This window comes from Phycodurus eques, chromosome 15 (genome assembly GCF_024500275.1).
Source record: "Phycodurus eques isolate BA_2022a chromosome 15, UOR_Pequ_1.1, whole genome shotgun sequence".
Lineage (NCBI taxonomy): Eukaryota > Metazoa > Chordata > Actinopteri > Syngnathiformes > Syngnathidae > Phycodurus > Phycodurus eques.
In genome coordinates, this window is record NC_084539.1 from 22,772,295 (window position 1) to 23,002,803 (window position 230,509).

General features: G+C 46.9%; 17 protein-coding genes and 1 long non-coding RNA gene across 74 annotated transcripts; 15 read left to right on the forward strand and 3 right to left on the reverse strand.

Moving 5' to 3' along the window:
- The first annotated feature begins 3,758 nt into the window (after positions 1 to 3,758).
- On the forward strand, positions 3,759 to 14,779 carry rph3aa (rabphilin 3A homolog (mouse), a). 9 transcript variants are annotated; one of them, XM_061697847.1, is made up of 15 exons: positions 3,791 to 3,877; positions 8,041 to 8,227; positions 8,846 to 8,975; positions 9,894 to 9,971; positions 10,048 to 10,138; positions 11,034 to 11,201; positions 11,291 to 11,370; positions 11,608 to 11,682; positions 12,161 to 12,269; positions 12,388 to 12,515; positions 12,907 to 12,960; positions 13,212 to 13,378; positions 13,516 to 13,597; positions 14,303 to 14,399; positions 14,480 to 14,779. In XM_061697847.1, exons 2-15 carry the CDS (start codon positions 8,049 to 8,051, stop codon positions 14,614 to 14,616), a joined length of 1,575 nt encoding a protein of 524 aa, XP_061553831.1. In that variant the 5' UTR covers positions 3,791 to 3,877; positions 8,041 to 8,048; the 3' UTR covers positions 14,617 to 14,779. The 9 variants fall into 9 exon arrangements, with proteins under 9 accessions (XP_061553826.1, XP_061553829.1, XP_061553831.1 ...); XM_061697848.1 differs by having other exon boundaries at positions 13,212 to 13,363; XM_061697849.1 differs by lacking the exon at positions 12,907 to 12,960.
- A 1,384-nt stretch (positions 14,780 to 16,163) lies between these two features.
- Positions 16,164 to 37,310, forward strand: ttc28 (tetratricopeptide repeat domain 28). Its single transcript, XM_061697740.1, is given in 34 exon segments — positions 16,164 to 16,324; positions 16,988 to 17,335; positions 19,768 to 19,915; positions 19,991 to 20,263; positions 20,555 to 20,685; positions 20,912 to 21,133; positions 22,421 to 22,609; positions 23,267 to 23,363; positions 23,826 to 24,022; positions 24,093 to 24,246; positions 24,321 to 24,492; positions 24,894 to 25,062; positions 25,133 to 25,293; positions 26,473 to 26,961; positions 27,061 to 27,253; positions 27,633 to 27,966; positions 28,141 to 28,250; positions 28,334 to 28,463; positions 28,782 to 29,009; positions 29,089 to 29,239; positions 30,321 to 30,461; positions 30,763 to 30,898; positions 31,115 to 31,338; positions 31,340 to 31,789; positions 32,053 to 32,164; positions 32,166 to 32,301; positions 32,876 to 33,000; positions 33,091 to 33,168; positions 33,242 to 33,395; positions 33,711 to 33,787; positions 33,888 to 34,017; positions 34,087 to 34,194; positions 34,485 to 35,019; positions 35,327 to 37,310. Coding segments are annotated over 34 exon segments (7,377 nt in total). The 5' UTR covers positions 16,164 to 16,234; the 3' UTR covers positions 36,312 to 37,310.
- LOC133413522 (uncharacterized) lies at positions 25,621 to 35,045 on the reverse strand. 6 transcript variants are annotated; one of them, XR_009769885.1, is made up of 4 exons: positions 34,397 to 35,045; positions 33,205 to 34,013; positions 25,870 to 32,997; positions 25,621 to 25,781 (listed from the first exon to the last, which is right to left on the reverse strand). It is a non-coding gene; the product is annotated as an uncharacterized LOC133413522 (long non-coding RNA). The 6 variants fall into 6 exon arrangements; XR_009769883.1 differs by having other exon boundaries at positions 33,205 to 33,388; positions 33,663 to 35,043; XR_009769882.1 differs by having other exon boundaries at positions 33,205 to 33,391; positions 33,663 to 35,042.
- A 383-nt stretch (positions 37,311 to 37,693) lies between the features above and the next one.
- On the forward strand, positions 37,694 to 51,877 carry pitpnb (phosphatidylinositol transfer protein, beta). Of its 2 annotated transcripts, XM_061698017.1 has the most exons (12): positions 37,694 to 37,760; positions 40,259 to 40,289; positions 41,439 to 41,584; positions 41,678 to 41,769; positions 42,779 to 42,786; positions 44,705 to 44,779; positions 44,930 to 45,013; positions 47,380 to 47,457; positions 47,533 to 47,637; positions 47,969 to 48,091; positions 48,158 to 48,242; positions 49,175 to 51,877. In XM_061698017.1, the coding sequence occupies exons 1-11, from the start codon at positions 37,741 to 37,743 to the stop codon at positions 48,203 to 48,205; spliced, it is 810 nt and encodes a 269-aa protein (XP_061554001.1). In that variant the 5' UTR covers positions 37,694 to 37,740; the 3' UTR covers positions 48,206 to 48,242; positions 49,175 to 51,877. The 2 variants fall into 2 exon arrangements, with proteins under 2 accessions (XP_061554001.1, XP_061554000.1); XM_061698016.1 differs by lacking the exon at positions 48,158 to 48,242.
- An 832-nt stretch (positions 51,878 to 52,709) lies between these two features.
- On the forward strand, positions 52,710 to 69,278 carry naa25 (N-alpha-acetyltransferase 25, NatB auxiliary subunit). 2 transcript variants are annotated; one of them, XM_061697788.1, is made up of 23 exons: positions 52,710 to 52,947; positions 54,630 to 54,715; positions 55,372 to 55,510; positions 55,574 to 55,692; positions 56,076 to 56,150; positions 57,216 to 57,323; positions 58,239 to 58,317; positions 58,388 to 58,499; positions 59,768 to 59,857; positions 59,977 to 60,149; positions 61,308 to 61,420; positions 61,498 to 61,705; positions 62,930 to 63,019; positions 63,089 to 63,369; positions 64,465 to 64,616; positions 64,757 to 64,882; positions 65,481 to 65,724; positions 65,898 to 66,021; positions 66,583 to 66,648; positions 66,722 to 66,819; positions 66,897 to 67,007; positions 67,502 to 67,642; positions 67,908 to 69,277. In XM_061697788.1, exons 1-23 carry the CDS (start codon positions 52,890 to 52,892, stop codon positions 68,028 to 68,030), a joined length of 2,916 nt encoding a protein of 971 aa, XP_061553772.1. In that variant the 5' UTR covers positions 52,710 to 52,889; the 3' UTR covers positions 68,031 to 69,277. The 2 variants fall into 2 exon arrangements, with proteins under 2 accessions (XP_061553772.1, XP_061553773.1); XM_061697789.1 differs by lacking the exon at positions 52,710 to 52,947 and adding an exon at positions 54,915 to 54,986 and having other exon boundaries at positions 54,644 to 54,715; positions 67,908 to 69,278.
- A 530-nt stretch (positions 69,279 to 69,808) lies between these two features.
- Positions 69,809 to 76,542, forward strand: brap (BRCA1 associated protein). 4 transcript variants are annotated; one of them, XM_061697823.1, is made up of 13 exons: positions 69,809 to 70,178; positions 70,917 to 71,078; positions 71,623 to 71,797; positions 72,314 to 72,503; positions 72,574 to 72,687; positions 72,761 to 72,909; positions 73,646 to 73,721; positions 73,785 to 73,923; positions 74,012 to 74,121; positions 74,195 to 74,284; positions 74,375 to 74,478; positions 74,965 to 75,104; positions 75,945 to 76,542. In XM_061697823.1, exons 1-13 carry the CDS (start codon positions 70,100 to 70,102, stop codon positions 76,232 to 76,234), a joined length of 1,818 nt encoding a protein of 605 aa, XP_061553807.1. In that variant the 5' UTR covers positions 69,809 to 70,099; the 3' UTR covers positions 76,235 to 76,542. The 4 variants fall into 4 exon arrangements, with proteins under 4 accessions (XP_061553807.1, XP_061553808.1, XP_061553805.1 ...); XM_061697824.1 differs by having other exon boundaries at positions 75,986 to 76,542; XM_061697821.1 differs by having other exon boundaries at positions 74,195 to 74,478.
- Positions 76,543 to 78,956: 2,414 nt separating this feature from the next.
- Positions 78,957 to 90,697, forward strand: tor4aa (torsin family 4, member Aa). 6 transcript variants are annotated; one of them, XR_009769877.1, is made up of 5 exons: positions 78,959 to 79,106; positions 80,883 to 81,001; positions 81,801 to 82,247; positions 82,402 to 85,603; positions 90,621 to 90,697. XR_009769877.1 is itself a non-coding variant. In XM_061697893.1 (4 exons), exons 1-4 carry the CDS (start codon positions 78,986 to 78,988, stop codon positions 83,236 to 83,238), a joined length of 1,524 nt encoding a protein of 507 aa, XP_061553877.1. In that variant the 5' UTR covers positions 78,957 to 78,985; the 3' UTR covers positions 83,239 to 87,093. The 6 variants fall into 6 exon arrangements, 5 of the variants coding, with proteins under 5 accessions (XP_061553877.1, XP_061553876.1, XP_061553873.1 ...); XM_061697893.1 differs by lacking the exon at positions 90,621 to 90,697 and having other exon boundaries at positions 78,957 to 79,106; positions 82,402 to 87,093; XM_061697889.1 differs by lacking the exon at positions 90,621 to 90,697 and having other exon boundaries at positions 79,027 to 79,106; positions 80,899 to 81,001; positions 82,402 to 87,093.
- On the reverse strand, positions 84,305 to 90,116 carry zgc:56235 (Voltage-dependent anion-selective channel protein 2-like). Of its 2 annotated transcripts, XM_061697953.1 has the most exons (9): positions 89,960 to 90,116; positions 89,459 to 89,529; positions 88,756 to 88,805; positions 87,770 to 87,922; positions 87,631 to 87,683; positions 87,337 to 87,558; positions 86,674 to 86,824; positions 86,532 to 86,589; positions 84,305 to 85,550 (listed from the first exon to the last, which is right to left on the reverse strand). In XM_061697953.1, the coding sequence occupies exons 2-9, from the start codon at positions 89,526 to 89,528 to the stop codon at positions 85,459 to 85,461; spliced, it is 849 nt and encodes a 282-aa protein (XP_061553937.1). In that variant the 5' UTR covers position 89,529; positions 89,960 to 90,116; the 3' UTR covers positions 84,305 to 85,458. The 2 variants fall into 2 exon arrangements, with proteins under 2 accessions (XP_061553937.1, XP_061553938.1); XM_061697954.1 differs by lacking the exons at positions 88,756 to 88,805; positions 89,459 to 89,529; positions 89,960 to 90,116 and adding an exon at positions 88,567 to 88,725.
- slc25a1b (slc25a1 solute carrier family 25 member 1b) lies at positions 90,068 to 99,735 on the forward strand. Its single transcript, XM_061697914.1, has 9 exons — positions 90,068 to 90,925; positions 94,181 to 94,288; positions 94,366 to 94,465; positions 95,377 to 95,515; positions 95,592 to 95,676; positions 96,259 to 96,363; positions 96,516 to 96,631; positions 96,720 to 96,793; positions 97,506 to 99,735. Exons 1-9 carry the CDS (start codon positions 90,526 to 90,528, stop codon positions 97,618 to 97,620), a joined length of 1,242 nt encoding a protein of 413 aa, XP_061553898.1. The 5' UTR covers positions 90,068 to 90,525; the 3' UTR covers positions 97,621 to 99,735.
- Positions 99,595 to 129,888, forward strand: pi4kaa (phosphatidylinositol 4-kinase, catalytic, alpha a). 7 transcript variants are annotated; one of them, XM_061697741.1, is made up of 54 exons: positions 99,595 to 99,990; positions 101,586 to 101,702; positions 101,783 to 101,876; positions 101,989 to 102,077; positions 102,568 to 102,640; positions 102,709 to 102,986; positions 103,678 to 103,744; positions 103,830 to 103,978; positions 104,056 to 104,121; positions 104,331 to 104,427; positions 104,495 to 104,686; positions 104,760 to 104,860; positions 105,065 to 105,194; positions 105,782 to 105,914; positions 106,006 to 106,101; positions 106,173 to 106,356; positions 106,439 to 106,539; positions 106,695 to 106,863; positions 107,032 to 107,082; positions 107,503 to 107,611; positions 107,678 to 107,814; positions 107,898 to 108,031; positions 108,097 to 108,179; positions 108,253 to 108,323; positions 108,656 to 108,780; positions 108,875 to 108,956; positions 109,548 to 109,631; positions 109,959 to 110,048; positions 110,167 to 110,286; positions 111,190 to 111,282; positions 111,359 to 111,515; positions 112,690 to 112,817; positions 112,962 to 113,120; positions 113,195 to 113,346; positions 113,997 to 114,104; positions 114,881 to 115,101; positions 117,459 to 117,614; positions 117,925 to 118,004; positions 118,091 to 118,290; positions 119,152 to 119,239; positions 119,534 to 119,701; positions 119,801 to 119,854; positions 121,200 to 121,320; positions 121,405 to 121,534; positions 122,723 to 122,793; positions 122,888 to 122,960; positions 123,795 to 123,975; positions 124,092 to 124,196; positions 124,575 to 124,700; positions 124,871 to 124,991; positions 125,417 to 125,576; positions 125,652 to 125,741; positions 125,967 to 126,050; positions 127,200 to 129,888. In XM_061697741.1, exons 1-54 carry the CDS (start codon positions 99,595 to 99,597, stop codon positions 127,249 to 127,251), a joined length of 6,696 nt encoding a protein of 2,231 aa, XP_061553725.1. In that variant the 3' UTR covers positions 127,252 to 129,888. The 7 variants fall into 7 exon arrangements, with proteins under 7 accessions (XP_061553725.1, XP_061553728.1, XP_061553729.1 ...); XM_061697744.1 differs by having other exon boundaries at positions 121,239 to 121,320; XM_061697745.1 differs by having other exon boundaries at positions 114,881 to 115,008.
- A 1,100-nt stretch (positions 129,889 to 130,988) lies between these two features.
- marveld2a (MARVEL domain containing 2a) lies at positions 130,989 to 139,930 on the forward strand. 6 transcript variants are annotated; one of them, XM_061697836.1, is made up of 11 exons: positions 130,989 to 131,107; positions 132,874 to 132,943; positions 133,079 to 133,147; positions 133,858 to 134,098; positions 134,688 to 135,421; positions 135,766 to 135,986; positions 136,641 to 136,676; positions 136,764 to 136,924; positions 138,043 to 138,214; positions 138,298 to 138,348; positions 138,414 to 139,930. In XM_061697836.1, the coding sequence occupies exons 4-11, from the start codon at positions 133,875 to 133,877 to the stop codon at positions 138,531 to 138,533; spliced, it is 1,719 nt and encodes a 572-aa protein (XP_061553820.1). In that variant the 5' UTR covers positions 130,989 to 131,107; positions 132,874 to 132,943; positions 133,079 to 133,147; positions 133,858 to 133,874; the 3' UTR covers positions 138,534 to 139,930. The 6 variants fall into 6 exon arrangements, with proteins under 6 accessions (XP_061553820.1, XP_061553818.1, XP_061553817.1 ...); XM_061697834.1 differs by lacking the exon at positions 133,079 to 133,147 and having other exon boundaries at positions 132,874 to 132,976; XM_061697833.1 differs by having other exon boundaries at positions 133,079 to 134,098.
- A 1,083-nt stretch (positions 139,931 to 141,013) lies between these two features.
- On the forward strand, positions 141,014 to 150,245 carry oclna (occludin a). Its single transcript, XM_061697895.1, has 9 exons — positions 141,014 to 141,200; positions 142,192 to 142,278; positions 142,988 to 143,618; positions 144,685 to 144,852; positions 146,805 to 146,935; positions 148,508 to 148,657; positions 148,729 to 148,900; positions 149,328 to 149,369; positions 149,624 to 150,245. The coding sequence occupies exons 2-9, from the start codon at positions 142,229 to 142,231 to the stop codon at positions 149,720 to 149,722; spliced, it is 1,443 nt and encodes a 480-aa protein (XP_061553879.1). The 5' UTR covers positions 141,014 to 141,200; positions 142,192 to 142,228; the 3' UTR covers positions 149,723 to 150,245.
- A 2,187-nt stretch (positions 150,246 to 152,432) lies between these two features.
- Positions 152,433 to 170,052, forward strand: rasgrf2a (Ras protein-specific guanine nucleotide-releasing factor 2a). 5 transcript variants are annotated; one of them, XM_061697762.1, is made up of 29 exons: positions 152,521 to 152,881; positions 154,175 to 154,281; positions 155,178 to 155,325; positions 155,414 to 155,503; positions 157,068 to 157,321; positions 157,590 to 157,669; positions 157,736 to 157,929; positions 158,691 to 158,800; positions 158,887 to 159,005; positions 159,143 to 159,306; positions 160,281 to 160,347; positions 160,419 to 160,555; positions 160,629 to 160,711; positions 161,113 to 161,361; positions 162,278 to 162,370; positions 162,508 to 162,974; positions 163,704 to 163,841; positions 163,927 to 164,016; positions 164,258 to 164,364; positions 164,899 to 165,011; positions 165,084 to 165,144; positions 165,259 to 165,288; positions 165,368 to 165,471; positions 165,973 to 166,057; positions 166,227 to 166,424; positions 167,411 to 167,490; positions 167,594 to 167,711; positions 168,518 to 168,586; positions 168,674 to 170,052. In XM_061697762.1, exons 1-29 carry the CDS (start codon positions 152,618 to 152,620, stop codon positions 168,767 to 168,769), a joined length of 3,915 nt encoding a protein of 1,304 aa, XP_061553746.1. In that variant the 5' UTR covers positions 152,521 to 152,617; the 3' UTR covers positions 168,770 to 170,052. The 5 variants fall into 5 exon arrangements, 4 of the variants coding, with proteins under 4 accessions (XP_061553749.1, XP_061553748.1, XP_061553746.1 ...); XM_061697763.1 differs by lacking the exon at positions 162,278 to 162,370; XM_061697764.1 differs by lacking the exons at positions 163,704 to 163,841; positions 163,927 to 164,016 and having other exon boundaries at positions 152,520 to 152,881.
- A 104-nt stretch (positions 170,053 to 170,156) lies between these two features.
- On the forward strand, positions 170,157 to 178,514 carry ckmt2a (creatine kinase, mitochondrial 2a (sarcomeric)). 3 transcript variants are annotated; one of them, XM_061697900.1, is made up of 10 exons: positions 170,157 to 170,228; positions 171,516 to 171,697; positions 172,263 to 172,461; positions 173,384 to 173,479; positions 173,549 to 173,770; positions 174,102 to 174,187; positions 174,562 to 174,685; positions 175,686 to 175,820; positions 176,876 to 177,001; positions 178,334 to 178,514. In XM_061697900.1, the coding sequence occupies exons 2-10, from the start codon at positions 171,549 to 171,551 to the stop codon at positions 178,448 to 178,450; spliced, it is 1,254 nt and encodes a 417-aa protein (XP_061553884.1). In that variant the 5' UTR covers positions 170,157 to 170,228; positions 171,516 to 171,548; the 3' UTR covers positions 178,451 to 178,514. The 3 variants fall into 3 exon arrangements, with proteins under 3 accessions (XP_061553884.1, XP_061553882.1, XP_061553883.1); XM_061697898.1 differs by having other exon boundaries at positions 173,384 to 173,770; XM_061697899.1 differs by lacking the exon at positions 170,157 to 170,228 and adding an exon at positions 170,711 to 171,312 and having other exon boundaries at positions 173,384 to 173,770.
- Positions 178,515 to 179,527: 1,013 nt separating this feature from the next.
- LOC133413508 (ubiquitin-conjugating enzyme E2 L3-like) lies at positions 179,528 to 183,941 on the reverse strand. The gene is made up of 5 exons (XM_061698002.1): positions 183,601 to 183,941; positions 183,095 to 183,188; positions 181,343 to 181,438; positions 181,079 to 181,265; positions 179,528 to 179,937 (listed from the first exon to the last, which is right to left on the reverse strand). Exons 2-5 carry the CDS (start codon positions 183,119 to 183,121, stop codon positions 179,783 to 179,785), a joined length of 465 nt encoding a protein of 154 aa, XP_061553986.1. The 5' UTR covers positions 183,122 to 183,188; positions 183,601 to 183,941; the 3' UTR covers positions 179,528 to 179,782.
- zfyve16 (zinc finger, FYVE domain containing 16) lies at positions 183,507 to 204,247 on the forward strand. 8 transcript variants are annotated; one of them, XM_061697771.1, is made up of 19 exons: positions 183,507 to 184,115; positions 185,304 to 185,399; positions 186,465 to 187,549; positions 187,646 to 188,128; positions 189,227 to 189,323; positions 192,677 to 192,853; positions 192,940 to 193,076; positions 193,659 to 193,869; positions 194,124 to 194,246; positions 195,241 to 195,396; positions 195,467 to 195,691; positions 195,961 to 196,043; positions 196,313 to 196,417; positions 197,106 to 197,256; positions 197,360 to 197,440; positions 199,237 to 199,399; positions 199,465 to 199,570; positions 199,635 to 199,811; positions 201,060 to 203,174. In XM_061697771.1, the coding sequence occupies exons 2-19, from the start codon at positions 185,330 to 185,332 to the stop codon at positions 201,216 to 201,218; spliced, it is 3,789 nt and encodes a 1,262-aa protein (XP_061553755.1). In that variant the 5' UTR covers positions 183,507 to 184,115; positions 185,304 to 185,329; the 3' UTR covers positions 201,219 to 203,174. The 8 variants fall into 8 exon arrangements, with proteins under 8 accessions (XP_061553755.1, XP_061553756.1, XP_061553754.1 ...); XM_061697772.1 differs by having other exon boundaries at positions 186,465 to 187,229; positions 187,341 to 188,128; XM_061697770.1 differs by having other exon boundaries at positions 186,465 to 186,908; positions 186,990 to 188,128.
- sec14l7 (SEC14-like lipid binding 7) lies at positions 203,615 to 212,753 on the forward strand. Of its 6 annotated transcripts, none has more exons than XM_061697884.1 (12): positions 203,615 to 203,836; positions 204,668 to 204,743; positions 206,286 to 206,329; positions 206,568 to 206,630; positions 206,710 to 206,898; positions 208,020 to 208,115; positions 208,196 to 208,256; positions 208,343 to 208,426; positions 209,033 to 209,142; positions 209,206 to 209,345; positions 209,683 to 209,852; positions 210,966 to 212,753. In XM_061697884.1, the coding sequence occupies exons 1-12, from the start codon at positions 203,615 to 203,617 to the stop codon at positions 211,178 to 211,180; spliced, it is 1,470 nt and encodes a 489-aa protein (XP_061553868.1). In that variant the 3' UTR covers positions 211,181 to 212,753. The 6 variants fall into 6 exon arrangements, with proteins under 6 accessions (XP_061553868.1, XP_061553869.1, XP_061553871.1 ...); XM_061697885.1 differs by having other exon boundaries at positions 209,036 to 209,142; XM_061697887.1 differs by having other exon boundaries at positions 209,036 to 209,142; positions 210,944 to 211,120.
- Positions 212,754 to 214,637: 1,884 nt separating this feature from the next.
- LOC133413428 (metal transporter CNNM4-like) lies at positions 214,638 to 229,224 on the forward strand. 4 transcript variants are annotated; one of them, XM_061697795.1, is made up of 11 exons: positions 214,638 to 214,916; positions 215,217 to 215,736; positions 218,260 to 218,865; positions 219,807 to 220,047; positions 220,377 to 220,520; positions 220,595 to 220,729; positions 221,091 to 221,260; positions 222,706 to 222,802; positions 224,080 to 224,169; positions 225,416 to 225,591; positions 226,122 to 229,224. In XM_061697795.1, the coding sequence occupies exons 2-11, from the start codon at positions 215,284 to 215,286 to the stop codon at positions 226,503 to 226,505; spliced, it is 2,496 nt and encodes an 831-aa protein (XP_061553779.1). In that variant the 5' UTR covers positions 214,638 to 214,916; positions 215,217 to 215,283; the 3' UTR covers positions 226,506 to 229,224. The 4 variants fall into 4 exon arrangements, 3 of the variants coding, with proteins under 3 accessions (XP_061553779.1, XP_061553776.1, XP_061553777.1); XR_009769873.1 differs by lacking the exon at positions 214,638 to 214,916 and having other exon boundaries at positions 215,122 to 215,736; positions 226,122 to 226,705; positions 226,794 to 229,224; XM_061697792.1 differs by lacking the exon at positions 214,638 to 214,916 and having other exon boundaries at positions 215,122 to 215,736.
- Positions 229,225 to 230,509: the final 1,285 nt, after the last annotated feature.

Here is a 230,509-nt window from a genome sequence, read left to right on the forward strand (position 1 = left end):
TGACGGACATGTCCACCAAATTTGGCGTCAATCGTAGAAACGGGTGTCAGGGGGTGATTCCGTCAAATCAAATAAATCCCCCAACTTTCCAGGAGTCAATGAGTGAATTCACCCCCCCCCAAAAAGCCACTTCAAACCAAAATAGCAGCCTTCTTGTTCATTTCTAGGTACGGGTCCTTGCGACTTTTTCATGCATCCCGTTACGATAGACGTGTTCACCGAATTTGGTGTCGATTGGAGAAACTGCCGTCGGGGGCAAATCTTTCCCAAATTTCCAGGGGCACCGATGATTGAATTTGCCCCAAAATGCCCCTTTAGACCAAAATGGCTGACTTCCTGTTTGATTTCCAGCAAGGGTCCTTGAGCCTTTTTTCTGCATCGTGCTGTGATAGACCTCCCCACCAAAGTTTGTCTCTATCGGTGAAACCGGTGTTGGTGGCAAATTTACAAGGGGGCACTCCTGAGTGGAGGTCTTGTGCCGTATTTGATGCATGTTGCCAATGGGGCTTCCTTAAAGACTCGATTAATGAGGACGATGGAAGACACAAAAGCAGGGGCAACCAGTCAATCGCGTTTACCGATGATTGACGACGACGAGAGCAGATGTGACGCGCTAAATCCAATTTTGCGGCTAATCCGGTTAGCATGGTGAGAAGGTCTCTCACAGCTGCCTCCAGCAAACAAATAATTCCACCTGAAATGAGCTCGTGTGCTACTCTTGCTTGTTCACCGTCAAATGTGTTCGGCAGGATTAAATTCATAACAACAGCGTTTGGGTTTATATCTTGACCTCTTATCCCCCCCCGCGCCCCTAATCATGCATTTCTGTCAAAGACCACCAGGAGATTCCGACTCGCCGAAGGGCGGCGGCGACATGCCAGCAAACACCACGGCCGAGACGAGACACGACGTGATGCGTTGTGACGTGCCCGCAGTCCGAGCGCGCGCGCGAGCGAGCGAGCGCCCTCCCGCACACACCCATCATTAGAAGTTGGCATTTATCTGTCGTTTGTCATCAGTTGTCCCTCGTCTCTCGCTTTTGTGCCGTCATAGCCCGCCTCGCACTGTTGGGAAATCATTCGCTCGTTTCCTAATAACGAGAGAGAGATTTTTATTAGTGGACATTTTAGTCAACTATCTTGGTCCATAGATGTAAATCCTTATATTGTCTTTTGGGAGTATTCGATTCATCGTTTCTGGTCTAGAGTCAACTATCTCGTCCACTATAGAAAAATCCCTATATAGTGATGAGAGAGGATTCGATGAATCGTTTCATCCCTAGGGTTAACGATATAGCCCACTATATAAAATTCCGTATATTTTGACAAGGGAGTATTCAATTAATCGTTCCAGCCCTTGAGTCAACTATATACACGAGTTCACTATATGAAAAGCATTTTGTGGTGATGAGGGAGTAGGGAATGAATGAATTGAGCCAGCATTTCTTTTTGCGCGTTCTGGCGACCAAACGCCGTCGCTGCGGAATCATATCCATTTTGTCGATATATTGATGATAGGTTCTAATCGGTTCACCGATTTATTGGTAAGCTTCAAACTCCGACCGCACTACAAAATGGCCAAGTCGCTATACAGGGGCACTAACGAATCCAACGCCGCTTCACTCGCGGACAACGAGTTCAAAAGTTTTCGGATGACATCGGTGAGTTGTGTCGTTTTGACGTGAAAAGTACGTAGACTGCTGAGGGGTGCTACGAGCACCGATGACCGACCAGATTTCATGTTGCTCAATCAAACTGGCTTCGGGGGAGCAATTTGCAAAACAATCGGCACCCTGAAATGGCTGCTTCGAACCAAAACGGCAGACTCGGTGTCTTTTTGGGTGTGGTTTCTTGAGCCTTTTTTTTGCGGGTTTTATCAAGATAGACCGGCTGACCAAATTTCATGTTGCTCAGTGAAACTGGCTTTGCTTTAAACATTCCGAAGACCCTTTTAAATGACCAAATGACACTAAAATGGTGGCTTTGAACCCAATGGCAGACTTCCTGTGTCTTTTTGGGCGTGGCTTCTTTTTTTCCTTCTCTCCCTCCCCTTGGTCTTCTCGTGATTGACACGGTAATAACATTTCACGTGGCTCTGTGAAACTGGCTTCGGAGCTGAATTTTGGCAGATTGCGCCAAATGGAAAATCCATCGGGATGAGCAGAATTTTGGTGAGTTCGAGTATTATTCTTTTCCCATGAAGATGGCGCCGGCTCGTGTTACTCCACTGACCCTCCTCGCAAACGGCCGCAGGTGACCCGCGCGGCGCTGAATAGCGGCGTGACGTCCTGGCTAATTGCAGCGTAGCGAGCCAATTGGATTTGTATTGTGTTGACAGAATGCAGGCAGCTGCTCGGCCTCGGGCCGCGTACACGCACCAAAATAGACTGAAAAGTCTTTCCTTGTGCAAATGCGGACACGCGTGGCAGAATGGGATTTATTTTGAATAAATCCCATTTTGATATACTTGGGCTTTTTAAAATCCTTTGATATTGAGTATTCCAGTATTTGAACATTTTATTGTCATTTAAATGATCCACAAATGTGATATTTTCATTTATTTGTTATAGTGTATCATTTTAATTCATGTATGTATATTTGATTCGTGTATATCTTTTTCAAAATACATTTAAAATCAGGTTAAGTTAAAAACCCTGCCTTTGCAATACATTTTGTGTATATATATATATATATAATATTTTGTATACATTATCTTTAGTCTTAAATATTTTTTATAATTTGAAAACAAATACATCTACTATTTTGATGTTTTATTTGTGTATATTTTTACAGGATTTTAAAATGAATTCATTCACTGTTTTAACATTTTTGTGTAATGATTTCAAATCATTGAAACAACTCAAGCTACTATTTTGATATAATTCAAATTATATGATTTTGACCCCGTCGTGCGGCGAACCAAAATATTAGAAACGGTTACAATGGATATAAAAAGTCTGCACACCCCTATTCAAGTGCCAGGTTTTTGCCATGAGACCGAGCTAAATTGTTCCCCCAAAAGATTCCACCATTAATGTGACCTAGAACCTGTACAACTCAATTGGGAAGAAAATGGAATCTCTGAAGCGGGGAAGTAGAAATAACCAACTGAAATAATGTGGTTGCACAAGTGTGCACACCCTCTTATAACCGAGGCTGCAGCTGTGAACTCATCACATTCAAAGTCATATTGAATTAAATGCCGCTAGTTAAAGCACTTTGAATAGTTCAAGTTGACTTGTTTGTTTGGGGGGGGGGGACTGTCTAGCATCACGCTGCAGGTTTTGTGCTAACTGCTCCTATTATGGACTGCTCATAATTCCCTCGGATTAATCTGAAATAATGTTCAAATGTAAATTTGAATTTGTATGCGTATTTTCCGACATTCTGGTATTCTGACCCTGTCGTGCGGCTAATAATATACCAGAACCAGTCATATATATATAATATTATAGTAGTTTGTGTATTATAGATGAACAGATTTTTGACAGTGTCAATCAAAAGTGATGTTTTTCTTTCTATTGGAAGAAATTAGAAGGTGTACTTAATCAAATGACCAGTGAGTCAATCATCATCCTTGGAGCCTTTTTAATGCCCACTGACATATTGAGTAAATAATATGCCCATATTTCTGGCTAACAACGTGACGTAGCCGACAGGTCGACGGTCTGCAGAAGGCCGAAGGTCGCGGCTCCCGCTGACGAGATGCGAGAGGACGCGTTGGCTCGAAGTGAGCGTGGGAGGAGGAGGAGGAGGAGGAGCGCGAGGAAGATGCGAGTACGGCGCAAAGAGGCGAACGCGTCGGCAGCAGCCGCAGTCGTTCGGGCAGGGACGATGCTGACGGAGCCTCGCGCTGAATGAAACTCACACTTTGACTGGTGAGCGCAGCTTCCATTTCTTTGATTTGTCTTTTATTCTTCTTCAAATCAACTCAACACAGCACAATTTAGCCGGTTATTTTACGTACTGCATATTTAAGCTGTTCCATATAATATACAAAGTAAGTGTTGCGTGAATTGTTCCGAAAATGGGTCAATTCCAATATATTCATTGAACTAACTAATTCAATAATTGGTAATACAATGCTAAATTTACCAAATATTATTTGACTTATTGTTTAATGGCATATCAATACATTTATTCTAAATAGTAAAAAAAAAAACAAATTGTAAAATACATTTTTGCATTAATGTTTTTACTGAATCATTTGTTAGTTTGCAATTAAATTCATTCTAAATAGCAAGAGTCAAATATTTTAAAGAAATACATAGAAATACTTTGGAATTGTTTAATTGCACATGGCTAAATACATTTTATATACAATAAAAGTATTAATAAAATGAACAATCTTACATTTAAAAATGTTTTAATAAATAATTGGAGAAGTGAATGTACTGTAACTAAATGTATTATAAATGATCAACAATCAAGGTATTGGTAAAATTATTTTACATTTTAAAATATTAAATGATTAGTTGTGTTTTAGTCAAGTCAATCTAAATAATAAGTGTTAATAAAAGAATTTTTTTGTAAAAATTGTGTATCATACCAATAATCAATTATTTGATTGTAACAAAGCTAATTACAACTAAAAGTGAGATTTAATGATTATTTTGTGAAGTCTATAAACAATTTGACATATTTTACGTTAACATTTTTTCAGTGACAATCACACATTCAATCTTCCAATTGAATAAAATACTATCTTTAAAAATGTCAAAATCTAAATTCTTGTCTATGTGTCCTCACTTTGGGGACACCCTGTCTATTATTTATACCTTTTTGTGTGGTTTTATTTGCTCTTTTATAACTTACAATATGATTGCATATAACACAAAATCTAAATAACTTACAGCTCCCAGGACTGAGATATTTGTGAAATAATTACGTAGGTAATAATTGCTTGTCACCCCCCTTTGAATGACTTTTATTGGTTTTGTCCATTATGACAGCTATGATTGTAAGACGCAACATATCATTGTAGCCTTACTCGAGGCATAATAACAGCGTTTTAATTAAAAAGGGATCAAAATGAATTATGTTATCATATTAAAGTGTCACTCTCCATTGGTTGCGATTCAGCAGCATTTGATGATTTATTAGGCTCGTTATTAGCAATAAAAATCTTGTTCTCATAGTTACAGTCACAGCGTTATTAATATTATATAAGCATGTTAGCATCAATCCATTAGTGACCTTTGCTGATACTGTCAGCCTGATTCCGCAACCGCTTTATGCTAAAGTACGCTAACTAACCTTTTATAGTCGTAGCATTAGTAATTATAGTTATGTAGCATTTAAGTGCGCATGCGGGGCTCCATTAGTGACCTTTGACCGCTTTATGTAAAGCTATGCTAACTAAGCATCCACAAAACATACTATGCGACTAAAAAGCTAGCATGTAACTTTTTTTTTTTTTTTTTTTGTTTTCCTTTTCATAGCGTTCCTGTTGAGTATGTGGCATTAATAATGTTATATAACGTCAAAGTGTGCATGTGGGGCTCCATTAGAAAACTTTGACCACTTTACGCTAAGCTATGCTAGCTTAGCTCCCACACAACTTCCCAACAGTAAAAAGCTAACATTTTAATTTCGTTTTTTTTTTTAATTTTTTTTTTTAATATAGTTCCTGTCGACTATGTGGCATTATTAATGTGATATAACATTTAATGTGCACGTGTGGCTCCTTTAGAGACCCGAACTGACACAACCACCGCTTTAAGCTAAGCTACGCAAACTGAGCAGTGAGCACCGACCCAAAAAAAGGATTTGAAATAAAAAGCTTGCATGGAGCTGTACTTTTTGTTTTTTTCCCTCCCCTCATAGTTACAGTTAACATGGCAACATTATTAATGTGATATAAGATTAAAATATGAATGCAGGGGCTCCGCGGGTGACCCCATTCGAGCCCCCGGCAGATACTGCTAAGCTATGCTAACTTTCAGAAAGCAAATTTTGCTCCACTGAGTCAGCAAAGATTTTTGTTGGCAAAATTCTAGCAGGAGCCAAAAAAAGGGACCCAAGCCGCAAGTCGAAAAAAAAAAAGGGAGGCAGAAGATTTTGACAAAGAAAAAACCTTTATTAACAAAAAAAGTACGTCCATTGCTCCAAAATAGCGGAGATGAGGAATCGCATTGAAGTGCAGCTCGTTTTGGTGGGACACTGCGTTAGAGGAAGAGGAGGAGAAAGATGAAGTCGAAGAAAAGGGGGAAGAAAAGAGGGACAAGAGGGCGATGATGAGGAGAGAGGTGAGGAAGAGGAGGGTGAAGACGATGAAAAGGAGGAAGGGGAGGAGTGGGAAATCTTTTTTGCGATCAATTTTCACTGGTCTTTGTCGTGTTTAGTGTTTTGTTTTTTTGCTTGCTGCTGACTTGATGTTTTGATCGCTGGATCTTGCTCGTTCCCATGCTCCCTGCAATCGTCCCCGCAACGCACACACACACACACACACGTTTTCGTTGGAGGGATTCCGAGGACCGCGCGGACGGACACGTACTGCGGCTTTACCCGCGACAAAAGCAAAAGTACATTCCACTATTTGACGTGTGGCAGCAGTGCGTTGTTTACCTCCCCTTCCCTTACTTTAGCGACCTCGCCAATTTAGTCGCGCAACTGACTGACGTCACGCTAATGCGTTAATACGTTGTTATGCGATAAACCCCACGGAGTAACACCTCATATTAAACGTCTCCGACAGTGTTTTTCCACGCCGCGCCAGCCGACCTATACTTGCGCAATGTTTGAAAGCGTTGATTTTAGCGTTCCGTGGCGCATGACAGTCAGCAGCAACTTTGAAACAGAATATCTTACATGGAGGAAATTAACTTCCACCGTCCCGCCTCTGCCCTAATAAGGCCACTGAAGGATTCAATGATTAAACGAATTCAATTTGACGTTCAAATCTGTCGCTCGCCCACGTGCGGCACTAAAGACGACGAGGAAGTCGTCGGCCAGAACGCACAAAACGAAATGCTGGCTTAAGCTCCTTTCGCCACATGACACGTGTTGTGCGTGTTGTGCGTGTGTGCGTGCGCGCGCGCGCGTGTTGGCCTGCAAGCTCTTAGTAAGCCCCCTCATGAAGCTAAAACGTTTGCTTGTACTTCATGTCCATTAGTGCGGCCGTGTCTGTGTTGGACAGTCAAGCACCCCCCTGGGCGCCCCCCTGTTAATGCTGGACGACAGCGGCAAGGGGGCGCTGCTGCGCGACGGCGGTCGATCGATGACGCTGAACGGCAGCGTTGGAGGGATCGAAGCTGCGACGTGAACAAGCGGCGATGCGCGGCCAACGGGCGATGCCGGATGACGGCACTGAAACGATAATGCAAGATGACCCCGGATGACGTCAGTCGAGCGGTTATGCCAGATGTCAAGCGATGTCGCTCTTAACGCCGACGCGTCTCGAACGAGTGTTAAGTGGGTGTTAGCAAAGTCACCCGGTGTCCGCCTTGGTCATGACTTCACCACGTATTGAACGAGGCCGCTGTCAGGGCGTTGACGAGCGGAGGCCGGAGCGCCCTCGGCAGGCTGACGGCGACGCAGATGTCGAAGGAAAAAGAAGACAAAGAAAAGAAAAGACACTAACGAGTTCGTCTTTCAAACGAGGACACGCGGCTCGTCTCTTTGCATGCGGAAATGTGAGCCGCTAAAAAAAAAAATAATAATAATAAGAATCATCCTCTTCCAGTCCTGTAGGTGGCGGTAATTGCCAGACACAGTGAGCTTCATTTCCCCTCTCCACTGCGCCATCTCCCGGATGCGGTGGGTCATTGCCCCATAAAGCAAACGAGAGATTTAGTGTCGCGTTAACGCCCCCCAAATCGCACGTAGCTGCTCCGAGATGGTGCCGAAGCACTACTTTTACATGACCTTTCACGCAGTACAAATACTTCAAAAAGGCGTGCGGCTGTGAAAGGGGCAGCGTTGCGGTGATCGCGTGCGACTTTGCGTGTTTGTGCGGTCAGATCTCGTTAGCGTCTGAAAAGCTTGAGGACGCGACGACCTTTTCGCCGAACTTTACGCTTCTGCTCCTCCGCGTGTGCATGTCTGCGTATGTGCACGCGTGACGCTTTCAGGGTCCGTCGCGTTCCGTGGACGATGAGCGGGCGCGGCGCCCCCCCCCGCCCTCGGCCCGACCCCGGCGAGGAGCTGACCGACGAGGAAAAGCGGATCATCCACGACGTGCTGGCCCGCGCCGCCGAGATGGACGCCGTGGAGCAGCAACGCATACGGTGAGATCGTCGTCGTCTATCCATCCATTCATCCGTACATCAATCCATCATTCATTCGTTCATGCAGCTTTGCATTTATGTCACAAATTCGTTGATTCATTTATTCATCCTTTCATCTATCATTCATCCATGATCAAACATCCATCCATTCAGCTTCCATCCATTAGTCATTCTTTCATCCATCTGTCATTCATTCACTTAAACGTCATTCATCAGTCATGCATGCATTCATTCATTCACCATCAATCCATCCATCATTTTACCATTCATTATTCCATCATTCGTTCATCCTTACATCTTTGATTCATTCATCCATCCATCTATCCACCCTTCCATCTTTCTATGTATCCGTCACGCATTCATTGAGTCATCCATTCATCTCTCTATCGAGCCGCCATCCATCCGTCGGTCATGCATTCATCCGTCCTTGAATCCATTCATTCATTCTTTCATCCATGCATCCATCTATCCCCCATGCACGTATTGATTCATCTATCTATCATTCATCCATCATTCTTTCCTCCCAACCATTTATCCATCCATGCATTCATTTCTTCATCCGTCATCCATCCATCACCGATGAGGTCACTGCTTTTCGTGTGCGCGTGCGCGAGGCAGTCTCCTGTCCAGCCGGCTGGAGGACGCCCGGAGGACGGCGTGCGGGGACGGACGCTCGGCTTGTCTGCTTTGCGGCGCCACCTTCGGGCCGGGCGGTGTCACGGCCGCCCTTTGTGTCGGCTGCAGGAAGGTACGCGTGACATCGTCAAATCCTAAATCGTAAAAGTTGGGGGGGGGTGCACGCCCCCAGTGCCCCCTCGGTTCCACCGCCTCTGATCATTGTATATTATTGTGGTTTTTAAAAAATAATAATAATAAATAAATAATAATAATAATCATTTGTAAGTATTACAAAGAACTTTCAGTTTTGGGAGAGCATACGGAATACAGGGTGTTAATTTTTCCCCAAAAAAAGAAATAAAACATTTAGAATTAATGACAGGTGAAATAAAATATGAAGTTTCAAAAAAGATTCAATGAAATGTTAATTTGTTCCACTTATTCCAAATATTTCATGCCATTTTTAATTATGAAATGAGATTTATTCAGTGGCATTTGAATTATTGAAGGACTTTTTTAATTGAATGGTATGTCAAATGATTGACATTTGGCCTGTAATTTGTCATTATTTGTTGTATTTTTATTTATTTAATGAGATTTTAGATGTGCATTTTAAATCATCTATCATTTTTTTCAAAGTCTTATGTCACGATATTATGTTTGTGTACCAATAAATAAGCTGCTTACATAATTGAAATACTAATTCATCTGAAACAGTGAATTGGATTGATGACAATAGGGTTAAAGAAACAGGAATTGTTTAAAAATAAGAATACAAATAAATGAACAAAACGCATTGTTCTATCCATTTATTTTTAATGGTCATTGTATCACTTCAAAACGACGATTTATTCAATTCAGTAAAATACAATGAAGTCCGTGAAACGATGCCTTTATCTTAGGAGCAAAGACAACTAACTGCAAATGTATCGATCTATATGTATATATGTATATATGTATATGTATTGTATTGTATCTTGTTGATTTTGACGGACGAGCAAATAGATTGACTCGATGACAAGAAAAGCAACGTCGTTGCCGTTTGCAGCAGGTGTGCCGCGATTGCGTCGCCCGCGGCGGCTCGACGCCGTGGCGCTTGTGCGCCTTCTGCAAAGAACATCGAGAAGTGAGCGAGTCCGCGAGCCGCGCCGGCAGAAGCCCCTCGCCGCGCGCTCAACGCCCCCTCCTCTCCCTGGGCGCAGGTGCAGAAGCGTTCCGGAGCCTGGTTCTTTCGGGGCCGGGACCCCCGCGTCCTCCCCGGCCCGCCGCCCGCCAACGCGGACGACCCCGACGGTAGGTAAAATATGACATGGGGGCGCTCCGGTGAACCCCGTCTGACGGCGGGAAAATGCAGGATGTTCTTACAAGAATGAGGCAGCAGGTGGATCGCGGTCTATTAGGCGATCAAATATTAGCACATCACTACGGTGGATTCACGTCATTTCTGTCGATCATAATTGCTTTGTCTTTTTGTCATGAAAAATCCTCTCAATTAAGTACGCGATGATTTAAATAGGCCAAGCAATCGACCACAAAACCTTGGCTCTTGTCGAAATATACCGATTCGAAAAGATTCCCTTCTTTTAAATAAATTCACGAAAGAGCAACATCTTAAGAATAACACTTTTTGGAGTATTTGTGCCATTAAATCTATGGATGATGATAAACATTTACATGACATTACATTCACATGCCTCAAATCTTCCCGAGAAATACATTAAAAAAAAAAAAAAATAACATTAAAAAATGAAATGGATGAAATGTCGAAATGTGAACGTGTATGAATTAGAAGATTTAAATATGATTCAAATCTTCCATGTAAGTAAGTGGATACATCTCGATCATAATCATAAAATCTTCCCCTCCCCCCACCCCCCAAAAACATCACAATAACCATGTTAATAATGGTGAATAGTTTTTATTTAAAATATTTTGACATTGTCAATCTTGCCAAGAAATGAAAATAGTTACGGTCGTAATACACGCTTTCATTACGAATTATAAAAACACAAACATGATTGAAGTCTTCCAAATAAGTCACTGGAAAGTCCATAGTAATCATCATCATAAAAAAAAAAAAAAAAAAAAAGGTGTCAGAAATTCTCCAGTCAAAATGCCTTGTCATGTTTTTTTAAATGAACAATATATTCCTTGGAAAAAAAACATGATTCAAGTACACAAATGTAAGAGCGTCGCACAGGAATTGCAGAAGCAAAGCGGCACCGTGCGCAGAGGACCGCGGCCGAAAACCAAGTCCCGACTGCGAGCGGCGGCCAAATCCGGCACGGGACGCGTCCGGCCGCAAACCCCGCCGGCGTCGAGGAGGACGAAGACGCCGAAGACTCGGATGACGCAAGTGAGACCGGCTTTTGGCTCTGTCCTGGCTACCCCCCCCCCCCCCCCACCACCATCTGAAGTCGTCTCCTTTTGCTTTGGCGGCCAAAGCCACGCGGGGGTGTCTGGAGTTCAGTCTGCTCTACGAGCAAGAACGCCGCCAACTGCAATGCTGCGTCATCAAGGCCAAGGTCCGCACAGCGTCGCGTCTTTCCTTATTCATCCACTTCACTTTGCATGCATTTGACATGATAAAGGTCATTCAAAGCGCCTCAACCTTGACTGCACATGTACCAACCCAAACACACACAATGTCCTGAACTTCTATTTGTATTGGTTGAATTCGTAATTGGCATTTATTTCATTCAAATAAGTATTTCATGACTTTTATTTTTATTTTTATTTTTTTCCTTCGCTGTGCGTGTCAGGGCTTAAAGCCGATGGACTCCAACGGCCTGTCGGACCCTTACGTCAAGCTGCACCTGCTGCCGGGCGCCAGTAAGGTACTTGCCCTGTCGCCATAGCAACCGCGGGATGCTAGTCGCTAGGTAGCTTAGCGTATGTAGCTTTTGAGGAAACAACTTGGAAAGGAATGCGTAGCAAGGAGCACCTACAGTGGTCAGTGCGCATTTAGTGGCCCAACAGAGCCACCAGATGGCGCTGGTTTTCTTTACAAAATGTGTTTTGCATGTATGTACAGCGTCGCGACTCCGGCTTGTAGATGAGTCGTGATGACATTTCCAAGCAGTGTTCCTGTTTTGTGCCCAGGGGCGCATGTGCTCGTTTTTTCAGGCAAACCCGCCTTTTTTTTTTCCTTCCAAAATCCTTAATTCCAACGAAACAACTCAACAAATTTCAGGGAAAGTTGAGGCCCACAGTTGGCGGTGACTGTGCATTAGGGGCAGTGCCCCATCACAGCCGCCAGAATGTGTTGATTTCTTGCATTCTTAAATGTGCATTTTTCCGTCTTGTGTGGTGCAGTCCAACAAGCTTCGCACCAAGACGCTGAAGAACACTCTGAACCCGACGTGGAACGAGACTCTCGTCTATCACGGCATCACCGATGAAGAAATGTCCCGGAAGACCTTACGGTACCACCGACTTGTCCGCCGCCTCAATTGTGCCATACGAGTGGTCACGGTTGTCAAGGTGGCGCTGTATTTATGTACATTTACATTTAACGTCGTTCGCGTTGTCTTTGTCCTTCGGGCTGTCGGTGAGCGACGAGGACAAGTTCGGACGCAACGACTTCATCGGGGAGACGCGAGTGGCGCTGAAGAAGCTCAAGTTCAACCAGAAGAAGAAATTCAACGTGTGCTTGGAGAGAGTTATCCCGGTAAAATGCGTCACGGATGAAAAATACCCTAAAAAAAAAAAAACCCAACTCCAATAATTACTCCATGTTTGATCGCGCGCTAAAAGTACACGAATAAATGTGTTGTTTACAGGAACTTTATGGTTCAGATTAGCGGCTTTTTAATGTGACGTAGAAATGTGGCTATTATATAGCATCCCGGGGCACGGCGCCATCTGCCCCACACGTGCTCGTCTTTTCGGGCTCTGTTAGCGAGAAAGCTTGAACGTTTTGTAACAGCCTCTGGCTTGTGTTCTGCAGCCAAACGCGTAAGTGACTCTGCATGAGGGGCAGGAGGCGCAGTGCCCCATGCCAGCCAGCAGAGGTCGCTGCGTTTCTTTCCAAAGTAGCGTATCTCACTTTTTGTTGGCAGGTGAAAAAAGTCGTCGGCGGTCAATCTCGAGGAATGGCGCTCTATGAGGATGACGTAAGAAAGCTGTCAGTCAGAATATGTGCATTCATACGCATACACTGCATCTACATTGACTCGCGGGTTTAATCGCTTCTGTGACCATGCAAGTCGGCTCTCCTTGCCCACATGCCAGGGCGTAAGACTGCCTCAAATTGCTCCATGATTTTCACTTGGTCCAAAATGTGACTTTCAAGCCCAGCTCGCTTGTCACGTTGATTCGTTAAGCCGGCGCCACCGCGTACGTAGATGCGTCCGATGCCGTGCAGGTGGACGAGGGCGAGGACGGCGAGGAGCGAGGTCGCATCCTGGTTTCCCTGCGCTACGACAGCCGACGGGGTCGTCTGATCGTGGGCGTGGTCCGCTGCGCCCACCTGGCCGCCATGGACGTCAACGGATACTCGGACCCTTTTGTCAAAGTGTACGACGAGCGCACGTACGACGGGATACTACGTCCGAAACTCCTATCGTTGCTGAATTCACCTTCTCATCGTCATCGCTCTCACCTTTTCCTTTCACAATCCTCCTCATCCGCTCACCTTCATCCCGTCACCCTCACGTTGTCCCGCTCAGGTGTCTGAAGCCTGACATGGGGAAGAAAGGCAAGAACAAGACGCAGACCAAGAAGAAGACTCTCAATCCAGAGTTCCAGGAGGTCTGTCGCATCTCATCTAAGGGTGAATGAATGACAAAACGAACAAATAACGGCTTGTACGCATACGTGGATGTATGTCACAATGAATGAGCGGATGCATGAATGGGTGAGTGACTCAATGAATAAGTGAACAAATGTTATAAATGAATGTGAATCAATCAATGTGTGAATAAATGACTGAATAAACCAATGATCGGGTGGATGAAGAAATGTATGAATGACTGAATGGTTGAATGAGTAAATTAATGAATGTTGGGCGTATCAATGAATGCATGAATTAATGAATGCATGAATGCTTGAATGAATGAATAAAAAAAAAAACCAACGGGTACGTGAATCAATGTGACTGAATAAACAACGAATGTATGAATTGGTGAATGACTGATTCGCGAATGAACGATTGACCGAACTCGCTGAGGGTGTAGCGGTCCACTCGCCCGACTGGTGCGGGCGGCCAGGCTTCGGTTCCCGCTCAGCGACGGCGCGGGCGGTTGTCGCCGTCGAGACGTGCCCCGCGACTGACCGGCTACCGGTTCGGGGCGTAGTGCGCCTTTCGCCCGAAGTCCGCTGGGATAGGCTGCGGCGCCCCGCGGCCCGAAGCGGGATAAGCGCTGTTGAAAATGGATGGATGGATGGAGGATTGACCCAATGTATAAATTAGCGAATGAATGAATGAATGAATGAATGAATGAATGATGCTTGCAGGAGTTCAGTTATGAGATCAAGCACGGCGAGCTGGCCAAGAAGACTCTGGACATTTCCGTGTGGGACTACGACATGGGCAGGTCCAACGACTTCATCGGTGAGCGGAGCCGGCCGATGCGAACGCGCTAACCTCTGCTCGCTGGAAACGCGCGTTTGCGTTTGCGTTTGCGTTCGCAGGCGGCTGCCAGCTGGGCATCGGGGCTCAGGGCGAGCGCCTGAAGCACTGGTACGAGTGTCTGAAGAACAAAGACGAGAAGATCGAACGCTGGCATCTGCTGCTCAACGACAACAGCGGCGGACGCTTTGACGACTAAAAAAAAAAAAAGGCCTTTTGCCGCCCCTCCCCCTCCTCCTCCTCGCTACTTCCCGGCCGTCGCCATTTTATGTTTACCTCCTCCGGGGAACGTTTCCGTCAATTGGTCCTTGTTGTTTTGGATGCATGTTGTGTCGCGGTCAATAAACAATCACGCACCTGAACACGCCTCTCGACCAATTCGATCACCCGGCGCCCACCTTCTTTGAGCAAAGACACCTCTGAGTTTCATTGACGACGGTGCGCTTGAGTGAACGCCTCCGTCATAACAGGACGCGCGAAAAGGTCTCGGGGGCCTGCGCCCCAAAATTCAAAAGTCCGCCGTTTTGCTCACATCAACTTTCAAAGTTATTGATTTCATTCGTGAGTCATCGAGACAGTGTGTTGATGAGTGAGCGGGCTATTCAGTTAGTCGTGTTCATTAGTGAGTTAGGTAGTTTGAAATTTAGTAGGCTAATGAGTTAGCTAGATGGTGAGTAATTAGTGAGCAAGTTATCGAGGGATTGAGAATGCTAGTTCGCCAGTCAGTCAGCTAGCAGGAGTGAGTTAGCCCGTTAGTTTGGAGGATTGGCCTCTTTTTTCGGGGGTTGCATCAGTGGCCGACTTGGGCAAGATGGCGGCAATTTTGCCTCCAAGTCCCAAGGAACCTCCAAACTTTGAAAGCTCCTAAATTCACGTCCTAATTTCACTTCCTACAACGACGACGGAATCTCGGTCGGTGTCGAGTGCGAATGGTTGCTTTGTTTCTGTGTGCCGTGCGATGGCCTGGCGACCAGTTCCGGGTGTCGCCCCCGCCCGAAGATAGCCGGGTGGGCCCCAGCACGCCCGCGACCCCCGTGAGGAGAAGCGGAACGGAAGATGAATGGACGGATGGATGGATGGATGGATGGATGGATTATATCTCCTATAAGAATCTTTCCGAGCAGCCCGAAAATGCGTTTTTGCTTTCGGGGTGTAAAAACGTCTCCGGGGTGACGTCACCACCTGCTGGACATGAGGAGAATGCAGAGGCTTATGTGACGTCATCGCGAGGAGAGCCTGCGCACCGGAACCGAACACGCGGGCGGGCGCGCACGGGAGAGAAGGAGGTGAGCTCCGGCAAAGATGGCGCGCTGGCTCCGTTTGGACTTTCCTCGGGGAGGATTGGAACCTGCACCCCGAAGTCCGGCCACTATTTTGTGGTTCAGGGTCCCCGCGTGAGGGCGTGCGGACGGAAACTTGTCCAAGTTCTCGGGACAACAAGGTCGGTGATGACGTGCACGCGCGAGAGCTTTTCAAGTCAGAACTTGTGATTGGTCCAAAAAGTCTTCGTCCCACTTCGCTCCATTTCATGATGATTTGATTTGATTTGATATATTTTATACTTTTTTTTCTGTCTTTTGTGTCAACTCGGTGTTTGTTTCTCGCTGTGCGCACGTGGTGGATTGGTGACGTCAAGACCCAGTACATTTCCTGTTCTTGTCGAAACTTAAAGACTGCACGTGACTCACCGCAACATGACAACAGGCTTAACAAATAAGAAAACGTTGACTGACGAATGTGAGTGCCAATGGTTGTTGTTTCTATGTGCCCTGCGATTGGCTGGCGACCAGTTGAGGGTGTACCCCGCCCCCTGGCCGATGATGGCTAGGATGGGCTCCAGCACGCCCGCCACCCGCGTGAGGAGAAGCGATAAGGAAAATGATGGGAATATCTTGTACGACGAATCAGTTCAGTACAAAACCTCATGCCCGTAGAAACAACAACCGGTTTTGTATTGCAGATGTTTTAGTTTTTCATATATTCAATATTTATTGTTTTGATGAGTTTTATTGTGTTACATATAATTGCATTAGATTTAATAACATTTTATTTCAACGAATGCACGTGTAATGTTGATGATGATGATTATTGTTGTTATATTTTTCCTTTTTGTCCGCTCGTCCTCAAGGGGAAGTGATAAGTTTTTGATGAAGTCGTAACAAACATTCGAGTATACATAAAGTATACACCACAATAATTATATCAATAATATAGTTGAACTTATCTTTTAAAGTCATTCATTTTCATATTTACGTTTCATTTGTACGATTGAAATTGCTTTAGTTATTTATATTTCCCGTTTATATTTTCATTATCTTGTAATGAATTTGTCAAATGTTTCAAATACTTCCCACTTTTGTTTGCATCTTTTATTTGTATTATTGACTCCCCCCAAAAATTACTTTCGTTGTAATTTCTTCAACCTGAAAATGACGAGTAGAATCAGAATCAGAATCGTCTGAATGTCCCTCAGTCTCCTCAAGGTCGCGCTGACTTTGATGAGTCGTAAAAAAACAAAACAAAACAAAAACAAAAACCTTCAAATGTAAAATGTCGCCTTCCCTCCTCAGTTGTCTTTGTGGGGCTCTCGCTCCCCTGTGTGGCCTGCCAGCGCCCACTCGTCGTCGTCGTCTTCTTCATCTTCATCATCCTCGTCGGCCCACATGGCCAAAGGGGCGGGGCCACCGCACGGCTCGGACCCGGGTCCGAGCGAATCCGACGTGCGTCGCTGTGAGGAGGCCTGCCGGGGCGGGGACTTCGCCCTGGCGGCGCGGCTGTGCACGGAGGCCCTGGCGGCGGACCCCCTCAACTGCGTGGCGTACAGCGCCCGCTCGGCGGCCCACCTCGGCCTGGGTCGCTACCGCCGGGCCCTGCGCGACGCCAACAAGGCCCGAGACATCAACCCCAAGTGGACGCAGGTACGCCCTCAAAAGTCCTTACCGCTGCTCTGACGTCAGACTGACATCAGTTTGGCTCGTCACGATTTTGGGGGGGAGGTCATAAAAGTAGTGCTTTGCCGCCATATTCTGACATCCTGGTGCAAAGGAACTATAGTGTAGTTAGTTAAGGAGCTTCATTTAGACACAAGGAGTTCTTTGCTGCTGTTTTGTGGCATCTGGGTGCTAAGGAACTCTGTTGAAGTCAGTCGAGGAGCTTCGTTTACACAAAAGTAGCCCTTTGTCACCATCTCGTGGCACCAAGGAACTATCTTAATTTGAGTTGACAACTTTCATTTAGACAAAAGTCGTGCTTTTTCAACATCTTGTGGCGTCTTGACATCGAGGAACTATGTTGACGTGAGCTGAAGAGCTTCATTTAGGCAGAAGTAGTGCTTTGTTGCCATCTGGTGATGTCTTGATGCCGAGGAACTATGTTGAAGAGAGTTGACGAGGTTGATTTAGACGAAAGTAGTGGGTTTTTTTTGCCATCTCGTGGCATATTGGCACCAAGGAACTATGTTGACGTGAGTTGAGGAGCTTCATCTAGACAAACGTCGTGCTTTGTTGCATCTATAGGCAATCATGTACCTTTTTGGGGAAGCAGCAATTACTCAACAAAACCCGACTGAATCTGGCAGAGCAATAAGATTCGCACCGACAGTCGCAAACATCACGCACACGACCGCCACCGGGTCGTGTGCGGCTACGCTAACTAGCCCCCGCAGCGAGGTGTCAGTCGCAAAGCAGCCCGAAACCGTCGTCATTGCCATACATCGTGTCATTTTCGATTGCGGAACGTACAGCATTGCGGCGTAAGTCGAGATGACGCGGCGAAATGTGACAACAGGCCTCGTTATCTGTGCCCTTCTTGTGTTACGGTGACGTATGCCGGCGCTGTCGTTAAAATATCACAATAATTCAATGAAATAATGCTCTGCACGAAGTGCATGACACACAAAAGTCACATCACAGAGTGTACAAGATGGCGTGTGTGTGTGTGCGTGTGAGACTTGACTTCCTTCCTCCCTCCGTGACAGAGAATGGACGGAAGTGTGTTTTTTTTCTACTCCGGCGCTTAGCCTCGACTCTTAAAGACAATAACAGAAGCCGCTTTCCTTTGTGCGCGTGCGTGCGTGTTTGCGTGTGTTCGCAGCCCGGCCTTTTGATTCGCCGCATTGGAAGTCAACAGAAGAAGAAATCACCCAAAAGTTTTGGAGAAGTTTGTTTCCACTTCACTTTTTCCCAGTGACTTTTATTACACACACAGACACACACACGCACACACAGCTGTTCGTGGGAACGGACGGGCGTGCCCGCCCGCCCGCCCCCAACATCCCTCGTCGTTGTGTGTTTTGTATTGAAAGCGCCGCATTGCGTAATCCGAGCGGGGCGTCCGGACGCTGGCCGCGAGGCATTGTGGGTCATCGGGCGGCGCCGCCTCGGGGCCTGCCCTGTCATTAGCGCCGGAGCGGCACCACGTTGGCACCACAACGCGGGACGGCGGCCCGCGTGAGATTACAGAGCGTTCGGCCACGGTCTGGCTCTCCGCACGACCGGTTTCGTACACCACTTCGACTCTATTCATCCGTTTGGAGCTCGTCTTCATTACGGTGGCGGGTGAGAAGCGGGGTACACCCTTAACCGGTCACCAAACTAAAATGGCCTTTGCCCTCTTTACACTTTATACCTTTTACATTTTCCTGAAGCTCATGACCACCCAGTGACAACATCATCCCATCAGCCAATCAGAGCTCACTTGTGGCTGGCTGCGATTGCCTAGCATGACGTTCACTTTGACCTTTGTTGGCTATTTTGTAACGTGAAGCCTAACCCCGCGCGAGTGTGCGTGAGAGAGAAGATGGGAGGGGCGGGGTCAGAGTATCGGGCCAGCCTATCAGGTTTCGGCGTCGGTCTTGAGCGAGCGGCGGCAGAAGCCGAGCGAGCGAGCAGGTAAAGCTGCGAGCGTGAAGTCGGGCTGGCGTCGGAAGCGGACGGCGAAATGAACGTGTGACGGCGAGACGCGCGACTGCGACGTGCCGGAACATGATGAAATGGCAACCCCGCGGGAAGGTCGGTCCACGTCTGCTTCGTCGTCACAGAAGGTGCCTTGAGATACGAGTGACCCGACTTAAGAGTTTTTCAAGAGCCGTCTTTTGGGAAAATTCTTTTGGTCGGACTTGCGAGCGGTGAACTCAAGTTGTAGTCGGTGTTAGGTCGCCGTCTGCGTCAGCTCACGGTTGACGTCGGGTGGTAGTCGAAGTCACGTGGTGGTCGGTCGGGTCCTAGTCGGCATCAGGTCCAAGTTGGCTTCGGGTCGTAGTCGGTGGAAGGCGGGACACAAGCTGCTCTGTGATTGAATTACTCTCAATTTTGTCGTATGTACGTGATCATTTAATTTTCACCCTCTGCAGGCCTACTTCCGCCAGGCGGTGGCGCTGCAGCACCTCGGTCGCCACGGAGATGCCCTGGCAGCGTTTGCCTCTGGCGTGGCCCAGGACCCCAAGAATCTGCAGCTCCTTACGGGAATGGTGGAGGCCGCCATGAAGTCGCCCCTCAGAGGTTAGCTCGTCTCCGACTTGCCCCCCACCAACGCACGAGCTGACGGACATGTTGTCCAAACCGCCCCTTCTCCAGAGTCTCTGGCACCTACCTACCGTCAGCTGTGCGCCATGAAACTGGAACGCAGCCCCTTCATGGTGGTGTCACTGATTGGCCAGGAGTTGCTGACACATGGATTCCACGCCGCCGCCGCAGAAGCGCTGGAGGCGGCGCTGCAGATCGGCACGTGCTCGCTGAAGATGCGTGGCTCCGTCTTCTCGGCGCTCAGCGCGGCGTACTGGTCACTAGGCTACACAGAGAAGAGCCTGGACTACATACAGCAGGACCTGGATGTGGCCCGCACCTTAGGCGAGTGTCAAATCTTGGCACTGTCAAACCTTGTCAACGTCAGGTCGTAATCAGTGTCAGGCTGTATCAAAATCAGTTCATAGTCAGCGTCAGGTCGTAGTCAGAGTCGGGTCTTAGTCCGCATTAGGTCTTGGTGTCAGGACAGGGACGGGTTGTAATCTGCGCCGGGTCATAGTCGGCGTCAGGTCATAGTCAGTTTTAGGTCCAGGACATGGGCGTGGCCCTCACTCTAGGTGAGCGTTAGCCACGGCTGGATGGCGAATGTGAACCTCCTCCTTGACTTTGGTGCAGGTGATCAGACGGGTGAATGCCGTGCCCATGGCAACCTTGGCTCCGCCTTCTTCTCCAAAGGCAGATATCGAGAGGCGCTGGCCAATCACAGGCAACAACTGGTTCTGGCCATGAAGCTCAAGCATAAAGAGGTTTGTGGTCACATGCGACCGCCAACATGGCTGCCGCTTTGTCCCATTGTGAATGTTAGCCTATTAGCGTGCTGCTAATGGATGGATCAGAATGTTGTTGATTTACATTTCAGTTAAAAAGGAACATTAGAGGTGATCCATAGCTGTCATGCTAATGTTTCTGTTAAAGAAATAGCTGAAGTTAGCAGAACTAGCATGCTAATTGCGGGTGTTGTTACGACCTCAGGGAGCGTCCGATGCCCTCGGCGCTTTGGGCCATGTGTACACGGCCATCGGCGACTACCCCAACGCGCTAGCTAGCCACAAGCAATGTGTCGCGCTGGCCAGACAAAATGGTTGCCAGCTCTCAGAGGCCCGCCAGCTGGGCAACATGGGTGCCGTGTACACCGCCATGGGGGACGCCACCGGCGCACTGCGGTGCCACCAGCAACACTTGGATATCGCTGAGGTGCGACCCATCACAACAATCATCTTCAATGTTCTTTCCTGTAAACTAATGCAAGTCAGTGGTCTGAATTTCAGAAAGTCACAGCCTACAAAGTGTACAATGTTAATGCCGCTCACTCACCCACACAGTGCACACACACACACACACACACACACACACACACAGTGATCTGATGATTAAAAATGTCTACGCCATATATAGTTACAATGTAGGTAAGCACCAACACAGTGACAGAAAGTTCCAAGACAAGGTTAGAGACCTGAGAGTCCAGATTCTGGTGCTGAGAGTCCAGACAAGTCCTGAGAGATGGCACTAGTCCCAAGAAAATGGTCTCGTCCCAGGTGAAGGTGTTGTCCTGGTTCTCTTCTAGTGAGAGGTTTCTAGCCTTGAGAGGAGCTTTGAGTCTCAATAGAATCAGAATCAGAATCATCTTTATTTGCCAAGTATGTCCAAAACACACAAGGAATTTGTCTCCGGTAGTTGGAGCCGCTCTAGTACAACAGACAGTCAATTTATAGAACACTTTGGAGACATAAAGACATTGACAAAAAACAATTGTGCAAAAAGTGGCAGAGTCCTCTAGCACTTAGAGCAGTTCGAATGACTAATATTGCAATAGTCCGGTGTCTCGTTTTCCTCTGTGGCGCCGCTTCCGCATCCATGCGGCGAAAACCGCGGACGCCGCTCCGGTGAGTAACTCGGGGGAAAAAACTGAGCGGATTTTCGAAAGTTGGTGACAGAAAGTCCGGAGTAGCCTCCTTGATGGTTAGCAGGTCTCCCCTTGTGTACGTGAGTCGTGTAAGGTCTCCAAAGACGGACGAAAAACACAAAAACAAAGACAATACTAGAGAGCGCGTTACCGAGGCGACCACACTGGTAGTCTAGTAGTGGTAGTCTTCTGGTCTAGTAGTCACAATTTAGTGAAGTTTATAGTCCGGAGAGAAGGTACTAGTCCAAACAGAATGGTCTAGTCCCAAGTGAAGGTTGCACACCCGAGAGAATGTTCTAGTGCAGAGAAAAGGTTCTAGTCCAGATAGAAGGTACTAGTTCCAAGAGAAGGTTCTAGTCCTGAGAATGAAGGTTCTCATCCTGAACTAAGGTTTTCTTGTAGTGTGTGTGATTGAGCAGCCATTGAGCGTTGTGGACTTTGTCACTTTATGATGTTCCATAAATTGACTTGCATTAGTTTATGGGCAAAGATCTGCCACATCCAATATGCCGGACACGCTGACGTATCGAGCAGCGAGGTCTCTACGTAACTGCATGTCACAACATCTCTTTTGTCAGGCTCTGGAGGACCGGCGCGAGGAAGCTCGTGCCTACAGCAACCTGGGCAGCGCCTACCACTCTCAGCGTGACTACGACAAAGCCGTCTCCTACCACAGGCGAGTTCTCAAGCTGGCTCAGGAGCTTGGAGACCGCACTGTGGAGATGAGGGCCTACGCCGGCCTGGGACACGCCGCCCGATGCATGCAGGTCGCTCTTTCGACAACATGAATGAATGCCGCATTCGTGTAGAATCTCATCAGGTCATCCAGGTCGCGCTACTCCGCAAAAGTTGAACAGAGGCAACCGGATTCTTCTTGGACGTTAAAGAGCGAACATTCATTTGTAGAAGAAAAAGTCATAATCATACGAGATTGAAGTCATATTCCTTCCAAGACGAGTTATATTTTATTCTTGAATAATTTTATTCTTACAAGCAAAACCTTTTTGAGAAATATTTGTCATCTTAAAGCAAATCACCCACGTCAAGCATCCCAAGAAAATAAGACTTTTCATCGGTAACAAAAGGACGATTCTAACAATACTGCCGTTTTTTCTACAAGGAAACGAAAAGACTATTCCTGTAACATTACTACTTGAAAAAGTAGGGCTCTATTCTAACAATATTACACCCTTTTTTCATGCATAATACGACTATTCTCATGATCGTTTTCTTCATCAAAAAGTCTGTCTCGAGTGAGCACCTGCAGAAACATAACTAACGGGACTCCGCGGCACAAAATGTAGAAGCGAAGACGCCTTTTTGGTTCAAAGTGTCTTCAACAACCACCACAAGTCATACCGCCTCCTTTCAACATTTGCGGATTTCACCAGAACGTCGGGCTCATACGTATATGTCGCGCTCAGGACCTGGAGGCGGCTCTGCGGTACCACCGACAGCAGCTGGAAAGTTCCGAGGAGCTGCAGGACGCGGCGGCCCGAGGCCGAGCCTCTTCCAACTTGGGTAGCTGCTTCTTAACTGCGTCTGATGCTGAACTTGTGATGTGAAGACTTCAAATGGCCAGCAGAGATCACCTTACTCACGTGTTCAGTGTCACATGACTGCTCCTCCAGCCAATCAGCACTCATCTTTTATTAACGAGGCTTTCGGTTTCTGCAACTTGACACCGTCGCTAGAACTTATGATAGACTCCACTTGGTATTCATGAGACTCACCTTGACTGAAGTCCTGTCTTCTTACATTTGGAAAGTTTTGTTTTGTCGTGCTTGAAACCTGACTAAGTTAAGACCTTTGACACTTACTTATGACTGGCACTTATTCGACTTACTCCCACCTCTGCTGGTCACAAAGTGACACTAAAACAAGTGGAAGACGTTTCAGCGAAGCCAGCCAGGAGGATATGTGGCATAGAAAACCAAATGTTTGAGCCATCTCTGTAGGAGCTCTGCCTTTTCTCCATCTCAGGCATCATCCATCAGATGAGGGGCGACTACAAGGTAGCCCTGAAGCTCCACAAGGCCCACCTGACCTGTGCCCAGGAGCTAGGTGACTACGCCGCCCAGGGGAGGGCCTACGGCAACATGGGCAACGCTTACCACGCCCTGGGCCTCTACGAGCAAGCTGTGGGCTTCCATCGCCAGGAATTGAACATCTCCCTGGAGGTGAAGCCCCTCGGAAAGAGTTGTTTTGCAGCGGTGAGCAGCATTGTGTGACTGACTGAATGTGTTCCAGGTGAATGACCGTGCGTCCCAGGCCTCCACGCACGGCAATCTGGCGGTGGCCTACCAGGCGCTAGGTGCTCCGGAGCAGGCCCTCCAGCACTACCTGCACCACCTGACCATCTCACGGGAGCTTCGTGACGTTCAAAGTGAAGCGAGAGCTTTAGGCAAGCCAGACAAGAGCATCAAGCGAAAGGAAACGACACTTTCTGTTTCTTCCATTTTGTCTTCCATATTCCAGCAAACTTGGGCAACTTCCATTGCTGCAGAGGTGACTACACGCAGGCGGTGCCGTACTACCAGCAGTACTTGCTTCTGGCTCCCAGCCTTCAGGACCCGGAGGGTGAGGGAAAAGTTTGCCACAACCTCGCGTATGCCCACTTCTGCCTGGGACAGTACCAAGAGGCCATCAGGTCAGAGCTTCACTTCAATAGGGCAATTCAGACTGTTGCTTTGTAATCAATAGGTGGGGGGATACTTCCGGGTGGCAGAACGTGAATGACTACCGCTAACCATAGGGGATTCAGCAAGCTACTGTAGAGATGGTCAAAAACATTGTTGGTGATTTGATATTGAAACCAGGACACAAACTTGACATGTTTGGGGTCGGGCCGCCAGATTTACCCACCAGATATGGTTTCAAAACCACCACAAGTTTACTTTTAGTTTTGGCGAATGCTTCGATGAATCGACCACAGTGCCCGAATGCTTCGGCTTTTGCGACCCGGAAGAATGAGTGACATCATGGTGAATTGTCATATACAAATATATTTTAGATCTATACCGCACTTGCCAGCTTTCTTCTACTTCCTAGATACTACGAGCAGGACCTGGCCTTGGCCAAGGACCTGCAGGACAAGTTGGCCCAGGCCAAAGCTTACTGTAACCTGGGCCTCGCCCACAAAGCCTTGGGGGAGTTCAGGAGAGCAGAAGAATGTCAGAGATATCTGCTCCAGATAGCACAAGCTTTGGAGAACACACAGGTAGATGTCCAGTTTACAAAATAAGAAGGTGAAGAACACTGAAATGTTTTTCCTTGTTTTGTGTTTGCAGGCTACCTTCAGGGCTTTGGGCAACCTTGGAGATGTTTGTGTTTGTCTGGGAGATCTTCAGGGAGCCAACCGCTTCTACCAGCAGCAGTTATCTTTAGCTCAGAATCTCGTGGATAACAAGATGGAGGCGGATGCCTACTCAGCTCTAGGATCAGTTCACAGGTGAGAAGTTGAATGAAGACCTCCAACTTCCATCCTTCTCCTTGGCAGTCTTAAGAATCACTCCCTATGCAGTAGTTGTACAGATCGGTGCAAGTTTAGTGCCCGAGTGCTGTTCGTCATAGTGGTGACGGTGTCTATTATCTACCTTAGGAGCCCAACGCATTACATTTAGTAACTGAGTGCACACAGGGGCTCCCCTAAGAGTTTGCAGCATTGGATGAGTCAAGTTGTTGAACAGATGTATCGCAAGGGTCCACCGAGGCTTTGATTCTTTTGTGTCAGGATTCAGTTTGCGAGTTGGACCCAGATGGAGAGAGGACAGGGAGGTGAGTTTGTGAACAAAAGTTTATTGCAGCTCGGAAGAGAACAAAGGAACTCTGAGAACTAAATCCGGGATTTAGATTGGGTCTGGCAGGGTAGGCGTCCTGGTTGTCGGTGGGCTGCAAGAGGTGAGCACTGGTTTGCAGGGAGCAAGGGCAGATGGCAGACTGGGGACAAAGAACAAGAATGAGGTAGAGATTAACTCACGAGGTCTTCGGGAAGCAAAAAGATAGGCAAGGTGGCTAGACTACGAACTCGACGTAGAGCGTTGATAGTCTGGCGACGAGTTGGACGCCCACAGCGTCTTAAGAGCAGTCGGGCGTAATTAGGATGACAAGGTGCAGCTGCTAGACTCCAACACGCCAACCCTGCAAAGCACTCATGACACACACACACACGGGCTGGACTCAGGGTGCTGAAACAGCAGCCCTGACATTTTGTGTCAGTCGATATTTTAGCTTGTCCCAATGTATAGTAATCACACTTCGTGAAACAGTTGTACACCTCACAAAAAAAATGTACATTTTTGGGGGAGATTAATTGAATTGAATTTCGATTCACTTATATGGGCAACATTTATTTGGTTTGCGAGTAAATTCACTTACGTATGAGCTTGGTCACTGAATGAATTAGTAACAAAAAATAATTATGACAGAAGCTTCTCCAGCGAGCATTGATCTGGTAAATTTGGATTATGCAACAGCAATGATGTCATTAACGGCGCCTGAGTAGTGTTCCAAAACTATTCGTCATTTGACTGAGTGAACTCTACAGTCCACGATGTCAAAATCCCGACACGGTGATTATGGTGTCCAAACAGCCCTTGTGTTGCTGTCTGACCCGCTGTGCCCCCGTCAGGTTGCTTGGCCAGCTGGACACATCCTTGTCCTTCCACAGCCAGGAGCTGACCCTGCGCAAGGATCTTGGCGACCATCGGGGGGAGTGCCACGCCCTGGGTCGCCTGGCCGGCGTACACATGGCCCTGGGAGACTACGGCACAACCCTGCTGTGCTACGAGGCTCAGCTGGGCCTGGCGCAACGGCTCAACGACGCCCGCCTGGAGGCCCGGGTCCACGGGAACATGGGCATCGCCAAGATGAACATGGGCCACTTTGAGGAGGCCATTGGCTTCTTGGAGCAGCAGCTAGCCATGTTGCAGCAGGTGAGCTCCAGGGAGGGCATCCTGGATCGCGGAAAGGCTTACGGTAACCTTGCAGACTGTTACGACGCCCTGGGAGACTTTGAGGAGGCAATTCAGTGCTATGACAAGGCCCTGACGGTGGCTCAAAGTCTCAAGCAAGTCCAGGACCAGGAGAAAGCCTACAGAGGACTTGGCAATGCTCACAGGTATCTTGCGACTCGGTCTCATGGCGTGTTGGGGAGTGGGGTTGCAAAGCGGTGGAACATTTCCAGAATGACGATTGTGTTTCCTGTCCTTCTGCGCAGGTCTGTGGGCAACCTCCAGCAAGCTTTGGTGTGCTTGGAGAAGCGGCTGGTGTTGGCCCACGAGATGGGCGGAGCGGCAGGTGGGAAGGCACAGGCCTACGGCGAACTGGGCGACCTGCACAGTCAGCTGGGAAACTACGAGCAGGCCTTGACCTGCCTGGAGCACCAACTCGGCATCGCTCGCTCAACCGGGGTGAGCGGTGGTTCATCTTTCTTGGCTCAAGCGCAGAAGCACCCTTGTAGCTGTCACTCAACTCAATGAACAGGCCACACGTTTTCAGACATCTGCTTTCAGACACTCCACCGCTAGATGTCGGCAGGAAACTTCCCAACATCTGGACTTAGACTTAGACTTAGACTTAATACCTGCCAACATTGACGCAACCTAGTGCTGGAATGTCTGAAGCTTATTCATAAGTCAAATATTTGCTCACAACACAGCAAAAATTGATCAGGTGACGGCCGTAACTCCACAATCTCTTAGTTGGGGCATTCGTTAATCAAGGTACCACCGTACATGTCATTTAAAATCCTGGCTCCCGCAATCAAGTCAAGCCCGTTTTCCCCATCAGGATGAATCTCTGGAAGCGCAGGCCAGCGACTCACTCGGTGGAGTTTACCAATTGATGGCCGACTACATGACAGCGCGGCAGTGGCACCAAAGAGCTCTGGACATGGCGGAGCAGAAGGGCTGCGTGAGGAACCAAACCCGAGCCTACGGAAACCTAGGAGTGACCTACGAGGCTCTGGGCAACTACGAGAGGGCCCTGGTTTTCCAGGAGCAGCACCTTAGCATGGCGGCACAGACCAACGACTTGGTGGCCAAAACGTTGGCATACGGGAGCCTGGGGAGGGTACACCACGCGCTGGGCAACTACACGCAGGCCGTGATGTACCTGCAGGAAGGTGAGGAACGTAACGGCGACCTCAAGACATCCGGACAGCTTTTTGGCTTTGTTCGGAATCACTCCCTTGACTGATGACTCAACTATACCTTGCAGCTTGTAAAAATCCTTATGTCGTAATCAGGGAATCGGCAACCACTGAATGATTGCCAAATTAGCCTTTGATTGCTTTCAGGACTGCGCCTGGCCGAGCAGTTGGCTCGCAGAGAAGACGAGGCCAAGCTACGCCACCGTCTCGGCTTGTCTCTTTGGGCTGATGGAAACCTGGAGGAGGCCCAGCACCAGGTCTGTAGCTCACAGCCTCCAGTGGTTAGCGTAACAACATATGGCTCTGATGTGGTTAGGATCGATTGTTGTGGGTGTTTCAGCTGTACCGAGCATCGATTCTCTTTGAGAGTATTCGTCGCGAGATGCAGCACAGTCCAGACTACAAGCTTTCCCTCTTTGACCTGCAGAGCAGCTCGTACCAGGCTCTCCAGAGAGTCCTTGTCAGCCTCGGTAGGCGATCATCTCCACGCAGTGGCGGGCCATGCATTTGGTACCTGGGCCTTCAGTCGGGACTTACCCTACTTAATCCATCTCTTAATAGCGCTACTACCACATTGAAATTATTACAAATTGACAAAAACACAACAAAAGTATGTAACTGTGCCACACACATCATCTGGAGCAGTGAATGAATACAATTTCGTGTAACAAATAGTAGAAATTGTGTTGCAAATGTGGGCCAGCAGGGAAGGCCTCTCTGGCACTGACCACCCATTACTGTCTCCTCGATCTTCACATATTTGTCATGAGTTTACCGCTCGTCCACAGGGCGCCACGAGGAGGCGCTCTCCATAGCGGAGCGAGGCCGAACGCGGGCCTTCGCCGACCTCCTGGTGGAACGTCAGAAAGGACGCCAGCGGCCGGAAGGCTCAGACCAGTACGCTCCTGTTACGGTGGAGCACATTAGGGAGACTGTCAACTCCCTGAAGGCCATGGTGCTATACTTTTCAGTGGCGGGAGGCTTCCTGTACAGCTGGCTGCTGGCTCCTGGTTCAGGTAGCAGAACATCTCACATTTAACACGGTCGTCACCCCTTTTTATGCCTCTCACCCCCACTGTCACGGTGCCACCGCAGGCATTGTCAAATTCAACCAGGCCCGTGTGGGAGCTGATGCGCCAGAGTTCCAAGACGACGGTTGGAGCTCGTTGGACGGCGGTCTACTTTCTCTGGAGCAGTACATCTCCAACGCTAGAGAGGTTCTGGGAGTTGACGGATACCTCAGCAGGTGACAAACTACGCCAACTACACAACTTTACACCGGAACTAAAAGCGTTTGGAGGTTTGGGCCACGGGATCTGTTGCAAAAAGTTTGTTCCAGAGTTCATCAGAACAGGTAATGTCATACTTGCGTGTCCCTTGAGGAGTCCTGTGGGGGTGCTCCGGGTCTATGGGGCACCAGACTCGCTGATATGGGCTGTTCGGTTCCTGTGCAACCATTTACAGTTTGCCTCGAAAGGAGTTTAAGTGTTTTGGGGTCTTGTTCAGGAATGAGAGAAGAATGAAGCAGGAGATGGACAAGGCCGATCGGTACTGCAGACGCTGCATCAGTCTGTCACGGTAAAAAGGAGCTGAGCTGAAAGGCGAAACAAGGTCTCGATTTACCAGTTGGCGTCATGTTCCCACTATGGTCTAGACCTGTGGGTAGTGACGGAAATAACAAGAGCACAGTTACAAGCGGACAAAAAATGTCCCGGCTCTCCCGTAGAGTTATGGTGAGAACCTCGATATATCCGGGAAAGGCTCAGAGTAGCGCCGCCGCTCCTCCACATCGAGAGGAGCCAGATGAGACGGCTCGGGCATCTGGTTAGGATGCCTCCTTGACACTTTCCTGGTGCGGTGTTCCCAAAACTTAGAGGCCCCACAGGAGACTTATCTGTTAGCTGGCCCGGGAATGCCTCGGGATCCCCGTGGAAGAGCTGCTTAGGCTGCTGCCCCCACGACCTGACCCCGAATAAGCAGAAGGAGATGGACCGGTTGTTCTCTATTCGGACCCAAAAAAATCCCTGTTAGCGGGGTAGCACCTCCTCAATGCCAATGAACTCTTGGGGTGGGGTCTCTGCAGTTTTGGTCCCTTATTTTCCAGCACCACTTACTGCACTAGAGGGAAGTTTAGGTTTTTGGAATGTGGGAGGAAACCGGAGCACCCGGAGACAATCTCCACAAGCTTGGGGGTAACATGCAAACTCCGCACAGGAAGGCCGGAGCCTGGATTTAAACCCACAACCTCTGAAATGCGAGGCGGTCGTGCTAACCATCATATGTCATTTAGTTAGTGTAATTCATTATTGCAGAATATTTCCTTACAGGCTTCATGCGGGCAGCGAGACGGAGAGCGAAGCGGGAGATGTTCCGGAGCTACACTTTGACGAGCTCAGCGAAAAACTGAGCTCAGATGACGACCCCAGCGGCTACCTGCGCATGGTATCCAGGAACAACATCTTCAACAGGTGCCTCCTCCCTTTACCTGCTAGCCTAGCATGCTACCCAAGCAAGCAAGCACAGCAGTGTGCCTGCTGTGCAGAGCGTACAAACAGACTGCACAAGCTCAGCATGCTAGCAAAGAGGCTTTCCACTATCCCCTCACACACAGGTGATCCCCACACACACACACACACTCTGCATCTGGTCCGCCTCTGATTCGACCTCCAAAGCTGGAAGATTTGTGGGTCAAACTTGTCTCCTCATTCCGTAACGCAAAGGTTAGACGGGCTGTGTGAAAGTGGTTTTCTGCTTTGTGTTTGTGAACAGAAGCTGCCGCAGCGTGAGCAGCATCAACAGCGTTTCTTCGGCGAAGGACGGCTCGTCTTCTCCTTCCTGCCGGACGGGTATCGAACGTTCTCCTCTCAGCGCCCTCTACGACTTGCTCATTGCGCCGATGGAGGCGGTACGTATTCATGACAAGAAAGCTCGTCGGATAATTTCTCGGAGATGGGCGTAAGTCACGTGCGAATTATAAGTGAGTTTCAAGTCTTAGCCATCAAGTTCCAAACAAGTCCCAAGTCCTGAAATTTGCGACTTAAATCAGAGTCGAGTCAAGTCAAGTAACTTGAGTCCCCCGCCACTGATGTTTGGTTTGTGTGTGATTTTTGTTTTGTATCAGGCCCTGCTGCACAGCAGCGGTCCAGCGGGCCAACAACGGCAGCTGGTCCTGGTCCTGGAGGGCGACTTGTACCTGGTACCCTTCGCCTCGCTCAAAGGCAGCTCGTCCAACGAGTTCCTCTACGAGATGTTCAGTCTGCTTTGCGTGCCCTCGTTAGCGAGCCTGCGAGCTTCCGGGAAGCGTTCCCACGCCGGTGACCCCTCGCCCTGCTGGGACGGTGGCTCCTGTGTCCGCCGTGGTGGGGGCGCCCCTCCTGCCGCCCGGCCTGATGCGGCGCTGGTTGCGGGGGCCGCTGCCTTCTGCCCGGGATGAGGCTCTGCGGCTGGGGGAGCAGCTGGGGTGTCGCCCGCTCACCGGCGTCAACGCCACAAAGGAAGCTGCCCTCGCCGCCCTCGCTCGGGCGCAGTGCGTTCACTTTGCCACTCACGTTTCCTGGAAGCTCGCCGCCCTGGTGTTCGCCCCGGGTGGGGAACGAGCCGCCGCCCAGGAGGAGGAGGGGGGGGGCCGGCAGATGATGGCTTCAAGTGCGGCGCGCAAACATAGAGGGAAGAAGGCTTGTGAGGATGAGGACAGCGAATGTGAGAGCGCGTGCAGCGGTCCGCCGCTTGGAGATTTCCTCCTCACCGCGGCGGATATCTTGGAGCGCAACCTGAGCGTCAAGCTGGTGGTCCTCAGGTTGGTGTTTAAGGTTTTTGCAAAGTCTTTTCAACGCTCTTACGTCTCTGACGTCCACCCACTCCCGGGTTATACCCTAAGAGGGGTTTCCAACAAAAGTCAGGGTTTTACAACCAGCATCTTCAACAAGGGTTAGTGTTTCAAATCAGGGGTTCAAGACAGATTCAGCATTTCAAACTAAGATTAGGGTTTCAAATTACGTCTTAAAACCAGGGGTAGCAATTACAAGGATTTTCAAGTTTCCCCTCCTCCTCATTTCCCAGGTCGTTCCCCGAGTGTGGCGTCCGGGTGACGTGTGACGGCTTGTCGGGCCTGACCGGAGCCCTGCTGTCGGCGGGCGTCGGATGCGTGTGCGTGTCTCTGTGGCCGACTCCGCCCCCCTGCCTCCAAACTCTTCATGCGGACCTTCTACACGGCTCTGCTCAATGGCGCCCCCTGCAGCGCCGCGCTCAATGACGCCATGAGGACGCTACACAACAACAAGGACTTCGCACACCCCTCAAACTGGGCAGGTGACTGAGCACATTTCATATCATCGATACCCTACGACCTCACTTCAAATCCTAACCCTGGCTTGAAACGCCACTTTGAAACCATAACCCCAGCTTTATACCCTAGTGAATGACTTAAAACCCTCAACCTTAACCTTTCTTTGAAACACTAATTTGAAACCTTAACCCTACTTTCGAACCCTAACACTGGCTTGAAACCCAACTTTAAAACCCTTACCCTGACTTTATTCCTAATTTGAAACCCCTAGTGGTAATTTGAAACCCCTGTTTTACACTGTAATTTAAAACCCTAACCTCTCTTGACACTTTAACTTAAAACCTTAGACTGGCCTCGAAACCCTATTTTGAAACCTTAACCCAGGCTTGAAATCCCAATTTATGCATGATGTCATGCGATGATGTAAAGTTCCACTTTTGATTTCCGGACACATCGAGTGTATTGAAGGTCTTGGCGTTTTCTGGCGGCCTCCGGTGGTCCGTTGCACGAGTGCATCGACCCTGCCGGCTCCAGGCTCGCCCTCTTTGGTGATGTCGTGTTTTGAAATCCGAACAAGCGCTACGTGTCGTCGCTCAGGTTACCTTCTGATCGGCGGCGACGTGAAGGTGAGCGGCCCCGAGTCCGTGGCGCGACAGGCCTTGGCGGAGGTCCTCCGGCACGCCGACCGGGCCAGGGACGCCCTGAGGGTCCTTCTCCACCTGGTCAGAAGTCAACACGCATGACGCGATGATAGACCTTTCTGATCATCTGATCACAACGATACGATAGCGAAGGTTTTCTGTTGCGTGCAGGTGGAGAAGTCTTTGCAGCGCATTCACAGCGGCCACAACAACGCCATGTATACGTCGCAGCGCAGTGTAGACAATAAGGTGTGTGCGCGTGCGCGTGTGTGCGTGTGTACTCACGACGACCTTCACTTGTCTGCTGCGCTCGTGTTAAAAGGTCGGCGGTGTTCCCGGGTGGCGATCCCTGCTGACGGCGTTGGGTTTCCGTTTGGACCTCGGCGGTTCCGGCCTCCCCGCCGCCGTCTTCTTCCCCACGTCGGATCCTGGAGAACGGCTGCGACGCTGCAGCCTCACCATGCAGGCCCTGCTGGGTAAGTGGGGTTTCAAAGTAGGGTTTCAAGACAGATTTAAGAATTAAGGTTTCAAAAAAGGTTTCCAGTTTTGAATTTAGGTTTTAGGCCCATGTTACGCTTTCAAAGATGGTTTCGAGACAGTTAGGGTTGGAAAGAAGGGTTTCAAGACAAGGTTAGGTTTACAAATGATGGTTCCAAGCCAGGGTTAGGGTTTCGGTCTCGGTTTGGGGTTTCACATTTGGGTTTTCAAACACGTGTTACGGTTTCAAATGTAGGGTTACTGACAGGGTTAAGGCTCCAAGTTGATTATCTCCTGTTTGTGTGTGTGTTGAGGTCTGAGCGCTGCAGCGTTTCAGGCTCTTTGCAAACTGCTGTCAGCACCTGAAGCGGGAGAGCAGCTCGTACACAAGGTAACCCGCATCGCCTTCATTTGCTTTGCAGTGACTTTCCTTGAGTATCCTTCGCAATTGCTTTCCCTTAGTATCCTTCGAAATGACTTTGCGCCTCCAGCTCCACCAGGTGCTGCCGCAGCTGCCGTCGCCCGACAGCGAACGCGACCGGCAGTCAGCCGCCGTCCAAACCTCCCTCAGCGTGCGCGTGTGGAGGCTGCCGGGCTGCCACGAGTTCCTTGCCGCGCTGGGTAGAAAACAACACAACGGGAACAATTCAAGCCAGAGACGGCATCACAACAGATCATAATGTGTGCCAGGGTTCGATCTGTGCGAGGTGGGTCGGGAGGAGGTTCTGTTGAAGACGGGGAAGCAGGCCAGCAGGCGCGCCATCAACTTCGCCCTTCAGTCTCTCCTGGTACTCTTTGGTGAGAACACGTCCATCGTGTGTCCCAGACTGACACACAATGGGTATACGCAGGCAACCGATCCAGTTTGACTAGTCCAGATTGACCGGGGAGCAATTCAAGTTAACTACAACCAGTTCAACAAAAACAATTCTGACCTATTTACCCAAACCTGATCGACCTGCGAACTGTCCACATTGACTGGCAACCAAAACGGGTTTACCGGTGTGCAATCCCTGTTGACTGGGGACCAATCCCGTAGTACAGGAAATCCGCCGTGTGTGACGTGCTTCTTCCGTGTCTTGTTTCAGACTCCACGGATCTTCCCAATGGTGCCAGCGTGTCCAGCTCCTCCTCTCTGGAGTCTCTCTCGTCCTCCCCGTCGGCATCTCAGCCGCCGTCTTTTCCCGCCTCGCCGCCTCATCCGTCCTCCCCATCCGCCATCTGCCGGGACGCGCTGTCCGGCGACGCCGTCTCCGTCTACAGCCTCAGCTCGTTCAACTCCTCCCTCAGCTTCCTGCCGCGGCCTGAGCCCGCGGGAAGCGACGTCGACAGTCAGCGCTCGCGGCCCCGGGAGGGGGAGGAGACGCCTGGCCGCACCAGGCGAACGACCGATCAGAGCAAAGGGGAGGCGGGCGATGAGGACTACCAGGGCTACGCCATCATCAGCAGCGAGCCTCTCGGGCTCGGGGACTTTGACGCACCACCCGCAGGACACCACCACACCAGGGGTGGCGACGGGGCAAGGGAGGGCGGAGGAGGGTCCGCCACCACTTCCGCGTCAGTGTCTCCGAAAAAAGCGCCACCGCCAAAAGTTCCCCCCAAGCCGCAACACAAACAGGAAATGTGAGTTTCCACTTCATCACAAGACGCGCACTCAAAACCTATGTCGACTGCAGGAATTTACACGAGAACTGCAGACGATTGTGTATTTGTACTGTGGTAAAAAAATGAAGACATAATTAATTTGGGGAATTTATTTGTAAAATGGTTCCAGGAACTAAAAGGTCCCAATCAGATACAATGCAGCCGGAAAGTATTCACAGCGCTTCACTTTTTCAACATTTTGCACAAAATACTCCAAAAAGGCCTTGAGGCTGTTTTCAAGCTTTTATACCCGACTCACTGGTTCTGATCCAAATGTTTCTCTTAGCAGTTCGTCTTCTCAGAGGAGCGTGACAGCAGGCGAAGGGAAGACCAGCAGCTCCGAGTCAGACCGCTCGAGCACGGAGACCGACAGCACCGTCAAGTCCCAGGAGGAGCGGAGCATGCCGCCGGGACAACTGGACCCCCAGGAGCTGGCCCGCAAGATTCTGGAGGAGACCCATAGCCACATGCGAGCCGTGGAGAGCCTGCAGAGGGCCGCCGGGCGGCGCTCTCTCTCGACGCCCACCACCCCGATTCTGAGCAGGGGTGCGCGGGCCTTTCAGCCCTCTGAGACCAGCGCCTTCAGCAGACCCCCAAGTAGGACGAGTCTCGGCGCTCTGCCCCTCAGTCCTCTCTTGCCCAGACCACCTTGCCGCTCCTCCTCCCTGCAGAAGCTCGTGCCGTCCTCATCTCCCAAACGTCTCACCTCACTTGACAAAGAGTCCCACCTCAAACCTCCATCTGGCAGCGAGTCGCAACGAAAACCACCTGGCAGAGAGTCTCGCGTCGGACCTTCAACTGGGAGACGGTCCCACCTTACACCTTCATCTTCCATTGAGCCCCATCTCAGACCTTCAGCTGGCAGCGAGTCCAAAGTCAAACCATTTCACAGCAAGTCCCTCCTCAGACCTTCAACTGGCAGAGAGCCCAACTTCAAACCTTCCCCTGGCAGCGACTCCCACCTCAAACTCTCCCTCATCCCTTCCCCCTCCCCCAGGGCCGTTCCCCGACCCAAAAGCTTCAAGGCGGCCCGCCAACACGAGGGTGCGTCCCCCGCCAGCCTTCTTCCGGGAAAGAAAATGAGCACAGTGAAAAAAGATGTTCTGGGTTTGCTGGACCTCTCGCCGCGACGTGAGCCCACCGAGGGTCTGGATCATGTCCACCGCGTGGACACCAAAGCACCCGCCGCTTCCAAACCTCCAAAACGCACCAAATTTCCTGCTGGCTACAAATTTCTAGCAGGCCATTTTTTCCCTTCTTCTAAGTGTTGACACCGGCACCTTAGTGGTTGCCATGGTGATTGCCAGGACCTGATGTTCTGCGAAGGATGCTGTAGAAGACACTGAGATGTGATGCGAAAGCTTTGGTTGCTAGGCAACAACCGTCGGTGTGAAGTAAACAGGAAGAATGAACGTTGGTGAGACTTGGACTTGAGTTATGATGTGTCTGTGTTTATAATTTGACGGACGCTGTCAATTTGTCAGCTGAACACATTTTGGGGACCAGAAGATTTTATATAAATAAATAAAACTCTGAATGACATTACTGAGAATAACTGAGACACTATTATAGCATCATATTTCCTATATACTGTAATTGATTACACGTTCCAGTCATTATTACATCTCATGTATTTTAAAAAAACGAGTAAAGCAGTGAATTGAAATATTCTTTCGATGTCTCAACTAATAAATGACTTCGTGAAAACTTCATAACTACTCATTTCTCCAAGGATTTTACAGTAGAGTGGACTCCTCATATTCACGGTTCGGCATTCACAAATGTACCTATTTGATGATGTTGGGGGTAACCTATTGCCCGTTATTTGTTTTTAAGTCCCTTTTTTTTTTAATGGCAGAATACTGTCTTCACTATGTTTGCAAGCATTTGGAATGCTATGAGCCACTTCCCATAGTTTGGTGTATATTTATGGTTTAAACTATCAATATAGGGAATTATACTTTTTGGGTGCCCCCCGCTATATGTAGACTTTTGCTATTTGCGGGTGGGCAATTATATGTTTTTGGGTGACCCCCACTGAATGTTAATGTAAACATTAGTGTACCTGAAAAGCCCAAGACACAAATAAATTGTGTTTTCACCTATTTCTATATTGCAAAGTATTTGTTTTTTAACCACAGAATGATCAAAATAAGGCAACTACAATTTTGTTCTGTGGCTGGAACAGATTAATTGCATTTCCATTCATTTCAATTGGAAACATGACCTCGGTTTGAACGAGGTCGTGGAACAAATAAAATTGATACTGATCCACGTGTATGATCTGTATTTTCTATCCATTTGTGCGTTTTCAACATTCATTTTTATGGGCCAAAATGATCATCTTAGTGTCGAGGCTAATGATTGATTGTTTGCCTTAAGGTAATGACAGATGTTTTAAAACTGGTACAAGTAACTTGTTAAGTGCTCATTTTTAAAAATGTAGTGTGTTTTTAAAGATATCATTAATTTACAACTGACACACGTGGATTATTATAAATGTGCACAGTTTCGACGTTGATTTTTATGAGTCAAAATGCTAATCTCAAAGTCGAGGCTAAAGATTGATTGTTTGGTTTAAAGGTAATGATTGATCGGTTCGCTCAGCCAATCGGATGATTCACGGAGGGCGGGGCCAACTTGTTGACAGCGCTTGCTGGTCTCGCCTGCCACTGCGCAGGCGCAGACCGGCGGACGAAGATGGTGCTCATCAAGGAATAGTGAGTCTGACGTGTTGGGTTTTTTCCCCCCTCTAGTCATCGCTTTAGCGCATTTTCATCCATTTCAGGGCTTATTAGCGATCGGCGTGCTTCGTTGGGTTTCCTAGCCTGAAACCCTAAAAAAAGGCCGTTTAAAAGCGGGCTGGATAACGGACGTGGATAACGGGATACCGGTGTTTTTTTTTTCTTTTTTAAAGCGTTGCTAGTGGAACGCTACTGCTAGCGTGGCCAATTAGCCTCCTATTCAATACGAGTCATGTATATCAAATCAAAAAAGACACACACAGCGCCGCCTTTAATGCGTTTAACGTTGCCGCATAGGCGTGCTAACCTCACAAGCTTTGGTTAGCATCCCGTTATAGCCCCAAAGTGGCGTAATGTTAAGCTTTTGAGGGACAGCTTAAGGCTCCGTCGGATTTAGCCCTCAACGCTAGCAGGAAAGGCTAGGCTAGGCTAGGCTATCAGCAGAGCACTTCCTTAGCACCGCCCTCAACGCAGGCATTTCACAATAGCTGGCACTATTGTCAACAACCTAAACAAGTACACGAATGCCTGGCGACGCTTTTTTCCCCTCAAGACATTCGTGCAAGGAGGACGCGGAATTGGCCTGCTACTTCGGCGACACTCGCGTGGCAATTAGCCCCATTTTATATTGGGCGATTAATTGCAACTGTTAGCATGGCGAATCTGCAAAGCAGCCCGGCGGTTTACATGAAACCCAACGTTTGAACTACTAACACGACATGTAACTAAGTCGATGATTAACTAGCTAATCATTGGGAGTCGTGGCGCAGAGATTTGAGCTGTTTCAAGTTGGTGAATCCACCTGTCGCTGGTGAGTTCAACCGGCCAAATGGCAAAAATGTACACTTATGCCTGGCTAAAAACAAACATCCCTAATGTAGTTGTAACCGTAGCAGCTTCAGAGGGAATCAGTCAAAACCTGCCACTCAGGTGAAGTGACTTCCTTTTGTAGAAAAAAAGGTTCAGGGCGAAAAAAGATGGCCAGTCAGTGTTTAGTGTCATGATAACATTCTGTAATCTGTAATTCATTAATATAGCTAATAGTCATCTGTGAGGTTTGTTCTGCGAAGTTAAATAGCTAACAATCTGGTGAATGTACCAGTAGCTTGCAAGTTCTCTTAGCCAAGTAATAAAACAAGAAATAAATGTTGAATTCACACCGTAACCGTAACTGCAGGCAGTGTCTTTTACTACATCACGAATGTAGTTGGAACTAACAGATTCAGAGCAAATAAATCAAAACTGACCACTAAGATGAAGTGACTTCCTTTTGTAGGAGTGGGTTTCCAAACAAAGGCTCGCTTCTCAAAATTGTCGCTGGCCATTTTTTTTTTTTTTGGTGTGTCACGTTAAAAATCAGTCATCTATTTTATTGAGCTAGCTAATAACTTGAGTCAGGACAGGAGATTTGTGCTGTGTAGCAAATAGCTAAAAAACAATTGCCTTTTTAATACATCGGTTACGACTTGCTATGTGAAACAACATTTCCCCAATGTCGTTTTAATTGTAACAGATTCAGAGGAAAATAAATAACTGTCCTCTCTGGTAAAGTGACTTCCTTTTGTAAAAAGCGTGTTCCCAAATTGAGGTTCTGGGCACAACATGGTCACCAATCAGTGTCACAGTCAAATGCTGTCATCTGTTTTGTTGCTCATTCACGGGTGTTAAACTCAATTTCATCGTGGGCCGCATTGTTGGTACAGTTTTCCTCAGGACCGTTACGACTGTGAAACCATATAGATGTTTCATCACCTCATCATAGTAAATTGATGGATCATTGGTTATGAAATCAGAAGTCAAGGATAACATTTTGTTCAATAACCGTTTATTACTATAAAAAGTGTTTTGGTAAAAAATTTGTTATTTTTTTTATACACAATATCTAAATGTCATTTCACATGATTATTTGAAATGTTGGAACAGATTTAAGCAAGAATCATGGATGTTGACGCAAATGATTTGCTTTCGCGGGACCACCTAAAATGGTGTAGCGGGCCCGATGTGGCTCCTGAGCCTTGAGTTTGACACCCCTGCCAAGTGTTTCGAGACCTTCAAACATATTACAATTATGTACATAAGCACACTTGATTCATCATGTGGGGAAAATATTCACGTGCATATTGTACATGCGCTACCCCAAATTTGAGATTTAGCATGTTTACATGTACATACAATAATAAGCATTCAGTACGCTGCAGTCACATTTATATAAGGAGTGCATATTTGAGTGGCAGAATATTGATGAGAAAATATATGGTCCGGCTGTTAGCCTGCATAATATTGATTGCACACACATAATTTGGTGTATAAACGTCAAGTCAATCAGAGAAAATGCTTTTGTGTATGCGTCCATTGTTTAAGAGGATTTTAGGTTTTTATGCTGTAGTTCTTATGCTATGCATAAGTTAAATTGAAGCTATAATTTGAGTTGACAGCACTATAATAACACCCCACTTTTTGTTTTGTGTCTGCAGCCGTGTGGTGTTGCCCATTTCTGTTGAAGAGGTGAGTGTCGTTGCATTCAAGAAATGTTCAATTATCTGGCCTCGAAGGGAGATTCTTCCTACAGCCCAGCAGTCCCGAAGGCAGCATTTCATAATCATCGCCTTAGGTTGTGACTGTCCATTCACGTTTTCACCTTGTTTATCCTTTCACAATCACATTCCGAGTAATTCCCTAAAGACGAATAGAGTGCAGCAATGGCCGAACGAGCTCTTAATTACCACACGCAGCACTGAGATTAGTTTTGGCAGCGTCAAGGTGGAACTTGCGCCATTAAAAAAAAAAAAAAAAAAGTAAATAAATAATTTAAAAAAGTATATGAAGGCGAGCGCTTTATTTGTGCTTAAAGTAACCCCGCTGTTATGATTGTTTAATGGGTCAGTGTGACCCACTGCACGTTTGATCATCAAAAAATAATGAAAACTTCATCATAAAACTGAAGAACAACAATAGTGCCAGCAGAATAAGTTTTAGCGTGAATGTTTTTTTACATATAGATGTAAAAAAAATACAATATAGACTTTTACTGGTCAATTTGACCCAGTAAATGTAGTTTAAAAGTAAAGAAAAGTATAATAACATAAGACCAGGAGAAGATTTACCATAACACATTTGTACATTAAAAATTAACATTATTTTTGTTCTACCTGGGAATAAAATCCAGACTTTTGAGGGTCGATTTGACCCACAAAATCAGTAATTAAATGGTGCGAAGCAAACGTTTAGGAAATGTGGTTATTTACCATGAATGACGCACATTTTTATAAAACTCTCTTCATGTTAAATCCTTTTAAAAAGAACACATTTCAAATGTGCACATTAAAACATTTTTTTCAGGTTAATCTGACCCAGGAAATTCTAGATTTCTACAGGTCCAGTTGATCAACCAGGAAGGAAATATTTGGAAAATTTGGTTATTTGTGCGCGAATGGGATTGGTTACAAAAATAATTTTTTTATGGAAGGAAAATTGAGATTTTTACAGGTCAATTTGAGCAATCAAGGAAACATTTTGAAAATGTAGTTATTTCTGGACAAATGGGCTTATGTATTTTATAGACAGAATCAGGAAAAGGGGGGGGGGGGGGACAAAACTGCCTTTTTACGGGGGTTTTAAAGTCCTTTCACCCGCTGTTGCGCATCCCGCCGGCAGTATCAAGTGGGCCAGCTGTACTCGGTGGCCGAGGCCAGCAAGAATGAGACTGGCGGCGGCGAGGGCATCGAGGTGCTCAAGAACGAGCCCTACGAGGAAGACGGCGAGAAGGGACAGTTCACGCACAAAATCTACCACCTCAAGAGGTCATTGTGCCGCCCGCACTTTTTGCACTTTGACCGCTCGCCCACGGACGTCCCCTCACTGGGCTCTTTGTCTCCCCCCCCCCCCCCCTGCAGTAAAGTCCCAGGATACGTGAGGATGCTCGCGCCAGAGTCGGCGTTTGTTTTTCACGAAAAGGCCTGGAATGCCTACCCCTACTGTCGCACCGGTAAGTCGCCAGACGCACATACAGTAGAAGAGTCGCAATGATGTGATCTAATTGTATGATGATATATATCATCTAATACTGGATAACATGCAAACATGTAAAGTTGACTGGATTTCGGTTGACTGCGATCCGTTTGTATTTGGAATCCCAAAAAAAAGAGAAACGAAAATGTGTCAAACTGTGGCCACAGGCAATGTTTTAATTTACGTTTTAACATTCTTAATTGTCAAGATAAGACATTATTGATCCCACAGCAGGGAAATTCACTGGTTACAGCACGCAAACAATGTAATGAAAAAGAAGCTTTATCAAATATAGCAGATCATGGGGGTGGGATTATTTACAAAAGGTAGTTTCAAATCCATTCATTAATTCATTCATCTCACGCGGGTCGCGGGCGTGCCGGAGCCTATCCCAGCAATCTTCGGGCGAGAGGCGGGGTACGCTCAAGGGCCACGTTTGATTTAACGGACTGTGAAATATGTATTTTGATAATCATTGAAATGTTTTATTTTTATAATTAACCAATTAATAAAACAACAATATTTTATAAACAATTACTTAACTTTTTTTTTATTGCATCATATACAACAAATTAATTAAGCAATTATTTGATGGGCTAAATGCATAATTAATGGTGGGGAGAAACTGGAAAATCAAATACCGGACTGCTCCTTTAAGTAGGCGGCGAATAAACTACACCTCTGACAAGTATCGTTACGACTAAAGGTGCATGACGATTAAGGAACAGGAGCACACAGAGAAGTCATGCTGACCGCTAAATAACGTCAAATGTAAAACGCCAGAAGAATAAGCGCTAAGGTGGTGCAGCAGTAGCAAGAGTTTCTTTTTGTTTTATTCCAAATTCCTCAGGGGCATTGGAACTTTAGATTGTATTGAAAATAGGATCAAAGTGTGCTATAAAATGAATGTTTGTGTATTTTGAAAGTGCTCGTTGATGACACTAACACCTCTTTTGTTTTCCTTTTTCTCCCGCCGCCCGCTGCAGTCGTGACGGTGAGTGTCATCTTTGTCTCTTGCGGCACACGTTCGCGATAGCGCCCTCTTCCTTCTGGCGAGCGTTAGGGCGCACCGTCACGCCGCAGTGGTCAGAAGCAGCACGGTGGCTCTCTGATACTCTTATTGCTTGATTGGATTTAGCGATAAATCCCGGCCTCCGTTCATGGCGAGCTCACCGAGTCACTTGGTTTAGATCAGCTACACCTGTCAACACTGATTTCTGCCTGGTAACGTCGACTTTTTTCTTATAAGATCAAATCTTGTTCTATAAAAAAAAAACAATTCTGATAAGCTCTCGTAAAATAGGACTTTATTCCCATATTGTTAAATTACGATTTGGTTGTTATTGGATCATGACCTTTTTTTCCATAAAAATACAACTTTTCATAAAATTGACATTCTGTAAAAATACGACTGCTCATCTAAAAAATGTGACTTTATTCTTGTCTTGAAGGACTGCACATTTTTTGTTTCAAAAATGAATTTTTCTCATTGGATTTGATTTTTTTTTTCTCATAAAGCTGCAGCTTTATTTTTAAAAGAGTAAACATATGATTTTGTTTATCTAAAAATGTGACTTTATTCTTGAATAATAGGATGGCAACTTTTTTGTCACAGAAGTACGACTTTGTTCTCGTCGGATTAGGAAAAACAAATTCTCATAAAAGGGACCTTATCCTCATAAAATGGAATTTTATTCTCTACAAATATGACTTATATCATCTAAACATTTGAATTTATTTTGGTTTCATCGATTACCACTTTTTTTGTCCAAAAGTACGGCATGTTTTCATAAAAGTATTTTTTTTTTTTTTTCATGAAAATACATTATCCTTTTAAGATTCTGACTCATAAAAATACATTTTCAAATTGTTATTATTCTTGGAAAAAAATTTACCAAAAATACTTTTTTTTTTTTTTTTTTTTTTTTTTTTTTTTTAAACGAGTAGGACTTTTTTAAGACAAACTTTTTTTCCCCCCACAAAAAACAAGACTTTTATTATTGAAAAATAGGACTTTTGTCCCATATTTAATTTTTTTTTCTCCTCGAAAAATACAACTTTGTTCTCAGGATTATGACCATTGTTCATAAAAATGCAACTTTATTTTGATGATGACTTTATTCCCTAAAAAAATAGAACTTTATTCTCATGACATGTTTTCCCCAGAAAGGTACTTTTATTATTAAAAAAATAGTACTCCATTCTTAGAAGGATTATGATAATTTCTTTCTTGAGAAAATACTGCTGTTAACACGATTAAGACCCTTTTCATAAAAATGTAACATTGTTCTGATTATGACTTTATTCTCTAAAAAATAGGACTTTCACTTTTTAATTTATTTTATTATTTACTCTAAATATAGGATTTTATTCTCCTCAAATTACAACTATTTTCTCAAAAGTATGACTTTATTTTCGTAGGATTCCAACCTTTTTTTCTTCATAAAATATGACTATTTTCCTAAGATTTTTTTTGTCAAAAAATACACTTTCATTCTAAAAGAATAGGACGTTATTCTCCAAGATGACTTTTTTCCCTGCAAAAAAAGGATTGATTACGACTGTAGCCTCGAAAAAAATATATAGCTTTTTTCGCATAAGATGTAAGATTTTTTGGTCAAAAATACGTTTATTCTCTAAAAAATTGGTTATAAAACAAAATGGTTATAAAACACAACTTAAAAAATAAAATTGTTGTCATAAGATGTAGCGTTTTTCTCAAAAGGACGGACGGCCTTATTCTCGAAGGACTGCAACCGTTTTATCTTCCTGAAAATACAACTTGATTCTCATGAGGGCTTTTTTGATGTAAAGCAGCGTTGAGTTTCGGCCTCACACGGCTGAGTTCAGCCGAAACTGTGAACACGGATATCCGCCTGATAACTCACGTGCGTTCCTCTCCCGCCTCGCAGAACGAATACATGAAAGATGACTTTGAGATCAAGATCGAGACGTGGCACAAGCCTGACTTGGGAACCGTAGAAAACGTGAGTCAAGCAGACAAAGGCCTTCGGACGCCCCCCGAGTCGGCACCAAAAACACGGGATCCCACGTTTCCCATAATTCCAATAATGCACCCTCCTTGGATGTTGTGCTGTTGAATTGTCACTGTGTTAGCATCATGCCTCGTGTATCAGGTGCACGACCTGGACGAGCAGACGTGGAGAACCGTGGAGGTGGTTCCTATAGACATCGCGAACAAAGAGGAAGTGGCGCCAGGGGTGAGTCCGCAACAGCTGCAAACTCTGTAATGCTGATGTATATATTATAATATATATATATATATATATATAAAACAATGGCAATATATTATATTGTCTTGTTATTAAAAACTCAAACTTACAGGAAAAGTCATTGTCTTGAGAACCGAATTTATATTTTTTTTCATTGGAGTATTGGTCAACTCAATTTATTTATAGAGCTACTGCAGCTGAAACAAAGTGCCGTGCATAAATACAAATCGAATATAAGACAATTGAACAGAACATAAATCAGATGTGCTCCTGTTAAGCAGCAGCATTTTTCATGTTGAACCAACTGGGGATGTTTCAGGGAGGACTGGCTATCTGTAGTTTTAATTTTTTTAGTGGGAAAAGTATTACTATTAAAACAATAGTCATGTTTTTCCCTTCAAAGTAAATTGTAATACTAGGAGACTGAAGTCACTGTTTGTCAACAGACACGTGATGCGTCAGTATATAATGGTACCTTGAGCTATGAGTGACTTAGGAGTTTTATTTCAAGGTTTGGATGATTTTTTTTTGCTTTGACTTAAGAGGACAAAATTGACATACGTGCGCTGTATGGTGAAAGTGAACTCAGTTTGGCAGATAGTAAACAATTCTTGCAAAAAAGAGGCTTCAAGCTGTTAAATGCCACTCCCAGTTGAAGTTTACTGTCAAACGAAACATAAAACAGATAATTAATTTTTTTTATAAATAACACTGTTTTGTCTTAAAGTCCACTAATTTACTGCTAACATGTAATGAGAAACGCCATAGACGGGGTAAACGAATAGCAGCTATGTGGCGCTCTGATAACACCTTAAGAAGCAGATATTTGAACACAAATGGCGCAGCTACACATGTAAACACCCGTAGCCACAAAATATAACACAACTCACAGTCACACACATTCTTGAGCCTCTGCGAAAAGGGATTGTCACAGCGGCTTACTGAGATATTTACAGTACTTGTGAAACTCTTGTCTGTACTAGTGTACATTTTTAATTATTTTTTTTGAATAAGTGGGGATAAACCGCCTTAAGCAGTTTTTGGGGTTGGTTACCCTGCAAAAAAGAAAAGACCCAAAAAATCTGCCAAAAGGTGACTCCGCGGGTGCCGAACCACGAGTGTGCTGGGTGGGGTTCACTGTAACGGTATTTCTTTACATTTCAATGGGGAAAGTTTTGACATATTTGACATACAGGTGTTATGTGTTACCAGCGTGGTCATGGAACGAATTCAACTCGTGTCTCAATACACGACTGTATGTATACTTTTCAACGTGCTACTAATATTCTTTCGTACGGGTTGATGTCTTCTAAGCTCCCTGACATTGTACCGCTTACATCTCATTTGCACCGGTTTAAAGACAAAAAGGAGGTGTTAGGGCCATTTTTTTTTTTTTCCCCCTCTTCCCCCATTTTGGATCTGCAGTTTCTCACACGAGCTTGGGCGCAGTAATGAGTTAAGTGGCTCAGCGAGGAGGTGCGGCTTAAGCGGCTCGTCCATCTGCCGCAGATGCTCCTCACGCTTTCCCTCCGCTGAGCTGCCGGATTAAAACAGCATCACGCAAGAACACCAACAACAAAGACCCCATTTGAGCTCCTTCGTTGCTGTGGCAAACCTTTCAAAGTTGATGGCAAAGTAGTTTTTTTTTTTCAAGGTACAGCAGATAGAAAAAGTCTACACACCCCTGTTCAAATGCCAGGTTTTTGTAATATACAAAATGAGACCCAGGTAATTCATTTGAAAACTTTATATAGAACACTGGTAATGGGACCTGTAAACGTGTGCAACCCAATTGGGGCGGGGATAATTGAGATAATGGGGTTGCACAATTGTGCACACCCTCTTATAACTGGGGATTTATAGCCGTTCAGAATTAAGAATACCATTCAAACTCATGTTAAGGGGGCATTTACTCGCAAGTTTTGAATGTAGCCGATTTGTCCAATTCTTCCCTTTTATACTTGAGTTTGCTAGTCTTGGGCCTATCTGTTGGCAAATGGAGGATGATTCCACCAGGGGAGGCGGATACTTTCTTTTTTTCCCAAGCAAAACTTTTGAAGTCGGTCACAGGTCAGTGCGAGGCCGTGGGGCTGTGCCCTGTTCTGATCATGGGAAATGAATCACCAATGTCCCACTTGTCTGGGTTCCACAGAAATGTCAGCTCTACTTTTACATCTCCTATGCGGCAGTTTTGCGGAAAGTCCGTGTGACAATGTCTTGTTTGTGTAATGGACTACATGACAAAGTCCTGGAGATGTCTGCTGGTGTGCGTAATAGAAACATTTCTTGATTGATTTTTGTCGTATATAAAGTGACACAGTCTCAAGTTGGCATTTGATGGTGTTTTGTTGCAGGACTACAAAGCAGAAGAAGATCCCTCCCTCTTCCGCTCGATCAAAACCGGAAGAGGCCCCCTCGGCCCCGAGTGGAAGGCAAGCGACACAGCCAGCAGAGGTTGAGCATCCCGGTTTTTTGATTTTTGAATGTCGTCTCTTTGTCGCACGCAGAACGAGCTGAAGACAGACTGTCCGTACATGTGCGCGTACAAGCTGGTCTCCGTCAAGTTCCGGTGGTGGGGCTTTCAAACCAGAGTGGAGAACTTCATCCACAGGGTAAACGCCACACGTCTGCGTCTTGTCGCGTTTCCGAAGCTCAAAGCTTCATGGAGAACGGTGCGATTATTTTTTGCTTCCGCTCACATCCGCCAACGAGGCGCTTTGAACTGAAGAAGCGTTTTCGGGATGTAGGCGTAGCTAGCTAGCTAAGCGCATGTTAAAATTGGGACTGAAGTTCTCATATCGGGGCTGGAGGGACTCAACGCTGTATTTCTGCAATTCATTACTGCGTAGTTCTCCGTCTTTGCACATTTTCAGCAATGATCTTCAAGCATGTATTGAGAAACAAATCTACGATTTCACTTCTTCCCTGCGTTTGTATCCACAGCAAGAGAAGCGCATCTTCACCAACTTCCACCGCCAGCTCTTCTGCTGGGTGGACAAGTGGGTGGGTCTGACCATGGAGGACATCAGGCGCATGGAGGAGGAGACCCAAAGAGAGCTGGAGGAGGTAAAGAACATCTCCCGCCGGTCCTCCGGCAAAAGGCCAAGCGTTAACCTTGTAATGTCACATTAGATGCGCCAGAAGGGCGACGTGCGAGGCACCTCGGCGACAGACGAGTAGACGCCCTCGCTGTAGTCAAACTCTAGAGGCAGGCTGAGTAAGTCACGCATGGAGACGACCCGCCGGCCGCCGCCTGCATGGAGAGCGTCGTGCTCTTTGTCTGTCCTTCATCGCGCTTCTAACTCCTCTTCGTCATTGTTCACATCCTGTCACTCCCCACTGGGATTCATTGCCACAGCCACCGGTTTGGTTTTTTGTGTCCGGGTCACAGTTGCATTGGTAACATGTCAACAGTCGGTGTGTTTACACTCTCAACGCAGAACACCGCATACATAAAGATTCTGTTCCACCGCCGAAATAGAAACGCGTCCTCCCAGGCAGAAATCTCGCGGGATCACACGCGATCTCACACAAATGAAGAAGAGCAGACACTTGCGCGTATGCGCCGATGTTTGCAGAGTGTTGCCGAAGGGCGGGAGACAGTGTTGTAGCACGGCGATGTTGTCAGGAAAGACTTTACTGCAAAAAAACAACATCAGGTAGGACATTTGGTTTTATTTCTGCCTCTTGTTCGTTACTCAGGCCGCTTCTTGATTGGCTACAATCCGCTAATCCGAAATTTACTATTGGCAGCATCGTGACTTGCGGAGTAGACGGCTTTCCCCACACACTGAAAGAATTTTGGTTGTAAATATTGAACAAGATTGTTGGCCCCGACCCGTTTCGGACCCTATTATCGGGGCAAATATGCTCTTAACGTACCTCGTTTTATAGGACATAAAAAAATCGCGAAGCGGCAAAAACGGCCCGATTGTCCTTCCTCTTTCCAGGACTTTGTTTCGGTGCCACTTTGCCTGAACTGGTTGAATATGTCATCTGCTGTCGTTTCTCATTCCTTCTCTTTCACTGATTGGTTTCTCTTCCAGCTCCTTCCGCTGCTTTCTACATTTCACCACATATTCTCCTGCATGAAATATGTTTCCTATATATTTTAACCGATTCTTTTTTCCCCCCATTTAATCCATCCAGCTGCGTAAAACCGGTCCGATTCGAGGCACCAGTGCTGCTCACGAGCAATGAGCCAAACCACCCCGACCCTGTCTTGATGATGTCATCGGAGACACACCCACCACCACCGCCGCCGCCGCCGCCACCGGGAGGAAGTGGCCCTGGTTCCCCGATACTGTACAGACCCCTCCCCACTCTGCTCCAACAACAACAACAACAACAACCTGGTTTTGCATATATATAATTATATATACGTACACAAAGACAAAAAAAACTCTTTGCACAGATGTAATTTGCCTGAAATGTAAATGATAGTGATTCCGATGGACGGGCTTTGTTTTTACTCTTGCGTGGAGCCTTTTAAATTGACCATTAGGAGACGAATGTGCTTTTTAGACATAAAGGTCCTCACCAAAACTGGCTGACTCGCGCAGCCGTTGGGCCATTTTTATTATGATCGCCCCCATTGTTGTTGTTCTCCGTGTTTGTCTGTACTACAACGCAGTATTTGTCCGTGTTGTTGAAAGCCCTCCCGCCACCTGTGCAAATGATGTCACACCCATTTTTTTTTCCCGTCAGTGTGCAGGGAGCATTTGTGACCGGAGCGTTACTCTTTTAAACAAGTATTCTCCCGCTGTTTCGAACGATTTTAAAGGCGTACTCAGCCGAGGCCCATTCGAACCCTGCTCGAGGCCAGTTGACGCCCAAAGTCCAACAGTGTGCTCAAATGTATGCTCATGGTTGGCACACTTCCCTTCTCTAGCACGCTTGGAAGCGCCACGTTAGATATAAATGCGACTACTCAAAACAATACACAAAGTTTTTCTTTTCTTTAGTCATCAGCAATGGAGCATGGGTTGGTTTCACCAAAACATTTCTGAACAAAAAGTGGAGAAAACAAGCATTTTGTGGAAAAACAAACAAACACATCAAGCACAACAGTGACTTTAACGCTAATGCTTGCTTTTGTGACACATCAAACTAGAAAAAAACAAAAACAAGACTGAGAAAGGGCTTTAGATGGCAATATAATTTATTTGTAGATACGTTATGGATGGCGACCTCTAGTGGACGAATAAAATACCTGCACCTTAAGTGCAGTTTCACAAATTGTCATTGGAATGTAAATATGAAACTTCTATATAATAAAATAATTAGTCGATACTTTGCGGAATTCATTTACTGTGTGATTTTCTTGAACGTAACCACCACAGTAAACGAGCGTTTACTGTATCCAACCAAGAAACGCACCATGAGCGACGCCAGCTTGCTGCATGACTAGAGTTGAATGTCATTTAAAAAAGTAAATTTTTTTTTTAACGTCATTGGACATTCACTCCATGAGCTGTTCTTTTTTTCACAATCGCAGCCCTACTACCTACCGCGACATATACTCTTATTATACCATACATGTACCTCTACATACTCTTGAGTGTGAGGTACTTAAACTTGTTTGACTGCCAACGTTGGCATTTCTCTCCCTCATAAACGTGAGACCCCGAGATTCAGTGCCTAGTCTTTACCTTCTACTCAAAAGTTGTGCTGATCTCAGAAGTGATGCAACGCCACCATCTACAGGAAACTGCTAGTCATTACAGCGGTTTACAAGCACGACTAGAAATAACCCACGGACACAGTTGGAATGGCCTAGCTCGAGTACGCCCTTGGATGAATGAACTCGACACCGTAGATGGATGCGGCGGCAAGGCTGCATTTTAACAAGCGTCGCCGGCTAACTAGCTAAAAACGTTCGAGGTCGTGCTGTTTGTCATAAGTGTACTTTTCGGGTCGGTAGCGTTTTCATGTGTGGTTTGAGACTGTATCGCCTACATAGTTGAAACACGTACGCGAGGTGTGACAAAAGAAATGAGCCGGCGCAGTCTCGTTTCTTTATTGTCACGCGTGTCTGTTGCTCCAATTGTCATGGAAGTGTACTGTGGAAATTGGTTTAAGAGTTTATTCCATATCCTGGATATCCAGCTGCAGGTCCATGTACTAGTATGTCCTTTGTCATCACTAGTAAGACCATTCACCGCCCTAGTAGAACGAGAGTAGTTTTTTTTTTTTTTTTTTTTCCCCACTGCTAGTGCTACTTTTGGCTACTAGTACAACATTAAGCAGGACGTGATATAGAATTAATACACAGTTTTGCCTTACTCGTGTCACTTAGTTGCCCTACAAGTATGACAAAGAGGGTACTAGTACATGGACCTGAAGATGAATATCGAGGATGGGGAATAAATGTTCAATAGCTTTTCATGTGTATCAGCTTCATGCGATGGCTGCATTAAAAAGAAAAAAAGTTATCTTTCAACCCGTTCAAACCTCACACAGCAACACGACGACGTGTCAGCTTTCCTCAGCCTCTTCCCTCTGTTTGTCTTTAATGTTTTTATTTTGTTTCAGTGTTCGCTAAAGGGAAATCCTTTTGATAATGCCAGCTGGGGTTTGACTGTGAGGGCAGGACTAGAAGCAAAGGCAACAACGTTTTTTTCGAACATTGGTTTAAAAAAAACAACAAACAACATTTTTTTTTTTTTTTTCTCCTCCTCCTCCATTGATGGAAAGGACCGGGTCGCGAAAGCAACATTCAGGGGTATCAGTAGTGAATGTATGATTATTAGTTACTTTTTTTCTGGTTTATTTGTCACAGTTGTCAAGCTGTGACTGAAGGTCTGGACAACGGAACACAACAGAATATCTAATAAATTTCAACAAATGAGAGATCTTGTGTGCTGTTTTTTTTTTTAAATCTCAATTGCTCAATTAGAAGTGGGCGATACGGCACTTTTAATTGAGTTATTGGCATTTCCATAGTGCCCGGAGAAAGCCCACGCAGGCCCGGGAAGAACATGCAAACTCCACACAAGCGGGACCGGGGATTTGAACCCCGGTCCTCAGAAGTGTGAGGCAGACGCTCATAACCAGTCACCATGCTGGTGACTGGTCAGCTGGTGCTGCCTCTCTCAAAATATGTGCAGCTCGGGCTGCCAAATCTACCTAATATCACCACTACCACAGCAATGCAAAACACGCACAATTACACATATTCTGAAGAAGTACAAAACCAATGTTTATCTAATAACATGAAAAAATGGAAATAAAATACATCATACTCACCAAAGATGGTGATTCTTCACTGTACTCATGTGTGTAGATCGCAAGAGACGTGTTTTGCAGCTGAAGTTGCCAATAGCAAGTTTTGCTCAGACCAACCAATCACAGAATGGAAAAATGATGATGTCGTCAAGGTCCAGCTCATCGGCCCCGTGGAGACGAATTTGAAATGAGATGAAACAGACCCCTGACCTCAACACAATTCACAACATCAATTCACATTGATTTCCTTGCAGTGGACAGCCAATATCAGCTGGCCACATAAAGATGTGGCGGGCCGAATGTCGCCCCGTGCCTTGAGTTTGACACAGGTGGCCTGCGGATTGAACTAAATCTCTGGGCAGATTACATTGACCTGGCAACACGTGGAATCTAAAATCTGATTGGACAGAAAAACCTGACATCATCATACACGTACAAGAAGCAGTGCAGCCGAGAGAAACGCTACCGAATGAAGAGAATGGACTGTTAGGAATAAAGTAATACAATTTCAAGTTACAAATATTACAATTTAGGTTGCAAATGTTTGTCGGTGGAGTGTGAAATGTAACACGTGTGAAACGTGAACATTTGTGCGCATGCGCGGACACTTCCTCGGCAGCAGGTAAACTAAACCACCATGGCGGCGAGAGGCCATGTGCAAGACCCCAACGACCGGAGACTCAGACCCATATACGGTGAGCTCCGGCCGGCCGCCACGTTCGGACGCGCACGTCGGCTACGCTTGCACTTTAAACGCGACTCCATCGGAGCCAGAGGGGCAGCCTTTTCGCGGCCCCTTCATCGGCGACCACGGGCTCAGCTGCCCCGCTGCGCCCTATGACAGTGCACCTTCCCCGGGCTTGCCCCCGCGACCACAGCCGGTGCGCTCCGGTTCTCTGCCGGTAGCATCCCGATTGTAACACACGAAATACAAAAAAAAAAACAAAAAAAAAAACAACAAAAGCAAATACACTCGAGTCGAGACAGTTTTTTTGTTTGTTTTTTGTTTTTTTGCACTGTCTCGTTTTCCTAACGGGCGCTATTTGTGACAGCCAGCCGCACACGCTAACACGTCGGCTAGCATGTCTTTCATTGACTCTTGGTCTTTTCCCCCCCCAAAACTTGTTCATTTTGTGCCGGTTATTCACCGCCGGATGACGGTCGTTGAAGTTTAGCCTCCGTGGTCGCGCCCATATTCTGGGTTTTATCGGTAGTTGAGCGGCTAAGTGTGTTAGCTTCCACTTAGCATTCCACGGGACAACGCTTCATGCTAAGCCGGCTAACTAGCGTGGAGCTGTCACAGATCTTTAATTTGAGTTTTGGGCATTGCGACAATATTTACACGTAATTATTTCAATCATAATGTGGACTAGTGCTGGGAAATATGGCCTTAATGTAGTATCTATATTTTTCGCATTTCCGATGTTTCTTTTGAAAGCATTGCCCCCATAGATTTTAGAAAAAGAAAATATTCAAATTGTCTTGTTTTTGGATTTGCTCTATTTCTAATGCTATCATACAGTTTTTTTTCTGCATGTCCCCCTCCCAGCATTAACTTGCCTGAACTTCCATAGAAATAATAGAAATGCAGTGGATTTTAAAAGTCTACACACCCCTGTTCATTGTGAAGGCTTCAATTTGCTTCTTGAGTGACAGCAGATGTGAATGCAATGTAACTTTAGTAAACGTTAGATGCCGACAACAAGTCTTCGGTAAAAGTTCGCTTCCTTGGCGGCGAGAGGAGGGACGTGACACAATCGCTGTCTGCTGCAGTTAATTTTGGCAGGCAGCTGTTCCAGAGGGGCTGAACTGCATTTGTCTACCATACAAGCACACACAGTGCAATGTAATTCACTACCATGGAAACAAAAAGATTGCTTAAATATTCCCAAATAACGGGGGCGCTTAAGATGAATTGCGATATAGCAGAGGTTCACTGTAGTTGACATGTAACATCATAACACCAAGATCATTACCAATTTATGAAAGAGATTTGTTTCTAAATGGATTTATGTTTGGAGATAATTGCAGAAACTGTGCAAAGATGGAGAACTAACTGTGGAGATAGAGCGTTAAACTGTATTTCACCATTTCAGATTTGCTGATTTATTTTTGTTTCGTTTTTTTGAGGCGGCGCCCAGTGATGCACTTTGGCATCGAGCCTTTATTCCCCCCTCGCCAACAATTTAAGAACTTGAGCGCCTTCGTTCACATCAGCGGTTATTTGGCGCGATGCTACAGGCAGTCAGCTGACTACGTCCTAAAAACACATCTTTGCAGTGTTGTTTAGACTTTTGTCTGTGCTGTGTCAAAATTACAAGACATTGAGTTTGACTTCAGCTAAGAAGGACTTGAATTGTTCTTTGTTTGCCCCCAGACTACCTGGACAATGGCAACAACAAGATGGCCGTCCAGCAGGCGGACAAGCTGCTGAAGAAGCACAAAGACTTGCACTGCGCGAAGGTATCGTCACTTCCGTACGCCGTCCAATGAGAGCCATTCTGCCTTTACAAAGGGAATCATCATGCTGAGATCATTTCTAGAGTGGAGCTAAAATGCACTAAAACCGCTATACGGGTGAACTTGACCTTTTGTAAATTTTGGAATGCACGTCTGACTGGTCAATGGTTCCTTGGAAATGTTGTGGATTTTGCCATTCAAGCTCCTTGGTGAAGGACAGCAAGTTGCCAAACAGTCAACAGTTTACAGAAGTGCAAGTTGTTGAGCTACAAAGGTTAGAGTGCATTATAGGTTCATCCTGAAATTTAGCCAGAAAATCACAAACCTTTTCTGAATTGTGTAATTTGATATGGCAAATATCCGGGATTTTATTTTAAGCACACTTCTCTGAGCCTGAAAATATGATGACATCACTAGTGGCTTTATTTTTGCCCACTTCTTCCTCTTCCACGCCCTCTTCTGCCTTGTTCTCCTCCTCCTCTATTCCTCGTCCACCTCCTCTTCTTCGTCCTTGGTCTCCTCCTGCTCTTTCTCCTCTACTCCTGGCCTCTTTTTCCTCTTCTTCCTTCTTCTCCCCTCCTCTTCCTCCTCTAATTTTTGTCCTCCCCCTCCTCCTCTTCTCGCTACCTTTGCTCCTCTTCCATCTCCTCCTCGTCCAGGTGCTGAAGGCCATCGGCCTCCAGCGGACGGGCAAGCAGGATGAAGCCTTCTCCCTGGCCCAGGAGGTCACCTCCCTGGAGCCCACGGACGACAACTCCTTACAAGCGCTCACCATCCTCTACAGGGAGATGCATCGGCGTGAGTACACGCGCGGCGGCGCGATTGTGCACACGTATCAGTTGACACGAATGTTGGTTACAGCCGAGCTGGTGACCAAACTGTACGAGGCGGCGGTGAAGAAGGTCCCGCTCAGCGAGGAGTACCACTCTCACCTCTTCATGGCATACGCCCGCGTTGGCGAGTACAAGAAGATGCAGCAGGTAGAGAAGTGCTCACGCACACACGCACATACATACATGCAATGAAGAAAGGCACTACTTAGCTTTGTAGCAAAATGTTCAACCAAACCGTTTCATTTCGTGTTACGAAAGTCAGGACGCTTATTGCTAACATTAAATGCGAAACACGCTAGATGGGCTAACGGCGATTAGCCTAGCCATGCTTCCGTTTTCCGTACCGCGGGTCGCTGGCGTGCCGGCGCCTATCCCAGCTGACTCTGGGCGAGAGGCGGGGCACACCCTGAACTGCTCGCCAGCCAATCGCAGATTAGCCTAATTTTTATGGTAATTACAAACCTACGAACAACTGCTCCTTTAACTGGGTTTGATGATTTATGACCTGATTTATGCTTTCCTCTCTTCAGGCGGGAATGGCCTTGTACAAAATCGTCCCCAAGAATCCGTATTACTTCTGGTCCGTCATGAGTCTGGTAATGCAGGTACGTGCTTTTGTCATCCTCGCCACGCACCATATTTTGTTTGCGCGTTGTCATTGCCATGTGCGTGTGCGCGATCGTCACGTTGCAGGGTCCGCTGCGATGTTGGTGTACTGTATGTAATAATATACAGTGACTCAACTGTAATATTACAAAAGTGACCAGCAGAGGGACCTGTTGGGGTATGCCAATAAGATTAGCACGTTACGGTAGTCGTAACGCTTCGAACAACACACGGAGCAGCCCAGCGTGTTGTATACTTACATCCTTGTATGATAACTCTGAATGAGGATGCGGGAAACAATGCACACCTGCTGCATTTCCTATTTCGCTCTTCGCAATGAAACTACGGGTGGCGGGCACGCTGCAGGTGCGTTCAGGGACGCTGCGGAAACGGGAGTGAATGTGTTCTTGCGTAATACAGTACATCACTTAAAAAAAAAATAAAAAAAATATTGTTTGTATCAGAATGCTTTAGTTAAAACACTGTACGATCACACTGTGATATTATTATATATTTTTTTGTTGGGTAATATAAAAGTAGATAAGATAAAAAGTTTTGTTGTTAGTCAGCCAGCGCTGTGAGGAACGCAAAGTTATCAATGTCCTTTTGCCATCGTTCCTGTCATACTATGGTGCATGTTTTTGTTTGCACATTAAGGACAAAAGTCCTGTTTTTGTTTTAATTCCTCATTTCAAAAAAACAACATTCAAGCAACACCTTGTTCCTCATGTTTTTGAAAAAGCCCTCAGCTGGTTGCTCGTGTGCGCTGAATGGGTGGCAACAATGGGGACATGAAATGCCAGTATTTGGAGGGTAACAACCCCTCAGTAACCGGTTGGGGAAAAAAATGAAAACAACGGTTCATTTTTGAACTTTGAACTCGTTCGTGTAGAAAATGAACTTTGCCAACGCAGATCCTGTGTTCTTTCATGTCTCAATATATATCGCAGGTTTAAAAAAAATCACGTTGTCATTTTTTTCCCAAGCTCGCGCAGCCCTATTGTCCCGTAAACAAGACTTAAAACACTTTTTAAAGGTTTTTAACTGCGTGTTTGTTTGTTCAGGCCATCTCAGCACAGGATGAAAAACTATCCCAAACCATGTTCCTGCCCCTGGCGGAACGCATGGTGGAGAAGATGGTCAAAGAAGACAAAATTGAAGCAGAAGCAGAGGTGAGCGTTTGGACGCGAGACATCGTGGTCGCTTTAGATGTTCAAATCTAAATTATCCCGATAAAAGTATCGGGACATTAAAGAGGATTCTGATTCTGAATCAGTCAGAGGTTGAGTCGACTAGAGCCTGAATCTTAATTGTGCATCTTATCAAGACTTTTGCATGCTGTCAAATTTGACAATTAGCCACAATCTTTTTAATATTTGGTCATACGAGTGCAACATTTGTACCTGGGAAAAAGTTGTAGTTAGCTGTATGTTGTCACAAACGAAAGTGGAAAGTGGTAGTTTCTCATGGAAATGCAATATTTTAAAATGCTATTTGTTCACAAAAGGCTGCGTTGGGCTATGATACTGTTGCAACAAATATCATGCGTGGCCTTGAAATGTTTGTCATGAAAGTCGCATTTCGGTCACAAAAGTGCAATATTTATGCACAAAATGCATCGGTGGACAACAGAGAGATGTATTTTGGCACACAAAAGCGATACTTTACCCAAAACCTACAACTACAAAAAAAAGTTATTTGTCCACGAAAGTAGTTTCTCAGCAAACTTTCTGGCGAGCCTGGTGATTAATTGGCGGAAACTATGTTGAAGTGAGTTGAGGAGCTTCTGTTCAACAACCCAAAAAAAAGTTCTTTGTAGTTTCTAGAAATGGTGAAATTAGGGTTTTTGTTTGCTTTTAGCTCTCATCATCCAATTGACACCTATCTAAAAATCATGCAAGGTTTCACTCGGAGCGTGTGTCGTGCATCTTTGCAATATGAGTTTCACTTTTCGAATGGCGCTGCCAAACGCAATGAAGCTTTTGACACTATTCTACTAGATTGAAGTGTACCTGTTTCGCGGCGAACAACTCTTTGCGTCCTGTCCTTTTGTGTTTGCATCATGCAAAGTTGTTGTGCGATCGCAGGTTCAGCTCTACTTTATGATCCTGGAGCGCTTGGGAAAATGCGAGGAGGCTTTGGAAGTGGTCAGGGGTCCGCTCGGAGGTAAATATTCACAATAATCAGCGTCTTTGTGCTTCCACCACCTCCTCCTCACTGTGCGACGTCACCGCAGAGAAGCTGACCAGCGAGCTTCAGAGTCGAGAGAGCAAGTGCATGATGTTGTACCGACGACTTCGGCGCTGGCCCGAGTGCAACGCCCTGGCCCACAAGCTCCTGCTCAAGAAGTGAGGCTCGACTTTCTTTGTTTTTTTTCTTGCAGGACTTCGTCCACCTCTAATAGCACCATCATCACGCCAAGGCAATTATATGAGCCACGAGTACTGTACAAAACTCAATATAACGTACGTTACCCGAAGCAGTTCACAAACAATATTCAAAAATATTTTGAATAATGAAACAAAATGCATCATATTCACTATAAATGCTGATAATTAAATGTATCGATGTGCGCACATGGCTACAGATGCGTTTGCGCTGACCAGCCAATCAGAGTGTAGAAGAATGTTGATATCATTGACGGCCGGCTTGACCAATTTGAGATCTGGTTGGTTAAAGCGACATTCCCAATGCTAAAATGAATCCCAGCTATTCCAGGGGGATAGGGACCGAACCCTTCGCCGGGAATAGCCAAAATCTGCAAGTAGCGCCGCCACGGAGTCGCGCCGATCTCGCCGGTGATCGGCAAATCGGTTTCCGGTTAACGTCCGGCTCCACGGACAACAGCGGGAAAATGGTTGGGCAGAAAAACTCAAGCAATTTAACTGCCAGAAAAATGAGTAAATATAATGTATGGGAAACTTTAATTTAAAAAAACAACAACAACAAAAACGGATGGCTGAAATGAGCGTCGCCGTGTGCCGCTTTGCAGTGGATCGAGTCGCTGTAATAGCAAAATTGGCTTCTTTGCTTCGTATTCCTTACTGCACATTATTTTGACAATTTTTTCTTCTGCCAGTCAAAGAGCTTGATTTTTTCTGCCCGTCTATTTTCCTGCTGTTGTCAACCGGAAACGGAATTGCCGATGCCTGGGGAGATCGGAAGTACAGTACGTCTCGAAGCTGGTGCGCCGTCCATTGACGTTCCCGCTTTAAAAGGGTTTCTAATTGCCTATAGATGCCACAAGAATGCGGAAAGACACAGACTTTGTGTTAAATGAAGCTCCTCAACTCACTTTATCCATCTGTGAATTTCCAAATGGCAATCTGCAAAAACACGGTGGTTCACTTACTGTATAGTTGAAGTTAAGCACTTCCAATTTTGAAGGCCCTGGGCAGCTTAGATTGACATGGCAACACATACAGGCTGAAATCTGATTGGACAAAAAAAAAAACATCTAACATCCACGGACTAGAAGCAGTGCAGCCAACAGAATCGCTATCAAATGAAGAGAATACACTGTTGGAAATATATTAATTCCAATGACATACAAATACATCCGATGTCCACGGATAAATATGATGGTTTTAAGATCGTGTTGTCGCTCTGCTCGCAGTCCTGACGATTGGCAGTTCTACCTGGCCTACTTTGACTCGCTCTTTCACCTCATGGATCAGTCGTGGAGTCCGCCGGCGGAAGGAGAACAGTGAGTACAAATCGTCCATTTTCTATACAGCTCGTCCTCGTTCGGGGTCACACCGCAGTTGGCGTGCAAAGTCGGTGTACTACCTGGCGTATGTACAGTAACGCGCGGGATGTGTGCAGCTGCTCGGAGGGCGCGGTGCACCACACGGTGGAAGAAGTGGTGAGGTTCGTGGAGGAGCGGATCGCCGGCGAGGACGACAAAGACGCTCGCTCGCTGCGAGGTCCTTACCTGGCGCGTCTGGAGCTCATGCGCCGGCTGCGAGAGCGCGACCTTCCCCAAGAAAGCCTGCTCGGTAAAAACTCCACAAAAGATCATTGGACTCTAAGACGCTGCCCGTTTGTGTCCACGTCGCGTTTTAGATATGCATAACTGCTTTTGTCATTTTTTTTCGGAAAACAAGAAACAAGAGGGAGTCCAGCTGCCTTGATTTAACCTTTGCGGATTACCATGACACAGACATAATGAAAGAAACTCCATTTTTACCAAGCGCATTGGTATTTTCTCTCTAGATATTACCAAAATAAGTTAAAAATGACCACAGAAAACCACATTTATTAGAATATATGCCCGTCTCGTTATTTTCTGTCTACGTGTTGTTCCACTATTTGTGTTCAACTACCCATTGCTTAAAAGTTTCATAACACCGTGATACCGCTGCTGTTTGTTAGCCCTTCTATGGCATTTTGCAATGTTTGTTAGGATGACAAAAGGATGTGGTTTTTCTCATATACAACGAGCAATTCTCTTCGTTTAATGTTAAGAGAGAGTCAAGTTCAACTGTTCAATATTCTCCAAACTGCTGCTTACTTGAATGGAGGCCGGCACAGTGGTTAGCACATCTGCCTCCCAGTTCTGAGGTTGCGGATTCAAATCCGGCCTCCCCTGTGTGGAGTTGACATGTTCTCCCTGTGCCTGCGTGGCTTTTTTCCGGGTACTCCGGTCTCCTCCATCTATCCCCAAAACGTGCACGGCAGGTCAGTTGAAGGCTCTAAATTGCCCGTAAGTGTGAATGGTTGTTTGTTTCGACGCGCCCTGCGATAGGCTGGCGAGGAGTTCAGCCTCTCGCGCAGAGTCGGCCGGGATAGGCGCCGGCACGCCCGCGGCCCGCGTGAGGGCAAGCGGTACGGGCGACGGGTGGACTTGAATGGAGGTCGCTGCCGCCGTTCAGTCCGGCCAAAACCCCAAATCTCACTTTTGAGGTTGTTTTACAACCTACGCATTATGCAAACAAACTGGAATCGAATGGTTAAAAAACAAAAATGAATATAGCATCTACTAATGATGACAGCTGACGTTGGCTAAAACCTCTTTTCAGTCAATGGAGCAGAAAGAAATCTGAAAAATGTCCACGGACAAGCTGAAAGTGTAAAATCCAACAAGGCCTGAAGGTCATGACAAAGTTGCCTCGTTGCCTCGTGGTGGCGGTTTATTTTTATTTTTGCCTGCGCAGGAGAGCCTTTGGAACTGATGGTGCAGTTTTTCGTCAAGTTCGGCGACAAGCCTTGCTGCGTCACGGACCTCAACATTTACCTCCACCTGCTCGCCGCAGACCGGCACGTGCAGGTGAGCGACGGCACGGGCGCCGTGTCTCGCCGAAGCGCAGCCCGTCAATTACGTCTGTCGCGCTTCTCTGCGTTCAGTTCGTCAATCGGCTGAGCGAGGCCGCCCCGCCGGGCCGGCGAGGACCCGACGGCTCGGCCTTCCCGGACGACACCAAGGCGCTGCAGAGGCATTTGTGCGTGTGTCAGCTGAGTCGGGCGCTCGGCCTGCATCACGCCCTCGACGCCGCCGCTAAGCTGAGGCTCATCGCGGAGCTCAAGGCGCGCTACCGGCACGGCCTCAAGTTTGGTCAGCAGGAAAAACATTTGTTCATCCTGGCCAATTTGGTCCAATTCCTGCTAAAATCGGGAACCACAGACAAGATAAACTACAGCATAAGTGTCAAAATCATGAAAATTGCAAAAATTGTATTGGGCAGGTGGGGGTCGTTTTCTGACTCTTTGTGAGGACTCGTATAAGAGACGTTCTTCTTAAACATTTAGAAGGTAGCGAAGGTATTAAATCAAACTTGATTTGTAGATATACTCTATAATCCATGCGTGGTGAAACACTGGAGCAGTCAAATCAATTAAATCATTCAGATAATTTCAAATGATTTAAAAAAATAAAAAATAGTTTCACATGCTTTCCAAAAAAAGTGAACCGCTGCGACATATTTTTGGGGGAACCTGTCCCCCGTTATTCTCGGAATCCCCTGCTTGCCCGTGTTTTGGGGACACGATTCCCACGAATAGTCGCACTGTTTCAGAATGTTTTTTTTCATGGCATCTATCAATTATTCATGGATTTTAACTATTTGTGGTCGGGTTCAGTCCTTACAGTTAAAAACAAAACACGGGCGGCCAACGTACGGTATTTTTGCGTGTTTATTTCTCAAAGAATACAACTTTTTTCTCGTGTAAGCTTACAAGTTCTCTCTTAAAAAATAACTTTCGGAAAAAGCGATTCTGAAAATTCACTCTTAAAAAAGGCGACCTTATTCTTACTCTTGAGCAAATACACCTACCCAAAGCAATTCAATCTGAAAATATATATTTATTTATTATCATCTTATTTTTCACGAAATACCTTTGTTTTTTGAAATAATGACGACCTTATTCTTGCTCATAAGAGGGGTTCGGGAGCCAGCCCGCCTGCGAATAGCGAAAACACGCAAATAATTGTTGCACCCTTATTATTGGCATGGAAAAAAAACACAGATCAGGTAAAAAAAAATATAAATCAATACGTGAAGATTGGGTAGCGAAAAAAACAAATAAGTGGAGGTTTTCGCAAATAACGGGGGTCAGTCCCCCCCCCCCCCCCAAATTTTGCCAATGAGTGATTTCACAAATGCCAAACCGCAGTCCACGCACCTTCCTTGAATCAAAGAAATGACCTTTTTCTTTAAGAAATACATTTTTCTGAAAAAAATCGAAATTTCCCCCAAAATACAAATGTATTCTCCCAAAAACGACTTTCGGTATAATATTCACGTTCCCCCCCCCCCCCCCCCTGTTTGCGCTCTGACAGGGAAGAACGCTCTGAAGACGGAGCTGCAGTTTTCCGACATGTATTGCCTGATGGCGGCTCACGTCTACATCGACTTGTGGACGGAAAGCGGTGCGTCGTCGCTCTCTTTCTGCCATGTTATCTCTCGCTCGGCGTGACGTGCGTTCCGGTGCGTCTCAGGAGACGAGATGGCGGCGTGGCAGAGTCTGGGCCTCCTCCACGAAGGTTTGTCCAACAGCCCGTCCAACGCTCAATTCAAGCTGCTGCTGCTGCTCCTCTACTGCCGCCTGGGCGCCTTCGAGCCGGTGGTGGACCTCTACGCCAGCCTGGACGCCAAGCACGTCCAGCACGACACCATCGGGTTCCTCCTGACGCGCTACGCCCAGTCCTTGGGACAGTTTGCCGCCGCGTCGCAAGCCTGCAACTTCTCTCTCAGGTTTTTCCACTCCAACCAGAAAGATGTGAGTCCACGTCGCTCTTCTCAGACTTCCCCGGCCTCTAGTGGTGGAAAAAGTACTCGCGCTCGCTACTTAATTAAGTGGAAGTACTGATTCGGTTCATTTACTTCAATAATATAAAAAAATACAGAATCTCAAATGTACCTAAGTACAAAAGTCAAACTTAATTTTGGGGATCTGCGAGTCATCGACGCCCCCTTAAAAATGTTCAGAATTGCCTAAAGATGCCACAAAATGGCAGTAAAGTGCTATTTTGGTCGAAATGAAGCGCTCGTCAACTCATTTCAGCACAGCTCCTTGGCACCAAGATGTCACATGGTGGCGGCAAAGCATCACTTTTGTCTGAAAGAAGCTCCCCAACGCACTTCAGCATAATCCCTTGGCTGCTAATTGTAGCGCCTCAACAGACTTCAGCATAGTTCCTTGGCACCAAGATGCCACAAGATGGCAACAAAGATGAAAAAAAAAATGGAAATGCAAAAGTAAGGAGTAGAAAAGTACAGCTACCTGTGTTCAAATGTAGCAAGTAAAAGTAAAAATTCGTCAGAAGAATCATTACTCGAGTACTGTCGCAAAGTATGTTACTCACACTGACCTGAGCGCACAACAGCCAACGGTACATTCTCATTCGCTGACTCCCACGTCACTCGCCAGGCCAGGCCCCGCCTTTTAAAGCCACGCACGTCAAGTCAGGTTAATTTGCGGAACCCTTCATCACAAAAGAGTCTCAAAAGGCTTCACAGGCTCGCACTTGGCCACAATGGATGACATCCTCTAATCTCAAACCCCCAACCAGGCAAGGAAAAACCCAAAAGCAACCTCGAGTAGGGACCGCCGATGGGGGGGGGGTGGATCAGCCGCAGATACTAGTGTGGAACGTGAGGACGGCGACCTAAGTGGACAAAAAAAATGCACATCTCGTGCATATTTTGTATCGGTATCGTTGAATGAGAAATCAATTTTTATGGGATGATTCTAATACTTGATGGGATGATTGCTATAATAATGGATTCTAAACATAGCACTAACCCTACAATCTAACAAAATAAAAAAGAATAACGTTGAAAAAGCCAAATGTGCCTGCCTTCGGCCCCGCAGACCTCCGAGTACATCATCCAGGCGTACAAGTACGGCGCCTTCGAGAAGATCCCCGAGTTCATCGCCCTCAGGAACAGGCTGAACCAGTCGCTGCACTTCGCCCAGGTCCGCACCGAGAGGATGCTGCTGGACTTGTTCCTGGAGGCCGATATGTGAGCAACCCCGCAAGCCGTGCGCCGCGCCCGCTCGCCTCCGTTCACCGTTGTGACGACTATTTGTCTTCTTTTTTTTGTTTTTTTCTTTTTTTTGTTTTTCTTTCTCCTTTTTTTCCCCCTAAAATGTTGTTTTCCAGTGTGTTGAGTCTGGAGGAGAGTGTGAAGGCCATGTGTTTGTCTGCAGAGGAGGATGACATTCCCTGGGACAACATGAGGGACAACAGAGACCTCACAGTGTTCACCTGCTGGGACCCCAACGAGCGGTACAAAACACACTCGCGATCCGTCGTCCTCGCACAACTCGACTCTCCTGTGACTTATTTACCGAGTTCAGGAAAATGTCCCGAAGCCGACATGGGAACTTCATCATGATGTATAACTCGCATTATAATGACCTGTTATGGTCAGAAAAGACATTAGCTTGAATGGTTGAAATGCTACGCTATAATAGAAAACACCAGTGGCATTTCTAATGCACAGTATATAACAGCTTAAATCTTTTGGCTTTCGAGTTGACCAATGCAGACAAATACAACAGTACCCGTTTAAAACAGATTCAATCTTTTCTTTTTTCGAAATAGAGATAGTCCGTCTTCGTTTTAGGAAACGTACGATGTAGACAAATGCAGCAGTAATTGTTAGAAGTGCTTGAATTAAAATGCTATAAAAACACCGAAGGCATTAAAAGTATAAGTAACAGGTTGCTTTCTTTTTAGGAAAGGAACGATGCGTACAAATACGACAGCAACAGTTTTGAACGGTGTGAATGAAAATGGACCAAGATAAAGCATCACATCTGTCTGTTTAAAAAAAAAAAGAGCCCACTTGTTAACGTGTGATCTCGCCGCGCTCGCCCGACAGGAAGTTGAGCGAGGAGCATCGGCGGCGCTCCCTGGAGGAAGAGCGCGTGTGGCTGCGGTTACGCTCCCTCACGCTGCGACTCCTCGCCCTGGTGGCGGCGCTGGGGCACAAAAACTCGCCGCAGAACTCCCCGGCGGCCACCGAGAACGGCGTGGCGGACAAGTCGTCCGCGCTGCGCGGCCTCCTGGCGCAGCTCAGCCGGAACCTGCTGACGGCCGCGCAGCTGGCCGAGAGGAGCGCGCAGGTGTGGAACCGAACCATTGATGCTAACGTAGAATGCGAAATGCCGTAGACGGGCTCATGGAAATTAGCGTAGATGTAGATGACGCGACTTTAACGCACACGGAGCGGCGACGCATACAAACGGAGACAATGGCTTTCTCACGTCAACACGCTCATGCCGCTTTCCACGCACAGTACCCCTTCCTGGGACCGCCCGCCGCCCGTCTGGCTGCCGCCCTGTCCAGCGGCAGCTGCCAGTGTCAAGCGGCAGCTCTGCAGCTGTCGCTCCACGTGCACGAACTGGACGCCGTCGGACTCGGTAAGCGGCCGCTCCTCCGCCGTCGGCTCGTTCGGGCTGCGCCGTTGGCCCGTTTTATTGGTTCATCTGTCAGGGTCATTTTTTGATTATTCATTGATTTTATCGATTCGTTTAATTTGGTGTCAGGACAATTTCTTTTGCTTCGATTTAATCTTTTGTGATTTTTGTAGTTCAGTGGGTGCTTGCTGTTGTGCAAAGTTTACACTAACAACATGGCTGTGAACAGAGCAGCTAGTTGACAAAAGCGCAGACTTCAGATTCGCAACGTTGTCAATATATTTAGCAGCTTTTTCAGCCACTTTAATTCCAGCTCAGAAATAGACAACGTGCAGAATCGATTTTCATTTGATTGATTTTGTTGTTGCATATAATTCTGTGGAAGTTGATGCTCGTTAATGCTGGGAAATGAACCTGCTGGAAAAACAAAATGGTTTCAAAGCAAATCCCAGAAGAATAAAGCGTACGGAGGGGGGAAAATGGATTCAAATCAGATTTTTGTGTCAAGTTTTATTTCGAGGCCTTGTGCGGGCCTTGTTTTTGAAATTCTTCGGCTCCTCCCAGACGAGTCATCGGAGCTGCAAATGCAGATGTGCAACGCCTTCAAGTCGCTCGCCGGTCAGCTTCAAGGTGCGCAAGCCGTGAGCCACAATTCCTCTGTGACCGCCTTGTGGTCGTCATCTTCTTCTTGTGTCTGCTACAGAAATGCTGAATAAATGCAAAGGAGACCTTCTGGACATGAAAGAGGGCAAATTAAAAATCCGACCGTCCTTATTAGAAAACCTCATCTTCTTTGTGGAGGTGAGGCCGCGCTACCTTGTTGTTGTTCTCGTGATCCGCCGCCATCTTATCGACGCGGCCGTTGCGCTTCCGTGCAGACGGTGTGCGTGGTCTTGTGGGTCGCCAGCTACTGCACCAAAGTCCTGCGGCCGCTCAAGTCCAGCCTACAGAAGAAGAAGAAGAAGAAAAAGGACGCAAGCGCAGCTCAGGTATGCGCTATTTGGCTCATTTCTTTTTGGAAATAAATACACTTGCTTTCAAGTCGCACCCGCTCTCCCGCCTTCTCTCTGTGTCGTGCGCGCACTCCCGGCCGACAGTGAGGCGCTCTACGGTGGCCGCACCGGCCCGAAGCCTCGATCCACAACGCTGGGAATAAAAATGAATAAATCAAATCTTCCCTCCCGGCTCGTCCGCCTTCACTCTGTGTTGTGCGCGCACCCGCGGCTGACAACGAGGCGCTCTCAAGCGGACTAGCTGAAGGGAAGCAGGCATAGCTTTTTCGCTAGCTGGACAATCCGTCGCTGGAAATGGGCCGAGCTATTATTACTTTGTAGCTTACAATCTCAGCAATTCAGTACTAAATTGTTCACAGCGTTTGCACGTTTCAACACCAAAAATACAATTATGCCTTTTGTGGGTCTTTAAGTCGGACTTGACTGGAGTCCCCGGCCTCCGCTTAACATTTCGCCGTCGTCCCCCGCAGCCGGCGGTGGTGTGCGGTTTCCAGGAACTGACGGCGAGCTTGCAGGACGTGCTGGCCCGGGCCCTGGAGCACATCAGGGGACAGGAAGCTGGAATAACGGCGCTCAAACTGGCCGACTTGTCCCTGGAAGGATCCACAGAGGTCAGTCGCTTTTGTTGGAGAAGATGTCAGCGAAAGCAGACCTTTGCCAACGGACCGATCGGTGTGCATTTCAAGCTAAAAGGACGCATAGCGCCACCTACGGTAGTGGAGGCATTTGGTATAAATTCAAGAAAGTCATTGTCGTGACTTGAGGCATCAGTAGACATTCGGCGTTATAGTGACGTGTACATTCTCCGTCCTTCCTGTACGCTTCCTCTGCGCCGTCTGTGTGAATCCATACACACTGTATTTGTCGTCCCGCCAGGAGGAGTCGTCGTTCACGAGGGCGGCCGTGGACAAGCTGCAGAGCAGTCACCTGCGTTCGCTGCAGGAGGCGGCCGAGCTGCTCAAGAAGCGAGCGGACACTGTGAAGAACCTCAAGATCTGAACGCCGCCGCGCCTGATCCTTTTTCATCTGTTTGCCCTGAACGCATTTCCGGAACACTCTTCTCACTCGCGTACGCGCACGGACACGCGTACGCCTATCACGAAGTCACGTGGTGACCTTCACACGCTCATTTTTAGCCCAACTAGTAAATTATTGTACATAGTAGCTGAGAGTCCAATAAACCACTATTTCCTTTGCCCGCTCACTCGTCGCAGTCCCTCGCCTTTGTGTTGGCGTGCAAAGAAGCTGCCACGCTTGAGATTCCATCGGAGATTTTTGTGTTTTTTGTGCTTTCTTTATATAGTGTGCGTCTGAAGGACGTCAACGCCTCTGTAGTCGCAGCGTGACCCCAAAAATGTATCCAAATAATGAACAGCTTCTGCCGCTCGCTGCTGGAAGCGACGACCCGGTCACGTGACGTCCACAACAACCAGGCAGATGCGACTTGTTTTTCTCGCGCACAACCTGCATCCGTGCGCGTTTTGGTGGAGACTGATGTGAGCGCCCCAAACGGCGCTGAGGTTTTATGCAGGCACCTCAAATGAAACACACTTTGGACCTAATTGTACGTGGCAGTGGAAGTAGCTGTGTGTGTGTGTGTGTGTGTGTGTGAGAGAGAGAGAGAGAGAGAGCGTAACACTGCTGCAGTAGCTTGTGTGCTCGTTTTTTATTTGCTCTGAGCTAAAAAAAAAATTTAAAAAATGACGCAAAAGTTGATGTTTTCAATTGAGCAGCTGCTAAAAAAAAAAAAATCCAGCTCATTTCTCGTTGGATAGACGTCGTCAAATTTTGTTGGATGTCTTCCGTCCAATGAAATTGATCGCTTATTTAATAAGAAAAGCGTACCCAAGTTTTGCATTTTTCAGACATCCACGTCAACTTGGCGTCTGTCTGGCGCCGGCTTCCCATCGTCGCGCGACAATTTGCAACACGTCACTGGCACGAATCGTTTGTGATTTGCCTTTCGACTGACTTTTGGAAGAAAGAACATGAAAAGTGACCGTGATTGACAATCTGGAGTGTGAGCATCTCAGCATCCTTTTGTTAGAAAATGGAAAAACAGAAACACTGGAATATCAAAGCTTTTTTAAAAAAAATAAAATAAAATGCGACATGTGAGAAATATTCTTTTCTGGCAAAAAAACATTTCATCCATCTGTTTTCATGGCGTTTGAGGTGGTGAAAGTCACGGCTGATCTGGAGCCAATTGCGGCCGGCTTTAGGCAAAAGGCGGGGTTGCCAGCCAATCACGGCGCACCGGCGCATCACCGTGCTGCTGTTGCATCTTCATGGAAGAAATATCTTTCGATAATGCATTTTTTTTTTTTACCATCAAATTTCTAACACTGAATTTGTGTTACCATCCAAAATTTGTTTTTTTTGGCAAAAAAATGCGTTAGAACTTCTTTTTCAAATTGAGCTGTCACAGGTATTTTTGTGCCAACTGTTTTTTGACACTAAATTGTTTTAATGGTAAAATGAATTCTGCTCGAAATTTGATAGCAGAAATTCTAATTCAAACAGATGGCACTTCATCTTGTTCAATTTCATTTTGAATTACAATTTAAGGTATTCCATATTTGACAGATTTTTTTATGGTAAAAAAACAACAACGTTGGAACTTAGAAATTCTACTTGACTGATTTTTTTTCTGAGGTGGCACGGTGGGCGACTGGTTAGACCGTCTGCCTCACAGTTCAGTTCTGTGGAGTTTGCATGTTCCGATGCCATTCCACTTTGTCCGCTAGGGGACGATGGCACATAAACGACTTCCTTGAGCAGTCAGCTATGAATAAGAAGAAGTAGTACAAGTTAAAGAGCTTTACAAGCTTCCTGAACTTTCTGTCAGTGACGTGTATTAAATATGAAGAGGCATGTATCATATATTTGCGGTTTCTTTTTGTCGTCTAACTAAAATGTCTCCTCATCATAATTTTACGGTTGCGTTGTCAATGAGCTCACTGGTGTTTTGGAAGCTAGCTAGCTTGTGAAGCTAGCTGTCATCGCTAGCCTCGCCTTGTTTTTGTTCTATTTTGTGTCTTTTCCAAACGTTCTCGAGGACAAAACACATGAACGTGTCCCTGGTGGTCATCCGCCTGGAAATAGCCGACCAGTCTCCAGCCCCGCAGGGCTTCCGATACTCGGCCGGTGAGTTGAGAAGACGACGCCGAACATTGTTGTGCTAGCTACAGATAGTGATTTTTTTATTATTATTATTATTATTTTTTTAAAGCATCTCAATGACTCTTCAGTTTTAGCTCGCATTAATTGTTGCGTTTATTTAGCCTTTTCTTTTTTTAAATAAGTTGTTTGATTTCATTAACCATTTCATTATTATGGCAAATAATTAAACATTATCAAGTGAACAATTTTAAATATCACCATTTTTCATTAATTTACTAAACGACTAATTATTGTAAAAACAGTAACAAACAATTTGACATGCATAGTTTCCATTTATACATAGCTTCCATTTAATTTATAAAATAACGTCATTTAATTGTAAATAACAGTAGTCAACTAAACAATTATGTATGGATTAAAATATATATTGTTTTATTTAATAATTTGATTGTTAAAAATAGTAAAGCTGAAAAATGTTATTCATACTCTTCATTCATTTTCTGTACCACTCTGTGGTACAGAAAATGCACGCTCTTAATTTTTTTCATTTATTTAATTTACCAAGTGGTTAATTTTATTGTTGTAAATAAAATAATAGTGGAATACACAATTTGAAGTTTAGATTAAAATGTCTACTTATTTAATTGTAAATACATGGTAACTAAAAAAGATAACATTTCAATAATGAACAACGGTTGTTTTTGTTTTTTTCCCCCCCCAATCTCTGAACGGGCTGGCCGTTTGCGTGGCTTCGGTCGTCAGCGGGCGACATGTCCGAGGAGCAGCTGCAGGACAAATCTTTGACCCTGGGCCGGCTGGCCCTGAGCGGCAAGACGGAGGCGGAGAGGAGCGCCGTGTTGCACCAGCACATGGGCAGCAGGTCCATGGGAGACATGGTCATCGAGACCTTTGAGCCCAGCCCGGGTAACGCGCTTGTTGCACTTTTTTGCTTTGTGTCGCGAGCCAAAACGAAAGAATTTCACTCTGAGTGTGTGTACTGCATCTCTATGATAGGAGTTTCACTTTTTGGATTGAACTACCGAACTCAATGAATCTTTTGACACGATTGTAATTTATTGAGATGTACCTGTAGTTTGGGCACATATGACATTCTTTCTCCCTCCCAAAATTTGAGTTGAGTTCCCCTTGAAGCAGATTTGTGGCATTTTGCGGGACGTCTGTGTGAAGGGGGCTGCTGGTTGCGATGGCGTTACGGTCATCCACACCAGCAGGTGGCGCTGCTCTCTGTGCGTCCCGCAGTTGTTGACGACGTCGCTACTCCTGCACTTTCGTCTTCGTTGGGAACAAACGAGGCAGGCCGGCCGATCGGAGACGACCTGTCGGTCAAAAGCCTCAAAGGCGAAAGAGTGAGGCAGGAAGTAGCGTGTCACTTCCGAATGCTTCCTGAACTTTTGTGTGTGTGTGTGTGTGTGTGTGTGTGCGTGCGTGCGTGCGTGCGTACGTGTAGACAAAGGCGGGGGTGACGATCCAGAAGGTTGCGCGGATCCCGATGAGGACGCGGCGGCGGCGGCGGCGTCGTCTCCGGACTCGCCGTCCAAGCGGCTGCCGGAGCAAATCTCCTTCTTCAGCGGGAACCCGTCGGTGGAGGTCGTGCACGGGATCATGCACCTCTACAAGACCGAGTGGGCAACAACGCCAAACGCACAACGGCGCCCTCTGTGGCCACATGCTGCCATCACGCTCCCCTTCTTTTTACCGTTGCTTTTCCTTCTTCTCCTCCACTTATTCTTCCTCCTTGTTCACCTCCCTCTCTGTCATCCTCCCCTTCTTTTGCTTCCCTTTCTCTTCTTCTTTCCTTCATTCTCCACCTCCTTTCCCTTCTCACCCTCCTCTCTCCTCCTTGCCTTTCTCCTTGTCCTTCCTCATCCCCTTCTCCTCCTCTTCTCCCCCTCCTTTCTGTTCTCTTCCTTCTTTCTCTTCGCATTCTCCCTCTCCTTAGCCTCCTCTTCTTCATCTCCTTCTCCTGTCTTTTCCTCCTTCACCTCCTTCCCCTTCCCATCCTTCTCTGTCCTCCTCCTTTTTCTTCCTCTACTTATCCTCATCCCCTTCTCATCTTTTTTTCTTCCTTTTCTGCTCCCTTTTCCCCTCCCCCTCCTCCTCCTTCCTCTTCGTTCTCCTTTCTTTGGGCCTCGACGCAGCAAGATGACGTCCCTGACGGAGGACGTGGGGCGCAGCGCCATGGTGTGCATCCTGACTGTTCCCGCCGCCATGACGAGTCACGACCTGATGAAGCTGATGGCGCCCTTCAACGACGTCATGGAGCACATGAAGATCATCCGGGACTCCACCCCCAACCAGTACATGGTGCTCATCAAGTTCAGCACGCAGGTCGGGGCAACGGCGACACGTGCGCACCGGGGAGTCGTGTTCCGTCATTGGTTTGCGTGTGCGTGTTCAGGCGGACGCCGACAGCTTCTACACGGCGTGCAACGGCCGCCAGTTCAACTCCATCGAGGAGGCGGTGTGCCAGCTGGTCTACGTGGAGCGCGCTGAGGTTTTCAAGTCGGAGGAGGTGAGTGGCGGGCGGGCGCGGTCGCGTGACTCGGACGCCGGCCGCGTGACCCGCCGTCGTCCGGTTCCTCCAGGGCGCCGGTTTGCCGGTGATGGAGCTGACGGAGCTTCCCAAGTGCACGGTGTGTCTGGAGCGCATGGACGAGTCGGTCAACGGCATCCTCACCACGCTGTGCAACCACAGCTTCCACAGTCAGTGCCTGCAACGCTGGGAGGACGCGTCGTAAGTGGCAAACCGTTAACCGCGATAAGACACGCTAGGGCTGGGCAGTATGGCCTTAAGATAAAATTGGGGGAGGGTTGCAAAAAAAACGGATCCTTGTAGTCTATTCCGGGTGGAAGGTGTAAAGGCCTCAATCACATGAAGCAGACTGACACCCAGTGGAATTTCATTTGCTTTCACGGCGGTAGAATATTCCGATCCTATAAACGGTCGATGCGAAGGTTGTCGGGCTGCGTTCTTTCTGCGCTCGCTCCGTCTTGACGTAAATGCGCAGCGATGTCGTCGTTTACGTTCTTGAAAATATACCGAGACGGTTTCAACTGCTCGTAACTTGTTGTTATCAAGCGCTTGCGTGAAGAAAAGCATCGCAACCGCTGCGCTAAATGGACGACTGACCTCCGTCTTGATGAATGACGTGATGCGACGTTCATGTTGCTCTTCGCGTGTCGCACAGCTGCAAAACGGCCGTTCTGATGAAATGTTGTGACACACGTGAGCACCCGACCGGAACGGATCGCGTCACGTCTGAGCAACAGTTGACCTGAGACCTTCAGTTGGAATGACCAACAAGTCGACAAGTTTTGTCAAGTCAAAGCAAGTTTTGCTTTGACTTTCTCCTGATACCAAACAACCTTTAGACCTTTTTCAACAAGTTGTTTTCACGTACTTTTTTATCATATGCAGAACTGTGAAAATGATTCGTGCGAGTGTAAGCTGCGACCTGATCTGCACGCAGGTGTCCGGTGTGTCGCTACTGTCAAACTCCAGAGCCGGTGGAGGAGAACAAATGCTTCGAGTGCGGCGTGCAGGAGGTAACGCCGCCGCCGACTCGCCGTCCGCGCGTTAACCTTTAACCTGCCGGTCCCGCCCCCCAGAACCTGTGGATCTGCCTGATCTGCGGCCACATCGGCTGCGGCCGCTACGTCAGCCGCCACGCCTACAAACACTTTGAGGAGACTCAGCACACCTACGCCATGCAGCTCACCAACCACCGCGTCTGGGACTACGCCGGAGGTACCGGGGCAGAATGACAGAATATTTGCCGCCGGTGCAATAGTGCGCACGTTTGGCTTGAGCGTGTCGCTGATGTTCCTCCCGCTAGACAATTACGTCCACCGGCTGGTGGCGAGCAAGACGGACGGCAAGATGGTCCAGTACGAGTGCGAGGGCGACACCTGCCAGGCGGAGAAGGTGGACGCCCTGCAGCTGGAGGTACGTGCGGCCCCTCCTTTCTCTCGCTCGGGCCGCGTGGCGCTAACAAGGGGTCGCCCCGGTCGTCCCTCAGTACTCGTACTTGCTGACCAGTCAGCTGGAGTCTCAGCGGGTCTACTGGGAGAACAAGATTGCGCACCTGGAGAAGGACACGGCGGAGGAGGTGAACCACGACGTCAGCGGCGGCAACAGCATTTTTCTGATTGTTATTGGGTGCCACTCGTGCGTGCGTGTGTGCGTGTGTGCGAGACAGATCAACAACATGAAGGCCAAGTTTAAGGAGACTTTGGAGCGCTGCGACAACCTGGAGCGCCGCCTGGGAGAAATCAGCAAAGACAAGCAGAGCATGGAGAAAAAGTCAGTTGAACTCCAGATCATGTCACCAAAAAGAAAAACCAAAAGTAAAATTGGAATATTCCACAAAAAGGGGGGGGGGAGTCCTGGATTTGCACCGTCGTCCAAATTTCACACCGTTTCACACACAATCTCTGTTTGGGACGAGTGCTGTTCCACCCCGGTGCAACAGGGGGTGATAGATAATGTTTGTCTGATGCCTTCACTAATTATGAGGATGTTTTAGCTTGTTTTTAATTGTTAAGATCCATTTTGTTTGGTTTACAGTAGGATGGTCATTCATTTAAGACGTCACAAGGTTGTTGCGGTCACTTCCCGCTCGCTAATGACTCGCCTGCTGAGTCGCAAGTCCTCACGGAGGCGTGTCGGCGGCACGCGCCGCGCTCGCTCTTTAATTTACAGCGTCGGCAAAGAACAGCCGACCCGACGGAAGTTCATTTATAACAATTATGAGGATGACGATAAGTATGAAATATGTGTGGCGCGTAGGTGCACGCAGCTGAGCGGCCGCATGACGAAACTCAGCCAGGAGCTGACGGAGGAGCAGGAGATGAACAAATGCCTGAGAGCCAATCAGATGCAGCTGCAGGCCCGACTGGCCGACGAGCAGCGCAGAGCCAAAGAGAGCGGTGAGGGCGACGCCCACGCACGCACGCACGCACGCACGCACGCACGCAAAACTCATTTCAGAGACGACAATAATGCCATAAAAATGGCAAAGTAGTCGCATTTGGAGTTTAATAATGCCCTTCAAAGTTGAGACTCATTTCAACTGTTAATTATTGGATTTGGAATTTCAGAATCCTATTTCAAAATCTCAGTCACATTTTATTTCTGTTAAAAATTTCAAAATAGCTTCAATTAGAGTTGAATGATGCCATCAAAAGTTTTCCATTGTTGTATTTCGACTTCAATAATGCTATTTTAAATGACTTAGTGGTTGGATTTAGAGTTAAATTATCCGTAAAATGTCTGTCATTGAATTTCATTTAATAATGCCAGAAACATTTCTTCGTCAGTGAACTTAATTTAACAATACTATTAAAACATCTTAGTTGAATTTGACGTTTAATAATGCCATTAAAATGTCTTAGTTGAATTTTGAGATTAATAATGCTTTTAAAAATTCTATCATACAATTTAAGATTTAATAATGCCTTGAAAATGTCAAAGTAGACACATTTTGTTTAATAATGTCACTGAGATTGTTCAATAAAGATTTCACACATACCACAAAAATATCTTAGTTGAATTTAATATAATAATCATAATAATAATAGGTCATCCCATTATAAATGTGCCAATTTCAAGTTGCTTTATGCAATATCCAAGTTCAAAGTGCGCCTTATCTTGCTGTTGACACCTGCCGCGGTGTGCCTAATAAATTGTCCGCTGTATGCAAATGAGGACGTTGGCGTGTGGCGCTGTTGTCAGAATTTTCAAATTCGATGAAATGTTCAAATCTGCAGCCGAAGACGTTCGAGTAGCTAAATTGCGGCGTTGCGTTCAGGCGAGCAGAAGGACCGGGTCGTGGCGGAGCTCCAGGACCAGCTGCGCGACGTCATGTTCTACCTGGAGACGCAGCAGCACATCCAGCATCTCCCCGAGGAGACGCGCAGCGAAATCCAGGAAGGCCAAATCAACATCGCGGCGGGGCCCGCGGCCGGCGGAGGCGGCGGCGGGCCCGCGGACGCCGTCGGCAGAGGACGCCGTGGCCGCGGCAGGAAGAGGAAGTAAAACTATTTCAAGCTGTGGATGAGGCTGTAAAATCAACATGGAAATACATCACTTCCAAATCTATTTGTGACCTTTTTTGCCTCTTTCACGCTGAGACGGACGAGCCTGCGCTCCCACGCCTCCGCCTTTCACGCCGCGATTGTGTACGCTTTCAAATCAAATACGCTGGGCGGTACCTTGACTTTATGGAATAAATCGGAACACCTTTTTTCCATTCCAGTCCCCAAACAAACGTCGCCGTTTTTTGTTGTTTTTAATCAAGAAAAAATACCACTGTATTGTATTAAAAAGAAACATAATGCAGCGAAATAAAAGACATTGTAAAGTAGAGCTGTCACTATTACATTTTTTTAGAATCGATTTTCCTATTGATTATCGGTCCGGTCGGTCGATAAACGATCGCCCCCAAAACTATTGATTTTTTTTTTTTTTCTTTCTTTCTTTCGTTCTTTATATTTATTTGTTTATTTTTGGACTAACATTTTATTCTCATTTATGAGGGATGGACTGTGATCCTAAGATCGCATATGTCGGTCGTGAGTGTCTGGTATCATTTCGGTGTGCAGATTTCAACCTAAAAAAAATGTGCTAATGCTAAACGGTTAGCAATTGTGATTGACATGAGCACGCTAGCTAGCGATTACCATTGGAGGTCGAAAAAGGCTAACTACCATTCAGCTCACTCGTAAATGGTGTTCTATTACACATCTCACAGTGTCTTGAAAATCCCCTCTGGACGCTCCTCTGTTGTTTTTGGCAAAGTTTATCAGTGGCCCAACACTGTGTCCCTCTGTAATAAAGTCCCGTGTGAAACATCGGTGCCGGCCGTGCACTTTTCCGGGCAGAACTTTCTTTATTTTTCGGGAGGGGGTCTCGGTGGAGCTTTGAAGCCGAAATTTTGACTGAGCTGAGTTATAAAAAAAAAATAATAATAATCATAATAAAATACATTTTTCCTCCCCCCCAGCCCTATCGGGAAGCAATTAAGCGTAAATACCGTCTATTTGGACAAGGCGAAAGTCACAACTACGAAGGTACTGTGTATGCACCTTATACACACATACAGTCCCTATTCTTCTATAGCTCTGCGAACTCTACTGTTATATTATTGCATGTATCACCGAGTGAAAGAGTTCAGGTTGTGTGAGTGACCGGATGCGAGTTGTGGTCTACAGCAACACCTGTTTTTCTATGTATTTATTTGACTGTAATGCGAGTGCCTTACAGTAACTCTAATTGCTCCATTTTCCTTCTCACGTCACTCAAACGTTTCGTTGTTGTGCCCCGGAAATTGGATGACGTCATTTCGGGTTGAGTTTAATCATGCTATTAAAACGTCAAAGGAGTTGAATTCCAATTCAAGATGTCAATGCTGAATTTGTAGCATTTATTAATGCCATAAGAAACGGCAAAGTAGCGTAGAGTTGAATAATGCCGTGAAATGACTTCATTCCAGTTTAATAGTGCCAGAAAAACAATCGTTTTCATTTGGACAATTTAATAATGGCTTTAAAAATGTCCAAGAAATTGAGACTTCATTCCGTTAACATTCAGAAGTAGAAATTAGAGGGTTTGATGATACCTTTTTAAAACTTCACAGAAGAATTTCGAGAGTTTAATAATGCCATTAAATGTCTTCGACGAATTTATATTTGATGGTGCCAAAGTAGTTTTAATCTAGAATTTAAAGCCCCTATTCAAAAAGTCTTAGTTGAATTTAGATGGTTTCACAACGCCACCAATGCTGCAAATGTTTGGCCAACCTTCCATTGAAGTCGCTTTGGAATGAACCTCCGCCACATGACTGCGTGAGGCGTGTCTCCTTTGGCGGCTTTACAACTTTTATTGTCGCACATGCAAACGACGCCCGGCTTCACATTTACATCATTGCGTGGGCACACACACACACGTATGCAAGGGAGTGCAATATTATTCAAAAACGCAATAAAACACACACGTATGTCAATCGGGTAACATGAAAAAAACTACAACAAAAACCATCCAAAATCCATCCAACTCCCCGGTGATGCTGATAACTAAACGTATTCATGCGTGCAGATTGCTAAAGATGTGTGTTGCAACTTGACTAGTCCAACTTGACTGAAACGGCTTTTGCTCCGACCGAGCGATCAGATGACGGCCGGCCCTCTGGCCCTGCGCGAACGAATTGGAAATGTGCTGAGAAAAACAGCTGTGTAGCTCATGCGGCGGTGTCCTGAGATACGACTTTCAGTCGTGCGTGCGACTGGGCCACCAGAGGGGGGCAGTACAAAGCAGTCATGAAGACACAAATGAAGAAGACTTTCACAATTGCTAGAAGTGACTCGGTAAGCTGCAGTTTTAATAGTCGTTTGTTGCAGACGATAAAGAATATATGCGTGTGACTATTGCATTTTCTATCGACCTTTTGCGTTGAAATATCCGTTGCCTAAAGGGTCAGCAGCACTACTGATTGTGAAGGTCCTGGGCAGATTACATTTCCATGGCAACACATAGATGCTGAACCCTAATTGGACAAAAAACAAATCTAATATCCACATTTAGTGCTGGAAGCAGTGCGGCCAAGAGAAATGAATGCAAAAGCCTGATGGGGATGAATTCTTACAATTTGATGGGCCCAATTTTTTTAATCAGCACATTAACGTATCTCAGGGCAGCGAATGGCAGAGCTGCTTTTTTTTTTTTTTGGGGTACTTTTTGTTGCTGACTGTGTTTTCCATCAGGTGGAACAAAAGGAAGGAAGTGTTGTAATGTGCTGACACACGAGCGCAGGATGAAGGAGGTGGAGCCACCAGCAGGTCTCACACACACACACACACACACACGGAAAGTTGGTTGGCGCACACAATGGAGTTTAGTCGTGCAGTCGTGCGAGCGCATTAAACACATCAGAGGTGAGTCATGCTTTTTCTGTTTTGTTTTGCGTGTTCAGTGTAGTTGCCGAGTGGGAAGGCTTTGTGAAGTTTTGTGCTTTTTGCGAGGAGGAGGAGGAAGGGAAGCCGGGATACGCTCGGAATGCGAACGGCCTCCCCGTCAGGTCTGCGCTTGCGAGAGACCGATGGGCTGGTCTCGTGCGCCGTCATCTCAATTGTCTTGGATTTCATGTTCGCTTTGTCGGAGGTTGTCTGACAGTTTGACCTACTGTAGGTTTAGCGGTCCCGAGGTCTTGAATTTCTCATGCACTTTGTCTTCATTGTCTCATGGACTGGAGTGTCATGTTTCAGACATGTTGGTCTTAGTGTCTCATGAACTTTGTCTTTAGTTTCTCATGAACCGGATTCTTGCATTTTCCTCCATTTGACCTCATTGTCATGTCTGTTTTCAACATTTTTCACACTTCGTCTTCAGTCTCTCATGGCCTTGAGCCTCATGTTTCGTACACTTTGGTTTCAGTGTCTCATGGACTGGATTCTCAGTGTTTCATACGTTTGCCCTCATCTAACCGTATAGAGTGCAGTCTCATGTTTCAGAGACTTTGTCTTGTACGTCTAATCACCTTCCTTGACTCGCACGTGAATTTAAGTGACATCCCATTCCCAATCCGGAGAGTTCGATATGACGTCGGTCCACCTTTTGCAGCTATAACGGCTTCAATTCTCGCGGGAAGGCTGTCCGCAAGGTTTAGGAGTGTGTTTATGGGAATATGTGACCATTGTTCCAGACGACAAGGCCCGGCTCTCGGTCTCCGCTCTAATTCATCCCAAAAGGGTTCTGTGGGGTTGAGGTCAGGACTCTGTGCAGGCCGGTCAAGTTCATCCACTCCAGACTGTCAGCCATGTCTTGATGGAGCTTGCTTTGTGCACTGGTGCAAAGTCATGTTGGAAGAGGGAGGGGCCAGCTCCAAACTGTTCCTACAAAGTTGGGCGTTGTTCAAAAGCTCCTGCTGTGCTGAATCCTTCAGAGTTCCTTTCACTGGGATTAAGGAGCCAACATTTTGGACAATTCCATACTGCCAAATTTGTGGGAACGGTTTTTCCATTTCTAACGTGGCCGTGCACCGTGTGAGCGAATACCTTTGGGAATGTAATGTATCACGTGTGTTTTTTTTCTCGCCGGAGGTTTTTCAAGAAGTAACAGTGTTTGCGGTTACTTGAAACCGGAGGTCGGATGAGAACGCTTATCGAGCAGGAAGGAGATGCCGCTGGGGTCCGCACTGGCCTCACTCACTCCCCCGCCGAAACCGCGGCATGATTCATACACTTGTATTATGCAATGAACGCAATCCATCTGTTTGTAATGTCTTGAAGACCTAGTCCAAACTTAAGACCGTTAAAAAAAGTTGTCAAATTCAAACTGCCTTCAAGAATTAAACAAAGTATCAAAGTGGTTTAAGCAATGTCACACTTGATTTGTAAGTTGTGTAACTTTTCATTCACACTGAAGCAGCAGCAGGCCAGCTGCCAGGAACACTGCGTGTGCGTGTGTGTGTGTGTGTGTGTGTGCGGCTGTGTGCGTGCGTGTGTGTGTGTGTTTCACAGCAGGAAGTGGCTGGTGTCGTCATGACGAAGAACTCCGAAGTTTGTGTGTGTGTGTGTGTGTGTTTTTCACAGCAGGAAGTGGCCGGTCTCGTCATGGCCAAGAGGCCAAAAGTGTGTGCGCGCGTCATTTTTAACCCTTTTGAGTGCAGCACGCGTTTTGTAAAAACACAAAGAAATGTTGTTGATTAACAGGTTCTGTGACTGGCAGGTTTGACGAGTCGCCAAAAGGTCAAGTCTCCCACCGACCAATCAGAGGCGAGCTTGCGCACCAGTCCTCAAATTGGCTCTACCTCCATCATATTTTAATATTGGTAATTTCTCTGAATTCTTATTGTGTGTGCAGTGCTAGGAAGATGACTTTGAAATGACTCCCATTGAAAATAGAATAGTAGTGTAACTATTTCAATTACTTTCTGAATGTAACTAATTCCATGTGGTTACATTTTGATGACTTTTCTTAATTTTGAATGAATGCATCAACAGGAGCCTTCAGATATCCCCCCCCCCCCCCCCCCCAAAAAAAAAAAGTGGATTAAAACCATAGATCATTATTTTGGAATTAACCACATAATTGTTCTTTACACACAAATAATAAACTGATAACAAAATATGATTAAATGTAAATAATGAAAAAAAATTGTTTGTTGCATAATATGTATACAGTATGTAGAAAACATAACATGCTGACCTAATGACAAATGTGCACAATTTAGACCATATCGCTTCCTATGACAGCCCACATAAGTGAATATTCCGTAAGAGTCCAAAATGATGATGATGAAACTGTTCAAACGTCTGTGAGTCTAACCTTTTCAAAATCTCAGACAGACTAATCGATTGCATCACGAGGTCATGTTTGAGACGAGAACAGAATGGCACATGACCAAAGAGAGCCAATCACACGCGCTGGCTTTAGAAGGAGGAAGTGAGATGAAAAAAGAAAACAATGAAGCGTTTGCAGCGATTTTTCAAGCAACTGTCATTTCAATAAACACCGCAATGTAATGAATTACAATTACGTACATTTTGTAATTAAATGACAGAATCAATGACATAATCTCGTCACATGTAATTAGTCGCTCCACGACACTGTGTGCGGTTGTGGTGCAGATGACGGACCGGGACAGCAGCTCGTCGGCCTCCCGCACGGAGGACGAGATGGACGACGAGGAGCCCGACGAGGAGCCCGACGAGGAGCCCGGCGAGGAGCCCGGCGAGACCGAGGACGAGCCCGGCGCGGCTGCCGGCTTCGCCGACGTGTCGTCCACGCTGCGCGCCGTCATCCGCATCAAGCAAAAGTACCGGGCCCTGAAGAAACGGCGCCAGGAGATGGCGCTGGTCATGGGGGGCGTCCCGGGGGCCCCGGCCCGCGGCAGCCCGAAGATTTTCACCTTCGACCCCGCCGCCGCGTCGGCGTCCTGCTCGCCGCAGCGGAAGAAGAGGAAGAGGAAGAGCAGGGTGCTCTACCCCAACAGGAGGTGCCGGAAAGCGCCCGGACAGGAACACAGCCCGGCCGAGTTTTGTCTCTACCTGCTCAGCGCCATTCTCTTTGTACAGGTGAGCGCAAGTGCTACACCGGCTTCAAAACATCAACGACGCTCACTGGACACTTAAAACACTTCACACGACACCACGTACATACTCGCTGTCTTTACTAGCTATGATCCAAATATAGACACGGAAGCAACCAGTTGTCGTTGCTGTGCGTCAGGTGTACAACGCCATCGAGAACCTGGACGACCACGTGATCCGCTACGACCTGGAAGGTCTGGAGAAGACGCTGCGCAGGGAGGTGTTTGGCCAGCAGGGGGCGGTGGAGGCACTCCTGTGGCACCTTAAGGAATTCCTGTCCACCTACGTGCACAACAGGCCCCTGGTGGTGTCCCTGCACGGGCCCAGCGGGGTGGGCAAAAGCCACCTGGGGCGGCTCCTGGCGGGACACTTCCGCTCGGTGGTGGGCGAGCCCCAAGTGCTTCAGTACTTCGTGCTGCACCACTGCCCCGAGGAGGCCGACGCCCCGCGCTGCGCCGAGCGACTGGTCTCGCTGGTGTCCGAGGCGGTCGAGCTCGGCGAGCGGGAGGAGAAGATCCCGCTTTTCGTGTTGGACGAGGCCGAGCACATGCGCGGCGAGCTCCTCGACGCCCTGCTGGGCCTGGTGAGTTCCCCGACGGCCAACCAGTTCCTGAACGCCATCTACGTGGTCCTCGGCGACCTGGGACACGAGCTCATCACCAAGCACCTGCTGCGCAACGTCTCCACGGAGACCAATCACGGCCACCTGGCGCGGGACGTGACGCCCGTGCTGCGGCGCCACCTAGAGGGCCGCCACCCGCTTTGGGCCCAGGTGAACCTCGTGCCTCTCGGCCTCCTGGAGAAAAGTCACGTGACGGAGTGTTTTTTGGACGAGATGAGCCGAGAGGGATTCTATCCGGATCGCGCCCACATGGAGCAGCTGGCCGCAGAGATCCAGTACTACCCCGCCGTGGGGGGAAGGGAGTATTCTGTCATGGGATGCAAGCAAGTGGTGGCCAAAGTCAATTTGCTATGAAGGGGACAGGACAAAGCAGGACAAGAGGGTGGGATCGGACGGGACTGAAGGGGACAGAACAGGGCTGAGCGGCACAGCACAGGGCGAGATGGAACGGTGCCGGGAGAGGACGAGCGCACTAGCGGCGTATTGCCGACTTTCATTCATCATTGGGACTTGAAATCAAAGTGAAGGACGACCAGGAAGTGGATGAGCCTTTCCCGGAACGAGGCTACGACACTATGCAACGTTAGCAGCTAGCCTCAGCAACAAAGAAAACTACAACAACAAAAATCACTTCTGATTTTGTATGTTTACATCCAAAGAAGTAACACAATAGAAATGATTTGCGTGGCATTGAATGTTTTTGTAAAGGACCGGCTAATCTTTCTTTTCTGTTTGACAAGCGGCACTCGCAGCCACTTAAAAGCTCTGGTGGGCCTGGTGAGTTCCCCGACGGCCAACACGTTCAAATGTAGACAATTGTTGAAAACAACATAGGAGCTATTTTACACAGATTCATATTAGACTTGCCTTGGGGGAAAAACATTTGGTCCAAGTGACCCAAAATCGAGCATTTTGAGGGGTAACGAGGATGATGACAAATTTGTCTTGGCGAATGTCGATGACGATCAAAATGTTTGAACTTTTCAAGGAAATGAAATCATTCTAATTGGTTCGGCTTTTTCCACAAATACTACATAAATGATGAGAATACAAAGTGAAAGACAACCTGGACGTGAATTGAAGCTACGGCGCTATGCTACATCAGCAGCTAGCCGAGTCACGCTGTTTTTAAATCACTTTCTGATTTCTTACATTCACATCAAAATACGTTACGCGAGAAATTCTGGCAGTGGCCAGAATTTCTCTCCAGGGATTTGTTATTTTTCAACATCCTATTTCACTCACAAACATAAAAATGCTTTAAAATCAAGAAATTGAATCTTTCTAATCCGTTCTGCTTTTTCCACAAGAAGAGTTGGGGAAATAAACGACGCTACAGCATTGCCGGCGGATCAAAGTGTGACATTTGGACACATTTGTTCAAAATGTAGGACATTGTTGAAAGAACACAAAGAACCGCTTCCGTTTGAAATATATTTAATAATAGAGTTGCCCTAGTTGACATGGAAAAATGAGGTCTAAGTGACAATGACGACAACACCCAAAAATAAATTGCAGTTTGAGGGGCGACGAGGACGGTGAAAAAAGTGTTTTTGCGGAACATAGACGACGTTCGAGTAGATGAAAACAATCCTGCAGAGCAGTGGTCCCCAATCGAAAGAATGACCAATTTCTATCCTTTCTGTTGCAATGCAATTCGCGCGTCAATGTGTTTTATTTTGAAAATTGACCGGATCTTCGCCGCCGCAACAGCTGCGCCTCTCAATTGACACGTCGAGGCCGCACGGAACGCTTCCGTTTCCGGTCCGAGCGGGCTGCCCAACGGCGGCGGAGCTCAAAGGACAAAATCATTTCATAAACTAATTCAGTGCATTACGTTTACCGAAAAGATTTGCTCTTTTCAACGAAACAACACTAAATTAGGAGTCCTACTTAAAATACGGCTTTATCGCAAGTTAACTCTCACGCACCAAGTCCGCTCCGATACAGATACTACAGTCGTAGGTTTCTGCTCGACGCAGGCAGAACTACTTTTATGGAGTTCAAAGTCTACTCTCATTGACGAGCTCCAGAACTGCAGTCTGGTCTGGCTGCCGACAACAACTCCGACTCCTCCATCGCGCCCACAGTGGATGTGCTGTGAAGGGCGAAGGAGGAAGCGAGGCAACCGTGTGTGTGTGTGTGTGTATATATATATATATATATATATATATATATATATATACACACATACACACACACACACACACCTACTCTAAACCGGTCTGCGGTGTATAGAAGGTTGGGGAACACTGCTGTGGAGAAGCAAACTATGCAAAATAATAACCAGAAGATTACACCGCATTGTTTTCACCTAGCGGCGCCCCACTCACACGTACACTTTGTCCTAAGTCTGGTCGTCACGGCAACCCTCCACAGGAAGTGACATAACTTAACACACTCACACACGGTCAGTCAAAGTTCTCAGTGAGGAGCAAGCAGCACCACAACACAACAACAACAATCACCTCCGCTGTCAACATGCTCGCGTGTGATTGGTGGGATGTGGGGCGTGTGGGGGAGGAGCTACGTGACGGTGGTTTTTCTTCTTCTTCTTTCCGTCTTTTTCTCGTTCTACGCCTCCAGCTCGAAGCCCATGCCCACCTTGTGACCTCCTGCGTTGAAGTTCTTTCCGTCGATGAGCGCCGACAGCGTGACCTTGACGCCTGCCGGGACAGACGGGCGCGTTAGCCACGAGCTACGCTAACTCACCTCAGCGGTGAGGAAAGAAGTTCAGCTGTTCTAGTAGGCTAATGGTCTCTCTTTTTGTTTTTAACATCACAAAAACCTGCCATTTGAATAGGGGTGTATAGACTATTCCTATCCACTGTGTGTGCGCTTGTATGTTTTGTGTTTTCTACGTTTTCTACAGATAGACCGATATTTTGTTAAGGACAGATACCAATTATTAAGTCAAGGAACCCCAATGACCAACATTTGGAGACAATATTCATTTGCAGTAAAAGGGTAACTATAACAACAATAGTCATCATTCATTTTATTTATAGGCGCTTTTCAGGACATTCAAGGTCACTGTACAAACAGTCGCAAAAACTACATCACGCTTCAATAATACAGTAAAAATACCATAAGACATCAATTAGAATGCCAAACCATATGGGAAATTTGAAATGGATTTAAGACTGGGTTTGTGAAACACCTATTCAACATGTTGAAATGTTATGATTTTATCTCACACATTAGACAACTTTGTTTGAAAATTCTAACAAAAAGTGCCGTGAGCGCCCAGGCTCAGCAGCAAGTTAAATGAAAGCGTCAACAAATGAAGAGCTCCCCAAAGGTTTTCTGCAGTAAAGCTTTCCAAACTCGCCATCTAACTGAGATGTTAATCTTGCACTTACCTTTGTTTTAAGCCCAAATAAAAACGTGCAAGGAGTTCCCAGGGTCAGTAGTATCTCTCAGAAAGTTAAGTGAACATTTTTTTTTTTGCAAGACGACATTGTATGTGACAGCACTAGTCAAAACAGGGTACTCTGATTAATATCGCATTTGTGGAATAAGAATTCAATGTCAGTTTAAAATGGATCTCTTATCGACTGACAAAAAAAAAAGAGAGAAAAAGGCCGTATGCGTTTCTAATTGATATTCCGATATGTCGATAATCGTTCTATCCCAACTGTACTCACCTGGTCGGAGGCTCTGAGTGTATCCGACTCCGATGAGACTCGCGTTGTTGACTTTGGCCTGCGTGATGAGGTCAGAACAACGCGGTTAGAACAACAGGAACGGGATCCGCGTGCCTGCTCGCGCTCGTGCCTGCGGACTTACGGACACAGAAGTGTCGGCGTCCACTTTGTACTTGGCGGCGATGCCGAAGCGAGTGTTGTTGCTGCCGGCGGTCCAGGCCAGGGTGACGGCCGTCTCCAGCGCCTCGTTGACTTTCTGGTAAATTGAGCCGCCGAACTCCGTGCCGTCATTGCTGAGAAGCAAAAAATTTAAAAATAAATCATCACAACAACTATCACAGCCCTCAATCAGGGACTGCGCCATTGTTTTTTTTAAGCTTGTCATATGACAACTGCATGTAAAACTGCACGTGTACAGTATTTACATCCATGCTCGTATTTTCTGTATGAGGTTTTTTGCCTAAATCCATCTTGGACCACTTTTTACTTGACAATATGACATCGTGCCGTTGCATTGTGATGTCACGCAATGACGTCCCATTGTGTTAATTAAGCAGTGATGCGAGGCTATGACGCCATACTGTCCGTGCTGTGATGTCATGTAACGACTGTGACCTCACACCACGGCAGGGCCGTCGCAGGCCGCATCGTAGTTCGATTCCCTCGGAGGGCCGTTACGACTGCGAACCCATAAATGTCGAATCGCCTCACATTATTCACAAATTGACGGATAATTCGTTTTCAAATGGGAGTCGAGGAGCATTTTTGGCAACGGGCGCTACGATGAGGTCGCGCGTCAACTCACACGTTGGTGTGCAGCTGGAAGTCGCCGGCCTTGTACCCCAAGGCAAAGTTGTTCTGAGCCAGTTTGGACTTGGCCGTGTCGAAGGCCATCTGGTAGCCGGCCAGCCAGCCCTCGTAGCCCAGCACGGCGGCGGCGTGGACGACGGGGCCCTCGAAGTCCACGTCGCAGCCCAGGTTGGCGTAGTCGCGCTTGTAGCCCGTCTTCAGCTTGCCGCTCTTCTTGCTGGACAGGGCGACGCTCGCTTTTCAACACCGCGTGCCCAGGGTAACAAAACAAAAGTCAACGTGCTCTCACCCCGTGTTTGGAACAAAAGATGTGTCCAACGCCACCTTCAAGCCTTGAGTCAGCTGTGGGCAAACACAAGTGTGGCAAGAGCTTTATCAACGCGGATGCACGCACCGGCACCGGCACCGACACCGACACCGACACCGACCTGGTCCTCCAGCGTGACCTCGGTAGCCAGCGTGTTGTCCGTGTTCCACTTCTGGTTGACGCTCAGGCCCAACTCCTTCATCTTGTATTTGGTCTCCAGGCTGCCCGACGCTTTGCCGGAGTCCGTGTTGCTCGAACCGGACGTGTTGAACTCCTGAACGCGTGCGCGCGCACGCACACGCACACAAAATACACTTCAACGAGATATGCCAATTTTTGGACATTATCACTTTCGGCTTATCTGCCGCGACAATAGTGTTGCGCAATGCAGATCGTTTCTCATGCATTTTATTGCAGAAACGGACAAGAATACAATGTACAAAGTGAAAAAACAGATTTCCTCAGAGTGGGCGGGGGGGGGGGCGTTCATTGGAGGAGAGGGGTCTATTCTATTTATCGCAAACATGCTTGGGTCCCTTGAAAAGCAGTCAAAATAAAATCTGTGTTTGCACACTTTTTTTTTTAGAACACAATTTTTCACAAATGACTTGGGCTAAGTATTGTAAATAAGTTATTCAATTAAGTTGTTTTTAATAGTTTCTAATGATTAGGTCTATGTAATTACAATATAATCGCAACTAAGTCTAAGGCTATAAAAACGTTTACATTTCATGCCAGAATACATTATGCTTAAGATCATTCATATAATATGTTTGTATATAGTTTTTCTTTTATACGTCTAAGAAATTGCAGGCCACAATGTGAGAAAATACAACAAAAACGGAACGCACGCTCAGATGCAGGTGAGAGATGATTAAAGAAGGAAAAAAGAGGATGATGGTCTCACGGCCGTCTTACCATCTACGCCGCACGCCCGTGATGGTCGAAGAGGGGGCGGAGTCAGGAAGGGGGTGGGGGTCAAAGGGTATATAGGGACAGAGAGCAGATAGACCCTCAGACACTCGTTATCATATGTGTCGGTGGGCGGAGTCACTCGTTAGAGGCCTCTGAAAAAAAGAAAAACAAAAGAAAGACGACGACACTCACCACGCCACTTTGAGATTTGGTCTTCAGGTCCAGCTTCACTAGTCCGAAGCCTGGAAGGAGGGACCAGAAAAAACATTTCATTACACGGAAGCCGTTAGCTTAGCACATCCGCTCACGCTGACGTGGTCGCTACTACGGAGGTCCCGTACCACTTTTTTTCAGGATGACTATTCACCGAGTACCGATACCACTCGGACGTTCGATACGCAACATTTCAATGAATGCAACGACGGGACGATTATGGACGAAGTCCATTCTTTGTTTCCGATGCGCTTGATTTGCCGACGTGTCAAACCGGGCCGCTACTGGCGAGGAGCAAATGATTTTGTTTTTTTCGTTTTTGCCCCCCTTCAGTGGCTGGTATCGGCAGCCTTCGCGAGTACCCGATACCTTGAAATAAGGCCAATACCGGCAAATCCCTGCTCGGTGCAGTGAGTCGGCAGTAGTGCAGTCACATTCAGTAGAGTTGGTCAGGAGTCACAATGCGGCCCATTGCCAGAGTAGAGGTCACCGGAAGCAACACCGCGTCGTCACGTGAACACGGCCAGGAAGTTACTCGAGATTCGAGGCGGTGTCACACAGTCGATTAGTCGAGTTAGAATGCGTCACGCCGACCCGGTTTAACGTCTTCGGATCCCGCACGCTGCAATGATGGACCGCGACAACAAGTCGAGCCGAAGGCCGCGTTGAATGCCCGACTCACCGTAGCCTTTGCTAAAGATGTCCTTGGCGCCTTTGCCCAGGTCTGCGTAGCAAGGGGGCACTGCCATCATGCTGCGACACAAAAGGGAACAAAACCATCTTTTCAATACAGATGTGCTATTTAGTCCAATGGAACGGATTCCGCGCTCCTCCCGGTGCGGGTGTTGCACTTTGAACGAATGCTCGATGCAGCATCTTTCCTGGCGGACAAAGGACACAAAGGGACAAAAGGCAGCTGGGCTCCGGGAACCATTTTACCCGATCATATCGCGTCCAGCTGGCCGAAATGACGCGCTAAACCAAGCCGACGAGAGGCGTATAAACCCGGGATTAGACGATGCACGCGAGGCTCGCCATCCTTACATAATGGCAGCCGGCTGCCGTTAGCCATATCGCCTGAGGCGCGAGCCGCGCGGCTAACCTTGGCCGCGAACGTTAGCAAAGGGACGTCAAATGTCCGGCGCGGCTGACAGCGCCACGATAAGGCGCCGATGCTGCTCACCGGTCCGAAGGGGCGACAGCGGAGCCGGCGAAGTCGCGGTGGCGTGACGATGCTGAGCGGAGGGACGGCTAGCTTACTAGAACGCCGTCGCAGGGCACTGTGAAGGAGACACACTGCGCATGCGCCACGCCGATGCGAAAGTGGCCTCCATTTCCGGAAGTTAGGGCCAGCCAAACGGCGCGTTGTGGAGGCGCGGGCGAAACCCTCTCCCGCCCCAAAATGACGTCAACACACTGCGCGTGCGCCGTAGCTGCGAAAACAAAGAGCCATTTTCAAAAGCCGGGCTGTCAAAGTAAAGCGTCACCGGAAGTGTGGCCAAACAACTTGTTGTGAGGCGTAACAAGCGGAAGTGTGGCCAAACAAATATGTTCAATATTGCCTTTGGCAATGTTGAGACATGTCGAGAGCTGTTGTTAACATGTTAGTTACGTTATTTGGCTGCACGAGCGGGTCCAAATGAAGTTTAACACCAACTCCTACACCATTGACACATTCATTCTGCGTAAGGTCAATTCGGGCTTTGTCCGTCAAGTGGACTTTGGTTCCCGTTTAGGACAGAAAGGCAAATGCTTGTTGACGTGTCCCCCTTAAAAGGAGGCGGGGGCGTGGCGTGCGCGGCTCCGCCCATCAAGCAAAGTCTAACTCGACGTTCGTTCAGCAGCGAGGCGGCACCGCCGAAGAGAACTTTCGCCTGTCAAAAGTCCACAAGAAGAAGGCACCGAGAGTGCCGTCCCAAGTCCAACGGTCAGGGGCGCACGTCGCACTTCCGCGACCGCGTGAGGCTTCTTCGTCCCACCGCGCGCGAGGGAGGCCGGGGAGCGACGACCGCCGCACTCATGTCCGAACAGCCGAGCTCCGTGAAGCCCTTCCGCGGCAGGACGCGCCGCCTGCCCGCCGCCGCCGCCGCCGCCGCTCCCCCTGCGGGCAAAGCCAAGCTGACGCACCCCGGCAAGGCCATCCTGGCAGGTAAACGCTTACGAGAAAGTTGGAAAAGTCCTCCGATAATGGCTCACGTGCCAACACATGAGGCACTACTTGCCTCCGCTAGAATTGTAATGGTTGGTCTGTATAATTCCTTCAATGTTCCCTCATTGAAATGAACGTGAGCGCCAATGCTTGTTGCGATTGGCTACAGAAAACGATGGCTAAAATGAAGTTGTTCCCGCCCCCGATGACGACACACTTTTTGCTTCATTGTCATACTTAAAAAAACGTAACGTAATAGTTTCATAAAGTGTACTTAAGTATTTGTTGGATGTGTGCCTGTAAGGGGCGTGGCCTCGCGAGTGGGTTAGCGACTGTGAGTCGTGGCCTCCAGCAGCTCCTTGCCACCCTCTGACTCTCCTTGCCCACGTGCAATGGCATCACAGTTCCTTCATTGCTCCATTTATTTTTTTATTTTTTATTTTTTTAAATCGACCCAGCGACAGCTTGTAACTCTCAAAACTCGTCCATTGCGGCACTCTTAAGCCAAAATAATGCTAAACTACATTCTTTAAAGTCAACTTCGTAACTTTTTTTCCTACCATTCGCGTGGCCGCAGCTCCAAGTAATATCGCTAAATTGTAATTTAATCGGAAGGTGGCGATGGCGTACAGTGACGCACTTCAGCATTGGCACGAAGCTACTCGAGCACATCAAATATTCATTTTTCCCCTTCAAATATATTGCCAAATATTAAAATGTTTCGTGTATGTTAATGACATTTGGCATGTTATTTCAGGAAAAGGCTAACAAAAAGTACTTTTAAAGAGGCACTAAACGGGCCCGAAACGGGGCATGCGAATTCGATGTTAGCAAGCCTGCCAAATTTCAATGAATTCCAACAAAAGTACATAAATCAGGTTTCAAAACTGGATTACGTAATAAGGGCCACCTCTCTGACGTAGCGGGCGCGTCCGACGGATGCGCCAAAAGGAATCGAACATACTGAGCGGCTGATATACGATGTCCAATCACGTTAGGAGGCCCGACTTCAAAATCCAACGGTTATTGTGGACTACAATCATAAACATAAGCGCACGAGTCAACTTAGCCTCGTTGTCTGTGACGTGGCGTCACAACGGAACACGGCGCCAAATGACAGCGGCACGGTAGGACGAAGCCCGGGTCGTTGGCACTGCCCCGTTACCCACCAAGCCAGGGTGTCTCTAGTGAAAGTTGACTCAACTATTTGTCGTAAAATGCGCAGCGCGGAGTCGGCCGGTGGTGTCGATGGTCAGCTCGTCATCTGCGTGTCTTTCAAAAAGTCACTTCATCGCTTTTTAGCTTCAAAAAACGCCGCCGAGCTGTGCTGTAAATTTTCGGGGCGGCGCCATCGTTAGCTCGCTAACTGCCCGCCGGTGTTGCAAATGGGCCTCGTTGTGGACGCTAAGCACGGCTAACTCACAACTGAGCAGCCAAACCAAATGACGTCACTTTGTACTTACACGGTGGGGGTGGGGGGGAACTCGCGCTATCAAAGGAGATGTTTTAGCCACGCCCACAAAATCGGGAACATTCAAACGGTGAAAAAGATGCTAAGCTATAGCTCAACAATTCAGCACTCTATTATTAGAAGTCTTTAAGCACTTTGAACATTTACAAAACACGGATATCTGCTTAGTGTCTTTAAATGAAGAGCGTGACTCTTTAGAACGTGGTTATTATTTTGCACTTTACTTTGGAAACACAGAACATTCATTTGAAAGTTTTTTGGGGCGGTCGACTTTAACACAGTTGGCTTAATGATTACTGTGATGTTGCCCGAACACGTGCGCAAACAAAAAGACCAAAGCTTGTTCTTTCTTCTTGCGCATGCTGTGACTCTCTGACCTTTGCACTGTGTGCTGAGAGGCCCCTCAACACACACACACACGCACACACACACACGCACACACGCGTGCAATGCGATGACAAAGCGCGATACTCTGATAGCACAGCGGGCCTCGGTTCGCGTCGCGGCAGGCGTGCCGAATGCGAGCCGAGTGGTGCGGTGGCCTTACAAACGAGGAAATGTTCAGAAGAACCCGAAAATGGTTGTTTGAAACAAAAATGTCTTTTCGGGCGTGGCTTTTGGAGACTTTAATTGTGGGTCACGGCTGCCAAATTTCATGGTGCCAAGTCCGACCGGCTTCAGGGGCTGAATTTTCAATGCATTTGAAAGACCCCCTTAAAAATGACAAAATGGCCACTGGGAACCAAAGTGGCAGCGTTCCCGCGTCTTTTCAGGCACGGCTTCTCGAGGCTTTTCTGTACGTCTGCTAAACATTGTTGTTTAGCAAAACTGGCTCCGGGGGCAGCGTTTTTTTTTTTTCTTTGTTTTTTTTTTTTTTTAAACAAACAATCCCGGGGTCTACTGACTCACTTTTAAAGGTCAACTGCTTGTTTTGTGTATTTCCCAGCTATGTGAAGTCCAGAGCGGGATGCCGGTCACAGGTGACGTGCGGGTGTGCCCGTCTTGCTGTGGAATTGTGCACGGTGTGCTACTAGTACTACCAGTGGAGCACTAGATGTCAACTAGTAGAATTCTATACTGTTAGTCGTAGCAGTAGCAGTAGTCGACGTACTCAAATGCAGAAGTTGTTCTTCTGGTGTGGACAAAGAGCAACTAAGAGGAAGCGTTGACTATCAAGAGTAGTAGTGAATAAATGCTCAAGTAGCTCATTCGATATCCTTTATTCGATCGAGGTTGTGATATGTTTAATATCCGGCTCAAAATTGTACTCGTAGGCTAAAAGTGGCGAGCATGAGCGGAAGGCACATTAACACGTTCACGCGGGAATGCAGTGCACTTGAGTGTGTGCGCGCGCGCGCGTGTGTGTATCCTGTATGTCGAGCACGAAAGCTCCGCCCTGAGCTGGAATGGGGCGGGGCTGGCGTCCAGGCCGCCGCGCCGCCGATGGCGTTCGCCGCTCGGCCGCCAGACGAGGACGCGAAGGCGGAAGTTTAGCTGCTCCTTCCGCATTTCTCCACCGTTTCAAACCATTCCAACTGCAAAATGTTCAGCTCAATCAGGACTTGTACGGAACGATTCATCCTATGAGCAAAATGCCCACATCTTCAAAAATACAATCCCACATTTTGGAAAGATTTGCCATATTTCGCTCCTCCTTTGAAACGGTTGCGACTGTTCACATCCGACGTCGCCGTTGCGCGGCTTCGTCGTATACAGCGGCCGGTTTGGCCTGCGAAGGACTCGGGCGCTCATGTGCTTTGTTTTTGTTTCGCGTCGGGTCGCAGGCGGCATCGCGGGCGGCATCGAGATCTGCATCACCTTCCCCACCGAGTACGTCAAGACTCAACTGCAGCTGGACGAGAAGGCCGACCCGCCCAAGTACAGAGGCGTCGGTCAGCAGCGGCTCGCCTTTTGCGCTCCCGCCTGGTTCTTCTTCCGTGGACGCCTTTGGTTTGTTTGTGTGTCTCAGGCGACTGCGTGAAGCAGACGGTCCGCGGCCACGGCGTCGGGGGTCTTTATCGCGGTCTCAGCTCGCTGCTCTACGGGTCCATTCCCAAAGCGGCCGTCAGGTACCCGTCGGAAGCGCCGTCGTACAAGCCGAACCTTCGGCATCCCCTCCAATAGTTCTGCGTCGCTGCTGCTCAGGAGAGTTCAAGTTCAGTTGGAATAAATGAAGGATCGTCAATGTCGCCGTTTTTCAAAAAGGGATATTTTGGGGATAACAACTCACTGCTTTTCGTTTGACCGCGACGCGAAATGAATCAGACAATAATACGAATAATATATGACCAAAACACGGGTTCGAACACAATTCAAATACAGACTGTACTTATACATCGTGATTAAGAAATACAGAAAAATAAGCAAACACAATTTTCAAAATGCAGAAATGATTGAAACAAACACAGGAAAAAAGAAGATGCAGAAATGATACAAAATGAAATGCTGAAATCATGATTTAAATTTTGATTGAAAAATAAATACAAATGGCAAAATAGGATTCAAAGTTGTGTAATTATGAATACCATTATGATTGAAAAAGGCAGAAATGATTCAAGCACCCAGAAAAATAAATGCATTGAAAATGATGAAATTATTAAATAGAGAAATTGCGATGAAACAATGACTAAAACAAGTTATGATAATGCTCAAAATATAGAAACAGAAATAATAAAATGTTTGAATGGGAAAATACAAAAATGAATACAAAATGCAGAAGTAACATTAAGAACTGCAGACAGGATGATGAAAAAAGACAAAGAAAAAAAATGATTAAAACTGAAATGATAATACAGAAAGGATTAAAAGGGCAAAAAGAGAACTGATGAAGAAATCCGAACAGTAGACATGAGTCATGTAATCATCAAATATAGAAGCTGAACGACGATAATGCCGTCCAACCAGACATGAGATGCGGTCGAGTTGATTTCAGTGTTTGAAGTCGCGCGATTTTGAGAACCGCCGTCACGTTTGCCGACAGATTCGGCGTGTTCGAGTTCCTTAGCAACAAGATGCGCGACGACAGCGGCAAGCTGGACAGCAAGCGCGGCTTCCTGTGCGGCCTGGGCGCCGGCGTGGCCGAAGCCGTGGCGGTCGTGTGTCCCATGGAGACGGTCAAGGTCAGAGGTCGAGCCGCCGCCGCCGCACGCGCGCTCTCCTCCGCTGTCCGAGTCACGGCCGGGTGGCGTTTTGCAGGTCAAATTCATCCACGATCAGACGTCGGCCAGCCCCAAGTACAAAGGATTCTTTCACGGCGTCCGGGAGATCATCAGAACTCAAGGTAAGACGCAACAAGGTCGCCCGAGCGGCGCGCTCCTCCAAAATGTCCAACGGGAGATCAAAGAATGATGGCAAAAGTACTGGACGCGGATAATTATTGTTCAAAGTTGCATATCGTCATTCAGAAATAAAAAAAAAAAAAGTCAATTATTCAACACTGCACAAGTCAGGAATTTTTGATACACGGTGATTGGAAAATATGAATGATTCAAATACAAATATAGAAATAATTATAAAAAATACTGAATTGGTGATATACAGAAATAGGACTAAAAAACTGAAATATTGAGATCAAATGGATCATTTAAAAATGACAATGATTACAGAAATAGTAACAGATACATCAAAATACAAATTATGATAAATATACAGCATAAATGATTTCAAATGATAACGATCAAAATACAGAAATTGTGATAAATGATAAAAAGTGTACAGAAATAACGAAAACAAATACATAGAGATTTCACAACAAATGACATTGAGAAATAATACTAATAAAAACAATCCCATCTGTCCTTAAAAGTGTCTATTGCAAACGTTGCAAAAGTATTGACGTTCTGACTGCCACTCTTGTCCGCAGGGCTGAGAGGAACGTACCAAGGTTTGACGGCCACCGTGCTCAAACAAGGCTCCAACCAGGCCATCCGCTTCTACGTCATGACCTCGCTCAGGAACTGGTACAAAGGTACAAAATCACACGCGAAGAGGTCGCCACATGCTGCGTCACCGTCGAGACAAATACACAATTATCCTGATCGTGTGAGGTGAGGAGAAGCGGTACAGAAGATGGATGGATGAAGACTAAACTTTTATTTTGTATTTTTTTGCGCGGTCAAGGCGACAACCCAAACAAAGCCATTAACCCGTTGATAACGGGAACGTTCGGCGCGGTCGCCGGAGCGGCCAGCGTCTTCGGAAACACGCCGCTGGACGTCATCAAAACCCGAATGCAGGTCGCTGGAGTTTTGGATTTCCCCCCACTTCTTGACAACGTCCAAATGTTGCAATACATAACAGTCGTCTTTCTGTGCGCGTCAACAGGGTCTGGAAGCGCACAAGTACAAAGGCACCGTGGACTGCGCCATCAAGATCATGAAGCACGAGGGTGCCAGGGCGTAAGTCTGCCAATTTGGACGCTCTGGTCGTGCCGGTGCCAGCTCACGTTTTCACGTCTGCCGCCTCTCTGCACTGCTTTACGTTTTCAGTCTGTTAATATTAACAAATCTGAAGTCTGATGAACACTGCGGGATTCGTAGTCAAAGTCGTTAAGCCCAGTAAGTTGCTACAATTTGCAGCAGTTATGACAAAATGCGGTAGTGACAAAAATGATCCCATCGGAACGACATTGACTTGAAGCACACCGGCACGAATTGCCAAATAATCATTTGGGAAAACACTAGTTGGGCGGTCCGTGTTTGAATGAACGCCTGGACTGCAGTGAGCCAAACCGTTTCGTTCTCCAGAGTCTATAATTCAGCTGTGAAATAATGAAAACAAAAGGAAACGTGATGAGATGCACAGAACGGATTGCATTTTTCTCGTTTCTATCGCGATGTGTAACATTTCATTACAAAATGCAATTTGCTTTCAAGAAATGTATTACAAAATATGGCAGATTATTACAAAATTGAGCGCGAGTAGATCATGAAGTGCAAATGTATTACACGATGCACCGTCGTTACCTATTGCGATGCTACACTGCTTTATAGTAGCCCGACGAGCACTGTGGGATACCTCGGGGTATTATTTTAGGTCCGCTTATGAGCTTAATAAACAAATATTCATTGGTAGGCATTGTTGACTGACTGTGTCACTGCAATTGTTCAGGTTCTACAAAGGCACCGTGCCTCGTCTGGGTCGGGTGTGCTTGGACGTGGCCATCGTCTTCATCATCTACGAGGAGGTGGTGAAGGCCCTCAACGTGGTTTGGAAGACAGACTGACTCCGGACCCGCTTGACAGTCCCAAACCGGTTTCCTCCCGTTCCCACTTTTTCTTCCGTCTACCTCGGAGTTATTAACGCAGGCGCGCAAATGCAAAGTGATGGTTGGGTTTGTGATTTACGCAGTATTGTCAGGAAAGGGGCTGTGAAATGTGGAAGCGACTCGGGCAGGGAGGGCAAGCATTTGAACGGCAACGGCTCTCTTTTAATGAGAGAAAAGAATGGGACACATTTAATGACCAAGAAATGAAACTTGAAGATTTTAAAGCCTTCTTATGTATGCAATGACGTAGACTTTCTTTACAAATGAGATGTTATGGGGAAACAATTCTGCCTCGAAGTGCCTACTTGCTGTCATTGGAGGTTTATCTGACGTATATGATTGTATTAAGTGTAATCTGATTATGATTATTTTGGTTGCCTTTCAAGAATGATTTTACAAAATGAAATCCCACTAACAGTGCCTTCTACGTCCTTCCACAGAAGTTGGGTGCTTTTTAAAGTTTCTATCAGATGAAGTGTATGCTATTCGTTGCCTTGCTCATTCTTGATGTGCCGTGTGCCATATCAGAGTTTGCGGGGGTCTACTTGCTCGTTAAGGTGTTTACGTGACGAGCTCAGCGCCGGCCTGGCTTTCATATACGGGTGGGCCTTATACCACGACTTGTATGTTCCAATGACACAGGTTCTCAAACTTTTTGGGTTCAAGGAAAGCAATTTCCTCAACATAAATGCCACGTGTGCCCTGAAATGCTGTAGGACGTAGAAGATGGCTACGGTCGAGAAATGAGTCCAAATATTACGATAAATTCATATTTGATTGAGGGGGGGGGTGATCATTTTTTTAATTCTTTTTTTTTTTAATGAAAACTCTTTACAAGATCTTTTTTTTTTCAGGATAAAAATTCCTAATTTCGAGAATTCATTTGTATTTACCAAGAAAGTTGTCGTGTAGCGGTGCCTTGAGCTATAGATGCGCAAATAGACAAAATCCATCAGAAGAATGATTGACGCTCCTTATAATTGGCATGGGGGGAAAAAATGCAAATAAGTAATGGATCGGGTAGGGTAAAGCGAATGCGAAGAAGCGTCGGTTTCCGCGGCTGAGGGGGGCGAGGTTCGACTGCCGCCGGGATCCGCTGCATCGCAAATCATCTTTGCTCATTCAAATGAATGAGGGATGCAATTCATCTCTTCCACCCCCAAAAAAAAAACAAAAAAAAAAGAGTTTTGAACATGTTTTTTTTTTTTTTTTTTTCCTCATGAGAACAATTCAATTATTCTCATTGAGCCTTTATATCACAGGTGTCAAACTGGCGGCCCGGGGGCCAGATCCGGCCCGCAACATCATTTTATGTGGCCGGCGAGAGTAAATCATGCGCGTCGACTTGACGTTTCTTGTGAAAATACCAAAATTGGTGTCTCTACTTGGATAACGTTGAGATATTGCAAGCATTTTATGTTACCAATCACCTTTTTCAAATAAATGTAATAATAGTTTACATTTTGTTTTTATTGGCTTCTGATTTGAAAACTAGTTATCCATCAATTTGTTGTGTATATGTCATTATATGAGACAATATTTTATATGGGTTCACAGTCGCAACGGCGCTCCGAGGGAAGCCACAACTAAAATGTGGCCCGTGACACATTTAGTCAGCGTGTTGCTATTTCTTATTGGGCGGTTGTGGAGCCGGTCGTCCAGTGACCGAGGGGTGGGCGGTTGAAATCCCGGCTCCCGGGATGCCCACGGGCAAGATCCTTAAGCCGAAATTGCTCCGAGTGGGCCTGGCAGCAGATGTGTGCGAATGGCTGAACGCGAGCCTCTGGAAAGCACGTTGGCTTTATACAGTGAGATGTCAATGACTTAGGCAATGCTAGTCGGCTGGAAGAGATTTCGTTTTATTGTACTTTTATTGGGGCGCCAGTCCCCATACGTAGATGTGCACTTTTTTGGACAACTACATAACAATTGATGGTAAACGATCTTGCGGACCCCAGTTTGAGAACCTCTGTCATAACAGATATTGTTTATCCGTGTGCCTTCAGTGTTTGTCAGCGGCTAAAGTGTGAACGCTCACACATAATAAAAATTCGGCTCTTGACTGGAAAAGTTGCTCCGTGTTCCCCTTTGTGTCTCTGTGACGGGGAGCTCGCTTCGCTCTCTTCGGACCTGCTCGCTCGCCGTACATGTCGGCGCGTCATCCTGTTTGGGGCCCAAATCGAAGATGCGCCTGTTGGTGTCGGCGGTTTGACGTTCGAAAGCGGAAACATGGCTCTCCACCGAGAGGGCAGCCGGGGCTTCTACTTCAACACCGTGCTGTCGCTGGCTCGCTCGCTGGCGGCTCACCGGCAGGCGCCGCTCGACAAGGTTAGCAGCCCGGAAAGCGTCGATGCTAACTTAGCGGTCAGCGCGGGCGCTGAGGCTAGCTAACGTCTGTTCGTTCACGAGTGACACGAATATTCATGTTCACGAAACGACCGCGATCGTTTGGGTCAGGTTGGCTGGAGATGTCGTGACGGAAGTGACCTAATGCACCGTCAGGCATAAGACGAAGTCGGCAAATGACAGCTGACTGAGAGTCACCCGGAATCCACTAGCGACCCACTGTCCTTACCTAACCAGCATCAAGCTAGTTCGGTCCTACCTAGCGTTACGAGATCAAATCAACGAGCTGTATTCAATCTATACAATCTATACAGCTGTTGTACAGCAACAACTGGAGGAAACCGGTTTTGGGACTGTCACCCATTGAGCCACGGCACGTTTGATGTTATCAACATTGCATGACGACACCGCCAAACAAAATGCACGTGAAACTAAAACCAAAAGTTAGGAATATTTCTCTGGAAGCCAGACCAAAAAAAAACAACAAAATGCTAAACAAGCTCATTTGCATTATTTGGCCACATTTTGTCATCTACTCATAGCCCAAGCTTTGTTATTGGTGCTTGATTTGAGTCATAATTCTACTATGTACTCGAGTACAAGGGTGTTCCTTGTGTGTTTTGACATACTTTTCTGATAATTATGAATATCTCAATAATACTACTTTTCAGCCAGTTAAAAACAACAACCGGTAGAAGTAATTTACATGGAACAATTCATATTATTACAGGCTTCCATGTTTCCACCGGTTTTAAAAAACAAACACGAGGAAATGTAAAACAAATGTATTTTTACTGGAGTAGATGAGACAATTCATGATTACAGTTAAAACAAAGCAAGTCTTAATTATTATAATTATGAGCTGCTAACACGTAATTACTAGGTACTATCTTACAATAATGAAATACTATCTCATAATTATGACTCGGGTCAACCACTAATAACAAAGCTATGTGTCTATGTTGCACTACATAGGAATCTAAACGTGAGCCTAATGAAGGTATTGTGTAATAATTTGTTGTTTCTGCCACTAAAATTAATAAACTGGGAAAAGTAAAAAAAAAAAAAAAAAATCAATTGAAACATCAGGATGAACCTAAGCATGGACTAGAACCTCTACAGGCAAACTTAATTTGACCATCTCTTAACTTTTGAATGCACGTCCAAATGTTCAATGTTTCAGTACTTTTTGCACATCTTGCTGTTTGATAGCAAGAAGCTAAAGGGCAAAATTCTGAACCGGAAGTCCACTCGTATGCCTTTCTGTGACTCTTCCAGTCTATCTTTTACAACCTGCTAATGACATTCTGTGACACTTGAAGCTTGGCGGCCACCGGCCACAGCTGAGGCTTCAAACAGGAAGCGCTGTACTCACGGGGAAGTGGCCACTGACCAGGTTGCAACACAGACTGGAAGAGTCACAGAAAGGCGGGGAAGTGGGTGTCACTTATTATCGTGACTTTCAGGAACTGAATTATTTGAGGTATTCGATTCCTCGTCGCGGCCGTGAAATTACACGATGAACAAGGGGTGCGTCGCGGTCTACGCGTCGTCATCAAAGTGCGTCGCGCTCGCAGGTGCAGAAGTTACAATGCATGTGTCCCGTGGACGTGCGAGGGGTGTTCCAGCTGGACGAGAGGCGGCGGGACGCCGTGCTGGCGCTGGGCATCTTCTTGGTGGAGTCCGACCTGCAGGTGGGCGCCGCACCGCCGCGACTGTTAAGACCACGACGCACTCGTTTTGTCGCTAACGGGACGCCGCCGTGTCGTTGCAGCACAAAGACGCCATCGTGCCCTACCTTCTCGGTCTGCTCAAAGGACTTCCGAGAGTGCAGTGGATTGAGGAGAGCTCGGAATGCAAAGGACGAGGTAATATCTGGAAAGTATTCACCGCACTTCACTTTTGCCGCATTGTGGTGGCTTGCAGCCTTTTTCTTCAAATATCCGACACGTTTACGCGCTATGCACCTCCGTCCCGCAGGGATACTTCCTGTTGCCGAGAACTTCAGCTTCTGTCTCGTCACGTTGCTCTCTGACGTTGCCCAGCGAGATGAAACGTTGCGTGGACAGGTGTGAATGTGTGTCTGTTGGTCTGTGTGTGTGTGTGTGTGTGTGTGCATGCGTGTCCGTATGTGCCTGACAGGCGCGTGCGTGTGGATGTCTGTGTCCTTGTTTGTGCGTTTTTTCTGTCTGTTTGTATGTCCGTGTGTCTGGTTGTGTGTGTTTGTTTTTTTTGTAGTATTTGTGTGTGTGAACTAGTGTTTGTTCCCATGTTTGTGTTTGTGCGTGTGTGTTCCTTTGTGTTTTTTGTGAACGTTCATGTTTGTTCAAGCGTGTATGACCGTGTATGTGTCTGTCTGTGTTTGTTTCCATGTTTGTATTTGTGCACATCTGTGTCCGTGTGTTTGTGTATCCCAATCATTCGCGCGTCCAATTGTTTGTGTATGTCTGTCCGTGTGTATCTGCGTGTCTGTGTATGTGTGTTTGTTTGTATGTAAGTGTGTAGATACCACGTGTGTTATGACTGTATGTGGTTGCGATGCTGTAATTATTGCGTCAGATCCTGGAGACCATCATGGACGTTATGCAAATTCTGCAAGACTTGTGCAAGAATCCGCAGTGTCGCGATAAAGGTGATTCGCACGCTTCCCGCCGTCGACCAGGCTTCCGTTTTTTTCCTGACTTTCGACTCCGCTCTCAGGGCCGCCCTACTTCGAGTACACGTGTCGCCACACGGTCCCCGCCCTGCTGGGCGTGGCGCGCGCCTTCGGCCGCTACAGCAACACGGACGAGCCGCTGCTGTCCAAGCTGTTCCCGCGGCCGGCGGCGCCCCCCCTGACGGCGGCGGACGACAGCGACGCCGCGCGCCGACGTTCCTTCAATGACTTCCGCTCCATCCTGCCCAGCTCCTTCCTCACAGTGTGCCCGGGGGACACGATGAGGCACAAGAGCTCCTCCGTGTCCTCCGTGTCTCAACAGGTACAAACTGGATGGGCCTGAAAAAAAGTCATGTAATGAGCAAAAAAAGAAACAACAATTATATATATATATATATATATATATATATATATACACACATACACACAGGCACACACAGAAGGGAATTTTTGACATGGCAAGGTTTAAAAAAATAAATAAAATGTAAACACATAGTAGGTCTATGTGATTAAATGAAATGTAATCGTGATTTCGATTATTCACCCTAACGGTAATTGAAAAAACCAAAACAATTGATGTGCCAAGTGGTGCGGTGTGTGCGTGAAAGCACCCCAAACGCAGCGTAGATTGCTTGCAGTAAGCGTGACGTGTGTTCGTCTGCCTCCCTGATTGACACCCAAGTTGGACTTAACTGTAAAACTAAACACAGAACAAAAAGAATTACACAGGAACATTTGACTTGGTAAGATTTCTCAAAAACAAGTTTCCATAGATTATTTTCCGGTATGTACAGTTTAAGATTTTTAAAGAAAAAAATGTTTGAATTCAATGAAATACTCTTACACAAACCTTGCCTGTGCAAAACTATATTGACATTCAAAGAACAGCCACATTTTGTCCTTTTCCATATTTCATCTCGGAGAGTTGACTTTTTGTAGCGGAAGCGGCGTCATGTGGCTAAGAAAAAATGCGGCGGACGCATTGTCGCCGTTGTTCAATCATTTGTTGTCAGGCCAGTCCCGAGAGGACGGGGCTGACCCCGAGCTCCCCGGCGGGCCCGTCGGCGCCGTACTTTGAAGGTGAGCGGCGCTGTTTCGATCTACTATCACTCATAATGCGGCAATGCCCGCCGCTTAATTGACCCCCCCCAAAAATGTCGCCCAGGCTCGTACCTTCCCGACGGCAGCTCCGTGGACCCGGACTACTACTTCTCCACCATCAGCTCCAGCTTCTCCGTCTCGCCTCTCTTCACCGGCAGCAGCTGCGGAGAGTTCCGCGTCCCCCTGGACACGCTCAGGCAGCTTCTGCACATGGTGGGCACGCGCCACGCACCAACGTGTGCGCGCGTGCCAACGCACGTCTTAATATGACGCGTCGTCGTCTTCAACAGGTGGAAGAAATGGTCTCGGAGTCGTTTTTAAAGTCGCTGGATGAAACCTTGGCAGAACTGTTGGAGGTATGACTGCTGCTTCACTGTTATTGAAATAGTTGAGTGGTGCCTTGAGATACGACTTGAATTTGTTCGGGAAAAAAAGGTGCAATTGTCAGCAAATACTTTTAGTTTTAGTTTGCCAATGGCGAGTCACTGTAATAACTATTGACACCAAGAATGAAGAGAGAGGCTGTGTTTGAAATCATGCAATAAATGTTGTGTTCCTTTCCAAGTTGAGTCCCGGTCTTCACGTGTACTACAAAACCTTCAGTGACCCTCTCTACGTCGCCATATTCAAAATGCTCAGAGACACCCTGTACAACCTGAAAGGTAAGTCGTTGCCCTCCTCCGTTCTTCTTCGCCTCACGTCGGTATTCTGCCCGTCCTCCACCAAAAGACCTCCAGACGGACTTTGTGAAGGAGGTGCACGACTTTGTGCTGGAGCAGTTCAGCAGCAGCCAGTCGGAGCTGCAGAGGATCCTGCGCGACGTCGAGTACCTTCAGAGCGAGCTGAGCCCGCTCAAGCTGCGCTGCCAGGCCAACGCCGCCTGCGTGGACCTGATGGTGTGGGCCGTCACCGAGGAGCAGGGTGAGAGCCTTCGCCCGCCGGCTGGCGGGAGGCGACCGAAGCTCATTTTGGCTCTCTTTCACGCAATCCGCAGGAGCCGAGAACCTTTGCGGCAAGCTGTCGGAGAAGCTGCAGTCCAAGACCTCCAGTAAAGTCATCATCGCGCATATGCCTCTCCTCATCTGCTGCCTGCAGGTAACAAGCGCTAACCGACTCCCCACGTTGAAAGTACTTGGCCCTGTTGGGAGTCGCTCCCTATTCGCTGTATAGTGCTCGAAATCGGCGGCTGGCCGTGCCGGGAGACGGTGCTCCCCGCCCGCCGCTTGTCCGTTCGGAACACTCTGACGATCTCCTGCGAATGAATGCGTGTGATCTTTCGTGTTTTGAATGCGTGTCCAGGGCTTGGGTCGCCTGTGCGAGCGCTTCCCGGTGGTGGCCCACTCCGTCACCACGTCGCTGAGGGACTTCCTGGTGGTGCCCTCTCCGGTCCTGGTCAAGCTGTACAAGTACCACAGCCAGTGCGCTCCCGGTGAGCGGCGGATCCCTCTGCGCTAAAACCCTCCTCTCTCGTCATTCTGTTGTCACTTTTCTGTGGGGCCAATGATACATTGCTCGTGCACTCACTGTAGACGTCTCGCCACGCTGCACTATTTGCATATCTGTGGTTGCATATCCAATACTGGCCACTCATGCCAGAGTAGCATCTGCGCCATTTGCACACTGACTGAGGAGCATCTGCAACATTGGCACAATCGACACTGTCCCAGATGATCGCGCTACTCGTCACTTTAAACCGCTCTCGGCGCCCTTTGCACAATGCTCACTGCACCGGACTATTGCGAGATGAGTCATTCCAAGTGCTCTAAGTGCTAGAGGCCTCTGCATCTTTTTGCACAATTGTCAAAAAAACATAAAAAAATTGTACCGGCATTTACCAGATAACTATTAACCCTTTATTGCTCAGTGACTGTTTTTTTTTTTTTTCTCAATATCTTGATGTCTACAAAGTGTTCTCTGTCAATTGTCGTACTTGAGCGGCTCCAACTACCGGAGACAAATTGCTTGTGTGTTTTTCGGACATACTCCGCAAAATAAAGATGATTCTGATTCCTCAAGGAGGCGGGGAGATCAAGATCCACGTGACCAACGAGCACTCCCAGTCCACCCTCAGCACGAACCCAGGAAGCAAGAAGAGCCAGCCCTCCATGTACGAACAGCTGAGGGACATCTCCATCGATAACATCTGCAGGTGAGGTCTCACGCGCGCAGCGCATACACCGGCACGTCCGGGATCCAGCCCACGCGGCCAGAGGTCATGCTTGGGGTCGTTTCCCCCGCAGGTGTCTGAAGGCGGGGCTGACTATGGATAACGTTATTGTAGAAGCCTTCCTGGCCAGCCTGTCCAATCGTCTCTACATCTCCCAGGAGAACGACAAGTAGGTGAAGATCTGTTTGACGTCCTCTCGTGAAGAATCCAAACTCACGCTCGCTCTCCCGTGTGGCTCAGGGACGCTCACTTAATCCCGGACCACACCATCCGGGCTCTGGGCCACATCGCCGTGGCCCTGCGGGACACCCCCCGCGTGATGGAGCCCATCCTACAGATCCTGCAGCAGAAGTTCTGCCAGCCGCCGTCGCAGCTGGACGTGCTCATCATCGACCAGCTGGGCTGCATGGTCATCACGGGCAATGCGAGTGTCTCGGCTAAAAGCCCCCGGTGCCGCTTGCCAAGAGCTAATGTGCTGACGTGCTTGTTGTGTTGTGTCCCTCCAGCAATACATCTACCAGGAAGTGTGGAATTTGTTCCAGCAGATCAGCGTCAAGGCCAGCTCCATGGTCTACTCCACCAAGGACTACAAGGACCACGGATACAGGTGGCCTTTGTTGCTTTGTGAGATACTTCTAGGTTAGGGCAGTGGTTCTCAAACTTTGATTTGAGTGGAGTGATCAAGTAATCGGATAGGAAATGATTTGAAGCGCTCGGTTATGTCGTCCCGGATGACACGGCCGTGGTGTCCCGTGTGCGCAGACACTGCTCACTGGCCGTCATCAACGCTCTGGGCAACATCGCGGCCAACCTGCAGGCCGAGCAGATGGTGGACGAGCTGCTGGTCAACCTGCTGGAGCTTTTCGTCCAGCTGGGCCTGGAGGGCAAGAGGGCCAGCGAGCGGGCGGCGGACAAAGGCCCGGCTCTCAAGGTCCGCTTTGATTTGATCGCGACACCTTACCGCGCTCACCGCTTTATTGTTCTTGTTCAGTTCGAACCATAAACATGAAATGCACACTTGAATTGAGTTTTTATTTCTAGTGGAAGACATGTTTTGGTCGCTTTTGTCATCCTCGTGTTATATTGTGTTATTCTGCAGGCATCGAGCAGTGCTGGCAACCTGGGCGTCCTCATCCCGGTCATCGCAGTGGTGAGACTTGAAGTTGGCATTAGCTGGAATGTGTCTGCAGTGCTATTTAGGGCCTGAGCACCACAGGAAGGCCATCTTGAAATTGCTCCGCTTGCGTGTCGTCGTTAACATCAGGACAAATAAATCCCCGTTGAGAGGGCTTTCTCAGAAACTCAACAAAGTCGGTAGCGCCCCCAGAATTCTTTGAAAATTCAGCCCCTGCAGTCACTTTGACTTGGCAACATGAAATTTGGTAGACGTGTCTGTCGTGGGTAGAACCACAAAAAAGTCTTGAAGCCTTGCCCCAACAGACACAGGAAGTCAGCCATATTGGTCGTTTTATGCTCCGCTCTGTTCAGGCATTTCCAGGCGTCCTTCAAGGACAAACTTTTTTTGTCCAAACGCTGCCACGTTTCAACCACCTATTTCTTTCGTGATCAGCTGACAAAAAGGTTGCCACCGATCAAGGAGGCCAAACCACGCCTGCAGAAGCTCTTCAGGGACTTTTGGCTCTACTCTGTGGTCATGGGCTTCGCTGTGGAAGGCTCAGGTAAGACTCTGTTCCTCGTCTTCTTGGTTTCCCTTATAAAGACTGCGCCTCCCCACGATATCGTAGGTCTGTGGCCTGAAGAGTGGTACGAGGGCGTGTGCGAGATCGCCACCAAATCGCCGCTGCTGACGTTCCCGAGCGGCGAGCCTCTCCGCTCCGAGCTGCAGTACAACTCTGCGCTCAAGAACGACACGGTCACGCCGGTATGATGACGTGAACACTCCAGTCGACACGTGCCTCTCGTACTCGTTGACACGACTTGACCGCCTCGCTTTTTTCGCCCCAGGCGGAGCTGAACGAGCTGCGCGGCACCATCATCAACCTGCTGGACCCGCCTCCAGAGGGCGCCGCGCTCATCAACAAGCTGGACTTCGCCATGTCCACGTATCTGCTGTCTGTTTACAGGCTGGAATACATGAGGTGGGTGCGCACACGTCTCTGAGCCTGACGGACTTGAAAGTCACTGTCGTGTTGTTTACCATCAGGATGCTGAATTCGCTGGACTCGGAACGCTTCCAGGTCATGTTCCGCTACTTTGAGGACCGAGCCATCCAGAAGGACAAATCGGGTAAGCGCACATTTTCAAGCCACAAAATATTGATGCACCAAACATTTGTTGGATTGTGTCGTGTCGCTCGCAGGCATGATGCAGTGTGTAGTCGCTGTCAGCGACAAAGTCTTTGAAGTCTTCCTGCAAATGATGATTGAGAAAGTAAGATCACGCAAAACATGATATTTCTCCTCTTACATCCTCACATTAGTTTAACAATCCTGTAAAGTCAATTCCGATATTTCTTTCTAAATCCCTTGCACAAATAATTGCTGAAAACGTGCAAAGATGGAGAACTGTGTAATAGTCAGTTGTGGAGCTGTAGCGTTTTTTTTAACCATTTCACTTTTTGGGCGTGGCTAAAACCTGCCCAATTATCCGCAGATTCATCGATTATGAAATGAATTATGACTTGCATCCCTAGTTGTCTCGAATGGCGTTGATTAGTGCTGATACTCCGGCACTGATATCAAGAGTATGTTTCCTTTTTTCAGGCAAAAACCAAAGCGCACGAAGAGGAGCTGGAGCGCCACGCCCAGTTCCTGTTGGTCAACTTCAATCACATTCACAAGAGGATCCGCAGAGTGGCCGATAAATATTTGTCCGGGCTGGCCGAAACGTGAGTATGGACAGACAGACAGACAGATGGCGCGGCCTCGCCCGCCAAATCCTTCTGCCAACTTAATGTCTGTCCTCTTTGGCTTCGTCCGCAGCTTCCCTCACCTGCTGTGGAGCGGCCGTGTGCTGAAGACCATGCTGGACATCCTGCAGACGCTCTCGCTCTCGCTCAGCGCCGTAAGTCACCACCACAGCGTAGCTCCTTTCGATTGAATCACTCGTGATTCGAATGAGTTTTTTTTTTTCTATTTTCCCATGGCGTTCAAAAAATGTAAATGTGTCTGATTATTTTGTTATTTCAATAGCGTAGTTGCCAAAGTCAGATTTTAACGTTTTCGGGAAAAACCCAATGGATTCCCGTGACCTGGATGACATACGTAAAGAAAAACATTTTTTAGCAAGGACATTGGTATTTTTATTGTATTGTGATAGTAGGTTAAAAATGACTTAGCCTAACCTTTTGTCAAGGTTTGGTAACGACCATTAGTAAAGCTACCGTTAGCTTGTTGGCTACCACGATCAGTCTGGTCAATGACTACCGTCCGTCAAAGGATCCATCAACTGTATCATATCAAGGACACACTTTACTGAAGTACGAAAAAGCGGGATTTTTTTTTTTCCGGGGTGGTTTGGATTCAAAAACAAATGACAAAATAATTGGTCACTTTTTCCTCTTTTGATTTTTGATTGGCAATTGAAAATGGCAAGAATGACTGATAGACGGATAAGAATGTCCTTGTCATGCTCACGTTCACATTTCCGCTGCAGGACATCCACAAGGACCAACCTTACTATGACATTCCGGACACTCCGTACAGGATAACCGTTCCCGATACCTATGAAGCCAGAGAGGTGAGCTGCTTTTATTGTATTTGATCCTTTTTGTTTTATTTCAAAGGGACTTTACACATGATTGCTTTTACAAGTATACTTCATATTCCTGCCGGCTGGAGATGGTGTTCTACTAGTGAGTACTTGATCGGAAAACCAAACATTCTCTACTCAAACTAACAAAGCAGAAAGCATTAAGGACATGAAATCCCAAAGAAAATGTGACGCGGATCTGCATATGTCCAGTATACTGTATAAAGACCTCCACCACATAACTGCAAATTGTCCTCTTCATTAGTTCACATATTCATTGCTGTCATCCTCTCTAATGTGCCTCTCTGATTGTAGAGCATCGTAAAGGATTTTGCTGCTCGCTGTGGAGAAATCCTGAAGGAAGCCATGAAATGGGCTCCGTCTGTCACCAAGTCCCACCTGCAGGTAACAACATGGACCCTGTGGATGTTCACAGCGAGGGATTCATGCCACTCATTTTCTAGCGGCCACACGTATGTTTTGTAGGTAACATTGTCTTAAGCCGTCTTTCCTTCTTTTCAAGGAGTACTTGAACAAACATCAGAACTGGGTGTCGGGTCTGTCGCAGCACACGGGCCTGGCCATGGCCACGGAGAGCATCCTGCACTTTGCTGGCTTTAACCGACAGAGCACCACGCTAGGGGTCGGTCCCAAACACTCAGTGGTTTGCTTTGTTCATGACCAATGATTCGTTTGGCGTCATTGTCTGCTTTAAATTGAATTGATAGTTGCGGTTCAAAGTAAATGTAAGAGTGTAAAGTATCAAGAAGAGAGCCTTGTGGGACACCTTAGAACCACATTGACCAGTTGACAGGAAATTTGGTGGACATGACTATCATTAGGCGGCACGGTGGAAGACTGGTTCGAGCGTCTGCCTCATCGTTCTGAGGACGGGGGTTCAATCCCCGGCCCCGCCTGTGTGGAGTTTGCAGGTTCTCCCCGTGCCTGTGTGGGTTTTCTCCAGGCACTCCGGTTTCCTCCCACATCCCCCAAAACATGCATGGTAGGTTCATTGAATACTCTAAATTGCCCGTAGGTGTGAATGTGAGTGTGAATAGTCGTGCCCTGCGATTGGCTGGCAACCAGTTCAGGGTGTACCCTGCCTCCTGCTGGGATAGGCTCCAGCTCTCCCGCAACCCTAGTGAGGATAAGCGGCTCAAATAATGGATGGCTGGATGGATGGATGGATGGATGGACTATCATTACAGGATCGAACAGGAAGTCGGCCCTTTTGGTTTGAGGCAGCCAATTTGTGCAAAATCCAAGGCTCATACTTTGAGCAACTCTCATGAGGGAATTTGCCAAAGTGAGCCCCAGTCTCAGGCAACCATCCTAGACAGATGGTCGATGCTAAATTGTGAAGGTTTTTGTCTAATGTGTGGCTTCAAAATTCGATGGAAAAAAAAAAAAAAAAAAACAATTCTAAAATTCGATGATGATTTCAAGGATTCGCCATGACGAGAAAAAGGGGTGTCATGGCCCGTTTTCCAGATTTCCCTCGTATTTGTCTGGAATTAATAATGTCATTCCTTACGTCTCCCTGCAGTCCACTCAGTTGACGGAGAGGCCAGCCTGCGTGAAGAAGGACTACTCCAACTTCATGGCCTCCCTCAACCTGAGGAACAGATACGCAGGAGAGGTCAGCAGACCGTCCGTCGATCACCACAACGCACCTCCGAGCCCGAGGCTGATTGTTCCTCATTTCCTGTCTGTAGGTATCGGGCATGATCCACTTCGCCCAGGCGGTGCGGGGCCAGCCGGACCTGGGCCGGCTGATGGTCAAGCAGATGGGAGAGGCTCTGGACTTGGCCCAACCCGAAGGCTTCACTGAGGCAATGTTCAAGCTGGCCGCATTGCTCATCAGCAGCAAAGGTGCACTGATCATCATCCTCGATACTCGCGCTTCTCAAACTGGGGGCCCTCGACTCCGACGGGTCTGCGAGCCACAGCTTGGGGGTCCGAAAAATATTTTGAAATGTTGTATTGGTTTATTTTTTAATTTAAGTTTTTTTAAAGTGTGGGTCTTTACAAATGACCGGCGTGCAAATCAACAAACATAGTTGACGAATTCCTTAAGCGCTGATATGATTGTGACGTATGATCCCATAAGTGCCACATTCCTGCATCAACTCACTTCAACATAGTTCCTTGGCACCAAGATGCCACAAGATAATGGCAAAGCACTTCTTTTGTGTAAATGAAGTTCTACAACTCACTTCAACATAGTTCGTTGTTACCAAAATGCCACAAAATGATGGCAAAGCACTACTTTTGTATGTTTTCGTTTGTTACTTGTCTATTTTTCTCAAAAATAGGCAACTTTTTAATTCCTGTGACATTTAGGGGTACACTAGGTATTTATGTTGAATTATCGTAAGGATTAAGAAGAGTTCTATAGACAGATTTCTCCTTTGTATAGGCCTTTTCACACTGCACTTGGCAAAGCGTCTGACGCCCTTGACTTTCCCATTCATGGTGTATGCGCTGAGGGGGCGGCGGTGCGTTTTGCCGTGGCGCGGCAACGCAGTAGGCCGCTCACTCTCTGCGTCACGCCCTTGAACAGAAAAATGTTCGAGTCCCGGGCCGTGTCGCGGCGATGGCAGAAAGCTCCTTCAATCGGACAGGGGCTGGCGCCGTGATTTCTGACTGCTATTTTGGCAAAGTTTGGGACAAAAGAAAAATGATCGATTTTTTTATTTTTTTTGCTGCTGCGTCAACTCCTACTCCTCAAAATGTGAACGTTCCCCCCCAACAATGACAAATGCATATTCCCGAGTTGCGGTCCACCCAGTGAGGTACGCGTCCCGACTTCCTTGTAGGTTGCTACGTCAGCGCTTCCTTATATGGGCATCGTCCGCAATGACCACAACGCAACGGGCGGCAGTTTTCTTTGTGACCTTTCACACTGAGCAAGTGCAGTTTGAAAAGGCCTAAAGGACCCGACAAGTGTGAGAACCTCTGCTCTACACCACATTTGCTCCTCGCATAAGATCTGATGATCGTGTGTGTGTGTGTGTGTGTGTGTGTGTGTGTGGTGTGGGTGTAGAATGCGACCCCCAGCTGCTGCACCACCTCTGCTGGTCTCCTCTCAAGATGTTCACCGAGCACGGCATGGAGACGGCCATCGCCTGCTGGGAATGGCTGCTGGCTGCACGTGTTGGTGTGGAAGTACCGGTACAAAAATCAAATAAAGTCTCCTTTTTTGTGTCCTTAAGTGTAAATACAGTGGCACCTTGACTCACAAGTACCCCAATTTATGGGTCTTTGGGGTTAAATTAAACTCGTCAGCCAAGGCACCGCTGTCCTTGTGCGTTGCAGTTCATGCGGGAGATGGCGGGAGCGTGGCAGATGACGGTGGAGCTGAAGATGGGCTTGTTCTCCGACGCCCAGCAGGAGGCCGACCCCCTGGCGGCGTCTGAGGAGAGCCAGCCCGTCCCCTGCCCGCCTGACGTCACCCCGCACCACATCTGGATCGAGGTCCGCCCGTCGGCCTCTTGTAGCGCCACCTTATCCTTTCTTCCGCCTCACGCTTTCCGTCGCTTCGTACGCAGTTTCTGGTGCAGAGGTTCGAGATAGCCAAGTACTCCAGTGCCGACCAGGTGGAGATCTTCTGTAGTTTGCTCCAGCGCTCGCTGTCTCTCAACGTGGGCGGGGCGAAGAGTAACCTCAACCGCCACGTCGCCGCCATCGGACCTCGCTTCAGGTTGTGTAACGTGGAGCTCCCCCGCTCTCTGGCCTAATTCTGCCGTTTCTAGCAATCTTTTGGGCTTTTTAATGTAGACTTTTCACAGTCGGGATGCACCTTTCAGCCTTCCATTGAATGCCAGAACATTAAAACACTGACACAGGAACTGCTGTCAGCCACACCTCACGCCAAGACACTTACATGCCACCCCCTCTTCAAGGCACATGCTGCACAGACACTACAATACGTACAGTTTTTACTATACACGTTTTGCTCGGAATATTTTAATTGATGGAAATCATGAAGAGTAAATAGTAAGGGGCAGCGACGCTTCATCGAGTAAACAACCAGAATACAGTAATTCGATCACAAAAAAAAAGGTCAAAATCTGTGCCTCGATTCTTCGCCGGGATCATTTTTCCACACGGACTTATGTTCGTGCAGTCGCACACGTTATAAGCGCATCATCCACGAGCTGCCCGTGGCCGCGACTCAAGCCGAGTCACTCAACACGCAGACTGGCTAACGGGTCAGCCAGCTCTTTACTTTCATTTGCTGACGGCCACATCACTCACGAGGCCAGGCTCCGCCTTTTAAAGCCACGGAACGTCAACTATATGTGTGCTTTGTGTTGACGTGTGTTTGGCGTGTTTTGTTTTGTGCTGCAGGCTGCTGACGCTGGGCCTGGCTGTACTTCACTCTGACATCATAACCAACGCCACCGTTAGGAACGTGCTCAGAGAGAAGATCTACTCCACGGCCTTTGATTACTTCAGGTACACGCATGTAACTAAAGTTGTACCTTCACTTACGAGCGACCCACCTTTCCAGTTAGGAGAAAATTGGAGTTACACAAATCAGATTCTGGGTGAAATGAAAACAAAAATCGAGCAGTTAAGGTACTGTAATGCCCTCGCATGTGGGCAAGGAGAGCCAAACAATCACTAATGCACTGTCAGCCATTTCTCAAACAGGACAGTCAAACACACAAATCCAAAATGAAAACACAGTCACTCTTGGGTCTCTCACAAGGCCACAAAAATGAAATCTGTTGTTCCAGCCATTTCATGATGTTTGTTGTTGTTTCATGATTGCGACAACACTGCGCCGCAAAACTGAAGGCAAAATGTTTGGCTCTTGCTCTGGTGGCTTGCTGGAGTCCATGCATTCATTCTGCTAAGGGTGATAAATGACATTTATTACGATTGATGCGGGTATGCTTAAAGCCACCTTTGTTCTGATGGTGTCATATTTTTTCTAATTAAGACATGCATTTGTAAATTATTAGTGATTTGTTCTTGTTATGACACAACTTCCGATATAAAATAAAACAAAGAAATGTGTTTTTTTGAAAACATGATTGACCGCTACTTATTGAAAAACGATAATTTTTTTGAGTTTAAAAAACCCCCAAAACATTTCTTTTTTAAAAAAATGCAATTATAATGGGCATCAATTATCTTCGGTCCGGTCCTTATCTCCCGCAAATGCGACAAGCACACAAATAAGTGACTCGTACCTGAAGTAAGGCCGGCATGTGTTCCGTCTGCAGCATGTCTCCAAAGTTTCCCACCCAAGGTGACAAGCGCCTGCGCGAGGACATCAGCGTCACCATCCGCTTCTACGCCAGCATCCTGTCGGACAAGAAGTACCTGGCGGCGTGCCACCTGGTGCCCCCCGGTGAGCTTGGTACCACCCCGGCCCCGAGCACGCTCTCTGCCGGGATATTTGGATCGCTTATCGTGTCCAGCACTTCTCCGATATCCATCTTAAGTAAGCCTCAGCGGTGGCGGCGGCCTGCGGCGTGCGGCGGGAGCATGCGTGTACGTACGCGTGGCAAATTTGATGCTTTGCTCAGTCCTCACCGTGCTGCTCATAGATCTACACCGTCTAGATCAGTAATTCCCGACCACTGTTTGCCATGAGAGTTCATTTGTTTGAAAAGTAGGATTTATTGACTTCAAATATATCTTTGTTCACGTATGTATGCCAGCAATGTATCGTGACAAGTGTCAAAAACAACAGATTTTGAATTCCCATCCCGAGTCAGGATATACTATATTTAAGTTGCCTATTAAAAGCTTACCTTCAATTAGTAAATTCCTGGTTTATTCCCATTTATTGCTATTAATTCCCATGGAAAGTTTGCAAATTCACTGGATTTTGCAACCGGACAGAAACATGCTAACGGGCACAGATTTTACACTGAGAAAGTAAAGTTGCGAGTAAATGGAGACAAAATTACAATTTTAGTGCTGTTGAAATACTTTTTGTGACATTTTAGTTTGGTGGTGTGTCGTGAAATTTGTCTAATAAATACAGTATGTGCTTTGGCTCAGTAAAGGTTGGGAAATACTGGTGTAGATATTCAGTAAGTGAAATGTATGTAGGTCATTTTCCTGCTTTTGGCCTCGGGTTTCATCACAGTCGGGTTTTCCTCTTCAAAATGGTCACTTTATTCCGTAAAATTCCTTGAGCAGCAGTGGGGAAATAAAGCACAAGTTTGTCATTTGTATTGAGATGCACTACTCCTCATCATGTCAGCCTCCCCGCCAAACCCCCTTTCTCCTCAGTTCATCAATGTGCAAGAAAGTACAACTTGAACATCAGCGCTTCTGAATCCTCCTCTCATCATTTCCTGACGCTCCCCTGAGAGAGACTCATTGTCAAACCCTTAAAAATTCTAAACTCATCCCTCCGTCATCTCCATCATGTGTGGATGCTGCAGCACTCAAATGAGCCACTGCTCACCCCTCTAGTGCATGGCCAATGCCAAGTGAGGCATGTTGCCACGACGACCGTGAGCAGAGCTATAGGGTTGGGATAAGGCGAGTGTGTAGAAAAAAAGCCAACGCCCAGTAAAAGTGGATTGTATTTTCACTCATGGCTGCACTTCATCACCAAGCTACCGTTACATTTCAACTAGTGTAGCGGATCTATTCATGCGGCGCAAATGATTTGATTAGTTGAATCATTTCACACTGGAAAGCTGGGCAGGGACTTCAGAGATCCAACTATGTGTATATCAACAATTCAAATGTCAACATTATCCTGTATATATCCTCGTTAAACTGAATAGAGAGGTGTAGTTTAGAGGAAACTGAAGAAACCGGAAGGGCTCAAAAGCAGAGCCTTGTGGGACACCACAAATTGCAGTTCAATTTATTGTCTTAAAATGATTTGAGTCAATGCTTAGATTTTTTGAAGTGGTGTCATGGTTCATGGGAGTGTGTGGTCCGGGATAAGGCTAGTAAAACAGAAGTTTTTGTATTTTCACTGGTGGAGGCAGCACTTTGTCACTAAACCACCCAATGACACTTGTCAATTAGTGCGGCATATGTGGTGGTCACATCGCAAAGATTTAATTGGTTGTATAATTTTCACACTAGAATTGTGGGCTAGCACTCCAGAGACCCAATGACAGTACACTACCATTCAAAAGTTTGGGGTCACCCAGACAATTTTGTCTTTCATGAAAAACATACTACTACTAAGTTTTGGGGTCACTTAAAAGAAATTCCTCACTTTTGAAAGAAAAGCCCTGTTTTTTTAACTACAATAATAGCTAGACTGTATTTCTGATTAATTTAAAAAAAAAAATTGCATTTCTTCAAAGAATGAAGACATTGCTAAGTGACCCAAACCTTGTGAACGGTAGCATATTTGTATACAAGCTATTGAAATGTCAGTTTTCCATAATATGTCCCCTTTGACCTGAAAAGAGAGGCGCAGTTCAGAGGAAACTGAAAAAAAAGGTAAAGGCTCTAAAGCAGAACCTTGTGGGACACAACACATTGCAGTTCAATAGAATGTCTTTAAAGTTCTTCGATTCAATGCCAAGGTTTATTGAACTGGTTTGGTGGTTCATTAAACCTGAAAGGCTCACGAGCAGAGCCTTGTGGAACACCAAACATTGCAGTTCGATTTAATATCTTTAAAGTTCTTTTAATCAATGCCAAGGTCTATTGAACTGGTTCAGTGGTTCATGCGAGTCGAGGAAGCGCGGTTCAGGGCGGGCATGTAAAGCTCAACATCTCCATCATCACTCATGTGGATGGTGCCATGTTGTGACTGTTGTTGTGTTGTTGTTGTGTTTTGGTCTAAATGCGCGTTCATGTGATGACTGACAGACAACCAGGATCCGTCGCTGAACAGTTTGTCGGTGATGAATGCCGCCGACATGCGCAGTAACGTCGACTCCAGCGCTCGCTCGCAGCAGAGCAGCCAGGGATGGATCAACACGTACCCACTTTCCAGCGGCATGTCCACCGCATCCAAGAAATCTGGTAGGGTTTGGTTTTATTAGGGATACATTTGCCCTAGTTTCAAACCCTAAACTGAAAATCAAGACCTTAGCCCTGATTTCAAATTCACCCTTCTTGAAACCCTCACCCTGGCTTGAAACCCTAACCTTGGCTTCAAGCCCTAATTTGAAATAATTATTTAAGACCCTAACCCTGTCTTCATTTTTTACCCTTGTTTTAAACCCTAATCCCAATTTGAAACCTTAACCCTGATTTGAAAGTCGAAGTTGAGGCTCTTACTTGAGTCTTTGGTGAAAAGAAGTCCAGCATGTGACAAAAACATGTCTCGCAGGAGCGTCCAAGAAGAGCAACCGAGGGACGCAGCTCCACAAATACTACATGAAGCGCAGGACCCTCCTGTTGGCTCTGCTGGTGAACGTCCTCGTCCGCTTTTTACGGTACCGGCTCTTTCGTTTCCCCCCTTGAGCGAGCTCCTCGTTTTCCTTTTGCGTGTCCAGGCGAGCGAGATCGAGCGCCTGAGCACGTGGTACAACCCGCTGTGTACCCAGGAGCTGGCCATCGCCACCGAGCAGTCGGTGGAGACCAGCATCGCCAACTGGCGGTCCAAGTACATCAGCCTGACTGAGAAGCAGTGGAAGGACAACGTCAACCTGGCCTGGAACATCGCGCCCTACCTCGCCATGCAGCTGCCCAGCAGGTTGCCTGAATTCATACATAATAGGATTTGTAAAACGGACGGATCAGCCGATCCATTTGTAAATGAGAGAAAAAGGAGTTCAAATGTGCATGCGAGATACAGGGTGGCCACAGAGTCTCCTTACAATTTAGTTTGAGATTGACTTATTATTAGTTGAACTAATACAGAGATATTTTCAATGAGGGGGAAAAAAAAATCTTCATTATCTACTCTGCATTGTCTCATAGGTTCCAAGGACGTCTCTCTTTATTTGCTTTTGTAAAAATTGGTTAAATGGATTGGTTAAATGATTAAAAGACTGAATGCAAATCGGATACAGTACTTTCTTTCAATTAAACAAATAAGTTCTCATCTGGCATTATTTTGGATTTACAATGAATTTACCAAACGATAAGAATCGATCAAAAATGGTTAAATATGTAGAATTCTGACGGCACGGTGGCCAACTGGTTAGCACATCTGCCATATATCTTGAATTATTTACACTAAATCAATTAACAAGTTGTTTAGTGAGATAACTCGATACAAAATGAATAGATGTTCATGACACAATTTTAGGGGGAAAAGGCTTCATTAATTCAACAAATATTACAGGAAATCAGGAGTGGCCAAACTATCGTTAAAATGTACAATATGTAATATAGTACATTTCATTTCTTAAATTGTATTTCTAACTAACTTCACCATAATTAATTTAACAATTAATCAAATGAGTTGCAAAATGTATATGTAAACTAGTTTTATTTCTTATCACAACAAATCAACTAACCAATTATCCAGTTAGATTCAAGCATAAATACACTTTCAGGGAGGAAAAAAAAAAAAGGCAAAATAACTCGACAGCGCCGCTTTTCTCGCCAGGTTCAAGAACGACGCCATCACGGGCGAGGTGACCCGGCTGGTGCGTTTGGATCCCGGTGCCGTTAGCGACGTTCCAGAAGCCGTCAAGGTGCGACCACGTCTGCCACTTGAGCCAAAAGCCTTAGCGGTTGGGAATTTCCCCACTTATTTCCTACTCTCGAACGACTGCGTAGTTCACGAAAACATCCACTGTATAAAAGCTCCGTCGCAGGCCAAGTTAGTCCACTGAAAATCCCTTTGTAGCGTGGAGCAGCGACTGCGTTCCGAATCATTCGCTCATTCCCGACTCCCTCATCACTACAAAGGGATTTTAAAAGTACTCTTTTTGTTGTTGTTTGTGTGTTTTTCAAATGTGTGCGCCCATGCGTGTTGGTTTTGATAGTTCCTGGTGACGTGGCACACCATCGACGCCGACTCTCCGGAGCTGAGCCACATCCTGTGCTGGGCCTCCGCCGACCCGCCAACGGGCCTGTCCTACTTCAGCAGCATGTACCCGCCGCACCCGCTCACCGCGCAGTACGGCGTCAAGGTGCTGCGCTCCTTTCCTCCGGTGAGTTGCGTGCTTCCGTTTCCTTCCCGTAAACGCCAACGAATGCTTCGTCATCGGCGGGCTCATCAGTGGGAGGGTTGTCTTTCTTCCCCCCTACAGGACGCCATCTTGTTCTACATCCCGCAGATTGTACAAGCGCTGCGCTACGATAAGGTATTTATGTATGCATGTATGTTCAGGTACGGTTGAATTAGTGGGTGGTAAAAACAATTTCAAATAGAGAGTACCGTATTTTTGAGACCATAAGGCGCACGGTATTAAAAGGCGCAGTCTCAGTTACGGGGTCTATTTCTGTATTTAACACATACATAAGGTGCGCCGTATTATTGGGCGCAGGCATGGTAAAACATAGGCTAGCTTAAAACATACGGTAGCATGCATGCCAGCGTATGTTTTTAAAAAGGCAGCGGGAGCGAAACGGAATTCGTTTGTACTTTATTGAAGTATTTAACAATGTACTCGCGTTATTTTTGGATCAATCCTCATCTCATCCACGAAGCCATCAAAGTCCTCATCTTCTGTCGCCAAAAAGAACAGCCGGGCAAGTTCGCCATCAAACACGCCGGGTTCCCTCTCGTCATTGTCGGAGTCAGTCTCGTTGCCCGGGAGCTGTTCAGCAATGGAGCCGGCTTTCGCGAAAGTCCAAGCAGATACCTTAGCCCAGGCATCCACTCGCGAACCGTGGATTCGTTGATCTCCAATTCTCTCGCAGCTGCTCCATTCCCATGTTCCTCCGCGTAACTGATAGCTTGCAGTTTCAACTGTGCGTCGTAATGCGTTTCTCTTCGTAGGTGCCATTTTCGGGGGTCCTTCGCCAATATATACCAACTGGGGGCGTGCCTTTAGCGTCCTCTTTCGCGCGGACCCTTCCCCCTTTAACGTCCGCATGCTGTCCTCAGTCACGTCCGCCTTTCCTCTATATAAGCAGCGTGTCACCGGGAAAGGCTCCCACTCAGTCAAGCGAGCGCTCATCAAAGTCACACAATAACATTCACAGATTTTGGAACTCGGTGCACACATAAGGTGCGCCGCATTATCAGGCGCCCCGCCCCTTTTTGGAGAACATCTAAGACTTATGGTCGTGAAAATACGGCGCTAATAAATATAAAGACCTTACCTTAAATAACGGCAACTTGTTTCCCCTCAGAAAAGTAGATACTGTATAATCCATCCATCCGTTTTCTACCGCTTATCTGAGGTCGGGTCGCGGGGGCAGTAGCTTTAGCAGGGACCCCAGACTTCCCTCTCCCCAGCCACTTCATCCAGCTCTTCCCGGGGGATCCCGAGGCGTTCCCAGTCCAGCCGAAAGACGTAGTCTCTCCGGCGTGTCCCGGGTCGTCCCCGGGGTCTCCTCCTATAATTGCTTTGGCTTGAGCACACAAACTGTGAGGTTTTCAGCGAATAACAGATGCTAGCTTCCCCCAAAAATCTACGAATGCCGAACCTCAAATATGCATGGTTTCACCGTACAACGTAACGAGCATTGACGGGTGTCCAGATGGGTTACGTGAGGGAGTACATCCTGTGGGCCGCGCAGAAGTCCCAGCTGCTGGCCCACCAGTTCATCTGGAACATGAAGACCAACATCTTCATGGATGAGGAGGCGCACCAGAAGGACCGTAAGTTTAACTCAATAAATCAATAAACATGACCCTATTATTGTTTATTTACCTGAGCGTCCTATTGGCTGGTGGCTGTGTCAGCTGACATCGGGGATCTGCTGGAGCAAATGGTGGAGGAGATCACAGGATCGCTGTCGGGTCCGGCCAAAGACTTCTACCAGCGAGAGTTTGACTTCTTCAACAAGATCACCAACGTGTCGGCCATCATCAAGTAAGGAAACAACCGAAATTTCATATCACTGTTATCGTGACGGCGGCAGGGTGGACGACTGCTTAGAACATCTGCCTCACAGTTCTGAGGACGGGGGTTCGGTCCCCGGCCCCGCCTGTGTGGAGTTTGCAGGTTCTCCCCGTGCCTGCGTGGCTTTTCTCCGGGCACTCCGGTTTCCTCCCGCATCCCAAAAACATGCATGCTAGGTTCATTGAAGTCTCTAAATTGCCCCTAGGTGTGAATGTGAGTGCGAATGGTTGTTTGTTTGTGCGTGCCCTGCGATTGGCCGGCAACCAGTTCAGGGTGTGCCCCGCCTCCTGCCCGATGATAGCCGGGATGGGCTCCGGCACGCCCGCGACCCACGTGAGGAGAAGCGGCTCAGAAAATGGATGGGTGGATGGATGTCATAGTGACCTAAATTTTCAGTATTGTCATGATATTACGCATGCATAATATTTTTGAAAAATCAACCTACACCACTCCCAAAATGGTGTAAAAAATAAAATGAGAATTTAAAAAAAAAATGTTGAATCCATCAAAAAAAAACAAAAAAAAAAAGATAATTTTTGGACCATCCATCCATTTTCCACACCGCTTATCCCGGTTAGGGCCACGGGGCGCCGGAGCCTATCCCAGCTGACTTGGGGCGAAAGGCGGACTACACCCAGAACCGGTCGCCAGTCAGTCGCAGGGCACATGTAGACACGGACAACCATTCGCACTCTCATTCACACGGTCACTGAGTGGGAACTGAACCCACGCTGCCCGCGCCAAAGTCAGGCGTTGTGGAGAACGACACCATCAGTGACCTCATTTTTGGACCATTTTTTAAATAACATAAATAGTACTCTAAAGTATTGTACTATATAAAAACATCTAGTAATAACAATCACATAAAGTGTGAGGAATTAAACAGTGTTTTCATCATGATTTCATGCTTCAATTCAATACCTAAGACGACAGTGACAGTATCGAATAATAGCGGGACTTTATCGAAACATGACAGTGTTCCTTCCCCCACTCTTGGCTGGGGACAATAGCGAAAATCTACGAGTACTTGAAAATGTTTAGAAGTGCCTACAGATGCCATAAGATTAATTTGAACAAAGAGCAATGATAAGAATAATATTTCAAGCAATTTTCACATGACAGTATTTACAAGGGGCGAATCTTTGGGTGACGTTTCAGGCCAATTCCCAAAGGGGAGGAGAGGAAACGGGGCTGTCTGAAGGCTCTGTCCGATATCAAAGTTCAGCCAGGTGACGTCAGGATCATTGCTGCTTTTTTTCTTTTTTAATATATAAACAACATTAGGGTGAAAAATGTCCCTCTCCCCACCTATGTACATGCTAGGCTGTTACCTGCCCAGTAACCCCGAGGCCATCGTTCTGGACATTGACTACAAGTCTGGAACCCCCATGCAGAGGTAAGAACATTCCCCAAAGTCATAGTTCGCAATCAGTTGTGCCCCAACCGCACGGAAAAATGACACGTTTGGACAGTCATCGGTTGCTAGACAGAATTCATCCCAAAGTCCAATTCATGAAAAGTCAACTGGAATGAAAATGATGATGAATCATAATATCATCATCACATCCGGCATCATGAGGGGCTTTGATGTCGACTCAAATTGAATTCACCCTTTTCTACCCCAATTTGACAAAACGTCAGGAATGAATCAAGTGTGACATTCAAGCACTAAAACTCATTTTTATACTCAGGAAGGGAAGGAAAGTAAATAACGTCTTACTCAGCTTACTCTTTGGCACCATCTCGGTGTGAAGGAACCGTTGATGTGAGTTGAGGAATGTACATCGAACTACCGTATCTCCGAAGTGAGTTCAGGTTTTTCATTTAGACATAAAAATGGTTTGGCCCCATCATGAACTACATTGAAGTGAGTTGAGGAGGTCCATTTAAACAGAAGTGGTTCTTTGGCACCATATTGCGAAATATTGGTGCCAAGGAACAATGTTGAAGTAAGTTGAGGAGCTTCATATAGACAAAAGTAGTACTTTGGCCGCATCACGTGACATCTTAATGCCAAGGAACTGTTTAAGTAAATTTTTTTTTTTTTTTTTTATCATTTAGATACAAGTAGTTCTAGCTATGTTAGAAGTGAGTTGAGGAACTTCATTTTGACAAAAGTGTTTCATTGCCCCCATCTTAGGAACTATAATAAAGTGAGTTTAGGAACTTCATTTTGCTGAAAGTAGCGCTTTGCTGCCATCTGTCTCCGATATGTCTGTGCTCACCACAGCGCTGCCAAGGCTCCCTACCTGGCCAAGTTCAAGGTGAAGCGCTGCGGCGTGAGCGAGCTGGAGCGCGAGGGCCTCCGCTGCCCGTCCGACTCGCTGGACGACGACGAGGACAACCCGGACGGCGTGCGGCGGGTCTGCTGGCAGGCGGCCATCTTCAAAGTGGGCGACGACTGTCGGCAGGTAAGCCTCGCTTTGCCCAAACGTCGAAGGCTCCTGTATGGCTAGGTTATTCAAGTGGAAGATTTTTTTTCATCTAAGAATCCAATTTTCAGTTTGACAGTGTTGTCTGTGCGCAGGATATGCTAGCGCTGCAGATCATCGGGCTCTTCAAGAACATCTTCCAGCTGGTGGGCCTGGACCTTTTCGTCTTCCCCTACCGGGTGGTGGCCACTGCTCCCGGGGTGAGACTCCCTGACAGTCCTGGCCTCCGGTCCTCTGTGCTTTTTGGAGAACTGGAACGGATTAAGAGTATTTCCAATCACTTAAATGGGGAAAGAGAGTCTGAGAGAGATCTCTGTGCATGTACACTTCCGATGTATTGGTCTTCAAAGTCAAATCATCTCCAAGCTATTTATTTTTAAAGGTAAATGATGTACAATTATATTCTTTTGTCTTTTGGGAACATAGTTTGTGGTACGTTTATGGTTTAAATGATGAATATTGCAATTGTAAGCATTTCTGGGCGGGGGGGGTTAAATGTGGGTTTTCACAATCGGCGGCAAGTCTTGGTCACCGAGCCGGCCGGGGGTCCGTCGGACTGACCGACTGATCTTCCTCAGTGCGGCGTGATCGAGTGCATCCCGGACTGCAAGTCCCGCGACCAGCTCGGCAGGCAGACGGACTTCGGCATGTACGACTACTTCCGGAACCAGTACGGCGACGAGTCCACGCTGGCCTTCCAGAAGGTTCCCCGCTGGAAATTCTTTCGTCCCTTCAATTTCGCCTTTTGTTCCTTCACGTCCTATTTTCAAGGCGACGTGTTATTGGAGCTTTTATGAAAACACCTGGGAAGTGTTTTAGATTGTGGAAAATAAGCATCATTTGTCTCTCTTTGAATGGTTTGGACGCTCCTCAGGCTCGCTACAACTTCATCCGCAGCATGGCGGCATACAGCCTGCTGCTCTTCCTGCTGCAGATTAAAGACAGACACAACGGCAACATCATGCTGGACAGCAAAGGACACCTCATCCACATCGGTAAAAAAGAAAAAGGAGAACTGCAGAACCTTGAAATGGGCTGTCTGTAAACCGGATTTGTTCAGGCTTTATTGCGTGTTAAGCCTGTCTTGTGGGCCTATTTCAAGCTTTGGCTTCAACGCGATAGGAAGACTTACAACGGTCCAATTTTGAACACCTCTTGCTAAAATGCTAGCGGCTGGCATAAATTGTATCGAGAGAGCAACCCGAGTAAAGAACGTGCTAAGGCACATTGATAAGGAATCGATATTTTCCCCCGCGTTAGCGTACTGTTTGTATCCAACGAGAAGTGATACGATGATCGTTGACCGCCGACACAATGCAGCCAGCGCGTACACCATTGTGAACCCACGTTACATAAATGATTTGTACTCCGCAGTCCGTGTACAATGACCCGGTGTCATTTATCGGTCTCCTCCCTGCAGACTTCGGCTTCATGTTCGAGAGCTCGCCGGGCGGCAACCTGGGCTGGGAGCCCGACATCAAGCTGACGGACGAGATGGTGATGATCATGGGCGGCAAGATGGAGGCCACGCCCTTCAAGTGGTTCATGGAGATGTGCGTGCGAGGCTACCTGGCCGTGCGGTAGGAAAGCGCTCCCTCCACGGTTGGCGGCGGAATGCTCGCGTTTTTGTTTCAAATGTGGCCGTGTCCTTGCAGTCCCTACATGGACGCGGTGGTGTCTCTGGTTACGCTCATGCTGGACACGGGACTGCCGTGCTTCAGAGGACAAACCATCAAACTCCTCAAGTGAGTTGTGGAAGAAACAAATGACTGCTGAGCTTAAAATAAGCACGGATTTTCTTTTACAAATACTAGCCAGAGGCAGTGGAAAAGTTGCTAAGTTGTCGACCTTGTGCTTCTCTGTTCCTAGCCATGTTGTTAGTGTAAGGAATGCACATAAGCAGGGATGCGATTTGAACGACAGAAGCCGCGAAAAATAGAAAATACTGTTTTTCTCTCTCTGCCAATCAGAGGCAGGTTTAATCCTCAGATGAGCGAGAAAGAGGCGGCGGCGTTCATCATAAAGGTCATCCAAAGTTGCTTCCTCAGTAGCAGGTAAGCTAACGTAGCCTAGCCGAACGCTTCCTGGACGTTCCTCTACAACGCGCCTCACATATCTCCGCTGTTAGCTGTCTTATTTTTTTCTAACATTGATGTATTCAAATGATTTATTTATTCTTTTTTTTTTTTTACGATTCAGGATTTTGAATATTTATTGTCACAATGTACAATGAATTTTATTCATCTATCTCGGTTAACAATAATTGATTCATTGTTAATAGGTGAAATATATGAGTATAATATACAAACAAATATATAATCATTTTATCTATTTCATTCAATAATTTCTTATTTAGTTATTATTAAACTTATTCTAAATAATACAATTAAAAATGAGTGATTTATTTCCTTATTAAAAGAATGTTTTATATTCACATTTGTAATTCGTTTTTAACTATAATCTACAAATTCATGTTTAATATTTGTTGCATTAATTTAGATTTTTTCCCCCCCTAAAATTGATTGATTAAAATGTACAGTATTTATTTTTCGTCATGTATTTATTTACCTTCTAAAAAATGGTTAATAGTAATTATTATTAATTATGATATTGTTCATAAAATGACAACTTTGGTCAAATAAACATTCAAATGTGTATATTGAAGTTTTGTTATTCCTTTTATTAAATGCTTTAATTTCATTCATCATGAATGATACAGTTTAAAAATGAGAAGGAAATATTTTATTCTTAAAAGAAACTATTTTACATGCACATTTTTAGCAACTTTGTAGCTCAACTATGAATTAAGTCATAGTAATACTTGCTGCATTACTTTTGCCTTTTTTCTTAAAATTGGTTCATTACATTCTATTTATTCCATTTTTATGATTTTTTTTCAATTCATGAGACTGATTCAATAATCGGCGAATTGATTAAGTTAATGAATTGAAATAAACTATAACCATTTAAATATTTGTAAATGGTGTTTGATAATAATGGGCGAAACTAATTCTAAAACATGAAATTACAAAAGGGAAAAAATGATTTCATCATTAGAAGAGCCTAATTTATGCATTATATATGTAGATTTAAAAAAAAAATTAAATTTGCATTTATTGATTTACTCATCTGTGAATGTTTCTTTAAAAAAAAAAGTCCTCTCCTGTGCAAACCCGTTTTCCCTTGGCTTGGCTTGGCTGCAGGAGCAAGACGTACGACATGCTGCAATATTACCAGAACCAAATTCCCTACTGACCTCGCCGCGGCCCCGACAAGACGGCGGCGCAATAACTCCAAGCACGATGGGAATATTTTAGCCCTTTCCCAAGAGAGCTGTTTGAAATCACCCTTTAAGTGTTTATCGTCATCATCGTCCTCACTCGAGTGCACTTTATTTCTCGCAGTATTCAGATATTAGCATCAAACAATCTGCAGTGTTTTTACGTGTGTATATCATGTTTGTATTATTTATCAGGCCACAAGAACAAATCATCAGTGACGTGTTACATTCCGCAGCGGCACTTTGGGAGATAAAATCGGAGTATCGGCGGTTGTTTTTTTTTTATGCCGCGTCTAGCCCAGTGTTTCCCAAACTTTATCGAACCAAGGCAAGTTTAAATTTGAAAATCGACATTTCTATTAGCCCTCTTGGAATGGCTTTAACTATTATGAATCAATAATAATATTGAAAAACTGCAAGTAATTGACACCTCCCCTAAAAATTGTAATCATTGAATATTTTAAAGCGTAAATGTGCCACAAAACATCCATCCATCCATCCATCCATCCATCTACTTCACCGCTTATCTCCCTTGAATCCCGGTCCTCAGAACTGTGAAGCAGATGTGCCAACCAGTTGGTCACCGTGCCGCCTATCCCAAAATACTTTAACATAATTTCAAACTTATTTTACAAAATTACCCTTAAAAAAAAATGTATATAAGTATGCAGGGAGCCACTGCATTGTACATCCTCGACACCAATTACTACTTTCCTATTATCCAAGGCTTTGGAGCCACCTTGTGGCAACTTAACTCATCTACGCACGTACCAAAATACGCCCAAAAGCCGTGAATTGAACAAATCTTCAGCGCATAACAGAGGATAAGTTTGACAAATAAAAATGTGAAAACGTGAATTCTCAAATACTTGACTCCCTCTAGTGGCACGTGAAAGAATGACTGAATTAAAAGTTTAAACTGTGCATCATGTTACAGTATCTTCAACTTTGTTTTAATCCGGTACAGTACAGAAACATCTCAATGGATTAGAATATAGTAGAAAAATCCATTTATTTCAGTCCTCAAGGATGATATCGATTCATCCAACACTTAAAATTCCTGCCTAATTTCTGCATTAAAAGTCATTTGTTTCAGCAAGACAACGCCAAACCACATTCTGCACGTGTTACAGCAACTTGACTTGGTAGTAAAAGAGTGCGGGTACTAGACTGGCCTGGCCTGGCCTGCCTGCAGTCCAGACCGGTCTCCCGTTGAAAATGCGTGGCGCATTATGAAACGTAAAATACGGCAACGGAGACCCCGGCCGGACTGTTGAACGGCTGAAGCTGTACATCGAGCGAGACTGGGAAAGAATTCCACCTCCAAAGCGTCAACAATTAGTGTCCTCCGTTGCCAAACGTTTCTTGAATGTTGTGAAAAGAAAAGGTGATGTAACACCGTGGTCAACACGAGCCTGTCCCAGCTTTTTGGGAACGTGTTGCAGCCGTCAAATTCCAAGTTCATGATTATTTGCTAAAAACAATCAAGTTAATCAGTTTGAACATGAAATATCTGGTCTTTGTAGTGTATTCAATTCAATATAGGTTGACCTCATTAGAATTGGGGTTGTATTTCAATTTTAAGTCCAATGCATTTGCATATAATCCAATCCAAGTATTTTTGGAAGTAGTATTTGATGTAAAACAACTGTACATTACTTGACTTCAGTAAATAATAAAACATTATTTTTCTTAAATAAATAAAAAATAAAACACTCATGAGGGAGGCACAGTGAAAGACTGCTTAGAGCGTCTGCCTCACAGTTCTGAGGACCGGGGTTCAAATCCCGGCCCCGCCAGTGTGGAGTTTGCATGTTCTCCCCGTGCCTGCGTGGCTTTTCTCCAGGTACTCCGGTTTCCTCCCACATCCCAAAAACATGCATGCTAGGTTCATTGAAGACTAATTTGCCCGCAAGTGTGAATGGTTGTTTGTTTCTGTGTGCCCTGCGATTGGCTGGCGACCGGTTCAGGGTGTACCCCGCCTTTCGCCCGGAGATAGCTGGGATAGGCTCCAGGGATAGGCCCGCGACCCGCGTGAGGTTCAAGCGGTACGGAAAATGGATGGAAGGTTGGCTGGATTAACCACTTTCTTGCGAATGTAGCGTCACTGCTAGCACAGTCAACTGTGTGTGCGTGTTGAACCTGTTTGAAAACATTCCTGGTGCGTGTGTCATGTGATAACTTCTCAAAATAAAAAGTAAAAAACAACAACAAAAAAGCCATGTCTTCCTTGACACGAGTGACCCTCGGTATGCAAAACAAATGAACAAATCCATGTGCTGTTTTGAGGTTCATGTGAATGGCGGCTAACCCTGTTAGCAAAAGGGGGAAAATCTCCTTCACAAACACGATTGGCTGGCAACCAGTCCAGGACCACCAGAGAAAATCGTCTGTCACGTCTCGAGGAGGCCAATGTTCACATGCGAGCAAGATCCTAAAGCTAAGCTCTTATAAATTGTACCTTTTAACACATCTTTCGTGACCACGTGTGCGTTTGTCGCCGTGTGCGTCCGTATGGTTCACCTTGGAAATGTTTTCAATGTTTGTTGGCTCATTCCACTACTGTGAGCTGCCACAAACACCTGTGGCTGATTTGAAAATAAAAACCTCATTGAAATCTTTCTAGAAGCTTCTTTCACTCTACTACGACGCCCACAGAGGAGATCACCTACCTACTATTTCTGAAATTGTGTCCGAGGGAGCCTGTTTCCTCTTCGGCCCCGCTGTGATGTCACAATGTGGCTAATTTACATAACCGCGCCCCCACACAGTGTCTCTCTCAGCCCGTGGCTCGGCAGCACGGCTGGACGAAGTTCCAGAGTCAAAGAAGTACTTTTGACACAGAGGCCCAAGCGCTATCACTAAATAAGCTAAGTAGAGCTGCGTTAACTAACATTGCTAGCAGCTTTAGCTTCCAATAATAACGTTATAATAATGGTGACGTGACAGTGGGGGGGGGGGGTATTATAAACACCTTCTACACGCTTAAAACACCTTTTAAACTCAAACACACAGGAATCACATCATCTTTATTTGCCAAGTATGTCCAAAAACACACAAGGAATTTGTCTCGCTAGTTGGAGCCGCTCTATTACGACAGAACACTAGGGTTAGGGTCATTTTTTTGTTTTTTTTGACAATTGTCCAAAAAGATGCAGAATCCTCCAGCACTTAGCACAGTAGTACTGTACGATATGTACATTTAATTCCTTGTCATTTGTGTTTTACTGATTTTTTTTCTTTTGTGTTTGCGGTTTTCATGTTTTAGGCTAGGAAGAGTTTATTTTACCGCCCAAAAGAAAATCACAGCAAAATCCCGCGATATGGCGAATTATGTGTGATACGAACATGAAAAAAAACAATTGTCAATGCACTAAATCTGCAATAGGCGAACCGTGATATCATGAGGGAGCACAGTACAGGGTATGGGTTAGTACTGGGTAATTTTGCTACCACTGGTCTTTTTCTTTTCTTGCCATGTCTATCAGCAGAAGTTGAACGGTAACGAGCCTATTTTGACATAGGTAGGAGTACAATATACAGATATGTGTTCAAATGTGGTCAGAAAAATAGTCAAGTACAGGTACCTGAAAAGTAGATTTGATTTAAACTTGACTTTCTACCGTTGTAAACGGTTGCCTGGTTGCGTGAGTACTTTTGGTGTTTCGAGCAGGTGTGTTCCGGCGCGGTGCGGATGACGTCACAGGGATGGGCATGTGGTCACGTGGTGTGTGGGGGGGCGGAAAAGGAGTTGTTCCGGTGCTGCCCCGTCAACTTTCTGTCATTAAGAAGAACAACTGCAGCAGAAAAACGAGACAGGAAGACAACACGGTAGGCGAATTTCCCACCAGTACCGATGAGGTCCGCTTCGGTATCCGTTGAAAAATAAAATGTTTACTTGAAGAAGGTGAAGCTAGCTAGCCAGGAAGTGCACCCCGCGCTGAGTAAACCGGTCAAACTGGACAAGAAAACAACGACTTGTAGATTCAAGTTCTTTTACTTCATTTTTGCTTCGAGGACGTGCTCACGCGTGTGATTTTTTTTTTTTTTTTTTTTTTTTTTTTTTATGAACCTGAACGTAACTTGTTGCTGGAAGGTTGTCAGGCCTTCTCCAAATAAATTATTTTTCAGCTTTTTTTTTTGTTTAATGTTTTTCTTTTGTTTCGTCGAGTGTGAACACCTTATATAAGTTATTTTTACACAATTTCTCCTTTTGTTATCAACTTTTTATTTACGTCATCACATCTGTTTCTAGTTTAGAAGTAATTCACCATCTCAATTGCCACTATTCTTGTTTGACGATTAATTTAATATTACTACCCTCATCGTCTGCTTTTGAATCATTAACATATTATTTCGTTATTAATAAGTCGCAATCCTTATAAATAATTTGGAAGTGCCACGCTTGTCATAAATAATCGTAAAAATGTTTCGTAATGATGCGTTCATGAGCCTCGAGAATGTCGGAAAAAACGATCTCCGTAACGTATTTATTTTATGTAGTTTAACCATAATATACATAGTCTATAGTTTTGGCTTGCTCCTTGTATTTTTTTTATTATTTAAGTTTGACTTTGTTAATAATGAGTTACAGTTCAGATAAATAATTTAGAAATGTAACTTTTGTTATAATTTGTCGTCCAAATGTTTCAAAATGATGCATTTGCGAAGACGGAGGTTGTCGGAAAAATCCCTTCGTTTTGCTCATATATGTAGTTTAATCATGATAACTTATAGTTTTGGCTTTCTTTACGTCTTTACTTAAATTATTGACATCTTACGTCATTATTCACGTTATAATACCGCTAAATGATTTGGAAATGTAACTTTTTAAAATATAATTTATCTTCCAAATGTTTCAAAATGTTGTGTTCGCGAGCCTCGAGAATGTCGTAAAAATCTTATACCGGCACCATTATGTAGTTTAATCATGATAGCTTATAGTTTTTTTCCACCTCATTGCCTTCATTTGAAATGATTGACATTTTATTTCTTTATTAACGAGTTACTGTTCCACTAAATGATTTTGAAAGACATATTTCAAAATGATGCGTTCACGAATCCCAAATCCAAGCTAATGCATCATTTACGTCTTGTTAACGTGCTTATTATAATTGTAGTCACATCAAGTAAGTGGTAATGACATTAGCATATGTATTTTTGTTGACCATGTATGTGTGTGAAGCTGTCGCACGTTTATTAATGTTTATAACATACCATGCTCATGTTAGGTTTTAATCGTCCCACAATGATCACAAACAGGGATGTCGCTGTCCAATCAGGGTGCATTTTACTGTTGCGTGAATGATGTTAGCTTAGCATTTTAGCTTTGAAACATTCAAAGTTACATTTAAGGGCTGGACGATGAACCGGTTTTATTTATTTATTTGAGTTGACGCCTCGCATATTTTTGGGGTGACTCCCATAGTTGAAATCGTGTCTCTGCTGATGTGCACTGCTGACACTAACAGCACGGGTGCGAACAGAGAGTACTTTTCTGCCCCCTCCAGCGATTTTATTTTTTCAAAAATGGGACCTTACACAAGAGCTAATCATGATGTGTCAGGAAGTGCTGATTGTTGTTGTTTGTGTTCCAGGTGATTATCCGGTTGACACAAACGAGCTTCGCTTCTCTTAGCTTAGCTTAGCTTGCAGCAGGTGGTCAATGTAAGTGGTGACGAGTGACTGCGTGTCAGCGAGGTATTCAACAGTATTTCCTCTTTTTTTATTTTATTTTTTTATTTGTCAAACTCCTCATCACCATCATCAACCTCAACTGGTGTTCTGATTGGCTGACCACAGTGCATCTCCGCGCCGCCACCCGCCGGCCGGGAGACGCACTGTGGACGCGGCTAGCATGGAGGATTCTGGGTAATTTCTGGCTTCAGGGTCTCTCGCTTTTGCTCTCTTTCTCGTCTGCGGTGACTTTGTGCTTTGTGGTGCTGGTGTCGGCCATGTTGGTGTCACCATAGACATCGAATGATAAATGCAGTGGGTGGAAAAAGTCTACACACCCCTGTGCAAATCCCCAATTTTTGGGATAGAAAATTTCTATGTCTATGACTGTAATCACATTTGTATTCCCTGATTTCTTGCTAATGCTCCCTGTGTGCGTGTGTGTCCATGTATTCATGTATGTGGACGTGTCTGTGTGTTTGTATTGTTTGTCTGTGTGCGTGCGTGTCCGCCTGTCAATTTGTGTGTGTTTGTGTGTTTCCATGCATTTGTGGGCCCACATGTGAATGTGTGCCCACGTGTGTTTGTGTTTATCCATGTTTGTGTGTTTTCATGCATTGTGTGCCCTTGTGCGTTTGTTCATTTGCATGCGTGTGTCAATTCATGTGTCCTTGTGTTTTCATACATTTGTGTGTCCATTTGTGAATGAATGTGTGTGTGTGTGTGTGTGTGATATATGCACACACGTGTGCACGTCAATTTGTGTGCGTAACCATGTTTGTTTTTCATACATTTGTGTGCGTCCATTTGTGAATGCGTGTCCATGTGTGTGTTTGTTCATTTTGTGCGCGCGTGTCCATTTTGGTATGCGTGTGTGTGTGTGTGTGTGCGCGCGCGTGTGTCAGGGCCCCCCATCATCCTGATGTTCCACGGTGAAGATCATCTTGGCCGCAGTGAGCATGTCCGCCGCCAGGCGCCTCACTACGACCAGGTCCCGCCGGCCACGTTGCCTCGGGGCGACGACCCTTCCGAGCCGCACCCGCTGAGCGCCCGGTCCGCGCCGTACTTCGCCCTCAGCGCCGACCCGCTCCCGGCGCCGCCTTTGCCGGACCAGCCTCCCGTCGGACTCGAGTACCCCAGCGACGGGTAGGAGTGCCAAATTCCGTCAATTTTCAAACTTGGGAATTCATGGGGGGAAAAAACAGGAATTTACTGAAATTTAAGGTTGGCTCTTAAAGCTGGCGTGCGTAGCTTTTATTGGCCGCTAGGCTGGAATTCTGCATGACGACAACAGAGCCGTCGCTTTGATTTGATTGGCCTTCAGTCCCAACCTATTTTCCACCTCAGACCGGTTTCCTGCGAAGGAGGGTGACAGAAATTCCGCTATCGGTCGACCGGGGGGTCAAGTCACTCGACGCACAAACTGGCTAACGGGTTGGCCGGTTCACAACCAGCCAACTCTACACTCTCATTCGCCGAGGCCCGTGTCACTCACCAGGCCGTGCGTCGCCTTTTTAAAACGACACACACTCCGAGTCACGGATACTACAGTAGAATGAGGATGGTGACCCCAATAGTTCTTGCACCTCACGTTTACGATATTGTGTTTAATAATGCCAAATCTGCTTTTATTACTTGATTAATCAATGGGATAATCAGTAGTAAAAAAAAATAAAAATTGTTTTAACTTTCCACGGAAATCGACTGGAACTTTTCCACCCCTGTGCGACCCCAGCGAGGGGGCCGCCACCGAGCAGGATCCGGACCCGGCCCTGGACATCAAACCGGTGCACCGCTTCATCCCCGACTCGTGGAAGAACTTCTTCCGGGCCAGCGATCGCAGCAGCCAAAAGGGGTCGTGGCCCGACCCCTCGGCGCCGCCATGTAACAACAACAACAGCACCAGCGAGGGCGTCCGCTGCTCGCCGCCCCACACGCCGTCCGTCCCCGAGTCCTACGAGGAACCCTACGGAGGGTCGGCCGGCAGCTACAACTCCGCCAAGGAGCTCCTGGACCTGGGCGAGTCGGCGTCGGGTCGCACGTACCGCACGGCGCTGACGTACAGCGAGCGCGTGGAGGAGTACCACCAGCGCTACGCCTTCATGAAGTCGTGGGCGGGGCTGCTGAGGATTCTGGGATGCGTGGAGCTCCTGCTGGGCGCCGCCGTCTTCGCCTGCGTCTGCGCATACATCGACAAAGACAACAGGTGGTTCAACAGTTTCGGGTACTCGTCTCCGGGCGGCGCCTACGGGGGCGGCTTCTACGGCGCCGGCGCCGGCGGCGTCACCTACACGGGCCCCAAGACGCCGTTTGTGCTGGTGGTGGCGGGCCTGGCCTGGCTGGTGACCATCATCGTGTTGGTGCTGGGCATGACCATGTACTACCGCGTCATCCTGCTGGACTCCACGTGGTGGCCGCTGACCGAGTTCGTCATCAACGTGGCGCTCGCCGTGCTCTACATGGCCGCAGGTAGGACGCGCTCGTGGACGTACGGCCGCACTCGTTGAAGCGAACCATATAAGGAGGAATGGCCGATAGCTTAATGCTAACATATAATGTGAGACGCCATAGAAGAGCTAAGGGAAATGAGCATAAATGCTTCGCTAATTCTAAACTCTCCAAAACTACGGCTACTTTACACACACGGAGCAGTAGCGCATCCAAAATGCTCCCTCGTATACGACGACGACTCCGTCTTCTTCTTCTTCTTCTTCTTCTTCTTCTTCCACACTGCACGTCTTCCCGCAGCGCTCAGCGCTGCCTGGCATGTGTTGCGGCACGTCACGTCACGCTTTCCCGTTTCCCGTGCGCAGGCATCGTGTACGTGCGCGACACCACCCGCGGGGGCCTGTGCTCCTACCCGGTGTTCAACAACGACTTGAACGGGGCCTTCTGCAGGACGGAGGCGGGCCAGACGGCCGCCATCATCTTCCTCTTCCTCACCATGGTCATCTACCTGATCGGGGCCGGCGTCAGCCTCAAGCTGTGGAGGCACGAAGCGGCGCGCAGATGCCGCCAAAACGACGCGCAAGAGGTCACCTGCCGCCCTCATTTCAAACAGAACGCTTTTTTTGGGGGTGGGGGGTTTCCTTCAAATTTGAAATCCTGATTAAAACTGATAACTCTCGCTTCAAATCCATATTCAGACCCTAAACCGGGTTTGAAACCCTAATTTCAAAGCTCGACCCTGATTTGAAACCCTAACCCTTGCTTCGAAGCTGAATTGGAAACTGTAACCTCAGACTGAAACCTTCATTTGAAACCCCACAACAGGCTTGAAAGCTTCATTTAAAATCAGAACCCTTGCTTGAAACCCTAACCCAGGCGTAACCTGTTTTTCACACCCTAATTTGAAACCCTGGCCTTGTTTGAACCCTAATTTAAAGCCCTAACCTTTTCTTTACACCATAATTACAAACCCTAACCATTTTTTTTCCAACCCTAAATTGAAACCCAAATCAAGGGTGGAAATCTTAATTTGAGAACCTAACATGATGCACTAGTATCCTGGTGTGAGAACATTTGAGGAGGTCTGATGCTGTAGCAAGAAGACCGTTAGCCTAGCTTAGCATAGACAAACTTTAGCATCGCATTGTATTGACTGTCCTGTTGGCGATTGTGTTGCGTTACGTCTGTATTTGTGTTCAGTAACTGGCGTTGGCGCGCACGACGTGTTTTTGTCTTTCAGATGCGACAGTCGGAGTTTGGAGCGGCGCAGTCGCTGGTGAGCGTCCCGTCCCGCCTGCCGCGTCGAACCCGAGGGCAATTTGACCGGCCGGTTGACTCGTGTTTTCGTTGATTTTGTCATCAGCTGGTTCCCGCCGGCGCTCCCGCGGGCACCGAAACCCCTCGCCAGGAGTCGTCGCCGGTGTCCGTCCAGGGCGAGCCCGTCGCCGTGGCCCCCAGAATCCTGCAGGGGGCGATACCCTCCGGACACATTCCCAAGCCGGTCATCGTGCCGGACTACATCGCGTGAGTGTCGCCGCAATAACGTAGAATGCGTTTGGACGGAGCCGCAGCTCCTTTGTGTCGGTAGCACGGAGTTGAGGCTGAAACGATTCGTCGAATTAAAGTTGAGGCTGAAACGATTCGTCGAATGATTAGATTACCAAAAAAAAACCAAAAAACATTTGGCTTTTGGTGGGCCAGCTCACGATGGCGGTGCCTACCAAATTTCACGTTGCCAAGTGAAACGTTTGCCTTGAGATACGCGGAACCCGACTTACGAGTTTTTCCACATACGAGCCGTCTTTTGGACCAATTTTCTTTTCTTTTTTGATTGATGAATTTACTTATTTTTGCATTTACTTGCAAGCTGTTTATTGACACTCCCAGTTGAAGTTTACGGTCAAAAAAGAGAATTACACCTGATGTATTTAAAACATCCACATAGCTTAATGCTAGCAAACATGCAAAACTCCATAGACGGGCTAATTAACAGCATCGGTGTCGGCTAATATTACTGCGGTTTACTGAGTAATTGTTACCGGCTCCTTCATGTATATCCATCAGTATGTCTGTATTGTACTGCCCCCTGGTGGCGTTATGAGTAATACCACTTGTGCGGAAGGCACTATGATTGGCTGCTGTATCGCGATCGGACACGCCCCGTTGCCTCCGGACGGGGAAAGATGTGACTTGCGCTAAGCGTGGCCTTCCCCAAACGATCAAAAATTGTTTTGATCTTGCAAAAATGGGATCAATATTGAGATTGAGTGTTCATTGCATTACGCCCGCGTCGCGTGGCCTTCCCACGACGCGGGAGCCAATCAGGGTGCGGAGGGGCGTGTCCTGCCTGGAACACAAGTGGGATTTGCCACACCGAAATGAGCGGCGCAATGTCCGATGAATCGAAGCGCAAATATGGCGCAAAGTGTTCAGTTTGTCTCCCTTCTGTTTAATGATGTCACGATTGCAGGTTTTTATAAGTCGAATATGGTCAAGCGCTATTTTTCTTGGCTCGACCGGAATAACGAGCGTTTCCGTTCGTTTGAATGGGGAAAGACGTTTTGGGATCGAATTAAGTATAACCGGACAAGTCCGCGGCGCCGTGACAACGTGCTAACGAGCGCGCGTCGCCGGGCAAACAGGAAGTACCCGACCGTCCGCTCGGAGGAGGAGCGCGACCAGTACCGCGCCGTGTTCAACGACCAGTACGCCGAGTACAAGGAGCTGCACGCCGACGTGCAGGCCGCCTGCAAGAAGTTCGACGAGATGGACGCCATGATGCGCAACCTCCCGCGGCGGCCCGGCAGCCAGACGGTGACCTCACGTCGCCTCGTTCGACCCTTCCCGCCGCCCGGACCGTCGTGACGCCGCGCTTCTTCTTCTCTTCTCGTTTACAGGAAGCGGATCGCATCGACAGAATCCTGCAGGAGTTCCAGAGGAAGAAAGACGTGAGTGCGTTGTCGTCCCCTCGGCAGACGGCGCGAGATTTTGAACGTTTCCTTCCGACACGCAGGACCCGACGTTCCTGGAGAAGAAGGAGCGCTGCGACTACCTGAAGAACAAGCTGTCGCACATCAAGCAGAAGATTCAGGAGTACCACAAAGTCATGGAGTGGAACGACGGCTACGACTAAAAGTCCCGAGCGGAGAGTGCTTGAACGTCACGTGGAGCTGAAGACCAAACGTCTTGCGTGTCTTGTCTTTAGGCTGCCCGTGCTCACTCTCTGCATTTTGGTCCACCATTTCACACACTACTTGGCCTCCGAGGGTCCAGCATGCAGTTTCGTCCATTTGTCCTGCTTTTCGTCTTCGCTTAGATGAAGGATGCCTTCAAAACATGCCGAATGAGGCCTGAAATCATTCCAAACATGCTAAACGATGATCATTCAAAGCTCAAAAACATTGTAAATAATGGGTAGACTCATTAAACACATGCTGAATGATGGGATAAAACCATCCATCCATTTTCTAGCGCTTATCCGAGGTCGGTCGCGGGGGCGGTAGCTTTAGCGGGGACGCCCGGACTTCCCTCTCTCCAGCCACTTCGTCCAGCTCTTCCGGGGGGATCCCGAGGCGTTCCCGGGCCAGCCCGAGGACGTAATCTCTCCGGCGTGTCCCGGGTCGTCCCCGGGGTCTCCCGCCGGCCGGGGCGTGCCCGGGAACGCCTCGCCGGCAGGCATCCGGATCGGACGGCCCGGCCACCTCATCTGGCTCCTCTCGATGTGAAGGAGCAGCGGCTCTCCTCCGAGATCCTCCCGGACGACCGAGCTTCTCGCCCGTTCTCCGAGGGAGAGCCCGGACGCCCCGCGGAGGAAACTCATTTCGGCCGCTCGTATGCGGGATCTCGTTCTTTGGGTCGCGACCCGCGGCTCGTGACCGTAGGTGAGGGGAGGAACGGAGATGGACCGGTAAACTCTGACTCCGGTCGTGCAGGGACCGAACAGCCCGTATCGGGAGGTTCGGTGCCCCGTGCTCCCGAAGCGCCCCCCGCGGGACTCCCCGAGGGACACGGTCGAACGCCTTCGCCAAGTCCGCAAAACACACGTAGACCGGTCGGGCAAACTCCCGGGCACCCTCGAGGACCCCGCCGAGGGCGTGGAGGCGGTCCGCTGTTCCACGGCCAGGACGAAAACCGCAGCGCTCCTCCTGGATCTGAGATTCGATTTCCTCTCCGGCACCCCTGAACAGACCTTACCGGGGAGGCTGAGGAGTGCGATCCCCCTGTCGCTGCAACACACCCTCCGGACCGCCACCCCAGTCTGCCGATCCAGAGGGACTGTCCCCGATGTCCACGCGATCTTGCAGAGGCGTGTCAACCGGGAGAGCCCCACAACAGCCAGAGCCTGGGATAAAACCACTTACCACAAAAGATACATCTACATTGTGTGTATTTATATATATATATATATATATATATATATATATATACATACATACATATATATATATATATATACGAAGCTAACGTTTGTTGCTTTTATACTGTATGATCTTTTGAGTCTTAACACTGAATAAACCCCATTAGACGAAAGTCTGCAACGTTTTTGTTTTGTTTAGGGCTGCAACTAATTCTTTTAATCATCAATTCATCTGTCCATCATTTTCTCCATTGATCAGTAAATTGGATTTCGAAGACTTTAAAATGTCCATCTGTGTATTCCATAGTGGGCATTAGTTCAAATTGAACCGATTCGGATTGAGTTCCTGTTTTGGTCAGAAAGGAGGCCAAAATCTTTTCCAAAGCAAAAGCAGATGTTTGCAAATGTTTTATTTGGATTCGACACAAAGCGAGTCAGGCTGCTTTCTGATAATAAATCGAACTGATTTACTGTTGAGATGCTGAAATCAGAGGATGTGGACAAGGTCTCCGATATCGTTTTCTATGTCAAATAATCGTCGCCCCTCGCGTCTTGCTTTTTTCATAACGCAGCTTATTATTGAATATCGTCGCTGTTAAAATGGTCGAGTCTAAAGTGGTCGTGCAAGATGAGCTTCTGCAGCTCAAGTTGGATTCATGTGAATGGGACTGCAAAAGCCAAATGTGTCAACACTTCGCTCATTTCATTCCGCATTTGGGGATTTTTGTTTGCATTTATTCCGTAAGAAAGTTGTTCATTTGAAAAACTGGCGCATGCTCTAACTAGCTAAACTAGTCAATGTGGGAACAATATAGCAGCACCATCGGATTCCGAACATCCGTGGAAAAGAAAGTTGCCGAGTGAGTTTCTCAGTTTTTTTGTTTAAAAAAAACAACAACTTTCATATAACGTTTTGCACATTTGACAGTGGAGTGCAAAGTCGGGCCACAAAGTTGCCAGGAGGGCAGAAGAAGAAAGAAGGAAAACAAAACGGGCTCCATTTGAAATCTGCAAGTTACATTTCCCGCATGCACTCGCAGCCTTTTTGGCCTCCTAATTTTGCGACTGTAATTAAATGAAATGAAACGTTTAATTGTAGAATACTGGCGGTTGGGGATTCACAATTTATCATTCTGAATGTGAAACTTTGCTCACATAAAAGAGATGAGATGATCACACGAAACGGTGTTTCTGTTTTCCCGTGAACTCAGCATTTCCGGTGACGTAGGGTGACACCTGCAAGTGGGCGTGGCCAGTGATGTCAGGTCAAGGTGTGGTTTTTGTTTTGCGTCGCTCCCTTTCAGGTCGACGTCGATTTCTTGCTTGACTTTCTTTGACTTTTGACTTTTGGGTTTTGGTTTTTGTGCCGTAAACTTTCACGTTTCTCCTTGTGCGATTGTTGTTGTTGTTGTTGTTGTTGTTGTAGCAGCTCATCCAAAAAAGGTAAAACACGTTTTCTTGTTGTTTCTGTCCAGCTAAGGTGATTTGAGCAGCTAACTATATATAATTTGAACGTGACGTGTGGTTAGGGTTTTTAAAAAAAGAAAAAAAAAAAAATGCTGACTAGTGTCTTGGCATTGTTGTCAAATGTTTTCAAAAGGTTATCTCTGTCCAAGTAACCTTACGGAAAGCATGATGACCCGTCCCAAAGATACATCCGTCGTTGTTTTTATTTTTTCAATCAGGCTAAAAAAAAAAAAAACCGTAAGTGTGGTTGTTGCAATCATTTGAATACAGTTTCGAATACTGTGCCAGTCTCGTGACGTCACGGTGGACCTTTTCTGGCGACCTCATGAGTGCTCCACGGCTGCAATCGAGCCCCTAATTTCAATTCTTTTTGATTGAAGTTGATCATTATTTGAGTTCTTTCAATTTCGCAGCGAATCAGAAATTGATTTCTCACAATCTCTCAAAGCTGCTTTTTTTTTTTTTTTTTTTTTTTTTTTGTTGCATGCTTGTTTCATGTTATTTGTGTCTTTTATTTCCCTTATCGTTATCGTTGGAATTTCATCCGCGGTATGATGCAACCGTGTCAATTGTATTCCCGGAAGTGGAACGACTGCTATTTGCGTGTCTTCGTTGTCACACGAGACGAGCAATTGGGATGATTTCTGATTTCTGTTTCAAGCGCGTGCCCCGCTGACACTAACAACACGGCCGCGTACCGAGAGGAGCTCGTTTTTTTCTTGTCATTTGTTGTTCTCGGCGGACATGCTGGAAATTTCAATCACGTCGTCGTCTTGTTTGCGCTCGCTACGATCGATCCGAATTGCCACGCAAATTTCCGCGCGACCTTGAGTAGAATTCAACATTTGCCGCCGGCTGACGAAGCGACGGAGGACTCCAAATATCGAGCTCTTCTAACTGGACAACTGTAACTGTAACCTTTTTGTGAACTTTTCTTGTTCTCTTTTTTTTTTTTTTGGGTGAGCAGAAAGACGCAGTAGAAGACAACAGAAGTGACTGCAGCGATGTCGGGCAGACCCAACGGGAGTCCGCCTCCCTACGAGTCGGACGGCTAGTAAGTGCCGACCCCTTGGTTCGTTCGTTTCATGACGGGGAGATTATCATATAACATCACTTTGAGGAAAGAAAAAGAAGACTCTCGCTCCGACAGTTCTTCGCGCCCCGTTGAAGTTTACTGTAAAACAAAATGAAATGAGACATGGTACATTAAACACCAAAATGTTGAACCAAACCTGCATCGTGATGAAAATATGCTAGCTTGATGCTAAACGCTATAGACTGGCTCAAGGAAATTAGCATGGCTGTTACGTCAATTCCGAAAGCTTCCGACAACTGCTACTGAAAGACGCGCAGAGCAGCAATACATACAAACAAAGCGCACAATAAAACTCACAGGAGCTTAGTTGGGGACCTTCTCCGCCTCTTCTTCGTGCTCTTGTTTACGCCGCATGTTTTCCGGTAGCGCTCGGCGCTGCGGGCGAAAAGGGGCCGAGCCTGAAAATCCACGCGCGAAACCCCCAAAAGTTTTAGAATTGCCTTTAAATGCCACAAGATGGCGGCTAAGCGCAACTGCTGTCTAAACGATGCTCCTCAACGCACGCGAACATAGTTCCTGAGTATGGAGATGCCACGAGATGGCGGCAAAGCGCAACTTTTGTGTAAACGAAGCCCCTGAACTTACTGCAACATTTCCCCCAGGTTTTGTTTCTTTTCCAATGCCAAGCATGTCCCCTTTCCAACCCCCCCCCCCCCCCCTCGGGCAGCAACGCGCCTCCCCAGCCGGCGTACTCGTACTACCCGGACGACGAGTTCCAGCACTTCTACGGCTGGACGTCCCCGCCGGGCGTGCTGAAGATCATGGCCGTCCTGGTGGTGGTCATGTGCGTGGCCATCTTCGCCTGCGTGGCCTCCACCCTGGCGTGGGACTCCCAGGGGGCGCTGTCGGGCTTCGGCGGCGGCGTCGGCGGGGGCTCGTACGGGAGCTACCCGGGAGGCGGCGGCTTCGGCTCCTTCGGCGGCGGCGCCTTCGGGCCCGGCAACAACTACGGCGGGCTCGGCGGGAACTACGACGACCCCCGCTCGGCCAAAGGCTTCATTATCGCCACGGCGGCCCTGGCCTTCATCTTCGCGCTGGCCGTCTTCGTGGTCATCGCGTCCCACCGGAGCGTCTCGGAGAGCCGCAAGTTCTACCTGGCCGTCGTCGTCCTGTGCGGCGTTTTGGCTCTGCTGATGCTGATCGCCGCCATCGTGTACCTGATGGCCGTCAACCCCGCGGCGCAGTCGCAAGGCTCCGCTTACGGCAGCCAGATCGCCGGCCTGTGCGCGCAGTACCAGGCGCCGGGCGTCTTTGTCAACCAGTACCTGTACCACTACTGCGTGGTGGAGCCGCAGGAGGTACGCACGTCTTGCGTGACTTTTCGCGCCGTCTTTTGCGAGCCCTTTCCCCTTTCACCTCTCCGATTTTCTTCACCTTTTGACGTCTGGTTGGAAACGCTTGATTTTTCAGAATTGTCCGACGAGCGTCCGACTGACTTCATCGGCCGATATTGGCCCTTTCAAGTTTTTTTACACGCATGAACGCATTTCCACATTTGACAAAAGATCACGACATTGTAACAAGCAACAGTACCGAGTTCCCGGTAAATTTCGGTGGATGTGTCAATTGGGCACACATTTCTTTCGGGGAAACCTTTTAAAGACGAATCTGACAAAGTTCGGCTCCTGTTTGACTTTAACGCTCTGCACGTCGTACATTTGATGTTTTGAGGAGAGACCGCGTTTTAGTTTGAAGTCAGACACACGCCAAGAAAATGGGATTCACGTTAAAGGGTTTTTCCCAGTAACGTCACTCGTTGTGTTGCTTATACACTCCAAACATTCATGGCCAAAATCCTTGGTGTGTTTTTGGACTTCAAGAAATGCGCGTATATTTTGTCTTCTGACGTGGGAAGAACCTATTTGCGTTCCATCATCAGTGGACAGATGGCTGGATAGGTGGAGAACGCAACACCGCTCATCACCAAAAGAACACCATGCCTGCAGTAAAGCACGGCGGTGGGAGCAACGTGCTTCTGTGCCCAAACGGGGGCCGTAGCCCAGGTGCAAGGAATCCGTGGTTCACAAAACCGATTATTAGCTTTCTAGCACTCTCGCGATTGGCGGAACTGGAAGTTAAACGGTTCAACTGAATCGAGAGTTTCACTTCGGAGTGAAATCGAAGAAAGCGCCAAGGCTCTAAAGCAGAGCCTTGCGGGACACCATAGAACCGCAGTCACCAATTGACAGGAGATTCGGCGGGTGTGACTATCATTGGAGGGTAGGTGGAAAAGTTTCAAGAAGCCTCGCACCAAATTGAACAGGAAGTCTCCCATTTTGATTTGAAGCAGCCAATTCGATCCAAGAATTTGCCCAAATGGATTTGCCGTGACAAAACGAGCGGGTGCTTTCTGTCTCGCGGCAGGCCGTCGCGGTGGTGTTCGGCTTTTTGGCGGCGGCCGCCCTCGTCGTCATGCTGGTGTTCGCGCTCAAGACGCGCAAGAAGATCATCGAGTACGGCAAGAGCAACGTCCTGTGGAAGCGCGTCAAGGTGCTGGAGGACGGAGAGCCCCCGCAGGACGTCGAAGCCTGGGTGAGCGCTTGGCACGATTGACAAACGGAGAGGAAACTGACACCGCATTAGGTGTACAACTTAATCGTTCAAAAATCATACCGAGAGCTATTCCTAATACTTTGACCCACTCGTGTCACGAAATGAATAAGATTGGCCAAATAGGCGGACTTTTAATGCGTAAAGGAAAATGCAAGTACGTCGTAGCTCATTCCACTTTCCGAGGGAGCCAATTTCCAATTCAGGACTTGAGCTCACTTTCTTCTTTCTGGAGCTTTGGTCCGTCACGGACACGGTCTGGAGATTCCCGACTTGTTTTTCTTGCATATTTGCTTGTCCTTTATGTCCGTGAAAGAAAACCTTGCGCGTCCACGTTTCGGACAAACCGCCTGTACGGTACCCAGTGCATAAATGCTCGCAATGCGATTCGTCTCCTGAGCAGACAAAAAGCCTTTCGCGCTTCCCGAAAGCAGACGACTTGTGGCGATGTCGTCTTCCCAAACCATTTTCCCGAGGTCTTAGCGACACGAGCGATGCGATAAATAAAACGATGAGCTGACTAAGCAGTTTAGCGGGCAGAAAGAAATCTGCACGCAAATCTACCTTCGGGGCTAACGTGTCCCTTCTGCACCGACGCATTCGCGACTTACTCAAATGTATCTAAGCTAACTATTTTCGCTCGTCATTGTCTTACAAACATCCAGAATTTCAATCTTGAGGCAACATAACGTCTCACGGCCCCCGCGGGGTGAGGGAAGAGGCGGCGTTTGACGACACTTGGCAGACTTATGGAGCACAAAACGAGTACGCAGTTTTTGTCCAAATGCAGAGAGGAGTTGCGGTGCAGGTGAAGAGAAACGTGCGTGCGCGTGCGCGTGATATTTGAGGCGGTCGGACCAGTTCGGCGGGGGTGCGGGTGGGGGGGGGGGCGGGGCGCGGCGTGGCGGGTGTCGGTTTCAAGGTGTGACGCCAATAGTTTCACTCTCACGACGTCGCATTCTCACTGCGAGAGTCACGCACGCACGCAGGAACAGAGATTCTCGTCTTCCGCGCTGTTTTCGTGGAGGTCACGTGAGCGCACGCGGCGGGCCCGCGCACGCTCGTCGTTCCGCATTCCGCGTGGTTACCTCGCTGAAAAAAACAAAACACGGACAATATATTGCAAAGTTTGCTGTTGGAGAAAAGCAGTCAAGTTATGAGAATAGTGTTGCTTTTTGAGAGAAAAATCGTCCAAAAATCGTCTTTCCACGAGCGTGAGGCGCACTGAAAAGTCGTAAATGTTCTCCAAAATGGACGGAGCGCCTTCGAATGTGTGGAGCGAGTTCCAACATCTATAAATGTTGTTGTGTGATGCGCGCCTTATGTATGTGTTAAATGCAAATCATAGGAAATAAATACAAATAATATTAAATGAATACATATTTTGATACGGCGCGCCCTATGGTCGTGAAAATACGGTAATCTTACACAAATACATTCTCTTTTTTCTCCCCCCAAATTTTGAAAGAAAAAAATAGCAAACTTACATGAATACATGACTTTTTTCCTCAATATTTTTTTATGGGAAAAACTGGAAAGCTGGACAAAAAACAATAATTCCCCAAATGTTTTTGGAGGAAAATAAAAAATCTTAGCCAAATAAATTCCTATTCTTCCAAAATATTTATGTATATTTCTGAGAAAAAAAATACGAACCTTGTCTTATCTTTATTTGGAAGATATTTTTCTAAGAAGTACCAGTCATAAAAATGATTTCATAGCAATAAAGTTCCTTTTTTTTCCTTTCAATTTTGACTTTATTCTTGTGATATTTTCCAGTTTTCGATGTCTTCTACATTCCAGATAGAATCGAATCCGTTTGAAACATTTGGAGTCGGCGCGGCCTGAGACTCGCGGCGCTTCGACGCCAACGAGCGCGTCGTCTTCGCTTCTCCTCAAGCGCGTCCAACGTTTCCCGCCGGGTGTTTCGGCAGGTGAACAACGTGTCGGTGCCGCTCGAGGAGCTCCCCGTGGCCGACTTCCCGGAGAAGCCGAGGAGTTGGGCGAGTCGCCCGGACGACGAGAGCGCCGACGACGGCAAACCTCGCTACGGCTACACGCCACCGTCAGTCCGCGCTTCGCCAGCTTCGCACGATGGGGACACTTTCGTGTTCATCCGTGAGGATGAGGATGAGGATGAGGATGAGGATGTCATACGCTGACACGTGTGCCGTGCTGACTCGTTCAGAGTCAACAAAACCGACACCCAGGGGTGTCGCGAGGTTTTGACATATAGGTTGGCGTAGCCCCCCCGCCCCCCCCAAATTTTGTGGAGACCAATATCTTTTTTGAGGGGGGCTGAAGATGGGTTTTAGGGGGCTATGACAGTGACACTTGGCCGTAAACATCCATCCATCCCTTTTCTAGCGCTTATCCGAGGTCGGGTCGCGGGGGCCGTAGCTTTAGCGGGGGACGCCCGGACTTCCCTCTCCCCGGCCGCTTCGTCCGGCTCTTCCGGGGGATCGATCCCGAGGCGTTCCCGGGCCAGCCGAGAAACGTGGTCTCTCCCGCGTGACCCTCACGATACGTTTGGGACTGCCACGTCGGACCGGGATTCCCCCCCCCCCCCCCCCCCCCCCCCCGCCGTCGGAGCCGACTCGCCACCGGCTGGTGATCGGTTGACCGCTGAGACATGCGGCCGCAAGTCCGATGACACGACCGCAAAGTCCATCGTCGAACTGCGACCTCGGGCGTCCCGGTGCCGAGTGCGCGTGTGGACACCCTTACGCTTGAACATGGTGTTCGTTACGGATAATCTAACACCGCCTCTCACCGTGGGCAACTCCGGAGCGGAGGCGAGTCCGACCCCTCTCGAGAGGACCGGTACCGGAGCCCGAGCCGTGCGCGGAGGCGAGTCCGACTACATCCAGTCGGAACTTCTCGACCTCACGCACCGGCTCGGGCTCCTTCCCTGCCAGAGAGGGGACGTTCCACGTCCCGAGAGCCGGCTTCTGTAGCCGGGGATCGGATCGCCGAGGTCCCCGCCTTCGGCCGCCGCCCGGCTCGCACTGCACCCGACCCCGATGGCCCCTCCCGCAGGCGGTGAGCCCACGGGAAGGGGGAACCACGTTACCGGTCGGGCGCTCGCCTTCGAGCCCCACCTCCGGGCCTGGCTCCGGAGGTGGGGCCCCGGTGACCCGCGTCCGGGTAAGGGAAACCTAGATCCATCAATAGTTTTCATCATAGGGCTCTTTTAGCCGTGCTCGGTCTGGTCCCTCACCTCGGACCTGCTTGCCGTGGGTGACCCTGCCAGGGGCGTGAAGCCCCAGACAACTCAGCTCCTAGGATCATTGGGACGCACAAACCCCTCCACCACCATGAGGTGACGGCTGAAGGAGGGGCGCCATAAACACGTACTGGCAAATAATTTTGGGGGGGGGCTTGAGAAGATTTTAGGGGGGGCTCTAAAATCTTAGGCCTAGTGACGCCCCTGCAAACAGCAAAGTTTCACATGATTGTTACACAATGTGTGTATAATTTGCTGCGTGTGTGTGTAATGTTTACTATTTGACGGCACGGCATCCTCGTGCGCCCTGAAGCAGCCGAACAAAATTCATTCTGAACGTTCTGTTTTTTCTTCCGATAATTACGACTATAATAATTCCTCCGGTGCGTGTCACGCGTGTGCGTCGGTCAGGCCGGCGGAGGAGGAGCGGCCCGCGGGTAACGGCGTTCCTTACGGCGCCGACTCGGACGTTCCGAGCTCGGCCGGGAGACGGCGGGACCCCGAGGCCGACTACGCCTCTTCGGGAGACGAGCTGGACGACGACGATGCCGACTTCTACAGGTGGACGCGCCCGCCCGCCGGGTCTGCGCGGACGCGTCGCGCCGATACGAATTGTCGCTTGTGCTCCTCAGCGAGTTCCCGCCCGTCGCCGACGAGCGCCAGCGAAACGAGTACAAGCGAGAGTTCGACCGCGACCGCCGCGAGTACAAAGAGCTCCAGGCCGAGCTGGACGCCGTCAACAAGAAACTCGGCGACGTCGACCGACAGCTGGACGAGCTGCGGGAGGGAAGCCCGCAGTACCTGGTCAGTAGAGGGCGCCAGTCGCCACGTTCGGCACAAAAAAACCTAAACCCCAAAAAAGCACACGCAGGCGAGTCTGCCATTTTGGTTCCAAGCGGCCGATTTGCGGTCAATTCAAATCGAAGCCCCCGAGAGCCAGTTTGACTTGAGTTGACCCGCAAAACGCCTCAAAAACCTAAACCGAAGGCCACAAAGACGGGAAGTCCGCCGAGCGGCCGTTGTTGGGTCAACGGCGTCATTTTCGGATCGATTCGAAACGAAGCCCCGAAAGCCACTTTGACGTGGACACGTGGAATTTGGAAACGTGGAAACGCAGGAAAAAGTCTCAAAAAGACGCGGGCAGGCTGCCGTTTTGGTCGGATTTCGAGGTGTCCTTCAAAGACGTTTAAATGTGAAAAGAATAACGACAATCATAATCATTTTCCGCCAGGACGCTCTGGACGAGTACAACAGGATCAAGAACGTGAAACAGGTGAGGCGGCTTCGGTCGGCGCTCGGCAAATGTTTTGAAAGTGAAAGTGAAACTGAGCTGTCAATAACACGCGCTGGACGGGATTCCAACGACGACCACGACGACGACGTTTCGGCCACAGTAACATTCCGCACACTTTGAACATCTGAGCGATTGTTTGACGCGCCGCTAGAGGGTGCCCGCGTGCCACGCTTTGAGAACGAGGGCATTCGAGCGAGCGGCCGATGAGCTTTTGGTGTTTTTGTGCGTGGCAGTCGGCGGATTATCGCGCCAGGAAGAGGCGGAGCAAATACCTGAAGGCCAAACTCAACCACATCAAGAAGATGGTCAGCGACTACGACCGCAGCGCCTGAGACGTGGCGGCGTCGTCCTCGTCCTCAGCCGCGACGTTTGTGTCGTGCGCGCGGGCGGTCGGACGCGATCGGGACCCTGACGGCCGAATTCAAACTCTTTTTAGCAGACGCCATCGAGAGCGCGAAGTCGTACTACTTTTAACAAAGAACCTTTCATCACGAAATGTACTTTGGCGTGCATTCACGCGGGCCGGTTGCGACCTTTGACGGTGGTTTGTGGGACTTTTTTTTCGGAGACTCAAATGTCCACACGATGTACTTTTATCTACTGATCTCTTTTTTTTTTTTACTGCAGTTTAGCCACCAGGTGGAAGCATCGGGCGGTATTTGATGGTGGATGGGATTGTTATGTCACCAAAGGGTGCATTGTTTGAGTTATTACATGTTTGAAAAACGTTGATGATAAATGCATACAAATATATGAACTTCGATTACTTTCGAAATTGTGAGTGTAGTTTTATTCGACTTGATCCTTGTAATGACGTCTCCCGTTTCCACTGAGCCTTAAATAAACGAGCATGATGAACTTCGCCTCGTGTTTCCCGCCAGACTTTATGAAATCGAAGTATTCGAAGGGTTCGTGTTTCCGATGAGTTTTTATGAAATGAAGATGATTTTGAATTTTGCTTTCTCATCGAGCCTTTTGTAAATACGATGTCTCGCGTTTCCAATGACTTTTATTCAACTGACGCGATTTCACGTTTTAACGTTTGATTGAACATCTTCCCGCCGAGGAAAATTCAAGTTTGTCTCGGTAGTTTTGCGAAATTGCCATGATTTTCCCCTTGAATAATGTCTCCCATGTTTCCCATGACACTTGATCACATCGACACGTTTTTCAAGTACTTTTTACGATGTAATGTTTTCCCCTAATAGCGAACGAAACGGCCAAATCGTCACGCTCATCTGCTCTGCGATCCGCGGAAGGTCACGTGACCCGACCCGGGAAAACAGGCTGCCGGACTTCCCGCGCATGCTACGCTAACGAGCATAATTACCACCCATCAAGTCCGAAACGTCGATTATGGCCGTCCGGTTTTCAAAGCGCGGTCGCTCCGGGATCGTAATGATGTCCGGCTCGTCGCGAGCCGCCATCGAACGACTCGTTTCCCGCAATCCTTCGTCAGATGAACCTTTTCAAACGATTTCCCGCCGTGCTTTATGACATGAACGTGATGTGTTTTGAATCATTTAATAACGTCTGATGTTTCCAGTGAGGCTTTGGGAGCAGGCCGCCGGCGTCCTCGACCTTTGCCGTGACCCTGCCGTCCCCCCCCCCGCCCCCGCCCCTCGCGATAATCCGCAGATCGCGACAGATGTGTTTCGCTCGTCCAATTCGGCTCGCTACGACCGACCAATCGGAGGACGGGAAAGTGCCGATGTCATAGAATTTGAAATGCGACGGTTTAAAGATATAGTGCCGTGGCTAATCCGGTTTTTGTTCGGCGGGCCGGCAGCGCGATTGATCGGGACGGCGCCGGGCAGGATTACGCTGACGCGGCGACGTTTTACAGGCCGGAGTCCGATTGGACGGAAGAAAAACGAAAAAATGCAACAGCCGCGTCCTGGAACAAATGTTACAATTTAGCTCGGAAAGGGAGGTCGGTACTTCCGAAAAGGTCGACCTCGGCCATCCGCCACTCGGCAAACGACCGCGAGTGTGTGCGTGTGAGCGCGCGCGTGTGCGTGTGTTGATCACTAAGCAGCCTAACAGATTAGTAGCACGTTTCGCGTGCGCGTCACATTGCGTCTTTGACGGCGATCCTGAGGTCAAAGCGGGTTCGTCCCTCAGCCGCCAATCAGAGCCGAGGCCGCGGGTGACACTCGCGAACGGCGGTGGGCTTTCGAGACCTCGTTGGGGTTTCGAAACGATTTGATGGGAAATTGTGATTTCCCCGGTAGGTTGCGGGAGGGATCGCTTGAAAGTGTCGCACGTCGACATTTTGTTTGACTTTTGCGACATGGTGGCAGTCGAGACATCGTTAAGACGACGGGTGTCTCATTTCAGTTCATCGAGACGCTTGCGGCCCTTTTTTCGTTTTCCGCGGGCACGTTGCCGCCCCCGTGCCGCGAGAGCCCCGCTTCCGGTCCTTCCTTTGGAACATTTCACACATTCGTCGTCGAGGCAATCCCGATGGACGGAGCGAACGGTGATACGCTTCTAGCGGAACGCGAATTGACAAAAACGGCTTCATGAAAATGGGGCGAGTTGCACAATTGACACGCGTTGCGCTTCAAACTCTGCGGATACGAGCGCATACACGATCTCAACTACTCGTTCAAAAGATTGCACTCTTTTGTCTTTATACGACCGCAAAAACGGTAAAGAGGCGCAGTGGTTGTGACACTTTGACAAATTCAACATATTTGTTCCTATCTGAGGAGTAACGATACACACAAAATGGCCGCCTCATCACCGATCCCTCCGCTGTATTGCAACCAAATTAACGGTGAAGACGTTGGTAGAAGAAAGGAAAACAGGAAGCGGCGGGACGCTGAGACGCATTTGCGTTCGTTTTGACGGGAAAGACGAGAACATTGCGATAGATCCAAAATGTCACCAGCAACTTCGCCGAACATTTGAAAGACGTTTTGGCCCTTCCGAGCGTGGGAAGCCAAAGGGTGTCAATAAGTGTGACAGTTTGACAGTTGGCGGCTGCTGCTGGCCCTTTAAGAGGACTCGAAAGCCGATTAGCGCTCATCCCGCCGCCGCCGACATTCCGCCCGCCCGCGCGCGCGCTCGCCTCACTTGACTTTGGCCTTTTTTCTCGTCCTCGTGTCGTTGCCGTTGCCGTTGTTGTTGTTGTTGTTGTTTGCATTTTTGCTTTCATTTCCACTTCCGGGCGCGCCGCGGGCCGTCGGTGGCGGCGCGCCTCCGCCGCGCGGCCGGTCCCCATGCAGAAGAGCGTGCGCTACAACGAGGGCCACGCGCTGCGCCTGGCGCAGCTGGCCCGCAAGGAGGGCGCCAAGCGCGGCGTGCTGAGCAAGCGCAGCTCGGAGAACGTCCGCTGGAGCGACAAGTTCTTCGCGCTGCACCACAATCTCCTCTTCTACTTCGACGACGAGCGCAGCGCGCGCCCGTCGGGCATGTACCTGCTGGAGGGCTGCACGTGCGAGCGCGCCCCCGCGCCCGAACCGGCCTCGCCCGACAAGTCGCAGGTAGGCGGGGTCGGGGTCGGGGTCGGGGGTCCGGTTCACTCTTGCAAGGTTTCCAGACACGCACGGGAGGCTCGAGCTGTCTTCGGCTTTCGTTAGGGCTCGGAACGAGGGTCAGGCCTTCGAAGCAGACTCTCACCGCGCCGGTAGGGTTTCGAGCCAGTGTTAAGGTTTCAAAGGAGGCTGAGGGTCGCAAAGTCATTTTTCGAGCGAGGTCTCGTCCGCGCGAGCGAACTTTTGCGTTTGCTGCGAAACGCCGGCCAACTTGTTGGCGGTGGCGCTTTGGCCACGTTCCTTCCTCAAAACGGGTCGGCAGAAGGCAGCCAATCGGAGGAGAGGAGGGAGCGCCCGGCGCAAGGAAAGAAGAAATCCAAAGTGGGATCGAAGAATTCCGGCGATCCGGTTTGCCAGCGGCCCGGAACCTCCGGAACTCTGTAGCAAAATGTTCAATTGCCGCACGTAATACATAATAACGCTGCCATTTGACCAAAACCCCTTTTACGCTCACTTTAACCACAGCGGAAGAAACTATTAGTCCGAGCTTGTGATTTCAAACGTTTGCACGTTGGCTTTTAAGCCGGTGTTGTGTCGTTCGAGACTTGTTTCGTCTCATGAGACTCGTCGAGCGACTTCTTAAAGACACTTTCGTGTCATGTTTGCGTTTTGTTTCTAAATACGAGAAATATGTTGGACGGTAAGTGTTGTAAACGTGCAAAGAATTTAGGACGGCTAACGAGTATTCGATTGACGGGCGAAGGTCGAGCCCGCCGCGTTGTCAGCGCGTTCCGCGGACACGCCTGCGACGTCCCGCGGTTGGGAGGAGATCTCGATTTCTGGGATTTCGGAGCCGCGATTGTTCTACTTTTTGATTCGTTCGGATTCGGCGGGCTTGTTAACAACACTTCTCAATTTTGTGTCCCATTGAAAAGACTTTTGATTTTCACTTTACGGGGCCTCGAAGTGTCACGTGACTGAAGTGACTCGTGGTCCGAGCAGAAGGGGGCGCGGCCTAGGAACACCGTCCGTGCGGGTCGTTGTCGCGGTGCGGCTTAAATCGCGGGAAGCCGCATTAGCCGGACAAGCTGCCTCGTCGGTGACGTAACGCGCGCGAGCCTTTAAGCCCCCTGCTGGTCGGATGCCGCACACGCGAACAAGTGGCTCTGGCCCGTTCGTGTTACATCATGACTAAACACGCGCGTACGCGCATGATCGTCATCTTCGTGTGAAGTGCTGTAAAGTGTTGCAAATACAGGAAGTCAGGTGGAATACAGGAAGTTGACCTGTGTGTGCGCGCAGCACTACTTCCTGGTGTTGTTCGGCCATGACGGTCAGAAGCCTTTGGAGCTTCGAACGGAGGACGAGGCCGACTGTAACGAGTGGGTGGACTGCATACAGCAGGCCAGGTAAACACACACACACACACGCACACACATTCACCCGCTCTGCTCCAATTAGCAATTTTGATGAAGAAAATAATAACAAATAAATAACAAATCAAGTTGTGAGAGCATCAAAGACTTCAACCTGTTAAAGTCGACTTTTTTGAATGGTTTGAACTTCTTTTTACGCTTGCCATCGGGATTGAGGATGATTTGATGATTGACAGCATTTTCTGCTCACTGGAAATATGATTCTTTTTTTGGGGGGGGGGGCACTGGATGTGACCGCGACCGAAGTGAGAGGTCGCGCGAGGAGATAAAAATAGAACAGTGAGCGCGCGAGACAGAAGGCCGGCGTGTGATGTAAGTCCGTAAAACGCAACTATGACCTAAATGTGAACTGCCGCGAGGGCAACGCGCACACGCAAATATGGAACAGCGCTGTGCTTATGTCGAATGTGTGTCAGCGTTACAAATGGGAAAAAAAAAATGTTATTCCCCAGAGGAAATAACGTGTGAGCGTGCGAACGCGTGTCTGTGTGCACGAGTGCGCGTGTGTTTGTGCAAGACGGTGTGTTCCTGTGTTTGCATGTGTGCGTATATGTTTGTTTGCGCGTTTGTTTGTGTTCCTTTGCATATGTGTGTGTGTGTTCGCAAATGTGACCGTTTCCGTGAGTGCACGTGCATGTTAATGTGCGTTGTTGTGAGAACGTGCGTGTACACGAGCGTTTGCATGTGTGTTTGTGTGGGTGTGTGCGTATATTTGCGTTTGCACGTGTTTGTTCGTGTGTGTGTGTGTCTGCAACACGCTGAATGCTAAAGGCTACGGTACGAGGCTAAACATTTGGTACAAGTGTCGCAATAAAAGCCAAAGAAAAAGCCCAACTTTTGACGTTGCCTCGCGGCGTGCGTGCGGTCAGCTACTCGGACCTGATCGTGGAGCGCGAGATCCTGATGCAGAAGTACATCCACCTGGTCCAGATCTCGGAGACCGAGAAAATCGCAGCCAATCAGCTCCGCGCGCAGCTGGAGGACCAGGACGCCGAGATCGAGAGGCTCAAGGCCGAGGTACGCGCCGCCGCTAGCGCTGGACGCCCGCCGCCGTAGGCTAATGCCGGCGGTCCGGCTGACGGCGTTGTGCGTGTGTCGTGTCCAGATCGCGCTGCTCAACAGGAGCAAAGAGCGCACGCAGCCCAGCCAGAACGTCCTGGACGAGGAGGACCCCGACATCAAGAAGATCAAGAAGGTTCGTACGCGCGGCGCCGCTGATCACCCGCGCGCCTGCTCAAACGTCACTCGTGGGAGTTCGAAGACTTGCTGAGTCACTTGCTAGGTGTCACGTGACTGCTTTTGTCACGCGTGACTTCACAAGTCTTGAGTCTTGTTCGGTGACTTCGTCAGTGTCACATGTTAACTTGTGACTTTAAAATAATTGAAGTGCCTTGGAACTTGCTGACTGACTTTAAGTGTCATTGGATTTCTAAAGTGTCATGTGACTAGTTACGTGACTTAAGTGTCAACTGGCTTATTTAGTGACTTAAGCGACGGTGTCATGTGACTTGTTAAAGTGGAACTGAAGCGTAGCTGTCAAAACTTCCCATTGTATTGCAAATGTGCATATCTTTATCTGCACTGCAAAAATGCAGAATCTTACACAGTGATTTTAATAATAACCTAACCCTAATTTGATTATTCATTAATTGAATAATAGCCTAACCAGCATCAAAGGTAAATAAATGCGCAGAGTCATTTTCACCTGTTCAACTTTCTCAGGGAAAAGTCGTCCCCCGGCTGTCGCGGGCCGACGGGGCACTCGGGTAGCTAGCTGCTAGCCGCTAACGCCGGCAGTTGTACCATTTAATCAATAACAGAGCAATAAATGTATAATGCCCGTTTTTTTTCGCCCCCAAAATTGTCAAAACATCAATAGTGCGCATTATACATGGGTATAGGGGGAAATGGGGAAAAAAACAACTTTCCTATTTTATAAATGTATGCCACCATCGAGAGGTTATGAAAAAGCTGTACACTATCATTTCAATATGCCACCGCCACCTAGAGGTTATGAAAGAAGTGTACACTTGCATTCTAATACGTCACCGCCACCTAGTGTAGCCTACACTTTCATTCCAATATGACGGGCACGTATGACCGCATATATGTACAGTTGTGCTCATAAGTTTACATACCCTGGCAAAATTTGTGAAATGTTTTTTTTTTTTTTTTTTTAAATACGACTGATGACTGAACAACAACCACCATTCATTTCTTTATGGAAATGTTTTGTTGAATGGTAATGCTTTTCTGAAATGCTAGACAGTTTCATTTGAATCCCATTAAAATAAAATGAAGTTCATGTTTTCTTCAAGAATTGTACCCATCTTACAAATTCTGCCTGGGTAATCAAACGTAAGTGTTTTCACACACAACTGCGTGTTTTCTCATTCACTAAATAAAAGTAGGGCTGTGAATTTCAAAATAAGAGCAAGTAAATTAAAAGACGCATTATGCGTTCAAATAAAGTGCTCCACTTCAGAATAAAATACAGATAATACTTCACGTGTTGATCATAGGGGTAGAAGCAAAATCATGCATTGTAAAAATGCATTATACATGGGTAGAGGGGTTTTGCAGAATTTTGAGGTCAACTTTGGCGGTGCGTATTATACACGGGAAATGACGGTCATTGACTTAGCGATTGAAGATGATTTTGGATGATGCTGTGTTAAGTGTCACCTAACTTTCTAGCTGACTTCCGGTCACATGACTTGTCAAGCGATTTGCGAAGTGACCCGTTACGCGTCGCGCAGGTGCAGAGCTTCATGCGCGGCTGGCTGTGCCGGAGGAAGTGGAAGCTGATCGTTCAGGACTACATCTGCTCTCCGCACGCCGAGAGCATGCGCAAGCGCAACCACATCGTCTTCAACATGGTGGAGGCCGAGAGCGAGTACGTCAGCCAGCTGTCCGTCCTGGTCAACTGCTTCCTGCGTCCGCTGCGCATGGCCGCCAGCTCCAAGAAGCCGCCCGTGAGCCACCACGACGTCAGCAGCATCTTCCTCAACAGGTGCCACGACTGCCTTTTAAATAAAAAAAGACAAAAGCAGCCAAATAGCGACACGACCGAGCCTTTAAGCACAATTGCTGACCGGTAGAATAGGAAAAAGCGATTTTTTTCAAACAAGTAAACGTGTGCCGCAAAGAGTGAAATCTAATCAGGAGGAGATACCCGAAAGGGAGGCGGATTTTGCCTCCATTCGCGACGTTCGATCTCGGCGGGCTTTGGGTTTTTGCCGCCGGCCGGCTCACGCGCTCCCGGTCCGTGTCTGCCCCAGCGAGACCGTCATGTTCCTGCACCAGATCTTCCACCAGGGCCTCACCGCTCGCATGGCCAACTGGCCCACCCTCGTCCTCGGTGAGTCGCGCGTCTCCGCGCCGGCGGTCACCTTCGGCGTCGTCACCCTCTTCCTCCGTCCTCCAGCGGACCTGTTCGACATCCTTCTGCCCATGCTGAACATCTACCAGGAGTTTGTGCGCAACCACCAGTACAGCCTTCAGGTTCTGGCCAACTGCAAGCAGAACCGCGACTTCGACAAGCTGCTCAAGCAGTACGAGGCCAACGCCGCCTGCGAGGGCCGCATGCTCGAGACCTTCCTCACCTACCCCATGTTCCAGGTTTCAATACTGCTGCTAATACTAGTACGACACCAGTACACAATCGCGGTGGTCGTTCGTAACTGCCGATTCGTTAGTGAGATAGTTATTTAGGAAGGCTTCAAGTTAGCCATTGTACCAGTTAGCCTGTTAATAATAGTCGGTGAGCTAGTTCGAGGTTTATTTGTCATTTAGTAATAGTTACGCTTCGTTAGATTGTTAGTGATCTAGCAAGTAACAGTTGATTGGTTAGTTGGATAGAGCGATCGTTCTAGTTGGCTATCCAGCTAGTAATATCTAGTTAGTTACTAATAGCTATAGTTTGTTATCTAGTTACTAAGAGCACCTGAGCTAGTTTTAGTTAAGTTATTTTTGGATATTTGGCTGGAAGTCAGCTCTGAAGTGTTAATCTTGCGAAGGTTATCCAATGAGTCAGTTGTACTTAGCGTTCTAATACGTAAGCGTGAGTAATAGTGGTGAGTTCAGCAGGTAAAAATAGTTAGCCGGTTAGTTATGGGTCCTTATAGTAAGTCATAGTTAACTAATTAGTTGTATTTTCAGTATAGTTGGTTCTAGTTAGCAGTGATCAGGTCATTTGCTAGTTAGTGTGAGCTTATAGTCATTGAGCTATTGCTAATGTTGTCGTTAGTCAGCGTCGGCGTTACTATGTAGGTAATAAGTCTTAGTTAGCTCGTTAGTGTCACTTGCAGTTGTAGTTATTACGTGACGGCGGAACGACTCGATTTGTGACGAGCGGGGGCGTCCCCGCGTTGTCTTTCCAGATTCCTCGTTACATCATCACGCTTCACGAGTTGCTCGCGCACACGCCGCACGAGCACGTGGAGAGAAATAGTTTGCACTTTGCCAAGTCCAAACTGGAAGAACTCTCCAAGTACGAACTTCTTCTCCTTCTTCTTCTTGTGTGGTTGTTGTTCTCAAAAGTGACAAATGTGTGCGCGGTGTTGCGCGCGTCATCAGGACGATGCACGACGAGGTGAGCGACACGGAGAACATCCGCAAGAACCTGGCCATCGAGAGGATGATCGTGGAGGGCTGCGACATTCTGCTGGACACCAGCCAGACCTTCGTCAGACAAGGTGGACGCCATCTTGTCGTTTCACACACACACACACACACACGCGCGCGCGTTCGGTGGTCGAAAGGGCGGCCTTATCGTTCGTGGGCTGTCGTGGCGAAGGCTGAAGCGCAAGTGTGCTGTCCCCGCCCCCGACAGGTTCGCTCGTCCAGCTGCCGTCGAGCAGCGAGCGCGGGATGCTGAGCAAAGTGCGTCTGGGCTCGCTGTCGCTGCGCAAGGAAGGCGAGCGCCAGTGCTTCCTGTTCACCAAGCACTTCCTCATCTGCACCAGGACGTCCGGAGGCAAGCTGCACCTGCTCAAGGTCTGCAAAAACGTTCTCGACTCGACGAAGAACCCAAAAAGCGGCGAGCGGAATGAATTGAGGGCCGACTAGCCAAAAAGTGAAGGAAGAAATGAATTGTCAATATAGGATGCAATGAATCAAGGGCCAAATACTTTTTAGTTTGCTTAGGGTCAGTTTAGAGCTCAAAAAGAAAGAAATTGTAACTAGGGTGCGATCCATTGAAGGCCAAGTACTGTTTGTCAGCGAGACATTTGAAAACGGTCACGAATTTGGCTCGGATCGCTTCCGAACAAGGGCTGTCAAACTAACTCGGGTGTGCGGGTAACGGGTTTCCCTCCCACGGAAAATGTCAAATCGCCTCATCGTACTATTGCGACGTTATTATTTAACATTTGAGAAAGTTGACACACATAATGCGATGGGCGGGATCTAAAACAAAAACAGACAAATGAATTCGGGCGCATTTAACTGAGGGCAAGCGCTGTTTTCCGCCGAGATGGGACGCGCTTGAGTTCGAGGCGGCTTTGGCCGTGGGCCCACTGGAGCAAAGGAGACGAACAAAAGCAAGGGATTGTAAATAGAGGTCACGATCGAGTCGGGGCCGACGAGTTTGCTGCCGAGACGGCCTGCTGTTCGACTCCGGAGGAGTACGGCGAAGGACGTGTTTCAACTGGAAAAAAACACAAAGAAACGAATAGTCAACAGTGGGCGCGATCGATTCAGGCCTAACTCGCGCTTGCTGCCGAGATGAACTCTTTTGACAAGTTTAGCGTGGCACCGTTCTGCAAATGAATTGCAAATCGAGGGAGGGCCCAGTTCATTATGCCCCAGCTAGTTTGCTGCTGTTGAAATCGATATTTGGAACTTCATTAACAACGAAGAACTCCATTGCAAACGGGGGGCGCAACTAATTCGGGCCCAACGGGTGCTTGCTGCCCGGACGGGCTGCGAGACCTTTGGCGCAATGAAGAGTTGTTGTGTTTGTGCTTCAGCAAGGCGGCGCGTTGTCGCTCATGGAGTGTACGCTCATCGAGGAACTGGACGCCAGCGACGAGGACTGTGAGCATGTCTTGGCCTCGTTTTTGATCAAATGATTTGAAACGTTGATCGGAAACAAGTTTTGCTCGCAGACAACGCGGCGGGACAAGGCTTCAGCCGCGCCGAGTTCAAAGTGGTGGTGGAGCCCCCCGACGGCCAGACGTTCTCCGTGGTCCTGCTCGCGCCGTCGCGCCAGGAGAAGGCGGCCTGGACCAGCGACATCAGTCAGGTGAGCGAAACCCGCGAAATGGCGCTTTGCGAGTAGCGCTTTAGTCGTCTCACGTCTCGCCTTTGCGTTTCAGTGCGTCGATAACATCCGCTGCAACGGGCTGATGACCAGCGTCTTCGAGGAGAACTCCAAAGTGTCCGTGCCGCACATGATCAAGTGAGACGTCTCGCGCTCGCCGCGTGACCGCACGCGAAACGAAGACGCGTTTGCAAACCAACAAACATTCACGGAAGAAACAGGCAAATGTTAAAACAATATAAGTAAACATAATAACCAACACAAACAAACACACACACACACACACACACACACACAATCAAGCATATTACGACAAACGCATACACACAAATAAACAAACACAGACAAACCCAACAAAGACACAAAGACGCACGACCACCGCCAGGGCAGACATCCTCTTGGGTTTTTTTGTTGTTTGTTGTTGCGCATAGCTAAGTGAGCCGCTCGTTTGCGTAAATGCTTCCGATCGGCCGAAACGTCTTTACGGACATAAGCGCCGATAACGCCGTCCGCTTGTGAACGTCGGGCGCCCCCCGCAGGTCGGACGCCCGCCTGCACAAAGACGACGTGGACATCTGCTTCAGCAAGACGCTCAACTCGTGCAAAGTCCCTCAGATCCGCTACGCCAGCGTGGAGCGCCTCCTGGAGCGCCTCACCGACCTCCGCTTCCTGTCCATCGACTTCCTCAACACCTTCCTGCACACGTACAGAATTTTCACCACGGCCGCCGTCGTCATCCGCAAGCTGGCGCACATCTACAGGCGACCCTTCACCTCCATACCCGTCAGGTACGCCGCTGCCGACTGGGAAACAACACTGCGGTCGGTCATCTGGCCAAAACGGTGGAATCGGTGTCGTGCAATTGGAAAAAAGCATTTTTCGCAATTTTCTTCATTGCTTTCCAACCGTTACCATATGGAGGACCTGGCCATGGTTTTGAATTTGAACACGGCAAAGACATGGACATGAAATCAAAGACACATCCGTGGAGATTTTCTTTTTTTCCATTGCGAGTTGCCATTTTACACATCAAAGATGCTCAATTCACACTTGGTTGCTATCCAAAATTTTACATATCAAAGACACATTCGTGGAAATGTTTGTTTCTATTGGTATCCACAATTTAAGACATCAAAGAAACATCCGTGGTGATTTTTAAATTAGTATCCACGACAACAACAACAAAATCACCATTGGCTTTGATATCGTGGGCATGTCTTTGATGTGGCAAATAATGGCCAGCGATGTTAATGATAATTTGTTGGGCGAAATCCCACGGACGTGTCTTTGATGTGTAACATGGCAACGAGCAATGAAAATCATCCTCGCGGATGTGTCTTTGATTTCTTGGCCGTGTCTTTGAGGTGTTAAAATTCACCACGGCCACGCCCTCGAGATGTTCAAGGTTGGACACCAATGAAAAAAAGTCTTTGGCTTGCAAAGGGACATCGCCGCCTCGTGGCCAGGCAGAAAGTCACAATAGACGCAACGATGATATCGTGGACATCTCTTTGATATCGTGGGTGTGTCTTTGATGTGTTAAATGCTGGATATCAATGAAGAAAAAATCCGATCTTTGATGTCTGTACGCCGTTCAAAAATACTGAGAATTGGATCAGTTTCCAGGTCCACAAATCCCCTTAGTCCCGCTTTGGTCCACATCTTCATCGTCATCTTCCTCCTCCTCGTCATTTTGTTGGTCAGGATCGAGCAGCACTCGTGCGACCGTCTGTCCATCATGTCTCTGTGTCCCGACTACACTCTGAAGATCACTCGGCTGGCTCTGGATCAGTCCAAGTAAACAAACATTCAAGCCCCCCCCCCCCCCCCCCCCTCTCCCCGCCCCCATATTCAGTGACTCCATGCACACCTCCGCCTCCCTCAGTGGCGCCCCCCCCCCCCCCCAATGGTGACAGGTGGTCTTGTGTCCTCAGGTCCCTGGAACTGTTCTTCGCCGCCAACCAGGGCTCGTGGGGCACGGACCCCCTGAACAACAAATCCCCGCGCCTGTGCCGCAAGTTCTCGTCGCCGCCGCCGTTGTCCCTCCCGTCTCGCACGTCTTCGCCTGTCCACGCGCGCAAGCTGTCCCTCAGCTCGCCCGTGGGCCCCAAAGTTCTGGACCTTTCCTCCACGCCGTCCTCCTCCGCCGCCAGCTCCCCCACGTCCACGCACGGCCCCGGCCTCTTCGCCTCGTCCTCGCCGCCGCCCCACGCCGCCGCCCCGTCCAGGACGCTCTTCGGCTTCTCGTCCTCGCCGCCGCCCGCCGTCACCAAGGCCCCCCTGGATCTCAGTCGCGGTCCCAGCTCGCCCGAACTCAGCCCGGGCGGCGAGGACGTCGGCGGCGGCGAACTGCCTCGCATCGACGCCTTCTGCGGGAAACTGAGGAGAAGCATCCGCAGAGGTGAGTCGTGTGGCTCCAAAAAATAATACTAATAATCGCCACGGAGGATGTCGTTGATGTGTTGAACGCTGGAGCCCAATGAAAAAAATCACCTCGGAACTGTCATCGTATCTTTGATGTTAAACGATGGACGCCGATGAAAATAAATCACCGAGGACGACGTGTCTGTGAGGTGATGAATGGTGGACACCGGTGGAAAAAGAAATGACCGACGAGCGTGTCTTTGTTGTGTAAACATTCACCGCCGCCGTGTCTTTGAAATCACGGAATTGGCATCCTGAATTGAACGCATCAAAGACACGGTTTGGCGCGGCCAGTACAAAGTCACCATCGGTGTGTCTTTGATATGTTGAATGCAAATCATTCACCGTGGACATGTTTTGAGTAGGTCAAACGATGGATGCCAATTCCAAAACAAAACATTTTGGATGCCCCGCCCCCCAAAAATGATTGTGTACAAGTTCCCCACAAATGTGTCTTTGATCTGATGGACATCTTTGATGGTCAAAAACACCAACGACATGTCTGTGATGTGCTGGTTTGTGGACACCAACCAAAAAAAACCCAAAACCTTCTGAGTTCAGATTGTCCACGGACGTGTCTTTAATATCACAAGCATGTCTGGTGTGACGTAAAAAAACGCTCGCACGACAGTTAACGGTGATGTCGCGCGAGCGGTGTCGCCATGGTTACGTGTGACTCGTGACTCGTGACTCCTCCCCCCGACAGCCGTGCTGGAGTCAGTGTCTCTGGACAAATTTATTCCGGAATCTCCCACCGCCGCCGGCAGCAGCAACGAGTCCGGCGACGTGTCGCCGTGTCGCTCGCCGTCCACGCCGCGACACCTGCGGTACCGCCCGGCGGGAGGTATCGCGCCGGCCGGCGCCCGTCGAGTTATTCTGTCAAGACCGAGTTGCGGTTTGCCTTAACTGCGGTCTCGCTGTCTCGTCAGCGTCTTCGGCGGAGAACGCTCGCTGCGCCGTGTCGCCCGCGTCGGCCTTCGCCATCGCCACCGCCGCCGCCGGACACGGCAGCTCCCAGGGTAGGTTCCATCTCGGAGCGCTGTTCCATGTGAGGCGCGGCTATTATTTTGGGCCACCCGGGGTCGCCGTTCTCACATTTTGCACTTTGAACGTGTGCGGCTTTAAAAGCGGGGCCTGGCCCGGCCTGGCGAGTGACGTGCGAGTCGCTAAACGTTTCCAGACGAAGTCGTTATGGTCGTCTGGCAAGACGCTAAATCTCGCAAGGAAAGTGCTAAAAGTCCTTCCCGTTTCCTGTCGCAGCGTTCGGAAGCTCGGAGAAGTCGTGCGACAAAGAGTTCATCATCCGCAGAGCCGCCACCAACCGAGTTCTCAACGTGCTGCGACATTGGGTGTCCAAACACTCGCAGGTGAACGCACACCACAACTTCCGTCGACAGCTTTCTTGACCGACGTGTACAATCCAAGTGAAGTCCTGGGAATGTTTCCACTTTGGCCGAATTTGATGTTCCAAAATGATTTTCTTCCCTCCCCTCCGAATTCTACTTAGAAGACCCCATCGTGAAAAAGTCGTTCATTTTTAATTTTTGTAGATTTTGGACTAAAAATAAAAACTAAGAAATGGCATTCGCATCGTGTGCATCCAGAAAGTACTTGGTTGTGTAAATGTTTCCGCCTTCTGTTGTGTTACAACCTTTTTCCAAATACTGAAGACATTATTTTCTTGCCCTCAAAATTCTATCCGCAACATCCCATAATGACAGCATGGAAAAGTATTCTTTCTCGATTTATTTCAAATAAAAAACTAAGAAAGCACGTGCGCATAAAGTGCATAACCTTTTAAAAATGTATTTTGAAAAAATGTTTGCAGATGTATTAAAAAAAATTAAAACACTACTTCAACTTGTTCCAAAAGGGATTGATTTTCACGTAACACTCGGCAGGACTTCGAGAGCAACGGTGAGCTGAAGGTGGGCGTGGTCGGCCTCTTGGAGGAAGTTCTTCGGGATCCTGACCTCCTGCCGCAGGAGAGGAGAGCCACCGCCAACATCCTCAGGTTCTCGGCCTCCGCTTTTTTGTTTTGCTTGTTTGACTGCTGAACATCTAACTTGATGTATGTTGTCGTCAGCGCTCTTTGCCAGGAAGAACAAGACGACACTCAGCTCAAGATTGAGGACATTCTACAAATGGTACTTCATTTTCATACGTCATGAAGAGTACTACTCTCAGTAACAGCCTTTTTGTTTTTTGTTGTTGTTTTTTTTACCACATAATGATGGAAATGATCTTCTAACGATGAGCAGAAAACTTGTCCGCTTCTCCACTTCATTGCGGTAAGAAAAAGAACCTTCACGTCGAGCCAATGATTCTGTTGTGAGTGTTTTCATCACATTTGTGTGTTTGTGCGCAAAGGCGGAAAGTCCAAAAGCAGAGTGTTTGGCGTCTTTGTCTGCGATGGAGCTGGCCGAGCAGATCACTTTGTTGGACCACATCGTCTTCAGGAGCATTCCCTATGAGTCAGTCCGACCATTACAATGATTTGGCGCAGGCAAATTGAGCCAAATGTCAGCGATCGGCTTCCCCTTCGATGCGGTCCGTTTCCCGCCCCCGGTGGTCATTCGGGACAATGCAGGTTCCAATGGCGGTGCTCGCCGCTCGATATCGCAAGATAAAAAAAGTCTTCTTTTTTTCCTTTTTTTTTTTTTTTAAATACAATTTTTTTAAAGAAAATCATCTCCAGTCATAGTTTGTCGTCTCGGGTTTTTCTACAAAAAGTCTTATTTTAGTCTGGGGAAAAAAACATTTCAAGAATGACATCGTAACGACATGGAGAAAGTTGGGGCGGTTGGAAAAAAAAGAACAAAGCCATCTTTTTCTCGAGATAAAAAGTGGTAACATATCAAGAAAATCATTTATTAGCGAGGAGAAATGAAGAGGGGATATCGGAGGGGCAGGGTGTCGTGTGCATAAAGATGATTGATTGATTGATTGATTGATTGATTGATGGATTGTCGCAGGGAGTTCCTCGGTCAAGGCTGGATGAAAGTGGACAAGACGGACAAGACGCCTTACATCATGAAAACGAGCCAGCACTTCAACAACGTGAGTTCATTTCCAAAAGACGTTTTTCCCCGACGTTTGCTTTTGCTCTTTTCGTGCTCGCGTCTTACGTAAGCGAGAGGATTCCACGTATTTTGTAACGTATAACCAGGAAAGCGCATGCTGTAGATGACATTATCAAGGTGTTGTTTTTTTTCGGGTTTCTCCCCAGATGAGCAACCTGGTGGCGTCGCAGATCATGACGCACGGCGACGCGGGCTCCCGGGCGGGCGCCATCGACAAGTGGCTGGCGGTGGCCGACATCTGCCGCTGCCTCAACAACTACAACGGCGTCCTGGAGATCACCTCGGCGCTCAACCGCAGCGCCGTCTTCCGCCTCAAGAAGACCTGGGCTAAAGTCTGCAAGCAGGTGGGAGCGGACGCAAAGTGCCGCTGCCTGATTTGGACACGCCGGGCGCTCAAAAGATTAGGAACGCTTCTCAGTGTGACGGCTGCGAAACGAACATCAACATTTAGCTCACGTTGCGCTTGCTTGCCCTCAAAACTGCGTCATTCTAATTTGTATTGAATCTACTTTCATATGAAAGTTGGATTCATTTTTAAAAAGTCATGAGATTATTTTTTTTTTTTTGCCTCCAAAAATGTTTGACCTAAATTTAGGCATTCCCCCCCCCCTTCAAACTGGTTAATTCAAATAGATTTTTTTATGTATTCATTTGTCGTTTTTAATTTAATTAATTTTGGCATTTTTTTTCTTCAATATTGAGAAAGTAATATGTATGTTTTCAGTGTATTAACTTTGTATTTATTTATAAAACGGCATCTTTTCTCTCGAAAAAAGTTCACAATTTTCTAAAGCCGTTTTTCTAGAGAATTCTTTTTTTTTTAAACTCATATTTTTCAGACAAAGCATCATCATCTTACATGAATACGTTTTACACAAAAAGCTGTATTGTTCAAAATAAACATGTTTTTCAAAATGAAAATTCAGAATACGCAAGTCATGAATTAAGATACAAATCGAATGGAATAATGGGTTCATTTATTTACTCTTAATAATATTTAAAAAGATGAGTAAAATAAAACAAATACATATTTGACATCAAAGGCTTTAAAAAGAAGTAAGAAAATGAAAATGACTGAATGTTTGTATTTATTTAAACAATGTATTCTTTAAATATTCAAAATAAAATTCGAAAATATTTTACAAATATTTGAAATGAACTATTTAACATGGACAATTTAGTTTTTCTTTTACATGCGCTACGAATGAGCCGCCCCGTGTGTCTTTTCCAAAATCAGACGGGGCTTTTTTAGCACAAATGTTTGCCAGCCCCGCCAGGCGCACGCTGCTCCTTTCTCCGCACCAAACTCTTCTGCCTTGTGCGCGCGCAGACCAAGGCGCTGATGGATCGTCTGCAGAGGACGGTCTCGTCCGAAGGACGCTTCAAGAACCTCCGAGAGACGCTGAAAAAGTAAACGTGGTGGAGCTCGAAATGCTTATTTGCTGTGTGCGTGTGTTACAAGCGTGTGTGTGTGTGTGTGTGTGTGTGTGCGCGCGCGTGCCCCCGCGCGCAGCTGTAACCCTCCGTGCGTTCCCTACCTGGGCATGTACCTGACCGACCTGGCCTTCATCGAGGAGGGGACGCCCAACTTCACCGAGGACGGCCTGGTCAACTTCTCCAAGATGAGGATGGTAAATCGAATCGCTTACAAGACTTCCAAAAAAGCCGCCGGGAGCGCATTCGTTTTAGGGTTGGTTTTTATTCCATGGGGATTTTTCAGCTGTTGAATGAATTCTACTCGCTCTTTTTGTCTGCAGAACGTGACTACAATTATTGACTGAAAAAGGCAGCTGTTCGCGCTATTTGCTGAAAATGTTGCTCATAACCTATATTCATCGTTCAAACGAGTGGTTTTCAACCTTTTTCACTCCCAAAACTATTTGGCTCGCCAAGTCCAAGACGAGAATACAGTGGCATAGAAGGCCCGAGCGTTCGTCCAAAGGGAGATTCTATTCCTATAAAGTAGATCGAACGGTTTCGTTAGCTACAGTAACATTATGCGCCGTTTGAACAGATAAACACTGCGCTTAACTCTAGAAAAATAAGAACTGTTCTCAAATAATGATTCAATCAAAATGGACTGTAAAATGCGCATAAAAGTTAGATTGAAAAAAATGACCTCAATCAATTGGTGAGTTATTCAATGCAAATGTATTGTACTTAAAAATTCAATACAATACTGCACTGGATTAAAGAAGATGAAGCATTCTGGGAAGTTTGAGCATGTAATTCACTGATTCTTTCGCATACTACTCGTGCGACTCGTACCGCACTTTGAGAATCGCTGGTTCAAACCATAACATTAGTTTGGAACAATAAATGGCTAACAGATGATTTGTTTAAAAAAATAAATAAATACATGAAAAAGTCACAAATGCCCCGGACGTTCCGTAACTTCCACGCTGTCTGAAACGAGGTCTTTTTTTCTCCCCGTCAGATTAGTCACATCATCCGAGAGATCCGGCAGTTCCAGCAAGCTCCTTACAGGATCGAGCACCAGGCCAAGGTCGGGTGCGCGTGCGCGCTTCTTTCAGCTCCTCTCTGTTGGCGCCTGTTTGACTGACAGCCATTTTGCGGCCCCGCCCCCCTGCAGGTGACTCATTTCCTGCTGGACAAGACGCAGGTGATGGATGAAGACGCGCTGTACGAGCTCTCGCTGAAGATTGAGCCGCGCGTACCGCCGGGCTAAGCTCACGCTAAGTGGCTCACATCTCGCCTTGCCTTATGCTAGCCTGTTAGCACAACCGGTAGCCAGGCTAATCCCTGCTAATTTGGATCAGGTGAGGCTTTGATGTCCTGTTGCCTGGCAACCAACGCCACTGTTCTCCACCCGTCGAAGGAAAGAAAAAAGTAATAATCTCTCCAGTTTGTGTGGGAACGGGCTGATTAAGTTCGACTGGTTACCGTGGTCACCAATCAGCTCAGGTGACATCCTTTCAAATGTGCGACGTCTTGCTGACTAGAATGTTAGCTTGAGTGTCACACAGTCAACGAAAAACCACGGGCGTGATGTCACTTCCTGTATGTCATGGATCCACTTGATCCCATTTTGAGATCACTTCCTGTATGCAGCGGCGACACAGGACCACAATGTGATGTCACTTCCTGAATCCAGTGGACATCTTTGCAAAGTGGATGCACTAGATCATACTCTGACATCACTTCCTGTATGCAGCGGGCCACTTGATCACACTGACATGACTTCCTGTTGGCAGTGGATCCACTGGATCCCACATCAGGACTACTTCCTGTGGGGTGGCTGACGCTATGGTGTCACTTCCTGAAAGGACTGAGCCACTGGATGACTGTAATGTTAATTTAGACGGTGGATCCACTGTGACAACGTTTTCTGGGCGGACTACTGGATCACAACGTGATGTCACCTCCTGTATTTGCTGGATCCGCTGGATTCCACCGAAGTAACTTCAAAAGTGGTTCAGTGTGACATCACTTCCTGGACACGGCGGATTCAAGGGACCACAAAGTGACGTCACTTCCTGGACACGGTGGATCACGCTGTGACAATTATTTCCAGCCTGTGTTGCTTGTTAGCGACAAACCCGTTAGCTTAGCTTGTAAAATTTTGCACACAAACTTTTGTACCCTGAACGAAAGTTTGCTCATTTTACAAAAGAGAATTGACCTCAAAGTTTTATTTTATTTTATTGTATTTTTTTTACGTCACACAACAATAATACGGTATGTTCCATCGTCATTATTATTCCTTATTAAAAATATTGTCAGTCTAATGCTAGTGACGTGTTATATTTAGTTCTCTTTTGGAATGTATTAGTTGAGCATTAACACCTTTCCGCTACGTTGTCATTTGATATCCTTGTAGTTTGACTGTGAAAACGTATTGTTTAATGTCGATACTTCTGATATTTATTCATATTTGAATTGATCTTAGCACCTGATATGTCTCGTTGTTTTCCATTAACATTGCGCCAATAAAAGTCCTGATAAATATGTGACGCGTGTGTGCGTGAAAGTCAAACAGATCTAAACATTGCTGACGGCCCTGTCAACTTATGATTGGCCCTCACGTGTTTAAACGGGGCGTGAGGGGGCGGGGCCTGCTGCGAGGGCAAGCTCATTAAGAAGAGAAGAGAAGACGGTCGGCTTCAGGCACCGCGTCGTCCCCGCAGGTAATCGACCTCCTTTTTCTCTTATTTCACAAATATGACTTTTGCATTTAGGGTTTTTTGTAACATTGATTTTTCTTTTGGTATGATTTTGTTTTTAACATTTCATTGTAGGATGTCCTTGTGTGCATTGAATTGCAGCATTATTATTCTACCAATGATTAATCTTGTCAGTATTTGTGATCATCAGAGTGCTTTTTCAGGTGTGATGTCATCCAAGGCTCGATGCAAACTTAAATTTGATGCTAACTTTAAAGGTACAGAGTGTCTGAGTCATTTCACATCCCGATTGTTTTGCATTTCTTGCAAGGTGTAGTCACGAAAATGTCTCAGAGTTCCTCTTGACTCCTGCTTGGCCGTACTGGAGGTAAAAGTTCACCAGCCATGAGGGGTTAAGCAGGGGGAGGTGTTAAGACCATTAAGTCGACTTAGTGATCAAGTTAAACCCTCCTTTCTTCCTGTTTTGCCTCTTTGCGACCATCTGACTTTTTGCTACCCCAAATCCTTCGTCCTGGAAAGTCGCTCTCTGGGTTCTGCCGTGGTGGGTCCGGTGGATTTGTGGCCCACGGCCAGTCTTTCTTGGCGCCGTGGCGGCACAACGCTCCTGTGATCGTCTAAAAATATGACGTATAAATATAGACGTGGAGATGACGGTAGCGTTTTAGCGCTGCATAAGGGAAACGACCTTCTGCACAGTAATGTCCGTACTGTCCAGGTGGCTAAGCTAACTAGCGGGAAGCTGCGATAAGATGCTAACGGCGTGTGCCACAGCTTCCGCTAAGCTTGTTAGAGGACAGACGCAAATCTGGTTTGGACGATCCAGGTGCTAACGTCCCACCGGGTGGCCCTCTGACGACCTTCTCGTCAAATTTCCAGAGGAAAAATTCAACGACAAAAAAATCCTGCCACCAAAGCCAATTTGACTAACGAGATATTTCCATTATGAGTAGACCCACAAAAACAAATTCAGCCCCCGGAAACAGTTTGCGCGAGCACCGTGAAATTTGGGAGACGTGTCCATCGTGAGCAGGCCTACAGGAAAAAAAAAATGTCTCCAAGAAGGATCCAGAAGAAGCCGTGCCTGAAAGTACGCAGGAAGTCTGCCATTTTGGTTGAAAAGAGTCATTAGGCTCCTTTTGTCCATTTCCAATGCTACTCCGAGGATGAACTCCACCTAAAGAGTTCGTCCGATTGCCACCAGATTTGAAGAATGTATATGAGACAGATGGTGTCTTTAGACTTTTCATTTGTTGATTAATTTCATTTTTTTTGTTTTGTTTTTGCCTCTAGCTCCTTCACTTGTGACTCAAAGTTGAGGCAAAGATGGCTAACTCCTTCACGCGCCTGATGTCGGGCCGCAACACCGCCGCCCTACTGGCCACCCTGGGGGCGGGCACCGTGGCGACCGGCTTCCTGTTGAGCGACAGCGGCTCTCTGGCGGCGGAGGCGAGGAAGAAGCTCTATCCGGCCAGGTGACTGCCACCGATAGAAATAGAAATACGCTACGAACGTGACAGTAACAATGTGTCACGTTCCGTAGAGTTAGTCGGGAGTAGCAATGTATCGCGTTAACATGGAGGGTGGAGTTAGTTGAAGCAATGCATCACAGGGTCAGTCGAGTTAGTCGTGAACAATTTGTCACATCGACATGGTTGGTAGAGTCAGTCAGGAATAATGTCGACGTGGTCGGTACTGTTAGTTGGGAGTAACAATGTGTCACGATGTTGCGGGGGGAGTTAGTTGGGGCGTCACGTGGTTGGTCGAGTTAGTTGGAGTAACATTGCGTCACAGGATTGGTACAATAAGTCGGGTGTAACAAAATATCACATGAATATGGTCGGCAGAGTTAGTCAAGAGTAACGATGTCACGTTGACGAGTTGCAGCCGATGTGTTGCGTGTGAGCGCGGACGACGTCGTCGTGTCCCAGTGTGAAAGTCACCGTGTGGAAGTGACCCTCTCAGATTTCATGCACACTTGTGACCAGCTCAGCAAACCTCCCGCCCCCGCTCCCTCGCTACGACCTCTCGTCCTTGCAGCTCTGACTTCCCCGACCTGCGCAAACACAACAACTGCATGGCGACGGCGCTGACGCCCGCCATTTACTCCAAACTGCGGGACGAGGTCACCCCCAACAACTGGACCTTGGACCAGTGCATCCAGACGGGCGTGGACAACCCCGGGCACCCGTTCATCAAGACCGTGGGCTGCGTGGCTGGCGACGAGGAGAGCTATCAGGTCAGAAGAGGACGTCCGATATTTTAAGCTCGTTGCGAGGCAGAATTTTTTGGGGCGCAACCATTGGGGCCCCAATGTTCACTTAAAAAAAAAAAAATTAGGTTTCTGTTCACATTTGTTGCAAGGCAGAATTCATGGGGCACAACAGATGGTGCCCCAAAGTTCTGAAGTCACTTGTTGGTCAGCATGGGTTAAAAATATTGGTTCCCTAAAGGTCAATGGGGGGAAAAAAAAACTTTTGTCAGTTGTTGCTAGGAAGAATTCATGGGGCACAACCATTGGTGTCCCTAAGTTCAATCAAAAAGTATACTATTTCTGTTGTCACTTGTTGCTGGGTAGAATTTGTGGAGTACAACCATTGGTGCCCTAACATTCCTGTTGTCACTTGGCACAATTCATGTGACACAGCCATTGCTACCCCAAAGTTCACTTTTGAGAGTTCCTATTCCTATAGTCACTTGTTGCTCAGCAACCTTCGTGGGGCACAACCTTCGGTACCCCAAAGTTCCATTAAAAACAAAAATAATAATAATAATTTTTGAGTCACTTGTTCCTAGGAAGTATGAATGGGGCACAACCATTTGTGTTCCCAAGTTCTGTTAGAAAACAAACAACAACAAAAAACAATTTCATCACTTGACTTGTTGCTAGGCCGAATTCGTGGGGCACACCCATTGGTTCCCCATAATTGTTACAACAAAAGCATAATATTTCCATTGTGCAGTCATTTTATTGAAATAAAGTACACTTTTCAATGTGTGGACTCTCAAAGTCCTTCACTTAGTTAAAATAAATCCAGAGTAAATGAATAGCAGTTGTCACTCTTTCTGTATTCCCAAAAAGTCTTACTTCCGTAGACTAAAGAGCTACGAGGTGTAGATTGGTCCTTCTGTCTGTGCTAATGGTGTCATTTGATTTCCAGGTGTTTGCGGATCTCTTTGACCCGGTCATAAAAGACCGCCACAACGGCTATGACCCCAGAACCATGATCCACCCCACGGACCTGGACGCCTCTAAGGTACTCGCACCCCGCCGAGCTGCCGACTTGTGCACGAAACGATGCTCCGGTCTCGTCTTTCCTAACCAGCTGACGAACGGCACGTTTGACGACAACTACGTGCTGTCGTCTCGCGTGCGCACGGGCCGCAGCATCCGCGGCCTCAGCCTCCCGCCCGCCTGCAGCCGGGCGGAGCGCCGCGAGGTAGAGCGCGTGGCCGTCGCGGCGCTGGCCGGCCTCAAGGGGGACCTGGCGGGGCGCTACTACAGCCTGGGAGAGATGACCGACAGCGAGCAGCAGCAGCTGATCGACGTAAGACCGTCACCGCCGACACGATTCACGGGGCGCGATCATCGGTGCCCCGACGTTCGATTCGTAATGTCACACTTTTGTGCGGTCACTTGTCGTTAGGCAGATTCACGGGGCACAAGCTTTAGTGCCCCAAAGTCCAATATGTTTTTTTTTTTTCAAAGTCCACAACTAATGGGTGTTCTGCGTGATTCGCGGGGCACAATTATTGGTTGATCCGCTTCTGGACTTGGCCCGATTCTATTGTTTTTACTTCATCCAATCCGAAAGAAAGATCTCGAGTTATCCGTTCTGATCTTTGTGTTCTGATCCAATCCTGCCGCGCTCCTCTCAGGACCACTTCCTGTTCGACAAGCCCGTGTCTCCTTTACTCACCTCGGCCTTCATGGCCCGAGACTGGCCTGACGCCAGGGGCATCTGGTAAGAAGGTTCCAGAAAGAAGAACCTCACGTACAGTGTAGGATTTAGAGACTTACGGTCTTAGCAGCCGAGAGCGGACTTCCACGTGTCCCAGCCGCCTTCCCGGTCTTTCCTCTTTTGTACATTTGAGTGTTTTCGTCTTCTTCTTCCACCCTAATGAAACCTGTAGGACCACTTCCTGTTTGACAAGCCCGTGTCGCCTCTGTTGACATGCGCCTTCATGGGGCGAGACTGGCCCGACGCCAGGGGCATCTGGTAGGCCGCACGTGTGCTGTGCGCTGCATGCCCATCCGCCTGCCGTAGTCCCCCGTTTCCTTGCCGTGTCGCGATTGCCCGTCCGTGCCACGCGCCGAACGCTTGATGTTCTTCCGCAGGCACAACAACGAGAAGACCTTCCTGATCTGGATCAACGAGGAGGACCACACCAGAGTCATCTCCATGGAGAAGGGGGGCAACATGAAGAGGGTCTTTGAGAGATTCTGCAGAGGACTCAAGCAGGTACGCGACTTGACCCGCGTGTCTTTTTTGTCACGTTAAACTTCACGATTGAAAGAACATTACAAGAACTGTACTTTGCTGCCAGGCAGAATTCACGGGGCATTAGTCCAAAGTTCAAAGAAAAACATAAGCTCATTCGCACTTTATTCTCTTGTCGCCAAGCGGAATTCATGGGGCATTAACCCAAGGGCCAATCAAAAAACATCTACTCCTTTGCGCCTGAGTTACTAGTTGCTAGGCAGAATACATGGGGTCCGATCATTGGTGCCACAGCGTCCGATTTGTTTGGAAGCTACGCATTGACTAAGTGTTCTGTTCCTCAGCAGCGTCCATTGGGCGTGAACCCCGAGTCCAATAAAAAGCATCAACCAATTTGCTCTTTACACTGTTGTTGCGAGGCAGAATTCATGGGCACAGTCATTAGTGCCCCAAAGTTGCCTTACAAAAAAAAAAATATCATAATAGTCACTTGTTGCTGGGCAGAATTATTGGGACACAACCGTTAGTGCCCCAAAGTTCAATAAAAAAAACTATTTCTTGAATCACCTGTTTGTATATTCAAATTGTTTAGGCGCAACCATTATTGCGTCAAGGTTCAAATTAAAAAGATTCAGTTGTGCCAAAAAGTAATTTCTGTCGTCACTTGTTGCGAGGCAGAATTCTTGGGGCACAACCATTGATAACCCAAAGTTCAAATTCAAAAAGTCACACTCCGTGGAGTCACCTGTTGCGTGACGGAGTTCGTGGGGCACAACAATTGGTGCCTCAAACCCCTATTCATTTAAAAATCCTATTTCTTTAGTTTCTAGTTGCTTAGCTAGTTAGTGGGGCACAACCGTCGGTGCCCCAAAGTCAATTAAAAAACAATTTCTGTAGTCACTTGTTTCAAAGCAGAATTATTGGGCACAACCAAAGTCCAGTTCAGAAAATCTGATCGGTGTTGCTCGGCGGAATTGATGCGGCACAATTACAGGTTAAGAAACGACATTGGCATTCACAGGTAGAACATCTGATCCAAGAGAGGGGCTGGGAGTTCATGTGGAACCAACATCTGGGCTACATCCTCACGTGCCCCTCCAACCTGGGCACCGGCCTCAGGGCGGGCGTGCATGTGCGCCTTCCCAAACTCAGCAAGGTAACACGCACGCACGCACGCACGCACGCACACACACACAGTAGTGCGGCGGTGCCTTGAGATACACGTTTAATTTGTTGCGTGACGACGCTCGTCATCGCAAATCATCTTTCACCGTCGAAATTGATCTAAAAGACATTCATCTGCTCCACCCGCCCACTTGGGGGGAAAAAAACAACAAAAACATTTGGAATGTGTTTTTCATAAGGAAAATATCACTCTGTATAACCATTCTACTGTACTTTATACAAATACAGGAATGACATTACTAAATAGAATATAAAGAAATCATTTTTCTTGCCACATTTATTGCTTCAATTCAATGGACATTGTGCTGCCCATTCCGCTGTGTACGTCTTGGCCACCTGGGGGCAGTATAATAATATATACGGATGTGAACGAGCTCCACAGTAAGATTTATATATTTATGTATATATTTTTTAACCCAACCCCCATTTATTCATGGCAAAAAAACATGCTTGTTAGTTTTGTTTTTTTTTGGGGGGGGGGGGAAATAATGTTTTCATGGCAATCATAATGGAGCGGCAATTAGTTGTGTATTTCTTCTCGTCCCTGTGCGAATAGCGCGTTTCCTCTAGATTGTCTGACTACTGTTTGTGTTCCAATACCTGTTGCTTGAAGGGTTATAACTAGCGCAACATTGATGCTACTTTCGGTAGCCAATCGATGGTGCTTTTCCTTTTGTGTTAGCATTAAGCTAGCGGCCTTTCATATAAGGCAAAGTTGTGCGGTCGTGTGATTCTCTTGGTTTTATGTTGCGTTTGGGAATAAACTTCGACGGAGTGGTTCACGGGTTGCCAAACTGCTGCTTGTGATGTTCGTTGAAACCATCTTTTGCTCCTAACGCAAATTTGTGCTCTCAACTTCAGACAAAATAGTTTTTTAAATCAGCCGATCAACGGGAAAACGCGGATAAAGTCATTAGGGAGGAGGAAATGTGTGCGTTCAGCATCATTCACACAGACTTTTAGCAAACTATATTATAAAAGATCCCTTGATCGAGAGTCAGGAACGAGTGAATGTGGTTCCCGCAGGATCCTCGCTTCGCCAAGATCCTGGACAACTTGCGTCTGCAGAAGAGGGGCACGGGCGGCGTGGACACGGCGGCCACGGGCGACACTTTCGACATCTCCAACAACGACCGCCTGGGCAAGTCGGAGGTGAGCGTCCCTCGCCGCCGTGGGCAAAGTGCGGCCCGCGGGTCATGACGTGTGACCCGCCGCGTTCTTTCGTCGGAGACCACCGAGCTTTTACGTACTCGAGTCCTGCAACAGTTGTGCCGTTCATTTAGCCGAATAAAATATATACTGTATATGTTTTTATTTCGGATTAATTTTATATTCATTTATCTCATTAAATCATTGATTAATTTATTTATTGTATATAACACAATTTTACAAAGATGTAAAATGAACACTATACCACAAACTAGCTTTTTTAATTCAATGAATTATACATAATAAAAATGAATTACATTTATTTAGCATTTCCTCCTAAAATTGGTGGATTAAAATGTATTTGTTTTATTTTTTAATTTATGACCTTAATTTGTTAGTTGACTTATTGTAAATAACAAAATAAAAATAATAGTAAAATAATATTTTCTATAAATTCAGCCTTTGTTGTTTTATCAAATGGTTACTTCATTCTCATGAAATTAAAACATAAATGAATTCATAACATACAATAATTGACATACATATTTCCTTAATCTTATAAAATAATTGGTGAATGAATGAATTTAATTTTAAATAAAATATAATGATTTGTAATAAATTAACAGATCTATTTACATGCAAAATTAAATTAAATAAATTCGATTTTCTTTTATAATATAGATTTTAGAGCTTAAAATAAATGACATACAATTTCAATTTTTAAATAGGTTTTTAGTCTATTGAATATTTTCTAAGAATTAATAATGAATTCAATTCTAACAAAAGAATATTAAATTATTTACAATGAAATTGTCAATGAAATGAATTTACATAGACATTTAACATTTACAAACATATTTTGCAACTAAATTATTAATCAATGAATAATTATAAATATTGAGAATGAATGATTTAGAACGAATTCATAAAATAAACTATATTTTTTAAATGAGGAATTCATTTAATTCAAAATGAATAAATGTAGAATGAATTCTATTTTTATTTGTATATATTAAAAAAAAAAAAAAAAGATAATTTGTTCATGATTAAATTAGAAACGATTGAGAATAAATGAATACCCACATTTATATGCACATTTTAACATTTATTTGATTGAATATGTGGTTAATTTATGAATAATTCAAGTACAAATCAACCTTTTGGCTAATTTGATTAGATGATGATGATTATTAATTTTTTTACTTCATCTCCGACGATCTCTGAGCTGTCCATTTGTCCGTTGTTTTAAAAGTCCAATGTAGCCCTTGAGCACCGAGGTTTTGTGTTTTGGTGTGGCAACGCGCGGACCGTGCCTTCTGTGTGACGGCCACGCAGGTGGAGCTGGTGCAGCTGGTGGTGGACGGCGTCAACTTCCTGATCGAATGCGAGAAGAGGCTGGAGAAGGGCCAGGACATCAAGGTCCCGCCTCCCATCGCCATGTTTCGCAAATAAACGATTGATGCTCCTACCTCATGCTCTACTCACAGATCAGTAAAAGCACGACAATATGCTTTCACTTCCTGTTTCCTGTTTCACTTCCTATAGCATCTGCTCATACGCAACATCGTGTGATCAGAAGAATATTTAACCCAAGACTCCTGCACGTGCACCTCACTTCCTGGGTAGAAACCGATCCCCACAATGCCTCACAAACCCGTGAAATCAGTGCAATCTCATTGGCAATTTTAAGTTTCCTAAGTGCTATGACCTTGTCACATTTTTCCAAAAAGTACACATTTGAGCAGCACTTCTTGCTACGCAAAATTTGTGGGGCACAATCGTCAGTGTCACACATTTCTGTACGCATCCCTGTTGCTCCAAATTCTTTGGCGCAATCAAAGGTGCTCCAAAAGTCCAATTAAAGGTCGCATAGCTTCTCTCTAAATTTAGACTTCCAAAGATGGACTTTGTATTAAAGTGTCAAATTTCATTTGGAAAAAACACCTTGGATTTGTCCTCAGCGTGTCCAAAAAAGCCCCCTTCCTCTATTTGAGCCACTTTTGTATTCGCTTTGTCCATATTTGGCTAAGACCGCCCCCCTGTCCTCTGATCGGTTGCCCCCGTGTTGTGCGAGCACACGTTACGTCGGCGGAGATCTTCGCTAGTGACGTAGATCAGCTCGAGAAATTCCGATGACCTGATTTCAGTCTGGCTCTCAGGCATGCATGGACCATTTTTATTCATATTTCACGTTTGAGGAGGCACCAGAGACACAAAACATCCCAAACACTAGAAAAGGTCGGTTTGGTAAAATACAAGACCTTTAAATTCACACGTCTGAGCAGTAACTTGTTCCGAGACACAATTCTTATGCCGCAATCTCTGGTGCCTCAAAGTCAGTAAAGAAAAAAACATTTGTGCAGTACCGTGTTACTAGGCAGAATTCATGGTGCCCCATCAATCCAACAACAGAAACATCACATTTTGCATTCACTTGTTCGCTAGGCAGAATTTAAATCTATTGGGCACCTAATTTTAAAAAGTCACATTATTGGGCAGACGCCCCCCCCCCCACCCCCCCCCCCCCCCAAAAAAAAAAACCCAAATACAAATATTTCACATTTGGGCATTTGTTTAAAAAGTCTCACTTTAGTCAATTGTTGCTAGGCAGGATTCATAGAAAGAGAATAAAATAAATAAAATTTATAGGGCATGAGCAAGAGTTCACAAGCAATCAACATGTTTGGTAAAAACATGACATTTTTCAGGACGTTGATCTTGACTAGTCACCAAGAAGTCGAGTCACGCCTGACGGGGGGAAGGTTCCGGCGGCGTGCCGGCCAGTCAGTTGTCGGGTCGGGTCTCGCCGTGCTTCCTGGTGAACTCCTCGGCGTTCCTCATGAACTGCGCTCGGTCTGCCGTGTACTCGTCGGCCAGCTCCACCCGCAGGGGGCGTTCGGGCTGCGGCGCGTTCACCAGCGAGATCAGACACTGGATGACTGCGAACAAACAGCAACAATACTGTACTTGCGCCACCTGGTGGACTGGAGTGGAAGAGGTGAGTTGCCCTCAACTTTGTCGCGTTAAGAGCTGTCGCTTGGTCAATTTTTTTGCGCTCTGGTTTATTTCTCCACATTCTCTTTAATTATCTTTTTACAAAAAAAACAGCGAAAATCCATCATTGACGCCCCCCTAAAATGATTTCTAATTGCTTACAGATGCCACAAAATGGTGGCAAAGCACGACTGTTCTATCAGTCTTAATCGAAGCGCCTCCCTTCATTTCAACATAGCTCCTTGGCACTAAGATGCCACAAGGTGACGCTGAAGCACTATTTTTATACTAGACATGGCTTTAGCCTGAGCACAAAAAGAGCAAGATGAGTTTTTCAGTGGACGGATACAGTCGGTCTTCCCCCTCCAAAAAAAAAAAAAAAAAGGCCTTATTCACTGCCATGGACGTTTATATTTGTCAAGAGGAATCCAACCGTTTGCCAATGACAAATAGAAATGTTTCACCCAGCTTGTCTGAATTTCAAGTTTGTAAAGCACTGCAATGAAGAACAGTTCCCTGTAGATGGCGACTTTGCTTTGGAATTGACATCAGAGCGGCTTTTAGATAGAAGAGAAAGATTGTGGGGGGGGGATCGTTTAGGAGGGAGAGCAAAAACAAATATTAGCATCAAAGTCACTGCTTCACATTTCTTTTCTCCGCTTTTTGGTTTAAAAAAAAAAAAAAACCTGGTAAAACCAACGCATGGTCTACTGCTGATTACTAAAGAACAGAAAATTCTCAAAATAAACTTCTTCTCTGGTTTGGTAGGTTGGATGCTTACACGGTCACAGAACACAATATTATGTCGGTCTTGAAAATCAGTCAAAATGCTGGAAAAATGGGAGGCAGTAAATGAGTTCAAAATACATACAAAATAATTGTGGTGGTGTTTTGGAGGCTGAACTGGATTAATGCCATTTTAAATCCATTCCAAAGGGGAAAATTAATTTGATATCGGAGCGATTAAGCTGCCAAGTCAAGGCGGCGCTGCGCTAGGATGGTTCGGCCTTGGTGGACGTCTACAATGATGGCGCAGGTGAGACGAAATCACTTTTGTGAGGCGATCCGCGATGACATTGAGCTGACCTTGGGACGTTCTGGTGGCGGGTTTCCAGTTCTCCAAACTGATGATGGCCAAGCACACGTGACCCTTCTCGTCCACGTTGGGGTGGTAGATTTTGGTCATGAAGGTGATCCTGGGGGGTTTGAAGGGGTACTCGGTCGGGAAGTTGATCTCCACCCGGAATGCGCCTTTGTCGTACGGGGGGCTTTCCTTGCCGGCAACGCAACCAAAAAAGATCACAAATGGGATTTTGAGGTTGAAACGGAAAAGCAGGAAAGCAGACTTACAGGAACAATGAGAGCCTGCCAGTTCAAAATGTTGGATTCGTCCACTTCGATGTTGCGGAATTCTCGGAACCCTGATTGGCGGACTTCCTCCAACTCCTGAAAAGGATTTTGAAAGGTTAACTGTACAATTCATGGAACACAACCACCGATGCCCAAAGTCCAATTGAAAGTCACTCACGAGAAAAGTCTGTTGTTGCAAGGCAGAATTCAAAGACACAAATATCTTACATACACTGGTGCCTTGAGATACGGGTTGAATTCGTGCCGTGACCACGCTTGTAACTCAAACGAAAGTGCCAGCCTCCAACCAAAAAAACAAAAACATTTGTGATGTGTTGTTTTAATGAGAAAAAAAAACGACTATAATATTGTACTTTATGAAACATACAGAATGACATAAATCAAATGTAAATAATTAAAACAGTATTTGCTCCATTTGTTGCTTCAGTTCAATGGACTTTGTGCTGCGCCTACTGCTGCTGTGTGCACCTCGGCCACCTGAGGGCAGTATGATATAGAGGTGACACGGACGGTCACAATTGCTCAGTAGCCCGAGGTAATATTAGTAATTCTTTCCAGAGGATAAAGAACATATGACTGGGAATATTGATATATTTGGAAACTGCACTATTCGGCTAAGATTATACAATATTAACCAACCTTAAGTCAATTGTTGCTAGGCAGCAATCACAGGACACACAATTAATGCCCCACTGTCCAATTTCAAGTCACAGATAGAATTCAAAGACACTAATTTGTTATATATTTGCATTGTCGCTATGATAGACGATATTAAGCAGCGTTACACACAGCCGGTTGTTGCTCGGCAGAATTCACGGGGGGGGTGGCACAATTATTGGTGTCCCGAAGTCCAATGAAAAAAGGTCCCATTTGAGCAACCACTTGTTGCTAGTGATCATTGAATTCAAAGACAATCTCACAGACTCCATCTTTCGCATGTATAAATTTGCATGGCATCTTAAGACCACGTTGATATGCTGTGATATAAATATTAACCAGCGTTACAATCAGTTGTTGCTAGGCAGAATTCAGAATCAGAATCATCTTTATTTGCCAAGTATGTCCAAAAAACACACAAGGAATTTGTCTCCGGTAGTTGGAGCCCCTCGAGTTCGACAACAGACGGTCAATTGACAGAGAACACTTTGAGACAGAAAGACATTGAGAAAATAAAAAGTCACTGAGCAATAAAGGGTTGCTAGTTATCTGGTAATGCCGGTACAAATTATATATATATTTTTTTTGACAATTGTGCAAAACGATGCAGAGTCCTCTAGCACTTCGAATGACTAATATAGCAATAGTCCGGTGCAATGACCATTGTGCAAAGGGCGCCGAGACTGCAAGGAGTGGATGCGGTTTAAAGTGACGAGTAGCGCGATCATCTGGGACAATGTCGATTGTGCGAATGTTGCAGATGCTCCTCAGTCAGTGTGCAAGTGGGGCAGATGCTACTCTGGCTTGAGTGGCCAGTATTGGTCAACAACAGATACGCAAATTCACAATGTCTAATGAGATTCAAATGATTCAATATGATCAAAGCACTTGAATGGCTTTAGTTAGTGGTTGTGATAGCTGTGTCTTTTTAATATTTAAACAAAAAAATCATGCTGATGTGCTCTTGAGCAAGGCACATAACGTCCCAAATAACGAAACATTTTTTGTTTATTTGCATACAATTTGATTCGATTTTATTCTGACACCACATACCTGTAAATGTTTTTAATGTACCTTGCATAATCTTCTCGTGGAAACCATATTAAGAGTCGTCGTGGTCGTCGTGCTGAATGGCCGCCAGCCGCTGGCCGGGAGGTGTGACGTTCACCTTGGGAATCATAAACACAAACACAAAGAGCTTTTGGGGATTGTCCAAAGCCAAAAACGTTCGATTTGGCCAATTCTTTTTTTGGATGACTTTTTTTTTTTTTTCTTTTAAGGATGTTCCCATTCAGTTTTGAATAAACTATTAATTACGTCATTAAATTATCAAAACGGACATAAAGGTAAACTTTTCTGGTTTGAAAATACTCGTATCTTATCCACATTTACATGATTGAAAAGATTGTTGTATAAAATCATGTAATTAAAAAAAAAACAAAAAACTCTGATATTGCTGTTCAGACACTATTATCGATGGCAGAGCTCATCGAGCAGGTTGAAATGTGAGTTTCAGTGTCTGAAAGCACTGTAACGACCTTTTAGCTTTTAAAACCCAACAAGTTAAGAGTTTGACTCACAGGTGACAAATGTAAACGTTGGCGGAGGTCTTCTGGATTCGAGGAGGTCGGAAAGAAGCTCGCTGAGAGTGAGCCGCTCCGCTGCGCTCCGCCGACGCCGACGCTGACGCTGCTCAGGTCTGCCCAAGATGTCGGCCTGAGCGAGACTTCAGACGAGCACGCACAAAAACTTTTGCTCCTCGGGCGACTTTGAAGCTCCTTTGGCGACACGATGACGTTGGCCACCACGACCATAGCCGAGCGCGACGTCAGCACAGCGATGGGGAAAAACAAACCGAGCTAGCCCCGGGAGCTAACCAGCTAGCCACATTTTAGCCCAGAACGACGAGCGAATAATAATAAGTGGCTCACTCTTAATGACGCCAGTTGAGGGGAGAACATGTTGAGCCTTTGAAGGCCATGGCGTGCTTTTGGGACTTGTCACCAAGGTTTGCGGGGCTCGCCAACTAACTGTGGGTTAGCTGTTAGCATCAGTGCTAACTTCAGGCAGCAACAAATTGTGATTTACAGTCGATGTAAGTATCTGCCACGACGTCACTGAAATTGAGTTGAAAAGTGAAAGTTGGGTGTGAATGCTGAGATTTTAAATGCTAAAAAAAAAATAAAAAAAAAAATCAAACTGGAGGCCCGGGGACTAGATCCGGCCCGCCACATCATTTTGTGGCCCGCGAAGCAAAATCATGTGGATAGACTTTGCGTTTCTTGCTAAAATACCAAAATTGCCTTCACTTTTCAAAATATTGAGATATCGCAAGCCTTTTTTTTTTTAAAATAAATTGAACAATACTGCAATTGAAAAAACAGTTTTTGCTGGCTTCTGATTTTCAAAAGGAGTTATCCATCAATTTGTGTAGAAGTAATAATATAAGGCGATCAGACATTCATATGGGTTCACAGCCGTAACGGCCCTCCGAGAGAAACCGCAACTACGATGTAGCCCGCGGCAAAAATGAGTTTTACACCCTGGCAAAGTTATGTGGTCGTTTAAAATGCACAACGTGTAATTCTCTTTGTTTAATAGTAAAGTTGTAAAACGAGGACACTTGAGTTCATTGCCACCATCTACCGTTTGTGTCTCAAATTTTGCTCGCAAGTCGAAGTATTAAAAGTCGGCCGACGGGTCGTATTGCCCCCCCCCAAAAAAAAGTCTTGTAAGTGGAGGTGCCACTGTACGATGAAGTTAAAGTTAACGTTTAAGAAAAATGACACTTTGAGGGAACTACGAAGTCAAGGCAGGTGAGCGAATACTTTTAGAAATATCGTGTACGTTGTTGAGCTGCTATCCACTGGCAACGGGAGATCACATTTCCATTTGTTCAGGAGCAACAACAAGCGTTCTCCATTCAGTATTTTAATAAAAACACACCACAAAATACTGGCGGCCAGGCCAGTGGAGCGTCACGGTGTCACAAAACGTCTTTTCATCGGCTGGTTGCCGGCATGTTTTTAACGGGAGAGCACAGTGCGGTCGTTGTGCTCGTGCTAATGGTCGTAAAGTGGATTTACGAGCTTCTCAGCGGACAGCGACAATATGCGTATTGACTTGTAGGCTTGGCCGAAATGCCCACGGATGTAATTCAATTTTACAGCCTTAATAATGACGAGAAGAATGTGGAAGTGAGGAGAGTTGACCTACATTGTTGTTAGGTGTACTCTCATTGCCAATGGAAAGCCATCAGGTGTGTTGTTTTCTTGTTTTGCAGGCTTTAGGAGGAACTCTGAGGCCAGCATGGACAGCTTCTTCAAGGCGGCTGTTTGTGACCTGGACAAAGTGCTGGACGACTTTGAGCTGAGCGCAGGTGAGATGCTGCAGGAAGTAGGATTTAGTTTTCCTCACGGGATGAATAAAGTACAGTGGAGCCTTGCGTAACCCGCTGAATTCGCTCTGATACTCCTGAACTGAAGCATTTTTTCACGTTGAAATGAGTGGAAAGTGCCACTGGTTGATGATATTTGGGGGGAAAAGTGAAGCGTGCTCGTGTCATGTCAATGAATGATGGCATCATTGGAAGAATACTTGATTGTAAAATTATCGATAGCTGCAGGCCTCGTTCTGACGTCTTGACTTCAGTGTGATACATTCATAGCAATACACTTTGGGAGGCGTACTTGGCTAATTTAGATTTTCAAAAGATGCTTATCTGTAGCCACTGACCATCTTTCCAAATCTGTGTTAGTGCGCACCTTTCCTTTGCCAAAACAATCCAACCACCTCACAGGTGTGGCATATCAAAGTACTCAAAGAGGCCTTTTATTGTGGGCAGCGTAAAGCACACCTGTGCAAAAATCATTGTCTAATCAGCATGTTAGGAGAAGTGCTCACAAACACCGATTCAAAACAGATTTGTGAATAATATTTCAAGAAAAATATTCCTTTTGTGTACGTAGAAAAATAAAAGGTCAAAAGGGCAGCAAAAACAAAAGTTTGTTTTTCCCACGGGGAACAAAATAATTAGACCACCGTTTTTTTCCTCAGTGTTTTGTTCCTTTTAAATGCCTGGAACAACGATGGGTACATTTGTTTAGAAAATATATAATGATGACAACCAAATAGCTGATAATAGTTTAATTGAAGAGCTGATATCAGGCCATTTTCCCTGTTTTTCTTGATAGTAACCCGACTCACTGGGAATACAATTAAGCTGAAGTATGTCCAATAGGACATCAAATATTATGGAATCGGCTGCATTTTGCTCATGTTCATTTTATGTTTCAGTTAATATACCATACCACTAGTGCTACCAGGCATTAAATTGAACAAGAAATTTAAAAAACTGGCTAGTGTGATCATATTTCCCATGAATGTAGAACTCTCTGTAGACTGTTTTTCCATGCTTTTCAACGGGTTTGTTTCTGGCTTGCAGAAGAAGTCGACTGCACGTCAGTCTTCCGGAAGCCTTCTCCGTACGACTTCTCCGCTCCGGCCTCCTCTGAGGCGTCCGGCGTGCCCCGCAACCTGCCCCCCAATCCGCCCGACCTCAGCTCTCTTTGCTATAGGGTTGCCGCCAGCAGCAGCAGCTGTGCGGACCAAGACAGCGAGGTGAAAGTTCAGCCTCTGACTGGCGTGGATCTGCTCTCCTCCGTGGATCACTGCGCCGCTCAAAGCTCGGCGCCTCCCTGCCCCGACCGGGCCCTCAAGCCCGTGTGCGACCTCGTCAACGACACCGGCTCGGCCGTCCTGGTCCGAGTCGGCAGCCGCGATGCCTTCGGCGAGCTGGACGCCGCCGAGAAGCAATTGGAGGGGGAAGTGAAGGACGAGGAGGAGGAGCTACTGGTGGACTTTGGCAACCTCGCGCTAGAGGAACGAGGTGCACCTAGCCAGAACTCAAACTCCCACCCGCATCTTGTTGGATCCTCCTTGAATCTGGTGGATGTCATTCTTCCTGCAGTTCCTGCCGAGGACGCACAAGAGGAAAGCGACTCTAAAGATGAAGGATATGAGGAGGAGCCTCAAGAAGAAGATGAATCCTCAGAACCGGGTAACCAGGATGACCAGCAGCCACCTAACCAGAGTGCTCAAGAGGAGGCTCAAAAAGAGTCCGATGATGAAGCTTCTGTGGGTGGCCCCGAGCTCCTGGAGCCTGAAGAGCAACTGCAAGTTGAGGATTCAGAAGAAGACTCTCTGTCAGGTTTGGACACTTGCCCTGAGGAACCCCTCGACTCACTATCGCCGCAGCGTTGCTCTCTCAAACTCCCTGCCCTCGTCCCTTCTGCGGAACCTCCGCACTCTGACCCCTCAGAGCCCAGCCCGGTGGAGGCTCCAGAGTTTGGCTTCGAGTATCTCCCTGAGAGCGACCGGGCCGAGCTGCTGGTCACGGACGAGGAGCTGGACGCCTTCCTGCAGGCCCGCGCCGAGGCCGAGCGGGCCGGCGGGATCTCCTGCTCCGGCGGCTCGGCAGAGGCCCTCCGGGCAGGAAACTCGGTCGCGCTGAACGGGGATCTGGAGCAGGTGCTTGCAGACGAGTTGAGGAGCTGCGGAGAAGATCTAGAAGGCCTCGCCTCCCCCGAAAGTGACAGAGCCATGCGCGTGTCATCCCTTTCTCAGGAATCACCTGGCGAGGATTCCTCTAGAGGGAGCCATTACTCCACCAGCAACTCTTTGCAGTCAGAGCAGCAGATTTCCTACGGAGGGGCCAGACCCAAGCAGCTCCTCTGCCCCGCTGTGAGATATCCCGCATCAGCCGAGGGCGATGACGAGCTGCCCGCGTGTTCTTCGAACCTGGAGGACGACGACGACGACGACGAGAGTCCGCACGCGAGCCGCAGCTTCCTCGCACATTCCATCAGCAGCCCCGTCTACGCCGCTCCGGAGCCCCCGGAGTACACGGCCGCTTACGACGAACTCTCCGAGCCGCCGCCCTACCCCGGCGAGCCTCGGCCCGACAGCTGGAAGAGGGACGGTGCGGAGGAAGAGCCGGGCGTCCGGCAGCCCGCGTGGGTGCCCGACTCGGAAGCCCCCAACTGCATGAACTGCTCGCAGAAGTTCACCTTCACCAAGAGGCGCCATCACTGTCGTGCTTGCGGGAAAGTATGTACACCTAAAGTAGGGCTGGTAATTGATTTTTTATCAACTCCCTCGGGCATGGAAAGTTTTAGTGGTTTTAAAACCAAAACTTTTTAAAACTGCGGTGCACCTTGAAACTGGTAATCAGCCCATGCACTCCCCTCCCACAAGCTTTAAACACACTTCAACCTATTAAAACACTTTTTTAATTGTAACCGTTTCTCAATCTCTTTGTGTCAAGAAATGGAGGACATATAAAAACACTTTCGGGAAATGAAAAGAAGATTCGCTCGCACAGTTCTCTACATAAGAGGCGCAGGGTGCTTGCTTCAAGCTGTTTTTTTTTGTCACTGGCAGTTGAAGTTTACTGTAAAACGAGAATTCAACATTATATATTTTAAACACCTAATAGTTCAACCCAACCAAATCATTTTGTCTAACGAAAGTCTGTTAGCGTAATGCGGAACGCTATAGATGGGCTAACAGAAATGAACATAGCACCATGTTGCGGTAGTTAAAGCTTGAAACAATTGCTACTTTACCACACGGAGCAGCAACACATGAACAAAACTCAGCCAGTCTGTATTTTCTCTCGCTGGAATAATTTCGGGACATTCTGTGCCGCCTCCTCTTGCTCTAAATTAGTCTACATCTCATCCAGTAGAGCTCAGTGCTGCCTAGCATTTTTTTGGCACAACACGGTACTACACTGAATGCGCGCCATTCCAAATCCGACTTACTATATACACTTTAAAATCCCCAGTTAAACATCTGCGATCGAGGGGGTGCTCCAACTAATTCCATGTTTACATTCAAATGTGTCAAATCAGATCCCGCGTGACAAGACGTGCATCTAACGTGCATCCTCGCCCCTCCTTTTGCTTTGTTTGATTTGGAAAGATCTTAGTTTAGCATCTGCTGTTAAACATAGACCAGAGGATCGATGGCAGCAGAGAGCATGAGGAAGCGCTTCTTCTTCTTTTCTGCTGAGCTCCACTTAAGTCCTTTAAAGCCACCGATTAAGAGCATTAAGAGGACCGTTTGGAATGTGCTATTGTTCCTGACACACAAACACACACTTTCTCACTTGTGGTGTGTGTGTGTTGCTTATTTGCCCAACAGGTGTACTGCGCCGGCTGCTGCAACAGGAAGTGCAAGCTCAAGTACTTGGACAAGGAGGCGCGCGTGTGTGTCATCTGCTTTGACACCTTGCATAGAGGTAAGAAAACTACAACACAACAAAGGAGTTCAGCTGGAAAATGTGTGTGGCTGTTTTTGGGCACCTGTGGAAACTGAACTAAGTTGCGTGTGTGACGTAATGTGTGCTGCTCCACTGTTTGGTTGTGTAACCGTGACACTGTTTACATCCAATCCTTCTGACCCCGGTGGAGATGTTGGCATACGTTTGGTTTATTTCATATTTTCAGAAACTGTCAGATAACAAATAATGTACTTGTTTAAGTTCGCACTTGATGGATTCATTGTATGCAAGCAATTAAAAAGTCAATGTTGCCGTAATATGTCGTCTTCAAGACTTTGCGAGTGCCTCCGCGTGGCATCAAGTTATTTTTAAAACTTCGCTGCTGTCATCGCGTCGTCACTGCGCTCCGTATTCTGCAGTGTATTAATATTTAACAGCACAAAGGCGAGCCCCTCCGAGGCGGGACCGAATAATGAAAAAACATCTGAATGGAACCCGGAGAATCGAGACTACTTGGAAAAGCAGATGTCACATTTTGGGCCGCTCCACTGCAGTGCGAACGCACAGACTGGAGAGTTATGGCGGACACTGAGGTTCGGCCTTGATTTTGTGTGTGTATGTTTCTGTGAGTGTCCACTTCGTGTGTCTACATTGTCTGTTTGTGTGTGTGTGTGTGTGCGTGCATGTGTATGTCCCTTTGTGTGTTTGTGTCCAGTGTTTTGTGTATGTATGTGTGTCTGTCTGTGTCAGTGTGTGAATGAATGTGGGTCCGCGCACATGCACGCATGTATAAAGGCCTCTTAACACACTCGCGCGGCCGACAACACCCGCATTGCATCACGTGACCGACGAATTGGCCCGCGCGGCCCCTCTGCGGCACTTGACGCGTACGCGGCAAAAAATTGTGCAGCGCGTAGAATGCCGCGGACATCATCTGTCGTGATTGGTCCGTTTTAGTCACATGCTGCGATGACGTACTCGGCGTTCCTCTCGGTTCCGCATACCACCAACGGCGCCGCCTTCTTGATCGATTTTGCAGCATCATTAAACGTATCGTCTGGTCATCTAGGTCCTTTTGTTCTAGCAGACGCTGTTCCACGGTCGCCATTGTTGTTGCGTTGTTGCTTTGTTCCTTGTTACTGAAAGGAAAGTAAAAATGGCTACTGGAAATAGCCACAAAATGCAGAGGAAGCGCCACCCTGTGGCGTCCTAACCAATACCAGCCGTAGCGACACCCCCGACTTGGAGGTGAACTGCAGCACATTTTCAAAACTGCGCGCGTGGGTTGTGCTCGACTATAAAGGCAAACTGCGCGCGGGACAGCCGCAGTGATGTCAGCGCGAGTAAAAAGAAGCCTTAAGTGTGTCGCGTGTATGTGTATGCGTACGCACGTATGTATGTGTGTGTCGTTTGTGTCTGCGCGCATGGGGGTGCGTGTCTATTGTTTCTGTGTCAGTCTGTGTAAGAGTGGCCACTGTGTGTGTGTGTGTTTGTTTCCGTTTCCACTGCATGTGGGCATGTGTGTCCGTGTGTAGTAGTGTCGCTGTGTGTGTCTATGTAAGTGTGTTTCCACCTTTCCTCTTGAGTGTTGTTCCACCGTTTGTGTCCCTGACTCCCTGTATGTCTTTTTGTGTGTCCTCTGTCCTCGTGTGTGTGTTTGTTTACTTTGTGTGTATATGTCAATGTGTGTGTGTGTGTGTGTGTGTGTGTGTGTTTTGCAGTCCCGCCCTCAAACAGCATGTGACTCTCGCAGTCTAAATTAGGAATTCAAAAAAGGAGGCAATCTACTTTGTGCAGCCACTGGAGCCGAGTGACGCCATCATCCCTCTCTTCCTCCCTCCCCTGTGCTCTCCATCGCTAATACGCAAGCTGTGCGCAGCCTAGCACAAGCCACATAAACACACACGCACCCTAGCTCCAAAGCTAGCATGCGCGTGCTAAAAGACTGATGCGAATCACCGGAGGGTCTCGGAGGGGTGCGTGATGGGCGAGTGTTGCGATGATGAGGTGAGACGCGTGCCGCTCCTCAATGACACAACTTCGCCTTCAGAAGAAAATTGAAATGCCAGCGTGTCTTTGAGGTTATGTCCCTTGGAGGTTGTTGTCTTTATCATCCTGCGTTGCTCAAGGGTAACGATGCCATGTGACTGACCGTTTCGCAACTAACCACCTCCTCCTGCTGGTGCTGTGACTTGGATTAGTGGATGGAGTGTTTACATCTGTTAATCTGTATTGGGCAACTGTGTGTCCTGTTTAAATGAACCTCAATGCGTGTGATTACAGTTTCCTGAATATAAGGCACAACTGTTTCACAATAACAAAACTGACTTGCAAAAGAGTTTTCACTTCCTTTAAACTACCAAAGTGACCAAAAATGACCAGGGAGTCATCTGTTCAAGATATGAAGTAAATGTTACACTTTTACTATTTTTTTGGGGGGATATTCAAGCTATCTACATCGCAAGTGGAATGTCACTCTCCAAACGGCAGACCTCCCCCAAGGCACAACGATTCTAATTTACGATCAGCAATGCCTTATGTACATGACTGATCTTTTTCTTTACAATTCCCGCTGTATTCATGAGGAATTTCCCCCCCAAAACGTCTCGTGGTGTTAAAAGAAGTGAAAACAACACTTTTTGAAGTATGCCTTTGCGCCTGTTCTCACTCTCTTGCTCACGCACTTCTCCGAAAAAGAGGCCTAGTGTGCCTGCTTCAAACTGTTTGTGACTTCCAGTTGAAATTTACTGTAAAACTGACATAAAAACAAGAGAACAAAACATTGTACAGTGGAACTTCAGTTTTCATATGCCGTAGTTTTTGTACGTTAAATTTCTTTCTTAGTTTTCACACGTCCTCTCGTTTTTTGTAAAAAAAAAAAATTCTAAATAAAAAAATTAAACTCGCCCATTCATTTCCCGTAATCGATGCGAAAGGCCATGTGCTCGTGACTAAGGAAAGCTAATTGCTAATTTATATTTAACACAACGTCCCAACTTCATTGGAATTGGGGTTGTATTTCACACTGCTTTCTGCATGTAAAACTTTAGTCATTCTCGATTAAAATTATTATAGATTATACATTATTTCCTCTGGCAAATGTTTTTTTTTTTTTTTTTTTTTTTTTTTTGTCCAATTTGGTTTTAGTTAAGCTTTCTGGAATGGATTATCATGAAAATTGAGATTCCACTGCATGTTTAAACACCACAATGTTCAGCCAAACCATTTTATAAGGAAAGTCCGCTAGCTTAATGCTAACGTATAATGCAAAACGCCATAGACTGCTGGCTGACGGAAATGAGCAAAGAACGGCGAGAATTCTATTATTGATAGTGTATGAATGATGTCTTGGTGGTTGTTTGTCCCTGCAGCCCAGGCACTGGAGCGGATGATGAGCCCCACGGGTCCCAGTCCCAACCCCAACGTCCCGTCTGAGTACTGCAGCACCATCCCGCCCCTGCAGCAGGCCCGAGCCGCCGGCACCCTCAACTCCCCGCCGCCCACGGTCATGGTGCCCGTGTCGGTGCTCAAACACCCGAGCAACGACGGTGCGATTGCGCTTCCTTTTGCCTTGAGTTCCCGAGCCCTCGCGTCATTCCGCGCCTCCTCCCTCCCTTGTGTGTTCCCGTTCCAGGGTGCCCTCGGGAGCACAAGCGTGTCTGGTTCGCCGACGGCATCCTGCCCAACGGGGAAGTGGCCGACACCACCAAGCTGTCGGTGAGCAGTCGCAGGAGCTCGCAGGAGTTTGCCAGCACTCCCGAAGAAACTACGGTACAGTTCAACCTTGACTTGGGGTGCCAATGTTTTTAGCCATAACTGTAATGTCTATTATACACTGTTACATTGTACACTCCCGGTCCAAGGTTCTAGAACACGCCAATTTTAAAATGTTTTTACGACTTTTTATCGAAAGTCAAGTCAAGTCATAGATAGCTTGAAATGGTACAAATTGAGATAAGTGACTTTCCAGAGATTGAAAAAAAAACGAGGCAAGGTTACCCAAAACTGAAAAAGAATGTACATTTCACAATGATACACCAAGGCACAGTCTCCAGAATTGAACTTTAAAGCCACGCAGGCACGGGGGAGAACTTGCAAACTCCACACAGGCGGGGCCGGGGATTGAACTCCGGACCTCAGAACTGTGAAGCAGACGCTCTAACCAGTCGTCCACCGTGCCGCCTGACCTAAAACATAAAAGGAGAAAAGGTTTCGTCAGATTTCATGTGAGACAGTCTGGAAAACATTAAAACGTATGCGTCTTTTTATCCAGTCATGGCTAAAAATGTTTTTGGCCAGGACTACAAGGGGGGTAAGAACGATGACCGAACGAGTCATTTCTGTCTTAATCAGCCTTCCGCCCCCACGGGGTCGGAAGGTGAAAGTTGCGGCCGGTCGAGCCCCGAGGTGGTGGAGGTGGTCCCCGCTCCCCCGTGCGGCCCCTGGCACTACGCCCTGCTGGCCGGATTGGGCTCTGCAGTGAGCAAGACCCCAAGTCTGCTGCCCGACTGCGAGGACCTACTTCCTCCTCTGCTCATCACCACTGGAGAGGACGCAGCAGGAGGTCTGTCTGTCTCTGTATGTCTTTCTCTTAGATCTTTTTTTTTCAATTATTTTTTTTCAATTTTTTAATTTTTTTTAGGGGTGGGTAACCGGCCCCAAAAACGCTTACCGGTATTGGCAGTTTATCTACGCTTATTCAAGGGGAAACAAAATATATATATTAAAATACACTTATAACGGGCATCAGTTATCCGCAGATTCTCACTTTTCGGGGTCCATTGTAACTCAAGTTATGCACTTGCGTTTGCTTGGTAGACCTGTTGGTGGAGGAAAGTCCGGCTCCTTGCCAGATTCGACACCTCTTGGAGGAGGGGGGTCCTCGCCCTTTGGCCTTTGTCCTCAACGCCAACCTGCTGGTCAATGTCAAGATGGTCACATGTGAGTAGAGCTGCCGGGCCAGAGAGAGAGAGAGAGAGAGAGAGAGAGAGATAGATATATATATATATATATATATATATATATATATATATATATATATATAGGTATATATATATAGGTATATATATATATAGGTGTATATATATATATATATATATATATATATATATATATATATATATATATATATAGGTATATGTATATATATATATATATATATAGGTATATATATATAGGTATATATATATATAGGTATATATATATATAGGTATATATATATATATATATATATATATATGTATATATATATATATATGTATATATATGTATGTATATATATATATATATATATATATATATGTATATATATAGGTATATATATATATATATATATATAGGTATATATATATATATGTAGATATATATATTGGTATATATATATATATATATATTGGTATATATATATATATATATATATATATACATGTGTGTGTGTGTGTGTATGGCTGTATTATAGTGCCCCCAGGGCGCTCACATCGGAAGGAGCAGTGCAGTGTCCGCTGAATTGAAGCAAAAAGTATGACAAAAGCGGTTTAGTTCTTTACTTTGCCTTTATTTAGGGTTTCGATTTGTATCACAATTAGTGGTTACTGATTCAATTCAAGGATGATATTGGTTCATCTAGAACGATACAATCTGAAATGATTCAGTTTGGAAATCGATTCAGTAACTTTTTAGTCAAAGATTCAACCAGTGTGATTGTGAAATAAATTCCTGGATCCTGGACATGGAGGTGAAATTTCCTGAATTGCGTTTGTTTCTCGTAAAGGTATCAGGTAAAATTAATTATTATGATTAATGATGATAGAGTGCATGTTTTTTCATTCAAAAAAAAAACATTACAGTTGTTTTTTGAAGGGCCTGGAGCAGATTAATGGTATTTCTATTTGTTTCAACGGGGAATGATTTTTTTATGACGGCTGTCTGTCGTCAGACGACGGGCGTCAATGCTGGTGCTTCGGCTCCAACGGGCTGCAGGCTCTGGGCCAGAGAGAGCTGGTCTTCCTCCTGGAGTGCGTCCCAGAAGAAAGAACTCTCCCCAGAGACCTCTTCACGCTGTGTCTCAGCATTCAGCAGGACGCGCAAAGAGGCAGGTGGCGCCCCCAGAATCCGCCCCGCCGCGTGCCCGACCGCGCCCGCTCACGCTGTTCCGCTCGCAGGCAAGTTTGTGGAGGAGCTGGACAACGTGACCTTCACCAGCAGCTTCCTGGGCAGCAAGGACCACGCCGGGATGCTCTTCTTCTCTCCGACGTGTCAGCCGCTGGACGGCCTCAGTCTCCCCTCGCAGCCTTTCCTCTTTGGCCTTCTCATCCAGAAGCTGGAGGTCCCCTGGGCCAAGGTATTCCCCCTCAGGCTGCTTCTACGACTCGGGGCCGAATACAGCGGTGAGTAGATGTGACGTCTCGGGTAATTCGAGTTAATTTGGCTGGACCTTTAAAAAATACAAAAATAAAAACCAAATTGTATAATCATAATAATAATAATGTCATTGTCATTTGCTTTTTCTCGAAGTGAAAGGAGAAAAAAATGGATTAAAATTGAAAGTTGGGTTATCTGGTTTTATTTTAGGACCATATCACTAGCGGTGACTGTCTTGTATCCTCAACTACTCAAATGGATTCAAAACTGCATGAACCTCTGTGCTCCTTTGCAGTGTACCCAACCACACTTGTGAGCGTGCGATTTCGGGAATCGGTGTATCGTGAGACGGGACACACCATCATGAACCTACTGGCTGTGAGTCCTCCAGAACAAACCTGAACACAATTGCTTCTGGGTGGTTTTATCAGAATCTCAATCACCTTTATTGTCATTGCGTAGTAGAAATAAAAAAATAAATGCCCACACTCACACAGAGAATGTATCAATAAGTAACACCTTGTCAGCAAATAATACATGACTTTGTGAGTTGAGTCTATGGGAGTGCAGTGCGGCTTGGGTGTTCAGTTCTGCGACGACGGAGGCTTTGAGTTTGAAGCCAGTTTTGTTGACTCGTGTGAATGCAGGACCTGAGGAACTACCAGTACAGCCTGTCGTCTGTGGAGGGTCTCAGGATCCACATGGAGATGGGCCACAGCTACATCGACATCCCGAAAAACAGCTTCAACGAGGTGAGATGCGCACGATAGAAGATAGACAACAACTTCTTGTAGGTTGAGGAGGGAGATTTATCAGTTTGATCAATTAATACAAGTTTATTCCTCTGGACATTTGGGAAAAATTGGGAAGAATTGTTTTGTTAGTTTTTTTAAGAGAGCTTTTTTTATTTATGAAAAAAAAAAACGTTTGGGGGGGAAAAAACTTTCAGTCTTTTATTTAAGAAGTGTCTTGGGGGGAAAATGTCTCTAAAAAATTGGGGGGGTAAAAACTACTTTGGAAAAATAAGAAGGAAGAAACTTATTGAAATTAAAAAAAATATTTTTCTGAAAAAAAGTCATTGAAAAAAATGTAGAGAAATATTTGACAAAAAATGTTTGCAGGGAAAAAAAATTGGAAGATTTTTTAAATCAGATTTAAAAAATAATAATAAATAAATTGGGGCAGGGGCGGTTTCCGTATTTCAAAGCGTGCACTAAAAAATTTCTTTCCATATTTAAAAATATAAGATCTTTTTTAACAACAAACCTGTGAACAGCGAGGAGCTTGTTTACAACATAGTGTTGCCTGCTCATAGACCTTTCCCACCCCAAAAAAGAAAACAACTTTCCTCGACTAATTTAGTTTAGAACAATTTCGTTGTCATTTGTGAAGGATGAAAACAGGTGAAAAAATGGATTCAAATGAAAGGTGGCCTTCCAGATGCAGAGGGTGGTGAACGGCGCCAACGAGCACGTGATCAGCATCGGCGCCAACTTCAGTTGTCAGGCCGACTCCCACCTGGTGTGTTTCCAGAACGAGGACGGCACCTACCAGACGCAAGCCGGCAGCGTGCCCGGCAAGACGCGCACAGGTGGACGCCGTCGGCGCTCCTCCCCGCCTTTCACTCTGTGGGGCAGTACGGCCGGTATGACGCTAGGTGGCGTCGTTGACACTCGCTTCCTGTGCTCTCGCAGTGACGGGTGCCAGCTTTGTGGTCTTCAACGGCGCCCTGAAAGCCTCGTCGGGGTTCATCGCCAAGTCCAGCATTGTGGAAGGTGAAGTTGCTTGTTGACGGCAAGTCAACAAGTGTAAATGGGGGAGTTTGTGCTTAGCTCATTTTTTATTTTATTTTTTTTTACATTGCATTTCAACATTTTATCTTATTTTCCAGAGGTAGATATTCCAAAATATTCATCAAAGTTCCCAAAGCGCAAGATATCAGGTCAGAGCGAGGCTGCGGGTGTGTGCTGGTGCCCGAGAGTGCACGGCATATGACTGACACCTCGTTGGTCACGTTTTCTGTATCTGATGGTTGATCTTCCTCGGGCGTGGTGGTTTCTTGGGGAAAAAAAGAAAATTCAAATAAAATTAAAATACTCACTAATTCTCAGTTTTTTAAATTGTATTAGAGCTAATCAATGTAAATATATTGAATTACCCAATTTATTAATCCATGTGAAATGATTAAAAGGGAAATTGTTTGTTTTATTTAAAATGAGTACATGGAACACTTATTTAAAGCGATATGGTTAAAAATGAATTTAGGCCAAATGTAAATTAACTAATGAACTGCCAGTCATTTTCAAAGCAGTTTCTCACATTGGATTTTGACTGAGCTTTCAAGTGGTCCGTGACAATGTAAGCAATGAACCTACCAAAAGAATCACAGAATAGGTTTATTAATACCGTTTTGTGTTCTTTAGTAATCGGGTTGAACACGGGTTGGTTTCACCCAAAACACCACCAAAAAGCGGAGAAAACAAGCGTTTTGTGAAAACAAACACGTCAAACAGAGCAGTGACTTTGATGCTAATATTTTCTACTTTTGTGACTGACACGTCGAAGTATAAAACAAAGAAAAACAAGGCTGAGAAATGGCTTTTGATGGCAAAATCAAAATGTATTTCCAGATGTACAACTAGGAAACGCGGCTCAAGTTGAACGTCAGTGAGTTTCCTTTACAGGGCGTTCCTCATTCACTCCGTGAACTGCGTCGTCTTTTCTCACGATCGCAGCACACACTTCCTAATACTACTGCAACACATACTCTGTTTATACTACGGCAGTCGCGATCGAATCGTTTTAGAATCGACTATTCTGTAGATATTATGTCAAGTACGCGAGTTATCTCCATAATATCCTTAAATTGCATATGGTGGTACTGAGTGTATGCTATCAATTCTGTACAGAATTTGAGACGACAAGATCAGCCTTTGCTAAACTTTGCGCATTCGGAATTAGCATTAGTGCGCTAGCGATTACTATTTTAGGTTTAAAAAAAACTAAACGCTAACTACCATTTAGCTCACTCATACATCATGTTGTATGTAGATTGCACATCTAATAAGTGTCTTTACAATCACATACAGACCTCCTTGGTCATTTTTGGCTCTGTTTTTCCACTGGCCCAACAGTGCGTCCGCCTGCAACAAATGTCCGTGTAGTAAACATGGACAGTGGCCAAATGGTTCCGGGCCGCACAAATATGCTTTTATTGAAGTTTTTGCGTCGACCGCAAAAATGTCTGACTTCCGACATGTTGGCATTTCTCTCCCTCATAATTAACGTGACAAACCGAAATTTACCACCTCATCTTTATCGTCTACTCAAATATTGTGCTAATCTCAAATCCAAAGCGAGGCAAAGCCGCCGTCTGCAGGGATCTGTGAGTCATTACAGTCTTTTACAAATGGGAATTTTGCGCAAAAGCTGGGTGAGACCATCTGTTGAAAAACCTTCTTGACCATTATGTACTAGGGTGGCAATAAAATCAAAACGTCCACGACAGGAAATGAGTTGAATGTACACATTGTCATTCCGTCGTTGACTGGCACGCGTTGGTGCCTTTTAGACGGTCTCATGGTGCAGATGCCCCCGGAGACCATGGAGGCCCTGCGCACGGCCCTGCGGGAACAGAACGACTTCGACATCGCGTGCGGAAAGACGGACGAAACGGAGGTCCGGGAAACGGTCACCGTGCGCTGGGTCGACTGGACGTCGCCCGTCAACGCCGGGTAACGCTCCTCTAAAGTCCGCGCAAGTGAACGGTCCCCTTTTAACTCCTCGACTTCCCGGGCAGCGTGACGAGCGGTGTGGACGGGCGCAGTCTGGACGGCGTGCGCAGCGTGAGGATGCGGCAGGACGCCCACTTCGAGTGCGACGGGCGTGTCATCGAGTGTTCTGAGGTGAGGCGGTCTCGTGGTTTGGCGCGCGACGGCCTCGGAGCTGACGCAGCCGTCCTCCTCGCAGGTCTTCTACCGGCTGACGTTTCCCGCCGGCGGCCCGACGGCCGTGCCGCCGGCGTGCGCGGTCTTCCAGAAGGAGATCGCCGTGGCCGCCTGCGGAGCGCTGACGCGACATCTGGCCGTCCTCGGCGCCGGCGCCATCAACTCGCTCAGCCTGCGCGTGTCCACGCATGGAGACGTGGTAAGTGGCGCCAGACGCCGTGGGCCTCGCCTTGACTGCTGCAGACGTGTATGTGTGAGACCACGTGTATGTCTGTGTCCTCGTGTGTGTGTGTGTGTGTGTGTGTGTGTGTGTGTGTGTCAACTAGGGCTGCTCATAATTGGGGGGGGGGGAATGACATTGCAAGTTTTATTTATTTATTTTTTTTTTTATTTTTTTTTAGCCTGTGATATATATTGCGACGTGAAATAATACAAGATTATTATTGGGAAAGTTCACTTTCTACTCCAACTAGTTCAAAGTTCAGTTTATTGTTCCAAAAATGTAATAGTTCATAATTCAAAATGAAGGTGTGTTGTCTTTGATGCGACTTCATCCAGATTCGACATAGCAGCTCGTTGGTGTTAGCGGGATGGCCGCGTTCATTTGGCTCGAATCCAGATTGTTCCCACATCGTCGTGGTGGAGTTAGGCTTTGGAACTAATTCCATTGATGCTGCTCAACCTTCTGTAACTGCAGCTGCCGGCTCGCCATCAGAAAACTTTAACTTCATATACCCTCGCAGCCCCATTTCAAGTGCACGCTCATGTACACACACACACACACACACGGCCAATCAGACGGAAGGTCTTCACTATGTCTGATTGGTTTAGAGACCATAATGAAACCCATCGTGTGTCTGCTTTCAAGTCGCGGCAATGTTTTTTTTCTTCCTCATGTGACTGGACACCTGTATGCACCCTGTTTCTTTTTTTGTTGCAGCATTCAGAAATTCGGGGGCAGATGCAACCAAATTAGTAACACTCTCGAGTCCCGTCTCGTCCCCCAAAAATTCACACGCCGGATTTCCAGCACCACGCCAGAGTACTAAGCCGTGCGTCCGAAGATGCAGATCGATCGTACTTTATGCGTCCCTGCTCATGTTTGTGCGTCCAGGACGCGGGACGCACATCGACGAGATCCCTGTCCACCAAGATCGCAGTGGACTCTGCGATGTGACCTTTGCGCGCACGTACATCGCGATGACAATGATCAAACAATATATCGTGCAGCCCTAGTGTCAACAACATCAATGCGTGTGTCTGGGCGCGAGTTTGGTTGTGTCCCTGTGTGTTTGTGTTTGTCTTTGCGTTTGTGTCCCATAGTGTAGGTGTGGTGTCTTTCTCTTTGTGTCCTTGTGTGTGTGCATTTGCTGTGTGTCAACATTTGTGTGTTTCTCCCTATGTGTCTGTTTGTGTGTCTGTTTGTGTGACCGTGTGTGTTTTTGAGGTTGAGTACCAAGCCGGGTCCGGTGGGCGTCTCCTCCCTCAGCGTTACATGAATGAGCTGGACAGCGCGCTGATCCCCGTCATCCACGGGGGCGGCGCCGGCGTGCCGCCGGCCGCCATGGACATGGAGCTGCTCTTCTTTATCACACACGCCATCTAACACGCACGCGACGACACGCAGGAAGCTCAGACCACCGGCAGGTGGCGGCGGGAGAGGACGATGGAACGTCAGGAACCTTCAGGTGGACTCGGGAGGGACCCGGAATCAAACACAGACCCCCGCGCGTCGACCGATCTCCCCCCCCCCCCCGCTCGGCCTTCCGCGCCTCACCCAATGTGCAATTGAGGAGCGGAGCGGCAGGTGCTAGCACGCCGTGCTGACATTTTTGCTCTCCTCGACTAAATGTTGCTGTTGGCAAAACGTCAGACGCAAACAAGGAGGACAATAAAGACTCAAAACGTGAATGTGATGACATTTGATTGACAGCTGACATTTTTTTATTGTGTGCGTGCGTGTGCACATTCAGCTGTAAGACCAATGACGTCCTCATTCACACTATCAGGTGATTTGAATTCACATACGAAGACACTACATTCAGCTCTTAGCCTTGCAGCTTCGCACAGCAGCTTGTCCAAAAGCGAGCAAAAAATACAAACACACAACCTTAACTCCTTCACAATAACCTTTTTGATTGTGTACAAGCTTAGGCCTCACATCAAACAATTACACTATCTATTTGCAAGTTTTGGGGGGAACCTAGCCTCTGTTGTTCACTGAAAAACTCAACCATTCGCCGTTTATGTGCTCAGGCCAAAGCTCTGTCTGACATAAAAGTATTGCTTTGGCGCCATGTTGTGGTGTCCTGGTCCCAAGGAATGATTTTGAAGTGAGGTGAAGCTTCATTTAGGAAAACGTAGTGCTTAGGTGCCATCCCGTGGCATCATTCGTGCCAAGGAACAGCGTTGAAGAAGAGAAGCTTCCGGTTGGCCGTAGTGTTGAAAAAAGGGATTTGCCGCCATCTTGTGGCATCTATCGGCAATTGCAGATTTTGCGTGAGCCTCAGTTTTGTATTTTCGCTATCGTATAATACGAATGACGACTAATTTATATTTTGATTTTGGGGGGGGAAAAATGGTTGAGGGATCCCTTGTGGTGCAGTCATGGACTACATGTGAAGGCTTGCAATTTCCTACGAGCCCACAAGATGGCAGCAAAGCACTACTTTTGTCTAAATGAAGCTCCTTAGCTCACTATCGGAGGAAATTTGTTTATTGGTTTGGCACATTTTGAGGACATCCATTTTCTGAAGCGCTTGTCCCCCACGAATGAATTTGGGTTAAAAAAAATGAATTTTTAAGGATGGATTGTTGGTGGTACAGCATGGCTGCCTAGTGGTTAGCATGTCTGTCTCACAGTTAGTTCTGGGTTTGCATTTCATGTTCTCGCAGTGCTTGCGTTGGATTTTCCTCTCATGTTCCAAAAAACGCGTGAGCTTAATTGGAGACAAGAAATTGTCCTTCGGTGTGATTGCGCATCCTTGTTTGTCTCAATGTGCCGCGCAACTGCGACCCAAAGTTAGCTGGCATAGGCAAGCGTTGAAGGAAAACGGATGCATGGATGGCATTAAAATATTGCTTTTTTTTTTTTTTTTTTTTTTTTTTTTGGTTCAGCTGAGTTTGAAAAGATATCCGCCATAAATTGTGACATTTTATGAATTTGTGCTAAAGACGAACCAAAATGTAATTTTGTCATATTTGGACAGCTGCTCTTTTCTTTTTTCTTTTTTTTTTCCTGCATGCAGACGAGTCATTCGCCAACAGTTAAATGATCATCACTAATTATGAATGTAGCAACAGAGCAGCTTTAAAATGGTGTGTGGGGTTCAAAGGTCACACCAGCAAGATGTAACGCGACTTTACCGGACCCGAACTGGATCCCTGGGTGATCCCGACACGTTCTGGTCTGCGATGAGGCCAAGGTGTCTCTTTTTTTCTTTGTTTCATCTCAAGTCTTTGTTGACAAAATATGCATAAGAGAGATTATCTGTTTTGTTTTGTTTTTAATATGGAAGATTTATTTTTGAAATCATGGGTGTAAAAGTTTTAACAAATGTGAGCAGAGTTGATATTTTTGATAGGATGTCCTCACATACGGATTCGTTAGTAGCAAAGATGGCTGATTCATTCCACAGATAATGTAAGTACATAATACATACACTCATATTTACTGGACAACAAGCGATTGAAATTGGAGGGGAATGTGTCAGGAAAGGTGTTCAAAAAAAGAATAAAACTGCAATCATCTATTTGTGTGTTGATTAAATGTTTTGGGTGATGGAATAATGTTATTGATTTTCTTTGGTGTTGACCAAAGGTTTTGATTTTTGTGATTAACAACCTCACCTCTTTAAATCAGATTTGCTCCATTGTCGCCACTTCTGCCCAATTGAAACCCATGAAAATTACACATTTTAACATTCCCGATTAGCTGCATTGAATCATCTTTTAAGAAAGGTTTTCATTCTACCGAGGGAGAAATTTCAGATTCTTCCAAAAATGGCCAGCGAACAAACTGGAAGGGTTGCAAAACCAAATGATGTGTTGTCACTAGATTGTGTGTGTGTGTGTGTGTGCATAGAGGGCGTGGCGTTGCCTCCCCCAAGGCCTGCGATCGTCCCTCCAGCGTGCATCGTTCCTTCCCAGGCTGGAAGTTTCAGTGGCAACATGAGTGGACGCGTTGCAGATCTGAGCGCCAAACAAGCTGATTCGTTAACGCAGGTCAAACTTTTTTCAATACGTCTCATTTTTGCCAAACGAATTCGAACTGATGATGTGTTCCGCTTGACTGCTACCGTATTTTTGTTTGTATTTTTCCAGCATCCCACAACAAGCCTTCTCCGTCATTTTAACGCTAAAATAAAAACACAATTTGAATTGTCTTCAACGAATCAAACATCAAAGTGCTTGTTGTGTTCATTACTTGTTGTTTATACTGTTGTGTTACTCAAATACTGGCTTTATTGTTGTTTATCGCTTATTTGTTTATTCCCACTGTCCTCGTATTTGTTGTTTGTATTTTCCTCAGCTAGTTCTTGCATTTTATTGTGACCTTCCTTGACCGTTTTGTTGAGTTTTTACGTCGCTCCACTGTTTGTTGTTACTTTCCTCAATAAATGTTGTTCATTCTTACTTTCCTTGTTCTTTTGTTTGTTTATTGTCACTTTCCACAACTATTTGTTGTTTGGCTATTTTCCCTCGACTGTGCTGTTGATTGATCCTTTCTTCGAGGACTTTTTGAGGTTTGTTACTTTCTTCGACTATTTGTTGTTGTTTCTTTTACTCAATTATGTATTTTTTAGCGTTGATGTAGTAAAATATGTATCGTTGTTTTCTTCAACTATTTGGTGTTTTTGTTGTTGCTTGTGTCGGCTGTTTGTTTTATTTGTGACATTGCGCAGATTTTCCATGTGTTGTTACAATGTTTTGTTTTGTTTTGTTTGTTTATTGTTAGTTTCCTTAATTATTTGTCGTTCGTTTTTGTTACTGTCCTCAAGTAACCGTTTTAGTTTCTTCAAGTATTTGTTGACGTCGTGTTGGATGTGATTACAGTTTCGAAACAGAATCGCAGACGTCCTTCCCGAACTTCCGGCCCAACACGACCACTACCTGCTACGCTGGCTCCGAGGTCACTTACACACACACACACACACACACACACTCGGACACACACACGGACTTTTGAGTGGAGATAAGATAAGAAGGGTATGGATTAAAGATCAGAGAGGCAATCAAGCCTTTTTTGATTCAACTTCATCACCACTTTCACATCCACCTGAAAAGCAAGCCAACACATCAAGTGCGGGCGCGTGTGTTGATTTTTTTTTTTTGTATTATTATTTATTGAAGGGCAAACCAATCACGAAAGCTTCAAACATGCCGACATTTCCTACTTTTGTTTGTCTCCGGAGAACTTTGCGCTAACTCGATGTTTTCCGCGGCAGAAGTTGGTTTTACTTATCGCGCTTTGAGGTCCCCCCTGGAGAGCAAATAGGGAGCGCAAATAAAGGTACACAAGATTAAAGTGTCATCAAGTTCTTTTGCCTCACTTGCCATCACGTCCAGCCAGTCAATTATTATTATTACTTCAATATTTCCACAAAATGGAGAACAAAAGTCCACGTGGGTCAAGCGAAGTGTGTGTGTGTGTTTCCTGGGTGAACTGAAACTGTCAACTGGTTTGAGCCCAGCAGTAGGAGGGTTTGTTTTTTTAGGGGGGTCGATCCCAATACGTAGCCATTGTGTGTCTTGCACAAGTTTCACTGGAAATTTACTCTCCTCAAAATGTTTCTTTCATTTATTAGTACTTTGAGTAATTATTTCATATATTTGAAATATTTCTCATTGATTTTTTGATTACTTTCCTTAATTATTAGTTCTATTGTTTCTCTTTGTCTTTATTTCCTCAGCTATTTCTTCTGTTGTTACTTTAATCAATTATTTCTTTATTATTTTCCTTAATAGTTTTTTTTTTTTTTTTTTTTTTTAACTTATTACTTCCTGCACATATTTATTTTACCTCAGCTATTCATTTATATTTATTGCTCCTTTTTGCTATTTAAAACGATGATGTATTTCTTTCTTTATTTTGCTTTTTCAAGTCGAGCGGTCCCCCCTGCTGTTCTGAGACTTGGGGCTCAACCCCGACCCCAAACATCTGTGAATTATTGGCAGTCCCTTACAATTGCCATGGAAAAAGTTTTTGAAAAAAAGCAAATGAGCAAAGGGGGTCGGGTAAATACAAAACACGAAAAGCAGGGTATTGGCTCCACCTCCAAAAAATGCTAATAAGCAACGGTTTTGGCAAAAAAACAAAAACAAAACAAAACAGGATAAGGGAAAACCCACGAAAATTTGCATTTCCGAATGCCGAATTGCAAATATGTGAGGGTCCACCGTATTTACTTTCCTCCGCTATATATTTTTGTGACTTTGGTGACTTTTTTTGTGACATCAGTTTTAACCATTGTTCCCCTCCTCATTTCATTTATTATTCCTTTTTTTTTTTTTTTTTTTTTTTTTTTAATACCATTTATAGTTCTAGCTAATGTTACTTTTTCACCGATTTATGAGTGTTGACTGTGATTTTTGGTACTTTACGACTATCTGTTATTTCTTTCTCAACTTTTTGTTCAATTTGTAATTTTTTTTTTTATCTTCTTTTTTCCAGCCAGAAGTTTCAATGTTGCCAAAGCTGAAGTGATGATCAGGAAGGTAAATTGTGTCTTTTGAATGTTAAAACGCATTTTGCCTCCGCTGCAATGTTTTCGGTGAGCGTGTCTGCTGTGTGTGTATATTTATTGATGTTGTGCTTGCTTATATTTACATCTTGCCATATCCCTCTCTATGGCGAGTCCTGTTTTCCTGGACCTTAACGCTGTAAATCAATTGGATTGATGGAATGTTTTTATTTCTTTGTGATCAATGCGTGAATGTGCGTTGGCGTGCGCAGCACGCGGACTTCAGGAGGACCATGAAGGTGGACGGCATCATTTCAGACTGGACGCCTCCCGAGGTTTGCGACGTCGCCGTCTTTTTTTAGTTTTGTTTTTGCGACGCGTCCGCCGTCAGCAGTACGTCGTCGGCGCGTCCAGGTGATCGCGCGCTACGTGTCGGGGGGCATGTGCGGCCACGACAAGGAGGGGAGCCCCCTCTGGTACGACGTGGTGGGCCCGCTGGACCCCAAAGGGCTCCTGATGTCGGCCAGCAAGCAGGACTTCGTGAGGACCAAGATCAGGAACATGGAGATGCTGCAGCGTGAATGTCAAAAGCAGTCCCGCAAGGTCGGCTTCGCGTGTCCTTTCCTCCTGCGCTTCCTATCTTCCCTCGCGTCCTCCTTCCTGCGCACGTCCTCTCGTCTCACTTCCTCTCCTCTCTTGTGCCCTTCTTTCCTCATCTCCTCTCATCATGCCTCCTTACCCATTTCCTTGTATGTGTCCTTCCTTCCTTGTGTCCTCTTCGCGAGCTTCCTTTTTCCCGTCTTGTTACCTGACTCCTTCCCTACGTCCTACTTTCTTCCCATGCGTACTATTCTCCTCTCGTCTCCGTGCTTCCTCAACCCTCGTTCCTTACTTTTTGTGTTCCCTTGCATCCTTGTTTCCTCCTGTCCTCTTCTTCCTGTCCTTTCCTCCTTTCTCAGCCACCGTTCCCTCCCTTTTTGTCCTTTTTAGCTCAGCTACTTTTGTCATGCTTCCTTAACTACTCTCTTTTTTTGAGCTTCCTGTTTCCACTCACCTTTCCTTCGTCCTCCTTCTCTTCCTGACCTCTTCTCATGCTTCTTTCTTGTCCTTCCTTCCTCGGCCCTCATTTCCTCCCGCGCATCCTCTTCCCCTCCTATCCTCTTATCATGCTTCCTAATTGTCTCTCATTTCCTCTCGCGTGTCCTTCTTTCTTCTCCTCGTCTCTTAGTCCCTTTTTGTGGTTTCCTCCCCTCTCTTGAATCCTTGTCTCCTCTACTCTGGTTTCCTTCCGCCTCCCTTCTGGTGTGTCCTTTCTCGTCCTCCCTTGCCGCCTTGTCTCCTCCTGTCCTTTTGCCATGCTTCGTAGTGATCTTTGTTTTCGTCTCGCGTGTCCTTCCTCCCTAAGCCCTCATTTCCTATACCTTTTTGTTTGTCCTTTCTCCTCCTCCCTCGCATCCCTCTTTCCTCCTGTCCTTCATTCTTTCGTCCCTTTGTTTGGTGTCACTCCAATCTCCTGACGAGTTTCCTCCCTCTCTTGACTCCTTGTCTCCCCTCCTTCCTCAGCCCTCATTTCCTCCCCTTTTGTTTCCTATCACGTCCTTTGTCATCCTTCCTCGTCTCCTCCAGTCCTCTTCTCGCGCTGCTTCTTTGTCCTACTCCTCCTTTCCTCCCCCCCTTGCATCCTTGCTCCCTCCTTCCTCATCGTATATTTGCGGCGCTCGCAGTTGGGCGTGAACGTGGAGTCCGTCACGCTGATCTACGACTGCGAGGGTTTGGGCTTCAAGCACATGTGGAAGCCCGCCATCGAGACGTACGGCGAGGTCAGTCCTCCGCCGCCGTGTCGGCCCTCTTGTTTTAGCGCCGTCTCGTTTCACCGTGTGCCGCCGTTTCGCCCGTGCAGATCCTCACCATGTTTGAGGACAACTATCCGGAGGGGCTCAAGAGGGTCTTCCTCATCAAAGGTAGCTCGTTAGCATTGTGGCTGGCACTTTGTTGAATTTCCTCACCGTCGTCCTCTTCGTGCTTTTCTTCACGGCCGCCACCGCAGCTCCCAAAGTGTTCCCGGTGGCCTACAACCTGATCAAGAACTTCCTGTGTGAGGAGACGCGACGCAAGCTGGTCGTTCTCGGAAGTAAGGCGACGGTTCCCGCGCATTTTCTCTCGCGCTTGTTTTCGTTCGCCTGGCGGACGCGCTGGCGCTTTCCCGGTCGGCGTTCATTTGTATTAGGCTTTGGGCACAAGTACAGGTGCCATAATTCATTAACTCATCGATTATCAATTTCATTGACAACTATTTTGATAATTGATGAATCGTTTAGAGACCTTGTTGAACTTCAAATTGTTCACCAGTGAATATTGTCCGATTTCTGTCGTGCTCCGCGAAAGCAAAGTGATTCTCTTTTGTGTTGACGAAATAAGACATTTGCAGACATCTGCTTTTACTGCGCAAAACAACGATCATCATTTTTGCCGATTTTCTGACCGATGTCACGGAGCAAACCGGCAACTCAGTCATCATCAACTTATGTTTGTGCATTTTCTGCACTGTCACTTTGAAATAATGTCCTGTTTTTAAATGAAGGGATGGAAATTTCAAATGCTTTTTTAACTGATTCATCAATTAATCCCCCAAAATAATCAACGCAATCAATTATCGAAATAATCGTAAGCTGCAACACAAAGTCCGCCGAGCAGCAAGTGACGGTTGACGCGTTGCGTTTGTTCGCGCCCGTGTGAGCAGGCAACTGGCAGGAAGTTCTTCGAACACACGTGGACGCCGAGCAGCTTCCGGCGGCGTACGGCGGAACCCGGACCGACCCGGACGGGGACCCTCGCTGCAGAACCATGGTGAGCGTGCGTGACGGCGACAACGATGATGATGAGGACGATAATGACAATGACGATCTGCAGATCAACTACGGCGGCACGGTGCCGCGTTCGTACTACATCCAAAACTCGATCGAGGTCCAGTACGACACCATCGTCACCGTCAGCCGCGGCGCCACCTTGCAGTTAGAGTACGACGTCAGCGACGCCTGCAGCCTGCTGAGGTGCGTGACCTCAGCCCGTCAGCTCCACTAAGGCCGAAGCCGTGGCTGGTATAAAAGTAGCGCTTTGCTCCCATCTTGTGGCATCTACAGGCAATTTTAACTTAACTTGAATTTTTGGGGGGGTGAGAATTTTGCTATTTGGGACTGGGCTCGTTCCCTAACACTGTAGTTCTTTGGCACCGAGATGCCGCCAAATAACTACTTTTATATTAGGCAGGCCTGAGCACAAAAACGGAATAGTTTCTGAGCGAATTAGGGAAGATTGGTTAAAAAAAAGATCCCAAAACGCTTTACAGTTAAAACAACTGCTGTACGACCGTTGCGGCGCCCCCTTCAGGTGGCAGTTCGCCAGCGACGGCGCTGACATTGGGTTCGGCGTGTACCGACGCCCGCCGCGGGGCGGCGGGCAGAAGACGGCGGCCATGTTGCAGGTTGTTCCAACGCAACGCTACAACGCGCACCTGGTGCCCGAGGACAACGTGATCACCTGCCCCGAAGCCGGCATGTGTGAGTGCAACACACACACACACACACACACACACACGCAGAGTCACATGATAGAGAACGCACTTTTGTTATTCACACTTTGGACTTGAGAAAACGTTATTTTTCAGGGCACGCACAGCAGCTTTGCACTAAAAACGCACACACAAAAATACAACACACAAAAGCACAAGTAAATACAATAGATTCGTTTCCAGAAAATACAGTCAAACTAAGGAAAATAGCAGAACACTATAAAATTACATAAAATGAAATACAATTCAAGAAAATACTATAAAATGCAGCAAACGAAAACTACATGGAAATACCATAAGGTAATGGGAAATACAATAAAATAGCAGAAAATATATCAAAGTAAAATACAAACAAAAACACTATAAATTAAAAAAACTACAAGAGTATAACATAAAGTAAAATTCCAGAAAATACACTAACATCAAAGGAAATACCTGAATACAATAACATGATAGAAATACAATAATATTAAATGCAATAACATACAGAAATACAATAAAAGAAAATATGATCAAATCAAACACTATCCAATAAAATACAAAACAATCATTACAAAAGAAAATGCAGTAAAGTACCAGAAAATATAAAAACATAAAATAAACAATAAATAAAAATACAAGGAAATAAAAGTAAATGCATCACAATACCATAATATACCAGGAAATAATACACAATACAAGGAAATAAATGTAAATAAATACACTTAAATACCAGTATATACAAGGAAATATAATACTGATAAAATATAAAATCTATTATAAAAAAACAGAAACTACAATAAAATACTAGAACATACAGTAAAACTAAAATAGAAGTGAATAAGAGAAAATACAAAAAAGTAAAGACAAGAAAGTATCATTTTAAAAAAGTACAGACAATCAAATTAATAAAATACAAGGAAATGCAATACAATAGAAAATATAATAAAATACCAAGAAATAAAGTAAAAGAAAATACAATGAAAATATCTGACCACAATAAATGAATACAACAAGTATTTTTAGCTTGGCTTTGTGTCTCTGTATTGTCATGCCGCATTCACTGACCCGCTCGTGGCGGACGGCCGCGTCTCGGCGCAGACGTGTTGTGTTTTGACAACAGCTACAGCATCCTGCGGTCCAAGCGCGTCAGCTACACGGTGGAGGTGCTTCCTCCGTCGCCGTGACGACGCTGCCGCCCGCCAGAGGTTCCCGACCGGACCGGACGGCCGCGCCACGTTTGGACACCAAGCCTCTGCTCGCCAACGATCATCATGCCACGGGGAATGCACTTTATTAGGTACACACCTCACAAGTGTGCATAATTGGAGTACCTAATGAAAAGACCGCCCAGTGTATGTCAGGTTAGGAAAATCATGTCGATACAACAACATTGTTTTCTTTGATGCAGCAATTTTCTATTAATTCTACATATTTATTTCCTCTCTTAATTGTGTCAAACGGAAATTAGATCACAACAACATAATGTCAAAAATAATGGGATCATAAACAATAAATGTATCGTCTTGGTTTTGGCAGCAGTGACACCTTCATTTGAAAAGGATAGATACATCAACACACACATAGACGGATAGATGCTGGTCTATATTTATGTACATGTTCATATAATTGCAAATGTCCCGATTGTGGGACTAATAAAGTTTGTCTGAGTCATTAGAAGGTAGTTGTAATAATGGAAATGAACTCTAGAGGGCGCTGTCGGCGAGGCTAACGCGCACTACACTATTACGTAAGAGCTGAGCTTCACTTGGGTGGAACGTAAACATGGCAAGTAAGTATGACGTGTTAGGTTAACAAAAGTCATTCGTGTGAACATAATTCACACATCAAACATCATCCCTTATGTAACAGCCGTCGCGGCTCAGAGAAGGGTGTTGTTTACTAGCGGAACGTCACAATTAAATCGGACGACTACCCGGAAGTGTACGCCATCGAGGAGCCGCCAGAGGACACACAACATGGACACTCTTCTATCCCACAATGCACTGCGCGAAAAAGGCGGCAAAAGGCGGCGAATGCCGGCTAGCAAGTTGAAGGGTTGACTTCATGTCTTATTTTCGAACCTCATTGAGTTTGCGCGGTGACGATTGTTTAGTCTTCTGTGGAACGAGTAACACTTTTAAGGAATACTCATCGCACTGGCACAGCTCGCGGAAGCTAACCAGCTTGGATAGCTCATAGACGTTAACTACCTCACACAAACAGCATGTCCAATGTCCAACTAGTGTGTGTATAAAATTGATTTACGCAAGGCCAGCCTGATCAGACACAATTTTTAAAGTCGAGTCCAGTGAAGTGAGTATCATTTTCCTCTGATAAATATCGTCATTATGAATCGGTACATCCAGAGGAAGTGCGCCAATCTTCAGCCAACGTCTCAATACTGAGAAAATGGGGCTCAATATTTTAGGTGTAACCTTTTTGTTAAATCTGTTTCAAACTTTCATCCCTTTATTATTCTTTATATTCTCAAAAGGTGGTTGGTGGCATTGGCACGCTTGCTAAATGCAGAAACAGGCAGCATATAGTTAATTAGAATTAATTCCAAAGTTCAATGAGAAAATTTGCCACTCAAAACATGCATAGGAAAAAAAACTGAAGGGCAGAGAATGACCTAGCTGTCCATTGTTTTGAGAGAATTCCGCAAAGATGGCGGCCACTCGTCACGCTGACGTGTTCCGCGTGGTCAGTAGTGACGTACGGCGAGTCACGCCATGGCCTATTCAAATTGTAGCTCGTTCACCGACCGCTTCCGACAACCGAGCTAACTATTCCATGCAAATTGATAGCTAGATGTACTTTATTCATCCCGTGAGAGAAAACAAGATGAACACCAGCACTAATTTGTATGTTTAGTTGGCAGTTGGGTCGATTATGACTGCAAACTATACTCCCGAAATGTGAGCGTGTTTTAAGTTACAAAACAGTTCATTTACCCATTGACCAACTCAGTCAGATGCTACACTGTGTATGTTGGTGTGAAGAATAAAACTTTGTGACATCATCTGACCTGTGTAGTTTATTCTATTGGTTGTCTTCCACAAGACCAGAAAAATTATAAACAGGAACTCTCTCGTTACGTTTGAACACCAAAAGACTGCGGGACAACCGACATCACTTAAAAGCGAGTTTGAATCATTTGAAATATTTGGAATACAGTATGCAGTAACTGATATTTAAACATTTATCGTTACCAGACAACTTGCTATAGTTATATCTTGTTGAAGTATTTTCTGTTTTGAATAGTAGTGGATAAATATGTCATTTAAAGGGGAAATCCAATTCCCGATCTAATCAACTACAGCCGTATCTAAAGTGTAAAAAGTCTGTGACATCACGCAGCCTGTAAAGTGCACGCCACTCATATAGTACACTCGACCATATATATATATATATATATATATATATATATATAGACTTATATTGGGTAAAGGATCTATACCGGTTGGCCAGACAGAGGGCTAGAGATGGGAAGTATGTGCAGCAGGTTAGGGTGATTAAGGATAGAGATGGAAATGTGTTGACTGGTGCCAGTCGTGTGCTGGACAGATGGAAAGAACAATTTGAGGAGTTGATGAATGAGGAAAATGAGAGAGAAGGAATAGTAGAAGAGGCAAGTGTGGTGGACCACGAAGTGGCCATGATTAGTAAGGGGGAAGTTAGAAAGGCATTAAAGAGGAGGAAAAATGGAAAGGCAGTGGGTCCTGATGACATTCCTGTGGAGGTATGGAAGTGTCTAGGAGAGGCGACTGTGGAATTTTTGACCACCTTGTTCAACAGCTGGTGAGAAGATACATGAGGAATGGAGGAAAAGTGTGCTGGTGCCCATTTTTAAGAACAACGGTGATGTCCAGAGCTGTGGGAACTATAGAAGAATAAAGTGGATGAGCCACACAATGAAGTTATGGGAAAGAGTCGTGGAGGCGAGACTCAGGACAGAAGCGAGTATTTGAGAGCAACAGTATGGTTTCGTGCTTAGAAAGAGGACCACAGATGCGTTATTTGCCTTGAGGATGTGGATGGAAAAGTACAGAGAAGGTCAGAAGGAGCTACATGGCGTCTTTGTAGATCGAGAGAAAGCCTATGACCGAGTACCCGGAGCGGAACGGTGGTACTGCGTGCGGAAGTCTGGAGTGGCACAGAAGTATGTTCGAATAATACTCAGGACATGTGCGAGGGCGGCAGAACAGCGGTGAGGTGTGACGGAAGAATTGAAGGTGGAGGTGGGACTGCATCAGGGATCGGTCCTGAGCCCCTTCCTGTTTGCAGTGGTGATGGATAGGCTGACAGATGAGGTTAGACTGGAATCGTGGACCATGATGTTTGTTGATGACATTGTGATCTGCAGTGAAAGCAGGGAGCAGGTGGAGGAACCGTTAGAAAGATGGAGGCATGCACCGGAAAGCAGAGGAATGAAGATTAGCCCAAGTAAGACGGAATATATGTGCACGAATGAGAGAGGTGGCGGGGGAAGAGATGGCGAGGGTGGAGGACTTGAAATACTCGGGGTCGACCGTCCGGAGCGACGGGGAGTGTGGTCAGGAAGTGAAGGAACGGGTCGGAACGGGTGGAGGAAGGCGTCGGGTGCGTTACGTGACAGAAGAGTCTCTGCTCGTTTCGAAGACGGCGGCGAGGCCAGCCGCGGTGGACGGATCAGAGACAGCGGCGCCGAAGAGACGACAGGAAGCGGAGCGCACGAAGAGGTCGACGTTCGCTCTCGGAGTGACCGGGTCGGATCAAATGAGAAACGAGCTCATCGGAGGGACGGCCGAGGTTCCGTGTTTTGGAGACAAAGTTAGAGAGAGCAGACTTGGATGATTCGGACACGTCCGGAGGAGAGAGAGCGAGTGAGTATATTGGTAGAAGGAAGATGAGGATGGAGCTGCCGGGCAAGAGAGCGAGAGGAAGGCCAAAGAGAAGCTTGATGGATGTCGTGAGGGAAGACAGGAGGGCAGTCGGTGTTCGAGAGGAGGATGCAGGAGATAAGCTGACATGGAAAAGGATGACGCGCTGTGCGACCGCTAAAGGGACAAGCCCAAAGGAAAGGAAGAAGGTACATATGTTTATAGTTCTATGTAAATGTGTACGTATATACAGTATATCGATCTGTTTACGTCTATGTGTTGATGTCTGTATACCAACCGTATGTCTGTGTATAGCAATGTATGTCTACGCAGGAGGGCACGCTGCTCGTGTTGATCAGCTGGGAGGGGGGTGGCGTTGGGGGCGTGGCCTGTGCGACTTTTGTAAATGACGTCACCGCCGTCGAGCGAGCGACGAGTCAAACAAACATGGCGAGAGAATGGAGCGGCCGGCAGGGTTACATCGTCACTGTCCTCCTCTTCTTGTGCAGCGCGGACGGAGCCCGCTCGGAGGCGACGGCCGGCGGCGGCGGCACTGGCGGCACTCAGGTGCTCGGGATGCGGCTGGAGACGAGCGACAAGCCGGCCAGCACCGGTGACGACGGCGTTCTGCAGGTGACCGAGGACAGCTCCGTGCAGCTCCGCTTCTACGGGCTCAGGCTGCACCCTGGAGCCTGGAGGCTCATCCGCTTCACGGAGCTGTCCGGCCGCGGGGAGGGGGACTCGGGGGACTCGGGGGGCGGGGCAACCTGCTCGGACTTCACCAAGGACATCGAGGTCGGGACCGGCATGAACGTGAGCGGCCGGGGCACGTCGGGGCTGCTGCGCGTGCACGCCAAGCCGCTGCGCAAGAGCCAGCCGAGCAGCGAGTACGTGCTGTGCACGCGCATCGACGACCCGGTGGACGGTGGCGGCGACGAGCGCGCCGGACGCTGGCGGCCGCTGGGCGACGGCGACGGGCGCCTGCTGGTTGTGGAGGAGAAGAAGTCGCTGCTGCCGCTGTGGCTGCAGGTCGGTGACCACACGCCATCGCGAATGTCGAAAAGTGCTTCGGTTGCCATGACAACCGCAGGTGGAGCTAGCGTGCTTGCCGTCCTTTGGCCCATATCCTTATGAACAAATTGTGGCGTTATCGAAGTAGAAATACGTTGTGACTGACTACATGCACTGAAGTACATTCTATTCGCAGGGCCCGATTAACGAAAAATACATGAAAAGCATTTAAAAAACAACAACAACCAATAAGTGGTAAAATACCGCCAGTAGGCAGATTCTGTTTTCAAATGTAGTGAGTCAAAGTAAAAACTCGTCAGAAAAATAAATACTCCAAAGTCCAGCTCCTGTAAAAATCTACTCAAAGTAATTGTAATGTACTCTTACTGTACTTCCCGCCACAGCTGCTCGGTTTGTGGCAAAAGTTGTGCTGAATATCGTGTGAATTTAACTAACTTCAGGAGCTTCTATGTGACGACGCTGACGGTTGCTTTGATCAAAAATACCAGACTACACAATCGTGTACATTTGACTAACATCAGCACAACATTCTCGTTTTGTGTCGTTTTGTTTTCCCCTCCTTTCTGGTGACTTTAAGTAGTGAGCCATTTGTTTCCATAAGGGATGGTCTCTTAATTAGGGATAGCTAGGAGGGCATCAAGACAGCTTGTCGTCTCTGTGGTTTTGCACACGAAACATCTTGTATCCCATTGGTTTGTTAGTGGAAGGGTCAAACAAACATATTCCTGAGGTAGAGAAAATAAATGTATCACACTGTTAATATAGGGGAACCCACCGGCAACATTTAGTTTTATTGGCACGGTGGCCGACTGGTTAGAGCGTCGGCCTCACAGTTCTGAGGACCCGGGTTCAATCCCCGGCCCCGCCTGTGTGGAGTTTGCATGTTTTCTCCGGGCACTCCGGTTTCCTCCCGCATCCCAAAAAACATGCATGAATTGGAGACTCTAAATTGCCCGTAGGCGTGACTGTGAAATTGGATGGATGGATGGATAGGCAGATTCCGCAAAAAATCAAGTTAAAGTTAAAAGAAATATGAATCTGGGTCCGTTCCGATATCAGCAATAATCATACATTATTTACTTGTTCGTTGTATGGAATGTTTGAAAAGGCTTGATCAAGCGATATTACGCAAACAGAAAACAATAACTGAAAACAAAACGGAATCGTATATTATTAACCAATGGGTCATCAAGTAACTAAATATAAGAATGTACTACAATTGAATAAAATAAGAGAAAATACTGAAAAATGACGTCAACAAAACCAATTAAAAATAGGTATTTCAATTGCAACGTAACCACTGCTTAACTTAAGCGTAAGCATATTCTACATTTGAATGGATTGCATGAAACAATAAATTGGGAAAACATGAAAAATAAGCTCAATAAATAATAAGCACAAATTATACTTTAAATGTGTATAACACCAGTTGAAGTTCCGTTTTTTTTTTTTGCCACTATATGGTGGGAACAGCACTTGCTTTCTGCACATGTGCAGCAATCCACTTTTGAACTTCTTGATGCAACCGGGGTTTAGTTTGATTGACAATCGCTGTTCCTGCTGTGCACGTCTTGATCTCCGAGGGGCAGTGTGGTGCATTCAATGAGATTATCACTATTTATAACCCATCCAGCTACGCACAACGCAGAGCAGCCCAATTTATTTTTGTTATGATAACGGTGAATGAGTACACGGGAAACAATTACACACCTGCACTTACTGCATCTCTCTTTAGAATGTGACAAACGAACGCATGTCGCAACAGATCACACTTGGGTGAGGGGGGAGAGCCGCCGCATTATTGACGCGACAAACTTCAGGTGTACACAAAAATGAGTTTTGCTGAAAGGAATGCACACAAATAAAGACATAGTCATGTGTATGTTAAAACAGGTGCAAAATAACAGATTAAAAACGAATAGTGTTGGGAATGTGCTCATGACTATAGTATAACTAGTTATGAAAAGAAATGATTTGAACTTCATGTCTGGGTGGGCTATTGCTCAATATACTACAGTGCATTCGCTGTAAATACAGGTAGACTTCATTCAACGGACTCCGTGTACGTTTGTGGTCTACTGAACGTAGATTTTCTAGCGACGGGAAAAAGAGAAACGTGTGCTAGTTTTCACGTTACATGTATGTTATCCTGTCTTTTTTTTTTTTTTTTTTACATCACAATATGTATCGCAGGTTGAAAGAAAATCGGAGGTTCATTTTTTCCAATATCGTGCAGTCCTCCTGAGTAGTGACGAAAAGTAAAAAAATGTCAGAAAAATAAATACTCAAAGTCCTAGATACCTTGGAAGATTTACTTGTATTTGTAGTTTGTTACTTCGCACCACTGTTTGTACTGCTGTTTAGGTGAAGTCAAGTTTATTTATTAAGAGTCCTGAAAGTGGGCCGGGGAGGGGAAGCAGCAGTAAAACAGGCCAAAATCCAGATGCCGGAGGGTGGGCCAGGGCAAGAATACGAGTCGCATACTCGGCGAGTGACTACTTTTTCCGCGTGTGTCGGCAGGTGATCCTGATCTTGGGCCTGCTGGTGCTGTCGGGCATGTTCAGCGGGCTCAACCTGGGTCTGATGGCCCTGGACCCCATGGAGCTGCGCATCGTGCAGAGCTGCGGCACGGACAAGGAGAAGAAGTACGCGCGCAAGATAGAGCCCATCCGCAGCAAGGGCAACTACCTGCTGTGCTCGCTGCTCCTGGGCAACGTCCTGGTCAACACCACGCTCACCATCCTCCTGGACGACCTGACCGGCTCGGGCCCGGGCGCCGTGGCGGCCTCCACCGTGGGCATCGTCATCTTCGGCGAGATCGCGCCCCAGGCGCTCTGCTCGCGCCACGGGCTGGCCGTGGGCGCCGACACCATCGCGCTCACCAAGTTCTTCATGCTGCTCACCTTCCCGCTCAGCTTCCCCGTCAGCAAGCTGCTGGACGTGCTGCTGGGCCAGGAGATCGGCACCGTGTACAACCGCGAGAAGCTGGTGGGGATGCTCAAGGTCACCGAGCCCTACAACGACCTGGTCAAGGAGGAGCTCAACATGATCCAGGGGGCGCTGGAGCTGCGCACCAAGACGGTGGAGGACGTCATGACGCCGCTGGCCGACTGCTTCATGATCCAGGCCGGTGGCCGCGCTGCTAAAGTCGCTTGAAATCCTGTCGCCGTTTTGTGATGATGTCATTGCCAAATGTGTGTCAATATTGATGCTTGATCTCCGGCTTCAGGTCCATTGACTAGTACCCTCTTTGTGCTCACTAGTAAGACAACTAGTAGAACCACTGTCTTACTAGTCACCTTTCCTCCACTCCTACTGCCACTTTTTGGCCCACTTGTGCAAAATTAACCTTACTAGTAATCTACTCTGCTGCACCAGTAACAATACGACACCCGATCAATAGGGACTAGTAGCCTCATGGACCCTACTAACAGCACCAAAATGCCCACTAATAGTTTTGCCTCACTAGTAATGTAGTTGTTTTACTAGTATGCCAATGTTTTCCAACCAGTGTGCAGAAATAATATACAGTAGTGGAAAAAGTTTTACGAGTTAGACAAAGTCATTCTACATGTGCGCTAAATTGTCAATGCTAAATGCTAAAAGTAGGTACCAGTTAAGGGACTACTACACTCTTTGTCTTCAGTAGTAGAACAACTTTGGCGAACTAGTAAGACACCTGCATTTTACTATTGAGGCAAAACTACACTAGTGGACAACTGCGTGATACAAGGACTACTAGGGGAATTAAACAATCCTTCCAGTTAACCTCTAGCTCTTCACTAGCAGTACTAGTAGTGCACAGTTTTGCCTTACTCGTAACATGTTGTTACGAGTGTTTATAAGTAGTGGAAATCAGGTCTGGGTTACACACAACCTTAAGAGTATTTTAGCTGTAGTTAACTTTTTATGCGACTTTTTAAATCGTGGGCCTAGATGGTTCACAAAAAGTCAAGTCGCCGCGTTCGGATTCGTTCCCTCATTCGCGACTCCCGAATCGATAAGACGAGATTTTAAAAGTTGCTAAATCTTGCAACCAAAGTTCTAATTTGTCACGGCCGACGCAGGCGGACGCCGTGCTGGACTTCGACACCATGTCGGAGATCATGGAGAGCGGCTACACGCGCATCCCCGTCTTCGACGACGAGCGCTGCAACATCGTGGACATCCTGTACGTCAAGGACCTGGCCTTCGTCGACCCCGACGACTGCACCACGCTCAAGACCATCACCAAGTTCTACAACCACCCCGTGCACTTCGTCTTCCACGACACCAAGCTGGACACCATGCTGGAGGAGTTCAAGAAAGGTCAGAAAGGTCGCCAGAAGGTGTGCTTGCACGTAAAAGAGTGCAGGTGTGCGCGTGCGAGAGTGCGTGTGTTTGTGTGTGTGCGTGTGCTTAAGTGTGTTTTTTTTTTTTGTGTGGGTGGGTGTGTGTTGACCCCAGCTTGACCTCCACACAGGAAATTGTGTGTATTTGCGTGTTCGTGTGTGTGCGCGCGTGTGTCGACCCCAGTTTGACCTCCACGCAGGAAGTCGTGTGTGTTTGTGTCGCGAACGTCGTACGTTCGTCACTTCCCGTCAAGGTCGGTCCCGCGGCCGGTCGGTCCGCTCCTCACGCCCCCGTGTGGTCGGCAGGTAAATCGCACCTGGCCATCGTGCAGAAGGTCAACGACGAGGGCGAGGGCGACCCCTTCTACCAGGTGCTGGGATTGGTCACCCTGGAGGACGTCATCGAGGAGATCATCAAGTCGGAGATCCTGGACGAGTCCGACCTTTACAGTGAGTCGCCCGAGAGCGGCGGCCCGCGCGCTATACGATTTCCCGTTCCATGATGGGCGTTTGTGTCCACGCAGCCGACAACCGCACCAAGAAGCGAGTGGACGCCGCCAAGAGCAAACGAGACTTCTCGGCGTTCAGACCCGACAGCGACGCCAAGGCCAAGATCTCCCCGCAGCTCACGCTGGCTGCCCATCGCTTCCTGGCAACAGGTGAGCGCGCTTCCGGTTTGGCGGGATCCGATTCTGCCCTCTGCTGGATGCTGGCTGCATTGTTTCAGGACATGGGGACACATGGGGACTAACTTTGTTAACATACTTAAATTTACATTTTGGTTTCTACAGCAGCCCGTTTCGGCAGCAAACTTTATGCCTTAATTGCGCCCTCTGCTGGTTGCTAGCTACATTGTTTTGGCACATAGTGACCCACTACTTAACTATGTTAACATACTTTGCTCTCTCCCTCTTTGGGGTCCTCCAGCAGCCCGTCTCGGCGGCCAACGTTTTTTTTTTTTTTTTTGGACAAAATTCTGGCTGTACAATTCACAAGCTGTTTTTCTGTTGCGCCTCCTAGAGGTGAGCCTGTTCGGTACCTTCCACGTGACCGAGAAGGTCCTGCTGAGGATCTTGAGGCATCCCGACGTCGTGCAGGAGCTCAAGTTCGACGACGACGACAAGCGCGCAGCGCAGCACTTCCTGTACCAGCGCGGCAAGCCCGTCGACTACTTTGTGCTCATCCTGCAGGTACGTAAAATCATTACACATTGTTTTTCAGGAGTTCATTTGTTTTTTGTTAGCTCCAGCGAGAGTTAACATTGACAGCTAACGTTGGATGATAAGTTTGGCAGTAAACGTTGACACCAACATTAGTGATTAGAGATAACATTGAAGATAACGTTAGAGGTAATGTTGGAAGCTAACTTCGGAATATAATATTGGAAGCTGACATTGGAGGCCTCGTTGGAAGCTGATGTTGATGCTACCGTTGTTAGCTAATATTGGTCTTCATTAACTCTTAACGTTAAAGGTGGCCTTGGAAGCTGACATTGGACGCTCATATTAAAGCTTACATTGGAACCTAACGCTCAAGGTAACAGTGAAGCTAACTTTAGATGTAACAGCTAACCTCAGAATCCAACAAGATCGGAACTAACTTTGGATGGTAACAACAGAAGTGAACGTTGGTCTTCCTTAGCTCTAACATTAAAGGTGACATAGGAAGCTAACTTCTGACTCCAACTTGGGAGGCTAGCGTGAAAGCTAACATTACGGTTAGCGTTAAAGCTCATTTCAAAACACAGTATTGGAAACTGATGTCAAAGCTAATGGAGCCAACTTTGTCGCTAATGTCAGAAGAGAATGTTGGTCTTCCTTAGCACTAATGTAAAAGTGATGTTGAAAGTTAACTTTGGACATTAACGTTAAAGCTAACATTGTCAGCTAACGTTCAAGTGAACTTTAAAGCTAACGTTCTGGTTTCAAATGTAGTGAGTAAAAGTAAAAACTCGTCAGAAAAATAAATACTCAAAGTCCAGCTCCTGTAAAAATCTACTCAAAGTAATTGTAATGTACTCTTACTGTACTTCCCGCCACAGCTGCTCGGTTTGTGGCAAAGGTTGTGCTAAATATCGTGTGAATTTAACTAACTTCAGGAGCTTCTATGTGACGACGTTGACGGTTGTTTGTTTGTTTTGAAGACTGCGACGGAAGGAGGGCATTCGGGTCTACTCGTAGATCCTCTTAGCAAACGAGTGAGGGGGGAGGGGCGGCCGCGAGTACATCACTGCCGTTAACAAGCAGACACCTGACCAGAATCAGATTCATCTTTACGAGGTTCTGAGGTGTGCAGAGGTTCACAGATTCAGAGAGACTGCAAAAGTCACAGAAAGGCATACAAGTGGAAGTCAATGGAAATTGTCATGGATCGAAGTGCACTCGTTGTGACGTTGCGCAAAAAGTACTGAAACATTTGGACGTGCATTCAAAAGTTTACAGAAGGTCAAAATTAAGTTCACCTGCACTTTTGACTCATCCTGAAATTTCATCCAAAAGTTCAACATCACAACGCAGAACGAGGCTGCGGTTGACTTTCAGTAAGGACACACACACACCACAGCGTCTGATACAATATTCATACTGTGTGTGTCACCGGACAAAACACACACTGTGTGTGTGTGTGTGTGTTTCAGGGTCGAGTGGAGGTGGAGGCGGGAAACGAGAACATGAAGTTTGAGACGGGCCCCTTCTCCTACTATGGTGTCATGGCGCTCAGCACGCCACCGCTGGGTGAGCGGACACGCTCGCACGCGCACGGTAACGTGACGCAGTATCTCGATACAGCGGCGCCTCGAGATACAAGTTGAATTCACTCCATGACCACATAGCTAACTAAAAACACTTTGTATCTCAAATCATCTTTCCCCATTGAAATAAATGGAAATGACAGTGGGACCCTCTACTGGCAAATAGCAAAAGTCCACCGATAATTAATGCCCATTATAATTGCATTGAAAACAAACCCCCCCAAAATTATTTTTTGAAACCCCAAAAATTCTTCAGTAAGAGGGGATAAACCACCAATAAGTTTTTTGGGGGGTGCCCCCCCCAACCCCAAAAAAAGGATCAAAAACATTTAAATTGGAAAAGAAATTGGGAAGAAAATCTGCAAATAGATGAATCTACACTGTAATCTGTTCCAGGACCCCCCCCCCCACACACACACACATAAACAACAAAAATCTTTGTAATCTGGTTTTTGATAAGGAAAATAGCACTCTATTATATTGTACCTTATAAGAGCATGTAGTAATAATAGTAATCTTGGCTCCTTTCGGTGTGTGCAACTGGGGGCAGTATAATTCAGATTTATGGCTATATGAGAAGAAGACAGTCAACTGCTCAGTAAACTGCAGTAACATTAGTCATATTTGTAGAGGATAAGAATTACATGCTTGTCTTTATTGTTATAGTCTACCTGTGTTGCTGCAGTGTTTGTGTTCACATATTATGATAACGCCGCCACATAGATGCTATCCGTTAGCCTTTGCATTGTTAGCACTAAGCGAAACAGACTTAAGGTAAAGCTGTGTGGTTGTTTTCAATACAAAACTCATACCTCAAAAACTCCACTCCTCATAAAAATCTCCTTTATTTCCCTCTTATTTTCCCCCAGAATGTGTAGGCGTCAACACACACACATAGCATCCTCAATTTGGTGAACACACACATGCATGTTTTCATCTGCTAGTTGGTTTAACGGAATTGTTTCTTCTTAGGTGGTTGTTTTTAAGATAGCTGTTGTCTGTGATGATGTAATGCTATACTGTGTGTGTGTGTGTGTGTGTGTTGCTGCGCTCATCCAAGACAGGAGCGCTCGTCTTAATCCTCCGCTGAAAATAGTCCCGGCAGTTCAAAGGTGCCGACGTACTTTTTAGAACGCAGGGTTGTGATGAGCTGCTGTACCTAATCAAGTGTCCAGTGTCAGCGGGAAAAGGCCCAAATAAATCCTGTTTTATCATTCTCTCTCCCTCCTCCCCCCTTCGTCCTGCTCCCCCCTCCGCCAGCCGTCACCCCCCCTCTGTCCCCGTCGGTGGCGTCCCCCCCTCCGAGGCGCCTCTCTCTTAAGAGGTTTTCCGTGTTCTCTCGCTTCCCAGGTAAACATCGGCACAAAGGGGGGGCATGATGGGGGATGGCGGGGCGCTCATTCTTCACCCTCCTCATCATCATTGTCATCATCATCCTTGCCACCTAAGTCTTTGACCAGTTAGCGTTTGACCTCAATGGCGACATTGAAGATCAGTCAAGACGGCTTAATCCAAGCGTGACATCAGCCGTAGTGTTTATCTTGTCCACCAGAGGGCATAAGAGAGAAAACATAACTATAAACAGAGCAGCAGGTTCTAGCCACAGCATCTGTTTCCATGGTGATAAAGCTTCCCCAGTCCAAAGTGAGCTCAACATTCCAGGTTATTCATGGTCTAGGGATGCTAATGCTAAGCGCAACGCTCACATCTAAGCGATGGGCTACTCTGAACCATCAAAGACAGACACAAGTGCACATGGACACACAACAACCCGAAAAGCGTGACTCTTCGGTGGTGATGGAATGTGACTTGAAAGACAGAAACACAGGCGCAATAAGCAACCTTGGTAACACGACTGTAACACCAAAGACACACAAGTCCCTTTACAACATGACGTTAAAACATCAACAGCAGAGACAGCGGCGCAGAAAGACGCACATCTCCCTTCTTAATGTGTCTTTGAACAGCAAAGACAGAAACACAGGCGGATATTGACAACTCCCACCACGACTACTTTTACCAAGGGACTTGTGCGTCTATACGTGCGCCTGCGTCGCTGTGATTGAAGTATAACATTGGGTTTGTTACAAAACGAGTTGTGCGTCTGTGTCTGTTTCAATGATTGACTAACAAAGGGAGTTTGAGTGTCTTTGACGTTTAAAGCCGTGATGAAGTGAGTTGCTTTAATGCGTCTTAAAATGTCAAAGATGAGACACGCTTTTTTCCTGTGTGGAGGTCAAAGATAGACGCTTCCTTCTTTGCTTTAAACACCCGAGACGAGACACAGGCCCATATGGCCGTGCAACTTTCTTTATACCGTGACTTAAAACATCAAAGACAGCCACACAGGCGCAACTTGCTGGCTGGGGCTAAGGACCAGGCGTCCTCTCCCATGCTAAGCTAAACTAGCCACTTGCTAACTTCGACATATCAAACTATTCCTTCCTTTACGCTCTCCTGCACCACTGCTACCCCCCCACCCGCTAACCTCGCCATCAGGTGTCCCCGCCCTCCATGACATCACTGATGACATCACAGACCTCAGCCAATCGTGCGTACTACTACCGTGACACGACCTCTTGCCGTCCAATCCCAGAGTTCCGTTCTCCGTCCCACGGCGGCAACCTGAACCGCTCGGCGTCCATCGGCGGCAGCGCAGGCGGTCCGGAGAGCAACTCCGTGGGCGGCAGCAGCAGCCAAATCCCGGGAACGCCCTTCCAGTACATTCCGGACTTCTGCGTACGAGCGCTCAGCGACCTGCAGTTTGTCAAGGTAGAACGCTTCAACATCAAAGGCAGAGACGCAGACGCTCATAGACGCAATCAATATGACTTTAAACATCAAAGCCACATAGTCACATGACTCCTTTATAACATCAAAGACAGACAGGCGCCAACTCTCTTTGCAACACTTTTCAAACTTCAAACACACGCGAGCACATACAGGCAACTCTTCGTAACTGACTGAACAAAGACAGACACGGCCGTGTGCGTGTAAGGTTGCCCGTCATAACATGATTTTAAACATCAAAGACAGATGTAACACGACATTCACCATGAGAGACGCAGACACTGGTGCAGATAGAAACAACTGCTTTGGTAACATGAGTTGAAACGTCAAAGACGCACAAGCGCACGTCAGCACAACTCCATTCGTAACGACGTTAACCATCGAAGACAGTTGGACTTCACACACAAAGACCGAGACGCTGGCGCGCAACTCCCTTTGTAAGGCGACAAAACCGCAAAGACGCATCTAGCCCGGCTCCCTGCGTACCCCGACTCCATATTTGTGCTCGTCAGATCACACGCGCGCAGTACCAGAACGGCCTGCTGGCGTCACGTCTGGACAGCACGCCGCAGTCTCCGGAAGGAAGTCAACAGCGTCTGGACGCGGCGCCGCAGCCGCCTCTCGCCGCCCTGCCGGGCGGGCGCCCCCCGCCGCCCCTCGAGCGTCCGCCGTCCAACGCTCCCTCGGCGCGGCGCCCCAGCCAGTCGTCGCTTTCGACCAACCGCGCGGCCCTGGCGCAGGCCGCCGCGCCGCGCCAACCGACGCCACCCGCGGACGCCGACGGCGTGCCGGGAGAGACCACCACGCTACTCGGCGAGCAGCACAACTGCGTGGACCCCCGACGGCCGGGACAGCCCCTCATGCACCAGCACGCGCATACCGAGAGTACCATTTGACGCGCGTCGTTTCCTCTTCCTCGGTGACATCATGGCCGAGAAGGATGCCGAGGATGTGCATGTCACCTTTTAGAAATAATGACTCGCTTCCCTTTCACGACGACTTTTCTCCTGGCTTTTTCCCAGTGGCGCTCTTCTGTTTGAAAAGGTATCAGCGGGCAATGGGTCGAACTCGACCTGTGAATTTCCTGCCTTCAGAGGTAATATCAGACACACAATGACACACGAGCCCCTTTCACACTGCCCATTTCAGCCCACTTTTTCCTTGCTTGCTGTCCCGTGTGAAAGGTAGCGACACAGAAAGTGGGGGTATCAAAGTCAACCAACAAATGTGCCGGCTTTTGAGGGAGTATCAGAGGCGTCACAGAGGGGAATTTTTTAACCCACCAGCTCCTCTGACAATGACCCATGAACCCCTTTCACGCTGCCCATCCAGCCTGGCTTTTTCACTTTTTCTTGTGTCGCTGTCCTGTATGAAAGGTGCTGACACAGAACGGGGCTGTCAAGTTCGACCCGAAGTCGACCTACAAATTGTCCGGCTTCCAGGTGAATGATAGCCCACTACCCCCTTTCACGCTGCTCATGTAAGGCCACTTTTCCCCGGCTCGCAGTCCTGTGTGTAAGGTATCGACGCTGAAAGGTACATTTTCCGGATTCCGAGGTGGAACGTCACCCGTGTTGGGAAGAGACCGGACACTGATTTTTGGGCCCTATCCTGCTTCACTGGGTTTTGTGTGAAAGACAAATATGCAAATATTTTCCAGAAACTGTGAGTGTCTTCTTGCTCCAAGTTATGACCAAGACGTAAGAGTTAATTTCATATTTATTTCGTATTTATTGAACATGTATTTATTTTTGACTTTGAGGTTTTATATTTTGTGTGTAATTGATGGACAGGCCGCTATCTCGTTAGCATTGTTAGCTCCACCATCACTGTGATCGGTAAAATTGATGTCAGCGCATTTCAACAAAATGTTCGTTTTGGACGTTGGTGAGTCACAAACTAGCGTGAAGCATGTTTGACTTATTTATTTTTTCGATGACAAAGGGTTAATAGGATGACTGATTAGCATTGTGTTTTCCTAGCCTGTAAATGTGAAGCAGCAGCTAGCGTAGTTTAGCATAGAGTAGAGTCAATTGAATATGTAATATGTACACCATTAGAAGCACTCACAAGTGCGTGCAGTCACTAAAAGGGATTTTATTAAAATTTTTATGCTACGCTAAGGTTAGCAAGCAGGACGCTGTAAGAGTGGTTAGCACGTCTGCATCACAGTTCTGAGGTTCAGGGTTCGAATCGATTAGCGTGTTCTCCCCACGTGCTTTTGTGGGTTTTCCCTCCCACATTCCAAAAACATGTTAGCATGCTAGCTTCGATGCAGACTCATGTTTGTTTATATTTGCCCAGACTGTGACTGGCGAACAGTTTTTAGGGGTAATACTGCCAGTTTAGGTTCACTGACGATTCTCAGTTGTTGGTGAGGTTAGCATACTAGCCTAAGCGCTAATGCCGGCGGCGGCTTCATGTTTAACCAGTGGAGGCGTCCTTCGAGGCCCCTTCTGTGTATTTATTAACTCTGGAGGTTAACGATTGAGCACGTTAGTTTACTAAGACTAACGGACAAACATTCCGTCGCATGCCGTACCAACCCTCTTAGCGTCAATGCTAAGCTAATCTGTCATTAGGCAGGTTCATTCACAACCGCATAACAACAGTGGAACCAATTCAAAGTTGTAGCAGCTCTGATGCTAACGCTGCTAGCACGTTATTTTATTCATGAAACTATATGCTATTGTAAAGGGAAAGATATTTCTTTAAAATGGAAAGAGTATATAAGATAGCACTTTACACTCGTGAGGCCTATGGCGAAGAATATTACAAAGAGGGTTGTTTTGTCCTTCAAGTTTGAACTTTCCAGAATGCTACAGTTGTTACTGTGGGAATTCTGAGTGTCCATGCTGTAAATAGCGTCTGGAGCAGTGTTTCCCAACCTTTGTTAAGCCCAGGCACACATTTAAAAAAAAAAAAAAAAAAAAAATTCCACAAAAAGTGGAGACGTGGGTTAAATAAGTACCGTCTGCCATCTCGTGAAAGATCATTTAATATTGCTACCTGTCATTATATGTTGTTAGCGTAGATAGGATGAACAAAGATACATTTGCTGTGGATAATCGTTTATCGGACTGATTGGGTGGAATCGGCACATTGGTTGGGAATCGCTAATCTATGCTTTCCATGCTGATCTGGAGCATGTAGCATGTTGTACCGGTTTACTGGGAATGTTCTTTTATAACAGTACTTGAACGCCTCACACCACCACTAAAGCACAATACTCTTGTTCTACCATTCGGGAGCTAAATGTGTTATTTTGGTACTTCTGCTGGCTTCTATTGGGCGGGACCCGGTAAGCACTCGTAGCCTTTTCGCGCGTGTCGGAACAAGACCGACCGCAGGTTGACCGGGGGTCCGCGTAGCAATTTGTCCTACGGGTTGACTACTGTGACATGAAAAAAAAAAAAAAAAAAAAAAAAACTTTAGCATCTATTTATTGTTCTTGTTTAGTTTGCACTGAAGAAAATGGTCTTCCAGGTTATTTTTTTTTTTGTGTGTAAATACATGGACAGATAATACTGTGTGTGTATATATATATATATATATGTGTGTATGTATATACATGTATATGTATATATGTGTGTATATATATATATATATATATATATATATATGTGTATGTATATGTATATATATATATATATATGTGTATGTATATGTATATATGTGTGTGTGTATATATATATATATATATATATATATATATATATAATGTGTGTGTATAGAAAAGTTTATTTATTACTATACAGTGAAGCCCCGTTTTTCGTGGGGATACGTTCCAGGTGAAAAGCCGTGATATTTAGAGACCATATAAAGAACTGTTTTAGCCCTCCCACACGCTTTAAACAGTTAAAACACTTTTCAAAATATCATTTAAAAACTTACAACTTTTATGAAAGCAAATGAAGACTCACACAGAGGTCAAGCGTGCTTGCTTCAAGCTGTTTTTGTCACTCCCACTTGTAGTTTGCAGAAAAACTGACACGTAATACAAAAGGCAATTAAGCATAGTATATTTAAACACCAAAACATAGCAAAAGTCTTCAGTCTTAATGCTAACATATAGTGCAAAACACCATTGACAGGCTAATGAAAATTACCATCATGAACCTTCAAACAATTGCTACTTTACACACACGGAGCAGCATCACATAGAAAGGAGAGCGTACAACAGTACTCGCAGGCATAAACAACAACAACTATTCACGGCGTTAGTTGCGGTTAGTTTAGTTGCTGCTTCGCCGTCGTTTTGTTACGTACGCCGCTTGTCTTCCAGTGGAGCTCAGTGCTGCCCGGCATGTTGTGGCACAACGTGGTTCTGCTCTAAAGGCCAGACACTAAATTGGGACTTGCCTGCGTACTTAAAACAAACTCTAAAACTAGTCGTTTGAAAATCGGCGATATAGGGAGGGTGTGAATGAAGATTAGCAATATGGCGGGGCGTCACGGTATGGGTATTTGTCACTATTATGGGATGTTCCATGAGCAATAAAGCACGCACAAGCTTTGACCTCACGCTTCCTGCTCGCCCTCCACGGCAACATTTCAACAACCAAAGTTTTTCTTGGTCCTTCTGTCCTCGTGCACGTTGCCGCCTATGCTGGGATTGGAGCGGGGGCGCACTAGTAGAATGACTGTGTCTGGCTCGTCATGTTCCCCCCCCCCCCCACTATGAGTTTCACTTTTGGACGAGTACAACCTTAAAGAGGAAGGATACGAAATGCTCAAACAGCTTCAAAGCCGTTTGAGCGTGTAATCCGCAAACTTGATACCTAGCTTTAGGTCGATGTGCTAGTACCCACAATGTACTCACTAGTAAGACAATTCAGAACACTACTAGTATCTTACTCATGATTTTCCACTACTAGTGCATCTCTTGTCCACAATTAAG

What these genes read in the sequence shown, in the direction of transcription:
- brap (XM_061697821.1), top strand. Translation starts at nt 70,100, where the DNA reads ATGAACGTGTCCCTGGTGGTCATCCGCCTGGAAATAGCCGACCAGTCT. An exon ending in TCATCAAGTTCAGCACGCAG is followed by an intron (nt 72,504 to 72,573) that starts GTCGGGGCAACG and finishes GTGCGTGTTCAG; the next exon opens with GCGGACGCCGACAGCTTCTA. An exon ending in TCGAGTGCGGCGTGCAGGAG is followed by an intron (nt 73,722 to 73,784) that starts GTAACGCCGCCG and finishes CCCGCCCCCCAG; the next exon opens with AACCTGTGGATCTGCCTGAT.
- tor4aa (XM_061697893.1), top strand. Translation starts at nt 78,986, where the DNA reads ATGAAGGAGGTGGAGCCACCAGCAGGTCTCACACACACACACACACAC. An exon ending in GCGCATTAAACACATCAGAG is followed by an intron (nt 79,107 to 80,882) that starts GTGAGTCATGCT and finishes GTTGATTAACAG; the next exon opens with GTTCTGTGACTGGCAGGTTT. An exon ending in GCGCCATTCTCTTTGTACAG is followed by an intron (nt 82,248 to 82,401) that starts GTGAGCGCAAGT and finishes GCTGTGCGTCAG; the next exon opens with GTGTACAACGCCATCGAGAA.
- zfyve16 (XM_061697767.1), top strand. Translation starts at nt 185,330, where the DNA reads ATGGACAGCTTCTTCAAGGCGGCTGTTTGTGACCTGGACAAAGTGCTG. An exon ending in CAATGTCAAGATGGTCACAT is followed by an intron (nt 194,247 to 195,240) that starts GTGAGTAGAGCT and finishes GTCTGTCGTCAG; the next exon opens with ACGACGGGCGTCAATGCTGG. An exon ending in TCAGCAGGACGCGCAAAGAG is followed by an intron (nt 195,397 to 195,466) that starts GCAGGTGGCGCC and finishes TTCCGCTCGCAG; the next exon opens with GCAAGTTTGTGGAGGAGCTG.
- slc25a1b (XM_061697914.1), top strand. Translation starts at nt 90,526, where the DNA reads ATGCTTGTTGACGTGTCCCCCTTAAAAGGAGGCGGGGGCGTGGCGTGC. An exon ending in ATTCCCAAAGCGGCCGTCAG is followed by an intron (nt 94,466 to 95,376) that starts GTACCCGTCGGA and finishes GTTTGCCGACAG; the next exon opens with ATTCGGCGTGTTCGAGTTCC. An exon ending in GTCCCATGGAGACGGTCAAG is followed by an intron (nt 95,516 to 95,591) that starts GTCAGAGGTCGA and finishes GGCGTTTTGCAG; the next exon opens with GTCAAATTCATCCACGATCA.
- zgc:56235 (XM_061697953.1), bottom strand. Translation starts at nt 89,528, where the DNA reads ATGATGGCAGTGCCCCCTTGCTACGCAGACCTGGGCAAAGGCGCCAAG. An exon ending in AGGTCACGCTGGAGGACCAG is followed by an intron (nt 87,684 to 87,769) that starts GTCGGTGTCGGT and finishes GTTTGCCCACAG; the next exon opens with CTGACTCAAGGCTTGAAGGT. An exon ending in CACTCAGAGCCTCCGACCAG is followed by an intron (nt 85,551 to 86,531) that starts GTGAGTACAGTT and finishes CTGTCCCGGCAG; the next exon opens with GCGTCAAGGTCACGCTGTCG.
- LOC133413428 (XM_061697792.1), top strand. Translation starts at nt 215,155, where the DNA reads ATGGCGAGAGAATGGAGCGGCCGGCAGGGTTACATCGTCACTGTCCTC. An exon ending in GCTGGAGGAGTTCAAGAAAG is followed by an intron (nt 220,048 to 220,376) that starts GTCAGAAAGGTC and finishes TGTGGTCGGCAG; the next exon opens with GTAAATCGCACCTGGCCATC. An exon ending in GCTCAGCACGCCACCGCTGG is followed by an intron (nt 222,803 to 224,079) that starts GTGAGCGGACAC and finishes CCCCTCCGCCAG; the next exon opens with CCGTCACCCCCCCTCTGTCC.
- pitpnb (XM_061698016.1), top strand. Translation starts at nt 37,741, where the DNA reads ATGGTGCTCATCAAGGAATA. An exon ending in ATGGTGCTCATCAAGGAATA is followed by an intron (nt 37,761 to 40,258) that starts GTGAGTCTGACG and finishes TTGTGTCTGCAG; the next exon opens with CCGTGTGGTGTTGCCCATTT. An exon ending in AAAATCTACCACCTCAAGAG is followed by an intron (nt 41,585 to 41,677) that starts GTCATTGTGCCG and finishes CCCCCCCTGCAG; the next exon opens with TAAAGTCCCAGGATACGTGA.
- sec14l7 (XM_061697882.1), top strand. Translation starts at nt 203,615, where the DNA reads ATGGCCAGCGAACAAACTGGAAGGGTTGCAAAACCAAATGATGTGTTG. An exon ending in CCTGCTACGCTGGCTCCGAG is followed by an intron (nt 204,744 to 206,285) that starts GTCACTTACACA and finishes TCTTTTTTCCAG; the next exon opens with CCAGAAGTTTCAATGTTGCC. An exon ending in GACGCCTGCAGCCTGCTGAG is followed by an intron (nt 209,346 to 209,682) that starts GTGCGTGACCTC and finishes CGCCCCCTTCAG; the next exon opens with GTGGCAGTTCGCCAGCGACG.
- pi4kaa (XM_061697741.1), top strand. Translation starts at nt 99,595, where the DNA reads ATGGTAAACGATCTTGCGGACCCCAGTTTGAGAACCTCTGTCATAACA. An exon ending in GTCGGCGCCGTACTTTGAAG is followed by an intron (nt 103,745 to 103,829) that starts GTGAGCGGCGCT and finishes AATGTCGCCCAG; the next exon opens with GCTCGTACCTTCCCGACGGC. An exon ending in TCTCGCTCTCGCTCAGCGCC is followed by an intron (nt 108,957 to 109,547) that starts GTAAGTCACCAC and finishes TTTCCGCTGCAG; the next exon opens with GACATCCACAAGGACCAACC.
- LOC133413508 (XM_061698002.1), bottom strand. Translation starts at nt 183,121, where the DNA reads ATGGTTTCCACGAGAAGATTATGCAAG. An exon ending in CCACGAGAAGATTATGCAAG is followed by an intron (nt 181,439 to 183,094) that starts GTACATTAAAAA and finishes AATCCTTTTCAG; the next exon opens with GAGTTGGAGGAAGTCCGCCA. An exon ending in GGCAGGCTCTCATTGTTCCT is followed by an intron (nt 181,266 to 181,342) that starts GTAAGTCTGCTT and finishes GTTGCCGGCAAG; the next exon opens with GAAAGCCCCCCGTACGACAA.
- oclna (XM_061697895.1), top strand. Translation starts at nt 142,229, where the DNA reads ATGTCGGGCAGACCCAACGGGAGTCCGCCTCCCTACGAGTCGGACGGC. An exon ending in CCCTACGAGTCGGACGGCTA is followed by an intron (nt 142,279 to 142,987) that starts GTAAGTGCCGAC and finishes CCCCTCGGGCAG; the next exon opens with CAACGCGCCTCCCCAGCCGG. An exon ending in CGCAGGACGTCGAAGCCTGG is followed by an intron (nt 144,853 to 146,804) that starts GTGAGCGCTTGG and finishes GTGTTTCGGCAG; the next exon opens with GTGAACAACGTGTCGGTGCC.
- rph3aa (XM_061697842.1), top strand. Translation starts at nt 8,049, where the DNA reads ATGTGCACGCGTGACGCTTTCAGGGTCCGTCGCGTTCCGTGGACGATG. An exon ending in GTGGAGCAGCAACGCATACG is followed by an intron (nt 8,228 to 8,845) that starts GTGAGATCGTCG and finishes TGCGCGAGGCAG; the next exon opens with TCTCCTGTCCAGCCGGCTGG. An exon ending in TCAATCCAGAGTTCCAGGAG is followed by an intron (nt 13,598 to 14,302) that starts GTCTGTCGCATC and finishes TGATGCTTGCAG; the next exon opens with GAGTTCAGTTATGAGATCAA.
- naa25 (XM_061697788.1), top strand. Translation starts at nt 52,890, where the DNA reads ATGGCGGCGAGAGGCCATGTGCAAGACCCCAACGACCGGAGACTCAGA. An exon ending in GAGACTCAGACCCATATACG is followed by an intron (nt 52,948 to 54,629) that starts GTGAGCTCCGGC and finishes GTTTGCCCCCAG; the next exon opens with ACTACCTGGACAATGGCAAC. An exon ending in CCGCAGACCGGCACGTGCAG is followed by an intron (nt 61,421 to 61,497) that starts GTGAGCGACGGC and finishes CTCTGCGTTCAG; the next exon opens with TTCGTCAATCGGCTGAGCGA.
- marveld2a (XM_061697832.1), top strand. Translation starts at nt 133,776, where the DNA reads ATGTGTGTGTTTGTTCATTTTGTGCGCGCGTGTCCATTTTGGTATGCG. An exon ending in CTCGAGTACCCCAGCGACGG is followed by an intron (nt 134,099 to 134,687) that starts GTAGGAGTGCCA and finishes GTGCGACCCCAG; the next exon opens with CGAGGGGGCCGCCACCGAGC. An exon ending in CGTGCTCTACATGGCCGCAG is followed by an intron (nt 135,422 to 135,765) that starts GTAGGACGCGCT and finishes TCCCGTGCGCAG; the next exon opens with GCATCGTGTACGTGCGCGAC.
- ckmt2a (XM_061697898.1), top strand. Translation starts at nt 171,549, where the DNA reads ATGGCTAACTCCTTCACGCGCCTGATGTCGGGCCGCAACACCGCCGCC. An exon ending in GCGACGAGGAGAGCTATCAG is followed by an intron (nt 172,462 to 173,383) that starts GTCAGAAGAGGA and finishes TTTGATTTCCAG; the next exon opens with GTGTTTGCGGATCTCTTTGA. An exon ending in GCCTTCCCAAACTCAGCAAG is followed by an intron (nt 175,821 to 176,875) that starts GTAACACGCACG and finishes TGGTTCCCGCAG; the next exon opens with GATCCTCGCTTCGCCAAGAT.
- rasgrf2a (XM_061697762.1), top strand. Translation starts at nt 152,618, where the DNA reads ATGCAGAAGAGCGTGCGCTACAACGAGGGCCACGCGCTGCGCCTGGCG. An exon ending in AGCAGCATCTTCCTCAACAG is followed by an intron (nt 157,322 to 157,589) that starts GTGCCACGACTG and finishes TGTCTGCCCCAG; the next exon opens with CGAGACCGTCATGTTCCTGC. An exon ending in CGGACACGGCAGCTCCCAGG is followed by an intron (nt 164,017 to 164,257) that starts GTAGGTTCCATC and finishes TTCCTGTCGCAG; the next exon opens with CGTTCGGAAGCTCGGAGAAG.